Here is a 286555-nt window from a genome sequence, read left to right as displayed (position 1 = left end):
ACCCAAGTGCTGCATGACAGGGTGAGCCCCTGTTCTTGCCCCAGCTTCTGCCCACCTAGTAATTTGAAAGCATGCAAATGTGAATAGATTAAGGGGTACCACTTCAGGGGGAAAGTAACGGCATTCCGTGCGCCTTGGCCTATCATCATGATCACACTGACTCCCTTTCTTTGAGTAAGAAAGAGAGATCAGCATCACCCCTTAGAATTCAGCACAGTTGGGCAGAAGAAACGTTTATCTTTACTCTGCAACTGCAGGGCCAGTCCAGGAAAATATGTTTTCAGACTGCCTGTCAGCCAGTTTGGGGGTCCAAGTGATGTCCTGGCTCACCCCCAGTAGTGGGATTTAGCCAGTTTTCACCAGCTCAAGTGAACCAGTTTGTCATGCCCCTGTTGGAATCTGATTCCGAGGGGGAGGTCGAGCAGCTGACAGGGAGTGGGAGTGTGGCTCTGGTGGCTGTGGAGGAAACTGGGGAAGGGCACAGTCCAGCTGGGCATTCAGAGGAAGACCCAGGCTCACCCCCCCTCTTCATCCTAGGGCACGCAGGCAGGAACGGAGAAGGGAGCAATGTGAGTTGCATGCCTTACGGGGGAGGAAAGGGCCTGATTCCCTATGTTAGTTGCAGCTGGGAAAACAGGATTTAAAAGGTGGGGTTGCGCACAGCACCTTGCTGGAAGCAAAGCGTGAATTATCTTTGTTTGTCAAGTCCTATCTGGGTTCTGGTGTCCTCCCAACTGTGTGTGTTTCATTATCTTTTGAAGTCTGCAATTCCTTATCCTGTCCTGTCTCGTTAATTACTGCAGTGTGGTTTGTGTTGGTTTTTATTTATAATCTATATGTACTTTGGGTTCGGACTGAATTTCTTCCCTTTAAAAACTGTTCTTGGGAGAGTTTTTTCTCCAGCCAACAATAACTGGACATTGGGGGCCAAGTTGGAGGTATTAAAGGGACTGTAGCTACTTTTGTGACTTTGTTGCTTTTGTGCCACGCCCCAGGTCATCACACAGTTATTAAATTATCCACCCACCCTGCTATTAAAGTGGATCCTGGGCACTGCACTAAGCTGCAATGGAGAAATGTGAAGCAGAGTGGCCGGCATGAGGGAAGGAGAAGGCTGCTTCCCCCCTTTCTTCTCTCTGCTCCTCCTCCTTCTCTCGTGCCGGCCACTCCATTTTCCATTTCTCCATTGCAGGATCCATTTTCTAACAGATTCTAAAAGATTAACAAAGTTGGAAAGAATTTTGTAGGTCATCTTGTCCAACGGATAGTTACAATTTTTGTTGACCACGTTTTGGACTTGATTCTCTGCAGCCAAAGGCTGTTCCTGGGAGAGTTTTTCTACAGCCAGAATTACCTTCCAGGGCGTTGGGGGCAAATTTGGAGCTAATAAAGAGACTCCTACTGATTATCTGGCTTTGTTGCCTTTGTGCCATGCCCCTTTGGTCATCCCACAGCCTGGACTGGCGGGTTGTGCCACCTGGCTCTTTCCTCCTCCAGTGATCCATCTCTGAGTGGATTCAGACTGCAGAAAACACATTTTATATATTTAAAATGCTCAGCAAGTGTGGAAAATGCTACCTACTGCCTATATTCAGAGGCAATGCTACCTGGCTGTAAAGGTCATGCAAACAGAAAAATAACCACAACATGAAATTGCAAAAAAAATAACCCGATTTAAGAATGTGCATTCTGATATGAAAGCCACACTAGTTGAGGCCATATTTGAAATACTGCATCCAGTTCTGGCCACCATGATGCCAAACAGATGCTCTTCTTTGCACTCTGCAGAAAGAGTGCAGAGAACAGCAACAAAGATAATAAGGGGACTGGAAGATGATAAGGGGACTACAAGGAATGGCTGAGGGAATTATGAATGACTAGCCCAACAAAGTGAAGGCTGAGAGAAGATATGATAGCATCTTCCAATACTTGAAGAGCTGTGACAGAGAAAAGGAGCTTGTTCTATATCTATAGCAAAGGTGGTATTCAGCCAGTTCTGACCAGTTGTGGAGAACTGGTAGCGGAAATTTTGAGTATGGTCCAATCAGGGTGCCCTCTGGTTGCCTGGTGACATCACCCCTCCTCCCTCTGACAAGGTTTGAGAATGTCCTTGCTTCCCAAGAGAAAATATTTTGTTTTGACCACAAAAGCCCAGCTATCTCTATGCCCCCCTCCCTATCCCTCAGCTCCAGCGTAGCAACTCTGAAGCTTCAAAATGGCTTCTGTCAGGTCAGCTTCAGGGTTGACACATATGTGATTCACTTAATAAACACAGTGGAACAGACTTAAATCAGGCACACGTTTCACTTTAAACCATATCACTTAGCGACAAAGGTGGTCAGGAAGTGAGGAGTACATGCATGCAATGGGTCTGGAAGGATGCCACCAGCAGGTCCCAGAAGAGAATCGTGGCAGTCACCCTTTGGAACATTATGCCCCCTCCATTTTAGATTGGCCCCAACCAGTGGTGGAATTCAAAAAAAAAATACTACCAGTTCTGTGGGTGGTGCTTGGTGGGCATGGCGTGGCATGGGTGGGTGGGTGGGTGGGTGGGCGTGGCAGGGGAAGGAGACTGCAAAATCCCCATTCCTCCCCACCCCACTAACCTGCTTTCCAGCTCCGTTCTCCTGCGCAGGGCAACCGAAGGAGACCCAGCCGATCAGCTGGGACTCAATGGGAGGGCGGAGAAGAGATGGGGGCAGGGACAGTCAGAAGTGGGATTGGCCGGTTCTCCGAACTACTCAACATTTCTGCTACCGGTTCTCCAGAGCTGGTCAGAACCGGCTGAATCCCCGCTCTGGCCCCAACCCTCCTGTAACGCATTGAAAGGTGGCTTCTCTCTCCAGGTCTGGGGGTCAGGAGGTGGGGCTGAGCCCAGGCACTGATTTACGTTATTGGGTGGGGGGTCCTTTTACTCCCGCTGCTGTTTTCATGTCGGCTCTTTTGTTTTGTTTTGTAGATGGGATTTTTTATTTTTATTTTTTTAACATTGGTAGCTGCTCAGAGTCATGAATTTGAGATGAGTAGCCATATAAATTAAAATGATTAATAAACAAACATTTATAATGCTCGTTCCCAATGATAAAGCGACCTTCCCATCCATCAAGACAATGAAAAAAACTTCTCAAACAGGCTGAAAGTAAGTTTGAAAACCAAAACCAGTTCCTGCAGCACTGCAGCAAAGCACTAGCCAGACTTATGCGTGTCGGTAGCCCACGCAGGTAGCCAAGTGGGCCAGCAAAACATGGACACTAACCTCACAATTGATACAAAAGCTATGAGCCATGAAAAGATCCACGCTTGACCTCACATGGTAAGATAGAAAGACCTGCACGTGGACTAGATCAGGGGTTGCCAACCTTTTGGACCTCAGGGACCACCAAACTCATAATTATAAAATCCCGCAGACCAGAGACCCTGGGAAATCCCCAAAAACATCTGCAGGAAAATTCCCACCCCATTTTCCTACCAATCAATGATTCTTTATTTGGGATCACAGGATACCGTCTCCAGCTCCATTCTTGGGGGGGGGGAGAGAGAGTCTTTTGGCTTCATGCAAGGAAAGCAGCAAGTCTTTCTTTCTCTCTCCCAAACTCCGCCAGAAATGAGTCTTTGTGAGACTTGTCGCACTGGCACAGCTTCTTGGAGCAGGAGGCCTTGCAGGGTCCCAAAGACTCATTTCTGGCAGAGTTTCTGGCGGAGCATGCAGCCAAAAGCAGAAGAAGAAAGAAGTGGAAGAAGCAGCCCAGTGGCCAGGCGAGGCATGTGGGGCGAGTGGGGTAAGTTCCCCCTCCGCCCTTGCCTCCTCCCTTCACTACCTCATGTTGTTCACAATGCAAGGGACGCAAGCCTTGTCTTCCTGCGGGCCATGTGGGCGGTGCAGCCTTGTGTTCCCGCACAGACTGGATTAATTGCTTTGGGGGGACATTTCTCTCTGTGGAGCAGCAACATTTTCTCACAGACCACCAGTGGTCCCGGCCCATTGGTTGGCCACTGGATTAGAAAACTAACGAAAATATACAATGCCATATTGGCACATATCTGGTGAAAACCAGCTCTGAAGAGTCCCTGGGTTTTCACCTAATTAAAAGTGAAAGTTTCCGCCTAACCCCAAACAATCAGTCACATGGCCCAATGAAGGCAGCATCTGCTGCTCTGGTGACATACTTCTCCTTCCTCTGGCCATGGATGAGAACGTCCTTGGTTCCCAAGAGAAAGTATTTTGTTTTGAGTAAACCTCAGCTATTTCTAATTTACCCCCTCGCTCCAGTGTGGCAACACTGAAGCCCCAAGATGGCTTCGGCTAGGCCAGCTTCAGGGTTGACAGGGAAACTGAAATGGGCTGGTCACATAGCAAGAAGAACTGAGGGCAGGTCAATCAATCAGAATAGAGCTGGAAGGGACCTGGGGGGTCTTCTGGTCTTGCCCCCTGCTCAAACAGGAGACCATATAGGTGGACCAGGGCAGTCATAGAACGGATCCCACTTGAAAGCATCCATGAAAGAGACCTAAAACAAGATGGAGTGATAAGTAAGAGTGACGGCAAGTATGGCATGCCCAACTAGCCAAAAAAGCTCAGGACCGTATGGGTTGGAAGCCTGCAGAAGAGGCCTACATCTTGCAGATGATAGACAATGTTTGAATGAAATGTCTTTGAATATTAGCAGCCCGGGTTGGTAGCTATGTTGTTGGTTTGAGCTCAAGCTTGGCAATTTGGTTGCAAATGTTTCATCCCCATTCAGGGAGGCATCTCCAGTGAGCTTTGGATTGTGCTTGTTTGGGGGAGCCCTGGCCTTTCTGAGTCCTGGTCTGATTTTGGGTTGTGTGTTTGGCTGGCTGTGGTTGTGGAGTCATAGCCCTTGGTTTTAAATGGCTAGAATAATAATGATGATGATGGTCATGCCTCAGCATATAACTTTTATATACTGTTGTTGCTCTCCAGCCCCATCTAGTGGCTGGAGGGACAAATACCAAGTATGTTGTTTGAACCTGACCACCCTTTACCCACCAGCCTGCACTCTCAAACCAAGTGCATGCTGGGACTCCATTTCCTTTCGCATTTGGAGAAGGCAGAAGCACAAGAAGAATCAATCTTAATCTGTGGTGGCATATAATCATTCAAGGACAAACCCACATTCCACAAACAAAGCATCGCTGGTGAGATTTAAATTGTTTGTATTTATTCATTTTTATGTTCATCAGTAACTCAATACTGTCTATCTTGTATCTGGTTTTCGTTGCATGTATCCCTATTTTCCCCAATTTCCTCATGTCCAATTTAAGCCCCCACAGTATTTGTTTTCAGAGGGTAAGTCATCCGTGTACCAAGTTTGGTTGAAATTGCTTGAGGCGTCCAGAGTTATGCTGGAACAGAGGAGGGGGAAACTGTTCTGATTCTGCGGACCAGCTGGCACAACCAAGGATCTTCTTCCTGGGATTTGCTCCCAGGACCAGGCTTGGCTTCTACCTAATGCGAGGTGAGGCCAATGTAGAAGGTCCAAGAATGAAAGCATGGTTAATAAGCAATTATTACTAATCAGCCCGCTAATACCGACATCTGACATAGTTAGCAGTTAGAGCTGGCAACGTTCTTAAAATAGTTAGCAGCCTAAAGGCTAACAACATAGGGGATGTTAATTTAATTAGCATAGTTAATAACAGCACAGCAACTAATTGAAGAAGCCCAGAGAAAGAGGCTCTCAGGCTCAGGAGGTAGCCTAGCCGTGATGAAGCCTGCAGTGAGGTTGGACTAAGAGCAGAAAGACAAATACAGAAACCCCAGTTCATTAGAGTGTCTTGTTACTGCCAAGGAAGGGACAGATTTAAAAGATCAAACCTCATAATCTAACACAGGCAGGGGTGGGATTCTAATGGTATGGACTGGTTCAATAGAACCGGCTGTTACAATTCTGCGCAGTTCGAGGAGGCAAATCGTGTCACTGGCTGGCCCCTCCCTCCCCACCTGCCCAGTCACTCCTTACCTGGCAAGCGCGCCATCCAAGTTGCCTGCGTTGTGCCTTTGTCTAATTTTTGGTAAGTTGCTATTTTTCTTTTTTCCCGACGATCAGCTGTTCTGACTATCAGCTGTGCCGGGTGATTTAGATTATCCAGAACGCAGGAAATTGTTGGTTTCTTGATTTCTAGCTAATCTAAATTGCCGTTGTAGTGCTTTGCCTTCGCCCAGGAGGCTTCCTGAGGCCCAGTCAGGGGTGGTATTCGGGGGAAGAAGTGGCCTGAGAGCAGAGCCGAACCTTCCTTGGGATGCTTTTCTTTTCCAGACTAGCCAGGCCCAGTTCCTGCAACCATTCCCCTGAATTTGCTTTCCTGCTTCGGTGTTTTTCCTACCTCCAACCCCACCCCAAATGCTTATTTTGCTATATTGCAATTCCTTCCACTATTTCTCCTCACACCTTTCCTCTTTGCTTCTCCTCTCAGTCAGCATTCCGCCTTACAATCTTGCAACTCCTGATCACACAATGAATCTCTGGGGTCTCTTGAAATGCACAAAAATGTCCCTAATGCACAATGTTTTCCTCTTTAACTCCTGCTGGGTTCCCATACGTTCTTTTTCCACTGGCTTGGCTGGGTTTTGAAATGTGCAGCCAATCACCGGTAGTTCCCTTGCTTTCTCACAAATTCCTCCACATTGGAAAGCTCGTCTTTGAACTTTTCCCCTGCAATAAAGGGAGTTAGATCAATGAGCTTCCTCTCTTGCAGCCAATAGATTAATTGCTAAAAACAAACACAAGGAATGATGCAGAACTTCTGCATTATTTATACCAATTGGTGATGTACCTTCAAGTAAATGTCAACCTTTAGCAATGACACAGAGAGATGGGAACATTTACAGATTACAGATTAACAGAGCTGGAAAGGACCTTAGAGGTCATTTAGTCCAACCCCCCTACCCAAGCAGGAGATCCTACACCATTTCTGACAAATGGCAGTCCAATCTCTTCTTGAAAGTCTCAAGTGATCTGTCAACTCATAAAATATTTCTATGGTCTTTTTAGAGTTGCCAACAGAAAGGGAGGGGGAGCAGTGTGGCAACTTGCATTCCATAAATGTTTTCAAAGATAGTTTCTAGGCGACCGAAGTTTCTGCCATGCAAAATTCTAACTGGAGAGCCTGATTGATGACTCTTGGCCATGGATGTGTCCCATTGGAGAATATGGGTTATGATACACTCAGGGGTAGAGGGAAACCAGGGTTAAGGTGATAATAAATGATGTGACTCAGAGTCAGCTACACCCAGGCAGTGCCGGACATGTTAACTCCCAATAAATCCTTTTGAAGTTTTGGAAGTTTGGCTCGAGACTCATGATTTAATTGGATGTAACTGCCAGGGCCCTGACTCTCATAATAAATCAATTACCGGGGTCCTGGGTCCCGGCTTCTCCAATCGCTCCCTGATATCTGGGGTGTGTGGAGAGAAACTCAGGCAGCCATGGCAGAGATTGGGCTATCAGGAGGAGAAACAGACTTGGCCTCCAGCCAGAAGCAAACAGAAGCTGATAGCATAATTAAAACCTTGAATTCCGAAGCTCCCACAACTTCCAAAGGCAAGCTTGTTCCATGGGTTGATTGCTCTCACTTTTGGTTTTTCTTGCCTAAGTGTAAGACTTGACTTTTCTCTACATTGAATTTCATTTTGTTAGATAGGGCCCAGGGTTCAAGTCTGTCAAGATCCATCTGGATCTTCAGCCTATCTTCTAGGGTGTTGGCTATTCCTGCCAGCTTAGTATCTTAGTGTTTTCACCCAGAGGTTCTGTGCTTTAGGGTCTTCCAAGGTGATGATGGTGATGCCCTCACTGCTGTAACTGAGTTGGAAGGGACCTTGGAGGTCATTTAGTCCAACCCCCAGGAGATCATGTACCATTTCAGACAAATCTTTTTAGGTTTCTTCTTAGCTCTGAGTTGGTTCTCTCCTGGATTAGTTTCCATCCATTGCTTCCTATCTTGCCTTCTAGTGTTTTAACAGATTAATAGAGTTGGAAGGGATCTTGTAGGTCATCTAGTCCAACCCCAACCCAAGCAGGACACCCTACACCATTTCTGACAGGTGGCAACCCTGATAAGCCAAGAGACCGGGGGCCTTGCAGGAAAGGGCCTTGCCTTCAAGCAGGCATTAATAAAATATCTCAAAAGCTCCTGCAATTTGCTTAACGGGCAGAGATATCGGAAATAAAAAAAAACAGTACAGGTAGTCCTTGACTAACCACGATAATTGGGACCAGATTTTGCTGAAGGAGACAGTTGTTAAGTGAATCACATCTAATTTTAGGACCCTTTTGGCCACAGGTATTAGGATAATCACTAGAGTTGACGCATGGATCACATGGCTGTAAAGGAAGGGTGCTCCATCCCTGGAGGTTTTTAAGTAGAAATGGGACAGCCTGTCTGAGCAGGGGGCTGGCCTAGAAGATCTCCAAGGCCCTCCCAATTCTGTTCTTATTTAGCAGATTTAACAGATTAAGAGAGTTGAAGGGACCTTGGAGGTCATCTAGTCCAACCCCCATCCAAGCAGGAGACACTACACCAGGGGTGTCCAACCTTTCACCTTCCCTGGGCCACATTAGAAGATGAAAATTTGGTTTGGGCCGCACATATAATAAATTATTATAAAATAATTATATTATAAAATTATATAATAAATTATAAATTATTTTTATTATTTATTATTTATTATTTATTAAAAATTATTTATTTTTATTAATTTTCCAGCCAAATTTTGTGGGGGGAGGGGGGAAGAAAGTCGCCCGCCTCGCGCCTACCTCTCCTCCTGCAAATGGCCCGGCTGGATGCGGCAGGACTGGAAGGCGGGGACCGGGAGGCTCGTGCAGCAGCAGCAGCAGCAGTGGCGGGGGGGCAGAAGCGGCGGCGGCGGGGCAGCGGCGGCGGCGGGGGGCAGAAGCGGCGGCGGTGGGGCAGAAGCAGCAGCAGCGGCAGCAGGGGCAGAAGCCGCGGCGGCGGCAGCGGCGGCAGCAGAAGCAGCAAAGGTGGCGCCTGCCTTTTCTGTTGCTGCTTGGCGTGGCGCTCGCCGCCCCGCCTCGCGCCTGCCTCTCCTCCTCCTCCTCGCTGGCTCTTGCCAGAAGGTTGGGGTGGGCAGTGGGCGCATTACGAGGCGACCTGGGCCGCATTTGGCCCACGGGCCGCGGTCGGACAAGCCTGCCCTACACTATTTCTGACAGATGGCCAGTCCAGTCTCTTCTTGAAAGCTTCCAGGGATGAAGCTCCCACAACTTGAAGGCAATTTCTGTTCCATCCATTAATTGTTCTCACTGTCTGAAAATGTCTCCTTATTCCCAGGTTGAATCTCTCCTTGTTCAGTTTCCATCCATTGTTCCTGGTCTGGCCTTTGGGTGCTTTGGAAAATAGCTTGACCCCTTTCCTCCTCTCTGTGGCAGCCCCTCACATACTGGAAGGACTGCTCCTATGCCCCCTGGTCCTTCTCTTCCCTAGACTAGCCAGGCCCAGTTCCTGCAACTGGTCATCATCTGTTTTAGCCTCCAGTCCCCTGGCCATGGGGATGCTACAATGGTCATAAAGTGCGAAAACATTCCTAAGTCACTTTTTTCAGTGCTGTTGTAACTTGGAACGGTCACAAAATGAATGGTTGTAAGTCAAGGACTACCTGTACAGTCTTGTCCCTCTCTTTTGTCAACTGGAACCAGTCTGTTCTGCCACATTCTGTCTCTTTGGTGGCTTCCTGATCTATTCTCAAATCTTTGCCACACCATCCAAAACTAGATTTATTACAACAGCTACAGCAGCTGAGCCTGAACGTGCTTTCCTTCCCTTTATCTGTGTGTGAATAAGGGAAGAGCCTGCCTGACACATTTACTCAAGTGGGTTTTCAAAATTAAGCCTCGCGTGTGTCATCACTGCCTTGGTAACGGGTCTTCCCACTGTCTCCCAAGGCCATTCACTATTTCCTCCACACCAGATATAGATTTTGCATAAGGACAATTCTGGGATACCCATTTTTCTAAGCACATTTCACAGCTTGACATGATTGGCACAATAACCACTTCATTGGTTTCTATGCGTCAGGGTGGCTATTTCTGCTGACTTCTGGCTGCAGTTTGGCAATTCAATTCTCATCGGCTCAAGGTCGACTCAGCCTTCCCTCCTTCCGAGGCGGGTAAAATGAGGATCCGGATTGTTGGGGGCAAGAGGCTGACTCCGTAAACTGCTTAGAGAGGGTTGGAAAGCACTGTGAAGCAGTATATAAGTCTAAGTGCTTTTGCTATTCCTTTTCTCCTTCCTTCCTTCTTCCCTTCCCTTCTCTTCTTCCCTCCCTGTGGTTAGAATGAAATATTGCAGGCTAATTCTGCTGACTGCCAGCAGTTTGATCCTTCTTCTATCCTTCCAAGGTGGTAAAATGAGGACCCATTGGGGGGCAAGAGGCTGACTCTGTAAACGGCTTAGAGAGGGCAGTAAAAGCACTGTGATGCGATATAAGTGCTATTGCTATTGCTATAACCAATGAAGTGCATACTGACTTCCCTTTCTCGATTATCTGGCACATATCAGACTAATATCTCAAGTCTCTCAATCTTTTCTAAATCCAAGGACATCTCCTTCCAGGTAAAGTTTTAATCTGCACAGGATGAACGTAAAAATTAGTTTGCTGGCATGTGAAATTAAAAATATTGTACAATAGTTTGTGTTAATCGTCTTTCTTTGATGCTTATATTGGACACTCTTAACATTTGCAGCAAAGGTTAGCACACCCAGTTGCAATCTGATGCCAATTTAAGCCCGTAAAACTCTCTTTTTTCCCTCTTAGAGTCCAATCTAAATTTCTAAGGGTTATTTTCCAAGTGGCACAAAGTGAGTGAAGTTGGTGTGATTAAAGTGGAAACCAGCACATTTTCTTTCTCTTTGACACCTGTATTTTTTCTCACCCCCCTTGGTCCTGGATGATAACTTTTAATCAATGTGGAGAAGATTAATTAATTGGAAATTGCAGAATTATATCTTTTCGCAGGACACGTCACTAATGATGGCTATTAAGCTGGCAGTGTCAGCCCTTAATGCATAGGAAGACAATTTGATTTGACAGCTCTCCCCTGTTATTGTAGTTTACCTTCATTATCTTTTATTTTGTAAGTCTTAATTTCTACTTTCCTTCAGTGGAATCCTGGGCACTGACCATAATAAGGGAATCATCAAATAAAGGATTTCAGAGAGGATCCTGTTGCACATAGATCAATGTTAAACAATGAACACGGAACAATGAACTTCCTCTCTTGTGACCAATTGGTTAGTTGTTAAACACAGAAGTAAAAATGATGTAGCCAATCTTCTGCCTCTTGTCAGATTTTTCTCCCGAGTGCAGCTTAACATAAATCAGGGGTCTTTATACTTGACAGCTTGAAGACTTGTGGACTTCAACTCCCAGAATCCCTCCTCCAGTCATGTTAGCTCAGGAATTCTGGGAGTTGAAGTCCACAAGTCTTAAACTTGCCAAGTTTGAAGACCTTTGGTCCAGGAGGTCAATGATGGTTTTAACCTGCAAGAATGTTACTTATCTATGGAGATTCTGGGTCCTCCAGGTCATGGTTGTCCCAAAGGTGCTTTTTTCAAGAGGCATAACAGGACTTTCTGCTTTTTCTTTAAAAGTATTTCATTTCTCATTCAAGAAGTTTCTTCAGTCTACCAGTTTCAGTTCTTCAACCTGAGTTTTTCAACTTCGAGGTATGTAGGAATGAGCTTGGGGGACAGGGGAAAGAGATGTTGTTTAGGGAATCAGTCAATCAATCAGAATAGAACTGTAAAGGATCTTGGAGGTCATCTAGTCCAGCCCCCTGCTCAAGCAGGAGACTCTATACCACAGACAGGTGGCTGTTCAGTCTCTTCTTAATAACCTCCAGTAGTGAAGCACCTACAACTTCTGGAGGCCAGCTGTTCCACTGGTTAATTGTCCTCACTGCTAGGAAGTTTCTCCTTAATTCCAGGTTGTTTCTCTCCTTGATTAGTTTCCTCCAGACCAGGGGTGGGATTCAACTGATGTAACTACCAGTTCGGTGATTACATTTTGTGTGTGTAAAACATCATAAGCTGCGCTGCCCGGACAGCTGAAAAGCGCTGCGCGCAGGTGCACAGCATTTGAAAAGGCGCTTTTTCTTGCTTTTTCAACCTCAGCTGTGCCGCACAAAGCAGCTGAGTTTGAAAAAGCAGGAAATAAAGGACAGGTAAGCATCCAGGCAGGCGGGTGGGCCAAACAGCAGCAGACACAGAACCAGATCGGTGTCTGCTGCTCTTCAGAGCTACCGGTTCTATAGAGCTGGGCAGAACCAGTAGCATCCCACCCCTGCTCCAGACCCATCTCCAGATGAGAGTTCAGAGGAGGGTGCATTTCAGTTGGCAGAGGAAAGCATGGAGCCAAATATTGGTGAGGATCGGGGTTCGGAGAGTGCAGGCCTGATGGAACAGCCTCAGCTGGGTCTTCTGACCAGCGACAGGCTGAGACTGAGTGAGGGAAGCTGCAGCGAGTTGGCCAAGAGACTCCAGGTGAGGACCAGAAGCAACTGCCCCCCACTAGCAATAAGGAGGAGGTGGAGTCCACACTTCCTCCTGATCAAGAACACGTAGAGCAGAGAGGAGACAGGCACAATGCTGGTCAGCTAGGCTGCATGTGAGGAGGCAACCTCACCTCTCATGAAGAGCTGCACTGGTGTTGGCTACTTAATGCCATCCTGAGGACTTGGGTGTTGCTGGAGCAATGGTCCCAGTTCCATGCCTTGTGTGCTTGGGTCTCCTGACCTATCTGAATCATGGGCTGCTTTCAGTTACCCAGTGGCTCTTGCCCTACTGAGCTCGGAATCTGGACCTGTGCCATGGGGGTGCCTTCCAAGGACCTGGGGGGGTTGAATAAACACCTGTAGACTCTTGCTCTATGTGTGTGGGGGAGAGGCAGCATAGTAGCTCACCAAAGTGAGACCTTTCCTGCTCATACATGGAGTTGGTCTAGATGACCTCCAAGGTCCCTTCCAACTGTGTTATGTTCTACCTCTCATAATTCAAAGCAAAGATTATGGTAATGTTATTAAGAGTTACAATTACAGCTATAAAAAATTAATGCAAACTAAACCTTTCCTTTTACTTCTAAACTCTTGAACTCTGATTCTTTCAAATAATGTCCTAGAATCCTATTTCTTTTCATTTTTTTTCTTTGTCCCTTCTCACAAAATTCTTCAAAGCTTTAATAGGCCTTTTTTTTAACTGATACTGTACAGGAAAATTATCCAGGTCTCTCTTAGTTTGTTATTTGAACATTTCTTTTAATTATTAAGACATCAGCTAGTTTCTTTTTTCTTTTTGTCCAGAGTAATATCTTTTCCCACGTCATTCAGATAACCTGCCATTTTTAAATCCACTTTCAAATCAGCTTCAATCTTGTCAGGTAAAATTTAATTTTTCTTCAATAACATATTTAAATATGGACTATCTATAGAGGCAAACACTCTTAAAATCAACTTCTGGGTCCCATGTTGAAATATATCCTTCAATATGTCCAATGTTAAAATATTTTGCTTTGTTCTGTGTTTCTAAGTTGAATTTGAATGTTCTTTTTTGTGATCCTTGAATCATTTCCTAGTTCCCTCTAGTGCCCAATTTTTAATTTTTATGTTTTTCTTTGAAGAATTTAAGACAAAAGCATCTTCCCACAGGAAGAATTCTGTATGGTTAATTTCAAAATCTTATTTTAACTTATCCGGATTCTGGGCCCATGTAAGTCTTGTATTTAAAACTTATTTCATGAAGGATTTATGGAAACGAAGCCAATACTGTCAATCTAAAAAGTCCTAATAGCTGAAAAGCAATTAACAAGCAATTTCAAAAAGTTATTTTAAAAATACGGTATACAAATGTAGTGTTCTTTCATAGGCATCAATTGTGATTTGAGCAGAATGGCTATTCCCTTGGCTCTCAGAACTCCAAATCCACAGGGCACCACTATCTTGCAGTATCTTTGCAAGCAGCAGCAATCTGGAATACTTTTGGGTGAACTCAGTCTTGATTCTATCCTTCTGTTAATGCAGCCTAGAACTGTGTTGGCTTTTTTGGCAGCTGTAGCACACTGCTAGTTCATATTTAAGTAATTGTCCACTAGAGATCTTGGAGTCCTAGTGGACAATCACTTAAATATGAGGCAACAGTGTGCGACAGCTGCCAAAAAAGCCAACACAGTTCTAGCCTGCATTAAGAGAGAGATAGAATCAAAATCATGTGAAGGTTTAATACCACTTTACAAGGCCTTGCTAAGACCATGCTTGGAATACAGCATCCAGTTTTGGTCACCACAGTGTAAAAAAGATGTTGAGAGTCTAGAAAGAGTGCAGAGAAGAGCAACCAAGATGATTAGCAGACTGGAGGCAAAAACATACGATGAACGGTTGCAGGAACTGGGCATAGCTAGTTTAATGACAAAAAGGACTAGGGGTGACATGAGAGCAATTCTTCCAGTATTTGAGGGGCTGCCCCGAAGAAGAGGGAGTCAAGCTATTCTCCAAAGCACCTGAAGGCAGGACAAGAAGCAATGGATGAAAACTGATCAAGGAGAGAAGCAACTTAGAACTAAGGAGAAATTTCCTGACCGTTAGATCAATTCACCAGTGGAACAACTTGCCTCCAGAAGTTGTGAATTCTCCAACACTGGGAGTTTTTAAAAAGATGTTGGATAACCAATTTGTCTGAAGTGGTCTAGGGTTTCCTGCCTAAGCAGGGGGTTGGACTAGAAGACCTCCAAGGTCCCTTCCAATTCTGTTATTCTTGTTCTATTCAAGTCTTCTCCTTGTCTGGAGAGGAATTATCGGAGAGCCAGTCTCTTCATTCTGCCAGAGACATCGGCTCCACATTTTCCATGGAGCTGTCTTCAACCCACCATTTCTTCCCTGGAAGTCCCAAAGCAGAGCTTATCCACTGAGTTTCAAAATAACTTTCTCACTGTCTGCATCTTTCATGCCCGGTTGCTGTTCTAAGATGCCATGAACTGCAAGAAGCCTGCCTTTTATTGCTGAAGTCTTTCTGGATCTTTCTACCCTTGCCAAGTAGATCAACCTCCTGGTCCACGTCTCCTGGTCCCGTCCCCACCAAGAATCAGCTGCAGGTACCCCTCCCTCTGCAACATAGCCACAAAATAGGTCCTGGGTTTTATCTTGACCTTCTCACAGGACCTTCTCACAGGGCTCAAAACGTGGTTAGCTGTGCATGCGGGAGATGGGCAGTTAAGAAATTCGATAGATGATAGATTAGATTAGATAGATTGATAGATAGATAATGATAGATAATCTAGATGGATGGATGGATGGATGGATGGATGATAGATAGAGTCAAGTCTTCAATCACATGATTATGGCTGCCATCTTGACTTTTTTGACACCCAGCTCCATTGATATCGCTGCCCTCTTGAGGAAGATGCTTCTATTTGATTGGCTTCCTTGACCTTTTCTGCCACCTGACAGGCCCACATGGACCAGGCTGCCTTTTTGAGGGGGCCCAGCCATAGCTTGCGTGCCCAGAGAATTGACAGGCCCTGCTGCATTCTTCTCAGAGCAAGAGGCCGTAAATCAGCCTCATAGCAGGCCCTGCGGTGCCATGGCCCCCTTGTCATTTTGCAGCCAGCCTCCTGCTTTATGGCAGAAATGTCCTTGAGGCCGGAAGGAGACGGAGGAAGCCTCGGCCCTCCCATTCATCAGGCTGCTCAGCCATCTGAGAAAAAAGGGAGGTTTGGCAAAGTGGAGGAAGAGAGAGCTGCAGAGAAAGAGTATCTAAAGTTATCCAGCTCTCCCCAAACCACCCGGAGGTACACAAATGGGAGGAGTGGTACAGAAATTTGATTGAAATGAAATACTGTAAAATAAAATAAGCAATAGAATAAAATAAACAACATCACAAAATAAATAATATTAAATTACATATAACAAATAAATTAAAATAAATAATAAAATAAAATAAGGTAAATAATAAAATAAGTAATAAAATAAGGTGACCAACTGTCCTCCTTTAGGGAGGACAGTCCTCTTTTGTAAGTTCTGTCGTCTCTTGAAAAGTTTCCTCCTACCTGTCCTCCTTTTTGATATTTGAAGACTCATCTGTAAATCTCCGTATTTGATTGATGCCGATCCGATCCGTTGTGTGCGATGTGACGTATTTGTATTTCACATGATGATTCGTCAAGGCTCGTTACAGTGTGGCGAGACGCGATTATGAGACGCATGCACTCCGCACAGGAGAATTGTTTTGAGAGAGTGCGCCGCGCGCAAGTGGCTTTGGTTTTTTTCTTCAATTTATTTGTGTCCTCCTTTTCATTGTAAAAAAGTTGATCACCTTAAATAAAATAAAATAAGCAATAAAATAAAATAATAAAATAAAATAAGCAGTAAATTAAAATAAATAATAAAATAAAGAAAATAAATAAATAATAATAAAATAAGCAATAAAATAAAATAATAAAATAAAATAAAGTCAATAAATAATAAATAAATAATAAAATAAAATAAATAATAAAATAAAATAAATAATAAAATGCTAGGGCTCTCTGGGTTATAGCAACCGTCCTCCCTTCGAGCTTCATGGGTGGAGATAGACTTTAAACCTTTCAGATAGCCCCAGGTTGAAGGAGGCTCGATTAATTCATGGGTGGGTTCCCCCCCCCCAATTTAGGATAAATCATGATTCCCAAATCAACTGCTGAAAATCTCCTCAAAGCAGATTCCATGGAGAAACCGCTTTCTGCCTCCAATATTATTTTCATCCTTAGGACCCACATCGAAACCAGGCAGTGTGGCCGCCATCCTGACCTGCAAACAGGCCAATTCTCAGCAAACAACCTGCCTTCTTTGCCTCATTCGAACAGACATCTGTGCCTACACAAACACACACACACACGATTTAACAGATTAACAGATTTATCTACTTTCAACCACAAAGTTGGGAGTCATCATCGTCTTCTTTTAAGAATTCCATAATTCTTGGTGGGGTGAAGTCAGGGTAACTGAATGGAGTGGAGTGTTTACTGGCCGGATGCCCTTCCTGTTGCCAATGCGGAGTTTTGTTCAGCAGATCTATTCTCATTGTGCCCAGAGAGAGAAATCTCTGCCTCTCCCTAGAATTGAACTCACAGTCTCCTGATTGTGAGGTGGGAGCTCCACCTCTTGGCCACCGCACCACTCCCTGTGCCCTCCCTTTAAATGAGGTGCCCAAACTGAACACAATACTCAGAATGAAGAAGGGGTCTTTTATAAAGCCAATCTATTGTATACTATATTCTGATAAGAATCCTGTGTGGCCCTTTTTCTGCCTGCCAACTTCCTTTAAAGCCTGGCGCCCAAAATTGGTCTGCCGCGCTGTTTTCTGCTCCATTTCTTATGCCACTAATGAATTCCTTCTCTTTCCCAGCCGAATGGCCCCCTGCCTCCCTCTCTGCTATAATCAGTCTGCGTCCCCACCGCTAGTGTTTTCAGGGCATCGTCCATCATTTTTATGTCAGCTTCCACAGTGCCAGTCACTCATAAAATGTACAGCTCCGTTCTTTTATTGGTGTACACTGAAGCCAGCCGTGGGGCATAAGTGCCCTCCTGCCACAATGAAGCCTTGCTCCGGCTGCCTCAGACATGGGAAGTGTACCGTTCACAATGGAAAAGAGCCTCGAGACTATCAACAGCAGCGTTTCAATGTCTATGCCCCACTTCATGAAATGCGAGGCTCTCTGCCAAAGGTTAAAATGCAGACCAATGAAATCTAAATGGTCAGAGCTGCTCCTATCGAAGCTGCCATTATGAAATCAGAGAATGCAACCAACCCAGTGCTGGTATTCTACCGGTTTGGTCCAGTTCGGGTGAACCAGTAGTAAAAAATGCTACCGTTCAGCCAAACCAGTAGTAAAAAAACAGCTACTGGGTTGGCCACACCAGTATTTTTCTTTTTTCCCCCCTCCCAACTATCAGCTGTTCCGACGATATCAGCTGTACCAGGATCCCTCTCGCTGCCTTACTGCTTCGCCCAGAAGGCTTCCCTGAGGCCCAGAAGGCAAAAAAAAAAAAAAATGGAGCGGGGAAGGGATGGTACTGCATAAAAAAGAAGCCACGCTCACCCAGTCACATGGCCATACCCACCTAGCCACTCCCACCTAGGCCACAGAACCAGTAGTAAAAATATTTGCACCTCATCCCTGAACCAACCACATGCATGTGAGCACAAGTGTGACACGGCCATCTTGCAAGATCAATCAGAACGGAGCTGGAAGGGATCTTGGAGGTCTAGTCCAGCCCCCTACTCAAGCAGGAGACTTTATACCATTTCAGACAGGTGGCTGTCCAGTCTCTTTTTATTTATTTATTTATTTATTTATTTATTTATTTATTTAGTCAAGCGATTATTAGATAACAGGTATAAGTATAAACATGGTCATGAATACATGAAATGGATACGAATAAGAAAAAAAGAAAGAAACCATAGGACAGGGATGGTAGGCACGATTGGTGCGCTTATGCACGCCCCATACAGACCTCTTAGGAAAGGGGTGAGGTCAATCTAAGTCTAAGGTTAAAGTTTTTGGGGTTTGGGGAAGAAACCACAGAGTCAGGTAGAGTATTCCAGACATTGACCACTCTGTTGCTGAAGTCGTATTTCCTGCAATCAAGTTTGGTGCGATTAACCTTGAGTTTGTATCTATTGTTTGCTCTTGTGTTGTTATGGTTGAAGCTGAAGTATTCATTGACAGGTAGGACATTGCAACGTATGATTTTACTATACTTAGATCGAACCGAAGGTGGCGAAGTTCTAGGTTTTCTAGGTCTAGAATTTCAAGTCTGGTGGCATAAGGTATTCTACAACAAGTAGAAGGGTGGAGAACTCTTCTCGTGAAATATTTCTGGACTTTCTCAACTGTGTTAATATCAGATATGTAATGTGGGTTCCAGACTGATGAGCTGTATTCGAGTATTGGTCTAGCAAATGTTTTGTATGCTCTAGTTAGTAGTGTGATATTACCAGAGAAAAAGCTACGCAGGATTAGGTTAACAACTCTTAATGCCTTTTTGGCTTTGTAGTTACAGTGGGCTCTAGCACTTAGATCATTAGAGATGAGTATTCCAAGGTCCTTAACAGAGTTTGGATCCTCAACAAGGTCTTGACTATTCAGCTTGTATTTTATTTTATGATTTTTTTTTTGCCAGTATGTAAGACAGAGCATTTATTTATTGAGATTTGAAGTTGCCATTTGTTTGACCATTCTGATACATAGTCGAGGTCTTTTTGAAGGGTAGCAGTATTGTCTGTGGTGTTGACTAGCTTTACATCATCAGCGAAGAGAACGCAGTTGCTCTTAATATGATCACAGAGGTCATTTATGTAGCGTATGAAGAGGGTTGGTCCTAGAACACTGCCTTGGGGGACACCACTGTTGACAGGTACAGAATTTGATAGGACGCTCCCAATTTTGACCATTTGTTGTCTGTTTGACAGGAATGCCTCTATCCAGTTATGCAGGTGTCCAGAGATACCGTAAGATTTTAGTTTTAGGAGTAGTTTGTCATGTACCACTGAATCAAAGGCTTTACAGAAGTCTATGTAGATTGCGCCTATTGCTTTGCCCTGATCGAGTTATGTAGTCCATTTGTTTTTGCAGTGTAAGAGTTGCAGATTCCATGATAGTTCTTTTCTGAAACAAAATTGTTTTTTAGAGAGTAGGTTGTTTGTCTCTAAGTGGAGGATAATGGGTTGGTTAATAATGGATTCCATGACTTTACAGGTGACGCAGCATAAAGAGATTGGTCTGTAATTTTCAACTAGGCTGGGTCTCCCTTTTTGAAGATGGGGATGACCGTGGCTAGTGACCATAGGTTTGGCAAGGAGCTGGTCCTGAAAGATTTTTCAAAGATTATGCTTAGAGGTTCGACTAGGGCAGTGGATAGCTTTTTAAAGAAGTGGGCACATATTCCATCCGGTCCAATAGATAGAGATGGTTTTAGATTGCATAGTGCTTTTTCAACCGTAAAATCGATATGTATTAGATCATTGTAGTTGTCTGTGGTTTGACTAGGAAATACTGGGCCTGATCCATTGCTGTTTACAAATACTGAGCCAAAGAATGTGTTAAAGAGGTTGACTTTAATGGTGTCATCATTGCAGTCTTTACCATTAGGTTCTCTCGGGGGTGGGATGGACCTTGAGTCTTTTAGTTTGTTGTTTACAAAATTGTAGAAAGTGCGGGTGGAATTGGTGTCTATAAGGTTTTCCTCTTGTTTAACGTGATAATTGATGCATTCAGTCTTTATCTGGTGGCATAAATTTTTGTATCAGCTTTTGAAGTTGGCAACGTGACCAGATTTGTTTTTCCGCCAAAGTGATTTCTTTTTGGATTGAAGCTTCCTTATTGTTATGGGTAATCTATTTTTTCTGGTTTTTGGAGTTGTTATTGGTACATATAGTTTGATTACTCTTTTGACTTCAAGTAAAACTATGTTGTAATAGTCTTCAACAGTATTGCATCCAGTGAATAGAAATTGCCAATCAAGAGATGAGAGATCGTTGTCTATAAGATCATAGTTGCCTTTTTTGAAGTTATAATTGGGAATTCCGTCATTGTGATGATTTTTGCGTGGACATATGTTGAGACAAAAGTCAATCATGCTGTGGTCACTGTTGGAAAAGGGTTCTTTAATTTGTATTCCATAAATTGAATTCAAACTATTGCAGAAGATGAGATCGAGGCAGTTGTTAAGTCTAGTATTGTTGGTTACTAGTTGTTCCAGTCCTAGTGTGGTAATGGCATTGTACAGGGTTGTATGAATGGGTTCAGATGTACATTCACTTAGTGTCCAATTTATAAGAGGTAAGTTGAGGTCACCAAGAAAAATGAGAGGGTGTGGGCAGGAGGCAGCCCATGTCAGTAGTGAAGTTAGCTTGTTTGCATGAATTATATCATAGTCAGGGGCTCGATAGCAAAGTAAGAAGCGGATTGAGGTGTTTAAGGACAGTTCACAGACGATGATCTCGGGAAGAGCAAGCTCTTGTATAATCTGAATCTTTTTTAGATTTAGAGACTTTTTATAGAATATAGCAACTCCACCACCTCTACGAATTTCGTGATCTGACCGAAAAACTTGATATTCTCTTGTGGTGGTAATGGAGTCTGGGAAAGATGCATTTATCTCACAGATAAATATAATGTCAAATGTGGCTGAGCTTAGAAGGCTGAGGAATTCATGCATTTTATTTGCGAGGCTTCTTGCATTGAGTAGTTTGCATTTAAGATAAAAAGTAGTGGGTCTGGAGGAAGTAAAGGGCGTGCATCCCTAACATTGGATGCTTGGGTGATGGATATTGTGACATGGGTTGTGGCTCTTGCTTTTGATACAGTCACTACGGTAATCAATGTATAGATTTGTATTACCTAATTTATATAATCTTTTGAGCGCAGAATGTAGCTCCTGGGATCGTACACATTGCTGTAAGGTTAGATCAGGGCAAGAACAAAGGTTCTTATGGTTGTTGTTGCTCTTTGTGAGTGAATTTATTGAGAAAATGAATTTGCGTTTGCTTGTTTCATTTTTGCAAACAACCCTGCAGAGGCGTGGGATCATCAAGCCGTCTTTGTTTTTAAGCTTACGACCAACACAGGAAATATCAAGTATTTCTTCAGGGGAGATGGTTGATGCTTGATTTTCTCTGATGATGTTTTGAACATTAGAGATATCATCATTGTCATTGACCCCTAAACCAAATAAGATGGCATTTGGTCGCTTCCGTTCACGCTCAACGGCTTCTTTGATGAGAATGGGGATATCACTATTTGTAGGATTTGTTGTTTTTTGTGGATTGGGTTTTGGTTGCGGTTGTTGAGTAGAGGTATGGTTTGTAGATGTTTGATATTCATTTTTTAGTGCTGTCTCTTTTTTTTCAAGATTTGCCAATCTAGTTTGTATAATGTCCAGGGATGCTACAATGGTGTCAAGGGATGTTATACATGTTTCAATTGTATCGACTCTTTCAAGTAGGGTAATGTATTTTTCTAGTTTGGGTCTGCATGGTGGACAGAAATATGGAAAAGTATTGGCGGATGTTTTTAGGAATAGAGCCATTTGCATGTGTAATCCTAAGTAATTATGGTGAGCGTAGTTGTTACAAAGAGAACATTTGATGTAATCTTCATTCTCCTTTAAAGATTCCTTACAAATAAGGCAAGAGCAAGAGTCTTGTGGTTCTTTAGTAGGGGTTTCTTTCTTTCTAGGTTGAGGTTTGACATTGCATTGTTTTCCTGGTATGGTTGAGATGGTTTATTGATTAGGTTGTTCAATCAAACAAGGTATTATGGTAATCAATAAAGAAATATCATGCCAAACAGTCTATTATACTAATCACACTAGTCAATTAAACTAATCAATAATCACCCTAATAATTAATTACACTAATCAATAAACACACTAATCCTAATTGTCCTAATCATTAATTTGCACTAAACATACTAATCATACTAATATTCAAAATAGTTAACCAATCAATAACCACTAGTCAATGATCATCTATAATAATATATTACTCACTAATGATAAATAATTGTAAAAATTAATTAATCATTTAGTAAGATCAGTTAATCAATTAAACAGAGTTATATTGGGAAAAATTAGGGCAGGAAGAGAATAATGGGAGGAAGAGGAGAAGATTTTGTTTGGATAGTCCTGGGGGGTATAGGAAGAGGGCATATATTAGGTTGGAAGTATAGATGAAAATCTTTTGGCAGAAGGTTACTCTTTACTCGTTTCTTCAGATCTTTAGTTAGTGATTTTGGGGAACCAGATCTGTCTTCACATATATTAGGCTGAAAGTTAATCTTCACTTGTTACTTTAGATCATCAGCTAGCGATCTTAGGGATTAGGTCTGTCTTCTCACAGATCCCCTTGTCTTTGGTCAGCGATCTTAGGAATTAGGCTACTGCATGAATTAGCATGGCTGCGCTCTGAGATCAGGACCTCCAATGTGGGAATTGACGATCACCTTAAAAACTCTTCTTAAAAACCTCCAGTGATGGAGCACCCACAACGTCTGAAGGCAACCTGTTCCATTGCTTAATTGTCCTCACTGTTAGAAAAATCCTCCTTAATTACAGGTTGCTTCTGTCTTTGATTAATTTCCATCCATTGTGTTGTGGCCCGTCATCTGCCAGCAGAACTAGCTGCAGAGTCAGATGAGGAGGAGGTCGAGGGAGGGCTGGAGCCAGCTTTGGAGCCTTTGGAAGGCTCTGATAGGGAACCAGCATCACAGGCAGAGGCAGACAGGGCCCGTCTGTCCTCCCCCAGGTGGAGAGGCAGCTGTCTTCGGCGGCTGAGCTGAGTGAGGGGGAGGAACAGATGGAGCCCATCCCAGATGTGCGTATGTGCAGAGAGGAGAGGAGAGCAAAGGAAAGCAATAAGCTAGCTCTCAGGTGATAGTCAGCCCCTCCCTGGCTGGGAAGTAAATAGTAGGAATTTGGGAGTGGCCGGTTGTTTGTAGTATACAGCAAGCAATTTGGATTTCTTGGCTAAACCCAGGTTTGCTGGGGCTACTAACGTTTAACTTTTTTTGTTTATCCGTGTGAATAAAAGACTTTGCTTGTGAAGGCTGGGTCGCAACACATTGTGTCTTGTCCTGCCCTCTGGTGCTTTGGTGAATAATCTTCTTTGTGGCAGCTCCTGAAATACTGGAAGAGTGCTATCATGTCCCCGCTAGTCCCTCTTTTCTCTAGACTGGCCAAACCCATTTCCTGCGACCGTTCTACATATGTTTTAGACTCCAGGTCTTTATATCAGGTATCAGCTTATATAAGGTTATATCATTGCATATTAAACCATTTTTGCCAAAGATGCACTCTGGAGCAGCTCCATCCCAGCAACATCCTCTCCCCAGCCAAAGCCTGAATTCTCCAGGGCTCTAATGGGTTGGGAGCGCCTCTCGTTACCCACCTCACCCCTTCTCAGCTGGGTTCTTGCTATTCCCACAGCTTAATGAGCCTCAGTGGCGCAGTGGTTAGAGTGCAGTACTGCAGGCTGCTTCTGCTGCCTGCCAGCTACCTGCAATTTGGCAGTTCAAATCCCACCAGGCTCAAGGTTGACTCAGCCTTCCGTCCTTTCTGAGTTAGGTAAAATGAGGACCCAGATTGTTGGGGGCAAATAGGCTGACTCTGTAAACCACTCAGAGAGGGCTGTAAATGTCTAAGGGCTATTGCTAGTGTTATTGCCTTCCTTCCTTCCTTCCTTCCTTCTTTCCTTCTTTCCTTCCTTCCTTCCACCCTCCCTCCCTCCCTCCCTCCCTTCCTTCTTTCCTTGCCATGGTGGCTCAGTGGTTAGAATGAAGTACTGCAGGCCAACTCTGCCCACTGAGTTCAATCCTGACGAGCTCAGGATTGACTCAGCCTTCCATCCTTCCAAGGTGGGTAAAATGAGGAGCCAGGTTGTTGGGGGCATATAAGTCTGTCCTAAGTCCTACTAAATAGACTGTATTTAATTTGGGGGGGGGGAATTCCCTCCGCTCAGATGTTCTGCATTCTCAAGGAAAAATACAGCCTGAGAAGATGGTGCTGGGGGGGGGGGGCAGTGGGGGGACTGGAGACAAAGAAATCAATATAGTGACTCCCTCCGACCTCTCCCCCGCCCAGGGAGCCCCCTGGATGCATTGTTGGGAGAAGGTACCGTGTTTCTCATATAATAAGGCCGGGTCTTATTTTTTTTTTGAGCCCTGAAAAAATGGCTAGGCTGTCTTTTTGGGGGTGACTTAATTCCCCCTTGCATCTTCGGCGGGCGGCGATGGCTTGGATGTTGACCTCGGCGTTGGTGGGGCACCCGTATCGGGGTCAACGCAGGCAGCACCATATCTGGGTGTGCAACAAAAGTACTTCCTAATGGCAAGCCCCCCCCACCATTCCCCCCATTTGCATGTTTTAATATAGGCCTTAATTTGGGGGGCGGGCTTAATTTCATTTCATGCCTATAAAACATGCTGGGACTTCCTATTGGGGAGGCCATATTGTTGGAGAAACAGGGTATATATTCATATCTGTTGGAAGGACAGAAAGAGACTTGTATAAAAACAAAATATATTTTTCTGGCAAAATACCTAACAAAAATATTTCTGGCTTTAAGTCTATATGTTGCTTTATCATTTTCTCTAACTATGTATATATTTTCATCCAATTTTTTTTTCTTTTTGCCTTTGTGCCAGTCCACCACATATGCTAATACGAAGCCAGTATCTGGTTGCATTTCTAACATTTGGGAGATGTTTTTAAACATCTTTAAACTAATCTAATCTAAATATAATAAAGGGACTGTATATTTAATACTACATGTTTTGATGGCAGCGAGAATTGTATTTGCACAACATTTTTGCACAACTCCTTCACATGAAAATATAATTTAAAAAATATTAGGCTGTGCAGAAAGGGATAGGTTAACATTCAAAATAAAGGATAAAAAAGATACAGAATATTTTTTTAACTTGGGATTTGTTTTACCAATGATTAGATAATAAAAATAGAAATTAGAAGTTGGAAGGATATTATTATATACCAGTAAAGAATATTATATATTATTATAATATTACAATATAATATTATTAGATATTATAGAATATCCTAATGTTCCTTTTTATTCATATCCATTGCATGTATTCATAAACATGTTTATACTTATACATGCAAAGCTGGCTGGGGATTTCTGGGAGTTGAAGTCCGCTAGGCTTAAAGTTGCCAAGGTTGGAGACCCCTCATCTAATACATGCTTGACAAAATAAATCAATAAAGCAATAAATTATTACTATTCGTGTGTGTGTGTGTGTGTGTGTGTGTAAAATCACCCAGACAATATACTACCTATTAAAAACCTAGGTATGTTAAAGAAAACTGTATCGATAGATAGACAGACAGAGTTGGAAGGGGCCTTGGAGGTCATATAGTGCAACCCCCTGCTTGAGCAGGAGGGTCTACTCCAAATATTAGCCTCTACCGAGGATTGAACTTACAGCCTCCTGATTATGAGGAAAGAGCTCCACCTCTAGGCCACTGCACTGATATGAGAGAGAGAGAGATTGAACAAAATATATGTCAACTCATAAAATATTTCTATGGTCTTTTTAGAGTTGCCAACAAAAAGGGGGGGGAACAGGTTTGAAAGAGCAGTGCGGCAGCTTGCAAACTAAAACTGCATTCTACAAATGTTTTCAAAGATACCATAGTAACTAGGTAACTGAAGTTTCTGCCATGCAAAATTCTAACTGGAGAGCATGATTGATGACTATGGACTATGGATGTGTCCCATTGGAGAATATGGATTACGATACACCCAGGGGGTGTGGGAAACCAGGGTCAAGGATGACAGCGAATGATGTGCTGTACCCAGGCAGTGCCGGACATGTTAACTCCCAATAAATCCTTTTGAAGTTTTGGAAGTTTGGCTCGAGACTCATGATTTAAATGGGGGTAAATGCCGGAGCCCTGACAATATATTTGGATATAAAATATCTCAAGAAAAGCACTTGTATTGGAGTTTTCTTGTCTGCCCCCCCCCCTTCAGTGCTGGGAGCTCCCTCCTTTTCAGCCTAAACTACCACCAAGGACTGTGGTGGAGAAAGGAAGGACTCCGGGCCACCTTCAGATCTAAATGGGCGCTTACTAAAAATGCTGAATGCTAAGTTACCCCCTGCATGATCAGAATTTCTTGGAAGGAAACCCAGCTGCCCAACGTTAATATGGCAACTCTCAAAAGAAAAATATACAGTGTTAAGGAAGAAAGAAAATGTGCTTCCCCAGAGGAAGTCAACCTTTTCTTCTTAGCTCTGTGAAACCTGCAAGGAGGCCGCCTTCTCCTCCCCTCTTTCCTGATTCCCCACAAGCCGAGCCTGGTGAGTGAAGGGGCAAACATTTGGGAAGAGTGCGGGCAGAGTTTTTCTAAATGCTGCTCTCCCAGGAGGGCCGCCGTTTTGGAAAAGACCCTGTAATGAAAGCAGACGCCAAAGCAGGTGGGAACGCGGCAAGCGGGGAAGGGAAAAGGAAAGGTCAGTCAACACTCCCATCTGGAAATCTAGGGGCATAAAATATTTAAAACATGACTAATTATGTTTGGGTTATGTAGATAATTAGACACTCAGAAAGAAAAGGAAATTGGAAAATTCAAAGGTGAACCTTGCAGGCTTGGATCTAGCACCAAGTCCAGACCAGATTTCTTCCTTAAATGAACTACAGGTAGTCCTTGACTTACAACCATTCACTTAGTGACCATTTGAAGTTACAACAGGACTGAAAAAAGGGGACTATTTTTCACACTTATGACTGTTGCAGCATCCCCATGGACACTTGATTTACATTTGGATGTGTGATGACCCAAAGGGGCGTGGCACAAAGGCAACACAGTCAGATGATCAATAACAGTCCTTTTATTAGCTCCAACTTTGCCCTCAATGTCCTGGTTACCTTCTGGCTGGAGAAAACCTCTCCCAGGAACAGCCTTTGGCTGCAGAGAATCAAGTCTAAAACATGGTCAACACAAACTGTAATTATAAGCCAAAATGAGGTAATTAGTTTGGCAGGGCAAGAGCAAGAATTCCAGGCATGCAGGCACAGCGAAACTCATACGGTTGGGAAGACGCCAGGAACACAGATAAGCAAAGACAACACAGGATAAAGTCATGTTTTCTCCCAGCAGATGCCGCACTCAGCATGCATCTCTTTAAAACTCTCATTCCCAGGTGTGGCTAATGAAGGGAATCAAGGCCCTTTCCTCCCCCATAAGCCACGCAACCCACATTGCTTCCTTTTCCGTTCCTCCCTGCATGCCCTAAGATGAAGAGGGGATGGGCCTGGGTCTTCGTCTGGATTCCCTCTCTCTTGTTCTACCTCTCCCCTGCTCCGTCCAGCCGGACTTTGCCCTTTCCCAGTTTCCTCCACAGCCAATGGAGCTACACTCCTGCTCCCTGTCAGCTGTTCGTTTTCCTCCTTCGATTCAGACTCTGACAGGGGCATGACTGCTTGCTTGACAATTGACTGACATATATGACAGTTGTAGTATCCCAGGACAATGGGATCCACTTTTGCGAACTTCTGACCAGCTAGATCAATAGGCTAGCCAGATTCACTTAACAACCGTGTTACTAATTTAACAGCTGCAGGGATCCACTGAACATTTGTGGCAAAAAAAGTCATAAAATGGGGCAAAACTCAACAAATGTCTCACTTAGCAATGCAAATGTTGTGGTTTTAATTGGGCACTACCTGTAATGAATCCAGAAAAAAAGTAGAGACTGACATGGCAAAAGTCAGAAGTAAATGAATGAAGATTTGTTGATGCATCTCTGTAGACCTTGAATCTCACCCCTAAGTCTAACCCCTGCGAAAAATTAGAGAAAAAGTCAGCTGTGAATTAAAGAAAAATTAGAGAACAGTCAGTTGTGCCAGGCCCGACATATGGAGACATTGTCCCCAAAATATTGGCTCATTATCCAAAATGATCCAGAGGGCGGTAATTTTCCATCCAAGCAAGCTATCCTCACAATAGCCCACCTGTTAGAGGACTATTGATCAGCTGACAAAAACAACACGGCACCACAAACGGTAAGACGAGTTGAGGCCATTGCAGAGAATTTCTGTAGCTCAGGGCTCAAGCAGGGAAGTCCTTGGTGCTCTCTGCACTTGCAGGCATAGGTAACGGGCTTAGCGAGTGTGGGGATTGCTCCCTATTTATGTACAGTAGCTTGTGAGAGCGTAGCTTTCTCCTTGGTGCTTCCTTGGTCAGGCTATTGTTTTCTGCTTGATAGTTTGTCTGGTGTTAATCCCTGTTTATCTGGGTATAGGCTGCTGGAGGGATCTGCTCATTTTGTTTCCTTTAAGGTTTTTTTTTTTTATATAATCTCTTTTTAATGGTTTAGCTACTGGTTGAAATCAAGTCTCTCTTTGTCCATCATGTAAAGTTGGCAGTAAGAGGAGCACCCATTCATCGTCCCCAGCAAGCTGGCAGCTTCCAGATGATTGCCATTTTTCGACGGAGCCATTGCAATCTCACACCGGATATCATCCAGTGATCTAGTGATCCACATCATGTTCCTAGTTGCTCCACATCAAGTCTGAAATGCAGGGACGGTTTTCCTGAAGTTGTTTAAAACCCTTGGAGAGGTGGGGGAAGACCCCGCTGGCTCCCCAATTCCCTTAAAAGCTGCTTATTGGATACATTCAGCTTGCAAAACCTGTTTTTCAGTGGTGGGATTCGATTTTTTTTTACTAACGGTTCTGTGGGCGTGGCTTGGTGGGCATGACAGGGGAAGGATTGGTGGTTCGCCGGCAGCAGGTGTGGACGGCTGAGGGCTCGGAGAGCGAGGACTCGGGTGAGGGGCCTGCGTGTGATGCAGGGTTGGGGCCAGGACCATCAGGGAGAGGAATGCCGCTTTCAGGGATTGTGGAGGCTGGCAGCAGAAGGCCCCAAGGAGCCTGTGCCAAGTGCCCCAAACCCCAAACCCTTTAACCTTAGACTGTCTACTATTTCCTAAGAGGTCTGTAGGGGGCGTGCATAAGCGCACCAAAGTGCCTACCGTCCCTGTCCTATTGTTCCTTTTATATTTTTTTGTTTTATTTTTCTTATATGTATCCATTTCATGTATTCATAACTATGCTTATACTTATACCTGTTATCTTATAAACTCTTGACAAGATAGATAGATAGATAAATAAATGAATGAATGAATGAATGAATGAATGAAAGAGCAGCTGCAACAGCATGGGCAACTCAGGAGTAAGGCTGCAAGGTAATGGCCCCTCCCATAAGGGATAAAAGCCAGCTGAGAAACCGGAGTTTTTTGCAGGAAGCAAAGAAGTTCTTGCACTTCAAGCCTTATGGAAGTTCGGACTATCTTGGTTTGTGTTTGAAGACTTTTCGTTTGAAATATTTCTTGGCAACTTAATCTAGTGTTTTAGGCAGCTTTAGGCAAGGCTCGTTCTTATCAGAGACAATTAGTTTGAAACAGCCTTTTAACCAGGAAGGAACCACATCATTAAAAGAATCATTAAAAGGTTTTGCTGTTACCTCCGTTTCATGTTTGCTTCCTTGGAACAAGGTTTGGGTGGTATTTGCCAGTTCTCTAAACTACTTCAAATTTCCGCTACCGGTTCTCCAGAACTGGTCAGAACCTGTGAACACCACCTCTGCTGTTTTTTTCCTTGAGTACCTGCATGTCCGCCTGCAGGTCCGTACGTTAATTTAATGTATATGCAGATCGGTAAATTAGACAGTCGCAGATCTCCACCCACCTGCTCCCACCCCCATCCCAAACAGCTTCTCTTGTTTCATTGCAACCTTTGGCAACGTATAATTCTCCTTGATAATCATGATGCTTCCTAGGTTTTAAATCACGACTATAACTGCCTTGTTAGACCCCTGAAACTTTGCATGAGGAATCTCTGCTGTAAATAATTGTGTCTGGGTATGAATACTAAGCAGGCTGGCTGAGAGTTCATGGAGAAGAGGTAATGGGAAAGCTGTTTGTTGCTCCTTGGCTGAAGTACGTGGGGCTTCACGGACCAATTGGATGCCTCAAAGTCCTTTCAGAGAGAAGGAGGGGAAGGGAGAGAGGGAGGGAAAAAACCTGGAAGGCCTGCATTTAAAGAAGAGCAGTCAACGTTGGTGCTGCTGCAGAGATGCAGTTTTGCAAATGCAGGGCATGCTTCAGCACACAGGCATTTGCAGGGGGGGTTGGAAAGGTGTCAGCCCCCTTTTCACATTTGTTGTCACTGTTTCTCTGAATGCCATATGCAAATCCAATCAAAAGTTACTTATTTAATCAATTAATAATTACTTATTTAATTAAACCAGTGCTGCAGCTTGGCTCCAGAGGTTGTGGGGGCTTCATCGCTGGAGGGTTTTAGGAAAAGACTGGACAGCCACTTGTCTGGAATGCTATAGGACCGTGTTGGTGAACCTATGCCACGTGTGCCAGAAGCCAAATGGCACGCAGAGCCATTTCCCCTGGCACGCGAGAGGTCGCCCGGAAGAGCACAAACACCACCGCCCAACAGCTGATGGATGGGTATCTGGCACGCATGCGCAGGGGGCGGAGGAGGGATGTGTGGGAGACATGCGTGAATGCGCAGGGACATGTTGCGCATGAGGGGATTGCATGCACATGCACAGATGTGCTGCACGCAAGGGGGAAATCGCGTGCACATGCACAGATGCACGACGTACAAGGGACAATCATGTGCACATGCGCAAAGACATGCAGCGCACGAGGGGGGAATTGCATGCACATGCGCAGGGGGGGCAGCACGCATTGCCTTATGGGCGCCGACATATGAGCGCACGCAAGCGAGCACACAATTATCGGCACGGGAGCCAAAAAAGGTTAGCCACCACTGGTATAGGGCCTCCTGTTTGAGCAGGGGGCTGGACTAGAAGACCTCCAAGGTTCCTTCCAGCTCTATTCTGAAGTGATAGTCGTTTGAAGTTCCATCCACGTAGCACAACATACAACTTATGAGCCCAAGCTGGCAGTGAAGATACTCGTGGGAGAAGACCTGGGTTGGCAGGGGGGGAGGGGCTCCTTTGTGGCTGCCCCCAGCCTCCCTTCAGGCACAATGTCCAGGCCCCCCTAAGGCCACACATCCAGTTTAGGAAGAGAGGAAGCCCAGGAGCTGCTGAGGACGTGGGCTTTGCGCATTTCAGATGCAGGGCTCAGGGGGCAGAGTGTGAAATCTGAGGTGTGGTGGCGGCACATATTCGAGTAGCTTGCAAGTCCTGGAGCTCTTGCTCCTTCCAGGTTTTTGACTGTCTAACCCATTAAATTCTTTGGAATGAATCTGGGCCCTCATTTCGCCCACCTCGGAAGGACGGAAGGCTGAGTCAACCTTGAGCCTAGTGAGATTCGATCTGCCAAATTGCAGGCAGGCGGCAGTCAGCAGAAGTAGCCCTGCAGTACTGCACTCTGACCACTGCACCACCACAGCTCATATAAGAGGCCTTTCACTAACAGTACCTGCTATGGCTGGGTCTGCCCTTCTCTTGCAAACTGCTCGACAAATTCTCTTTTGTTGGAGAAACTGTTCAAAACATTTTATGGAGCATTTTTACTCAGCTATTCTGGACCTTGAATTTCAAAGGCAGTGGAGGTTGATCCCCCTGACCTGGTAAAGCATCTCCTCCACCTGATTTCTGCTGCTGCTGCTGCAGAAACAGGCTAGAACAGTATTTCAGCTAACCAAGCACACCTTGGGGCTTGGCAGATGAGGCCACGGGGGTCCCTTTGCTGCAGGGGTGGGCTTCAAAAATTTTAGCAAAGGGTTCTCTGCCTGGTTGCTGGGTGGGCGTGGCCATGATGGCCATGGCCTAGTCGGCCTCCTGCTCCATGGTGGGGGGGCATTTTTGCCCTCCCTGGGCTCCAGAGGCTTTTCTCGAACCTCCAGGAGGATGAAAATGGCCTCCCTGGGCTCCGGAGGCTCTCTGGAAGCCAGAAACAGGCCCATTTCCGGCCTTTCCAAACTTCCGGGAGGCCCATTTTTCACCCTCCCCGAGCCTCTGTGCGCACCCTGCACTTACCTGCATCCAGAACAGGCCACGTGGGGATTCCTGGGAGGGGAGGAGCAGGGAGGGCAGGGCCAGCTAGGGTTGGGATTTGGGGGTTCTGCACAGAATCTTAGCTACGGGGCTCTCCTGAACCCCTGTGAACCCCACCAGCCCAGCCCTGTACAAATGTTGTAGGTGTGATTCCACCCTCCATCCCAAAATGTTCAATCTTTCATAGAGCAATCAGCCTTTTGCTTCGTTATAAACTGACCTCCAAATGAATCGATCTCTTGCACCATATTCCAAAATTTGGGCCACTGAGCCTGAAGCAGCTCCTCTGGGCTCAGGAAACGAAGCCCACATGAGCAGTGACCATTTGCCACCGTCCTTAAGTGTCTTGAGCATCGCCATCCCTTCTCAATAGCCTTTCAAGCAGCTCTCCATTAGGTCCAGAAGGGTAGGACAGCATCCACTGGGCAGCAGTGCCTATTCAGCGTTGCTGCTTGCAATTGTTAGCAAGAGAAGGAATGTTTTTGGCACCCCTTTCCAAAGCTGCTTGTCTTTCCTGGACTGCAAACGCTGAACTCAGAGGAAATGTTTAGCTCCTTGATTTATTGCTTTTCACAAAAGCAGCTATAGCCCTTCTTCCAGGTTTTTGAGGCATGCTGTTTTTTATTATGTCTTATTTATTTGATAAAAAACCTGCCAGGCAGGATATTTGTGGGAGGTAGCCATAAGCATGCAAGTGAATCCTTGCCCTGCTCAGAAATGAAATCCAAGAATAAGCCATGGTTTGTTACCAGAGGAAGGAACTAAAGTTCTCTCATTTTTACATCTTGACAGGAGCTGTCACGGTGTGTTCACAACAAAACAATTAGACCCAGGTGATTGTTTTCATTTGGATAATTATCTTTAAAGGTTTCATTTGCAAACAAGTAATGAAAGCTCCTCTCAGCAATGGAGAGGTTAGGATAGGATGGGGGGAAAGGGAGGGGGAGGAGAGGAGAGGAGAAAAGACAAGACAAGACTGGAGCAGGGAGAGGGAAGGGAAGGGGAAGGGAAGGGAAGGGAAGAGAAGAGAAGAGGAGAGGAGAGGAGAGGATGGGAGGGGAGGAGAGGAGAGGAGAGAAGAGGAGAATCCGTTGCCTAAGGCAGGAGACCTTGTATCATCCTGGACAAATGGTGGTTTGGATGGAAGCTCTGTTTAGTGCTTGAATGGGAAGTAAAGAGGAAAGGCAAGAGCTGTAGATTAGACCAGGAAGTGGGGGAAACATCCCAGAATAAGGCAAATGTCACCCAGAAAAATGACACAGATGGGTCCATGAAGTCACCAAGACTTGAGCTCCACTCAGGAAAGTGGAGCAGGATTCAGCCATTGGGTTTCATGAAATTCTTGGATTCTCTGGTAACAAGGAAGGAAAATCGGCTCCACTTGACTGACTTTTATAACTACCATCCAGCTAATCCTCACTTTACAGACCAATTATTTTATGACCCTTCAATTACACCTTGGAATAGGTGTTTTATGGCCCATAAAGCACTTTTGGCCATCATAAAATGTCCCCCAACACACACATACACATACACACACACACACACATAGAGTAATGTGACCGGATTTTAGGCACTTGGCAACTGGCTCACCTTGTCAAGCAGCTGTCATGACAATCTGTAATGTTTATTTTTTTTTTCATTTTCTGGCAAAAAAAAAAAAAAAAGGCCTAAAGAATGGGTTTGTTTAAACATTTGCTTAATGACCACGGTGGTGGCTGCCACAAAAAATGTAAAAAAATATGCTCCAGTCACATGGGGTGATTAACAGAGTTGGAAGGGAGCTTGTAGGTCATCTAGTCCAACCCCCCACCCAAGCAGGAGACCCTACACCATTTCTGACAGATGACAGTCCAGTCTCTTCTTGAAAGCTTCCAGTGATGGAAGCTTTCACAACTTCCGAAGGCGACTTCTGTTCCATGGGTGGATTGTCAGAAAATTCCTCCTTATGTCCAGGTTGAATCTCTCCTTGTTCGGTTTTCATCCATTGTTCCTTGTCTGGCCTTCAGGGGCTTTGGAGAATAGCCTCCCTCCTCTCTGTGGCCACCCCTCAAATATTGAAGCACTGCTATCATGTGTCCTTCTCTTCACTAGACTAGCCACGTACGTCCACTTCCTGCAACTGTTCACTGTATGTTTTAGCTTCCAGACCTTTGATCATCTTAGATTAACAGAGTTGGAAAGGACCTTGTAGGTCATCTAGTCCAATCTCCCAGCCAAGCAGGAGACCCTAACATCATTTCTGACGAATGGCAGTCCAATCTCTTCTTGAAAGCTTCCAGGGATGAAGATCCCACAACTTCTGAAGGCAACTTCTGTTCTGTTTTGATCCCCATGAGGCCCGGGCTTGTCTGAATTCCCATGTGCCATTCATCCTGTGGGGCAGCCTAGCATGAGAGCTCAGTTCTCAGCAATGACCTCGAATAAACCCAAGTCAACAGAAAACGCAGAGCAAGCAGGAGAAGAGAAAGAAAGGAGTTGTGAGAATGCAGGCAGCACCACTTAAGTTGCCCACAGTTTGAAAAACACTGGCCAGAGGCAACCGGAAGAGTTAGGACTGGGGTCTGCCAGCCTCAGTTAGATGTAAATTTGGCAATATCAGAATATGTGTGCTTTGCAGTCAAATCCTCCAGGGCTTAACAAGGAAAGGGTTAGGGCAGAGGTCTCCAAACTTGGCAATTTTAAGACTTGTGGACTTCAACTCCCAGAATTCTTGCTGGCTGGAGAACTCTGGGAGTTGAAGTCCACAAGTCTTAAAGTTACCAAGGTTGGAGACCTCTGTGCTAAAGTATAGCCTGGCTATTAGGCCTCTACCTAAACTGAGCAGAATTGCTTTCCAAGCCCAATTCCCACAGAGCCTCTTTAGCAAGATTTATGGAGAAGAAAGCGAGATGCAGTTACCAGAATTCCAGCCACAGGAGGCGTTCTCGGCCATGGCCAGTATTATTTTATTTTGCTGATGACCAAATGGCAGGTCTTTTTTGCTGGTAATGGGACTGTTTCTCTGCTCTTACTGTATCTACGGAGAGTCGCCCTGCAATCTGTTTTCTGCCTCTTGTTCCTTGCTGGGAAAGGGAGGGAGTCCGCTGCACTGGATTTTTAATGGGTTGTTGTGAGGAGCATTCTGAATGTCCAGCAATTAGACTCACTTGGAGCAGGACCCAGGCTGGAGGGAGGGGGTCCTGTCAATATGACAGAAGCTCAGTCTTGTCTGGCATCTTATTTTTCAAAGCACCAGAAGGCAAGACGAGAAACAAGGGACGAAACAAGAGACGGAAACTAATCAAGGAGAGAAGCAGCCTGGAATTAAGGAGGAACTTCCTAACAGTGAGGACAATTAACCCGGGGAGCAGAAGTTGCCTTCAGAAGTTGTGGGAGCTCCATCACTGGAGGTCTTTAAGAAGAGACTGGACAGCCACCTACTGTTCTGACCAAGGCTTCCAAGACTGTAATTAAGCACACGCTCAGTTAAAACAATTCCTGTTTTATTTCAGTGCTGGGAATTAAGTTCATTCCCAGCTGGTAATGAGTCCCAAACAGTCCCTCGAAATAAGCACCCACCTTTCTTGCCTCTGAAGTGCTGGCAACAACTAGAGTGCCAAATGAACTATAAAAAACCAACCAAAGTACAAAGTCCACACAGAGCTTCAAGGTTTAATCCGAACAGAGTGAATTGATGTTGCTTCCTGCAAAGGTTTCTCTACCTTTGTACCTCCTTTCCAATCACCTCCCAGCCTTACTCCCAAGTTGCCCCTTTTGTCTCATCTGCTCTTGCCTTCTGGCACTCTGCGCACTGGGAACAGGCTCCCCTGGGTCCTCTGCCTCGCTGCTGCCAGATTCTGGAGGCTCCAAAGGCAGCACCCCACTCCCAGATGGTCCTGGCCCCATCTCTGCATCGGATGCAGGACCCTCATCCGAGTCCTCTCCAGACTCCCGGACTGGTCCCCGTTCTTCCCACTGTCCGATTCTGCTGCCGTCTACATTGACTGCCAGCAAACCATAATACATGTCGGAAGTGGTATAGGGTCTCTTGCTTAAGCAGAAGGTTGGACTAGAAAACCTCCAAGGTCACTTCCAGCTCTATTCTGATTGATTGATTAATCTGGAATGAGTTTCATCAGTGGTGGGATTCCACACATTTTACTACCGGTTCTGTGGGCGTGGCTTAGTGGGCGTGGCTGGGGAAGGATGTACTGCAAAATCCCCCTTCCCTCCCCACCCCACTAACCTGCTTTCCAGCCTTGTTCTCCTATGCAGGACAACCAAAGGAGACCCAGCCGATCAGTTGGACTCGGGATGCAGAGAAGAGATTGGGGTTGGCGGGGCCAGTCAGAGGTGGGATTGGCTGATTCTCCAAACAACTCAAAATTTCCGCTACCGGTTCTCCAGAACCGGTCAGAACCTGCTGAATACCACCTCTGGCCCGAATCCTATTAATGAACCTGGTGGGGTTCAGGAAATGGAACTTCTCTGTCATGGGACCATCTGGAAACTATTCCCTCTGATCTGGATTCAGCTCTATCTCCAGATGACAGAGCTCATCTTTTAAGAAATGGTCGGTATTTTTTTCTGGCCTTCCTCTTTTGATTAAACAATTCTGCTTTCTTTGCATCTCCATTCCTGCGTTTTGTAAGCCGCCCGGAGTAGTAACAGATGGGGGTCATCTCACCAACAAATAAAGGAAGGGGGCTTTTTAGCTGGACGTCAACATCCTAGTCCACTGGATCTTTATCAGTCTGGTAACCAATAGCCTGCTTGGTAAATAATGGAAAGTGAATATAAATGGGAAATTAGGGGTTTCTTTCGAGAGAGCTGGAAGTTACTCACTTCTGAGAAACCTGTGCCCAACCGTTCTAAAATGGGACCAGGTTGGCCTGGTTTTTTTAGCCTCTTTCTCTCAAATTTTAACACAACTCAGGTTGCAACCCATGAGCCTGGCATGATGTTGTGACAGTCATAAAGCAAGTTGCCACATGAGCGACCACGATCTCCAGCTCCATTCTATTTTACTCTATTCTCTATTCTCTATTCTATTCTGTTCTCTTCTGTTTTTAATTCTCTTCTGTTCTGTTTTGCTCTGTTCTCTTGTTCTGTTCTATTCTCTATCCCTGTTCTATTCTGTTCTGTTCTACTCCTGTTCTGTTCTGTTGTCCTGTTCTATTCTGTTCTGTTCTATTTATCCCTATTCTGTTCTGTGCTGCTCTGCCCTGCTCTATTCTGTTGTCGTCCTGTCCTGTTCTATTCTCTATCCCTATTCTATTCTGTTCTTTTCTACTCCAGTTCTGTTGTTGTTCTGTTTTATCCCTATTCTATTCTGTTCTTTGTTCTGTTCTGTTGTTCTATTCTATTCTATTATCAGATTTTTAACAACCTTTTTTTGCTGCAGTTGGTAATCAAATGCCACAATCATTGGGGGGGGGGGGCGCTGTTTGCTACGAGTTGGGTTTTTTCTGGCATTGGAGGTAATACCCTGGCAAAACCCTAGTAAACCCCATTCACAAGACTGCAGGAGGCTGCAAATGGCTGCAAGTGGGCCAGTTGTGAGTGCCTAAACTGCTCTCACATGACCCGGGGGGGGGGGATGTCTGAACTTCAAAACTGGGTCAAGTAGCAAGTGACTGGATTAACTGCAAAGTAACCCGTCTCATATCATGGTACTTATTGCCAGACAACCATCCATCCACTCCTCCCCCTTCCTTCCTTCTTTCCTTCTCTCCCTCCTTCCTTCTTTTTTTCCTTCCTTTTTTCCTCCCACTCTTTTCTCCTTCCTCCCTGCCTTCTTTCCTCCCACTTTTTCCTTCCTTCCTTCTTTCCCCTAATCTTCTTTCCTTCCCTCCCTCCCTTCCATCCATCCATGAGTCACTGGTTGCACTTGCATTGTATTTGCATAGCACCATAGGCTGCTGGGAGGTGTAGCTCACAGTGAGTTCAAAAGCCTCCAGAAGTTGTGCCTGCTCCAACACCGGGGTGGGGGGATGGGGGTGTTAAGAAGAGGTTTCCTGTTTGAGCAGGGGGTTGGACTAGAAGACCTCCAAGATCCTTTCCACCTCTGATATTCTGTTATCCATCTTAAAGCCCGGACCTTCCATCCATTTTTTTGGTCCTCCCACTCTCCTTTCCTTCTTTCCTTCCTTCCTTCCTTCCTTCCTTCCTTCCTTCCTTCCTTCCTTCCTAACAGAAAGGCACCAGACAGAAACCCACCCAGCAGCATACAGATTAAAACCAAGCATTGATGTGAGAACAATACTTTGTCACAGGCTGCAAAGAGCCAAAGATAAGCCTTTATTTTTATTTTTTTATTTTTCATTTTCTCCTTTGCAATGTTCTCACTCGGGGTTGAAGTGTCCTTGGCTTGGGCTTTCTGAAGGAACCCCCGGTGGCCTTGGAAAGTGCAGCTTGCAATTGCCTGGTGGCTGGTGAAAAAAAAGGGGGACGCAGAGGTGGCTGCACGATGGCATCCAGGGAGGGATTCCACCCTCTGGTTTGCAAACTCCCCAAGAGGAAAAAATGGCTCAACTCGACCAAGGGAAGGAGCCGCAAGAGGATATTTACCTTCTGAAAGCAGCTGCAATGGGCAAGAACAGTTGTGCCTCAGTGATCTCTTGGCAGCTTGATGTGTGGACTTCAACTCCCAGAATTCCCCAAGTCAGCATATGCTAGGTAGAGAATTCTGGGAGTTAAAGTCCACATCCTGGCTGGGGAACCCTGGGAGTTGAAGTCCAAACATCACCAAGCTGCCAAGGTGGAGATACCTTGTGTTAGGACTACAGCAACCGATGCCCAGCATCAGAGGGTCTCTGTGGGTGGGGGTGGGGGGAGCTGCTACCCAAAAACTCCAGAAAGAGGCTACATCCCAAGTCTGGCCCTTTCTTTTGGCAACGGGGCTGGGCTTCAATGGTGCAATTGCCATCGCCCTCTTGACTCTTCCATCCTCCCCACCGTGGCTGCCCCTCCCCCACCCAGCCTCCCCTTCCCAGCACCGCCTCCTGCCAGTCTACCTGCCCCAATTGTTGGATAGCACTTAAAGTTCAAAGCAGAGGTGGGGGCTGAGCCAACATCAAAGTCCTTCTTAAAAATAACCCGGCTCAGATCCGGCAGCCTGGAGCTTCATTAGGAAGGGGCAGAGCGAGGCAGGGGGAAGTGATGGAGAACGTCTGGGAGAGGGACGCCGGCCCCTCCGGCCTCTGCTTTGCCCTGAAAGCAGGAAGTGCAGCTTAAGCGGAGTCATGAATCTCCTCCCTGCCTTTGCCTTAATTCCCTACATCCCTCCTCTGCCCCAGCAGCAGGGTAAGGGTCTCCCTCTGCAGCCTGTCTTGAAAACAATCACAGGTGAGAGAAAATGGTGTGCAGATTTCCTATCTGCACCTCTGTGATGATGCTCAGGGAAGCATTAATCAGGATGTAATGAGGAATTAAAAATGCAATCCTGCGGGTTGCCAGGGAAAGTTTTTGCATTCTGGGAGGGATGCTTTACTATGCCAAAATAGCTTTCCAGTTTGGGGAGCGGGAACAGACTCTAGCAAAGAGCTGTTGGGGTTTGAACACGGGGTAAAAGAGGGAAAGAGCCTGGGTGGGGGCTCTCCAGTTCTCTTTCTCTAAAGGAGAACTCATGGAAAGTAAGGGAGGAGGAAGGGAGGGAGGGAGGGAGGGAGGGAGGGAGGGAGGAGGGAGGGAGGGGAGGAAGGAAGAAGGAAGGAAGGAAGGAAGGAAGGAAGGAGGAAGGAAGGGAAAGGAAGAGCTAGGAAGGAAGAAAGGAAAGAAGGAAGGAAGAAAGGAAGGAAAGAAGGAAGGAAGGAAGGGCTGGGAAGGAAGAGCTAGGAAGGAAGGAAGAGCTAAGAAGGAAGAAAGGAAGGAAGGAAGGGCTAAGAAGAAAGGAAGAGCTAGGAAGGAAGGAAGGAAGGAAGGAAGGAAGGAAGGAAGGGGAAGGAAGAAAGGGCTAGGAAGGAAGAGCTAAGAAGGAAGGAAGGAAGGAAGGGAAGGAAGGAAGGGCTGGGAAGGAAGAGCTAGAAGGAAGAAAGGAAAGAAGGAAGGAAGAAAGGAAGGAAGGAAGGGAAGGAAGGAAGGGCTAGGAAGGAAGAGCTAGGAAGGAAGGAAGAGCTAAGAAGGAAGGAAGGAAGGAAGGAAGGAAGGAAGGAAGGAAGGAAGGGGAAGGAAGGAAGGGCTAAGAAGGAAGAGCTAGGAAGGAAGGAAGGAAGCTAAGAAGGAAGGAAGGAAGGGAAGGAAGGAAGAGAAGAAAGAAGGCTAGAAGGAAGGAAGGAAGGAAGGAAGGAAGGAAGGAAGGAAGGAAGGAAGGAAGGAAGGAAGGAAGGAAGGAAGGAAAGAAGGAAAGGGAAGGAAGGAAGGGCTGGAAGGAAGAGCTAGGAAGGAAGGAAGAGCTAGAAGGAAGGAAGGAAGGAAGGAAGGAAGGAAGGAAGGAAGGAAGGAAGGAAGGAAGGAAGGAAGGGGAAGGAAGGAAGGGCTAGGAAGGAAGAGGTAGGAAGGAAGGGCTAAGAAGGGAAGGAAGAGCTAGGAAGGAAGGAAGGAAGGAAGGAAGGAAGGAAGGAAGGAAGGAAGGAAGGAAGGAAGGAAGGAAGGAAGGAAGGAAGGAAGGAAGGAAGGAAAGAAGGAAGGGCTAAAATGGAAAGGTTGGTTAATTCTTTGGTGGAGAGAGAAAGCATTCAAAAAGACTGCAATGGGCTTGAGAAGGGGGTCAAAGGAAAGAGGTGGAAAGTAACAGGAAGATACAAAATTGAGAGGAGGGATAGCTAATACCCCCAAAGAGAGGCGCAAGGTTTTAAAACGCTTACTAGACTTGAAGCCTGGGCCCTATCGAGCAAAAGGACGTCCATTTCCATCTCTTCCCAGCTCTAGCCACCTTAGCAGATAGAAAGGCAAGGTAAAAATAAATCAAAGAATTTGTGAATAAGGAGAGCTGAACTAAAAATAGGGCTAATATTCTTTCTAATAGAGTCTGCAAGCGATGAAGGGCATACAACCTACTTTTCCGGAGAGATAATGGCTGCCAATAAATGGTTTCCCACAAACAGTAACAATGCAATAGACTATATTATAGAGGGACTAAATTTATTACTATTAAGGGAGAAGGCTTAAGGGAGGAGGCAAATCATTTTCTTTCCAAGACTTAATTAATTCTGCTCATTTCAGGCAAGGAGAGGGAAGGGAAGGAGGAAAGACAGAGATACATAAATATGCCACCCTGTTTTACTGATCAGCGCAGTTCGGGAGGCTTAATTGCCTTTTGAATGAATATAATAATTACTCCTCTTACAATGCCTTATACAAATGAGATTGTTGTCGTTTCCTTAAACATACTGACTGTATCTGCAAACTCTTTAGGCAAAATTAATTGCTGGGTAACTTTGACCTGCAGCAAAGTGGGGGTCACAGATTTCAAGGTGTAGCTGGAACCCCCAAGAGCAAAGCCCCACTATTGGCTCACCTGTTCACAGATGCACATCAAGGGAAGGAGGCAGTCCAGGCCATGTGTTTTCAGGCACCCTCTGGAAAGGCAGGAGATCTGCAGGAGACCGGCCCCTGGCTGACTGGGGAATTCTGGGAATTGAAGTCCGCCAGGCTTAAAGTTGCCAAGGTTGGAGACCCCTGCTATGGGAGATCCATAAACACTGCGCTTCATCTTAGCCAAAATGCTGGTCTGTGGCAATAATGATCTGGTTTGAATTAAACATTGCAATGAAGAATGGAATGGAATGGAATGGAATGGAATGGAATGGAATGGAATGGAATGGAATAGAATAGAATAGAATAGAATAGAATAGCATAGAATGCAATAGAATAGAATAGCATATAGAATAGAATAGCATAGAATAGAATAGAATAGAATAGAATAGAATAGATAGATGATAGAATAGCATAGCATAGAAGAATAGAATAGAATAGAATAGAATAGAATAGAATAGAATAGAATAGAAATAGAATAGGAATCTGGAAAGGAGCTTGGAGGCAGGGGTGGGATGCTACCTGGTCTATAAAACCGGTTGTTACACTTCTATGCTGTTCAGAGAACTAGCAAATCCCACCACTGGCTGGCTCTTTCTCCTTCCTCCCTTCCTTTTCTTTTTCCTCCCTTCCTTTTCTTTCTCCCTTCCTTCCTTCCTTCCTTCCCTTTCTCCTTCCTTCCTTTCTTCTCTTTGTCTTTCTCCTTCCTTCCTTCCCTTTTTCCTTCCTTTCTTCCTTTTCTATCTCCCTCTCTTCCTTCTTTCCTTCCTTCCTTCCCTTTCTTCTTCCTTCCTTCCTTCCTTCCTTCTCTTTCTCCCTTTCTCCTTCCTTCCTTCCCTCCTTCCTTCTTTCTTTCCTTTCTTCTCTGCACTCTTTTCAGAGTCTCAACATCTTTTTACATCGGGGTGACCAAAACTAGATGCGATGGTCTCAACTGCAGTGAAGTTGTGGGTGTCTAATACAACTTCCGCCCTCCTGAGGCCCACAGGACCTGGACTACAAAGATCTGAAAGGCAACTGGATGGCGAGCAAAGAGCTGCAAGGAACTCTTACAGCAGCCGTGCAGATTTTTGCAGCCCAGATCACATAGAGGGGCAATAGCTTTTTACTAGAAGGACTTGGCAAAACCTGCCAGGACTTGAATGCCAAGTGCGATCAGCCCTAGTTAGTGCATGGATGGGGTACCACCAGGAGATCCTAGGGCTAGATGGAAAGTCAGGGAAAAAAGCAAGAAGGCATCAACAACTTGAAACAGCCCCCCCAAAACTTGGCAACTTTAAGACTTGTGGGCTTCTTGGTTAAATAAGGAAATAGAGAAATGAAAGACATTATAATATAAATATAACATAATAGTAAAGATAATACAATGAAATCATATATTACAACTGATTACTATCGAAAGAATTAAAATTTGCTCGAAAAGGATGAAGTAAATTTGTAATTAAAGTCTAATGAAGATTTAATAATAAGATAACATGATATGGATAGGTTTTTTACAATATGAATTTTAATCTAAACTTAAGAGGAAAAGACTGTTGATATTATGCACAAGAGATATGTAACAACCGACACACTGTACAATTGAAAGAAAGTTTCATTTGTTGTTTTTGTTTGTGTTTGTTTATGTTTGTTGTCAAAAATAAAAAAGTTTTTATTCGCAAAAAAAAAACTTGTGGACTTCAACTCCCAGAATTCTGGTTGGGGAATTCTGGGAGTTGAAGTCCACAAGTCTTAAATAAGTTGCCAAGTTTGGCGACCTCTGGCTTAAAAAGTGCATGCACATGTCCATCCAGGCTGAAAGAGAAGCTTGCCTACGTACGTAGTGTGTGCTTCTGGACACTGCTCCTTCTTTCTGCTGTGCTACATTGCCCCCTTTGAAGCTGGCCAGACAGCCACACTGCAGCCCTTCACTTCTCAGGAAGCAAAGGGTGCTGGGATTTTTTTTTGGGGGGACGACAAGGGAATTCCTCCTTCCTCCTTGAGCTGAGCTGGACTTTTAACAGAAGTAGGGCCCACCACAGCAGGGCAACAGCTGGACTAGTGATGGGATTCAAAAATTTTTACTACTGGTTCTGTGGGCTACTGGCTTCTGTGTTTACTACTGGGTTTGGTGGCCGTGGCAGGGGAAGGATACTGCAAAATCCCCATTCCCTCCCCACCCCACTAACCTGCTTTCCAGCTCCGTTCTCCTGTGCAAGGCAACCAAAGGAGACCCAGCCGATCAGCTGGGACTCCAGAGGCAGAGAAGAGATGGGGTTGGCAGGGCCAGTCAGAGGTGGGATTTGCCGGTTCTCTGAATGACTCAAAATTTCCACTCCCATTTCTCCAGAACTGGGCAGAACCTGCTGAATACCACCTTTACCTCAGGTGCTTTGGAAAATAAGTTGACCCCCCCTCTTCTTTTGTGGCAGCCTCTCAAATACTGGAACACTGCTATCATGTCACCCCTAGTCCTTCTTTTCATGAAACTTAGACCTATCATGCAACATTTTTCCCCTTTTTTGAAGATGGGAACTTCATCTGGGGCTATAAATACAATGGCAAATGCAACCAAGGACTTAGTCGTCCAATGCTTCCCTTGTCCCACTGGACAGACTCTCAGTTCTCTTCAACTCATTGTGAACTACACCTCCCTGCAACCTCTGGGGCTATGCAAATGCAATGCAGATGCAACCAGGGTGTGATGACCTGGGGTGTGAGACAAAAATAACCAAGTCAAAAAAATAGAATAAAGTTCCTTTAATGCCCCCAACTTGACCCCAATGTCCAATTATCCTCGGCCTGGAAATCAAACTCTTAAAACAGTTTACGGAGGGAGTAAATGCAGTCCGCACCCAAAGTAAAGTTAATTTGAAATAAAAAAAAACCAACACAAATCACACTGAAGGAATTACTATGGCAGGCAAGGAGATTAATTGCAGATTTCTACGCAGCCACCACAGTTGGGAGGAAGCCAAAACACAGATAATGCACGCTTTGCTTCCAGCAGTTTGCCATGTGCAGTTTGTCCTTTTAACCAGTCTTCTCAGCTACAGCCCATGAAGGAGATCAGGGCCCCTTCCTCCCCCGTAGACCACGCCACTCACATTTCTCCCTTATCCATTCCTCCCTGTGCGCCCTAGGATGAAGAGGGGATGGGCCTGGATCTTCCTCTGAATGCCAATCCGGCCTGTGCCCTTCCCCAGTTTCCTCCATGACCACCGGAGCCACACTCCCATTCCCTGTCGGCTGTTCCATCTTTCCCTCGGAGTCAGATTCCAACAGGGACATGACAGGGACTTGCATTCGGAACCAGCTGAAGATTCCAAGGGTTTTCAAGAGTGATCCTACGGACAGCACTTTTTGCAGTAGTCCATACAAGATATGACAGGGATGAGGGATGGTGAGCAATCTCCCCATTGCCAAGACGGGGCCCTCAGCCAGAGCTGCCATCTGTTTTTCCAGCCTTATAATCTGGGGGATGCCCAGATTATAAGGCATTCTGCCCAGAAAGCATAAGCCGTCTTTTCCTCCAGTGACCCTAACTCAGCTTGCCATAAAGTGGGGTTCAATGGCAACAGAAGGGCCTGCCTTTTTCTTTTTTTTTTTAAAGGACACAGCTTTGGCTCCTGCTGAAAACACAGCTGCCTTGTGCTGCCCAGAATTCCCTCCTTCTGCATTGGCTCCCAGAGAGTTTGGCTCCAATTCCCACTTCTCCGGCTTCTCTTGACCCAGGTTGGCTGCTGGTTATGAGCAGCGGGTTGGGAAGTGCCCTAAATTGGTCCAGTTCACACATACTAAACCAGGATTGATTTAAAGGGCATGTTCTGATAAAATTGCAGCTTCCTACGAGATGTTGATGGCTGCGTTTGCCAGATCGTGCAAAGCCAGAGATGAGCTGAGCTGAGATTCTCATTTACCGGATGTGTGAACTAGAGCAGCTTTTTAATGATAGGAATTTAACAGGGATGAGTTCTTGAAATGGGGTTGAGGACCAGCAACCCTGATAAGCCAAGAGACCGGGGGCCTTGCAGGAAAGGGCCTTGCCTTCAAGCAGGCATTAATAAAATATCTCAAAAGCTCCTGCAATTTGCTTAACGGGCAGAGATATCGGAAATAAAAAAAAAACAGTACAGGTAGTCCTTGACTAACCACGATAATTGGGACCAGATTTTGCTGAAGGAGACAGTTGTTAAGTGAATCACATCTAATTTTAGGACCCTTTTGGCCACAGGTATTAAGATAATCACTAGAGTTGACGCATGGATCACATGGCTGTAAAGGAAGGGTACTCCAACCCTGGAGGTTTTTTAAGTAGAAATGGGACAGCCTGTCTGAGCAGGGGGCTGGACTAGAAGATCTCCAAGGCCCTCCCAATTCTGTTCTTATTTAGCAGATTTAACAGATTAAGAGAGTTGAAGGGACCTTGGAGGTCATCTAGTCCAACCACCCCACCCAAGCAGGAGACCCTACACTATTTCTGACAGGTGGCCAGTCTCTTCTTGAAAGCTTCCAGGGATGAAGCTCCCACAACTTCTGAAGGCAACTTCTGTTCCATCCATTAATTGTTCTCACTGTCTGAAAATGTCTCCTTATTCCCAGGTTGAATCTCTCCTTGTTCAGTTTCCATCCATTGTTCCTTCAGGTGCCTTGAAAAATAGCTTGACCCCTTTCCTCTTTGTGGCAGCCCCTCACATATTCGAAGACTGCTCTCCTGTCTCCCCTGGTCCTTCTCTTCCCTAGACTAGCTAGGCCCAGTTCCTGCAATCGTTCATCATGTGTTTTAGCCTCCAATCCCCTCATTATCCTGGTTGCTCTTCTCTGCACTTTTTCTAGAGTCTCAACATCTTTTTTATAGTGTGGAGACCAAAACTGGATGCAGTACTCCAGGTGTGGTCTTACTAAGGCTTTATAGAGTAGTGTTAGTGCCTCCTTTGATCTTGATTGTATCCCTCTGTTAACGCAATTCAGGATTGCGTTGGCTTTTTTGGCTGCCACTGCACTGTTAGTTCATCTTTAATTGGTTGTTCTGAATCCCTAGGTTCAAAAACCCACAGCCTCCTGATTTTGAGGCGACAGCTCCGCCTCTAGGCCACCGCACCACTCCTTTCAGTGCTGTTGCAAAACTTCAAATAGCCACTAAGCTATTTCAAATAGCCACTTGTAACTTGAGGATTACCTGTACAGGTAGTCCTCAGTTTACAACAGTTCATTTAGCAACCATTTTTCAGATGTATGACCAAGTAGCATCCCCACAGTCACGTGGTCAAAATTCACTGTTTCATACTTATGACTGTTGCAGCATCCTGGGATCACACGATCCCCTTTTGATGAGCAAAGTCAATGGGGAAAAGCAGATTCCCTTAACAACTGTGTTACTAACTTAACAACTGCAGGGATCCACTTAAGAACTGCAGCCAGAAATGTCACAAAGGGGGAGCCAAACTCACTTAACAAATTTGTCACTTAGCAACATAAATGTCGGGCTCAATTGTCGTCGTAAGTCAAGGACTACCTGTACACAAAACCTTTGGTTGATGAATGGGTTGCACAAACGACGTCAGCCTCCATGCCAAGCTCATTTCCCCGCCACTTTCATGAGCAACCCCCAAAAAGAATACCCACCTTTTTGACATGTTTCCCACCCGAACCTTTACCCCACCCCATATGCCCTGCCCCCTCCTGAAAAGCCCCATTTCTGAGCCTACATTGTTTCTGACGGATGGCATCCCCGTCTCTCCTTGAAAGCTTCCAGTGATGATGAAGCTCCCACAACTTCCGAAGGCAACTTCTGTTCCTTTGGTTGATTGTTCTCACTGCCAGAAAATTCCTCCTAATTTCCAGGCTGAATCTCTCCTTATTCAGTTTCCATCCATTATTCCATGTCTGGCCTTTGGGGGGCTTTGGAAAATAGCTTGACCCCCTCCTCCTCTCTGTGGGGCAGCCCCTCAACTATTGGAAGATGCTCTCCTGTCTCCCCTGGTCCTTCTCTTCCCTAGATTAGCCATGCCCAGTTCCTGCAACCGTTCATCGTATGTTTTAGCCTCCAGTCCCCTCATCATCCTGGTTGCTCTTCTCTGCACTCTTTCTAGAGATTCAAAATCTTTTTTATAGTGTGTTTGCCTTTTCAGGATAGTTTTGCTTTCCAGCCTGGAATCTCCCATATTCCCCCTTTTTATGCAGTTCTTTTTACCTTCTGAGTCAAGGCCAGGCCAACTGGTTTTCCCACAAGCTGGAGGGGGGGGGTAGGCATAGAGTACACCCACCTGTCTAAAACATAACCTTTCAAATAAGGGTTTATTTACCAGAAACTCATTAAATCCCTTGGCTGCCACTTGTTCTCTTTTAACAGACCCGATATTGCCCCCTGCTGGTGAAATCCTAAACTGGGCTGCCATATTAACATTCCAGAGCGATGCCAGGGAGCTACAGATCCCATTTGAACAGTGGCCGCCTCACCGAGTCGTATAAAGTTATTACATCGCTGTCAGTTTTATTTTCCATGTCTTTCCTAATGGCCTCCCCACCCGTGAACTAAGGGAGCACGAATCTGCTCGCTCGCTGGGTGCATCTAAAGTAGATCAGCGAAGCTCAGCGTCACAAAAAAAAAGCCAAGAGCAGGCTGTGAATTGTCTGTCGCACAGGTCAACACACACCTACCTGTGCGGAAAGTGTACGCTATTAGCCCTCGGTGCTTGTCGTGCAGGAGAGAGTCCACCGGTTGTGGGAGCTTTGTCACTGGAAGCTTTCAAGAAGAGACTGGGCTGCCATCCCTCAGAAATGGGGTAAGGTCTCCTGCTTGGGCAAGGGGTTGGACTAGATCAGTGGTCGCCCCCATTGGGTGGCACGAGTGGTCCGTGAGAAAATTTTGGTGGTCTGGAGAGAAATGTCACCCCCAAAGCATTTAAACATGGCCCGCGGGAACACAAGGCTTGCGTCGCTTGCAATGTAAACCACAGAAGGTAGTGAGGGGAGGGGGGAAAGGGCAGAGGGGGGGAACTTGCCCCACTCGCCCCACGTGCCTGGCCTGTCCACCAAGCTGCTTCTTTCTACTTCTTTCTTCTTCTGCTTTTGGCTGAATGCAAGGAAAATAGCAAAAGTTCTTTTTCTCCCCCAAACTCCACCAGAAATGAGTCTTTGGGACCCTGCGAGGCCTCCTGTTCCAAGAGGCTGCGCCAATGTGACAAGTCTCACAAAGACTCATTTCAGGCGGAGTTTGGGAAAGAGAAAGAAAGGCTTCTGCTGCTTTCTTTGCATGAAGCCAAAAGTCTCTCCCTCCCTCTCTCTCCCCCTGAGAACGGAGCTGGAGACAGTATCCTGCGATCCCAAATAAAGAATGATCAATCGGTAGGAAAACGGGATGGAGAATCTTCCTGCAGACTTTTTGGGGGATTTCCCCAGGATCTCTGGTCTGCGGGATTTAAAATTATGAATTTGGTGGTCCCTGAGGTCCAAAAGGTTGGCGACCCCTTGACTAGATGACCTCCAAGGTCCCTTCCAACTCTGCTAATCTGAATCTGTATCCTTCTCCGGCCTGGCTTGTGAAGGCTGATGTAGCCTTTTGCTTTTGGCTCAGTTCCTTGATGCAAACCTGTTTTCCCACATCAGTGCCCTTTTCAAAAAGTGTTCGTATTTACAACTCTTTCGCAGGATTTTTGCACTGAGAATCTGTGTGGGTTGCCAACCGAGGGGGCTCCTTTCCTGCCATTTGCACCTGCAGCCCCAAAGTTTTCAAAGTATCTCTTTGGGAAGCCATCACTGCCTCCTAGAAGAATGAAATATTTTGAAGAATATTAAAAAAGGGGGGCAGATTATATTTCCCAAAGAGAGAAATGGAGAAACATGTTTTTTACAGGTAGAAAGCAACCCCCACTTTCTTTAATAGCCCACAGCAGATCTCAGCGCTTAAGAGATAAAGAGCTTATTGAAAGAAGGCTAGTATCTAGATAGCTCTATTCATAAGCAAATACCCTCAACCAAGAATCAAAACAAAACAAAGCCATTAAGCCACAATAGGAATTTACCCAGCATCTTTTCAGAATACAAGCCCCTTTACTGCATCATTCCAGAGCAGTCCAAACTTCAACCAAACTTAGCTCAGACAAGCACCTAGGATTTGCTTTGCATTTCCTCTTTTGCCTATAGAGCCAGCTATGACCCCTACATAACCCCTACATGACCCCATAGGAATCTGACAACAGCCAATAGAACAGCATATTCTTGCACAGGAACAGGAAGCTCAAGGGCAAAGCCCAAGAGGAGGTATAAATACCCTCCACTCTCAACTCCATGTGGTCAGCTGCCCAGAACCATGCAGGGGTGGGATTCTATTGGTTTGGACCGGTTCGGCTGAACCCCTTGCTCCGAAAATCAGCTGGCAGTGAACCGGTTCACTGCGACTATCATGTGGGCCGCCCGCCCGCCTGCCCCTGCACTTTACCTACCTGTATCATCTCAGCTGATTAGCGTGGCACAGTGGATTGCCTGCTTCTCAGCTGTGATACTCAAGTATTGTGCACACATGCACCTCGCATGTCAGGTGTAGGCGCACGCAAAGCGCACAATCACGGAACCGGTTGTTAAACCTGGAGAATCCCAACCCTGGAATCATATCCTTGGTGGTTCTGTTTCACCATTAAACCCTCTTTCCAATCAGCCTCCATGTTTCCAGTGTCTTTCTCCCAGCTTGGAACTGAACCAGATGGATATTTCTCCCAACACCTCAAAGAGTCCCTTGCAGCCACAGCTCCTTGGGCCTTTCCCACACTGGAAGAGTTAGTTGCACATTTTAAAATGGGGAGGCACAGTGGGTCAAAAAAGGCAGGATGGTGGAATATTTGCCAAGCCTCTGAATTTTGCTTGACCCTGGGGATGCTGCAATGGTCATAAGGGTGAAAAATTGTCATAAATCACTTTTTTCAGTGCCATTCTAACTTTGAACGGTCACTAGAGGAACTGTTGTAAGTCAAAGACTACCTGTATCTGGGAAGGTGTTGTAAACCAAACCGAAGTCAAAGCCAGGCCTATAATCACTACTGGAATCTTTCTGGTGTGTCCTTCCTCCTGGCTTCAGTGGTGTGGTGTTTTTTTCCAAACATGCAGATTTACCAGGTCCACAACAGGATTGTGAAGCCCAGTTGTGAGGAATCAGGCCCAGTTCAGGACACCTTCTCCAGTTTGCCAGGGGTGATCACTGCTTGAGCCAAGGGGCTACAATCAGGGGCTGCGATTCAGCTGGTTCAGGCCGGTTCAAGCGAACCGGATGTTAAATTTACATTTGGTTCACCAAACCAGTAACTGAACCAACCAGCTGGCCCTGCCCACCCCACCCCTCCCCTGCCAGGAGTCTCCACGTGCCCCATTTTGGATGCAGGTAAGTGCAGGGTCTGTGTGGAGGGGCTGGGAGGGGAAAAATGGCCCCCTCAGGAGTTCTGGAAGTCCAGAAATGGGCCTGTTTCTGGCTTCCGGAGGGCCTCCGGAGTCTGGGGAAGGCGAAAAACGGCTCTCCCAGAAGTTCCAGTAGGCCACGGCCACCCAGCAACCGGGTTGTTGGAATTTTTGAATCCCACCCCTGGCTACAAGCCATCACAGTGGGGGCACTTTTGACAGTTTTGTGCAAGAAGGAAGAATGAGGAAAAAGCTTTATCCGCTCTGGGGAAGGAATTAAAGTCCGGGTGAGACTGCTTCAATCCTGCTTTAAGTCAGGAGGCAAAAGTAGCTCCTTCCAGTTTCTGCAACTTTGACACCTGAAAATATTTCTTTGGTGACTTGACATTTCTTAACGGTGAAATGCCAAAGAGTCACAAGGAGAATGGGAACTATTTCACCCCATTCTTCATTTCATGTTAGGAAGTTTCTTCTTAATTCCAGGTTGCTTCTCTCTTTGATTAGTTTCCATCTGTTGTTTCTTGTCTTGCCTTCTGATGTTTTGGAGAATAATTTGACCCCGTCCTCTTTGTGGCAGCCCCTCAAATACTGGAACACTGCTATCATGTCACCCCTAATTCTTCCTTACTTTAGACTGGCCATACATAAATCCTGCAGCCTTTCTTCATATGTTTTAGTCTCCAGGCCTTTGATCATCTTAGTTGCTCCTCTCTGAACTTTTTCCAAAGTCTCAACATCTCTTTTTGTAGCGTGGTGACCAAAATTGGTTGCAGTATTCCAGGTGTGGCCTTACTAGGGTTTTATAAAGCGATACTAATACTTCACGTGATCTTGTCTCTAGGCCTCTGTTTATACAACCCAGGATTGTATTAGCTTGATATGGTTCTGTATGCAGCACTGCAAATTGCAGGGATTTGGATGAAGAGGCAAAAAATTACAGGTAGATTTATAGTTGCATTATCTCCACCACATTCTAGTGACTTCTTGCAGCCCAAATTAGAAAATCTGTTTTCTCTAATCCTGAAGTTTAAATTATGCTCATTCTGCCTAACACAGAATTCCTCTGTATTGCTTGGGATTGATTTCATTTTCACAGTATATTTTTATGCACACATACATATCTGTTTCTGTGAGAGAGCGAAGGCATCTTAAAATATGGGAAAGGGCACACCTGCCCTATTTTACCCTTAATGTAATCAGTGGATTCATTGAAGTTTGGGTTAATGTATGTGCCTAGAAGCTAATTATCTGATCTGAACAGACACAACCTCTTGAAGTTTGTGAATCAAATTCATTATTTCTGCGGTTTCTGTGCTGAGCTGCTTCCTGATTACTTTCTATTTTCAGAAACAACTGAATATTTTTAGAGTTCCCTTTCTGAATACTGTTTGCTGTTTTGAAGGCCTCCCTAATCAAATCATCCATTTGGAATGCCTCCCTAATGAAATCATATATTCTGCCCTTTGATGAGCATTTTAAAACACAAAAATGGTAACTACAATCCCAAGCTAATTTAGGAGAATAAAAAGTTGGGATCCAATGGCTGCAGGATTTGGGTTTGGCTTGTCTAGAGAAAAGAAGGACTAGGGGAGACAAGATAGCAGTCTTCCAGTATTTTGTTTATTTGATTTATTTATTTGATTTGTCAAACACTTACAAGATAATAGGTATAAGTATAAACATGAGTAAGAATGCAGAAAATAGGTACGATTAAATGGGGACAATAGGACAGGGACGGGAGGCACGCTGGTGTGTTTATGCACAGCCCTTACAGACCTCTTAGGAATGGGGTGAGGTCAATAGTGGATAGTTTAAGGGTAAAGGAGTGGGGGGGGGAGTTAGAGGATGTAACAACAGAGTCAGGTAGTGCATTCCAGGCATTGACCACTCTATGGCTGAAGTTATACTTTCTGCAATCAAGTTTGGAGTGATGTACTTTAAGTTTGTATCTGTTGTGTGCTCTTGTGTTGTTGCGGTTGAAGCTGAAGTTGTCATTGACGGTAGGACGTTGTAGCAGATAATTTTGTGTACTACTCAGCGTAGTTCAAGGTTGTCCAAGCCCAAAATTTCAAATATTTTGAAGGGCTGCCACAGAGAGGATCAGGTCAACTTATTCTCTTACATCCCAGGCTCAGGGGGAGGAGGAGGAGGAGTCCCAAGGAGACCAAGAGGCTGTCCTGATTTACAGCTGGGAGGATAGACGTTGCAAACAGTTGCCAGCTGGAACGTGGCTTTTCAAGATTCCAGCCTCTCGAACCTTTACCGGTCGATCCCTGACCCCCAGCTTTGGCCACACACACACACACACCAAGCAGATTTGTCAGTTATGGAAGTCCTTCTTCCACTGTTTTGGCCTTGGTCCATCCTTCAGTTGCTAGTGGGATTTCAATGGGTTTAGGAAAAGGTGAATTTGATAAAAGCCTTTTGCCTCCAAGAATCAATTTAGGCAATTACATCATTTCTCTCTCTTCTCCAGTGCAAAAAAAAACAACCAGTCCCAGCAGAGAAGTCATCCCTCTTCTTGATCTGCATTCAAAAGGAGACAGGAAAGCAGTTGGAAAGAAGGGGTGGTGGTTGCCCATTGAGGGCCTGGTGGGGTTGGCACCTCTTCTCTGCTCAGGCTGCCCTCTCCGTTTCTGCCAGAAGGACAGTTCTAGTCCCCAGGCACTCGGCATTCCTTCTCCCCATGGACATTATCAGGTGGCCTGCAATCCCAATACTTACTTCTGTGAGTCTTCCTGTTGAGAATAACTATTGTTCTGAGATTTAACAGATCAGCAGAGTTGGAAGGGATCTTGTAGGTCATCTAGTCCAACCCCCCACCCCACCCATGCAGGAGACCCTACACCCTTTCCGACAAATGGCAGTCCAGTCTCTTCTTGAAAGCTTCCAGTGATGGAAGCTTTCACAACTTCCGAAGGCAACTTCTGTTCCATTAGTTCCATTGTTCTCCCTGTCAGAAAATTTCTTCTTTATTTCCAGGTTGAATCTCTCCTGGATCAGTTTCCATCCATGATTCCTTGTCTGGCCTTTGGGTGCCTTGGAAAATAGTGTGACCCCTTCCCCTCTGTGGCAGCCCCTCAAATATTGGAAGACTGCTCTCATGTTTCCCCTGGTCCTTCTCTTCACTAGACTAGCCATGCCCAGTTCCTGCAACCATTCATCGTGTGTTTTAGCCTCCAGGCCTTTGATCATCTTAGATAGATTCAGATTAACAGAGCTAGAAGGGACCTTGTAGGTCATCTAGTCCAACCCCCCCCCCCCACCCAAGCAGGAGACCCTACACCGTTTCTGACTGTTTTAGCCTCCAGTCCCCTAATCATCCTGGTTGCTCTTCTCTGCACTCTTTCTATGGTCTCAATTACTTTTTTTATTGTGTGGTGACCAAAACTGGATGCAGTACTCTAGGTGTGGCCTTACTAAGGCTTTATAGAGTGGTATTAGAACCTCATGTGATCTTGATTGAATCCCTCTGTTAATGCAACTTACCAGGATGCCAGAAGAGGCCCATAGCCATCTCTTCCCCAAACCTTTGAGTACAAAGAAGGACACAGCCATTCAGGGTGGCCCGCAAATTATGCTCAAAAAAGTCAAGAGGGCAGCCACGATGATGCAACTTCAACCTGTTTGTAATGAGTGTTGCAGCGAGGTTGGGATCTGTTTCCTCTCCAAGGGATGGAGGGAAGCTCTGCCAGGACCCAAACAATCCAGAAATCACCTTGTGGTTGGGTAGCATGAAATTTCAAATAACCTCTATTATTGATTCTTAAGTGGTGTGATTTGCAGCGTTGCCTCACAAGTTGACCTTCCCTTTCTGCCAGGACTTGCCTGATCTGCTCGCAAGCTTGCCAAGTACCACTTGGAGAAGAGATCACCAAAAAATTTCCCCCCTTTCCTTCTAGTTCTTTTTCCACTCTGGCAAGTGAGGAGAAGGAGAGATTATTTGTCGTAGCTCCAAAGAAAGCCAAACCTGGGGCAATCAGATCTACTGGAGGCGTGGCTGGATTCCAGGCTTCTGACCCTACCCACCCAATCCCCCACCTCTTCCAGCTACCCCATCAGCTCAGCCTAGGTTGGCTTACCTTGCCTAGAATGTTAAAACCTTACTTTTTGCTATACTGAAACTCATACTTGAGTTGTTCACGATGAATCCAACCGCCCAAGTTGAAGAAAATGTGAATTAGATCGTTCCCCTCTGCCATTAGGTGTTTTCTTTTCCCTTGCAGGCCCTCTAAAGCAGGGGTGTCAAACTCCAGTGCTTAGATCTGGCCCACGGGGGCCACCCTGGAAAAAGCAAAGGACCGGCCCTCACCTTTTGGTTTTGGTTTTGGTTTGTTTTGATAGCCCTCTGCCAGTGAAAGCAGAGCTCCGTTTTCGGTGGCAGAAGACTGCAGCAGGCCGTCGTGGCCAAAGACAGGATCCAAGGGGATGCGCAAGGTGCCCCCAGCCCAAAACAGGGTCAAGACAGCCCTAAGGGGACATTGGAGGTCTTCTAGTCTGACCCCCCCCCATGCTCGAGCAAGAGACCGTATACCAGACAAATGGCTGCCCTTGAAGGCCTCTAATGATGGAGAACAGATCCTGCCCACCTGGTTAGATAGGCCTGACTGTCTGTCAGGTGTGCAAGGAGCATACAGAGTCAGCCTCTTGCTTCCAACAATCTGGGTCCTCATTTTACCCACCTTGGAAGGATGAAAGGCTGAGTCAGAGTTAGCCTGCAATACTGCATTGTAATCACTGTGCACCATGGAAGGAAGGAAGGAAGGAAGGAAGGGGGGGAGGGGGAGGGAGGGAGGAAGGAAGGAAAGAAGGAAGGAAAAATGATAGCCCTTAGACTTATATTCCTCTTCACAGTGCTTTCCAGCCCTCTCTAAGCAGTTTACAGAGTCAGCCTCTGGCCCCCCAACAATCTGGGTCCTCATTTTACCCACCTCGGAAGGAGGGAAGGCTGAGTCGACGACCTTCATCGCTGAGAATCGAACTGCTGGCAGTGAGCCCAATTAGCCTGCAATCCCGCATTCCAACCGCCAGAAGGAAGCTCTTTCCAAAAGTCCAGAGGGGAGGGGGAGGGGGCGCGGATGGGGGGAGGGGGCGCCGCAGCCATTTCCCCCCTGTATCTTTCGCAAACTTTCCCACTGGGGCTGCCCGTAGGGAGCTTCCACGGGGGGTGGTGGAAGGGAGAGATGTCTGATTGAGTCATTCCCTAGCGGGGATTCCTCTTTTTCCGCGGCAAGCGGCCAACGGGGCGCGGTTCTTGGCCAACCCAGGCCGGTCCGGAGGGCACCAAATTGGGCAAAGCCGCCCTGCGAGGCATCGCCGCCCGAGTGGCGGCTCCAGGCGGGATTGCGCAATCCTGGATTGCCCGGGGCGGGGCGGGGCGGGGGCAGCAGAGGGGCGGGGCTTGGGGTGGGTGTGCCTGGAAGAAGCGGAGAACAATTGTCAAGCTCCGCGGTGGGCGTGGCCCGGGCCGGCCCGAGCCACCAATCAAACGCTCCCACCGGCTAGTGGGCGCTGCTAGCGGGACGCGGCGCCTTATATAAAGCGCGCCCGGCCGCCGCTTCGTCCTTCCATCGTTCGCGGGCATGGCCGGGCGTGGCTGCTGCGGCTTCTTCTCTCGCGGGTCTCTGCGCGCTGCCCGGTCATTCGTCGCCTCGAGCCGTTCGCGGTCCGCTCCGGCCGCAGCTCCGGCTCCGGCGCTCCCGGACCAGGATGCCGTCCCGCCGGACGAGGTCCCCGCGCACGGGACGCATCTCCGCCAGCGCCCGGCGCCGCCGACCCAGCCTCGGGCGGTGAATTTCTCCGACGCCCGGGAGGCTTTCCGGAGCAAGACCAGCGGCGAGCTCTTTCGCGGCCTGCTCGTGCTCCGCCTCTGCGCCCTGGAGCCGCTGGTGCAGCGCGCCGAGCAGGTGAGGCGAGGATCCCGGCCGGTTCTCCTTTCCCGGAAGAGCAGCTGATCGGGCGAGGGGAAAGGGAAGCGAGATCGGAGCCCCTTTCGGAGCCTCCCTCTTCAGAGGCAGTCTATCTCAGCCTAGAAAGAAAAGTCTGCCTTTTGCTTAAAATTAGGCTGATGTTACTGATGAATCTCCCAAAGGATGAAAAAAAAAGATGATCTGGAAGAGATCGGGATGCCCTTTGTCAGAAATGGGGTAGGGTCTCCTGCTTGGGTTGGCCTAGAAGACCTACAAGGTCCCTTCCAACTAATCTGTTAATCGGTACCCTAGGCTGTTAAGTACTCCGTGTTCGTATAACGGAGGAGCTTTAACGACGGGTAGTTGTCCCCTCCTTGGGAGATTTTGAAGATCGGGTGCAAGGCTCCCCTTTTTCTTGTACGGGACATCTGCGGGGGTGTTGGGGAGATGTTGGGCTGTCAAAGCGGGGTTGGCCGCCGAGGTTTCTCCCGGTTTGAAAGTTCCCCAGAATTACAGCAGTCCGTGAACCATGCTCTTTGCAAGCAACCCAAAGGAGGGTGAGAAGTTTGGAAGAAGCAACTTTAGGGTGGAGTTTCAAAAGGCCAAGCTTGAAATCTACCTTTATTAGCACAGTGACAGCTCTAGAAATTATTCTTCCTAAGAAACTGTGGGGGATTGTTTTACAAAAGAATTGATGTTCTTTGGGGGTTCCAACCGTTCCAAATCTGTTAATCTGTCATCCCAGATGAATTCAATCTGGTGACTCCCAGGTCCTTTCTGGCTGCTTAGGGCCTCCTGAGAAATGACATGCCCCTGGGTCAGAGATGGATGACAAGTTCTTCCTTGCAGGAGGCACATTTCCACCACTTCAAGTGTTCATCCCTTGATCCAGCAATCCCGGATATAATTTGTCCAGGCGCCAGTCTTCCCTTTATGGGAAAAGGCAGGGCTCTTCAAACTTTTTCAAAAAAAAAATTTTTTTTTATTCAATACAATATTTAAAAAACATTGAACGTGGTGGACTTCTTTGATATACATTTTTGTCATCCATCTTATGTTATATACTCTAAATATTTTGAACATTTGTATATATTAAGTCTTTATACATTTTAATTCCTTTCAGTTGCATTTCAGTTAAGGCATATAATCTGTCATACCCTTCCTACCAATCCTTTGTTCCTTTTCTATTTTGCGAACTCCCTTTCATTTCCCTCCAATAGAATTTGTTCCATATTATATAATATTCTGATTCATCCTTGTCCTTCAGTTCCAGTGTCAATCTATCCATTTCAGCGCATACCAAGACCTTGTCTATCGCCTCATCTTCACTAGGAATTTCTCTAGCCTTCCATTTCTGGGCAAATATTATCCTTGCTGTTCTAATTACATGGATGATGATGATTCTCCTTATTTATCTTCTGGCCCTAATAGGATTTTATCTAATACCGAATCCTGCATATTAATTCCCGACTCTTTCTCTTTTTCATACCGTGATTAGGGCTCTTCAAACTTGGCAGCTTGAAGACTTGTGGGCTTCAACTCCCAGAATTCCTCCTCCAGTCACGTCAGCTCAGGAATTCTGGGAATTGAAGTCCACAAGTCTCAAACTTGCCAAGTTTGAAGAGCCTTGGGAAAAGGGGTACTTGGATCTGAGTGGACTTGAGGCTCCTCTTGGGGGAGTTTGAAGTGAGAAAGCAGCCCTGTGACTGCCCCTTCCTTTCCATAGCTGATGCACCTCGGCCAGAAGCTGCTGGGCCAGAAGCTCTTCGAGAAGCTGATGAAACTGACCTTCTATGGGCAGTTTGTGGCTGGAGAAGACCAGGAAGCCATCAAGCCTCTCATCCGGCGCAACCGTGCCTATGGCGTGGGCTCCGTGCTGGACTACAGTGTGGAGGAAGACCTGACCAGTGAGGAGGCCAAGAAGAAGGAACTAGAGTAAGAAACTCTTTTGGTGTGGCAACCGGCAGCAGGGAAGGGGAGGGCTGGTCTGTGTGCCAAGTGGTGCCCGTCTCTCTCTCATTTGGGGAAGTTGAGGTCATTGCCCATTACATATGAAAGGGGGTATGGCAGAGGAGGTGTTGGCTTAGAGAGAAGGGCTGGTTTGGGGGAGGATTGGGAAAATAGGGATGATGGAAGGAGTTGTTTCCATGCTCTATGCCAGTGGTGGCTAACCTTTTTGGGCTCCTGTGAGAAAAATTATGCGCACGCACTAGTGTGCCGGCACCCAGAATGCAATGTGCGCCCCCATGCCCCCTGCGCATGCACCAACCCCCTGCCACCTCCTTACCTGCACTTCGCTGCACAGCTAATTTTTCAGCTGGTTTGAGGCCTTTTTCGGCCTCCCAGGGGCTTGGAAAAAGCCTCTGCAAGGCTTTTCAGGACGAATTATAGGCCCATTTTGTCACTTCCAGTATTACAGGAAGTGATGAAACGGGCCTATAATTCATCCTGAAAAGCCTTGCAGAGGCTTTTTCCAAGCCTCTGGGAGGCCGAAAAAGGCCTCAAACCAACCGAAAAAATCAGCTGTGAGGCACACGCATGCACGATGAGGTAAGTTTGCCTGTAGCTCGCATGCCAGCACAAATGGCTCTGCATGCCACTTGTGGCACATGTACCATAGGTTTGCCATCACAGCTCTATACAAAGCTGGAGTGTCCTCTCCAGAGCACGAGGCCTGCGTAATTTAATATGGAGGATAAACTGTTACCCAAGCAGCAGGTCTCCCCCCTCCACATCACTGAAATAGTCTGATGGAACGGCAGAGCATCGCAGGAGTTACCAGAACGTGATTATACACGGTCACAAACTGCTTCCGGAACTCCAGCTCCGGATTTTGCCTTGAACTCCTGAAGCCTTTTCCACGAATAGATATAGCTACAAGGCAGTGGAGTTTGAAATCAAGGTTTTCCTTCTCCTAGAAGATGCTTCTACCATTTATCTGCCGTTGGGGCATAGAGCCCTCTTCCACCTTCAAAACTGTTGGCCATCTTCTCCTGTAACCCTGGAAAGGGGCGCTTACGAGGGGCTGCCAGCTGGATCAAGGTCTTTTTAAGGAGGTGTATTCCTCCTCCGGCACTCCTCCTCACTCCAGAACTGTAAGGAGTGCCCCAGCAATTAATCTGCAGGGACTATTCCAATGATGTGTAACAGTCAAGTTTTCCGGGGCCTTATCTCTCCTGCAAAGAGAGCCTTGGGTTTCTGTGATGAGTCAGAGGGACCATGAGCTGCTGGGGCCTTGAGGCATCCCTCCAGGATCTTTTCCTTCTTCCCACAAGGCCACAAGGTGGTTGGAGCGGGGCGGGTGAAGGGAGGAGGTGAAGGCCGAACCTGCAGTTCGTTATACCGTGGAACCGGTTAGACCAGGGGTATCATTGAGGGCCGCATCAGTGTTGTGTTTGACCTCGGGGAGGGGGGCGGGGTGGGCATAGCCAGCTTGACGTCACTTGTGACGCCTATGGCAGCCCGAGTGCTTTGCCAGCAAAAACAGGCTCCCAAGCTCCATTTCTGGCTGGGGTGGCCGCCTGTAACCCACTGCCAGTGAAAACGGAGCTCGGGAGGGCCGCAGATGCAGTGGTGGGATTCAATTTTTTTTACTATCAGTTCTGTGGGCGTGGCTTGGTGGGCGTGGCTTTGTGGGTGTGGCAGGGAAAGCTTACTGCAAAATCTCCATTCCCTCCCCACTCCACTAGCCTGCTTTCCAGCTCCTTTCTCCTGTGCAGGGCAACCAAAGGAGAGCCAGCCGATCAGCTGGGACTCAATGGGAGGCGGAGAATAAAGGGGGCGGGGGGCAGTCAGAGGTGGGATTGGCCGGTTCTCCGAGCAACTCAAAACTTCCGCTACCAGTTCTCCAGAACCGGTCAGAATTGGCTGAATCCCACTTCTGCGCAGGTGACCCTCCTGAGGTTTATTCTCTCCGGCAGAGGCACCGCAGGATGCTCCCTTGCAGTTCCCAGGGTAGCCCTGCGAGCCAGATCTAAGCAAAGCACAGGCTGGATCCGGCTGGTGGGCCTTGAGTTTGACACCCCTGGGTTAGACCATTGTGTCTACAAGACGGATCTTCATTGGGGCCTCTATCCCAACTAAGGTGGAGGAAGAGCTTCCGCGCATGCCCTGGGGGTGGTGCCCGTTTTCCTCTCTCTCTGCCTTTTTCTCAGATTCTCCGAGATTTCTTCTGCGTCCTTTGCAAACTGGTCCCAGGCTGTTCTACAAATGATGCTTGTGTTTTTTAAGACAAATGCATCTGTTGTCCTGGCACCAGCAAGTGCTACCTTTGCCCAGAGCAATGCTGGTGAGATTTAAAAGAGGAGCACAGGCCAGTCTGTAGCACTGCAAGTATGAGGAAAGCAGGGCAGGGGGTCCCAAAGGCGATGTGGAAGGGAAGGAGTTCCTGCAGATTTTATTCCACTAGCTCAGGGATTCCCAACCTGGGGGTGTGAGACAATATTCCAGGGGGTGCGAAAACTTGGGTTTAGAAGTTTCAAAAGTATATGCATGATTATATGCATATAATTATTTACTTTTGTAAAGGGTGCAAGAATATATCAGAGGCGTTTTAGGTGTGCAGGGTATAGAAAAGGTTGGGAACCCCTGCACTAGCTGATGCTGACTGTAGGGGGCAGCACTCATCTCCCATATCAGTGGTCATCAACAGGTGGGCTGGGGACCACTGGTGGTCCGTGAGAAAATTTTGGTGGTCTGCAGAGAAATGTAACCCCCAAAGCATTTAATCCAGGCTGCACAGGAACACAAGGCTGCGCCGCCCACACGGCCCGCGGGAACACAAGGCTTGCATCACTTGCATTGCGAACCACACAAGGTAGTGAGGGGAAGTGGGGAAAGGGCAGAGTGGGGGAACTCGCCCCAACTCGCCCCACGCGCCTGGCCTGGCCACTGGGCTGCTTCTTTCTTCTTCTGCTTTTGGCTGCATGCAAGGAAAGCAGCAAAAGTTTATTTCTCCCCCCCAAACTCCACCAGAAATGAGTCTATGGGACCGTGCAAGGCCTCCTGCTCCAAGACAAAGACTAATTTCTGGTGGAGTTTGGGTGGGGGGTGGGGGGTGGGAGAGAAAGAAAGGCTTCTGCTGCTTTCGTTGCATGAAGCCAAAAGTCTCTCTCTCTCTCTCCCCACCCTCCCTGAGAACTCAGCTGGAGATGGTATCCTGTGCTCCCAAATAAAGAATGATCGATCAGTAGGAAAACGGGGTGGGGAATTTTCCTGCAGATGTTTTTTTGGGATTTTCCCAGGGACTTTGGTCCATGGAATTTAAAATTATGAGTTTCGTGGTCCTTGAGGTCCAAAAGGTTGGCAACCCCTGTCCCATATTGAGCCCATGAGCCAGCGCTGTCAAGACATCTCCACGATCATGTGGCCAGCATGATTTCATAGAGTGCTGTTACCTTCCCGCTGAAGTGGTACCTATTTATCTACTCACATTTGTGTGCTTTCGAACTGTTAGGTGGGCAGGAGCTGGGCAAAGACGTGTGACGCTTGGTCTTAAATCTGGGCTGTCAATTTGCCACCTGACAAGCCAGGCATCTTAACCACTGAGATATTGCATTGCCCTATCTGCGATTTGAGGGGAGGGGGTTGATGTTTTTCTGACCAATAGCTTCTTAGAATGAAATTATGTTAGAGGGAGCTGGGCTTGGTTGGTAAAGTTTGACTGCAGGATAATTCTCCAAAACAGAAACAGGAGGAAAGACCAGCAACAGAAAGATCAAGTTTGAAAACAGGTCAAAGTTAGAGCAGAGAGAAAAGCCGCAGGACATTCCTGTCATTGGGAGGGACAGTTGGGCCACAGCTCTTGAAGGGGTTGGAAAGAAGTGCAGAAACCAAGCTTCTGAAGAGAGAAGGACTTGGGTGACGTGATAGCTTCTTTCAGTGTTCTGTCTCGGACAAAGAGGAGGTCAACCTGTTTTCCAAAACACCTGAGGGCAGGACAAGAGATAAAGGATGGAAACTTATCAAGGAGAGATCCAACCTAGTGCTCCATTACATTTAAGAATAGTGGAACAGCAGGGAGTTGGACTATAGAAGCGTTCCTTCCAATGATATGATATTGTGTAATTCTGAGCTGTGTAACTTCCTGTAACCTGCCTCATGCTGGGAAGAGAATTACATAAAGGGATCAGGGCTTCATGTTTCCAGCCACGTGGCACTTCTCCAGGAATGCTGCCAATGTGGGCAGGGTGAGAGGAAACACCCCTCCCCGGGTCACAGAAGGTCCTTGGGGGACTCTGGGTCGCTCCTACCTCCCAGCCCAAGAGCTGATTGGGTAGTGGGAGATTTGGATCCTGTTTTCTCCATGGACCTCACTCTCCCCAGTCCATGCTACTTCTCGGCCCCACTCGGTGGGCCTGACCAGGAAATCCACCCAACAGGAAAGGTTAGGGAAGACGAAGAAGACTTGACTGGAGAAGGGCTGTAATGATGGAATTGGCAGCATTCCAGCAAAGCTCCATTCCGATCAGTAACTCCGAGACAAGCATAACCTCAAAAGTACCTTTATTAGAATAGCACCTGGCACATCTGTAGAATCTCGAAACTAAAAGTTTCCCGGACTTCCCACAACGTCTCCACCTACAAACCATCCCCTTTTCCCCCATCATCACATCACCTGGACCAATCACGCTCCGTCCCAGTGTAAGATCCTTTTTTTCCATGCTGCACCACACTTAAGAACCTTGAACTAAGAAAAGAATTTTATTTTGTCTACTTAGAACTACTCAATTGAAATCACCCCCTCCCGCTTTCTCAGGCTATGTGGCAGCGTGGAATAGGGCTTCCCAAGCCGACAGGAATCTTGCCAGTCTTGATTCGGTCTCCTCCTCACTTTTCTTGTACTCCAGTGAATTAGTGTGTCAGCGTTCCAGAAAACCTCCACTCCAGGGGTGGGATTCTACCAGTTCACACCTATTTGGTTGTTAACATTCTAAGCAGTTTGGAGAACCAGTTGTTAGAAGAAATTACTGGCCTAATCCTGTAAGGAAGACAGGAAGGAAACATTCTGGGGTTGCTTACAGAAACTGGCTCTCTGTTAACCCTTATTACATTCTTGGCAGGACTAGACTTCCTGTCTCAGGAACATCTCTGGAGTTATTTTTCCCTCCTTTGCTGGTACTTTGCTTGTGTGGAGTGACCATTCAAAGTTACAATGGCACTGAAAAAAGTGACTTATGACCATTTTTCACACTTACGACTGCTGCAGCATCCCCACATTCATGAGAGGCAAGGCGAGAAGATGCATGCCTCAATGTGAGTGATATTGAGTTGGCCACATCCACCCAGTCACATGACCACCAAGACACGTCCACCACCTAAGCCACACCCACAGAACCGATTGTTAAAAAAATTGAATCCCACCCCTGCTCCACTCCAACAAATAACAACTTCGAGACAGACTTCTTCTCAAAAGTTGTTTTATTTGGATAGTTAAACTGGCACATCTGGGGAATCCCGAGTCTGAAAGTTTCAGGCTTCCTGGCAATAAGTAAAACCTACAAATCCACCCCTGCACCCATCATCACCTCACATGCCCCAAATCACCATTCGTCCCAACTTGAGACATCCTCTCACCCAGATGCAGAAATAAATGACCTTGACTTAGAAAAAGAATGTTATGTCTAACTACATACACTGCAAGAAATTCCTCCCTCCCATTTTTCCAGGCTCAAAATGTGGTAGTGTGGAAGCATCTGGTCTCAATATGGCTTCCAAAGCTGACATAGTGTCTACCTGAGCCACCCCTAAATTTAAAAAAAATAAAAGCTGTACCCCCTTTTGCCTAGGAACCAATTCCTGCATGTCTCGGTCAAGGTTGTCTTCCTTACTCTCTCTCCTACCTTGCAGGATGGTTGTGAGCCAATAGGGGTGGGAGGAGTAGAAAGCACAGGTGCATATTCCATTTTTACGACCGGCTCACTTTGTGCCTTGCTGAGTCCTGAAGGACATGAAAGGTTGCACAGTCGGTTATATACTGAAAGCCGCCAACAGAAGAGACCAGTTTGGAGAGTGTGATTGACCTCTGCCCCCCACCCTAGAAATAGCAGGCACAAGAGGCAAGCGCTCACCCACTCAACACCCAAGTAATCCAAAGCCAAGCTATCGTATTTGGTAGCCCAGTTAGCAGAATAGAGTTGGAAGGAACCTTGGAAGTCTTCTAATCCAACCCCCTGTTCACACCCTACACCAGAGATCTCTAAACTTGGCAACTTTAAGACTTGTGGACTTCAACTCCCAGAATTCCCCAGGGTCTGGCCTCTCTAGAGAACAGACTATAGTTGCTGGAGCTCAGTGGGTTGGTTGAACCAATGCTTTAAGCCAGGGGTCCCCAATCTTGGCAACTTTAAGTCTTGTGGACTTCAACTCCCAGAATTCCTCATAGCTGGCTGAGGAATTCTGGAAGTTGAAGTCCACAAGTCTTAAAAGTTCCCAAGGTTGGGGAGCCCCTGCCCTACACCATTTCAGACAATGGCTGTCTAGTCTTTTCTTTAAAACCTCCAGTGATGAAGCAACCACAACTTCTGGTGGCCAGCTGTTCCACTGGTTCATTGTCCTCACTGTTAAAAAGTTCCTCCTTAATCCCAGGTTGCATCTCTCCTTGATTAGCTTCCATCCATTGTTTCTTGTCCTGCCTTTGGGGGCTTTGGAGAATAAGTTGACTCCCCTCTTTGTGGCAGCCCCTCAAATAGTGGAAGAATTGCTGTCATGTTCCTTCTAGTCCTTCTTTCCTCTAGACTGGCCATACCCAGTTCCTGCCATCGTTCTTCCTACTTTTTAGCCTCCAGTCCCCTAATCATCTCTGTTGCTCTTCTCTGCATATTTTTCCAAAGCTCAACATCTTTTTTTTCTAATGTGGTGATCAAATGTGCAGTATTCCAGGTGTGGCCTTACTAAGGATTTATAAAGCGATGCTAATAGAGACTGGACTGCCATCTGTCAGAAATGGTGTTCTGGGGGTTGGGCAAGATGACCTCCAAGGTCCCTTCCAGCTCTGTTAATCTGTTAATACTTTGTATGATCTTAAAAAGCACCTTGGGTTGACAAATGCAGCTGCTCGGAGGAGCTTACCAAGGTCACCCCTGGATTTTGCTCGGGGCCTCGGGAACGGCTTGTTCTGGGCGCTTGTGCTTCCTGTTTGCATTCTCCCCCTGGAGACGGGCTGGTTTGCAGTGTAATCTGGAAGCAGGAACTGATTAAGGAGGGAGGGAGCCCCCCCCCTTGGGAATTTGCTTGCGCCCTGCCCAGGAGGAAAGCCTGAGAGTCCTCGCCGCCTTTGCGTCACAAGATGAATGTTTTGTTCTTCTTGGGACACGGGGTGTTCCTTGTGCCTTGACAAGCAGCCTTCCCGCTCTGCGATTGGCCGAGGGGTGGCATGCCCCCTCGCCCCGATTGGCTGCGGGGGAGGCAGATCCCTTACGCAAACGAGGCAGCTGCCAGAAGCATGTGCAAAGCGGGGATCCTCCTTCATCCAGCTCCTCTTTCTGCCTGGCCTGGTGAGATCAGTTAATCCGGCTCTTGGCAAGCCTGGTGCTCTATGCCACCTGAACTCCAGGGAGGCATTTCGGCGTTCCTTTTGCAAGATCCCCAAAAGATCTCCTTTCAGCGCGGGAGGAATTACCCTTGGCCGTGAGGGTTACCATCGGGTGATCTTCCTACCAATAAAGGAGAGTATTTGTAGCTGAAATGAGGTGGCCTTGGTGCTCTCCGAGCTGGGCTGTTTTCTTGCAGACATTTCATGCGCTGCTGATGTTACCTAGTTAGGGTAGAAGAACTTGGGGTAACGTGATAGCAATGTTTCAGTGTTTGAGGGGCTGCTATAGAGAGGAGGAAAAGGTCAAGCTATTTTCCAAAGGTAAGACAAGAAACAATGGATGGGAACTAATCCAAGAGAGAAGCAACCTAGAACTAAGGAGAAACTTCCTAACATTAAGAACAATTAACCAGTGGAACAGAAGTTGCCTCCAGAAATTGTGGGTGCTGCATCACTGGAGGTTTCTAAGAAGAGACAGGAGATACACTTGTCTGAAATGGTATAAGGTCTCCTGCTTGAACAGGGGCTGGACTAGATCACCTCCAAGGTCCCTTCCAACTCTTATTCTGCTATCCTTTCTTCCTCCCTCCCTCCCTCCTTGTCTTTCCTTCTTTCCTTCCTTCTCCATCACTGGAAGTTTTTAAGAAGCAACTGGACAGCCGCTTGTCTGAAATGGTATAAAGTCTCCTGCTTGAACGGGGTTGGACTAGAGGACCTCCAAGGTCCCTTCCAGCTCCATTCTGATTGATTAGTCAAACATCTGCAAAAAAAACCAACCAAGCTGAGAGAGCACCAACGACCCTTCAACCTTGTCTGAGCTGGAAATGCACTGAATTAAGGGGCCCTTCTGGAGCAGGAATTTTTTTCCCCCCGGTGGGATACAAAGGGACGCTTTACAAAGATTTTTCTCTTCTACCCTGCTAACTTTGGGGTAGTTTTGTCTTTGAAATAAGTTTGCCTAAAGCCTCTATTGTTTGTTTAGCTCACTAAACCTCCTGGGAAGTTTGCATTTTTAGGTATTAAGTTCTTGATTAACTGAATCGGAGCTTTCCCTGACACTTTTCCAGGCAGTTTTTCCTGCCCCAGAGTAAATAGAGGCACGCCCTGACACTGACAGCTCCTGTCAAGGGCCATCAGGCACTTAGTCACTTCTGGGCTGGCCCATCAGCCAGCATTTGCTGCCAAGTTGCTGGGAAACCCACAACCTTTAGTTACCTTGAAAAGTAGGTAGAGCTGTGGGGAAAAATGTGCAAAGCACAGCTATATGGCGTCTTTTATTAGAACCGAAAATGAAGGGCACACTTTGGGATTCTTGGAATTCGTTCAATAAGGTGTCACTGAAAAAAACAACAACAACAGGACATTGAGAAAAAGAGAAGCTCATGCTCAAAATAGCTATTCAAACCATGAAGCCTGTAGTTCCCAGTCAGTCCAGGCTCCCAAATGTGGGGCTAGTTCCGTGCTGAGCTGTCCTGACCTGGCCCAACCTTCAAGAGCGCAGGAACCGTTGCCTCCACAGCTCAGGAATCAAATCAGAACACCGCTGGAAGGGACCCTGGAGGTTACCTAGTCCAGGGGCCGCCAACCTTTTGGACCTCAGGGACCACCAAACTCATCATTTTAAGTCCTGTGGACCACTAATATGAACTTTGATTGACGGTGGCTTGCTGATGTTGGTAAGTGAGAGAGAGAGAGAGAGACTTTTGGCTTCATGCAAGAGAAGCAGCAGAAGTCTTTCTTTCTCTCCCCCAAACTCCGCCAGAAATGAGTCTTTGCCGACACAGCCTCTTGGAGCAGGAGGCCTCGCAGGGTCCCAAACACTCCTTTCTGGCGGAGTTTGGGGGACAGGAAGAAAGACTTCTGCTGCTTTCCTTGTGTGCAGCCAAAAGCAGAAGAAGAAAGAAGCGGAAAGAAGCAGCCCGGTGGGCAGGCGAGGTGCGTGGGGCAAGTTCCCCCTCCCCCTCAGGTTGTTCGCAATGCAAGCGACATGCTCCCATGGGCCATGTGGGTGGTGCAGCCTTGTGTTCCCGCGCAGCCTGGATTAATTGCTTTGGGAGTACATTTCTCTGTGGACCACCAAAATTTTCTCACGGACCACCAGTGGTCCCCATCCCACTGGTTGGCAACCACTGTTCTAGTCCAACCCCCTACTCAAGCAGGAGACCCTCTACAGTTGGAGACAAGTGGATATCCAGTCTTTCCTTTAAAATCTTCAGGGTTGGAGCATCCCCAACTTCTGGAGGCCACTTCGGTTCCACTGGTTGATTGTCCTTATACTGTGAGGAAGTTTCTTCCGAATGCCAGGTTGCTTCTCTCCTGGGTTAGTTTCCATCCCTTGTTTCTCGTCCTCCCCTCTGATGCTTTGGAGAATAATTTCACCCCCTCTTCTCTGGGGCAGCCCCTCAAATACTGGAATGCTGCTATTTAATCAACATCTGGTAAGACCTTTATTCTGAAACTAACCGGCCAGCCAAGATCCTTTCTGGAACCTCACTGAAAACATTGTGGAATAGACTTGGGGATGGGGGGGGGGGGGGAATTGCAACACAGATGCTCCGTCATGCAGCAGCTGCCCTTGGAAGTGGAATTGGAGGAGGGACAGCCAACTCCCTCGCTTACACACACACACACCCCTTAATCTGCCTTAGGCAAAGCATTGCAAAGTCCAACAGCAGTTCCTCTGAGTCACAAGACTTCTGGTTAGTTAGAGGGAATGAACCGCCCAAGTTTCTTACAACTCCTCTGGTTTCAAATTCCCCAAAAGCTCCCTGGAGCTTTTTTGCTTTGGCCTAATAGGCTTCACTTGAGGAGAGTCTCCATCTGTGGCTGTGGCTTTGGCTCTCCTTGCCCCCTTCTTCCGTCCGCCATCCCTCTTCTTGTACATTCCACTCTGTTTTCTGCTTTCCAATGTGAAGACTACAGTCCAACTAAATCTCGGATTCCTTCCAGAAGACCTCTGGGGCCTTAAGGCAAAGGTTCCCCTCACAGATATGTGCTAGTCATTTCCAGCTCTAGGGGGCGGTGCTCATCTCTGTTACAAAGCCGAAGAGCCAGTGCTGTCCAAAGACGTCTCCATGGTCATGTGGCCGGCATGAGTAAACACCTTCAAAGGCACACGGAACGCTGTGACCTTCCAAGCAAAGTGTCAGCGTTCCAGAAAACCTCCACTCCAAATAATAACTCCGAGACAGACATCCTCTCCAAGGTTCTTTTTATTAGAGTAGTAAACTGGCACATCTGGGAAATCCTGAATCTGAAAGTTCCAGGTTTCCTTGCAATAAGTAAAAAATTACAAATCCACCCCCTGCACCCATCATGGCATCACATGCCCCAATCACCATCCGTCCCAACTTGAGACGTCCTCTCACCCAGGTGCAGAAATGACATGACCTTGACTTAGAAGAAGAATGCTATTATGTCTAACCACATACATTCCAAGAAATTCTCCCCCCTCCCATTTTCCCAGGCTTAAGAAAATGGCAGCGTGGAAGCGTCCAAAGCTGACACAAAGTAGTCCCATTTTTTACTTTATTTTTACAGCTATGCTAGCTGGAGAATTCTGGGAGTTGAAGTCCACAAGTCTTAAAGTTGCCAAGTTTGGAGACTTCTGCCATAACCCTTTCCTTGTTAAGCTCTGGAGAATTTGACCGCAAATCCCACATATTCTGATTTTGCCAAATTTACATGTAACTTAGGCTAGCAGACTCCAGTCCTAACTTGTCATGCCTCTGTCAGAGTCTGATTCCGAGGTGGAAGTCGAACAGCTGACAGGGAGAGTGGGAGTGTGGCTCCGTTGGCTGTGGAGGAGGCTGGGGAAAGGCAAAGTCCATCTGGGCAGAGCAAGGGAGAGATAGAACAAGGCAAAGGAACTTCAGAGGAACTTCATCCTAGGGCGCGCAGGGAGGAATGGAGAAGGGAGCAACGTGGGTTGCATGGCTTAAGGGAGAGGAAAGGGCCCTGATTCCCTTCATTAGCCACAGCTGGGAAGACAGTTGATAAGAAAGGCAGGCTGTGTGTGGCAGGCTGCTGGGAGCAAAAGTGACTTTATCCTGTGTTGTCATGGCTTATCTGTGTTCCTGACATCTTCCCAACTGTGTGAGTTTTGCCATGCCTTCAAGCCTGAAATTCTTGTTCCTGCCCTGCCAAACTAATTACTTCAGTTTGGCTTATTTGGACTTTAAGTTACAGTTTGTGTTGATCATGTTTTAGACTGAATTTTCTGCAGTCAAAGGCTGTTCCTGGGAGAGTTTTTTTCCAGCCCGAAGGTAACCTGGACAATGGGGGCAAAGTTGGAGCTAATAAAGGGACTCTTGTTGATCATCTGACTGTGTTGCCTTTGTGCCACGTCCCTTTGGATCATCACATAACTCTTCCGGTTGCCTCTGGCCAGCTGTGGTCCCCTTGTCTGGGCTGCGTTTAGTGTTTGCAGAGTGAGTGGCTTGGAATGCATTATCCCGGAGACACATGGCAGAAAGTAAAAAAGTTTTCTTTCTTTCTTCCTTCCTTCCTTCCCAGCTCCTGCATCTCTGCATTTGAGAAGGAGACAGGCAGTAAGTAAAGTTGCTGCAGAATGCCCTGCCCTCTTTTAACGTCCCACCACTTGTTCGGGGGTCTCCAGTCTGTCCTGTTGGGGGTGCAGGTGGGGAGCTAGCAAGATTTGGGCCTTGTTGCTTTTTTGCCCCTGCAGCCAAGAGGCAACATTTACTCTCTGGTTGCTTTTGATCAAGGGTCCCAAAGGTGCTTTTTTTTCCCAAGAGGCAACTGGACTTTCTGGGGGTTTTTTCTCTCACTTCTCACCCAAGAAGCTTCTTCAGCTCTGACTGGATGGTGAGGAATGGAAGGGTTTATACTCCTTGCAGACAGCTGGTCATTTGCATCCTTTTAGAGGGTCACTGAGGCCACTTGGAGGTTTATCTGTATAGTCAGGGTCACCTGACAGCTCTCTCAACAGATGGGGAGGGATATGACATCTATCTCCAGTCTACAACACAATCCTTTCAGCTGTTTCAAGAAGGCTCCACACCCATTTTCACTACTCAGGTGACCCTGAGGACACAGACAAGCCTCCAAGTGGCCTCAATGACTCTCTAAAAAGGATGCAAATGACCAGCTGTCTGCAAGGAATTTAAATCCTTCCATTCCCCACCATCCAGTCAGAGCTGAAGAAGCTTCTTGGATGAGAAGCGAAACTTCTTCAAAGAAAAACCAAAAAGTCCAGTTATGCCTCTTGAAAAAAAAAAGCGCCTTTGGGGGTCAACATGACCTGGATGATGGAGAATCTACATAGACATTTTGACCAAGGGCTGCTGACCAGGGAGCCCCCAGGGAGCCCCAGAAGAAGCTGTGGGGCCAGAGGCCAATGAAACACATTCATGGGCTGGGTGTCATCCATCACACTCTCCAGTGAAGGATTTTCGCAGGGAGAAGATCCAGTAGCCTAGGCTACAACCTCCACAAGATAAGCATGGAATGTGCTTCTGGCCTTCATCTGCCACACAGCTCCCTCGGGCCTTTCTCCCCCCCACCCTCCTTCTTATGGCAACTCGGAAACAGGCCTAGGAATGATTTACGAGTTGACCAGCTACACTATTTGTTCCTTCAGCTTCCCAAATGTGCTCAGAGAAAAACTGACCCGAAGGGCTAACTGGTTGGCCCTGGTTCCTTGCGAGAGACTCTGAAGGCCCCAAATGGATGCCTCTGGTCCAGGCATGGTCACCCTTTGGCCTGGCTGAGTTTGCTCCATCTCAGGAGTGTAAGCAGATTTAGCCCATGTAGGAGACACCCCGCAAAAAAGCAACCAATTTAAACCATTATAACTGTCAACTCATAAAATATTTCTATGGTCTTTTTAGAGTTGCCAACAGAAAGGGAGGGGGGAGCAGTGCAGCAGTTTGGAAACCAAAAGTGCATTCCATAAATGTTCTCAAAGATAGTAACTAAGTGATTGAAGATTCTGCCGTGCAAAATTCTAACTAGAGCATGATTGATGACTCCTGGCTATGGATGTGTCCATATTGGAGAATATGAATTATGATACACCCAGGGGGTGGAGGGAAAACAGGGTCAAGGGTGACAATGAATGATGTGTCTCAGAGTCGGCTACACCCAGGCAGTGCCGGACATGTTCACTCTCAATAAATCCTTTTTAAGTTTTGGAAATTTGGCTCAAGACTCGAGCTTTAAATGGGGGTAACTGCTGGAATCCTGACAATAACTAGCAAGGATGGTCATCCAGGTTTCTCGGTTGAGCATTTCATAAAATTGCTTGGAGGGGAGGGGGCTCGGCATGGCTTTGGGGTCCAAAGGGGCTGGAGCTTCTGGGGCTAAGGGGGTTTCCCTCCCTGCTGTCTGTCCTTCCCAGAGCAGAGAGAGAAGCGCTACAGCGTCCATCACAAGTTTGGGGATCGGCGGGATGGTGTCACTGGCGCCCGGACCTACTTCTACGCCGATGAAGCCAAATGCGACCGGCACATGGAGACGTTCCTGAAATGCATCGAGGCCTCAGGTGAGAAGCCTTCGGCGGGGGGCAGGTCAGCCTCCCCCACAAATCAAAGGTGCTTCTTCTCACGCGAAGGGCAAAAGGATGCAGGAAACACACACACACACACGTAGAACCAGCCTTCCAAGCTGGGATGAGCAGACGTGTGGCCCTGAATCAGGGGTCTTCAACCTTGACAGCTTTTAAGACCTGTGGGCTTCAACTCCCAGAATTCTGTTCAGAGTTTTGCAGCATCAATTCAGCACCAGAAAAATAAACACAGATGGCTGATGCTTCATTTAACATCTTTATAAACATAATAAGTAGATTTTACAATACCAGTTGTAGATTTCTCCAACATGGAGCAAACTCAGACAGAAACATGTTGCAGGTAACTTCAGCAGCACAGAGAACAGGGAGAGAACTTCCAGTTTCACTTTAGTTCTGCAGGCAAGCAATAGGAGAGAAGCAGTTTCATTTTCAACAGACAGACTCGGAGCTTAACATAGCTTCAGAGCTGCAGAGTTTAATATGGAGCCATGCCTTGGCTACTTCTAGTTTCAGTTTCCAAACAGTCCTCATTGGCTGACTTAGTTGCTATGCCTATTCATTTGCTGACCTTGTTACCAAGCTCTATTCCAGTTCATGAATATACTCTTGTCCAGTCATGTTAGCTCAGGAATTCTGGGAGTTGAAGTCCACAAGTCTTAAACTTGCCAAGTTGGAAGACCCTTGACCTAGATGATGACCAAGGACAGGGGTTTCCCAACTGGGGGTGCAAGACGATATTCCAGAGGGTGCAAAAGTTTTCAATAGTTTGGGTTTAGAAGTTTCAAAATGATAGTGCATGTGCATAATTATATTCATACAATTATTTTTGTAAGGGGTGAAAGAATATATTGGAAGCATTCTAGGGGTGCAGCGTATAGAAAAGGTTGGGACCCCACCAAACCAATGGGAGGAGAGATGAGGGGAGCTGGAATCCAAGCAGACCTGGGAACCGTCTCCTCCACTTTGGCTGCCCCCAAACTTGTTGCTGGTTTTCTTGGCAACTTCCCTGCTCAGTTCTGCTAGTGCAGGGGTCCCCAACCACCGGTCCGCGGACCAGTACCGTTCCGCGGAACAACTGCTACCAGGCCGCTGGCTTGCTGGGCACCGCCATCTTTTTTTGATGAAAAAGTGCTTCCGGTGAGCTTTTCCGGGTAGAAAGCTCACCGAAGCACGCTTTTCATCAAAAAAGATGGCGGCGCCCAGCTGATGCCGGACCGGCCGCGCGCACAGCTGATGCCGGTACCGGGCCGCGGCGTAAAAAAGGTTGGGGATCACTGTGCTAGTGGAAGCCAATGTGCTCAGAGGAGATCTAGATCAGGGATCTCCAACCTTGGCAACTTGAAGACTTGTGGACTTCAACTCCCAGCTTTGCTGGCTGAGGAACTCTGGGAGTTGAAGTCCACAAGTCTTTAAGTTGCCAAGGTTGGAGACCCCAGTCTAGATTGAGGGAGTTCCTACTCTGGGGTCATCTGTCCCAAAGCTTCCAGAAAGCCGGGAGTGGCTCCTAACCTCCCCAGTCTCCAGGACAGGGTGGCTAAAGTGCTCCTGGGGAGAAGTTGCTCAGAGGCCCCTTCGGCTGATGGTCTTTCTGCACCCCGAAGGCCCTGAGCCCTAACTTTGTTGTTGTTTTTAGGAGGAAGCTCGGAAGACGGTTTCTCTGCCATCAAACTCACAGCCCTGGGGAGGCCGCAGTTCCTGGTATGTGATCGCCTAGTCCGGATAGGTAGTGTTTGGTTTCTTGGCTTCCTGTTGTCCCATCACCATTTAGCTTGTCTCAGGCCCTCAAGGTTAAGAAAAAGCTGCAGATTGCCAGGCGTTGCTCAAGTCCAGTGCCTCCCACTCCTGGCAAAGCTGGCAGTGGGGTCCCCTCAATAAAACGAGGTCAACATCAGCCATCCCAGTTGGCACATTCTAAAAAAAGAGTAAAACTTTATCAAAAGCTCCATCTAGGTACAGCAGAAGCCAAGTCAATTCTGAGCAGAGGTGGGATTCTACTGGTTCGGCACAGTTCTCCCGAACTGGTAGCTCAGCTGAGAGGGAACCTGTTAGCTCCGATGATCTTCTGTTCTTGTGTTTTGCCCACCCACCTGCCCGGGCTCTAGGCTGTCCTTTATTTCCTGCTTTTTCAAGCTCAGCTGCTTCGCGCAGCACAGTTGTGTTACACACAGGGCTTACAGGAGAAGATGGTTTTCAAATGGTGCGCACACATGCAAAGTGCACACTCACCAAACTGGTTGAGTCCCACCACTGGTTCCGAGGCTTTCCCATGAAAACTGGAATAGGTTAAAAAAAACCAACCTTTTCTTACCTGGGCCACCCACGAATTATTCTCCACCAATTACATGCCATGCTTTTGTTTTGGGAAAACTTTCTGCGCTGTTTGAACAGTTCTCGGAGTTTGCCCTTGATGGGTATCATTTCTCAGGTGACAGAAGGCATTCCTTACCCCTCCCACTTCCCTTAGGAATTCTTCAAAATAAACCTCTCCCGTTTCTGTTTGGCAAACGGTGAGCCAAAATCAGGTGCAGGCAACGAGGAAGCCATTTTGGCAGCCAGCTTTGAGGGCCCAGAAAATGTGCCCTTCTCGGTCATGGCACCTAACAGCTGGAATGAGTCCCTGGGGTCATCCCAAAAGCCCCAAAGCTGATTTCCCAGGCCTGGCATATGTTGCTTGGAGCCTCCTGGTTAGATTATGTGTGTCCTTGTGTTACACACTGTGCAGCCTGATGTACTTTGTGGCTTTGCCATTTTGTTTAGTTCCTCATTCTCTTCATTTTGTTATATTTGAGTTATTTTTATATTATGAGCCATCCAAATTCAATCAGCACTAAAGCTTTAATAAACTTCATAAATACTTTATAGCTTAGCAACATCTGGAGAACTATGCACAACACAGTCCATTGCAGGGATTGGATGCAATTTAAAATGTTGTAATTATCTAAAGCAGCAGGAACATTAAATCTTTGCGGTGAAAATAATCAGAAGTCTTGCAACACGTTGGACAGTGACTGAGGTGTAGTTCCAGAAGCATTTGTTGGTCACAGTCTACCATGTCCGGTTTATACCTGGCAGGAAGCCGACTCTGATACCCTAAGACACATAAGCTTGTTCAAGTGGTGAAATTTCATGCATCCAGCTGTTTGTTTTTTTTTTACAAGAGTCACGTAGCCCCACCACAGGCGGCGCGAACGGCGGAACCGCGGGCGGCAGGGGGGGGGGGCTGACGGGCGCCGGGGCTGCGACCACCAGAGGGGGGAGGGAAAAACCCCCGACGGCCGGGCGGCACGGGCGGGGAAGCCCCTCGCCGGCCTTGACCCCTCTAAAAAAACCAAAAAAAAAAAAACCCCAAAAAAGAAAAAAACCCCCCAAAAACCGCAAAAGCCCCCACACCCCCCCCCCCCCCCCCCCCCCCCCCGTCTGCAAAAAACCCGGGGGGGCGCCCCCCCCCCCCCCCCCCCCCCCCCCCCCCCCCCCTCATGGGAGCGTTCCAACCCGACGCCCCCACCCCCAACCCACCCCCCCGCCTTGAAAAGTTTGATAACCCCCAGACCACGCGAAAGTATAAGAAATAGTGCTGGTTTTAAAAGCTGAATGCAAATCAGCTGCTGGTAATGAACCCTTCCAAGTGTATGTCCTTACCCACTTCGGTTTTCTAGTTTCATTTTGAACAGAAGTCTTGTTGCATATGCAAGGAAGGGATAGCACATGCTCACAAATTGGCTTCAACATGTTTAACCCACCTGTCTCTGCTTGGGGCCAGTCTCCCCTTTGGGAGCTGCCAGAAGGTTCTAGTGCTCCCTGTTGTGCCTGAATCCTAAATCCCCTGGGGAAGCCTTGGAAGACCCTCCTCAGGAAAGCATCTCTGGCCAAGCCCCTCACATCTTTTTTTTTTATTTAAGTTTTTATTGGTTTTTAAAAACAAACATAAACAAACAAAACATAAAAACATCAAGCCATCTTCCATATGTATACATACAGTGTGCCGGTTGGTTTGCAAATTGTTTTGTGCTTCCATTTCGCAGTATTCAATTACAATTACATTACATATAATCTCATATTGTCAATCAACAATTAAATACCTTAGTATCATTATTAATCAATCATTTGACTATACTTTTATTCATTCATGTTTTACAAGATAACCATAATTTACTTAGTTTGTTTTATAACAGTTCATATTATCATCCCAAATCTATCCTAAAATCATTTTGTAGATATAATAAGAAAGAAGTACATCTTTATATATTTATTATTTTCTAAAAGTCTACATATTTCATTACTGTATTTTATTGTCTAACCATTGATAAAATAGATCCCAAATTTTATAAAATTGTTTATCCTCTTGTTCTCTAATTTCAAATGTCAATCTACTCATTTCAGCACATTCCAATATTTTCTTAATGATTTCCACCTGTGATGGTGTTTTTTCATTTTTCCAGTTTTTGGCAAATACAATCCTAGCCGCTATTAATACATTTACAATCAGGTATTTCAAGTCTTTACTATAAGTTTCAGGTAAAATTCCCAATAAAAATATCTCTGGTTTCAAGTCTATATATTTTTTTGGCATTTTTTCCAACCACATGTGGATTTTTGTCTAGTATTTTTTAGCATCCGCACAAGTCCACCACATATGGTAATATGAGCCAGGTGTCTGATGACATTTCCAAAATTTTTCGGATTTATTCTTGAACATTCTTGCTATTCTTGTTGGGGGGAAATGCCACCTGTAAAACATCTTATACAAATTTTCTTTATATGCTGTTGACATTGTCATTTTATAATTTTGAGACCACCATTTTTGCCATTTCTCTCAATCCCATATCCAAAATTCTTCCCCCAAGCAATCATAGTTTCTTTAACTTGTTCTTCTTCTAATGTAATTTCTAATAAATATCCATACAATTTTTTAATCACCTTTTCATCAGTACCTGTCAAAATCTTATCTAAATCAGTCAATTTATCATAGAAACCTTCCATTTTAGAATCTTTATCATACCTTGAATGTATTTGCGCATATGAAAACCAATTCATCTTTATACCTTGTTCCTCTAGTTTTTGTATAGATTTGAGTTCACCCTTTTCATTTAATATTTCACCATATCTAACTGTTTGTTCCTTTTTGTATATTATAGGATAAGAAAATGCTTCAATAGTCGATAGCCAGACTGAAATTTTCAAATAACATTGTCTTTTAATCTTTTCCCAGTTTAACCACAGAGACTCCCGTATATAATGTCTTCTAAAATACCCCTGTGTTTTAGTTCCTTTATGCCATAAAAAAGCATGCTACCCCAACAATAAATCATGTCCTTCTAATGTCAACAATCTAGTATTTCTTAGTGTTATCCATTCCTTAACCCACATCAGATTTGTAGCTTGATAATACAACTCCCAATTAGGCAAACCAAATCCTCCTCTAATTCTAGCATCTTGCAAAAGTTTTAACTTTATTCTCGCTTTCTTACCTTGCCATATATATTTCAACACAATTTTATTTAAATCTTCAAAGTAATCTTTTCCAAGCCTAATTGGAATTGTTTGAAACAAATATAAAATTCTGGGTAATATATTCATCTTGATTGTTGAAATTCTCCCTATTAGTGACAGTTGTAAATTTTCCCATTTCGCCAGATCTAGCACTATCTGCTGTTTAAGTTTAATATAATTATTCTCTTTTAGTGTACTACATCTTGCTGTCAAATATATCCCTAAGTACTTGATCTTATTCGTGACCTGAATTTTCAATAGGTCTGCCAGTTCTTCCTTTTGTCTTAATAGCATATTCTTTGTCAAGATCTTTGTCTTATCTTTATTTATTTTCAAACCAGCCACCTTTCCATATGTCTCTATCTTTTCTATCAATTTTGATGCTGTTTCTAAAGGGTCTTCTAAGATGAAAACCAGATCATCTGCAAATGCTTGCAGCTTAAATTCTTCCTTTTTGATTTTCATTCCTTTTATATTCTTTTCATCTCTAATATTTCTGTTTAGCACTTCCAAAATTAACACAAACAACAAAGGTGATAGTGGGCACCCTCTGTCAGTTCTGCCTCTATCATTACCTTTGCTGTTTGCTTATAGTATATAGCTTCTATTGCTTGAATAAATTTTCTAGCAAAGCCCATCTGTTCCAGCAATAATAACATGAATTGCCAATTCACATTATCAAATGCCTTCTGTGCATCTAGAAATATCAGAGCCATTTGTTTTTCAGGATGTGCCTCGTAGTATTCCAAGGTGTCCAAGATTACTCTCTTATTGTCTTTAATTTGTCTCTTTGGCAGAAATCCATTTTAATCAGGATGAATAAAATTATTTAGATATTTTTTAAGTCTTTCTGCCAATGTTGAAGCAAAGATTTTATAATCTGCATTTAGTAGAGAAATAGGTCTATAATTCTTAATTTGTAATGGATCGGCCTCCTCTTTTGGAATAAGTGTAATATAGGCTTCTGACCATGATTTAGGTATCTTCTTCTTTAACATAACTTCATTCTTGTAATGTTTTGTAAAATTCTGCCGGAAGTCCATCTGGGCCTGGTGCCTTTCCATTATTTTGCTTCTTGAGTGCTTCAGTTAACTCCATCATCGTTATATTGCTTTCTAACATTATTTCAATCTCTTTAGGTATCTGGCGTAGGTTAGCATTCTGTAAGTACTGTTTAACTCTTTCCTCATCAATATTCTCTTGCATATATAATTTCCCATAGAAGTCTTGAATGTTTTCCTTCTCTTTACTACCATAGCAAACCTGGCCTTGGTCATCTGTTAATTGCAATATTTTCCTTGATTCTTTCTCCTTTCTCAATTTGTATCCTAACCATCTACCTGGTTTGTTTGCGTCTTCAAAGTAGTTCTGTTTAGCACCTCTAATTTTCTGTGCTAATTCTTCTTTTTCTATTTGACCCATTTTATGTTTAACTATATCCATTTTTAGCTTGATGTCCTTTTTCTGTGGCATTTTCTGTAGCTCTTTTTCAAGTCTTTTATACTCATCCTCTAAGGCAGGGGTCAGGGAACTTTTTTACCTTTTACCCCCCAAAAAATTTATAAACGCCGACGTTACCCCCTTGATTTGAAAGGAAGGAAATCATACACTATTTGTATGTAAACCAGTGGTCCCCAACCTTTTTGTGCCAGGGACCAGTTTCACTCAGAAACACTTTTTCAAGGACGGGGGGAGAGAGAAAGAGTCCGAGTTTGGTGGTTTGCTTGCAGACGTTTCATTATCTGACTAGGTAACATCTGATGTTGTTACCTAGTCGGGTAATAAAACGCTGCCAGCAAACCATCAAGTCAGGAACGCCAATGCCTCCTCATTGCAACCCTGAGCGACAGATAGTCCCTGCAGGACGGCTGAGAAGCCTCGCCTCTCGGCCCTGCCTTCATCAGCCCCATCCCTCAGGTGTCTCCCTCCTCTCCTCAGCCTCATCCTCAGGTGTCTGCCTCGTTCCTCTCTCAGTCGCTCTCTCACTCCTCACCAGCCCAGGAAGAAACTGCTTCAAAGAAGCCGGCAGGGTGGCTTTTCCTGTCGGCGCAGCTTCCCAAAGCGCCCGTCACCCCACCCGCCGCCCACAGTTCAATCCTCCGTTCTGCCTGCCTGCCTTCGTTTCTGGTGGTTTTGGAGCGCAGCTCCGGCGCCGTCACCCCCGGCTTCTTTGAAGCAGTTTCTTCCTAGGCTGGTGGAGGAGCGAGAGAGCGACTGAGAGAGGAATGAGGCGGAGGAAACCGGCTGCTGAGCCAGAGAGCAGGACAGGCTTCCGTTGCTTCCTCCTCCCCTTCTCTCATTTGTGTCCTTGATTCCCGATCCCAGCAGCATTCACGAGGTGAACAGAATGTCGGAATAAGCCTGGGGATGAGACGCGCGCCAGCGCGACCGTCCTATTACCCCCAGGATTTTCAGTTTTACCCCATTTGGGGTAATTTACCCTGTTCCCACCACTGCTCTAAGGCCTTAGAGGCTAATCTTTTCATAGTATTTCTTTTCCTTGTATAGTCTATTATCAAGCCTCTAACATATGCCTTCATTGTATCCCATACATTCTGAATTGATGTATCTTCTTTTTTGTTTTCTCTAAAGAAAAAAGCCAATTCTTTCTCCATCCACTGTGTGAAGTCTTTTTCCTTTAAAATAGTATTATTTAACGTCCACCTAGATCTTCTTTTTTGTCCTTTCCATTTAATTGTCATTGGATTGTGATCTGCCCAAGTACTTGTTTCAATATTTATTTCTTGAATATTAGTTAACAATTCTGTTGACATCCATATTATATCTATTCTGGACCATGATAAGTGTCTATTTGAATAGAAGGTATATTGTTTAGTTTTAACATTTCTTTCTCTCCATGTATCTTTTAAGTTTATTTCATCTACCATTTTAAAAAAAGATTTAGGGAGAGTCTTTCTGTTTTGCTTTATTGTTTTCTGTGCTGTATAGTCCAATTTATTGTCTACAATTCCATTAAAATCTCCCATCATAACTATATTAGCATAGTCCAGTTCAATTATTTTCATATGTAATTTTTTGTAGAATCCTTCTTGTTTGTCATTCGGAGCATAAATTGCAATCAGGAGTGTTTTCATATTATTGTCCATTATTTCCACCATTAATATTCTTCCATCATCATCGGTATAAATCAATTTTGCTGGGATGGTCTCTTTAATATATAAAACCACTCCTCTTTTCTTACATTGTGTCAAGGAAGTAAATATTTTCCCTAGTTTTGTCTGTATCAACAATTGTTCATATTGTTTTTTAATATGTACTTCTTGTAGACAAATTATATCAAATTTTAATTTCACTAATTTATGAAAGGTTTTCGTTCTTTTAATGGCTGAGTTAAGTCCATTTATATTAATTGTAATCAGTTTTTTCTCTTCCATGCTTATATTTTGTAGTTAGGTTTAGCAGCTCTCGTAGATCTTGGTTCACGTTGTTCTTTGGCTTCCACCTTTCCACCACTGCACCTTCTTCTTTTTCAATCGCCATTTGGCAGTCCTCTTGGAATTCAATTAGTGAGATTTATTTTTCTGCCTCTTCCTCTTTCCCTCCAAGAAATTATGTATAAAATGATTCCACTTTCTCAATTGAGTCAATTCTATGTCTCTGTTCTTGTCATGTGAACATTAAACCTTCTGGAATCAGCCATCTATAATCACCTCTTTTTTAAGTAGCATTTTAGTCAGGAATTGGTATTCCCTTCTCATCTCTCTCACTCTTCTGGGTATTTGTTTCAAGACCACAATCTCCTTGTCTTTATATTTCAATGTTTTCTCTCTTGCCACTTGCAATATTTGCGTTTTAATGGCTTTCTTTGTAAATCTAATGTGAACTTCTCTTGGTAAGCTATTTCTCATTGCATATCTTGTGAAAACTCGATAAACCTCATCTATTCCATCCATCATCTTCTCTTGAGTTATTTCCAAAGCTTCAGCCAGTATTTCTATCATTATCTCAGCTAAGTTTTGTCCTTTTTCTTCCTCTACGTTTTGGAATCTAAGGTAGAATTCTGATCTATCCATCTCCCATCTCAACATACACCTTTTATCTTGTTCAACCACCATTAATCTATTATCAATATCTCCAAATCTTCTTGTCTCTTTGTTTATCTTCAATCTTTTGGAATCTCTCATCATACTTCAACATCATTTGTTGGATGTTCTCCACTTTTTCATTGGTTTTCCCTGTTCTTTGTTCAATGTTCTCTATTCCCTTTTCAATATTCTCTGATCTTGCTTGAATATTTTGAATTCCTTGCATAATCATCTTCAGAGTCATTTTTTCTTGTTCTTTTTCTTGCTTTAACATTGTCTGTATTGAACGTTGTCCTCCAGATGGTGGAGAGGAGGAAGTAGAAGTTGAAGAACCAGGAGCTGTTAGTTTCCTACTCATTTTAAGCAATTCAAAATCTTCAGGTTCTTCAACACCTTAATCCAATTGAGAGGTCTCAAATAGAAAAGAGTACATAAAAATAAACCAGAAAGGTAGATGAAAAAACAAAAATACCAGGAAAGGAGAAAAAAAGGCTATTCCCTTTAAAAAAAAGGAAACATCAATACTAAAGCTTTCCCTTTAAGATAAAAAGCAAGGGTAGAGACTTCCAAAGAAAAAAAAAAAGAAAAACAAAGACAAGCTCCAACAAAGCCAAAAACCCAAATAGTTATTACAGAAAAAAAAAAGATAAAATGAAATAAAATAAAGCTAGTGAGGAGGGATAGCACAGCTTAGAAAAAGTAAAAAGAACGCACTGCACTTTGTTTAATTATCCAAGGCTCTTATTATAGCTCTCTTCTCCAAAAACGTATCACCTTTTTTCCCCCTCGGTTTCAACACCAGACTGCAGCTGTTGATAGAAACCCAGAAGAGCACCTGCAATAATACTCTCCCATGCTCTTCCCTCTATCTTATCAAACAGGCAGTTTCCTTGAAAAAAAAGTCTCAATTCTTTCTCAGCTTTGTCTGGTCAAAGGAAAAGTAGAGTATTTCCAAGCCTCTAGTTGGCAGTGTTACAAAGTTTCTTTAGCTTTCACTTTCCCCCTCCTTTTCCGGCAAAGTATAATAAGAATTAGTTAAAAAAAGGAAGAAAATATTTTTTAAAAAAAAGACTAAAAGGGAGTCTCTGGCTTAATATATTATAAAATCAAAAAGGGGAAAGAAAAGAGTAGATTAAAAAAAAAAAGGAAAAAAACTGTCCAGTTTCGAAATATAGGATCATCAGCAATAAGAAAAGAAAAAAAAATTACTCTGACATTCCTGTTTAAAATCGCTGCTTATTCACTTCTGTCAAAAAACTTTTACAGATTCTTTCTTTCCCTTAGGGTGTCCTTTCAAATCTTTAAATAAAGAAAAGTTCTCACCAAACCAGCACACTCTCTCTTTCCGTTCTCTTTCGTTTCGGAGCTGTCCCAACTTCAGCAGCTTTAATGGCTTTAATGGCCACTGGCAAAAAGAGCTTCTCCTGGATCTACCAGGGACTTTGCGGTATCCCTGGGATCAACAGGATGAGCTCTTCACTTTCACCGTCTCTTCAGGACAGTTTAGATCCGATAGGACCGTCCAGGAGCAAAGATATCGGCAGCGATCTCAGACCTCCAAGATCGCATGCCGTATCGTCGTGACGCCAGCTCCGCCCCCCCCAAGCCCCTCACGTCTTGAAATAGATGGCCAACCAGCAGGCACTTCCTTCCTGTGAAGAGGCCGGGCTTCCTTGGGGTTTAATTGTTTTAAAGAGTCCCTTTTCCACTGTTGTTGTTTTTTAATGGTTACTTAACTCTAGAATCCGATTTGCATTTAAAAGTTGGTAGGGGTGGGAGGGGAAATATCTGCTACCTCTAATTTTGATGCAATGGCCTGCATGACTTGGGTTTTTAGCAGATGGGATTAAACCGCTGTGGATCATAATGGAGTCTCTGAATTTAGAAGGAACATTTTTTAAAAAATTCTTTAGAGTGTCGCAGGGGCCTACAGCAGGGCTGGGATTCTACCAGTTTGGACCAGTTCTATAGAACTGGTTGTTATGATTCTGCACAGTTTGGAGAACCGGCAAATCATGCCTCTGGCTGACCCCACCCCTCTCCACCTGCCCCTCCCTTCCTTGCCCAGTCAGTCCTTAGCGTGCCTGTCTGACATCGCTGACTGCCTTCTCCCCCACCCAGTCACTGCCTAAGGTATTTCTTGTTTTTTTCCCCTCCGACAATCAGCTGTTCCTATGATCAGCTGTGCTGGGATTCCCCTCACCGTCTTACTGCTTCACCCACGAGGCTTCCCTGAGGCCCCCCACGCTCCATTTTTTCCCTTCCTGAGCCCCAGGGAAGCCTTCTGGGAGCAAAAACGTCACCCCCCCCCCAGGAGGCTTCCCTGAGGCCCAGAAAAAATGGGGGGGGGCTGCAAAAAAACAGCCACGCCCACCAGTCACATGGCCATGCCCACCTAGCCACACCCACAGAACTGGTTGTTAAAAAATTAGAATCCCACCCCTGGCCTAGAGGTGGAGCTCTCGCCTCACAATGAGGAGGCTGTGAGTTCGATCCGAGGTAGAGGTAGAGGCAGATATTTCTCTCTCTGGGCACAATGAGAATAGATCTGCCAAACAAAACTCCACATTAGCAACAGGAAGGGCATCCAGCCAGTAAACACTGTGCTCTATTCAGTTTCCCAGACTCCAGCCCACAAGGGATTATGGGATCGTTAAATGGTGATGATTTCTAAAAATTTCTTTGCTACTCCAGAACTATAGTTTGCAAAGGCTACTGCCTTTCCTTTGTTGATAGCTAAACGCTTATCCAAGAGGCCTGATCCACCAAGGCCCATCCAAGGTTCCTGGTCAATGCAGGGGAGCAAGGGGACGCTCCCAGGACTGACCAGGCCTCTCAGGGATGCTGTATGGATGTTTTAACTCAATGCAAGGATGCTCACTCAGTCTCTGCTTGCCTCCAGCTGCAGTTCTCAGAGGTTCTGGTGAAATGGAGAAGCTTCTTCCACCAACTGGCTGCTGAACAGGGCAAGGTGGGCTTGGCAGCTCTGGAAACCAAGCTGGAGGTAGAGAAGCTGCAGGTGAGTTGCTGATGGTGATTGGGGGGGTTAGCAAAACTGAGTTGGCTAAAGGAGACCCGATTTCTGCATTGAGAGAAAACATCTGTTGGAAAACAGACACTGGAAGCACAAGTAGGGTTGCCTCCTTTTGATTTGGCTTTAGGAGGGCTTTTCCTGCCCTAAGCCAGGGGACCACAGACCACTGCTGCACAGTGGCCTATTCCGAACTGGGCCACATGAGTAGCAGGCCAGCGTATCTGCAAACCTGCGCGCAGCTCAATTTGCACAAATTGCTGCTTGCACATGCATGCATGTGTGGGGCCGCCTGTTCTGACCCAAGCCTTGTTCAAATCAAACAAACACAAAATATGTATAAAAGCAAACCTTTTTAATGCAGCGCTGTGAATTCTGTTCATTCACAGCCAAGAGTCATTCAAAACTTATTATAGAGCAAGTCCTTTCAAGATTGCAAAAGGCTGCCAAGAACAAAAGTCTGATTGCAGATAAATATCCAAAGCCAGAAGTTTCAAAAAACAAACCAGAGTAAGCAGGGCTTCAAGGAGGATTCTGAGCAGAAAGAACTTCTTTGCTTCCTGCAAAGAAGCCAACCGCGAAGGCTGGCTTTTATCCCTTATGGGAGGGGCCATCACTTTCCAGCCTTACTTCCGAGTCGCCCTTGCTGCTTCAGCTGCTGTTTCCTTCGAGCGGCCCTGCACGTGCGAGCACTGAGCACAGGCACCCCGGTATCCTCTGCATCACTGCTGCCAGGCGCCACAAGCTCTCAAAGGCAGCACCCCACTCTCCGATAGTCCTGGCCCCCTCCCTGCATCACTGGCCCGCCTTGCCTCTGTCAGGGAAAACAGGGCCCAGGGGGTGCACGCAGCCCCCCCAAGCTCCATTTTCGCTGACAAAGGGCTGCAGGAGGCCGTTGCGGCCATAAAAGGGGCCAGGGGGCTGTGTGTGGCCCCGACCTCCATTTTTGCTGGCAGAGGGCTGCAGGAGGCCATTGCAGCCAAAAACAGGGCCTGGAGGGGCCACATGTACCCCTCCATGGTTCCGTTTTCACTGGCAGAGGGCTAGCAAAACAAACTAAAAACAAAACAAAAGGAGAAATGTTTCCCCTTTTGCATTTGAGCAGGAGAGGAGGAAAGGAGAAAGGGAAAGAGGAAAGGCAAAGAAGAAGAAGGGAAGATGGGAAGAGAGTGAGGAAGGAAAAAGAAGGAAAGAGTGGAAGGAATAAGAAAGGAGAATGAAGAGGAAAGGAAAAAGAAAAGGAAGGGAAGGGAAGGGAAGGGGAGGGGAGGGAGGAAAGGAAGGAAAGATGGGAAGGAAGGAAGGTGGAAGTGAGGGAGGAAAGATGAAGGAAGGAAGGAAAGAAGGGAAAGAAGGATGAAAGGAAGGAAAGAAGGGAAAGAAAGATGGGAAGGAAGAAACGTGGAAGGGAGGGGAGGGAGGAAAGATGAAGGAAGCAAGGAGGAAAGATGGGAAGGAAGAAAGGTGGAAGGGAGGGAGGGAGGAAAGATGAAGGAAGGAAAGAAGGGAAGAAAAGAAGGGAGAAGAAGGAAGCAAGGAAGGAAAGATGGAAAGGAAGGAAGGTGGAAGGAAAGGAGGGAGGGAAAGAAGGAAGGAAGTGTTTCCCTTTTGCATTTGAGCAGAAGAGGAGGAAGGGAGAAAGGGAAAGAGGAAAGGCAAAGAAGAAGAAAGGAAGATGGGAAGAGAGCAAGGAAGGAAAAATAAAGAAAGGGGAAGGAAGAAGAAAAGAGAATGAAGAGGGAAGGAAAAAGAAAAGGAAGGGAAGGGGAGGGAGGAAAGGAAGGAAAGATGGGAAGGAAGGAAGGTGGAAGTGAGGGAGGAAAGATGTAGGAAGGAAGGAAGGAAGGGAAAGAAGGATGAAAGGAAGGAGGGAAAGAAAGATGGGAAGGAAGAAACGTGGAAGGGAGGGAGGGGAGGGAGGAAAGATGAAGGAAGCAAGGAAGGGAAGATGGGAAGGAAGAAAGGTGGAAGGGAGGGAGGGAGGAAAGATGAAGGAAGGAAAGATGGAAAGGAAAGGAGGGAGGGAAAGAAGGAAGGAAGTGTTTCCCCTTTCGCATTTGAGCATCCAAGAAGGGACAGGAAAGGAGAAAGAGAAAAGAGTAAAGACAAAGGAAAAGAAGATGGGAAGAGATCAAGGAAGGAAAAATAAGGAAAGGGGAAGGAAGAAGAAAGGAGTAGGAGGAAGGAAGGAAGGGAAGGAAGGAAGGAAGGAAGGAAGGAAGGAAGGAAGGAAGGAAGGAAGGAAGGAAGGAAGGAAGGAAGCTTATAATGTGGGGAAGGATCTGAGGAAAGTCCTGCCTTAGCTCTTGGCCACCGCAGGAGTCCCCAACACAGTGACATCGAACTGGCCATGACCACACCCCTGTCCCTCTGAGGTCAAACACAACCCTGATGCGGCCCTCAATGAAATCGAGTTTGACACCCCTTTTCTACAGGGTTCACCAGAGGTCAGAAAGCTGCATTCCCAGGCACAAAATCTGCCCACTAAAACATTGGACCAATTCTGATAAAGTCCGAACGGCTCATTCCAAACATTGAGATGCTTCTGCTGATGAGATCTGGACAAGGGGTGTCAATATTGGGAAACCTTCCTCTCCAAATGCTGGGCTGTTTCCGAACCGGATTCGTGCTTGGCCCAAGACCCACTGATAAGGATAAGACCTGACTGGGCAGTGCAGGACTGAAGGGGCTCTTTTTTGGTTCCGGCAGGAGGCCCTGGCCAACCTTGGGATTGCCACCAAAGCTGAGAGCCAGCAGTGGTTCGCGGGCGAGAAATTGGGCCTGACGGGGTAAGTGCTGTCTCAGCTGGCTGGTTCTGGGTTTCCCTGGGGATATGAGTTGTATTCTTGGGGAGAGGTGGAAGGCAGGATGTTTACGCGCTCAGGTCCTCCTCGGCTTCTTCAAAGATACGGTTGTGTTTGAAAACTATTATGGAGATTCTCAGTTGTGCCAAAGGTGCTTTTTCAAGAGGCAACTGGACCAGGGGTGGGATTCAGATGTTTTTCACTACCAGTTCTGTGGGCGTGGCTTGGTGGGCGTGGCAGGGGAAGGATATACTGCAAAATCCCCTTCCCTCCCCACCCCACTAACCTGCTTTCCAGCTCCGTTCTCGTGGGCAGGGCAACCAAAGGAGACCCAGCTGATCAGCTGAGGCTCAACAGGAGGCAGAGAAGAGATGGGGTTGGTGGGGCCAGTCAGAGGTGGGATTGGCCGGTTCTCCGAACTACTCAAAATTTCCGCTACCGGTTCTCTAGAACCGGTCAGAACCAGCTGAATCCCACCTCTGCTGCTGTGGGTTATTCCAGGTCCCTTTCTCACTATGCCTGCATTCTCCTGTGGGCACTGAAGGCTGAGAGGTGCAGAGAAGAGCAACAAAGATAATTAAGAGGACTGGAGGCTAAAATATATGAAGAATGGTTGCAGGAATTGGATATGTCTAGTCCAGTGAAAAGAAGGACCAAGGGTGACATGGTAGTGTTCCAATATTTGAGGAGCTGCCACAAAGAAGAGGGGGTCAACCTATTTTCCAAGGAAGGAAGACAAAAATCAATGGATGGAAACTAATCAAGTACAGAAGCAACCTAGAATTAAGGAGAAATTTCCTAACAGTAAGAACAATTAACCAGTGAAAGGACTTGCCTTCAGAAGGCATGGGTGCTCTCCATCACGGGAGGTTTTCAACAAGAGATTGGACAGCCGTTTGTCCTGGATGAAATGAGGCCTCCTGCCCTGGGGGTGGACTAGAAGACTTCCAAGGGTCCCTTCCAGCCCTGTGAATCTATGATTCTATTGCTTGTTAATGCAGTTTCCAGGATATTTTTACTTTCTCTTCTTATTCCATGAGACGAATACTCTTCAGATACTTTCCTGTAGAAATGGAAGTTTGGGCAATACATTAGACAGGTTAACCTGGGTGGCTTTTGTGAAAGAATACTCAGTGGTGTTGCAGGAAGGCAACAGATGGGAGGCAGGAAGCTTAATCTTATGAAATACATATCTAATCTTAACATGTGGTCACGGCAGCGAGAATTGTATGTGCACAAAATTGGAAAAATGAAAATATACCTATAGAGGAAAATGTCATAAAGAAAATACGAGAATGTGCTGAAATGGATAGATTAACATTGAAAATTAAGGATAAGGGAGAAGCAGAATACTTTTTAACTTGGGAAGTATTTTATCAATGATTAGAAAATAGAAGCAGAAGTTAGAAACTTAGAATGGAGGAGGGTATCTAAACAAAGATGAAATAAATGTGTAACTAAATAAAGAAATATTGAATACATCATGATTAACAGAATTGGAGGATAATGGTTATAAATGTGATGTTCCTATGTTTATAATGTTTGATACCAATTATGGATAAAGCCAAATAGAGTGTTTAATTAAAGAATGAGAAATGTTTAATAAGGATAAGTGAAGATCATGTCGAATAGATTTTGAGAATAATAGTTATAGGTATTGTGTGTATAAGGTTTGCTATTTGTATTTAAAAGAGCAAGTACACTGCCATTGTAGATATGGACATTTTATATATAACAGACAAAATTGCATAATAAAAAATAGTGATAATAATTTAAAAAAAATATTATGGGGGCTGCAAAACTCAGCATTTATTCCTAAAATCTCTTGACCGACCTAGCCAACCCCAGTTCCTCCAGATAAAAATTGGGCGGTGGGGGGAGGAAGGTGCTGTTCTCCACCTCCTCCAACTCACCAAAGCTTGACTTCAATATCTTTTCACAGAACGGTGGACTTGCTGGACTGGAATAGTTTGATCGATGCCCGGATGGAGATTTCCAAACTCCTGCTTGTTCCAAACCTGAAGGTAGTAAACTCCCAGACCTGCAAGGAAGTTCTTGGCTGTGATGGAGAGGTGGGGAATGTAGTAGTTTTGGGGGACTTCTGGATGGACAGTTGGACCATAATGTTCTGACCGAGGCTTCCTGAGACCGTAATTAAGCACACGCTTAGTCAAAATAACTCTGGTTTTATTTCAACGCTGGGAATTATGTTCATTCCCAGCCCGTAATGAGTCCCAAATAGTCCCTCGAGATAAGCACCCACTTTTCTCTCCTTTGAACTGCTGCCAATGACTAAAGTGCCAAATGAACTGTAAAAAGCCAACCAAAGTACAAAGTCCATACAGAGCTTCAAGGTTTAATCCGAACAGAGCGAACAACGTTACTTCCTGCAAAGGTTTCTCTACTTTTGCACCTCCTTTATACCTTAAGGGAGGGGCAATCACCTCCAAGCCTTACCCTCGAGTCGCCCCTTTTGTCTTAGCTGCTCTTGCCTTCTAGCAGCTGGAAACAGGCTCCCCTTGTTCCTCTGCCTTGTTGCTGCCAGACTCCAAAGGCTCCAGAGTCAGCACATAACTCCCAGATGGTCCTGGCCCCATCCCTGCATTGGACGCAGGACCCTCATCCAAGTCCTCCCTGACTCCCTGACTGGTCCCCATTCTTCCCCACTGTCCGATTCTGCTGCCGTCTGCGCAGGCTGCCAGTGAACCACAACAGTTCTAACTAGCCATCTCCAAACCAATAAACTCCAAGGCAAACCATTCTTCAAAGTTCTGTTTTATTAGACTTGTCATATTGGCACATCTGGGAAAACCCGAATCTGAGATTTCCAAGTTTTCCCTTTCCAAAAGAGAAATGAAAGATCCATTCCCTGCACCCACCAGTCCATCACATGGTCCAACCCAATCTTCGTCCCAAGTGGAGACATCCCTCTAGTCACTCCCTTCCAGGTGCAGGGCAACTTGTCCTTGACTCTCTGAGAAAGGAATGTTGTGGTTAATCTCCTACTTCACTATGAAATCCCCTCTCCCAAATTCCCAGGCACTGAATGTGGCAGCCTCAAATCTTCCAAGAAAAAAAATGGCTTCCAAGGCTGACACACACACTTCTTGGTTTAGGGCAGTAGCAACTTTAAGGGGTGTGGACTTCAACTCCCAGAATTCTCCAGCCAGCATAGCCTTAAAGTTGCCCTGGTTGAGAAACACTAGTTTTAGGGAGCTGCAGTTTTAAAATTCTCCCAAATACAGAAAGGCTGCACGCCCCCCCCCACCCCCAATCACTTTCAGTTCAAGGATTCAGAGTGGGAGAATGATGTGCTGTTTCTCTAAATATGCTAGTCCTCAGTGAGCTGTCTAGGCCAGCCCCCACCCCCGCCCCTCGGTAAATGTCAGGACTGCAAAGTCTGTAGAGGAACATCCATTCATTTCACAAGATCTGTGAGGCACGTTCTCAGCATTTAAGGAGCGGTGGTTTATTTATTTTTTAAATTTCATTTAAAAAATGAAATATTAAGAGCAATTGCGTTCTTTTCGCTGATGATGTAAAGCTGTTCAATACCACAGACAATACTGCTACCCTTCAAAAGATCTCGACTATGTATCAGAGTGGTCAAACAAATGGCAACTTCAAATCTCAACAAATAAATGCTCTGTCTTACATATTGGCAAAAAAATCAGAAAATAAAATACAAGCTGAATAGTCAAGATCTTGTTGATGACTCAAGCTCTGTAAAGGACCTTGGAATACTCACCTCTAATGATCTAAGTGCTAGAGCCCACTGCAACTACATAGCCAAAAAGGCATTAAGAGTTGTTAACCTAATCCTACGTAGCTTTTTCTCTGGTAATATCACACTACTAACCAGAGCATACAAAACATTTGCTAGACCAATACTCGAATACAGCTCATCAGTCTGGAACCCTCATTACGTATCTGATATTAGCACAATTGAGAAAGTCCAGAAATATTTCACAAGGAGAGTTCTCCACTCTTCTACTCGTTGTAGAATACCTTATGCCACCAGACTTGAAATTCTAGAACTAGAAAACCTTGAATTACGCCGTCTTCGGTCTGACTTAAGCATGGTATATAAAATCATACATTGCAATGTCCTACCTGTCAATGAATACTTCAGCTTCAACCATAACAACACAAGAGCACACAATAGATACAAACTCAAAGTAAACCGCACCAAACTTGATTGCAGGAAATACGACTTCAGCAACAGAGTGGTCAACGTCTGGAATACTCTACCCGACTCTGTAGTCTCTTCCCCAAACCCCAAAAACTTTAACCTTAGACTGTCTACTATTGACCTCACCCCTTCCTAAGAGGTCTGTAGGGGCGTGCATAAAGCGCACCAACGTGCCTACCGTCCCTGTCCTATTGTTTCTCTTATTCTTTTATTTTTCTTATATGTACCCATTTCATGTATTCACAACTATGTATACGCTTATACTTATTATCTTGTAAACAATTGGCAAATAAAATAAATAAAATAAAATAAATAAAATAAATAAATAAATTGATACGCCACCCACCTGGTATCAAGCAACTCTTGGCCTCTCCCCTGCAGCTGAATAAGGAGCAGGGTGGGGCCTTCCCTTCCTCTATTCTGAACCGGCTGCAGAAAGGCCATCCTTTGGCCAGACTGCCAGCTTTTCAATAAGTGAGGAATGGCTCCTTGAACTTCTGCTGGGAGAAGATAATGGGCAGAAAAATGATAAAGGGCCAGGATGCACTTTGGCTGGCAGTTGGGAGCCTCTGTGGCTCCCTCCTCGCCTTCCTGCCCCCAGAGCCACCCTTACAATGACAGGCCTATTTTATTAGGAGACAAGCCACATTTGCTGCCCTTTCAGTGGCTTGCACATCAGATGCAATGTGAGGGCCATTGGGGTAGGACAGGGAGCGCAGAGTTTCCTGGGGAGTCGGCCTACCATCAATCTCCGGGCTGCAAGGTCATGGCAGGCTCTTTAAGGCTGAGCTTGGCTTTCCTTACACCTGTGCATAAATTAGACCTGAAGACTAGATTTGAGCAAATTCAGGTGGAGCCATTAAAGTAGTTCCAGGCGTCTGATGTTTGCACAGAGGGCGTGCTGTCCCACTCACTCAGGTGCACACGCAATGGTGGTGTCAGCATTCCAGAAAACCTCCACTCCAACAAATAACTCCGAGGCAGACATTGTCTCCAAATTTCCCTTTTATTTGAGTAGTAAACTGGCACATCTGGGGAATCCCGAATCTGAAAGTTCCAGGCTTCCTTGCAATAAGTAAAAAATGACAAATCCACCCCCTGCACCCATCATTGCATCACATGCCCCAATCTCCATCCGTCCCAACTTGAGATGTCCTCTCACCCAGGTGCAGAAATGACATGACCTTGACTTAGAAGAAGAATGCTATTATGTCTAACCACATACGCTCCATGAAATTCCCCCTCCCATTTTCCCAGGCTCAAGAATGTTGAAGTGTGGAAGCGTCTGGTGCTAATATGGCTTCCAAAGCTGACAGGTGGTTTAGTAAATTTATTAAGGTATTAAGGTTGGCTCAGCCTTCCATCCTTCCAAGGTGGGTATAATGAGGACCCAGATTTTTGGGACCAAAGAGGCTGTAAACTGCTTAGAGAGGGCTGGAAAGCCCTGTGAAGCAATACAGTCTAAGGGCTATCGCTATTATTAATATTCCCCAGTAAATCCCTTCACCAAAACCCCAGAACTGTCCCAACGAAGAATGCCCTCAAGCTTCATTTTAATGTCTGGAAATACTTTCTAATCTCCTCTCTCAATCTCGTCTCAGACCGGCCAGCTGGAGCCGCTTCTCTCTCGCTTCACCCAGGAAGAGGAGAGGCAAATGAAGCGTATGTTGCAGCGCATGGACGTCCTGGCCAAGGTGAGACACCCCTCCCACTTTCTGCTTTGGGGATCGAGGGAGGCCGCAGCAGCAGCAGAAGACAAGCTGCCTAGAGCATCTCTTCTATATATATATATATATGTATGTATGTATGTATGTGTGTGTGTGTGTGTGTGTGTATATATATATATATATATATATATTCTAGAAAAAAACATTTATTTGACATACATTTAAAACAGACAAATCAACATATATATACACACACACAAATACATTTTACAGCGTATATTGAGCAATGGTTAAATTTTTTTTCTTTATCATTGACGTGATCTGCCTTGTTACAATAACTCCTTCATTCTTTTAATGTTTTAATTTCTCTATATAGTTTATAATTAAATGCACGTCTTCTGTCATTTCCATAACATCCAAATATCAAATATTACCTTTTCTTTAACCAATCATACCAAATGTTCCATATTTCATAATAGTCACTATCTTGTTTATTTTTAACAATTTGGTTAGGCTATCCATCTCAGCACATTCATGTATTTTTTTAAATACCATATCCTCTGAAGGAATGAAAGACAGTTTCCAGTTTTGTGCGTAGGTTATTCTGGCCGCAGTTATAATGCGCAAAATTAAATATTGATATTTTTTCTCCGTTTAAATCTATCATACTTAGCAGAAAGGTTTCGGGTTCAAGTTTTAAATTTTGTTTTGTTGTATTTAAAATCCAATTTCTAATATTCCTCCAAAACTTCTGAGCACATGGGCAAGTCCACCACATGTGAAAATATGTTCCTTGTGCGTAGTTACATTTCCAACAGTTGGGTGGTAGGTTGGGGAACATCTTAGCCAGTCTCGCAGAAGGTAGGTGCCAGCGTTGAACCATTTTGTATAAGTTTTCTTTATACGAGACTGACATAGTTAATTTGTAATTTGTTTGCCAGATGTGTTCCCACTTACCTAATTCAATACTATGACCCACGTTTTTAGCCCAAATTATCACTGATTATGTGACTATTTTTTCTTTTAATTTGTAATCCAAAAGATATTTATATGTTTTACTAATTGTTTTCTTTTCCTCTCCTAGCCATATTTTATCTAATTCTTGTGGGGTCATATTAAAGCCAAATTGTTCTCTATCTTTTTTATAACGGGTTTGTATTTGTGCAAAGGGCCATCATGCTATCTCCTTTCCTTGAATTTGTATTTGGTTCCTATCTTTAAGCTCTCCAGTATCATATAGTAAATCTTTATACGTGACAATATTTTCATAATCCAATAGATTTGGATATGTGACTGCTTCCAATGTAGATAGCCACAGTGGAACCTTTGGGTAGTGGTTTTTTTTAATCTTTCCCAGATATTGAAGAACACATTTCTGACATGGTGCCTTTGGAAATATGAATGTTGTTTAGATTTTCCATCCCACATGAAGGCGTGCCAGCCAAGTTGGAGATCAAAACCTTCTAACACTAATAACCTTCTATTTTCTAATTTAACCCAATCCTTAAGCCAGTTTACTATAGCAGCATCATAACATAATTCAAAATCTGGAAGGCTAAATCCTCCTTTTTTCTTGGCATCCTGTAATAATTTATATTTCACTCTGGGTTTTTTCCTCTGCCATATAAATTTAGATATACATTTGTTTAATTCTACAAAAAAATTCTTTTCCAACTTGACTGGCACTGTCTGAAACAGGTACAACAGTTTTGGCAAAATATTCATTTTTACTATCGAAATACGTCCCAATAGCGATAACTGCAATTTTGCCCAATTATCTAAATCTTTAACTATTTGCATTATTAACTTATCATAGTTATCTTTTTTAATTGATGAACATCTAGCAGTCAACCAGATCCCTAAGTATTTTACTTTATTTACCACCTGCATACCTAATTTATCTGCTAGTTCTTCCTTCTGCTCCTTTGTACAGTTTTTTGTTAACACTTTTGTTTTTTCCCATGAGCTGTTCAGAGCATCCAGTAGTGGAAGATGCTTCAGTCTCTGCATGTCTTGGCTGGGCTGAATTTGTGGAACGCTCCTCCTCCTCCACGGGACTCCTCCCCAACGTTCCCCAGTTTTGGCTCAGCCTTGTTGTGGATAGGCAGTGCTTTTTGTTCTTCCTTGGCCGAAACAGGAGTATTACTCAGCAGGTTTGGATATAGTCCAGTTCGTTTTTGGTTTTCTTTTCAGGCTTTTAGCCTCCAAATCACTTTATGATCTCCCGACGTTAGCTCTCTCCATCTGGTCATCGGAGATCATTTGCATTTTCGGGCAGCGCTGTTTCGCGCCCGAAGCGGCGGGCGGCTTCGGCATTGTTCCGAGCCCCCCATCTGCTTGTTGTACTCCCTGCCATTGTGATTCCGCATTGCCTTTATATCGGCAATAGTGGCGTGGGCATTTTCGCTCTCATCCGAGTCATATCATTGAGTTTTCCCCTCAGAACGCCATCTTGGTGTGGAAAGCAGTAAGAATTCTTTCCACCCCTTCCCCCGCTGTTCCTTTTAGCCACAAGGAGAAGCCGTCGGAGGCATTTCCCCACATGGTGGGAGTTTGTTGCTGGGAAGCACACGCGCGCCAAAAATAATGGCCATTGTTTTTGCCTTTACCATTAAAAAAAACAAAAAACTGCGTGGCCGCGCTATTTGTAACTTGAGCTATGTGAGGTAGTTTTCCTTCCCGATCAGAGGTTTTTCCTTCTGATAACCTAAGGAATTATTACACCTCATTTTCTTATTAGATTCGAGGCCATCTGTGTATTATTGTTGGCTTAACCCTCACAGCCTTACCCAGCGGCACAACAGCGAGCACCCAGGCCCGTATCCGCCTGTGCAGGGAAGCTGTTGAAGGCCTCTCTTTATTATCTTGGCCTTTCAGGCGTTCTTAATTTGGCTGTTTGGATGTTCACTCTATCAAGCTGTTGTCTTTTAATTATATATATATACCAAAATACCGGCGAACACCATACATGAAGTACAAACTTAAGAAAACAATAATATATAATATATATATATATATATATATATATATATATATATATATATATATATATATATATATATATATATATATATTGGTGACTTTCATTCACTCAATAATAATAATAATAATAATATATTCAGTATTAATATCTTAATAAGGAAAAATATTATTACTGTGATATGACTCATATCATGTATACATATATCTTAATTGGAAAAAAAAACAAAAAGCAAAACAAAACAAGGGGATAAGATATTATCAGGGCAACCGGTCCCTTCTTGGATCAGGCCCCTGGGTGTGCCAACCGCCTCAACAGTATCGCTTTGAATAACGAGCATACTGCATCTCTTTCAATTCAAAATGGCAGGCGGTAGTAGCTCTCAGACCTCAACATCAAGAGTCAAAGCTACATCTCAGCACAAATCCAAGCAGACAAAAGGTCATTCTAAAAGCTTCAGGAAAGGATGCCAACAGGCGCCATAAAGCATTAGAAAAGCAAATAGATAGGTGTGCAAGGGAGCCACACAGGGCCCCACAGGACCTTCTGCCCCCCAGTCCGGTACCGTCTACCTCTTCCCATCCTCCTCCTCCCCTAGATCTCTCCCTCTCATCCAGATACAGCTTGGTTTCCCAGAGTCAACAGGCCCAGTTACCTGGAGCACAGACCACGCAAGGGGCTCCTGAAGCAAAATTCACTCCGACGGCTGCCGGTCTTTGACAGGACGACATTCTTCCAGAGGAAGTTCCAGAGAGAATGAAGGCGTGGATGGAGCTGGCAATCCGCCAGGGAATTGCAGCAGGTCTTCAACACGCAGCTCTGACCAGGGAACACCCGGTAACCACTGACTATGATTCTCAATCTCTAAGGTCGTTGACCAGATCGGAGCAACACTATACCCAGGTACAGTTTCAGGGGGACATGCCCCTCCAGGGGCTGCAGGAGGAGGAGGAGGAGGAGGAGGCAGAAAAGTGGATCACATTGATCAACTGGAACAGATTGGGTCAGGATCAATACATGACAGTGACCCGGCCCTGTCAGAAGCAGACCCCTCTAGAAAGTGGGATGTCTGAGGATGAGGGCCTTATTCCTGATCAACCGGTATTTTCAGGCTTATTCCACCCACAACTATTCAGATCACTTTTGTTTAAGGCAAAAAACATTGCACACCTGAACAAGTTGGCCCCTTCTACCACTCCAACTCCTTCAGAAGTGGGACCAGAAGATCTAATTTTCAACCAACCGGAAGTCGAAGCAGAGGTGATTCCAGTTCCTCACATGTTTTCAGACCTGGTACAGAAAGAGTGGGCGTCTGCAGCAGTGTACCCTGCCCCCACGGGATAGGACAGGAAATATTTTAATTTGGCCCCTGATTTCTCAAAATTGTTGAATACTCCCGAGGTAGATGAACCTATAGTGGGATTAGCGTCCTCGTCCCCCATTCCCAGTGAAGCGCTGGAGGCATTAAAGCTGGAGGAAAAATGAGCTGAGCTTGCCCTACGCAGGGCCCATCAGTCTGACGCGTGGGCCATCAGAGCGGCCACAGCCGCTTCCTTCTTTACCCGTGCTTCTCTCAGGTGGCTCCATCTCTTACGGGAGCATGTCCCTAATTCCAACATTAGAGCGCACCAAGATATTGCAAAACTTATAGCAGCCGCTGAATTCTCAGCTGACGCAACTTATCATGCGGTCAAGTTTTCAAGCCAGGGCCATTACCTCATGTCACAGCGCGACGCTTACTATGGTTAAAACATTGGCAAGTGGACATTAAGCACAAATGCAAGCTGGCTTCATCTCCTATTGTGGGAGACAGACTCTTTGGCCCTGCCCTCGACCCGCTGCTAATCGAAACCCGAAACAAAAAGAAAATTCTACCTTTCCTTTTTCAGAAGTCAGATACTAGAAACCCTCCGTCCTTTCGGAGGGGATCCTTTCGGCCCTTTTATCAGGGATTCTTCTCACCCAGATACCAGAGACCTCCATCTTTCAGACCAGGGCAGCAGCCAGAGAGGTCCGACTTCGGGGATAGGAACAGAAGGGGTGGCTAATCCAAGAGATCCTTTCGAGGAGCAAGAAATAGGTCTTTCCGGTGTCCAAGATAACTCCCCGGACCCGGCTCCCACTGGCGGACGCCTTAAATTATTCGCAGACCAATGGGACTCCTCAACGTCTGATTCCTGGGTCAGAGACACGATCAGATTTGGCCTTGCGTTGGAGTTTCAATTCACTCCCCCAGATTTTTTCATGTCATGCCCTGTTTCCAGAGATGCAGTTAAACGTAATCTTATGGAAACAGCTATCCAACACCTACTGGACATACGAGCCATCCAGCCAGTAGCCACCAACCAACGAGGTCGAGGTTTCTATTCACATCTTTTTGTTGTTCCCAAAAGTTCAGGGGGTGGAGAGCAATACTTGATCTGAAACGTCTGAACCGTTTCTTAGTATATCGCAAGTTTAAAATGCATACCCTGCAATCTATCTTACTTGGCATCAGAAAGGGTGACGTCCTCAGGTCCATAGATCTGACGGAGGCGTACCTACATATTGCTATTCGGCCTTCCCACTATAAATTTCTGAGATTCTGTTATAATAACCACCATTTCGAATATGTGGCCCCTCCTTTCGGACTAGCTTCTGCCCCCAGGACCTTCACGAAGGTTCTCGCAGCGCTAGCTGCTCATCTCCGTGATATCCCCGTACAACTCCAGTGTTATCTTGATGACATCTTGATTTTGTCATCTTCCGCTCATCAAGCAGTCAGAGATACTGAGAACACATTACAATCCCTACAACAACACGGGTTCTCAATAAATTGGAAAAAGATTCATTTAACACCATCGATTCGGTTAACCCATCTGGGGGCAGTCATAGATATGGTGGAAGGCAAAGTTTACCTGTCACCAGATAGACTAAATAGCATTCAGCAATTAGTTAAGGAGATCAGGGGTCTTAAGAGGGTGTCCCTAGCGGAACTATCAAAATTATTAGGCAAGATGATCTCATGTATATCTATCATCCCTTGGGCCCGGCTCCACACTTGATCCCTCCAGTGGTTCCTGCTTCCGTACCAGCGCTCCAGCCGAAGCAACTCCAAATACAAGGTCAAGGTACCATCAAAGGTCCTCATATCTCTCCTCTGGTGGACCAGACCAGTCATCAACAGAGGTTGCCTCTTCAAAGAGCCACACAGACTTACCATCACCACCGATGCCAGCCTGTTTGGATGGGGAGCGCACGTTCAATCGCTCACAACCCTAGGCCTCTGGTCCACCATAGAACAATCGTGCAGCATAAACTGGCTGGAGCTTCGAGAAGTACACCTGGCTCTCCGCAGCTTCCTTCCACAGGTACGCAATCAGCACATACTAATATTGACTGACAACGTAACAGCCAAAGCTCACATAAACAAACAGGGGGGCACACAGTCGAAATATCTCATGCGGGAAGCGGAGCGTTTGTTTCATTGGGCGAAGAGCAACCTACTTTCCATCAGAGCAGAGCACATTTCGGGCCTGTCGAATACACAGGCAGACTGGCTAAGCAAGGCCACGATCGATCAATCGGAGTGGCGCCTCCATCTGTCCCTGTTTCAAGAGGTGGTCAGGACATTTGGACAGCCGGTGGTGGACCTGTTTGCTTCCCCCCTCAATGCTCAGCTCCCAAGATTTTTTTCCAGGTACCCCTTGCAAGGAGCGGAGAACTTCAATTCGCTCCACTGTCATTGGCCCCCGGGACTTCTGTATGCATTCCCGCCACTTCCACTGCTTCCCAAGGTCATCCAGAAACTGCTAGACGAGAGGGCGGAACTACTTCTAGTAGCTCCTTACTGGCCCAGACGGCCGTGGTTTGCAGACCCCCGCAGTCTATCCGTATCAACACCATGGAGAATTCTGCCAGTCAGGGTCTCGCTAACCCAGGGACCCCTTCAACATCCGGACCCTCAATGGTTGCACCTGACCGTCTGGAGGTTGAGCGGAGTCGTCTAAAGAGCGAAAAGTTTTCCAACAGAGTTATCGCCACCATCCAAGCCGCCAGATTCCCCTCAACAACTCGCATTTACAATGCCACATGGTCCAGTTTCTGCAAATGGTGTACCAAGTCTTGAATTGATCCCCTCTCTCCATCTGTGGCTCAAATCCTAGAGTTCTTGCAAGAGGGACTTGACAAGGGATTATCACCTAATACGTTGAAAAGACAGGTGGTAGCCTTGGCATCAGTTCTCACTTGTGAAGGTCTATTATTTCTTTCCCATCATCCACGCATACGGAGTTTCCTTCGAGGAGCCACAAATTTACACCCTCCAGCGCTACACCGTTATCCCACCTGGGACCTTAAGTCCTCGTTGCATTCACTAAGGGCCCTTTTGAACCCTTGAAATCGTCAAGTCTCCAATTTCTGACGTATAAAGTAGTTTTCCTTATAGCAATCACTTCTGCTCGTCGTATTTTGGAACTTGCAGCTTTGTCTGTCAAAGACAAGATCTTTGTGTTTTCCATTCTGACCGGGTAGTCCTTTGTCCTGATCCTACGTTTATACCCAAAATTAACTCGGTTTTTCATAGGGCACAAGAGCTGATACTTCCTAATTTTTGTCCCAGACCATCCGAAGGGTTGGAACTACAATGGCATAGGCTTGATGTGAGGCGAGCATTGCAAATATATATCAACTGCACAGCAACTTTCAGGAAAACGGAAGCCTTATTTGTGTCGTTTCAGCCCAACACTCAGGGATGCAAGGTCTCATCTTCTACAACAGGCCGTTGGCTACGGGCGCGATAAGCGAAAGTATCAGACTCAATCACTGCAGGTGCCCAGGGCATAACAGCTCATTCAACAAGGAGCGCCGCAACATCAGCAGTGTGGGCCATACAGGCACCAATAACTGAAATTTGTCGAGCGCAACCTGGGCCTCTCCATCGCCATTCATTAGGCATTATAAAATAGATGTGTTTGCATCCACTGAGGCCTCCTTTGGCAGAAGAGTTCTGCAACGGGTCCACAGGGACCAGGAGGGGTTTCCAGGCCAGACAGAGTCCCTCCCGTAGGACAGGCCAAGCTTTGGTATGTCCCACTACTGGATGCTCAGAGCAGCTCATGGGAGAAGGGGCATTGGTACTTACCTGACACGCCCGTTCTCTTTGAGCTGTGAAGAGCATCCAGGCCCACCCTTTTTTCCATCTGGTGGGGTCCTGTTTCAGCCAACGAATTGTTAGGGCATTGAGGACGAGGGCGTTTATTTCTCTCGTCTTTGCCAAAACTGGGGAATGCTGGGGAGGAGTCCCGTGGAGGAGGAGGAGCGTTCCACAAATTAAGCCCAGCCTAGACATGCAGAGACTGAAGCACCTCCCACTACTGGATGCTCTTCACAGCTCAAAGAGAACGGGCGTGTCAGGTAAGTACCAACGCCCTTTTTCTTTGTTATTTTTTAACGCTGCCACCTTTCCATATTCTTCTATTTCTCTTAGTAGTATAGGGCTTGTTTCTAAGGGTTCTTCTAATATAAATGCCATATCATCGGTGAATGCCTGGAGTTTATATTCCTCTTTTTTAATTTTTAGTCCTCTAATCTCTTGATTTTGCCTAATTTGTACTAAGAGAGTCTCTTCTGCCAATATATACAGTAGAGGAGCTAGGGGGCAGCCTTGTCTTACTCCCTTATTTATCTTTATGGTATCTGTATTTTCCCCATTTATTAATATTTTTGCGGTTTGCATGTTATAAATTGTCTTAATAAATCCTATAAATTTTCACCAAATTTCATGCCTATCAGTTGTTTAATAAGGAAGTTCCAATTCAGGTTGTCAAAAGCCTTCTGGGCGTCTAAAAATATCAATGTCATTGTCTTGGTTGAGTATACTTCATAATATTCTAATATATCCATAATGGTTCTTGTATTTGTTTTTATTTGCCTATGGAGGAGGAAGCCATTCTGATCAGTGTGGATAATTCTACTTAATACTCTCTTTAATCTTTCCACCAATATTGTAGCCATTATTTTGTAATCTACATTTAAAAGTGATATTGGTCTATAGTTTTGAATTTTTTGTGGGTCTGATTGTTCTTTATAAATAAGGGTAATATATGCTTCCAACCATGATTTAGGCATGTTAGCATTCTCCAGGGCTTCATTGTACAAGTCCACCAATATCTCCTCTATTGTTTCTTGGAATTCCTTATAGAATTCCGAAGGAATTCCATCTGGGCCAGGGGTCTTACTTGCTTTTTGTGTTCCAAAAGCCTTCCTAATTTCTTCTATAGATATTTTATTATTCAAATTTTGTTTCTCTTCATCAGTAATTTCGGGCAAGTTCTTTTCATTCAAATATTGATCAATAGATTCTTCTGGTATTTCTTCCTGTTTATACAATTTCATAAAAAACTCCTTAGCAATTTCTTTCTTTTCTTGGGTCTGTGTGCATAATTTCCCTTCCTGGTCTTGGAGAGCTACGATCGTTCTCTTTTCTTGTTCTTTTTTAATTTTATGGGCTAACCACCTCCCCGGCTTATTTGCATTTTCAAAATAATTATGTTTTGCTAATTTAATTTTTCGGGCCAAATCTTCCTGTACATTTAAATTTATTTTATGTTTTACCAGATCAATTTCTTTCTTAATGTTTGAATTGTTTGGGTCCTTTTGTCTACTTATTTCCAAATCTTTCAGTTTCTCCCTCCATATGTTTTGTTGCTGTCTTTTTTCTTTATTCTTTTTAATACTGTAAGCAATAGTTAGACCTCTCACATAGGCTTTGGCCGTATCCCAAAGATTCTGTAGAGAGGTATGTTCTCTTTTGTTCATTTCAAAAAATACGTTCAATTCTTTCTTTATCATTTCAATATATTCTTTATCTCTTAATATGGTATTGTTAAATGTCCATCTTCCAATTTTTCTCTTTCCTTTCCATTTAATTTGAATGGGATTATGGTCAGCCCATAGATCTGGCAAAATCTCAATCCTTTCAATATTCTCCATTCACCCAGGGTCCATCCATAGCTGATCTATTCTGGACCAAGAGTGGTGGGGGTTCGAAAAAAAGGTATATTGTTTTTTATTTGGATTTAATTCTCTCCACACATCTTTCAAATTAAGTTCTCTTACCATATTATTAAAAGACGAAGGGAATAATTCTCCTTTTGGGGGGGGGGGGAGTTCTCTAATCTTTATCTTTGTCTGGGACTGCATTATAGTCTCCTACAATGCATTCATTAGCATACTCAAATTCTATTATCTTATGGTGAAGCCTATAAAAGCCTATAAAAGTCTTTTTGGTTTGTATTCGGGGCATATATTGTGACTAATAACATCTTTTTCTGGTTTACATTTATTTCTATAAAGAGCATTCTCACTTCTTGATCTTTGTATATTTGTTTATGTTGGAATCAATCCTTTCCATATACTACAATACCCCCCTTTTTTGTTGTTTGCAAGTTCCAAGTACATTTTACCCAAATTTATATTCTTTAAGAGGTCTGCTTGATTGTCTGGAATATGCACTTCTTGGATAAAAGTTATGTCAGCGTTTTGTTTTTCGAGTTTCTCAAATATCTGTTTTCTTTTTGATGATAGATTTAAACCATTGATATTGACTGAAAGTAAAGTGATTTCTCTATCAGTGTCACTGACTGTGTGAGGCATTTCTCGTTTCATTTCTTGTTCTTCTTTTTCTTAGTCTGTTGCCTTCCCCTTCTTCTCTAAGATTTTGGGGTTCAGAGTGTGAATCAGATTCTTTTTCTCCAGAGAGTTGTTCCTCTTGGCTTCTTGTATTTAGGTCGTCTCTACTTTCTTGTTCTTCCTCGGGTCCTAGGTGTCGTTCACAAAATTCCTGTGCTTTTCAATTGTATCAATTTTGTATTTTTTGTCCTGCCATGAAACTAAAAGCCCCTCTGGGGTGAGCCATCTAAATGGAATACCATTTCTAATAAGCTGAGTTGATAAAAACGGGTAGCCCCTTCTCCGCTCTCTGACTCTCCTGGGCATTTGTTTCAGTGTAACCACTTCATGATCTTTGTATACAAGTGGTTCATCTCTGGTCTTACTATAGAGCAGGTCTCGTGTTATCTTCCTCGCAAATCGAATATGAACCTCTCGGGGTAGTCTATGTCTCCTCGCATAGTGTGTATATACTCTGTAGACCTCGTCTACATCATTTTCAATTTCCAGTTTGGGTTTCTGTAAAGCTGCCGCTATCAGATTCATCATAATTGCACGTAAATCATCCTTTTTGTCTTCCACCACATTTTGGAACCTAAAATGAAATAATGCCTTCTGTAATTCCAAGTGTACCATCGAATCCCGAAGTTCGCAGTAGAGCACTTTCCAATTTTGTTCTGAATCCTCTAATTTCTTCTCCACCATCTCCGTTCTTGCCTCTACTAAATTTAATTTCTGTTCATTTTTTATCACTTTTTCCTGCATCTTTCCAATCTTACTATTCAAATTTTGTATTTCATTTTTCACTTGTCCTATTTTAGTTCTCATCCCTGTTTTCATATCTTCATGGTTCCTCGCTCTCAATTCGTGGGTTTTTGCCATCATTTCCTGCATCATAGTGAGTGTTGCCTGTACTGTCTGCAGGCTTTGAGCTGAACTAGTTTTTTTCTGCCAATAGCATTGCATCTATAGATCTCTGCCCCGTAGGTGAAGACATCGTTGTTGTAGTTTTCTTTCCTGATTTTACATTTGTAATTGATGTTGTTGCCATTTTAACTATCTGTAGCAGCTCTTTCCAATCAACTATCCCTAGTAGAGCACTATTTTCCTCTCCTTTTCAGTTCAATAGTAATATTAATACATATTATATTATTAATTACCAAAATTCTATTATGGAAAATCACAATCAGCTCTTATTTCTATTTTTTCTTATTGAACTTATTCAACGATTAAAATACTTAAGAGAATTCAATATTAATCAAATACAGATATATTTACTCACAAAATCAACAGTCTTATATGCTTAATTAATTAATTTAAAGCAGCCAATTCATTAAAGTAATTAAATTCTTATCCATATATAAATATCAATTAATCTATTTCTTTAGAGTTCTTAATTATATGCTTACTTCAGAATAAAAAAACCTCAATTTCTTACTATATGATTATTATTTGAAGGTCTGAGTTCTATATTTGTACAACACACTTTCAATTGTCCAGTTATTCAAAAATTATTAACCAGTATTCTTAACTCAATATTCTAACACATACATATCTATTAAGATTGTTTACCAATATTATTTAGTTACATCTATGATTGACCAGTTGAATGATGTCCATGGATGATGATGATGATCTTCTTCTTCTTCTTCTTCTTCTTCTTCTTCTTCTTCTTCTTCTTCTTCTTCTTCTTCTTCTTCTTCTTCTTCTTCTTCTTCTTCTTCTTCTTCTTCTTCTTCTTCTTCTTCTTCTCCTCCTCCTCCTCCTCCTCCTCCTCCTCCTCCTCCTCCTCCTCCTCCTCCTCCTCCTCCTCCTCCTCCTCCTCCTCCTCCTCCTCCTCCTCCTCCTTCTTTTGATAAATACTTTATTTACAGTTCTTAGTTCGAGTTCAAAATGCCCTCTAGAGCAGTGGCCCCCAACCTTTTTTGTGCCACGGCCCGGTACCGGCATCACAAAATGATCCGTGGCCCGGTACCAGCATCAGCACGCATGACAAGGCAAGGCGAGCTGAGCGACCGGCCAGCCAGCCGTCCCCCGCTTCTCTCCGCCACCTTCAACTCCTCCTTTGTACCTTTGTCGATGGGCTTCGCTTTGGGACGGTCGCTCGGCTCGCCTTGCCTTGGGTGCTGAAAGAATCCTTGCGCCTTAGTTTCGTTTGAAGCCCCCCCCCCCTTCGATGAAACTAAGGCGCGAGGATTCCTTCAGGACCCAAACGCCGCTTTCCAACCGGAAAAGCTCACCTGGAAGCACTTTCTCATCAAACAAGATGGTGGCGGCCAGCAAACCGGCGGCCCAGTAGGAAATGTTCAACGGACCGGTACCGGTCCGCGGCCCGGTGGTTAGGGACCCCTGCTCTAGAGCATCTCTTACGGGGGCGCAGAAGGGAGGCTTGGAACCAAGGACATGGTTCTCCCGGAGCAACTTCTGCGAGCAACCTGGAAGGGACGGGGTGCCCTCCTCTGCTTTTTCAGTCCCCCCCCCCCGCAAGCCTCTTGTCTCTGCTGGGTCAGGCTGGTTGCTGCTTTTGCTTTCAATGCAAGCAGCCCAGGGGTTTTGCTTCGGTCCCACGGAAGCAAGGGCTGCAAGGCCACTTGGAGGGTGGATCAAAGAACAAACTGTAGGAGAAACCCCAGAGCAAAGTGAGGAAACGGAATCTGCTTTTTCCCAAGAGTCCACATTGAAAGTATGTGGCAATCTTTATTGGTATTAAGTGCTTTGTCAAAGTCTTGGCTTTTAGGCAACACATTCAGTGGGCACATTTGTTAATCAGGCTACAGCTGGAAGGGACCTTGGAGGTCTTCTAGTCCAGCCTACTGCTCAAGCAGGAGACCCTATGCCATTTAAGACAAGTGGCTGTCCAGTATTTTCTTTAGAAAACCCAGTGCTGAAGCACCAACAACTTCTGAAGGCAACTTCTGTTCCACCTGTTAATTGTTCTCACTATCAGGGAGTTTCTCCTTCATTCCAGGCTGCTTCTCTCCTTGATTAGTTTCCATCCCTTGTTTCTTGTCCTGCCTTCCAGTGCTTTGGAGAATAAGTTGACCCCCAACTCTTCTTTGGGGCAGCCCCTCAAATACTAGAAGACTGCTATTATGTCACCTCTAGTTCTTCTTTTCTCTAGACTAGCCAGACCCAAATCCTGCAGCCATTCTTCATATATTTTAGTCTCCAGGCCTTTGTTCATCTTAGTGCTCTTCTCTGCACTTTTCCCAAAGTCTCAACATACTTTTTTGTAATGTGGTGACCAAAACTGGCTGCAGTATTCCAGGTGTGGTTTTAATAAGCATTTATAAAGCGGTACTAATACTTCACCTGATTTGGATTATATGCCTCTGTTTATACAACCAAGGATTGTATTAGCTTTGTTGGCTGCTGCCGCACACGGCTGGCTCATATTCAAGTGATTTAAGTGTTAATCAATCATCATCTTTTACTCGTCCTTTTTAGAAAGCTGTCGGCGTGGGCGTGAGGTTGATGGTGGATGCAGAACAGACCTACTTCCAGCCAGCCATCAGCCGCCTCACTCTGGAAATGCAACGCCGATTCAACCAGGAGAAACCGGCCATCTTCAACACATACCAGTGTTACCTGAAGGTGGGATTTCCTGGTGGTCTCCTACCTACCCAAGTATTGATCAGGTCCAACCTGGCTTGCTAACGAGCCCAAAGTGGTCATCGCTCCCCCCCGGACACATTGGCCAAAACAGCTGAACTGGACAGGTGGCACTAACGGGTGACAGGAATACTGGAGCAAAAAAGACTCGAGATATATTGATGATTGCATTTATTTCTAAGGAATTCTAACTGGTATTTCTTACTAAACAATCCTAAATTGGAATAGAATGAATAATAGAATAGAATAATAACTTTATTGTCACTTTGAATGCACACTAATTGGCATGCATTAAAGTGAACTTTCATTGCATACAGCTCTCAAAGGGTCTCCACCTCCAATATACACTACATAGTATAGCAGAATAAATTAATAAATACAGAGTCTAGTTCAGTTGTACTAGACAGATGTGTAGTTCTGCACATGGTGAGAAAAACCAATCTTGCAAGTTTACCAGATGGATAGCCTAGGGAACAAAGCTGTTACAGAATCTGGTAGTCCTGCTTGAAATAATCTAATCTAAATCAGGTTATGTTGAAATGTTCATTGGGATCTGCAAAATATAAGGATCACCCATCCTTTATTATCTTCTAAAAGGTATTTCCTGATTACTCCTTACCACCAACTATTGGGCTAAGTGGATGATGCTGGAATAGAGCAGCATAGAGAAGATCTTCATACAGTAATATCAAATGTAGTAATTTTTACAAAGGAACAGATATCAAGGTTTTTGGATTATAGCAATAGCATTAGCAGACTAGACTTATATACCGCTTCACAGTGCTTCCCAGCCCTCTCTAAGCGGTTTTACAGAGTCAGCCTCTTGCCTTCAACAATCTGGGTCCTCATTTTATCCACCTCGGAAGGATGGAAGGCTGAGTCGACCTTGAGCCTGGTGAGGATTGAACTCCTGGCAGTGGGCAGAATCTGTATTCTGTACTTCATTCTAACCACTGCGCAGGCAGGGAAGGGAAGGGAAGGGAAGGGAAGGGAAGGGAAGGGAAGGGAAGGGAAGGAAGGAAGGAAGGAAGGAAGGAAGGAAGGAAGGAAGGAAGGAAGGAAGGAAGGAAGGAAGGAAGGAAGGAAGGGCAATAGCACTTAAGACTTATATACTGCTTCACAGTGCTTTATAGCCCTCTCTAAGCAGTGTACAGAGTCAGCCTCTTGCCCCCAACTATCTGGGTCCTCATTTTACCCACCTCAGAAGGATGGAAGGGTGAGTCAACCTTGAGCCAGTCAGAATCGAACTGCTGGCAGTTGGCAGAGTTAGCCTGCAATAGTGCATTCTAACCACTGTGCATAATGGATGAATGGAAGGAAGGAAGGAAGGAAGGAAGGAAGGAAGGAAGGAAGGAAGGAAGGAAGGAAGGAAGGAAGGAAGGAAGGAATAATAGCAACCGCCCTTAGACTTATATACCACTTCATAGGGCTTTCCCTATGAAGAGAGAGTCAGCATCTTGTCCCCCACAATTTGGCTACTCGACCTCGGAAGGATGGAAGACTGAGTCAGCCTTGAACCATTATAAGTGCCAGAAGAATCCTGTTTTGCCTTGGAAACTTTCAAAGTACAAGGCACATTCCTGGCCCAGCAGATTCCCAGGCTCTTCCTTCTCCTCCTCCTCTTCCCACTTCTCTCCCTCCAAACAGGAGGCCTACGACAATGTGACCATCGATGTGGAGCTCTCGCGTCGGGAAGGCTGGCATTTTGGAGCCAAGCTAGTAAGAGGCGCCTACATGGAGCAGGAACGAAGTCGGGCAGCCGAAGTGGGCTATGAGGACCCCATCAACCCAACCTATGAAAAGACGAGCGAAATGTACCACAGGTGGGGGACCAGGTGGTGGGTCTGGGCTCTAAGAGGGAAAGGGACACCTGGGAGGTGATCTGACACCTTCATCCACCTTTCCTGCAGATGCCTGGACTTCATCTTGGAGGAGATCCGGCACAACCGGAAAGCCAATGTGATGGTTGCTTCTCACAATAAAGACACAGTCAAGTTCACCCTTGGCAGGTACTGGTCAGTGTGAGGCCCACCAACCCACCTTTTTTTAAAATAATTTTATTTACGATTTTTTTTCTTCAACATCCGTATGTTGTCAAGATTCTGGCAGTTCCCCCAATTAAATCATGAGTCTCAACAAACAGTCTGATAATCCAGAAGGTCCTTGACTGCGTGGAAATGGACATACCCAAAAACTAAAGGATGAGGCAGACTCAAAATATAGTACAACTTGGGAAGAATGGTGCAATTGGATTAAGGATAAAAACCAGGGAATAAAAAGATAAGGAAAGGAAAAAATAAAGGGGTTAGCTTAAGAGTATTTACCAGAAACAGGAAATGAATATTAGAAAAATGGTTTTTGAGAAAAGAACACACCGTCTAGTTGATTAGAAACACATTTGTTTCATGTGTATTGGTTTTGTTTATTACAATGGTTTCGTTTTTAACGAAATGTGTTGTATTATGCATTATATATACATTTTTTAATCTTTAATAAAGTTTATTTTTAAAATTTAAAAAATAAATAAATAAATCATGAGTCTCGAGCCAAACTTCCAAAACTTCAAAAGGATTTATTGGGAGTTAACATGTCTGGCACTGCCTGGGTGCAGCCGTCTCTGAGGCACATCATTCATTGTCACCCTTGACCCTGGTTTTCCCCCACCCCCTGGGTGTATCGTAATTCATATCCTCCAATGGGACACGTCCATAGCCCAGAGTCATCAGTCATGCTCTCCAGTTTGAATTTTGCCCCGCAGGAACTTCAGTCACCTAGTTACTATCTTTGAAAACATTTATGTAATGCACTTTCAGTTTGCAAGCTGCCGCACTGCTCCCCGCTCCCTTTCTGTTAGCAACTCTAAAAAGACCATAGAAATATTTTATGAGTTGACATAAGTGCTTAGTGAACAGTATATTCAGGGGTGGGCTGCTGGGGGTTCGCAAGGATTCAGGAGATCCTTTAGCTAAGTTTCTGTGTAGTTCAGAGAACCTCCAAATCCCACCCCTCCTAGGAGTCCCCATGTGGTCCATTTTGGATGCAGGTAAGTGCAGGGCACACACGGAGGCTTGGGGAAGGCGGAAAACGGGCCTCCTGGAAGTTTGGGAAGGCTGGAAATGAGCCCATTTCCAGCTTCCTGAGAGCCTCCGGTTTTCACCCTCCCGGAGGCTCAAGGAAAGCCTCCCGAGCCCAGGGAGGGCAAAATTGCCCCACCCTCCGCATGGTGCAGGAGACCGACTAGGCCATGCCCACCATTGCCACGGCCACCCAGCAACTGGGCAGAGAACCTTTTGCTAAAAATTTTGAAGCCCACCCAAGTGTATTATCTGGGTCAATATACTTTGCATACAATTATGATATTACCATTTAAGTATGCATAATCATAATTTTTCAACTTCTAGCATTTGCGTATGTATAGCAATTATAATATGCTCTATTATATTTCAGTATACATTAATAATATTTTCCCAATTTCTATTTTCTAAGTCTTTTTTCTAACACTTCATAAAATAACCACCATTTTAAAAAAAATATTCCATCATCTCTTGTCCTTTTTAGAATTTCAACTCATATTAACTTTGTGGGTATCTTGCAACTCCTTTTATCGTGTTTGTTTAATCTAAATATTTCCTCTGCCACAGCATCTGTCTCTTGCTGTTGGATCTCTAGAGCATCCATCCACAGTTCCTCCATCTAATGAAGCCTGAATTCAGGGGTGGGTTTCTACCAGTTCTGTCCACCTCCGTAGAACCGGTAGCTCTGAAGAGCAGCAGACATAGAACCGGTTCTATTTCTGCTGATGTTTTTGCCCACCCGCCCACCTGGGTTCTTACCTAATCTTTATTTCCTGATTTTTCAACTTCAGCTGCTGAACGAGGCACAGCTGCAGTTAAAAAAGCAGGAAAAGAGGGCTGTTTCAAAGGCTGCTTCTCTGAACAAAGCATGCTGATGACGATTTACAGGTGCGTGGCTCCAGCGTGCAGGGAAGCTTGTAAATCCCGAACCGGTAGTTAACCCTGTCGTATTCCACCCCACTTGAATTCTCTTCCTAGAATTCTCAAGCAAGGCCCATCTTGCCCTGTCATGCCCCTGTCGAAATCTGATTCCAAGGGGGAGGCCAAGCAGCTGACAGGGAGTGGGAGTGTGGCTCTGTTGGCTGTGGAAGAAACTGGGGAAGGGCAGAGAGAGAGGTAGAGCAAGGCAGAGAGAGTTCAGAGGAAGATCCAGGCCCACTCCTTCTTCATCCTAGGGCACACAGGGAGGAACGGAGAAGGGAGCAACGTGAGTTGCATGGCTTACAGGGGAGGAAAGGGCCCTGATTCCCTTCATTAGCTGCAGCTGGGAATACAGTGTTTAAAAAGAGAGTTTGTGCACAGCAACTTGTTGGAATCAAATCATGTATTATCTTGTTTGGTCAAGGCTTAAAGACTGTTCTTGGGAGAGGTTTTTTTTTTTCCAGCTGAAGGTACTGGACACTCGGGACAAAGTATTAAAGGGACTTTTCTTACTTATATGACTGTGTTGCCTTTGTGCCATGCCCCTTTGGGTCATCACATGCCCTGGACATTGTTTGAGATGGTGTCTGCACACCTGGAAGGAGGGTTGGGGAAGGCTATTCTAGAGCCAGGTGGAAGAGCACATCTGGAGCCCCTGTGGTTGTCTTCTGAAATCCTTTCTTCTTCTTCTTCTGCAGGATGGCAGACCTTGGCATCCACCCTTCAGAGAACAAGATCTACTTTGGGCAGCTCCTGGGCATGTGTGATCAAATCACCTTCCCTCTTGGTAAGGCAATGCTGCAATAAGAGTGATGTGACTCTTGACCAATGGCGAGGGAGGGGGCTGAGTTGAGAAAGTGCAATCAACTGGCTTCTGGTGTCAGGATTCCAGCATTTACCCCCATTTAAATCATGAGTCTCGAGCCAAACTTCCAAAACTTCAGAAGGATTTATTGGGAGTTAACATGTCCGGCACTGCCTGGGTGCAGCCAACTCTGTGACACATCATTCATTGTCACCCTTGACCCTGGTTCCCCCCCCCCCCATCCCCTGAGTGTATCCTAATTCATATTCTCCAATGGGACACATCCATAGCCAAGAGTAATCATACTCTCCAGTTAGAATTTTGTGCGGCAGAAACAAGTCACCTAGTTGCTCTTAAAGCTTTGGAATCCTTATTTATCCTTATTCATCGCTGCCACATAGCTTGAGAAAGTGGGAGGGGTGATTTTAATTGAGTAGCTCTTAGTAGACAAAATAGAATTCTTTTGTTAGTTCAAGGTCAAAGAGTGTGGCACAGGAAGAAATAGAACTTACTTTGGGATTGGTTCATGTGATGTGATGATGAGTAAAAGGGAAAGTTTGTAGGTTGAGACGTTGTGGGAAGTCTGGGAAACTTTTAGTTTCGAGATTCCACAGATGTGCCAGGTGCTATTCTAATGAAGGTACTTTTGAGATTATGCTTGTCTCGGAGTTACTGATCGGAATGGAGGTTCTCTGAAACACTGATATATGTATGGAATGCACTTTCGATTTCCAAGTTGCCACACTGCTCTTTCAAACCCCTTTCCCCCCCTCCCTTTCTGTTGGCAACTCTAAAAAGACCATAGAAATACTTTATGAGTTGACATCTGGATTCCCTCCTCCCTCCAGGTCAAGCCGGGTTCCCGGTGTATAAATACGTCCCCTACGGCCCCGTGAAGGAGGTCCTGCCTTACCTGTCCAGGAGAGCCCAGGAGAACCAAGGCCTCCTGGCACGAGCAGAGGAGGAGCAGCAGTTACTCTGGACTGAGCTGAAGAGGCGTCTGTTTGCAGGGGCCCTCTTCAGCGCACCGAGCCCCCCTTAAGTACTTCTCCCCAGCTGCCTTGACACTGGGACGGCTTGGACAGAGACCCCAGTCAGGCCAAGTCGCGGATGCTTCCTTGCTGGCTGACCGGATTCTCTCGTGCCAGGTGGCACAGCTTCTCGGGGTCTGGGGCCCTGGCAACAGGGGTCCCAAGTGTAGCAGCTACTCTAATATCATGCACCTTTGTGGCACCTGCCCATTGCCATCTCTCAGATTTGACACCAGGTACTCTGGGCTACCGAGTGATGGGGTTCAGAATCTCCAGATGCCCTTTGTCACCTGTTTGCTCTTCTGCTTGTCCTTCTCTGGGATGAAGATGGCTGTATCAATAAAATTCTTTCCAGAAACTGCATGAGTGACGACCGGTTGCAGAAGAGCCTTTTCCCAGGACAGCCTTTGAACTTCTGATTGGTCTCTGGATGAGATCACACCCCTTTCTCTGAGGTTTGCAGCTCTCGCAAAACTGCGATCTATTTAGCCACAGTTTATTAGGGAATCAAGCAGAGAGGGTTTGCAAGGGCTGTTCTGACCTAGGCTTCCCGAGATCATGAAGCTGACGCCTCGTCCCAATAAAACACCTTTTATTTAGGGTATAAAGGGAATTCCTCTCCAGCAAAGTCCCGGCAAACAGCTTTTCATGATATTTCACAATTACAGACTTTTATCAGGCTTGGGGAGTTGCCAGGCCGATATCTTCCTAACGCCACACTGTAGCAACAATCACTTGGCAAGAAGTCAGGAACAGATCTTCACCCTAACAAATTGAGCTAATTGTCTCCTGCAAACCCCACTCCCCTTTCGCTCCTCTTTATTCCCTATGGGAGGGGCCATTCAGCGTCCACCTGAGGCTTTACTCCCAAGTAGAACCTTGTTCCTTAACTGTTCCCTTCTCCTGGCAGCTCTGCGCATGCACACACTGGGAACAGGCTCCAGCTGTTCTTCTGCCTCACTGATCTCTGATTCCGAAGGCAGCAGTCAGACAGCCCTGGCCCCATCTCTGCCTCCGACACAGAGCCCTCGTCAGAGCCTTCCCTGCCAGACTCCAGGACTGGCCCATGTTCCTCCCCAACCTCCTCACTGTCCGAGTCTGCCATCAGCTCTGCTGGTGGGCCACAACAAGGACTTAGAAAGGAGTAAGAGAATTATCAGGAGCCAGCATGGATTTCTTAAAAACAAGTTGCACCAGACAAATCCTAGTTTGCTTTGACAACCTGGCTAGATTACTGGAGGAAGAGAATGCAGTGTGCCCTGACTTTAATAAGGCATTTGAAAAACAGGGACACGGCCTCCTTGAATAACTGGAAGAACGTAGGGATTGGCAGTGGGCTGAGCTGCTATAGCCAGCCCCTGGTCCTTACTTTAAGACTTGTAGACTTCAACTCCCAGAATTCTGGTTGCCAGAAGTTTGACACTTCAAATCCCACCAGGCTCAAGGTTGACTCAGCCTTCCGGGGTGGGTAAAATGAGGACCCAGATTGTTAGGGGCAATAGGCTGACTCTGTAAACCGCTTAGAGAGAGCTGTAAAGCACTGTGAAGCAGTATATGTCTTGTTCTATTGCTCTTCCTTTTCCCCCTTCCTTCCTTTCCTTTCCTTCCTTCCATGCATGGTGCACAGTGATTAGAAGGCAGTATTGCAGGCTGACTCTGCCAACTGCCAATAGTTCAGTCTTAACTGGCTCAAGGTTGACTCAGCCTTCCATCCTTCCCAGGTTGGTAAAATGAGGACCCAGATTGTTGGAGGCAAGAGGCTGACTCTGTAAACCGCTTAGAGAGGGCTATAAAAGCATTATGAAGCAGTATATAAGTCTAAGTGCTATTGCTATTACTATTGCTTCAGCCTGCAATCCAAAAGACGTCCACTAGATGGAAGTGTGCTACTCCATTAGGGACAGCCCAGCTACAGGAGAAACCAGCATTAATCTGCATGCAACAGAGCCAAGAACCTGAAGGCAGGAGGGGAGCGGAATCCCCGGCTTGCATTGCCCCAGGTTGTGGGCCCCCACTTTTGGTGCAGAAGAAGACCCCTTTATTTTATTGCAATGAAAGGCCAGTATATGCATAAAACTTCCTCTCTGAGCAAATCACAAAATGAACTCTGCCTATCAATCCAGCCGTTGTGCATGTTGCATATGGAAGGCAGAATTCAGCAACATGTTAAAAGTCGTGAATGTGTGAAATTAAAAATAAGAGACTATGAGAAGAACATCTGAAAGTAAAAAACTGCAAGTACAACTGGTCAGAATTTAGGTGAGGAAATTTGCCTAAATGTGGGGTTGTCAATTCTGACCATGCTGGCAAAAAACAATATAATTAAATGTGTGCAGGGGTTGATAAACCCTTCACTGCATGGCAACATTGGGGTACTAATCTGCCAAGAGATGTTGCAAGACTTCTGTGTCTTCCGGAGATGCCTGGGCCACACCTGCATTATGGGAATGGATAGGATAGAAATAGAATAGAATAGAATAGAATAAGAATAGAATAGAATAGAATAGAATTAGAATTAGAATTAGAATAGAATAGAATAGAATAGAATAGAATAGAATAGAATAGGAATGAATAGAATAGGAATGAATAGAATAGAAAATAGATAATAGAATAGAATACAACAGTGAATAGAATGGAATAGAATAGATTAGAATAGAAAACGGAATAATAGAAAAAGGAACACAATGGAATGGACCAGACCAGACCAGACCAGAGATGGAGACTAGAGCTGGGACTATGCCATCCCAGACAGAAAGCTGTCCATTATTTTTTTTATTGAAGACTTCCAACAATGGAACAACTCTACGGGAAAAGCTGTTCCACTGATTGATTGTTCTCAGTATCAGGAAATCCCTCCTTAGATCCACATTGGGTCTCTCTCTAATGATCTTCCACCTATTGCTTCTTGCCCTGCCCTCAAGTGCTTTGGATAAAAGGTTGATCCCCCTCTCTCTGTGCACGGCCCCTAAAGGAAGAAAAGGCAGCCATTATGTCAATTCATCCTTCTCTTTGTTAGGCTGGACTTATTTAGTTCCCTTAGCCATTCACCACACAGTTGAGCCTCCAGATCCTTTATAATCTTTGTTGCTCTTCTCTGCACTCTTTCTAGGGTCTCAATATCTTTTGTATCCTGGTGATACAAAATTGGACGCAGTGTCCTCACCAGTGCAGTCCAGTATTATGCTCTATGTGCGGCAACACCCATGAAAGCCAACCCAGTTCTAAGCCGCATAAACAGAGGGATCGAATCAAGATCACGTGTTAATACCACTTGATAAGGCCTTGGTGAGGTCACACTTGGAATACGGCATCCGGTTTTGGTTGCCACGATGTAAAAAAGAGGTTGAGACTCTAGAGCAGGGGTGTCCAACCTTGGCAACTTTAAGACTTGTGGACTTCAACTCCCAGAATTCCTCAGCCAGCAAAGCTGGCTGAGGAATTCTGGGAGTTGAAGTCCACAAGTCTTAAAGTTGCCAAGGTTGGACACCCCTGCTCTTGAAAGAGTGCAGAGAAGAGCAACCAAGAGGATTAGGGGTCTGGAGGCTAAAACATATAAAGAACGGTTGCAGGAACTGGGTAAGTCTCGTCTAGAGAAAAGAAGGACGAGGGCTGACATGACAGCAGTCTTCCAATATTGGGGGGGGGGCTCCTACAAAGATGAGAGGGTCGAACTATTTTCCAAAGCACCAAAGGGCAAAAAAGGCAATGGATGGAAACTAACCAAGGAGAGAAGCAATCTAGAACTAAGGAGAAATTTCCTAACAGGCAGAGCAATCAACCAACAGAACAGCTTGCCTTCAGGAGTTGTGGGTACACCATCACGGAGGTTTTCAAAAAGAGACTGGACAACCATTTATCTGAAATGCTAGAGAGTCTCCTGCTCAAAAGCAATAGCCCTTAGACTTATATACTGCTTTATAGTGCTTCACAGCCCTCTCTAAGCAGTTTACAGAGTCAGCCTCTTGCCCCCAACAATCTGGGTCCTCGTTTTACCCACCTGGGAAGGATGGAAGGCTGAGCCTGGTGAGATTTGAACTGCTAAATTGCAGGCAGCAAGCAGGCAGCAGAAGTAGCCTGCAGTGCTGCACTGTAACCACTGCCCCACTGCAGCTCAAACAGTGGGTTGGATTAGAAGACCTCCATGGTCCCTTCCAATTCTATTATTGTATGTTGTATGTTCTCATGATCTTGATGCTATCTCTCTGTTGGTGCAGCTAGGACTGTGTTGGCTTTTTTGGTTTTCCTTCCTTCCTTCCTTCCTTCCTTCCTTCCTTCCTTCCTTCCTTCCTTCCTTCCTTCCTTCCTTCCTTCCTTCCTTCCTTCCTTCCTTCCTTCCTTCCTTCCTTCCTTCCCTTCCTTCCTGCCTGCCTGCCTGCCTGCCTGCCTGCCCCCAATTCCAAGGACAGCTTAGAACAAATGAGAGAGTAACAGCCCAAGAGACTACACTAGCCTGCATGGGGAAAGAGTCTTTTGAGGGGCACATTTTCTTCTGACAGGCAGCCTGGGATCAAAGAGAGAGAGGTAAACAACTGGCATTCCTCGGCTGGATTCACATATTATTCTAAGATCCCCTTTCCTGACACCACCATTTGTTCAAGGCACAGTTGGCGACTCCACCCTGCATCACCCAGCAAGCCAGGCAGCACCTTTATACGTGGGAATCCGTCTGTTCCGAGGGGCCGGAAAAGTGACCGTCACTTATTATATCCCACTGGTCGCAGGCACCATTCTAGCAAGTCATAAATGAACACAGGCCATAGGTCAGTTGGGCAGAGGGAAAGGCACTCTGTGGGAAGGAGGTAGCTGGTCCTTCTGGGACTGCACTGATGCAGAAGAGCCCAAGAAAGGATTGGGGAAAGAATGGGGGTTGGACAGTGGTGGGATTCAGCCGGTTCACACCAGTTCGAGAGAACCGGTTGTTAACTTTCTGAGCAGTTTGGTGAACTGGTTGTTGGAAGAACTATTAGGGCAGAGAACTAGTTGTTAAATTATTTGAATCCTACCACTGGTTTTGGACCACAAGCCCCTCCTGCTCTTACACCAGAGAAATACCAGAAAGGGTTGGACAGAAGCGGCTTCTCATCACAGCAGGTCAAAAATTGTGATGTCCTTTACATCAAGCTGGGGACTTCATGGAAGGTCCATGAAGCTTTCTTGGCAAGGACAGAAAATGAAATGGAATATTAGTAGCTTGAGTTGGTAGTTGTGTTGTTGGTTTGAGCTTGGCGATTTGGTTGCAAACTTTTCCTCCCCATTTGAGTGAAGATTGTCTCCTTGAATAGGGACGAAACATTTGCAGCCAAATCACCAAGCTCGAAGCTCAAACCAACAACCATAAGGACAGAAGGGTTTGGCCCTGGCTTGTATCTGTTCTAGGATCCCGTTTGGTCTTTCAGCCAAGACGCTCCTCAGAGGTTCAGCTGTCATTGCCTGTGACAAAAGCAACGATTTCCAAGTTAGTCCAAAGCCTTGGAATTTCCAGGAAGTGTCTCTTCCAAGTGTTAGCCAGGCCCAACCCTGCTTAGCTTCCCAGACACAAGAGCGGAGGGCCACCATCCTAGGTCAAGCTTTGGAGGCAAAATCAGGGCCACCAGAAGCCAAACAGTTTAAGGCAGGGGTCTTCAACCTTGGCAACTTGGAGGACTTCAACTCCCAGGATTCCCCAGCCAACCTTGGCAACTTTAACCCTGGAGGACTTCTGGGAGTTGAAGTTCGCCAGGCTTAAAGTTGCTAAGGTTGGAGATCCCCGGTTTAAGGGACTCTCCGATTCTCCTTTAGTTCTGCTGAATTCTCGGGGCTTCCCTTTCTGCGAACTTCCCTCTTCCTAACCCAGGTTTAGTTTGAAGCCTTCAAACTACCGGTCATTCCCCCGAGATCCGGCCACTGCGGACGCCTCGTTCAAGGGAAATCTCACCATCTGCACCGGCCAGTCCCGGGCATCCAGTCCCAGCCACGCCCGCAGAAAGCCCCCGTAAAGGGGCTCCGTTCACACAAACCCCGCTTGGGCTTTCCAGGGCAAGCCGCCTACCTGGGCAGGGCGAAGAAAGCGGCGGAGAGGGGCATCCCGGCGCCCGCTTCCAAGGGGAGCCGAGCTGCGGGGGCGAGAGGGACGGGGCTTCCCTCCCTCCCTGCCCGCCCGAGCGGGCTTCTTGCGCGGTTCCAGCCCGGGGAACCGACGCGCGTCCGCCATTCATCCGGAGCGCCTGGCGCGCGGGGCAGCGGGGAAGCGAGGCGGCGTTGGGCGGCCGCCCCGCCCGCTGCTGCTCCCGCCGCCGCCGCAGCGCCCGGGGGCGAGGGGCGAGGGGGGCGGCGGCGACGCTCTCGCGCGCCCGCTTCCGCCCAGGATGCTGGAGCAGTCAGGAGGAGGAGGAGGAGGAGCCGCCGCCGTCGGGGAGGCGAGCTGCCCCAGGAGGGCCGGAGGAGGAGAGCGCAGCAGCTCCTCACGCATGGAGACGCCGCCGCCGCCGCTGAGGGCCCGGCTCGCCGGCGGGGGAGCGGCTGCGGGGACGGCCGGGCTCTGCTACCCTTCGCCCCGCCGCCGCCACCGCCGCTGCTGCTGCTGCTGCTGCTGCTGCTCTCCTCGGGCGGCGGGGCTACGCAGGAGCTGAGTCCGCGCGGGAGGAACGTCTGTCCGGCGCCGGGGTAAGAGGCAGAAGTGGGATGGGCGGCTGCGCTGGCTGGTCCTGGATGGCGGGCTGAGGGGGACACTGAGTGGGGGGACGGAGACGCTTCATCCCAGCCAGACCTGAGGCGAAACTCTCCCGCCTGCTGGGCCCCCCAACCGGAGCCCCGGGAACGCCGCCCCCGCTTCCCTCCGAGGCCGAGAAGCAGCCCGGGCTTTTCCAGCTGTGGGAGGCGGCATTCCCCGCCTAACTTCCCCTCACACACACACACGCCCGTCCGGGGCTGCGGAACCGGGTGGTCGGGGCGGGGGGGGAATGTCCAGCCACCCCGACGGGGGCCACGCGGACGGGCAGGGAGGCCAGGCGGAGCCGGCGGAGGGTCCCCTCACGCGGGGTTCATCCCTCCCCCGCCGCTGACAGCTACGGCGCTCCCTCCCCTCCGCCCGTGGCCCGAGCGCATTTTGACACCACGACGCCGACGCCCCCCCGGGCAAGTTGGGCTCCAGGCGCCTGTTCTCCGGAGGGACCCGGTTGGTCCCCCGGGGATGAGGGGCCCTCCTGAGTTAGAGACCCGGTTGAGCAAGGCAGGAGCCCTGGCTGGGGGGCGCCTCTTGGAGGGGGCTAATTGCATCCCCTCTTAGAAGCCTGTGTTTAAATCCCGAGGGAAGGGTGCCAACTGCAACCCAGCCTCCCCTTCCACCACCACCCTCTCTCTCCTTCTTGTCCCCCCTCTCTTTCTCCCTCCCTCTCTCTCTCTCCTTCCCCCCTCTCCCTCTTTCTCTCCAGCAAAAAACACTTTCTGCAGCGCTAACCCACCCATGCATCCCAGCTCAGAAAGCGGATTTCTGTCCCTTCCTCCTCTTTGCAACCCCCCTCGCCCCCATTGTTCCCTGACAGCCATGTTGAGCCGTGAGTGCAAGATTTCCAGAATGAAAAAAATCCACAGATAAAAGGCAGGCGCCGAGGTTTTTGGGGAGACCCTATAAGTTTCCCCCTTTTTTTCCATGAGGTTCAAAGAACAACTAACACAGCCCCCCAAACCCATCCCCTTCCAAGTGTAACCTAAAACCCAGTGGAAAGAGACGCTACATCTGTTTTTGATTTAAAGTCTTGCAAACAAGCTCTCTTCGGTGGAGGCCTTTGCAGATTCTGCGGTGGAATTTCTGGCTGAGCTTCGTTCCCCCCCAAAGTTCTGTGGCCCACATTTTTCCTACGGAGACAATGTCTGTTTTGCAATGGAAGAAAGCCCGTGGAAAGGGAGAGGGTGCAATTTAGCTTTTTGTGGGCATTAGAGAATGTCCTTGCCCTGCAGATTATGTGTTCTTGTTGCAAATCAAATCTCCAAGAGTTTGACTGCAGACGTAGAGAAATGGGGGATCACACAAATGGGGGGATGAGGAGTTTGCTTGCTTGCAACAGCAAAAGAAGCTAGCAGTGTCTGCAGCTGGACCCTTGATTGCTTGGAGCACATTTCTTAACTAATGGCATTTTATTTTAATTTCTTAAATATTAGCAAACTAGCTCCTCCTTCAGAGGAGCACGTTCTGTTCCATTTCAACCATCTCCATAGGAAGAGAGCTGGCAACCTCCACAACTTTGGAGATGCAGCTCCTGTGTGTGTTTTCATTGATGTGTCAACTAGCCTTGACAAAGGAAAACGCAAACCTCTGTGTGGCTGTCCTGGCTTGGATGTTGCCCAGGGGGCTTGTTTGTGGGCTGGGTTTGCACATTAGACTAACTGGAGAATTTACAGGTCAGCCTTTGTGAGAATCCAGGCTTATAAGCATGTATCTGAGCCTTTCATGAGCCACACAAATCCATGTGATTCAGGATTGAAGAATCAGGGCGCCCTTGCCAAAAAAAGCCCATTAAAAAGTAGTGGGGTACTAAATTTGTAAAGCAGTATTAATTACCATTTTATAAATTATTAGTAAGACCACATCTGGAATACTGCATTCAGTTTTGGTCACTATGTTGAGACTTGGAAAAAGTGCAAAGAGGAGCAACTAAGATGATTAAGGGCCTGGAGAAAATAGAATAAGAATAAGAATAGAATAGGAGCAGAATAGCAGAATAGGAGCAGAATGGAAGAGAAGAGAAGAGAAGAGAAGAGAAGAGAAGAGAAGAGAAGAGAAGAGAAGAGAAGAGAATAAAAATAGAATAGAATAGAAGCAGAATAGAATAGAATAGAATAGAATGGAAGGGAAGGGAATAGAAGGAAGGGAAGGGAAGGGAAGGAATAGAAGAGAAGAGAAGAGAATAATGAATAGAAGAGAAGAGAAGAGAAGAGAAGAGAAGAATAGAAGAGAAGAGAAAATAAAAAATAGAATAGAATAGGAATAGAATAGAATAGAATGCAGAATAGAATGGAATGGAATGGAATGGAATAGAATAGAATAGAATAGAATAGAATAGAATAGAATAGAATAGAATAGAATAGAATAGAATAGAATTCTTTATTGGCCCAGTGTGATTGGACACACAAGGAATTTGTCTTTGGTGCAAATGCTCTCAGTGTACATAAAAGAAAAGATACATTCATCAAGAGTCAAGAATCATCAGGTACAACACTTAATCATAGCCATCGGGTACAATAAAGTATGCAGTATGAAGAACGGTTTCAGGAACTGGGCATGGCTAGTCTAGAGAAAAGAAGGACTAGGAGGCTCATGATAGCAGTATTCCAGTATTTGAGGGGCTGCCTCAAAGAAGAGGGGGCCAAATTATTGTCCAAAGCATCAGCGGGGAGGACAAGAAACGAGGGATGGAAACTAATCCAGGAGAGAAACAACCCGGAACTAAGGAGAAACTTCCTAACAGTGAGACAATCAACCAGTGGAACAGAAGTTGTGGGGGCTTCATCACTGGAGGTTTCTAAGAAGGGACCGGGCAGCCCCTTGTCTGGAATGGACTCGGGGCTCCTGCTACTAAGGAGAGTCAAATTAGTTTGGACCAAACTCCTGACTGGCCCATGGTTACACCTGGTTGATCAGAGCCCTCAAGGCTAATAAGGCACCAGGTGCAGTTAATGTCCTGCCAGAAATAATCAAAAAGAATGCCAGTTGGTGGGCTCCACTTTTAGCATCTCTGCTTACATTTATAGATAAAACGGGCCGAATGCCAAGAGATTGGGGATTAGCAATTATCATACCAATCTATAAAAAAGGCAATAGAAATGACCCAGGTAATTATAGACCTATTAGCCTTCTGAGTGTTATTAGTAAATTGTATGCCAAACACCTAAACTATAAACTTCAGGATTGGCTAATTTCCAGGGGGGTAATTAAAGATGAGCAATCTGGTTTTAGAGAAGGAAGATCTACGGTGGGTCATATCTTCGTACTTCACCATCTGGTTCAAAAATACATGAATACAAAAAAAATCTTCTCTTTTCGTGTCCTTCCTTGATTTTAAGCAGGCCTTCGATTCAATATCCAGGAACACTCTCTGGGAGAAACGCCTCCGATAAACCATCGATAAACGCCTCCTTTTCCTCATACAAAAATTGTATGATAAGTCCACCTTGAAAGTGAGGTGTAATCCTCAAGGGCCTTTAACCGGCCCAGTAAGGGTACAAAAAGGGGTACGGCAGGGTTGCATCCTATCCCCCTCCCTTTTTAACTTGTACATTAACCCTCTGATCAACCTCTTACAGAACCCTGATTTACATCCTCCAAACGTAGCACAACGTAAAATCCCAATTCTCCTGTATGCCAACGATGCTGCCATAATCTCACAAACTCCAATAGGACTGAAGAGAGCAATTATGGCAACACTTGAATTTTGTAAACAGAATAAGCTGGTCCTTCACTTTGATAAATCAAAAGTTTTAGTTTTTGCTAAAAGACCTGGACAATACTCCTAGAAAATAGAAGGGTATAGTTTAGAACAGGTCAGGACATTCAGATATCTTGGGGTAGTTTTCCACTCACAAGGGACATGGAAGGCACATCTGGATCACACAGTGCAAGCAGCTTATAGGTCCTCAAATGCAATTAAACACTTTTTTTACACCGGTGGAGGGCAATTAGTACCTGCGGCCTTGAAACTTTTTGAGGCTAAAACATTGGCACAAATTCTATATGGGGCACACACCAAAAAGACTTGCTAGAACCTATACAAACCAAATTCCTGCGAGCCATCTTAGCTGCACCCAAAGGAACTCCAAGTGCCCAGGTAAGAATTGAGACAGGCATGCCTCAAATTCAGGTAAGAGCCTGGAAGATGATGATCATTCATTGGCTAAAAATGCATTTCTTCCCAGAGGGACTAACCCCTCTAATATTGACTGATAACTTCCCCTCCCCCTGGAAACAAGCAATAGACCACAAGCTGGGCTCTTATGGGCTCTCACCAGTATTCTTAATGTCCCCAGGCTTTGACCAAGCAAAGCAAGTAGTAATCCATAGATTGAAGGGCATGGAGTTCCAAGAAGAACTAAATAGGTTGGCTTGCCACAGCAGGGAGAGAATTAAACAGGGAGTGTGGGAATCAGCAAGATATCTAAATGATCTGATCTTCCCAAAACAAAGAATAGCATTCTTCAGAGCCAGATTTACTATTTTCCCATCAGCACTCGTTCAGGGCAGGTATAAGAAAACACCAAAAGCAGAACGGGTATGTATATGTGGTAAAGGAGAAGTTGGAGATATCTCACGTATTTTATTGTACTATACAGAGTATATAGGTCATTGTGTATTCTCCCCTTACTAGAGAGATTGCCAGGGAGGGCAGACAATTTTTATGTAGACTTTCTCCTCCAGTATTCAAACCCAGCTATTATGCGTGCAGTGGCAAAATTCTGTGTTGCTGCAATGCCTACTAGAAAAGAAATTGGTTATAGAATTATAGCTGTCAATTTGTGACAATTTTTGGAGATAGAACAAACTTTGGAAAATGATATTTACACACATACTTATTGACTCTCCACTCATATAAACCAGGGAATGCCCCTAACTGTTTGAGAACATGTATTTTCTTAACAGATGTTTTTATCCACTATTAGTGTATTATAATGTGTCAGTATTTTTATGTATATTGTAAATAGTGATGTCTTTTGCTGGTCTAAGACCGTAATAAAGTTATATTCATTCATTCATTCATTCATTCATTCATTCATTCATTCATTCATTCATTGGGTCTCTTGCTTGAGCAGGGGGTTGGACTAGAAGACCTCCAAGGTCCCTTCCAACCCTATTCCAATTGTGGCATCAGGAGGGCAGTCCCAGATATCATATTGCCTTTATCTACCCACCCACTCACCCACCCCTGTGTGATACTGTGCAATAGCTTAAGTGTTTGGACATTGTATCAGCACAACAGGTGTGCCTTGTTAGTTATAGAAGGCAACTCTGGGAGCCTTTGCATTTGGTTTCCGGGAAGGGAGCCCTGAAGACCTTCCCAGCCTGGAAGGGCCTCCTTACTCTGTCCAGGCGGTGAAATGTGCATAGGGCCAAGAGGCGTTCCAGAATCAAAGCCTTGGGACCCAGCCTCGCAGCAGTTGAGCTGCCTCTAAGAGCAGTTTGAAAGACTTTGTTTGGATATGCAACCTGTCAGGCTCATTAACTGCTGTCCTTTCCAGCATCTCAGGTCTTCTGTTTGGTGGCAAGGTGAGCAGGCAGCCAAACCTCCCCCCCCCCCCCAGCCTTTTAGGTGCTGCTTACACTACACTCCCAGCCCTTCTACTTCCCCTAGATCAGAGCCTTCTTTGGAGCTGCTCCTGAAAGGACAAAAGCGTTACCACTAGCACTTAGACTTATATACCATTCCATGGGGCTTTGGAGCATTCTCTGAGACAGCCTCTTGCCCCCAAAATCTGGGTCCTCGTTTTATCAACCTCAGAAGGAGGGAAGGCTGAGTCTGCCTTGAACCGGTCAGGATCGAACTCCTGGCAGTGGGCAGAACTAGCCTGCATTACTGCATTCTAACCACTGCGTACCATGGATGGATGGATGGATGGATGGATGGATGGAAGGGAAAGGAAGGAAGGAAGGAAGGAAGGAAGGAAGGAAGGAAGGAAGGAAGGAAGGAAGGAAGGAAGGAAGGAGGAAAGGGAGGGAGGGAGGGGAAAAGGAAGAGGAAAAGGAAGAGCAATAGCAACAGCGCTTAGACTTGTATACCGCTTCACAGGGCTTTACAGCCCTCTCTAACCAGTTTACAGAGTCCGCATCTTGCCCCCAACCATCTGAGTCCTCATTTTACAGACCTAGGAAGGAATGAAGACTGATTCAACCTTCAGCCAGTCAGGATCGAACTCCTGACAGTGGGCAGAGTTTGCCTGCAATTCTGCATTCTAACCACTGCGCCATCTGGGTTTCCCCTGTTTGTTAATATGGGTGCTTGCTAAGATTGTAGCCATCAGCTGGTTGGTGATTGATTTGTATTAAGAATTTTACTGCTTTATCTTGTTTTCTGTTATCTGAGGTTTTGTTGTCCAATACATGAAACAGGTGAAGCTATCATAGTAATAGTATGATGCACATCATATTTGCAAAATACTGGGATCTCCTTGTGGAACTCAGCTCCAAGAGGAGCTAGAAATTATTTAAAGAAACTAGCCCTCGGGGTTAAAAGTAGAGATGTGGTTAATTCTTGTAGGACACAATTTGAATTCAGGCAAGCAGGTCCAAGATTCTGTGCTAAGCAACTACTTGTGGCTTTCCAATTCTGCTGTCCTAAAGGTATTTTGTGTTTGTTTGTTTGGGTGCAGAAGAAAAGGGAGACTGCTGTTTTGTTTTGTTTTGTTTTTTGTCAGCACCTTCAAGTTTGTTTTTCAAACATTCTCCACATACCACCTTTTAGGCACTTTGCAAACTTCAGCTGCTTCGGGGACAGAAAATAAGGAAGCAAGTAACATCTCGTGGAGAGTCAAACTCATTGCCAGGATGATGCTTCCTCATATCCCCAAGGGTGGGGCTGTGTTAGTTCCTTTTCTTGCCTTTTCCCCCCCTCCCACGCTTTCAAAGAATCAGACTGACTGTGTTTCTCAATCTTGTCAGTTTTCAGATAGTCACTTCCCAGAATTCCCCAGCCAGCATTCTTGATAAGTTTCCCTCCAGGAGAGATCCAACCTAGAACTAAGGAGAAATTTCCTGGTGGTGAAAACAATCAGTCAGTGGAACAACAGGGCTTCCAAATGTTGTGGGAGCTCCGTCACTGGAGGTTTTCAAGAAGAGACCGGACCATCATTTGTCTGAAATGGTATAAGGTTTCTGCTTGAGCAGGGGGCTGGACTAGAAGACCTCCAAGGTCCCTACTCTGATTGAATTGAGCTTCCGTGCAGCTGTCCCAAAGGTGCTTTTTCAGGAGGCAACTGGACTTCCCTGTTTTTTGAAGACATCTCACCCAAGAAGCTTCTTCACCTCTGACAGGATAGCGGGGAATTGGAAGGATTTATATACCTTGCAGCCAGAGCTGAAGAAGCTTCTTGGATGAGTAGTGAAACGTCTTCAAAAGAAAAACCAAGAAAGTCCAGTTGCCTCCTGAAAAATCACCTTTGGGACAACCATCACCTGGAGGACTGAGGATCTCTACAGACTTTTAACTGGACAGGTAGGCACCAGGTTAGAAACCAGGAGATGGGGAGTCCTAGTCCCACCTTAGCCATGAAAGCCAGTTGGGTGACTATGGACCAATCACCAGGAGGCCGTGAGTTCTAGTCCCACCTTAGCTATGAAAGCTGGTTGGATGACTTTGGGCCATACACTGCCTCTCAGGCCACTCCCACATCACAAGGTTGTGTGAAAATAGGAGGAAGGGGTATTAGGCATGATCACCACTTTGAGTTATTTATAAAAGCCATAACACAGGATAAAAATAAATAAAATGAAAATAAATAAAAGTGTAGTTAAAAAACCAAGTTACCTTGCCTTGACCCATTGCTTGTTCTTAAAGGTCTTGCCTAAATCTTGCTCACTATCAGATGCCTTGCAGATAAAACTTCTGTGTGATGCAAGGCAAGGCCCTTATTATTGTTGTTGTTTTATTGTTATTATTCATTAAACATGAAACTCAGTCAACTAAACATTTAAAAATGTATCACAAATACCGTTGACTGGCGCTAATGGTTGATACAGGTTGCTGCCAGCATCCTAGGTATCAACCAAGTACTTTCTTAAGATGTACGGTGTTCCGAGTAGCCCAGTTTTTTGCAGTTCCGCTGGTGTCATTGCAGGAAGCTGTAACTTCTTGATGTGTTTTATAAAATTCTTGGACATGGTACCAAGTGCCCCGATGACAATGGGTATCACTGTCACATGTTTCATCCATAACCGCGTAGTTTTGATGGCCAGGTCGTGATATTTCGTGATTTTTTTCCAGTTCTTTTTCTTCAACTCTGGCGTCTCCTGGTAGCATGATATCAATAAATTGTACGCTTCGGTTTTTGACAACTGTGATATGTGGCGTGTTGTGTTCCAAATGACGACCCATCTGTATTCGAATTATTATTAGTAGTAGTAGTAGTATTAATATTAGTATTGATGATTATTGATTATATGACCATCAAATTGGGGTTGATTCTTAGCCACAACATAAATTTCCACTATACAACATGTAATAACCTCAATTACTAAATGTAGGGAGAATCAGGACAAGTTCTCTCAATTTATTTTGTTTGTTTATTTGTCTTGTAAAGATCTTTTATGTGATGTGTTGTGTGTAGGTTTTTTGTTTTTTTTAATCTGAGTTTGGGTAACTCCCTGCAGGAAAAAAGGCATAACAACTTGGCCATAATGATTTCGATCTCTGTCAAAGGAGAGCCCCTCTCAGATAAATGCAAGAGAAATTTTCGGACACCTAAAGTAAGATTAAAAAAACAGAGACTGTTTGGCAGGGGAAGTTGCAATGCTGATTAGTATATGTTTGAATAAAAAAAATACTCAAAACTATGGGCAGCCTCACCAGGTTTCAGTCACACTAACTTTAGCAGGATACCAGCAAAGTGTGATCCCATCTTAAAAGCTCTTAAAGAAGACAATTCTTTGAATCCAAGATAGAAAATGTATTGGTGAAAATACAATGTTTGGGAGGGCTCCTTAACATACTGCTATTTTCCAGGCCAGAGGTCTCCAAACTTGGCAACTTTAAGACTTGTGGACCTCAACAAGTCTTAAAGTTGCCAAGTTTGGGAACCCCTGTTCCAGGTCGTTGATTTTACATCAGCAAAGAAATTACTCAAAAGTAATCTTCTCTCCGAATCTTTAAAGGGCCCCTGCTCCCCCACAGAGGCCAATAGTGCAGAGACTGGCATAATATTTCTATTTTCTCCCGCATAGGAGCGGAAGTGCCACCTTTCCCTTCCTCTCTCCCAGGAAAACCATCATGGGTGTCCGAAGGTCAGAAAGGGGACAGAAGCTGGAGTTAGAGAGGCAGGTTCAGAAGCAGCTGTGCTGGCAGCCTCAGACACCTGCAGGCAGACAGCGGGTTGGAGAGGCCAGAGACAGGCCAACCCAGGAAATCAAAGATGGCACATGTTCGAATTTTGTCCATAAAGGTCTTGTCCAGAAGCAGCCAGTTTTGGTCACCACATTACAAAAAAAGATGTGGAGACTTTAGAAAAAGTGCAGAGAAGATGATTAGGGGACCGGAGGCTAAAACATACGATGAACGGTTGCAGGAGTTGGGTACGGCTAGTCTAGAGAAGAGAAGGACAAAGGTGACCTGATAGCGGTCTTCCAATAGTTGAGGGGCTGCTACACAGTAGAGGGGTGTCAACTTATCTTCCAAAGCGCCAGAAGGCAAGACGAGAAACAACGGATGGAAACTAATCCAGGAGAGAAGCAACCTGGAATTGAGGAGAACCTTCCTAACAGTGGGAACAATTAACCAACGGCACAGAAGTTGCCTTCAGAAAGTTGTAGGTGCTCCATCACTGGAGGTTTCTAAGAAGAGATTGGAGAGCCACCTGTCAGAAATGGTACAGGGTCTTCTGCTTGAGCAAAGGGTTGGACTAGAAGATCTCCAAGATCCCTTCCAGCTCTATTCTGATTCAGAAGAAACTCCGCATCTGGCCCAGGTTCCTCCTCTCCTCCTGGCGGAGACAATGGGGTTCCCATAAACAGTGGAGAAGCACAAAGGGGCCGTGGGAATTGATTGGTTGGAATGGTGAATCTCGAGGGGGGAGGGCCTTCCTTTGCCATTTGCTCCCCTTTTGGATGATGAGCAGGTCTGCCTCCCACAGTTCCTGGTACCCAGCACCTTAAGCACCATTGCCAGAATCTCCATTGTGGCGTTGGGGGCATCAGCGTGCCCACAGACCCCTCCCGTGGATGATTCCAGGGCCCCCCTGATTTTGTGCTGTTCCTGGCTGTGCCAGCATGCAGGCATTTTTGAAGGGGTGAGACCTACCCCTCCCTTGGCTTACTTTCCCCATTTCAGATTTGCCCCAGAATGTCTGGAACGCATCGACAACTGTGTGAGAAAATGCTTTGGGTGCCTGATTGTATCCACTGATCATTGCATTTCACTTAATTTTCTTCCATTGATCTTCTGTGCAACGTTCTTGTATTTTTAGTTTATTTTGGTTTTCATTGTTCTTTGTTGCTGTTTGTTGCAAAGAGCAAGTGAAATGAATGAAATTGCTAAGTGAAAACCCAGTTAAAAGGAAATCAAAGGAATAGGATGAGGAATCTTGAAGCTGGGTTTACGTCAATTTGCCGCAGCCATCTCCATCTCCCAATTTTGCCAGGGCCAACTTGCCATGCGGAACTTGGCGGGACAATTTGCCACAGGACAAGAGTTACACTAATATCAAAGAAATGGTGGAATAGAATCATTAAAGAAAGGATGCAAAAGGAGGAACAAAATGCAATGCGAATGACAAAAATTAAAATAAATTGTAATTTATTTTAAATAATTAAATTGAATTGGTACATTGTCCCAAAGCGAGTTGGCCATGGCAGGTTGGCTGCAGCAAGTTGTCCCATTCGCACTGATGGGATTCAAATTTTTTTTTTACTACCGGTCCTGTGGGCATGGCTTGGTGGGCGTGGCTTGGTGGGCGTGGCAGGGGAAGGATACTGCAAAATCTCCATTCCCTCCCCACTCTACTAACCTGCTTCCCAGCTCCGTTCTCCTGTGCAGGGCAACCAAAGGAGACCCAGCCGATCAGCTGGGACTCGATGGGAGGCAGAGAAGAGATGAGATTGGCGGGGCCAGTCAGAGGTGGCATTTTCCAGTTCTCCGAACTACTCAAAATTTCTGCTACTGGTTCTCCTGAACTGATCAGAACTGGCTGAATCCCACCTCTGGCTTGAAGCTATTCAGGGGGATACTCCTAGGATTGTTCTCAAGCTCCTTGAGCCCCCCCAGGTATCCATAAAGTGTCCATGAAGAATGGCATGCTAAGCCACGATAGGAGGGACACCTGGCCCTCCTCCCCCTCACTGCCCAGAGATCAAGCCAGGCTCTGCTGCCACCCGGGCGCCCCTGGCCATCCAAGGCTCAGGCTCAGCTGTGCTAAGAAATCAATCCATAGTCTTTGGGACAACAGGTTCAAAGATGGTTTCACTCCCCTCCTGCAGTAGGTTCACCCCCTTGTTCTTTGCAGTAGGTCAGCCTTCGCCAATGGGGTCCCCTCTGGGGACGGGGGATTGCAGCTTCTATCATCCCCAGCCGGTGTGGTCTGCCCCTGCTGAACGGGGAGAAGGGAAAACGGTGTCCTGGCTCTCAGATTGGAGGAGCCTCTTTGAATGGCCGCTAACGGTCCGCTTCTATTTTTACTGTTTCTTTTATCAGCCTGAATATTTAACAGACATCCTTTGATGAGCCCTTCCTGGGGAAGTGCAGAAGCAGAATGGTGGAGCTCGATTAAGAACAGAGCTATTCGGAATCAAAAAAAAATATATACAAGATTCAAACCTCCAGCCTCCATTTTTTAAATTAAAACACTACATGGAATACAGCGTTTTCATTGCTCAGCTGAAACCAAGTCCATGCTCCCTTGCATGAAATTCCATGTCTCGCAATGGGGCATTTATGCTTATTGGTACATATTTCTTTTTATCTCGAGGCAGTCAAAGTAGCAGGTAGATGGAGAGAAAAGGAAGCCAGATCTCCAGATGTGAGGGAGGCTGCGCTGAAAAGAATCACCTCTCCAAAGTCATTTAGTGCATCAACAGAGGGACAGAATCAGTGGTGGGACTCATTTTTTTTTACTACCGGTTCTGTGGGCGTGGCTTGGTGGGCGTGGCAGGGGAAGGATAGTGCAAAATCCCCCTTCCCTCTTCCCCCACTAACCTGCTTTCCAGCTCTGTTCTCCTGTGCAGGGCAACCAAAGGAGACCCAGCCGATCAGCTGGGACTCAAGGGGAGGCAGAGAAGAGATGGGGTTGGCGGGGCCAGTCAGAGGTGGGATTGGCCGGTTCTCTGAACTACTCTAAATTTCCACTACCGGTTCTCCAGAACTGATCAGAACTGGCTGAATACCCCCTGTGGATAGAATCAAGATCACATGAAGTGTTAATACCACTTTATAAGGCCTTGGTGAGGTCACACTTGGAATACTGTATCCAGTTTTGGTTGCCACGATGTAAAAAAGATGTTGAGATTCTGGAAAGAGTGCAGAGAAGAGCAAGAAAGATGATTAGGGGACTGGAGGCTAAAACATACAAAGAATGGTTGCTAGAAGAATTGGATATCTCTAGTTTGATGAAAAGAAGGACTAGGGGAGACATGATAGCTGTCTTCCAGTATCTCAGGGGCTGCCCCAAGGAAGAAGAGGGGGTCAAGCTATTTTCCAAAACACCTGAGGGCAGGACAAGAAGCAATGGATGAAAACTAACCAAGGAGAGAAGGAACCTGGAATTAAGGAGAAATTTCCTGACAGTTAGATCAATTAACCAGTGGAACAACTTGCCTCCAGGAGTTGTGAATGCTCCAACACTGGGAGTTTTTAAGAAGAGATTGGACAACCATCTGTCTGAAGTGGTGTAGGGTGTCCTGCCAAAGCAGGGGGTTGGACTAGAAGACCTCCAAGGTCCCTTCCAACTCTGTTATTCTATTCTATTCTATTCTATTCTATTCTATTCTATTCTATTCTATTCTATTCTATTCTATTCTATTCTATTCTATTCTATTCTATTCTATTCTAATCTGACACCAGGATATCACTCTAGATTTGCAGGTCATCCTCTAAACCAGCCTGGACTCTAACAGAAGGAAACAACCTCCTAAATGCTGGTTTTCCAAGTCCTGATTATTCAGATACAGTCCACAACTCATGACCCCCCTTGCATCTGAATTTTGATTGCTACGAAAGGCAATTGGGTGCAAGTCAAACCCAATTTGGCAAACTTTTTTTGCCACAGTTGTTAAGCAATTCACTGCAGTTGTTCATTTTAGTTGTTAACGGATTCCTGCCCCCCCCCCTCCATGGAATTTGCTTCTCCGAAGCTGGCTGGGATAGTTGCATGGGGCGACCACAGGACCCTGGGATGCTGCAGCCCATCCAGTAAATACATGCCAGTTTCCAAGCATACAAATTTTGATTATATAACATTGGGGAGAGGAAGGGAGGAGGGGAGGGGAGGGGAGAGGAGAGGATAAAGTTGGAAGGGACCTTGGAGATCTTCAAGTCCAGCCCCCAGTTCAAGCAGGAGACCCTATCCCATTTCAGACAAGTGACAGTCCAGTCTCTTCTTAAAAACCTCCAGTGATGGAGCACCCACAATTTCTGAAGGCAACTTCTGTCCCATGGGTTGATTGCTCTCACTGTCAGAAAATTCCTCCTTATTTCCAGGTTAAATCTCTCCTGGTTCAGTTTCCATCCATTATTCCTTGTCTGGCCTTCGGGTGCCTTGGAAAATAATTTGACCCCTTCCTCTCTGTGGCAGCCCCTCAAATATGGGAACATTACTATCCTGTCTCCCCTGCTCCTTCTCTTCCCTAGACTAGCCAGGCCCGGTTCCTGCAACTGTTCATCGTATGCTTCAGCCTCCAATCCCCTCATCACCTTTGTTGCTCTTCTCTGAACTTTTTCCAGAGTCTTAACATCTTTTTTATAGTGTGGGGACCAAAACTAGATGCAGTACTCTAGGCATGGTCTTACTAAGGCTTTATAGAGTAATGTTAGATCCTCCATGGCTGAGTCCCTTAGATCAGCAAGAGATGACTTAAAAGAAAGAGTCTTTTATTTTTTTTGTATGAATTCCATAGATAAATAGAAGCTCCAAAATCTTCCCCAACAGCTGCAGATTAAGTTCATTCTTTCAGTCACATCCTGAAACTCCGGACAGATGGATTTCTCTGCTTGCTGTTGGGAAACTGTGGGTACTGTAGTATTATTAATAATCTCTGCCTGTCCTCCTGTCTGTGCAAAGCCAATTGAGGGTGAAGAGTTTGGGACTGTCAGCTGTTTTTAAAAGCAACTGCTTTCTCAATTCAAAGTTCAACATTTATTTTCAAGACCCCGCAGAAAGAATTTGCCTGCATTTTTCCCCAATCAATTTTTTTACTATTTGGTCTGAAAGCAAAAACAATTTGCTTTTAGAATCTCCTTCCAAGGGAAATTCATTTTGGCAGAGTGCAGTTTTCCTGCATCCATTTAAGTAGCAAAAGGTGGGTGTGAGTTTCCTTTCTTTCCTCCTGCATTGTCTCTCTATGCTCTGCAGCCTCCCTGGTCTCTCTCATTCCCATTCATCCCAGAAGAACATGAATCCATTGGAATGCCTGATTCAGAATGAGAAGTGCTAGACAGCCAGGGAGCTGCAAAATGAGGGGGAGAGGGAATAGAGTATGAGTATAGAGTAGAATATGAGTAGAATAGTGTAGAGTAGAGTAGAGTAGAGTAGAGTAGAGTAGAGTAGAGTAGAGTAGAGTAGAGCAGAGAATGAGAATAGAGTACAGTATGATAATAGAGTATGAGTATAGAATAGAATAGCAATAGAATAGAATGGAATAGGAATAGAATAGAATAGCAATGGAATGGAATGGAATGGAATGGAATGGAATGGGAATAGAATAGAATAGAATAGAATAGAATAGAATAGAATAGAATAGAATAAGAAGAGGATAGGAATAGGAATAAACATCTAAATAGAATAGAGCACAATAGAACAGAACAGAATAGAATAGAATAGAATAGAACAGAACAGAACAGAACAGAACAGAACAGAATAGAATAGAATAGAATAGAATAGAATAGAATAGGACCTTGGAGGTATTCTCATCCAGCCCCCTGCTCATGCAGCAGAATCTATACCATTTCCAAACAAGTGGCTGTCCAGTCTCTTCTTAAAAACTTCCAGTGATAAAGCACCTACAACTTTTGAAGGCAACTTCTCTTCCACTGGTTAATTGTCCTCACTCTAGGAAGTGTCTCCTTAGTTCCAGGTTGCTTCTCTCCTTAATTAATTTCCACCCATTTATTCTTTTCCTGTCTTCAGGTGCTTTGGAAAATAAGTTGACTCCCCTCTTCTTTGTGGCAGCCCCTCAAATACTGGAAGAATTGCTGTCATTTCACCCCTAGTCCTTCTTTTCTTTAGACTGGCCAAACCTAGTTCCTGCATATGTTTTAGTCTCCAGGCCTTTAATTATCTTAGTTGCTGTTCTCTGCACTTTTTCCAAAGTCTCAACATCTTTTTTTTAAGGTGGTGACCAAAACTGGATGTGGTATTCCAGATGGGGCCTTACTAAGGCTTTATAAAGCAATACTAATACTTCACGTGATTTTGATTCTGTGCCTCTGTTTATGCAACCTAAGATTGTTTTAGCCTTTTTGGCGGCTGCTGCAATCAATCAAGATGCTCCCAGAAGCCCCTCCTCTGCTCCCTGCATTGATAAAGTTAGCTCAGAAATGACTCTGAGTGCATTTAGAAATTTCCAGCAACCTGGGAATAAAATGATTGTACATCTATATACCTGTGTTTCCCAAGTGCTCTTCCATTCAGATATGAGTCAGTTGCTTAGCTTTAGAATCAGGAGATACCAAATATCATTTCCAGTGTTTGGAGATTATGAGGATAGCACTTTGCTTTCTCTGTCTACGTTGATAAACAACTCATGACCACAACTGGGGCCAGAATTTCCACTGCTAAGGAAAGTGATTGGTGAGTCATGTTCTGTTTTGTGTATATAGAATGCAATAAGCTGGAAGGGACCTTGGAGGTCTTATAGTCCAGCCCCTTGCTCAAGCAGGAGAACCTATAAAATCTCAGACAAGTGACTGTCCAGTCTCTTCTTAAAAGCCTCCAGTGATGGAGCACCCATAATTTCTGGTGGCAAACTGGTTAATTGTTCCCACTGTTAAGGAAGTTTCTCCTTAATTCTAAGTTGCTTCTCTCTTTGATTAGTTTCCAACCATTATTTCTTGTCCTGCCCTCCGCTGTTTTGGAGAATAATTTGACCCCTTCTTTGTGACAGCCCCTCAAATACTGTAATACGATCATATCATCCCTAGTCCTTCTTTTCTCTAGACTAGCCAAACGCAAATCCTGCAGTTTATTTTCATATGTTTTAGTCTCCAGGCCTTTGATCATCTTAGTTGCTCTTCTCTGCCCTTTTCCCAAAGTCTCAACCTTTGTTGTTAAACGAATCACTGCAGCTAAGTGAGTCACCCAATCATTAAGCAAACCCAGCTTCCTCCATTGAATTTGTGTGTCAGAAGCTGGCTGGGAAGGTCACAGATGTTGGTCATTTGAGCCAGGGATGCTGCAGCCATCATAAATAATATGCCGGTTGCTAAGGGCCCAAATTCTGATCACATGATTGTGGGGATGCTACAACAGTCACAAGTCATAAGATCTATCATAAGTCACTCTTTTCAGTGCTGTTGTAACTTCAAGCAGTTGCCCATGAATGGTTGTTAAGTTGAAAATGATCTATCTTATCTTGCTTCTTGAAGATGTGAGTGTTCCATTGCTGGAGATTCTCAAGAAAAGATTGGACAACCTTTTGTCTGGGATAGTATAAGAACTCTTGCCTTGGTAAGAAAATTGATAAGAAAAGTATGTATTTAACATTACATGTTTTAATAGCAGTGAGGATTATATTTGCACAATACTGGAAAAATGAAGATATACCGCGAGACAAAGAGATAGTCAAAAAGATATTAGATTGTGCAGAAATGAACAATAACATTGAAAATTAAACTGAAAGAAGATGCAGATTATTATCAAACATGGAATCTTATTTTACCGGTGGCTGGAAAAAAGAGGTGGAGATTAAGAATGAATAGAAATAGAAATAGAAATAGAAATAGAAATAAATAGAAGAAATAGAAATAGAAATAGAAAACTTTATTGGCGAAGTGTGATTGGACACACAAGGAATTTGTCTTGGTGTAAATACTCTCAGTATACATAAAGAAAAGGTACATTAGTTAAGAATCAAGAATCATAACGCATTAACACTTAATGATAGTCATAGGGCAGGGGTGGGCAAACTTTTTGGCTCAGGGCCGCATTGACTTTTAAAATTTGACAGACGGGCGGGTCAGCACAAGATTTTTGGGGAATCGCCCCCCACCCTTCCCTCCCCTCTTCTCCTCCTTCCCCTCCTCGGAGGCCCCCTGAGTCAGGAGTTGCTACCGCCGGCGCGCTCCGCACAGCTCCAGTCCCGCGTTGCCTCGGGAAGGGAAAGGCAAAAAGGAAGAGCCGTGGCGGTGCTTTGCAACGGGAGCAGCGGCACTGGAGGCTCAGGCTCAGCGGCTCCTGGTTTTGCCTTTTCCTTCCCAAGGCAACGGGACTGGAGCCGCACGGAGCTGCGCCGGCGGTAGCAACTCCTGACAGCCCCAGCCGGACACCTGAGCGGAGCCGGGCGAAACTGCCTGTTGCTGCTGCCGGAGCACCGCCGGAGTCGCCTCCTCCAAGCAGCCTGCCCGCCCGCCGGGCTTTCCCTCTGCCGCGTGGCTCGGGGCCAGGCACGGCGCCCGTGAGTTAAAGGAAGCCGAAAGTTGCTGGGAAGTTTCTTGGGTGCTGGGAGCAGGCTTTTAAAATGCCGCCCGAGCAAAGTTTAAGCAGCCCGCCCGCCAGGTGAACTCTTCCTGCTCCTCGGCGGGAGACGCTCCAGCCTGCAAACTTTGCCTTTGCAAAGTTTAAGCCTGGAAGCCCGAAACCCAAGCAACTTCCCAGCAACTTTGGCTTCCTTTTAACTCGCAGGCGCTTGTGCCTGGCGGAGGGAAGCCCGGAGCCTCCTCAAGCAGTCCGCCCGCCCGCCCGCCGGGCTTCCCTCCGCTGCGCGGCTTGGGGCCAGGCGCGAGCACCCGCGAGTTAAAGGAAGCCGAGTTGCTGGGAAGCTGCTCGGGTTTCCGGGGCTTCAGGGCTTTGCAAAGGCAAAGTTTGCAGGCGGGAGTGTCTTCCGCCGAGGAGCGGGAAGGGTTCTGCCCGGCGGGTGGGGCAGGCTGCTTGGAGCAGGCTGCCGTGCGGCTCGGGCGAGGCACAAGCGCCCAGCGAGTTAAAAGTTGCTGGGAAGTTGCTCGGGTGTTAAAATGAAGCGGAAAGTTGCTGGGAAGTTGCTTGGGTGCTGGGAGCAGGCTTTTAAAGTGCCGCCCGAGCAGGACCGCCGAGCCGGGAAATGGGGCACCAAGGCAGTGCAAGGCTCCACCAGCAGCGGCCTAGCTTTAGGTGGCTCCAAGCAGCCCGCCCGCCCGCCGGGTGGAACCCTTCCTCTCCTCGGCGGGAAGACGCTCCAGCCTGCAAGCTTTGCCTTTGCAAAGTTTAAGCCTGGAAGCCCGGAAAAAAAGGGGGATCGGCAGGGACTCACCTTCGGAGAGGTCGCACTCGAAGGTGATTTAGAACTCCCAGCCGAGGCCTTTGCAAATTTCTTTTCTTTCCTACCCCTAGATCGTTCCGCACTGTTTTGCAGCTTTGGGGGCCACGCGGCACAGAGCAATACGCCATGCCCAGCGATTTTTTTCAGGGCGGGCCGCATTGGACAGACCAACGGGCGGATGTGGCCAGCGGGCCGTAGTTTGCCCACCCCTGTCATAGGGTATAAACAACAATCAAATCATACTAGGAAACAGTCAATATAAATCGTAAGGATACAAGCAACAAAGTTACAATCCTACAATCACAAGTGGGAGGGGATGGGTGATAAGGAGTGATGAGAAGATTAACAGTAATAGTAGTGTACACTTTGTAAATTGTTGAACCGTGTTGAGGGAATTATTTGTTTAGCAGAGTGATGGCTTTCGGGGGAAAACTGTCCTTGTGTCTAGTTGTTCTGATGTGTATGGCTCTATAGCGTCGTTTTGAGGGAAGGAGTTGAAACAGTTTATATCCGGGATGTGAGGGGTCTGTAAATATTTTCACAGCCCTCTTTTTGACTCGTGCAACATACAGGTCCTCAACTGAAGGCTGGTGGGTAGTAATTGTTTTTTCTGCAGTCCTAATTATCCTCTGAAGTCTCTGTCTGTCCTGTTGGGTTGCAGAGCCAAACCAGACAGAGGTGCAGATGACAGACTCAATCCTTCCTCTGTAGAACTGGATCAGCAGCTCTTTGGGCAGGTTGAGCTTTCTGAGTTGGCGCAGAAAGAACATTCTTTGTTGTGCTTTTTTGATGATGTTTTTGATGTTAGGTGTCCATTTTAGGTCATGTGATATAGTAGAACCTAGAAATTTGAAGGTCTGTACTATTGATACTGTGTTGTCTAGTATTGTAAGAGGTGGTAGTATGGGAGGGTTTCTTCTAAAGTCTTCCACCATTTCTACAGTTTTGAGTGTGTTCAGTTCCAGATTGTTCCGGTTACACCACGATGCAAGTTGTATAACCTCCTGTCTGTATGCAGATTCATCGTTGTCTCAAATGAGACCAATCACTTTTGTGTCATCAGCAATCTTCAGTATTTTAACAGATGGATCGTTTGAGATGCTGTCATTGATATATAGGGAGAAGAGAAGATAGCACACAGCCTTGGGGGGAGGGGCTGTGCTGATTGTACAGGTATCGGAGGTGATTCTGCTGCTTCTTGTCTGTCAGGAAGCTTATGATCCACTTACAAGTGTGTTCAGGTACCGCTAGTTGGTTTAATTTACTTAGAAGAGTGTCTGGAATGATGGTATTGAATGCTGAACTGAAGTCTACAAAGAGGACCCTTGCGTAGGTATTTGGAGATTCAAGGTGTTGTAGGATGTAATGTTATGATTATGCAATAGTTACCCAGACAACCGGATGTTCATTAAGCACTAAGAAATGTATTTAATAGAGAGCCAAATTTTTTTTTATTTTTTTTTTAAAGAACTTTTGCCTTGGGCAGGAGTTAGACTAGAAGATCTCCAAAGTCACTTCTCATCCTAGGATTCTATGACTTCATAGAATAGAATGGAAAGGAATGGAATATGAATAGGAGTAGAGTAGAATAAGAATGGAGTGGGTTGGGATGGGGTGGGATGGGACGGGACGGGACAGGACGGAACAGAACAGAATTCTTTATTTCAAGAAGAATTTGTCTTGGTGGAAATGCTCTCAGTGTACATAAAAGAAAAGATACATTTGTCAAGAATAATCAGGTACAACACTTAATAATAGTCATAGGGTACAATAAGCAATCAAATCATACTAGGAAACAGTCAATATAAATTGTAAGGATACAAGCAACAAAGTTACAGTCCTACAATCACAAGTGGGAGGGGATGGGTGATAAGGAGTGATGAGAAGATTAACAGTAATAGTAGTGTACACTTTGTAAATAGTTGGACAGTGTTGAGGAATTATTTGTTTAGCAGAGTGAGGGCATTCGGGAAAAACTGCCCTTGTGTCTAGTTGTTCTGGTGTGCAGGGCTCTATAGCGTTGTTTTGAGGGTAGGAGTTGAAACAGTTTATGTCCGGGATGTGAGGGGTCTGTAGATATTTTCAAAGCCCTCTTTTTGACTCGTGCATTTACAGGTCCTCGATTGAAGGCAGGTTGGTAGCCATTGTTTTTATGCAGTCCTAATTATCCTCTGAAGTCTCTGTCCTGTTGGGTTGCAGAGCCAAACCAGACAGTTATAGAGGTGCAGATGACAGACTCAATCATTCCTCTGTAGAAGTGGATCAGCAGCTCCTTGGGCAGTTTGAGCTTTCTGAGTTGGCACAGAATGTGCATTATCAAATTAGGGATGGGCAGCCATTGATGGCTGCAACTGATCATTCATGATTGAGATGGATATTTCTTCCAAAACATGGAGGCTGATTGGAAAGATAGTTTAATGATGAAGCAGAACCACATGGGTGGTTCCAGGCAGCTGACCACATGGAGTTGAGAGTGAGGGTTATTTATACCTTCTCTGGGCTTTGCATGAGCTTCCTGTTCCTGTGCAAGGACATGTGTTCTATTGGCTGTTGTCAGACTCCCATGGGGCCATGTACAAATCCTAGGAGTTTGTCTGAGCTAAGCTTGGTTGAAGTTTGGCTGATGCAGTGAAGGGGTTTGTTGGGCTATTCCTATTGTGGCTGAGGGCTAATCCTACCCTTTTCAGACCTTGTTGCAGGGAATATTTGCCTATGAATAGAGTTATCTAGACCTCAACAAGCTCTTTATCTCTTAAGTCCTGACATCTGTTGAGGGCTATTAAGGAAGGTGGGGGCTGCTTTCCAATAGCATGTTTCTCCATTTCTCACCTGTTAAGTTTGGAGGATAATGGAGACCAGACATCTGACCAGTGACTTCAACTTTAGATAACAGTAGATAGAACAGAACAGAGCAAGGATATGGGCAGCAATAACCCTTTTATAGGGTTGGCTGCTACCCTATTAACCAATAATATGTGCAACAAGTTCAACTAAAACCCAATAAGAAGTGTCCTAATATTGTCCAATCAGGGGCTTGTTAAGAAAAGATACATTTGTCAAGAATAATCAGGTACAACACTTAATAATAGTCATAGGGTACAATAAGCAATCAAATCATGGGAAAGACTAGGAAACAGTCAATATAAATTGTAAGGATACAAGCAACAAAGTTACAGTCCTACAATCACAAGTGGGAGGGGATGGGTGATAAGGAGTGATGAGAAGATTAACAGTAATAGTAGTGTACACTTTGTAAATAGTTGGACAGTGTTGAGGGAATTATTTGTTTAGCAGAGTGAGGGCATTCGGGGAAAAACTGCCCTTGTGTCTAGTTGTTCTGGTGTGCAGGGCTCTATAGCGTTGTTTTGAGGGTAGGAGTTGAAACAGTTTATGTCCGGGATGTGAGGGGTCTGTAGATATTTTCAAAGCCCTCTTTTTGACTCGTGCAGTATACAGGTCCTCGATTGAAGGCAGGTTGGTAGCCATTGTTTTTTATGCAGTCCTAATTATCCTCTGAAGTCTCTGTCCTGTTGGGTTGCAGAGCCAAACCAGACAGTTATAGAGGTGCAGATGACAGACTCAATCATTCCTCTGTAGAAGTGGATCAGCAGCTCCTTGGGCAGTTTGAGCTTTCTGAGTTGGCACAGAATGTGCATTATCAAATTAGGGATGGGCAGCCATTGATGGCTGCAACTGATCATTCATGATTGAGATGGATATTTCTTCCAAAACATGGAGGCTGATTGGAAAGATAGTTTAATGATGAAGCAGAACCACATGGGTGGTTCCAGGCAGCTGACCACATGGAGTTGAGAGTGAGGGTTATTTATACCTTCTCTGGGCTTTGCATGAGCTTCCTGTTCCTGTGCAAGGACATGTGTTCTATTGGCTGTTGTCAGACTCCCATGGGGCCATGTACAAATCCTAGGAGTTTGTCTGAGCTAAGCTTGGTTGAAGTTTGGCTGATGCAGTGAAGGGGTTTGTTGGGCTATTCCTATTGTGGCTGAGGGCTAATCCTACCCTTTTCAGACCTTGTTGCAGGGAATATTTGCCTATGAATAGAGTTATCTAGACCTCAACAAGCTCTTTATCTCTTAAGTCCTGACATCTGTTGAGGGCTATTAAGGAAGGTGGGGGCTGCTTTCCAATAGCATGTTTCTCCATTTCTCACCTGTTAAGTTTGGAGGATAATGGAGACCAGACATCTGACCAGTGACTTCAACAGTAGATAACAGTAGATAGAACAGAACAGAGCAAGGATATGGGCAGCAATAACCCTTTTATAGGGTTGGCTGCTACCCTATTAACCAATAATATGTGCAACAAGTTCAACTAAAACCCAATAAGAAGTGTCCTAATATTGTCCAATCAGGGGCTTGTTATGGACCAATCCTTGTTCTTTGTTTAAGGACCAATCAGGTGTGCAGGCTTTCAAAACCTGCTTTGCATTTGGGCTAAGTTACTTTTTATTGATTCACAACACCCCTCCCCCTTGGGTTCCGTTTGAGGGGAGCTGTAACAAAATCTTCAAGATAGACAGGCCGTTTGGTCTGTCTGGATGATTTCCGTGGCTCCACCGGGTTTGGCCTAAAGTCTGGTTCCAGTGGAGCGTTTGGATGATCTTTATTAAGTTCCGTTTCGCTGCACGGTGATTCCGTGCTGCTTTCGTTGTGGTTGTCTCCGCCAATCAGTGTTTCTTCGGGGTTTCGCAGTTCGGTTTCCCCCGTGTTCAAGTCCCATGGGAAAGTCAACTCCCTCCCCGCTTCAATTCCCGGTACTTCGCTGGGCCGTAGGGTTTCCGTTGGCCTGCTATCTGTCATATCGAAGTCAATTTCCTCGATATTTCCTCCCCCTCAGTTGGTGAACCCGGGAGCCATGGGCGCTGGGTGGTAATCTCGAACGGAGTTGGTCTATGTGGCGCTTCCACACCCTCCCATCGCCTGTTAGCAGGCGGTAAGATCTAGGCCCTGTGAGGTGGGTAACGGTTGCGGGTATCCATAAAGGGTCGCCGGAGAAGTTTTTGGCAAAGATTAAATCGCCTACCTTAAATTCCCGGCATTTGCTGCTGGAGCCGAAAGGCTTTTCGGGTGCGTATGCGGGTGGAGCCGGTCAAGGTGTGATCGTAGTTTCCGCCCCATGAGAAGTTCGGCGGGCGTTTTGTTGGTAACGCTGTGGGCGTGATGTGCTGCAACAATAAAATTCGATTGATTTTTTTCATCAATGTCACCGAATTCCATTTTGTGGAGGGTCTTTTTTACAAACTGTACCATGCGCCCTGCACGTCCGTTCGCTGCAGGGTGCGCGGGCGAGGTTAGCGCATGGCGGATGCCCCGGTTAGCAAGATATTGTTCAAATGGTAATGCCGTGAACTGTGGGCCGTTATCTGAGACCAGAACGTCCGGAAAACCATGAGTGGCAAATAGCCTGTTTAATTTGTTGATAACTGAGTCCGTTGTAGTTGTGTTCATCCGATGGATCTCGAGCCAATTTGAATAGGCGTCGACTGTAATAAGGAAAGTGTGCCCTTTTGTAGGCCCCGCAAAGTCAATATGAATACGGGACCATGGTCCCCTCGGAGTTTCCCATTCGGTTGGGCTTGCTTTAGGTGGGGCGTTGCTGACGTCCTGACAACGCTGACAAGTAGCAACCCAGGCCTCGATTCTTTTGTCGATTCCCGGCCACCAGGCGTAGCTCCGCGCGAGTGCTTTCATTCGCACGATGCCCGGATGTCCGTCATGCAATACCGCTAACACAGTTCGTTGCAGTTTGTCCGGGATTACGACTCTATCGCCCCACAAGATGCAGCCCTTTTGGGAAAACAGTTCAGTTTGGCGGGTTTTGAAAGGCGCCCATTCAGGTGATAATTGTTCTGTTGGCCAACCACGTTCCACCCAGCGTAGGATGTGTTGCAGGACCGGATCTCGCTTTGTTTCGAGGGCAATGTCTCTCGCTGTCAATGGCGGCGCGTGTAGAGCCTCAATTTGTAGCGTTGTGATGGTTGGGGCTGGATCTTCAACCGATTCTGGGAGTGGTGTTCTGCTCAATGCATCAGCGTGGAGAATTGATTTCCCGGGCGGTGTTGCAAAGTGTAGTTGTACGCCGCCAAGAATTCAGACCAGCGGGTCATTCTGGGGGACAATATATACGGGGTTGGTTTATTACCCGCAATAATCCCCAGTAGTGGTTTATGATCAGTAATTATTGTAAACGCACGCCCATACACATATTCATGAAATCGTTTAACTGCAGCCACAATAGCTAAAGCTTCTTTATCAAGCTGACTATAATTTCTTTCAGCTTTAGCTAAAGTTCGTGAAAAAAATGCGACGGGAGCTTCTGCTCCGTTCGGTAATACGTGGGCCAGGATTGCTCCAACCCCAAAAGGTGAGGCGTCACAGGTAATAGTTAACGGCAGAGTCTCGTTGTACTGCATAAGTACAGAATCAGAAGTCAGCAATTTCTTTACTTGTTGGAAAGCGTATTGTTCACGTTGTCCCCAAACCCACGTTGCTTTTTTGTCTAAGAGTCTATGTAATGGTTCAGCTACCGTTGCTTTATTGGGTAAAAAGACGTTATAAAAATTGATAAGTCCAAGGAACGCCTGTAGATCTGCCTTGTTCCTTGGAGTGGGGGCCTTATTAATTGCTTTTAATTTGTTCTCAGTGGGATGGATTCCTTGACTGTCCAGGAGATATCCCAAGAACTCCACCCTTTCGGTACATAACTGGCATTTATTTTTTTTGACTTTGAGGCCGGCGTCTTGGAACCTTTGTAAAACCATTCGGTTTTTTCTAGAATGTCTCTGTTAGGGGCGGTGATGAGTACATCGTCGAAATACGGTACGACCCATCTTATTCCTTGTAACAGCCTTTCCATTAAGCTCTGAAAAATTCCTGGAGCGACGCTCACCCCGAACTGGAGCCGGTTGCATTTAAATGCGCCCCTATGCGTGACGATAGTTTGCGCCTCCGCGGTGGCCGGATCTACAGGCAATTGTTGATACGCCTGCGCTAGATCTAATTTAGCGAAAACTTTCCCGCCGCCCAGGGAATGGAGCAGGTGTTGCACTATCGGCACTGGATATGCACTTTGCTGAAGTGCGTGGTTTAGGGTGGCCCGGTAGTCTCCGCAAATTCTCAGTGACCCATCAGGCTTGATAGGCGTCACTATTGGGGTTTCCCACCGGGCGTGGTCGGTGGGTTCCAGCACGCCCTGTGCTATTAGCTTATCGAGTTGTTCATCAATTTTAGGTTTCAGGGCGAACGGCACCCGACGCGGCTTAAGGCGGATGGGTGCTACCTCAGGGTTCAAGTTAAATGAGATCGGGTCCCCTTGTACTTGCCTAGTCCGTTCGCAAAACGCCTTGGAATTCTTGCACGAGGGCTTCCTCCCAATCGTTGCTCTCGGCACGGTGGACTCGGCCACAGTGATCCCGAGCGGTCCGAACCATTGCAGGCCTAAAAGACTAGGCCGGTCACGGTCAACGACAGTCAGTGGCAGTGCGACGGTGCGGTCCTTGAAAGAGACCTGAATCGGCGGGACCCGACGACGGGAATTCGGTTACCCTGGTAATCTTTGAGGATAACCCTTTGAGGGTTGAGGTCTTGGCGGCGAATCGTTGGAATGAGCTGTTGGAGCGTCTTCCAGGACACCATCGAGAGGGATGATCCTGAGTCCACCTCCATCACACAAGGTTTGTTTTCGATAGCGACCTTCACCTTGATTTTCCCGGCATCTAGGGATGTAGCGTGGCCTATTGTAATTGTCTGGTGGGTCTCTTCCCGACTGGTTTCTTCCTGCCTGGTGGAAGTGGTGGACGGTTTGTTTCTGTAGGAGTGGCCTCCCCATTGGTGATTCAGTTTGTCTCGGGGTGTGCCGACGAATCCTGAAAACTGGCATTCGGCCTGTCGGGGTTTGGAGTTGGAGTTTTGTTTGCTTCTGCAAACCTTTGCGATGTGACCTCTTTTCCCACAAACGCGGCAGAGTGCGTCGAGGAATTTACAGCTGGATCGTGGGTGATTCGCTCCACATCCTGCACAAGGTCGAAGTGAGCGTTGTGTGAACTGGTCTCATTCAGTTCGGAGTCGGTTGACCTCTTCCTCATCACTTTCTGACGGGGATTCTAGGTCTTCATGGTGAGTCAATACCAGGTGTCTCTCTGAGCGAGGCGAGGTATCATTGGCGAGTTGACGTAGCGGTGCGCTGGTACGGCGCATTCGTGCTGCCGACTTCTTAGTTGCTTCCGCTGCCGAGGCTTCTTTAATGGCATCGGTGAGGCTGATGTCCCCCTTAGCCATGATTTTGCTCTGGATTGAGCAGTCTTCTAGGCCCAGAACTAGGCGGTCTCGGAGGGCTTCTTCTAAGTTAGAGAATCCGCAGAGGCCTCCAAGGTTTCGGAGGTCTGCGATGTAGTTTGCAAGACTTTCGCCTTTCCGCTGGACCCTCTGGTAATATTCGTGCCTTCTGACTAAGGTTGGCACGGTGGGCGCGTAATGGGCCTGTAGCAAAGGCTCGAGGACGTCCCAGTCCATCTCTTTTACTTCGGCTGGCTTGGCAAGTGATTTTGCCATTTTAAACACGGTAGGCCCGCAGTGGGTTAGAAATACAGCTCTTTTTTTGCTGGCTGTTGCATCTTTCAAGTTATTGGTCTCCAGAAACATCTGGAATCTATCCATGTACGACTCCCATTCTTCGGTTTCTGGGTCGAATGGAGCGGGTGATACGGCACCGCTGGCCATGTTGCCGTTGATAGTGCGTGTTCGACCACGTGCTCTGTTGGTTGCTCTGTAGATCAGTCAGCTCTTCGGTCTCCGCATCCCACCCTCGTCGCCAGTGTTAAGTTTGGAGGATAATGGAGACCAGACATCTGACCAGTGACTTCAACTCTTTAATAACAGTAGATAGAACAGAACAGAGCAAGGATATGGGCAGCAGTAACCCTTTTATAGGGTTGGCTGCTACCCTATTAACCAATAATATGTGCAACAAGTTCAACTAAAACCCAATAAGAAGTGTCCTAATATTGTCCAATCAGGGGCTTGTTATGGACCAATCCTTGTTCTTTGTTTAAGGACCAATCAGGTGTGCAGGCTTTCAAAACCTGCTTTGCATTTGGGCTAAGTTACTTTTTATTGATTCACAACATCACCCAAGGAAATATAATGTTCTGCCTTTTTATATTTCTCAAAATATTTCATTCTTCCGGGAGAGGGGTGGGTGCTAACTTTCTACATTTGAATGCAGTCATCAGGAAACTGGTGGAAAGGATTTGTGGTTGGAAGTTTTCTCCTGGTTTTAGTCATGTTGCTGTTGGTTTTATTTCATAACTGTGCTTTGCTTACTTTGGTATAAGCCAGGGGTCCCCAAACTTGGCAACTTTAAGACTTGTGGACTTCAACTCCCGTAATTCTGGGAGTTGAAGTCCACTCTGGTATAAGTGGTCATTCTCGTGTGTTTGTCATCTTCAGAGGGCTGAGACCCAAAGCAGAGATGAAGTTGCTCTCGGGGTTGCTAGGAAGATCACAACACAATGTTGTGGGATCTGTGTGTGGGACTCTATAGCAATTGTCTGCTTATCTGTGATCTGATCATGTGAGTGAGAAAGTTCAGTATTCCCAGCCTCCTATTGCTCCAAATCTTCTTTAGGATGTAAATCTACTATTTGGTGACTTTTGCGGCTAAGCTAAAAAAAATAATCTCTACTATTCATAGCAATAGCATTTAGACTTATATACCACTTTACAGTGTTTTACAGCCCTCTCTAAGTGGTTTACAGAGTAGGCTTATTGCCCCCAATCTCGGAAGGATGGAAAGCTGAGTCAACCATAAGCCAGTGAGGATCGAACTGCTTGCAGTGGGCAGAATTAGCCTGCAATACTGCATCCTAACTATTGTGCAAAGGAAGGAAGGAAGGAAGGAAGGAAGGAAGGAAGGAAGGAAGGAAGGAAGGAAGGAAGGAAGGAAGGAAGGAAGGAAGGAGAATAGCAACAGCAATAGGCCTTACGCTTATATACCGCATCACAGTGTTTTACAGTCCTCTCTAAGCAGTTTACAGAGTCAACACCCAACAATCTGGCTCCTCATTCTACCCACCTCGGAAGGATGGGAGGCTGAATCAACCTTGAGCCTGGTAGGACTTGAACTGCCAAATGGCAGGCAGCCGACAGTCAGCAGTACTGCACTCTAACCACTGCCCCACCGTGGCTTATTCATAGATCTGTTGCCATTCTTGTGGAGGGGGAAGTATGGGCAAGGAGTGGGCTGTATTGGCCAGGCATACTAGTGCTGTGGAACTGGGTGCAGAGAAGGAGGCCGTGAAGGAGGCGAGGAAGAGGTTTACCTCTTGCAGCGTGGCCTTTCTGAGTCCCCAGGAGGCTTTGCACGTGTCCTTTAGCTTGACCTGGGATGTGAAGATCCTTGGTAATTTTCTAACTGAGTTATGTCTCTTCTGCAGGTCCTCTGGATTTGTTTGCTGCCCAGGATGGAGACAGCAAGAGGAGGAGTGCCCGATAGGTAAGATCTCACCTGTTTCTTTTCCCAAGGCCAGTCAGAAGCTCTGCACGAGCCTCCATGGAGTTTGGGGCAAGAGAGAGCAACCCTTCCTCTTCTATTTCCCCAGTGGGCCTTGGTGGGTATATAGGGGGCTGGTGGGCAAATGTTGAACCTGGGGGGTTGACTGTGAGGAAGGTCCCCTGGGGGTCTCTGCTGTGGGAGCGCTGATATTTCTGCTTCACTAACGGTTTCATCTACCTGGGAATGGAGCTGCAGAATGGGGCAACTTGCTGCAGCCAACCTGCCATGGCCAATTTGCCACAGGACAATTTAGCAATTCAATTTACTTATTTAAAATAAACAAAAGAATACATTCATTTTTCTCATTCCCGTCTCATTCTGCCCCTCCTTTTGCACCCTTTCTTTCATGATCCTATTCCACCATTTCTTTGATGTTGGTGTAACTCTTGTTCCACAGGGAGGGGTCCTACAGTGAGTTGGCCATGGCGAGTTGGCTGTGACGCGATGGCCGTAGTGAGTTGGCTGCAGCGCATTGTCTTAGACCCCCAGGGCTGACGTCTCTGCCCCAAGGAGTGAGCACAGCACACTGTGGGTTTACTTGGCACAGTCAATCTCATTGCACTGAATTAACCCAATGTATACAAAAATGGTCAAATATATTGAACAATGGGCTAACCATTTTGGATCAGCTTGTCCAGTATGCTTTAACTGGTTACTGAGTCAACCTAGCTTTCAGATTCTCATGGTATATTGAAGCATAAACTTACCTTATTGGTTGGCTTTGCATTAAAAAAGTGGCCAGGCTTAAGAAACACTGGCTTATAGGTATCAGATTAGACCTGCCCCCCCCAAAAAAAGAGCTTAATTTTTGCAGGCTTTTCTTGCTGCAGAATTTGAGTTGACAGCTAAGCCCCAGAGTCTGTCTGTGGCTTCCCTGCCAAGCTCCCTGATCCTGGAACTCCAACGCTATCCGAGCTCGTGGCTGCCTCTCTGTGTGCGCCATTGTCTGCGGCCGGCCCGGCTGGAACTTGGCCTCCAGGAGTTCCGGTTCCAGTCTTTGGCAGGCAGAGGAGGGGCCGAAAAGCCAAGGCAAGCAGGGCGTTCTCGGGACTTGGAGTCCCAAGGCACCGATGGGAAAAACTTGGAGAAGTTATTTTTAGACGCCTGGTCAATGTGCTGCTGTCCCAGCTGGTGAGGGGGAGGCTCTTCCTTTCCTGCCCAGCCATATTTTGCAATGCGCTTGGTTTCCAGAGCTCGGTGGAGGGGAAGGGAGGTGGAAATGGCCAAGAGCAAAGCCACAGAAGAACGCAGTGTGCAAATTCACTGGAGTGTGTGTGTGTGTGTGTGTGTGTGTGTGTGTGTGTGTGTGTGTGTGTAGGGAGGGAGGGAGGGAATATCCAGCTTGGAAGCAGCTGGAGGTTTCTGCCTCTGTTCTAGGGAGCCAAGCCAGAGGTGAATGTTTGGGAGGCTGGAGGTGGCGCCATTCATGCACCCCTCTCCTTAGGATCCAAGATTATCCAGCTTTTGTGTGTGTGTGTGTGTGTTTAATGGAAATATGTTTTATGCCAGTTCAACCATCTAATCTGGGGGTGTCCAACTCCTGGCCCGAAGTGCTTAAATCTGGCCTCTGGAGCCAGCTTTGAAATAGCAAAAGACCTCTGGGCCCCTGGAAGCCAAAACAGGGCACTGGGGCCCCACGCGCAGCACATTTTCAGCCTGGACAGCCTCCTGCAGCACCTTGCCAGCCAAAAGAGGGCTGGGGGTGCATGGAGGAGAACTACAATGGTGACCCGGCCCTCAAAGAAATCCCATTTGACACCCCCTTTTTTAAAAAGATGGGCAGGAGACTGCATTTCTAACCTGCAACAGTTGCTTCCTCCTCCTCCTCCTCCTCCTCCTGCTCGCTTTGGAGGAACATGCAGTCCACTCCCATCCTTAGCACCAGTGGTGGGATTCAAATTTTTTTTACTACCAATTCTGTGGGCGTGGCTTGGTGGGCGTGGCAGGGGAAGGATATACTGCAAAATCTCCCTCCCTACCCCACTAACCTGCTTTCCAGCTCTGTTCTCCTGGGCAGGGCAACCAAAGGAGACGCAGCCAATCAGCTTGGACTCAGTGGGAGGCAGAGAAGAAATGGGGTTAGCGGGGCCAGTCAGAGGTGGGATTGGCCGGTTCTCTGAACTACTCAAAATTTCTGCTACCGGTTCTCCAGAACTGGTCAGAACCGGCTGAATCCCACCTCTGCTTGGCACAGAGGGTCTGGTCCACAGGGAGCAGGGGTGGACTTCAAAAATTTTAGCAAAGGGTTCTCTGCCCGATTGCTGGGAGGGCGTGGCCATGGTGGGTGTGGCCTAGTTGGCCTCCCCCTCCTAGTTGGCAGGGGGAGCATTTTTGCCCTCCCTGGACTCCAGGGGCTTTCCTCAGGCCTCCGGTAGGGCAAAAACAGCCTCCCCCGGGCTCCGGAGGCTCTGTGGAAGCCAGAAACGGGCCCATTTCTGGCCTTCCCGAACTTCCGGGAGGCCCGTTTTCCTTCCTCTCCAAGCCTCCGTGCACGCCCTGCACTTACCTGCATCCAAAATGGGCTGTGTGGGGACTCCTGGGAGGGGTGGGCAGGGCGAGCCAGGAGTGGGATTTGGGGGTTCGCCGAACTGCATAGAATCTTAGCTCTCCCGAACCCCTGTGAACCCCCAGTAGCCCCCCCTGACAGGGAGACCTTGCCAGCCTCACTGAATTTAACGTCTGGGGCCTCAGAGACAGGAAGAAGCGTTGAAGGCTGTAACCAAACCAGAGTCTCTGCAAATGTTGCTAAGGGTGAAGTGGCTATGAACTCTCTCCCAGGCCCCCTGGAGATTGCAGGTTGGGTGAGGATTTTCAGGAGGTTCCTTGTCGGGTCTTGGGTTCGGCAAACCAGGCAGGGCCCCATGGTCACAGAAGGGGAGGGCATGTTAAGCACTGAGAGGCTGGAGGGAGGCATCGGCCAGCCCCACAGAGCCAAAGCCAGTCTTTGGCAAAGGGGGCTGGAGAGGCAGCAAAATTGGGGATGCCATTGGAGGGACAAAGGCCAGCAGAGATGATAATGTGACTACATTTTGAGTACAGCAGAATAGCAGCCCCTGGCTGACTGTGTGGCTGACCTGGAAGACAGGTTGGGCCAGGATTGGCTGGGAAGAAGCTAGCAGAGTCTCGCATAAGCACCGGACCAGGGTAGCAAACTCACAGGTGGTGACGTGTCTGCAAAAACCCTGAAGTCGGAGTTGATGCACCATTTTTATATTTGTATATTTATAATCCATTTTGTCTTCCAAAGAAGATCACTTAAATATGAGCCAACAGTGTGTGACAGCAGCCAAAAGAGCTAATACAATCCTTGGTTGTATAAACAGAGGCATAGAATCAAAATCACATGAAGTATTCATGCTGCTTTGTAAAATCTTAGTAAGACCACACCTGGAATACGGCATCCAGTTTTGGTCACCACATTGTAAAAAAGATGTTGAGAATTTTGGAAAAAGTGCAGAGAAGAACAACAAAGTTTGATGAAAGGCCTGGAGACAAAAACATATGGAGAATGGCTGCCGGATTTGGGTAGGGCCAGTCTAGAGAAAAGAAGGGCAAGGGTGACCTGATAGAAGTCTTCTAATATTTGCGGGGCTACCACAAAGAAGGGGAGGGCTCAACCTATTTTCCAAAGGCCAGAAAGCAACACAAGAAGCAGCGGATGGAAATTATTAAAGGAGAGAAGCAACCTGGAATTAAAGAGGAACTTCCTAACAGTATAAGGACAATCAACCAGTGGAACAGCTTGCCACCAGAAGTTGTGAATGCTTCATCACTGGAGGATTTTAAGAAGAGACTGGGCAGCCACTTGCCTGAAATGATATAGGTTCTCCTGCTTGTGTAGGGGGCTGGACTAGAAGACCTCCAAGGTCCCTTCCAACTCTATTCAGATTGATTGATTTCATTGGAGTGGTGAGGGACTAATGTCCATTTGTCCAAGGGCTGTGCTGAGCTCTGGCAGGACTGAGCAAACTCCATGGCTTTGCGTGGTGCCGGTCGATTTCGGGGTCAGGGCATGCGAAGTGTCCCTTGAAGCTGCCCTCCGAAGCCTCCGGGTGGGATTGTGCCATTCCCCCTCCTCTTGCCTGTCTTTGGAAAAACTGGATAATAACCAACTAACCTTCCTCAAACTCCTTCACGGATGCACTAACCCAGAGGACTCTGAACTTGGCCCCTTTAAGACTGGTGGACTTCAACTCCCAGCAGAGCCGGCTGGAGGATTTTGGGAGTTGAAGTCCACAAGTCTTAAAGGGGCCAAGTTTGGGGTCCTCTGCACTAACCACTTCCTTAACTCCTCCTCTGCATGCGTCCTCGTTGCCCTGGACTGATGGAGGCTGCCCACCAGGTGCCAGGGAGCTGTAACTCTCCACTCATCAGCAGGGTAAGTATGCCACCTTCCCTCTGGTGGACCTTGTGCCATCCCTGCTGGGTTGCCTTCCCTCATTTCTCCCACCAGCCCCTTTCTCTCTCTGCTCCAACTAACTCAGCCTCTAATCCTGCCTCAATGCCTCTCTCCAAAGCTGGTTCCCGACCCTTTGGGAGGCGTTGGGCAAATTTCCCTTTGCTGCCCCCCTTGCAGGAGGAGCTCTTTTGGGGGGGAGCCCAGGTTTTGAACTGACATTTTCCCCGTGGATGCAATGGCCCGAATTGGCAACCTGAGGCTTATGGGGGCTCCTGGGAGACGTAGGTCACCTTCCCTGCCCCGCCCTTTGCAACCTGCAAGATAAAAGCTTTAAAATAAGATCTGGAAAAGTGGGGAGGTGGAATTGATCGTTTGCTGCACAACTTCAGCTTGCAGTCCATGCTGGAGGCTGTCTAAACCAGGGGTGTCAAACTCAAGGCCCGCGGGGGCTCCTGCCAGCAAGCGTGGGGCTTGGGAGGGCTCCCCTGGGCCCCATTTTCCCTGGTGGAGGGCTAGCAAAACAACCTAAAAACAAAACCAAAGGAGAAATCTTTCCCCTTTTGCATTTGAGCATGCAAGAAGGGTACAGGAAAGGGGAAAGAGGAAAGACAAAGAAAAAGAAGGGAAGATGGGAAGAGAGCAAGGAGGGAAAAAGAAGGAAAGAGAGAAAGGAAATGGCAGTGAATAGAACTAGCCTGCAATACTATCTTTTAACCACTGCGCACCATGGAAGGAAGGAAGGAAGGAAGGAAGGAAGGAAGGAAGGAAGGAAGGAAGGAAGGAAGGAACTGGGAAGTGGTATATAGACTTATATACCACTTCCCAGTGCTTTCCAGCCCCCTCTAAGCAGTTCTCAGAGTCAGTCTCTTGCCCCCAACAATCTGGGTCCTCATTTTACCGACCTTGGAAGGAGGGAAGGCTGAGTCAACCTTGAGCTGGTCGGAATTGAATTAATGGCAGTGGGTAGAACTAGCCTGCAATATTACCTTCTAACACTGCGCACCATAGAAGGAAGGAAGGAAGGAAGGAAGGAAGGAAGGAAGGGAGGGAGGGAGGGAGGGAGGGAGGGAGGGGATTATAATGAGAGTGAGGGAGGGTCTGAGGGAAGGCCCACCTTAGTACTTGGCCACCACAGGTGCCCCCCGCTGACATGAGTGATATCGAGCTGGCAACGCCCCACCCACCCACCGACCCCGGTATAAATCATGGTGAACTAGCCAGGATGTGGATGTTTCTTTGTGTCCTCCTGGTTGATTTCTCTCCAAGCCAAAAACCCCACAGCAAAATCTCCAGGTGTGGGGAGGGGAGGGGATGGGATGGGGGAAGCCCCTGGAGCCCCCTTACCTTCTTCTCTTCTCTCTCCCTGCAGCCGTCTGCGAGGGCAACTTCACCTGTACCAACAACGAGGTGTGTGTGAGGCCCAACGAGTGTCGCTGTCGCCATGGCTATTTTGGGGCCAACTGCGAAACCAGTAAGTGTGGGAGCATCCTCCAGACTGGGGAGGGCGGGGAGGGGGAGCAGGGGGGGGGAGAGGAAATATGGGCCACCATCTGGGGCCAGAACCCCCCCTGTCCCATCCAGACCAAGAGTTCCCACTCATGCAGCATCCAGATTTGAGAATTCCCAGCTGTCCGGCAGAGAAGATAAATGAGGAAGGGAGGCGATGATATTCGATTTAATATCTCATCTTTTTAACCTTGTTTTTGGGTGTTGCTTGTGGGCTTCTCAGAGGCCAGAGGCTAGGAAGACCTCGGTTCAAATCCACCCCCATCCCAGGACCCTCACTTGGGGTCTCCAGGTCTGTCACCAACGTCCCACCTTGCTGTGCCACTTCCTTCCGTTCTCAGAGGAAAGGCTATGAGAAAGGGAAGGGTTTTATTAACCAACAAAACAGGATAGTTTCAGTGCAAACTTGGCAACTTTAAGATTTGTGGACTTCAACTTCCACAATTCCCCAGCCAGTCATGGTGACTGAAGAATTCTGGGAGTTAAAGTCCACAAGTCTTCTGTGATGACCCGGGGCACAAAGGCAACACAACCAGAGAATAAGAATCAGTTCCTTTCTTAGCTCCAACTTTGCCTCCAATGACCCGGTTATCTTCCCGTCTGGAGAAAAAACTCTCCCACGAACTTGCAACAGTCTTTGGCTGCAGTTATTCCAGTCCAAATGTTGTAAACTGAAAACTTTAAACTATAAATCCAACAGGGTAAAATAAGGTAATAAATCTGGCAGAGCAAGATGCAGAGTTCCAGAAATAAAGTAACATGGCAGTAAATGAAACCAGTTAGGAGGATGCCAGGAACTCGGATAATAGCAGCCGACACAAGATAAACTCAACGTTTGTTCCCAACAACCATCCCTCCTATCTGCCTCTCCTTTAAACTCCCTCCCCAGGTGTGTCTTGTGAAGGGAATCAGGGCCCTCTCCTCCCCCGCAAGCCATGCAACCCAGGTTGCTCTCTTCTCCATTCTTCCCTGTGCCCTAGGATGAAGAAGAGGTGTGCCTTGGTCTTCCTCTGAACCTGCTCTCCCTTGTTCTACCTTTTTCCTGATCTGCCCAGCCTGACTTTGCCCTTCCCCAGTTTCCTCCACAGCCAACAGAACCACTCTCCTGCTCCCTGATGGCTGTTCATCTCCCTCCTCGGATTCAGACCCCGATGGGGGCATGACATCTTCAACCTACCGAGTTTGGAGGCACCTGCTTTAAGTGCAAAGAAGATTTTCTAATAAATGCAATTTGTTGACTCTGAGTGCAAGTGGCAACTCCAATCCAATTTACTTTCCCAATTTAAATTTATTAAATAGAAATGTAATACATAAATAAATCAATTTACTAGTAGCATTTCGAGGCTGACTCAGCCCCAGAGGACCTTTCCCTCTGTGATTTAAATCTCATCTTTCAATTTAATCAAAGACCCGTGGGACTGAATGATAATGAAAATATCAAATCCCAAACTGAAATTTAAAAAAGATCTAAAATGAATGTGGTACAGAAATTAATTAAGCATTAAGCCACGGTGGCTCAGTGGTTAGAAGGCAGTACTGCAGGCTACTTCTGCTGACTGCCAGCTCCCTACAATTGGGCAGATCGAATCTCACCAGGCTCAAGGTGGACTCAGCCTTCCATCCTTCCGAGGTCAGTAAAATAAGGACCCAGATTGTTGGGGGCAAAAGGCTGACTCTGTAAACCGCTTAGAGAGGGTTGTGAAGCCCTGTGAATAATAGCAATATGGGAAGCAAGACCCTCCATAGTGCTCACCTGCTCCTCTCGTCCCCTGCAGAGTGTCCCCGCCTCTTTTGGGGCCCGGATTGCAAAGAGCTGTGCAATTGCTATCCCAACGGGCAGTGTGAGGACGTGACGGGCCAATGCACGTGTAATGCCAACCGCTGGGGCCCCCGGTGCGAGAACGTCTGCCTGTGCAAACACGGCAAGTGTGACCAGAAGACGGGCAAGTGCTCCTGTGAGCCGAACTGGTGGGGCCCCCTGTGTGCCAACGCCTGCTACTGCAGCCTCAACTCACAGTGCGACCAGAAGACCGGCCACTGCCTCTGCCAGCCAGGCTGGTGGGGCCGCACCTGCAACAACCAGTGTGCCTGCAGCACCTCACCCTGCGAGCAGTTCACGGGGCGTTGCCAGTGCCGCAGCCGCACCTTTGGCCCCCGCTGCGACCGCTACTGCCAGTGTCATATGGGGAAGTGCAACCAGGTAGACGGGACCTGCACCTGCGAGCCAGGCTACCGGGGCAAGTTCTGCCGCGAGGCCTGTCCGGCCGGCTTCTATGGACAAGGCTGCAGGCGACGGTAAGCAGGAGCCCCTTTTGGGGGTCTCCCCCCCCCGGGATTTGGAGAGGCTCACCTCGTGCCCGGCCCCCTTTGCGCCTTTCCTCAGAACAGTTCAGGGCAGCGTTTCTCAATCATGGGCACGTGTGTGTTTTTTAAACAAATTTTATTAATTTTCAAAGACAATACACAAACAAACAAAACATAAAACATAAAAACATAAAACATCTTTTCTGAAAGCTGCTTGATCCCAGGTTACATCTCTTCATACAGACACAAGTTTAAATTCATGTTCATTTTATATACCATTCCATATCTTATTACCATTTTACGTTTTCTATGTAGCTTCTCCCCTCTTTTGAACTTTCTTAGTTTTATTTTATTTATCTCATCTCAGTTCTGATCATTATACTTATTATTCTTTGTCTGTTCTGTTTCCAGCTATCTATTTATCTTTTCTCTTTAAACAAAATTTCTCCTGTACACTAATTGGAGTATGACGCCTTTATCTCTTTCCCCTAAATTTATAACACTTAGTATAGTACATAGCTTCCATTGGGATTCTGTTTAGTACATTCTAAAGTTACACATTATATTTTAAAGAAAGAAAAAAATTGTAAATATGTAATATAATTAAAACAACAATCCATACCAATTCAAATCTATCATTAATATTAATATTCATTTGAATCTTAAACATTTTACACATTACTTTTCTATTGAATATCATACTTTTATGGGAACACTTATAAGCTTTCCATAGTTATTTCCCCCCCCCCACTTCACACCACTTGTATTTTAAATCATTGTATCATTAAAATATTCCCATTTCTTCCTACTTCAATTCTCTCATTTATTTCATTGCCTTCCTTTTATTCACAAAAATTTCACTAAATTACACTGAATATTTTACCCCATTTTTTGATCACATGTTGTTTCCAATTTTCTAACATTATTTCTAAGTACAAATATAACAATACAATCTTATGTACCTTTGCAGAATCCCTTTTTGAATTAAATTTTTACCCATTATCTCTAAATGAATCTTGTTTCTTTACATCTTGCTCCACACCATTGAAGCTTTTCATCCCTTCCTTCCTCCCTTGCTTCTTCTTCTCCCTGCCCTTTTTACCCCCTTGTCTCTCCACCTCCCTTTTCCTCTACTGTATTCCCCCTTTCTGTTGTTTTCTAACATTATATCCACTTTTCACCTTATTTTTCTCCTTTTTGGTTGTTTTTTTAAGTCTTAAAGTCTCCTTTTTCTTTTCCTCCTTCTCCCTTTCTTCCCCAAATAAAGTTAACTTGTTCATCAAAGATGGCTTCTTCTTTGTCCAAATCATCTTGTTGCGCAGTCAGTTTCTCATAGGTGCAAATCGCCATTTCTAGGAATTGAAAAAGAGAGCCAAGAGAATCCTTCCCTTCTTGTTCCTCTTCTTTGTATTTTTTTAATTCAATTTTCAATTCATCCACAAGTGATGCCATTGTAGAGAGAAATATTTTTTTTCAAAACAACCACCCAAGTGTTTTTAGTCCTTCAAAGATAATTTCCAAAAGTCCCAAAGTCACCAAACAGTCCAAATAAGCTGTTTCTTTTAGCACTTTCTTCTTTCTTCACTTTCTCTTTCTGGGGTTACTGTTTAGTTGCAAAATTCCAGTTAAAATGTATCTTTTAGAAGTCTTGTTAGTATTTAATGATTCTTTAAAATTCTAGGCAATCTCCTCCTTGCTTCCAAATCCTGCTCCAGTTCTTTTCCTCTCCCTTCCCACTTACAACAAAAGAGAATTTTTTTTTCTGTTTGCTGTCAACGTTAGGAAGGAGAGTGAAAAAAATAGAACTTTCCCTTTTAACTTCCATTTGCCGCTTGTAAATCTCTGGGAATGATGTATCTTTTGCACGTTTTAAGTTCCAGGGTACCTTCCTTGTTGCTTTGTCCCGGTCAGCAAAAAAACTTTCACTTCTTCTTAACTCCTCCTGCACTTTCTTTTTCCGTCTGAGCGCTTCTTTGTGACGGCCATTTCTGACCGCCGCTCTACCGCCTTCGGAAAAGGGAGTTTAGCCATCTAGGGAAGAGAAGTGCAATATCTCTCGACCCTGCCAGATCCCCCCTATCTTCACCACCTTCTACAGAGGTGGCTAGCCCTGAAGCCAGATGGCTCAGGGCACTCCAGCGGCGAGCGCAGGCAGAAACCAGGCACAATCGCAGATTCCTGCCTGCCCCGAAGCGCTGCAAACCGGAATCATGGGCACGTTTAAGAGGGGCAGACTTCCACTCCCATAATTCCCTAGTTGACCATGCTTGCAAAAGTTGAGGAATGGCATCCTGGACTGACCAGCAGACCCTCACATGATCTTCCCAGAAAGTTTGTGCAAGAACCAGTCTCTTTATCAAAGTTCAGCCCTGCTTCTTCTTCTTCTTGTGCCCTATCCGTCATCAGACGTTGACCATCATGTTGGCGGTCCTATTTTTATCAACAGCTGCATGAAAAAGTGCCGTTGAGTTTTATCCAGCCCCTTGGATTTTGAAGCCATGATGTTCTTCTTCTGCCTGGACCTTGTTTGCCTTCAATTTTCCCTTGGAGGATTAAGTGAAGGATGCCGTATTTTTCTGGGTGTCGTATCACATGTCCGATATAGTCTAACTTTCACTTTTTAATGGTTTTCATGATTTTCCTTGGCTTTCCCAGAGCTAGGGTAGGGCTTCGCTAGCAGCAGTGGCTCTTCTGTCCCAAGGATCGGCCCACAGATTTCCACTGCTCTCCTCTCCTATACCTTCTGTGCATCTGCACATCAGGCACTGTACCTAGCTGTTCCTCCTCTTCCTCACCAGCCACCTCCAGACCTGGTGACTGTTGACTCTCCATCTGAGGACTGGCGGATGGCACAGGCTCCACTTCTGTCTCTTTCTCTGCCAGCTCCATTCCCTCTTCCCCCTCGGAGCTCCCAGGTTGCCTTGATGCGGACCCTGACTCCCATGCCTCCGCCTCCTCCTCTGATTCGATTGTTGGAGGATGGCGGCTGACAAGCCAAAACAGGTTGCTGCCTAATCCTGTGGCCTTCATACGCTCTCTGCTCTACCTTCGCAGGTGCGGTCAGTGCAAGGAGCTGCAGCCGTGTACAATTGTGGATGGCCGTTGCCTGGCCTGTGAAGCTGGTTGGAATGGCACCAAATGTGACCAGATCTGCTCTTCGGGCTTTTACGGGGAGGGCTGTGAGCAGATCTGCCCCCCCTGTAAGGATGGCCACACCTGCAACCATATCAACGGGAAGTGTTCTCACTGCAACCCGGGCTGGATTGGAGACAGGTAAGTAGCTGATGCCCCTGAGTACCAAATATTGTCCTTAATAGTATCTTGTCTCTGGTCTGTTGTTGCCTCTTCCCTTTGCAGCCCTTGGGGTTGCACACACGTGACATATGTGCGTTTCAACACATGTGCATTTTGGGTTCTAGATTATCACCTCAAGGCGCTCAGCCTTTATTTGATACCAGATTAATCCATTGCTTCTTCTTCAGAACCTGGTACTCTTAGCCCAAATTGCCAGATCCATTATTCAAGGGCCTCCATCTTCTTAGAATTAGAATAGAGATGGAAGGTACCTTGGAGATCTTCTAGTCCAGCCCCCTGCTGAAGCATGAATGACAGGAAGCGAGCTTCCTGTGATCTTCTCGGCTGTCCTCACCACTCTCTGTAGGGACTTTCTTCTTTTTTTCCCCAAATTTTATTGGTTTTTAAAAACAAACATAAACAAACAAAACATAAAAACATCAAGCCATCTTCCATATGTATACATACAGTGTGCCGGTTGGTTTACAAATTGTTTTGTGCTTCCATTTCGCAGTATTCAATTACAATTACATTACATATAATCTCATATTGTCAATCAACAATTAAATACCTTAGTATCATTATTAATCAATCATTTGACTATACTTTTATTCATTCATGTTTTACAAGATAACCATAATTTACTTAGATCTTATAACAGTTCATATTACCTTTCCAAATCTATCCTAAAATCTTTTTGTAGATATAATAAGAAAGAAGTACATCTTTGTATATTTATTATTTTTTAAAAGTCTACATAATTCATTACTGTATTTTATTGTCTAACCATTGATAGAAAAGCTCCCAAATTTTATAAAATTGTTTATCCTCTTGTTCTCTAATTTCAAACGTCAATCTACTCATTTCAGCACATTCCAATATTTTCTTAATGATTTCCTCCTGTGATGGTATTTTCTCATTTTTCCAGTTTTTAGCAAATACAATCCTAGCCGCTGTTAATACATTTACAATCAGGTATTTCAAGTCTTTACTATATGTTTCAGGTAAAATTCCCAATAAAAATATCTCTGGTTTCAAGTCTATGTGTTTTTTTGTCATTTTTCCAACCACATGTGGATTTTAGTCCAGTATTTTTTAGCATCCGCACAAGTCCACCACATATGGTAATATGAACCAGGTGTCTGATGACATTTCAAACATTTTTCGGATTTATTCTTGAACATTCTTGCTATTCTTGTCGGGGGGAAATGCCACCTGTAAAACATCTTATACAAATTTTCTTTATATGCTGTTGACATTGTCATTTTATAATTTTGAGACCACAATTTTTGCCATTTCTCTCAATCAATCCCATATCCAAAATTCTTCCCCCAAGCAATCATAGTTTCTTTAACTTGTTCTTCTTCTAATGTAATTTCTAATAAATATTCATACAATTTTTTAATCACCTTTTCATCAGTACCTGTCAAAATCTTATCTAAGTCAGTCAGTTTATCATAGAAACCCTCTGTTTTAGAATCTTTATCATACCTTGAATGTATTTGCGCATATGAAAACCAATTCATCTTTATACCTTGTTCCTCTAGTTTTTGCATAGATTTAAGTTCACCCTTTTCATTCAATATTTCACCATATCTAACCGTTTGTTCCTTTTTGTATATTATAGGATACGAAAATGCTTCAATAGTCGATAACCAGACTGGAATTTTCAAATAACATTGTCTTTTAATCTTCTCCCAGTTTAACCACAGAGACTCCCGTATATAATGTCTTCTAAAATACCCCTGTGTTTTAGTTCCTTTGTACCATAAAAAGCATGCCACCCCAACAACAAATCATGTCCTTCTAATGTCAACAATCTAGTATTTCTTAGTGTTATCCATTCCGTAACCCACATCAGATTTGTAGCTTGGTAGTACAACTCCCAATTAGGCAAACCAAATCCTCCTCTAATTCTAGCATCGTGCAAAAGTTTTAACTTTATTTTCGCTTTCTTACCTTGCCATATATATTTCAACACAATTTTATTTAAATCTTCAAAGTAATCTTTTCCAAGCCTAATTGGAATTGTTTGAAACAAATATAAAATTCTGGGTAATATATTCATCTTGATTGTTGATATTCTCCCTATTAGTGACAGTTGTAAGTTTTCCCATTTCGCCAAATCTAGCGCTATCTGCTGTTTAAGTTTAATATAATTATTCTCTTTTAATGTACTACATCTTGCTGTCAAATATATCCCCAAGTACTTGATCTTATTCGTGACCTGAATTTTCAATAGGTCTGCCAGTTCTTCCTTTTGTCTTAATAGCATATTCTTTGTCAAAATCTTTGTCTTATCTTTGTTTATTTTCAAACCAGCCACCTTTCCATATGTCTCTATCTTTTCTATCAATTTTGATGCTGTTTCTAAAGGCTCTTCTAAGATGAAAACCAGATCATCCGCAAATGCTTGCAGCTTTAATTCTTCCTTTTTGATTTTCATTCCTTTTATATTCTTTTCATCTCTAATATTTCTGTTTAGCACTTCCAAAATTAACACAAACAACAAAGGTGATAGTGGGCACCCTTGTCTTGTTCCTTTTCTTATATTAATAGAGTCTGTCAGTTCTCCCTCTATCATTACCTTTGCCGTCTGCTTATGATATATAGCTTCTATTGATTTAATAAATTTTCTAGCGAAGCCCATCTGTTCCAGCAGTAATAACATGAATCGCTAATTCACATTATCAAATGCCTTCTGTGCATCTAGAAATATCAGAGCCATTTGTTTTTCAGGATGTGCCTCGTGGTATTCCAAGGTGTCCAAGATTACTCTCATATTGTCTTTAATTTGTCTTTAATGAAATCCATTTTGATCAGAATGGATAAAATTATTTAAATATTTTTTAAGTCTTTCTGCCAATGTTGAAGCAAAGATTTTATAATCTGCATTTAGTAGGGAAATGGGTTTATAGTTCTTAATTTGTAATGGGTCGGCCTCCTCTTTTGAAATAAGTGTAATATAGGCTTCTGACCATGATTTAGGTATCTTCTTCTTTAACATAACTTCATTCATAACTTCTAGCAATGGAAGATTCAACAATTCTTGTAATGTTTTATAAAATTCTGCCGGAAGTCCATCTGGGCCTGGTGCCTTTCCATTATTTTGCTTCTTGAGTGCTTCAGTTAACTCCATCATCGTTATATTGCTTTCTAACATTATTTCAATCTCTTTAGGTATCTGAGGTAAATTAGCATTCTGTAAGTACTGTTTGACTCTTTCCTCATCAATATTCTCTTGCATATATAATTTCCCATAGAAGTCTCGAATGATTTCCTTCTTCTCTTTGCTACCATGGCAAACTTGGCCTTGGTCATCTATTAATTGCAATATTTTCCTTGATTCTTTCTCCTTTCTCAATTTGTATGCTAACCATCTACCTGGTTTGTTTGCGTCTTCAAAGTAGTTCTGTTTAGCACCTCTAATTTTCTGTGCTAATTCTTCTTTTTTTATTTGACCCATTTTGTGTTTAATTATATCCATTTTTAGCTTGATGTCCTTTTTCTGTGGCATTTTCTGTAGCTCTTTTCAAGTCTTTTATGCTCATCCTCTAGGGCCTTAGAGGCTAATCTTTTCATAGTATTCCTTTTCCTTATATAGTCTATTATCAAGCCTCTAACATATGCCTTCATTGCATCCCATACATTCTGGATTGATGTATCTTCTTTTTTGTTTTCTCCAAAGAAAAAGGCCAATTCTTTCTCCATCCGCTGTGTGAAGTCTTTTTCCTTTAAAATAGTATTATTTAACGTCCATCTAGATCTTCTTTTTTGTCCTTTCCATTTAATTGTCATTGGATTGTGATCTGCCCAAGTACTTGTTTCAATATTTATTTCTTGAATGTTAGATATTAATTCTGTTGACATCCATATCATATCTATTCTGGACCATGATAAGTGTCTATTTGAATAGAAGGTGTATTGTTTAGTTTTAGCATTTCTTTCTCTCCATGTATCTTTTAAGTTTATTTCATCTACCATTTAAAAAAAATATTTAGGGAGAGTCTTTCTGTTTTGGTTTATTGTTTTCTGTGCTGTATAGTCCAATTTATTGTCTACAATTCCATCATAACTATATTAGCATAATCCAATTCAATTATTTTCATATGTAATTTTTTGTAGAATTCTTCTTGTTTGTCATTCGGAGCATAAATTGCAATCAGGAGTGTTTTCATATTATTGTCCACTATTTCCACCATTAGTATTCTTCCATCATCATCGGTATAAATCAATTTTGCTGGGGTGGTCTCTTTAATATATAAAACCACTCCTCTTTTCCTACATTGAGTCAAGGAAGTAAATATTTTCCCTAATTTTGGCTCTACCAACAATTGTTCATATTGTTTTTTAATATGTACTTCTTGTAGACAAATTATATCAAATTTTAATTTCTCTAATTTATGAAAGGTTTTCCTTCTTTTAACGGCTGAGTTAAGTCCATTTATATTAATTGTAATCAATTTTTTCTCTTCCATGGTTATATTTTATAGTTAGGTTTAGCAGCTCTCGTAGATCTTGGTTCATGTTGTTCTTTGGCTTCCACCTTTCCACCACTGCACCTTCTTCTTTTTCAATCGCCATTTGGCAGTCCTCTTGGAATTCAGTTAGTGAGATCTCTTTTTCTGCCTCTTCCTCTTTCCTTCCAAAAAATTCTGTATAAAATAATTCCGCTTTCTCAATTGAGTCAATTCTATGTCTCTATTCTTGCCATGTGAACATTAAACCTTCTGGAATCAGCCATCTATAATTCACCTCTTTTTTAAGTAGCATTTTAGTCAAGAATCAATATTCTCTTCTCATCTCTCTCACTCTTCTGGGTATTTGTTTCAAGACCACAATCTCCTTGTCTTTGTATTTCAATGTTTTCTCTTTTGCCACTTGCAATATTTGCGTTTTAATGGCTTTCTTTGTAAATCTAATGTGAACTTCACTTGGTAAGCTATTTCTCATCGCATATCTTGTGAAAACTCGATAAACCTCATCTATTCCATCCATCATCTTCTCTTGAGTTATTTCCAAAGCTTCAGCCAGTATTTCTATCATTATCTCAGCTAGGTTTTGTCCTTTTTCTTCCTCTACGTTTTGGAATCTAAGATAGAATTCTGATCTATCCATCTCCCATCTCAACATACCACTTTTATCTTGTTCAACCACCGTTAATCTATTATCAATATCTCTAATCTTCTTGTCTCTTTGTTTATCTTCTTCTTCAATCTTTTGGAATGTCTCATCATACTTCAACATCATTTGTTGGATGTTCTCCACTTTTTCATCGGTTTTCCCTGTTCTTTGTTCAATGTTCTCTGTTCTTTGTTCAATATTCTCTGTTCTTTGTTCGATGTTCTCTGTTCTTTGTTCAATGTTCTCTATTCTCTTTTCAATATTCTCTGATCTTGCTTGAATATTTTGAATTCCTTGCATAATCATCTGCAGAGTCACTTTTTCTTGTTCTTTTTCTTGCTTTAACATTGTCTGTATTGAACAATACAGATGGTGGAGAGGAAGACGTAGAAGTTGAAGAACCTGGAGCTGTAAATTTCCTACTAATTTTAAACAATTCAATATCTTCAGGTTCTTCTAAACCTTAATCCAATTGTGAAGTAACCAATTATAGTTCAAAATAAAAATAGTAGAAAAAAGAAGCCCAATAATAATAATAATAATAAAAAGGGAGGACAAAATTTCTTCAGGTTCTTGTATACCTTAATCCAATCAATAGTTAGATAAAGAAAAAGACTTAAGAAAAAAAAAGGAAAAGGAAAAAAAGGAAAAGGAAAAATTCTTCAGGTTCTTCAACACCTTAATCCAATTGAAAGGTCTCAAATAGAAAAAAGTGCATAAGAATAAACCAGAAAGGTAGATGAAAAAACAAAAATACCAGGAAAGAAAAAAAGGCTTTTAAGGCTTTCCCTTTAAAATAAAAAGCAAATGTAGAGATTGGACTTCCAAAAAAAAGAAAGAAAGAAAGAAAAACAAAGACAAGCTCCAACGAAGCCAAAAACCCAAATAGTTATTACAAAAAAAAAAGATTAAAAAATACAATAAAGCTGGTGAGAAGTGATAGCACAACTTAGGAAAAGTAAAAAGGGCACACTGCACTTTGTTTAATTATCCAAGGCTCTTATTATAACTCTCTTCTCCTAAAACTTATCACCTTTTCCCCCCCTCGGTTTCAACACCAGACTCCAGCTGTTGATAGAAACCCAGAAGAGCACCTGCAATAATACTCTCCCATGCTGTTCCCTCTATCTTATCAAATAGCAATGTCCTTGAAAAAGAGTCTCAGTTCTTTCTTTCTCAGCTTTGTCTGGTCACAGGGAAATAGAATATTTTCAAGCCTCTAGTTGGCAGTGTTACAAAGTTTCTTTGCTCTCACTTTCCCCCTCCTTTTCCGAGCAGGATATAATAAGAATTAATAAAAAAAGAAAAAGATATTTTTTAAAAAATGAAATAACTAAAGGGAGCCTCTAGCCTATAATATTACAAAATCAAAAAGGAGAAGAAAAAAATAGATATAAATGAAAAAACCAGTCCAGTTTCAAAATACAAGATCATATATAGAAGATCCAGCAATGAGAAAAACAGAACAAAACATTACTTTGGCATTCCTGTTTAAAATCGCTGCTTAATCACTTGTCAAAACTTTTACAGATTCTTTCTTTTCCTTAGGGTGTCCTTTCAGATCTTAGAATAAAAAAAAAGTTCTCACCAAACTGGCACACTCTCTCTTTCTGCTCTCTTCCGTTTCGGAGCTGTCCCAACTTCAGCAGCTTTAATGGCTGCCTCTTTGCCGCTGGCAAGAAGAGCTTCTCCTGGATCTGCCAGGGACGTTGCGGTATCCCTGGGATCGACAGGATGCGCTCTTCACTTTCACCATCTCTTCGGGACGGTTTAGATCCGATAGGACCATCCAGGAGCAAAGATATCGGCAGCGATCTCAGACCTCCGAGATCGCATGCCGTATCGTCACGACGCCAGCTCTACTGTAGGGACTTTCTATCGGAGGCACTGCAGCCATCAAACCAAACAGAGAGGCAGTTTGTTAAAACGCTCTCAATCGTGCCTCTGTAAAAAGTGGGCAGAAGAGAAGGAGAAAGAGGTGCCCTCCTCATCCGATGCAGAAAATGCAGGCACCAGTTTGCACGCATCCCCAAGGACGACGTGTGGAGAGACCTGTTCAGATTGTTAATTATCTGCACCCCCAGATACGTAATATTGTTGCATCTTTTGATACTGAGTGGGGAATGACTATGTAGACTCTTTCTAAAATCTAAAATGCCCTGGGCTCCTGCAGCCAGCACCACAAAGCCAACCCCTGGATGGAGCCCAGTCTCCACTACCCTGTGTTTGTCTTCTTGTCCTTTTCCCAGGTGCGAGACCAAATGCCGCAACGGGACTTACGGCGAGAACTGTGCCTTCGTCTGCAGCAGCTGTTTTAACGGGGAGTGCCACTTTGAGACCGGGAGGTGCCTCTGCCAAGCCGGGTTCCACGGCATGTTGTAAGTGGCTGTCACATGGGAAGACCTCACCCCCACCCCACCCCATCCCTACCCCCCACCCTACCCTGTCTGCCTCTGGGCTTAGCCAAGGAAGCTGAAATACATCTGCGGTCTTGCTTGCTGAAGCAAAGCCAAATGGATTCCAGCAATCACTCTAATTAAATCATGATTCTCGAGCCAAACTTCAAAAAACTTCAAAGGATTCATTAGAGGCGACATGCTGGCACTGCCCTGTATGACGCCAACTCTGGCATACATCATTTACAGTTCCCTGTGACCCTGTTTCTCTCTCTCCTCCCGGGTGTGTCATAAAGCAAATTCTCCAACTGAGCACTTTCACAGGCTGAGTGTCATCAATCACGTTCTCCAATTAAATATATTAGCGGGCAAAAGCTGTGGTAGTTTAGTTAGAATCTTTTAAAGATAAAGAGTTGGAATGTACTTTCGATTTCAAACTGCTGCACTGTTCTTCCAGATTTCCTTCCTCCCCCCCCCCCTCTTTTTTATGGCAACTACTGAAACAGGCATAGGAATGTTTTATGAGTTGACATTTATGCTTTTCTTAAGACTAAAAAATTACATTTCTGACTTGTCGCAGGTTCCTCTTCCTTTTACAACAAGGTGATCTGTGTTCTTTAAGGAAATCAACCAACGCAGGAGTGCCCCGTTTCCTGTTGGGTCCTCCTTGCTAAAGGGACACTTAGATCTGGGTTTGCAACAGTGTTTCTCAACCTTGGCTTGAAGCTTCAACTCCCAGAATTCCCCAGCCAGTCAGGCTGGGAAATAAATCTAAGACAAGTAGTCCTCCACTTACAACTACAATTGAGCCCAAAATGCATGTTGCTAAGTGAGACATTTGTTAAGGGAGTTTTGCCCCATTTTATGACGTTCCTTGCCACGTTTGTTAGATGAATCACTGCAGTTGTGAAATTTAGTTGCATGATCGTTAAGTGAATCTGTCTTCCCCACTGAGTTTGCTTGTCAGAAGGATGCGAGAGGGAATCACTTGACCCCCGGGATCCCACAACTGTCATAAATATGAATCAGTTGCCAAGCATCCAAATTTTTGATCACATGATCATGGGGGATGCTGCAATGGTCATAAGTGTGAAAATGGGTTGTAAGTCACTTTTTTCAGTGCCATTGCAACTTTGATCACTAAGTGAACTGTTTGTAAGTCGAGGATTACCTGTATAGACCCAGTGGAAGCAGGCTGACTGGGGAATTGTGGGAGCTGAAGTCCACCCAATTTTAAGCTGTGGAGGTTGAGAAACACTGGTTGAGAGATTAGCCAGTCCGATTAAATAAGCAGAAGATAGCATTTTACACACTTTATAAAAGTCTTATTCATGCATATTCCTATATGATAATGTTGGCACTGGAGAGAAAATGGAGGCTGGCAGCTGACTGGAAAGATGGTTTAATGATGAACAGAACCACCAAGCACGTGTGGTTCTGGGCAGCTGACCACATGGAGTTGAGAGTAGGGGGGGTGTTTATACCTTCTCTGGGCTTTGCACTTCAGTTTCCTGTTCCTGAGCAAGGACATGTATTATATTGGTTGTTGTAGGGGTCATGTAGGGGTCATAGCTGGCTCTATCAGTTGCCTGAGCTAAGTTTGGTTGAAGTTTGGAGGGTGATGCAATGTCCTTAGGAGATTGTGCAATGAGATGAGCTCTTAGTGGGTTGATCCTATTATGTCCTGAAGGGTCATGTCTTAAGCCCTTCATCCTGGAGCTGAAGGTATTTTGTTTTGTAGATAGGCTGGCCCAGTCTTTCTTAATGGGCACAAAATATCTTTTAAGATTTTTGAATTTCTCTTTTAGGGGAAATATAATATTCTGCCTTTTTAATATTTCCTAAAATATTTCATTCTTCTAGGAGAGAAGTGGGTGCTAACTTTCTACAATAATGAGGTGATTTCTCAATCTCAGCAGTTTTTATTTGTGTGGATTTCTGCTCCCAGAATTTCTCAGCCAGCTTGCTTCCATTGATTCTAGATCAAAATAGCTGCTTCTTTTAATTCAGAGTCAGCAATGGTCAATTCCTATGCAGGCCCCCCAGAACCTCTTTGAGACAATATCCTGCTTGGGTTTGGAGATGATGAAATACTTTGAAGGAGCAAAATGTGTGTCCCAGCCCTGCAAAGGGCTAGTGCACCCTTGTCATTTCTTTAAAAGAAAAAATATTTCTTCCATTTCTTTCTAGTTAAGGACAAAGAGTAGGTAGGATCTTAAGTTTTTCCTCTTCCCCAAAGAGAAATTTATGATCCTACCCACTCTCAAAACAGAGTAGCCTTTAAAAAATACCAAAACAGCATCTTCTTTTTTTCAAATATGTTTTTATTATTTTATACAATACATTTCCTTTCTATGTTGAGCAGTGTGCTCTCTAGGTGTCCAAGATGTTAATATACAAACATCATTATTAATATATATGTGTGTGTGTGTGTGTGTGTAATATATAAACAAATATGACAACATCAATCATATTATATTATCTTTCATTATAATGTTGATTATATAACTGTCAGAAATATTTATTCATCTGGTTTTCTTTTGCCTATAAAGCATGTTTCACCTAATCCCACTCCTCTAACCTCAATATCTATCATGTAACCATTTATAGAATAGTTCTCATGTTATGAAGTAATCCGAATCTTCTTTTCCTTTAATTTTTAACCTATCCATCTCTGCACATTCCAGAATTCTTTTGATTATAAGATGGTCTGCGGGGATTTCTGGGTTTTTCCAGCTGTGCATATGCAATCCTAGAAAACATCATCTTCTGGCTGGCAGAAAGTTGTCCCCTTATGGCTGAAGCACAAAATCTTCGTTTCCTGACATCCACAATTCTTTAGTTTAGCAGAAAAGGGACATCCTGGCTACTTCGTCGTGTTTAGCCATGGCATGCTTCTTCAAGACAAAGCTTATATTTATTATCCTGGGAGGTGCGGGGGGGGGGGGTGTTCCAACAAATTCTTTCTGTGTTTTTGGCAAAGAAAGCTGACTTCTCCTTCTGGGTGAAGAAGGGGATCTTTCTACCCACTGTTTCTTTTCTATTATATATGTAAAACAGAATTCTTGCAAGCTTAGGCTTCTCTTTGTGTTTTATTCCGCAACATCTGCTTTCCCAACCTGGGGCACTCATCAGTGTGTTGGGATTAAAATTCACATCATTCTCAGATGGACTGCAGGATGCTAATCAGCTCCAGATTAGTTTGTGCTAAACTTCTAAAGCATTGCTTCTCAACTTTGTGGCGAGTTTTAAGTTAGGTGGGCTTCAACTCCCAGACTTCCCCACCCAGTTAGCAGATTAACAGAGGTAGAAGGGACCTTGGAGGTCATCTAGTCCAAACCCCACCACCACCACCATTTCTGACAGATGGCAGTTCAGTCTCTTCTTGAAAGCTTCCAGTGGTGAAGCTCCCACAACTTCCGAAGGCAACTTCTGTGCTATGGCTTGATTGTTCTCACTGCCAGAAAATTCCTCCTTATTTCCAGGTTGAATCTCTCCTTGTTCAGTTTCCATCCATTATTCCTTGTCTGGCCTTCAGGTGCTTTAGAAAATAGCTTGACCTCTCTGTGGCAGCCCCGTAAATATTGGAAGACTGCTATCCTGTCTCCCCTGGTCTTTCTTTTCCCTAGACTAACCAAGCCCAGTTCCTGCAACTGTTCATCATATGTGTTAGTCTCCAGTCCCCTAATCATCCTGGTTGCTCTTCTCTGCATTTTTTCGAGAGCCTCAACATCTTTTTTATAGTGTGGTGACCAAAATGGGATGCAGTACTCTAGGTGTGGTCTTATTAAGGCTTTATAGAGTGGTATTAGTAACTCCCTTGATCTTGATTGTATCTCTCTGTTAATGCAATTTAGGATTGCATTGGCTTTTTTGGCTGCTACTGCACACTGCTGGCTCCTATTTAGCTGGTTGTCCACTAAGACTCCAAGATCCTTCTCACAGTTCCTGCTATTAAGCCTGGTTTCACCCAGTTTAGATATGTCCTTTTGGTTTTTCTTGCCTAAGTGTCAGACTTTATTGGGTTGTTAATAACTGGCCCCAGGATCTATGAAGAAGACAGAAGCAGCTTCTGGATTTAGTTCAGAAACAGGTTCCAGCATCCACGAAACCTCATTGCAGTTCTTGAAGCCATCTTGGGCCACAATTGCTGAAAAGTCTCGGTTCCTGTGATTGCAAGAATGGTGGAATGGGTATCCCTGTTCCCTATAAAACTAACATCAAAACAGTCCTTGATATTGTTGCCAGATTGGAGGATATGAGAGTTGTCCTTTAATTGGCCCTTAGACATCATTAATCATCTGTAATCAACCCCCAAAGCTGGAACATTTTCCAACTATGTCTTGTCCTTTCTCCCTCCCTCCTTCCTTCCTGCTTTTTCTTTCATCCCTTCTTCCTTTTTTTTTTGCAGTTTCCTTCCTTCCTCTTGCACAGCTTCTGCTGAGTTCCAGGCATCCCTGTGAAACACATTTGGCGCATTTGTAAAACAGGTTGTGGGGGGAGAAAGAGAGACACATCTGGATTTTCTTCCTTGGGAACTCAGGTGTTGTGGCATGCGGTCCCCATACATTGCTCCGGTCAAACTATGAAAGGACTTTTGATGCAGATGGGGGGGAAGCCCTGGGACATGCTAAAAATAGGTTTGGTGGGGAATTTATCCTTGTGGCTTCTGGTAGATGAGTGTGCTCTTCCCAGTCTGTTGGGAGGGATTGCATGGATTTGTTTGTGCCCTCAGAAAAGCTTTAGTCCACCCGAACTTTTTTAATCAAAGAAAAGCCATCACATATAAAGACATCATAAATGAGGAAGGAGAATTAAAATCAAGGCAGGAACTAAAAGATCAACGAAGTAGAATTGGAATGGTGGGCTTACCTGCAAGTCCAATCAAGATATAGACAAGATACGAAAGAATGGAGGATCAGTAGACAGCCTATGATATTGGAGAAAATATTACTTGGATCAGAGGACAAACTGATAAGGAAAATCTACAGATGTTTATTGGATTATAAGCTGGAGCAGGTAAAAGAAACAATGTTGGCATGGGCAAAAATTTTGGGGCATGGTATCAATTTGGACAATTGGCAAACTTTATTGGAAAGAAACAAAAAAAAATTGCCCACATCGTATAAGGAAAACCTATATAAAATGTTTTATAGGTGGCATCTTCCTCCAGCAAAATTGTCTAAAATGTATCAAAATATATCACCTAACTGCTGGAAATGCTAGGGTTCATATACCACATATAGTGGAAATGTAGAAAAACCCAGGAATTTTGGCAGAGAATTCAGAGGTGGCGTGAGGAGATGGTAGGACATAAAGTGGAATATAAACCAGAATTTTTTCTTCTTGGAATATAAACCAGAATTTTCTTCTTCTTGGAATTATAACAGAAAAATACAACAAAGAAGAAGTCTATTTAATAATACATGTGATTACGGCAGCAAAACAAACCTTTGCTCAAAAGTGGAATGATAAAGAAATTCCCGATGAAAATGATGTAATAAAAAAGATATGGACATGTGCTGAGGTGGATAAATTAACTTTAGAGCTGAAATATAAAGACAAGATAGAATACTATAAAGTATGGGATAAATTCTATCAATGGTGGGGGAAAAGGAAGGATCTAGAATCAAAAGAGATAGGGTTGGCAGAATGTATGACTAGAATTGGAAACTATTGCATAAATGTTATATTTGTTTATTTATTTATTTATTTATTTAGTCAGGCGATTGTAAGATAACAGATATAAGTATAAACATAGTTATGAATACATGAAATGGATACATATAAGAAAAATTAAAAAAGAAACAATAGGATAGGGACAGTAGGGACGTTGGTGCGCTTATGCACGCCCCTTACAGACCTCTTAGGAAAGGGGTGAGGTCAATAGCAGACAGTCTAAGTTTAAAGTTTTTGGGGTTTGGGGAAGAAACCACAGAGTCAGGTAGGGTATTCCAGACATTGACCACTCTGTTGCTGAAGTCTTATTTCCTGCAATCAAGTTTGGCGCGATTAACCTTGAGTTTATATCTATTGTGTGCTCTTGTATTGTTATGGTTGAAGCTCAAGTATTCATTGATAGGTAGGACATTGCAATGTATAATTTTATATACTATGCTTAGATCGGACTGAAGGTGGCAAAGTTCTAGGTTTTCTAGGTCTAGAATTTTGAGTCTGGTGGCATAAGGTATTCTGCAACGAGTAGAGGAGTGGAGAACTCTTCTTGTGAAATATTTCTGGACTTTCTCAACTGTGTTAATATCAGATACGTAATGCAGGTTCCAGACTGATGAGCTGTATTCAAGTATTGGTCTAGCAAATGTTTTGTATGCTCTAGTTAGCAGTGTGATATTACCAGAGAAAAATCTACGTAGGATTAGGTTAACAACTCTTAATGCCTTTTTGGCTATGTAGTTACAGTGGGCTCTAGCACTTAGATCATTAGAGATGAGAACTCCAAGGTCCTTGACAGAGTTTGGATCATCAACAAGGTCTTGACTATTCAGCTTGTATTTTATTTTCTGATTTTTTTTTGCCAATATGTAAGACAGAGCATTTATTTGTTGAGTTTTGAAGTTGCCATTTGTTTGACCATTCTGATACATAGTCGAGGTCTTTTTGAAGGGTAGCAGTATTGTCGGTGGTGTTGAATAGCTTTACATCATAGGCAAAGAGAACGCAGTTGCTCTTAATATGGTCACAGAGGTCATTTATGTAGAGTATGAAGAGAGTTGGTCCTAGAACACTGCCTTGGGGGACACCACTGTTGACAGGTACAGAATTTGATAAGACGCTTCCAATTTTGATCATTTGTTGTCTGTTTGACAGGAATGTTTCTATCCAGTTATGCAACTTTCCAGAGATACCATAAGATTTTAGTTTTAGAAGTACTTTGTTGTGTACCACTGAATCAAAGGCTTTACAGAAGTCTATGTAGATTGCTTTGCCCTGATCGAGTTGTGTAGTCCATATGTTTTTGCAGTGTGCAGATGTATAAATGTAGATATGTATATAAAATATGTATTCTATGCCATAATATGTATGACAATCAGGATTGTCGGGACGATCACACCATGTCCAATGTTTTTAATGATTTACTTAATAAAATTTTGAAGAAAAAGGAAAAGAAAAGCTGAAAGTTGGCTTAGGCAGCGTTTCTCAATTGTAACAACTTTAAGATAGGTGGACTTCAACTCCCAGAATTCCCCAGCCAGCAATGTTTCAAGCTGCCAAGACCGAGAAATGCTGGTTTAGGGGGGGCTACAGAATGTTTCAGCCCTCCCAAGATGATTCTCATAGCCCTTCACAGGTTGGCAGTGTGAGCCAGCTTGGTGCCAGGGTGCCTGCAGGTCGGCAGGACATGGCATCCAAATATGCTCTTTGGAAAAGAAAAAAAAGAGCATAAAGTGGCTGAAACCTCACAGAGGTTGCTGAGCCTCCCAGAGCTCGTCATTCTTGCCTGAAACCATCAACTGTGCAAAAAGTACGAAGATGCAAAATTCTGCAGAACTGCAAACTCTCAAACGAGTCTCCAAATTGAAAACAGTACGGCAGGCAGGAAACACGTTCCTTTGTAAGCCGGCCAGCTTGCAGCTGCTGTGAAGAGCCAGGAAGCTTCTGGGCCAAACCAGCACATGGCCCTGAGGAGGGCAGGATCTGAGCCAAGGAAAAAAACAACCTCCCGAGGTCCAAGAGGCATCAGCATTCCTGGGAGGATGGGATGGCCAAGCCTCCGCCCGTTGCTGCTTATGGAGAGTGAGCCCCCTCCAGCCAGTTTGACTCCTTTCTTCAGGGTTAGCTCACTCATCGGGTGGGAGTTAGGGATGGATTTCCAAAAGGGATTGCAGACTACAGGAGCCATTTGCACCACTCAGGTGACCCTGAGGACACAGATAAACCTCCAAGTGGCCTCAACAACCCTCTAAAAGGACGCAAATGACCAGGTGTCTGTAAGGAGTATAAATCCTTCCATTCCCCACCATCCAGTCAGAGCTGAAGAAGCTTCTTGGGTGAGAAGCAAAACGTCTTCAAATAAAAAAACTCAAGAAAGTCCAGTTGCCTCCTGAAAAAGCATCTTTGGGACAACCATGACTTGGGTGACTGAGAATATCTACAGACTTTTAGCCATACAGTTTGGGATGAACCCCCTTGGAATGGTGTGGGAGTAGGAATGGATTTCCAGAGGGGGAAATAATTGAAGACTACAGGAACCATTTGCAGTACTCAGGTGACCCTGAGGACACAGATAAGCCTCCAAGTGGCCACAATGACCCTCTAAAAGGACGCAAATGACCAGCTGTCTGTAAGGAGTATAAATCCTTCCCTTCCCCACCATCCAGTCAGAGCCGAGGAAGCTTCTTGGATGAGGAGTGAAACGTCTTCAAAGGAAAACCAGAAACTCTTGAAAAAAGCACCTTTGGGACGGCTGGTGAAAATCCTCAGCCAGGCTCTCAGGCGTTAATGATGGACTGCCACCATAAAACCGCTTAAACCCATCCCTGGGCTAGTGAGTGGCAGGAACAGGTGGACTTACGACCACAGTTTCTATTTCTAAGCAAGAGGGTTGTGAGCCACTCTCTGTTTTATGACCTTTTTTGGCCACTGTTGTTAAGCGAACCACATATTTGTTAAGTAAATCCGGTTTCCCCCTCCCCCCTCTTGATTTTTCTTGTCGGAAACTGGCTGGGAAGGTTGCAAATGATGATGGGACACGGTGACCATGGTAAATAGATGCCAGTTGCCAGGTGCCCACATTTGGAAAGGCTGTGACAGTCATAAGCACGAGGACCAGCCATAGGCCGCTTTTTTCCAGTGCTGCCGCAACTTCAAACAATCATTAAAGGAATGGCTGTAAGGCAAGGGCCATCTGTATCTCAGTTTAGAAGCCAGGCTAAGCCACAGCGCTCACTCATAAGAAGTTCCCACACTTGGACTACTAGCTTGGCGAGGAGTGGCTAGCTGTCAGGCCTGCCCCGTCTAGGTCGCTAGGAAAGAAAGACCCTCGACTCCATTGGGTTGAAGCGATAGGTTCTTTTACTGAGGATAGCTGGTGGCAGCAAACAGAAAGGTTAGATCTGTTGTGCTTTGCTGGCAGCATGTGCGGATGGCTGAGGTCTCGGACAGCGAGGACTCGGACGAGGGGCCTGCGTGTGAGGCAGGGATGGGGCCAGGACCATCAGGGAGTCCTGCCTTTGGAGATTGTGGGGGCTGGCAGCAGTGATAAAGAAGCCCCTGAGGAGCCTGTGCTCAGCGTGTGTGCGTGCAGGGCTGCTCAAAGGAAAAAGCACCTGCAGCAGCACGGGCAACTCAGGAGTAAGGCTTCAAGGTAATGGCCCTTCCCTTGAGAGATAAAAGCCAGCTGAGAATCCGGAGTTCTTTGCAGGAAGCAAAGAAGATTTTGCACTCAAGCCTTGTGGACGGTCGGAATATTTTGGTTGGTGTTTGGAGACTCTTTGTGTTTGAAATATTTCTTAGTAACTTTATCTCGTGTTCTTGGCAGCCTTGCACAACCTTGGCAAGGCTCGTTCTTATCAGAGACAATTAGTTGGAAACAGCCTTTTAACCGTGAAGGAACGGAATTTGTAAAGAATCATTAAAAGGTTTTGCTGTTACCTCTGTTTCATGTTTGTTTCCTTGGAACAAGGTTTGGGTCAGAACAAGATCTGAGGTTCCTGCGCAAAGCGTTACAATTTTTTCCTCTTCTGCCCGGCCCTCCCACCCCTCGACCAGTCTGTCACCACCCAATCGTTGTAGCCCAAAGGCATTTGGGGATTAGCTCGGTAGGTGCCACTTGGTGCAGTTCATTCTTTTCCCAGGCTCCACAGCCTTGAATCTTGGAACAGGCTACTTCTCACACCGTTCATTCTCTCTCTTTCTCCCTCTCTCTCCCCTTCCCACCCTCCCTCTCTCTCTCCACACACACACACACACACACACACACACACACACTCACACCCCTTGCCCATCTCTACCCTCTATGTGCCAAATAGCCTCCCTTCCTGTCCCCCCCTCCCCTAACAATTCATGACAGGATGCCAGCAAAGCACTAAACTGAAAGAGTTCATAAATTGGGCACATTGGCCCAAGGGGAGAAGGGAACCGTAAGCAAAGGTGGCCCAAGGGGCAGCTCTTATAGGTCAGAGGAGCACGTCCTTCCTGTGCTCAAAGTGCCACGTTTTTTCTCTTTTTAAAAAAAACTGCCCATTTTGGAGGAAAAAATTATATTGCAAGTCCATTTTTCACTTTAAAGAACCCAAATGTGGAAAATCATCCCACTTTAACAGCCAACAACGGCTGTTATGTCGGGGAATTACTTATTTTGACTTGGGCATCAAGGTAAAAGGTAAAAGGTGACCCCTCGCCCATACATGCCAGTCATTCCCGGCTCTAGAGGGGCAGTACTCATTGGTTCGCTCCCAGCTGGTCTTCGGAGCCAGGGATTCGCCCAAACCAGCAGAATCCCACCCCTGCTTACAAGTTGCATTTACAATTACTGCATCATCTCAGAGGTTACACGGTCCAAATTTGGCTGTTCAGCAACCGGCAAGTAGTTACGACAGTTGCAGAGTCCAGGGGTCAAAGGATCATCATATGTGACCTTTCCAGGCTGCTTAATTAACTTTAAATATTAACTTTCCAGCTAAGTTAATGGGGGGAGCCGGATTTGCTAAACGGCTGTGCGATTTGCTTAAAAATTGCAGTGATTCGCTTAATGACCTTTGCAAAATCGGCTGCAAGTCACTCAGCCACTGCCTTGAAGTCCTTTCCAATTGTGGTCGTAAGTCAGTGATGCTTTTCTCTTGTAGAAAGCTGTTTAGGCAAAGGTTCCCCTCGCACATAATACGTGCTCGTCGTTTCCGGCTCTAGGGGGCGGTGCTCATCTCCGTTACAAAGCCGAAAAACCAGCGCTGTCCAAAGACGTCTCTGTGGTCATGTGGCCAGCATGAGTAAACGCTGCCGAAGGCGCACGGAACGCTATTTCCTTCCCACCAAAGGGGTCCCTATTTTTCTACTTGCACTTTTTAAATATTTTTTTTTATTTTTCCATTATTACAACATAAAACATCACAGTTTCAGCAGCATTTTTGACATGTATACAGGTTCTTATCTTATATATCTTAACACATTGTATTTACATTTATCTAATATTAATTAATGACTTTTTCTATAATTGTTATTCTTATATAGTCTACATCAGGCTTGTCCAACCCGCGGCCCACGGGCCGCATGCGGCCCAGGTCGCCTCGTAATGCGGCCCAACGCCCACCCCAACCTTCATGAAAGATCCAGCGAGGAGGAGGAGGAGAGGCAGGCGCGAGGCAGGGCGAGGCGAGCAACAGAAAAGGCGGGCAGCCGCAGCCCAAAAGTCCCGCCCCACCACCTCCTGCTGTTGCCGCCACCGCCGCTGCTGCATTTGCAGGAGGCGAGGTAGGCGCGAGGCGGGGTGAGGCGAGCAACAGAAAAGGCGGGCAGCCGCAGTCCAAAAGTCCTGCTGTTGCCGCTGCCGCCGCCACCGCTGTTGCTTCTGCCCCCGTCGCCGCTGCCGCCGCCACTGCTTCTGCCCCCGCCACCGCTGCCGCTGCTGCTGCATTTGCAGGAGGAGAGGTAGGCGTGAGGCGGGCGAGCTTTCTTCCCCCCCTCCTCCCCACCCCGCAAAATTTGGCTGGAAAATTAATAAAAATAAATAATTTGCAGGAGGAGAGGTAGGTGCGAGGCGGGCGAGCTTTCTTCCCCCCCCCCCCACCCCGCAAAATTTGGCCGGAAAATTATGAAATAAAAAATAAATAATTTTTAATAAATAATAAATAATTAATAATAAATAATAATTTTATTTTATTTTATTATTTTATTATTTAATTTAATTTAATTTAATTTAATTTAATTTAATTTAATTTAATTTAATTTAATTATTTAATTTAATTTAATTATTTAATTTAATTAATTATTTAATTTAATTATGTGCGGCCCAAACCAAATTTTCATCTTCTAATGTGGCCCAGGGAAGGTGAAAGGTTGGACACCCCTGGTCTACATCTTTACAGTTTAGTTTCTTGAGGTCTCTTACAGATTAATTTCTTATTTCTGTATGTCACCCAATCATGCCATTTATTCCAAATTAAGAAACATTTGGATTCTTTTTTCTCTTTCAGTTTCAGTGTGAAGGTGTGAAATTCCCCCCATTTTCCCAGGCTCAAGAAGGTGGCAGTGTGGAAGCGTCTGGTGCTAATATGGCTTCCAAAGCTGACACAAAGTGGTCCCTACTTGCATTTTTTTTAGGTGCTTTTGAACTGCAAGGTTGGCAGAAGCTGGACAAGGAACAGGAGCTTGCTCCGTTACGCGGCGCTAGGGATTTGAATCGCCGAACTGCCGGCCTTTCTGATCGACAAGCGCAGCATCTTAGCCCCTGAGCCACCACGTCCCTTTTTGGCTTGGGCACAGCAGGATTTAAAGGACATTTAAAAGAGACTGGGGTATTTTTAAGCCTTGCAGGTCACCCATGTGGCTCCTTCTGCTTCTCCAAACCCTTCAGGGTTGCCCAAAGGTTTCCCTCTGCCCCCCGGGGGTGGGGGGGCTCTGGGGAAGTTAGATAACCACAGGCAGGCATGGCTGCATCCTGCATTTTGCTGACCCCTTGGGACTGTTTGCTGGACACACAATTTGGAGGGAGACTGTAACAGCCATTAAAAAAAGAGCTCAGGGCCAGGAATGTCCGAGAGAAAGCCCCTAAAAGTCAAGATGGAAGCCACGACTATGACTGAAGCCCCCTCCCCTTTTTAACATATATTAGAAATGATGCTGTTGCAGCTGCCAGATGGATTTTTTTGCTTTTTTGGCAGTCACATCCCAAGGATGCCTCTGCTCAGGGCTTGGCATGGAGCCAGCCAGTTTTGTGGTTGGCGGCTGCCTCATTTTTTCCAGCTTCTGAGGACCCCAATGGGGAAGCCATGGTGGTACAAGCGAAGGCATTGAACTGGCGGGGGCCCAAATGTTGATTCTCCTTTGGTTTTTTTGGGGGGACTGGGGAGTTACCATAAGCCTTCTGGGGTCTCACACGTCTATTCTGGGGCTTATTTAAAATAAAATGTGAAAACTAGTACCAGCAAATTTTAGCAACGCAATCTTTATTTATTCAAAATATAGATATAACTGCCCATCATAAAACAACTCTGGGCAGTTTGCTATCCACAAAACAGCATAAAGGCAATGATTTTATAAAAACCCACATCAATAAAAATAAAGATTCAGTCCTGAGATTTAGGGGTCTCCAAACTTGGCAACTTTAACTCCCAGAATTCAACTCCCAGAATTTTCTATTCTATTCTATTCTATTCTATTCTATTCTATTCTATTCTATTCTATCCCTACTCTTATTCTAATTCTATTCTACTCTACTCTACCCTATTCCACTCTACTCTACTGTCTTCTATTCTATACTGCATTCTATTTTTCTATTCCATTCCATTCGTTTCATTCTATTCCCTATTCTATCCTTTTTTTAGAAAAATACTTTATTAAACAAATTTATACAAATTACAATAAAACCAAAGTCCACTTATCACAATGTGAGCAAGACAGCGTTCACTCAATTTGACATCTCTCAAATTATGTAAAATAATCATTCACACTTATTACATTAATGTATAACATGAAGTTTCATCTAGTTATATATTACAAATGTATACCTGATTGCATGTGATATTGCTAATTTCCGTCATACCTTCTTATTTGACTTTCTTTTGTTCATTTGATGTCTACCTTCCAACCAACTGTATCATAAATTCCAAATCTCGTAGTACTCTGACTCCTCTTTCTTTTTGAGTTCCATTGACAAACTGTCCATTTCTGCGCATGCCCAAGTTTTCTTTATAATCATAAAGTTGGGGGGAGTATTTTCGCATTTCCAATTTTGGGCAAAGGCAAACCCTGCTGCTGTTAATATGTGAAGTATAATATACAATGATTTTTTACTAATCTTTTGTTTTAAAATTCCTAATAAAAATATCTCTGGTTTCAGTTCAATTTTAACTTTTGTAATTGCTTCTATGTTCTATTCTATTCCCCATTCCATTCCTATTCCTATTTTTATATTCTATTTTATTCTGTTCTGTTCTGTTCTGTTCTATTCTATTCCATTCCTATTCCTATTCCTATTTCTATTCTATTCTATTCTATTCTATTCTATTCTATTCTATTCTATTCTATTCTATTCTATTCCCTATTTTGTTCCATTCTATTCAATTCTATTCTAATTCTATTCTATTCCTTATTCTGTTCTATTCTATTCTATTCCTTATTTTGTTCTATTCTATTCTAATCTAATCTAATCTAATCTAATCTAATTCTATTCCTTATTTTGTTCTATTCTATTCTATTCTATTCTATTCTATTCTATTCTATTCTATTCCATTCCATTCTATTCCTATTCCTATTCTATTCTATTCTATTCTATTCTATTCTATTCTTTATTCTTTATTCTTTATTTTTTATTCTTTATTCCTGTTCTATTCTATTCTATTCTATTCTATTCTATTCTATTCTATTCTATTCTATTCTATTCCATTCCATTCCATTCTAATTCTATTCTATTCCTTATTCCTATTCCTATTCTATTCTATTCTATTCCTTATTCCTTATTCTTTATTCCTTATTCTGTTCTGTTCTGTTCTATTCTATTCCTTATTTTGTTCTATTCTGTTCTATTCTATTCCATTCCATTCCATTCCTATTGCTATTGCTATTGCTATTGCTATTCCTATTCCTATTCCTATTCCTATTCCATTCCATTTCTATTATATTCTATTCTATTCCATTCCATTCCATTCTCTATTCTATTCTATTCTATTCTATTCTATTCTATTCTATTCCATTTTCTATTCTATTCTATTCTATTCTATTCCATTGTCTTTCCTATTCTATTCTATTCTATGCTATGCTATGCTATGCTATGCTATGCTATTCTATGCTATTCCTTATTCCTATTCCATTCCATTCCATTTCTATTATATTCTATTCTATTCCATTTTCTATTCTATTCTATTCCATTTTCTATTCTATTCTATTCTATTCTATTCTATTCTATTCTATTCCATTGTCTATTCTATTCTATTCCATTCCATTGTCTTTTCTATTCTATTCTATTCTATTCTATTCCATTCCATTCCATTGTCTTTTCTATTCTATTCTATTCTATGCTATGCTATGCTATGCTATGCTATGCTATGCTATGCTATGCTATGCTATGCTATGCTATTCTTTATTCCTATTCCATTCCATTCCATTCTCTATTCTATTCTATTCTATTCTATTCTATTCTCTTCCATTTTCTATTCTATTCTATGCTATGCTATGCTATGCTATGCTATGCTATGCTATGCTATTCCTATTCTATTCTATTCTATTCTATTCTATTCTATTCTATTCTATTCTATTCCATTCCATTCTATTCCTATTCCTATTCCTATTCCATTCCATTCCATTCTCTTTTCTATTCTATTCTATTCTATTCTATTCTATTCTATTCTATTCTATTCTATTCTATTCTATTCCATTCCATTCCATTCCATTCCATTCCTATTCCATTCTATTCTATTCTATTCTATTCTATTCTATTCTATTCTATTCTATTCTATTCTATGCTATGCTATGCTATGCTATGCTATCCTATGCTATTCTATTCTATTCTATTCTATTCTATTCTATGCTATGCTATGCTATGCTATGCTATTCTATTCTATTCTATTCTATTCTATTCTATTCTATGCTATTCTATGCTATTCTATGCTATTCCTATTCCTATTCCTATTCCTATCCTATCCTATCCTATCCTATTCTATTGTTCCTCTCTGAGTAATTTAAATGGAAGATTGTGGTGAGCTCCAGGTCTGTTTTTGGAGGAGGGGCAACTAACCTCTTTTGCCAACTCTTCCTTCGCCAGCTGCAACCTGACCTGCCCAACTGGCCACTACGGTGCAAACTGTGCTGAGCTGTGCAACTGCCACAAGGACTCCTGCAACCCCTTCACCGGCATGTGCCACATGGGTAAGTCCCTGGCCAGCCTCCCCGCAAACCTTCCTGCCCCATCTGGGTAGGGGAGGTGCCAGGCAAGGTTCAAAAAGCGGATGCAACAGCCTCCTCACATTCTCGCAGCTGCCATCTTGCTTTTTTTTCAGCACACTCTGCAAAACACACACACACACACATACACACACATATACACAAACACACATCCCACTTTGCAAGGCCAGCTGGCTTGTGGCTTCCTCTGCCTACTGACTCTTGCCAACCTCTTTCCTCCCCAGAGGCTAACCAGCGGATGGGAGTCATTGGCGCCGGAGTCCTCCTGATCTTCCTGCTTTGCCTCCTCTCGTTGTTGTCCTGCTGTTGCATTTGCCGCAAGAAGGATCAGGCCCGGGAGTGAGTACCCATGTTGGGGAGGGGGCACCTCAGGGGGGGCAGGGTGTGAGCAGAAGGAGGGAAGCTGCAGAAACCCAGAAAAGAGCCCTGGCTTGAAACGGGTGCCAGGATGGGGGAGGAAGGATGGGCCAGGGGGCACTTCCATCTGGCATAGCTTCCCTTAAAGGTAAAGGTTCCCCTGGCACATCCACGCTAGTCGTTCCTGGCTCTAGTGGGTGGTGCTCAGTGGTGGGATTCGGCCAGTTCACACCACTTTGGAGAACCAGCTGTTACGTTTCTGAGCAGTTTGGTGAATTGGTTGCTGGAAGAAATCAATAGGGCGGAGAAGTGGTTGTTAAATTATTTGAATCCCACCGCTGGCGGTGCTCATCTCCGTTACAAAGCCGAAGAGCCAGCGCTGTCTGACGACGTCTCCATGGTCATGTGGCCGACATGAGTAAACACCTTCAAAGGCACACGGAACGCTGTGACCTTCCAAGCAAAGTGTCAGCGTTCCAGAAAACCTCCACTCCAACAAATAACTCCGAGACAGACATCCTCCCCAAGGTTCTTTTTATTAGAGTAATAAACTGGCACATCTGGGAAATCCCAAATCTGAAAGTTCTGGGTTTCCCTGCAATAAGTAAAAATTACAAATCCACCCCTGCACCCATCATTGCATCACATGCCCCAATCACCATCCGTCCCAACTTGAGACGTCCTCTCACCCAGGTGCAGAAATGACATGACCTTGACTTAGAAGAAGAATGCTATTATGTCTAACCACATACATTCCAAGAAATTCTCCCGCCTCCCATTTTCCCAGGCTCAAGATTGTGGCAGCGTGAAAGCATCTGGTGCTAATATGGCTTCCAAAGCGGTCCCTATTTTTCTACTTGCATTTTTTACAGACATGATATTATTCCGATTAAAATCGAATTCGATTTTTTGGCGGGCGGGCGGGCGGCGCGAGCTGAGCCCGGGCGGGTGGCGCGAGCGGGCGGCGGGCGGCGCGAGCTGAGCCCAGGCGGGTGCGCGCGGGCGGCGGGCGGCGGGCGGCGCGAGCGGAGCCCGGGCGGGCGGACAGCGGGCAGTGGGCGGCGCGAGCTGAGCCCAGGCGGGCGGGCGGGCGGCGGGCGGCGCGAGTGGCGGGCGGTGGGGGGTCTCTTTGGCCGGCCCCAATTTTTTTTTCCAGAGGGGAATATTATGCCTGTTTTTAATGTGTTTTCAAACTGCTCGGTTGGCAGAAGCTGGGACCAGTAACAGGAGCTCACTCCATTAACGCAGCGCTAGGGATTCGAACCACTGAACTGCTGGCCTTTCTGATCGACAAGCTCAGCTTGTTTTAGCCCTGAGCCACCACATCCCTTAGTTTAGTTAATTGTTAGTTTATGAAAATGTTTAGTTTAGGAAAGCTTAGCTGCCCAAGTTCCTGAGAATAATTATGGATAGTCCTTGACTTATGACCACAATGGAGCCCAAAGCTTCTGCTGTTAAGCAAAAACAGTTCAGTTACTCTTTTTTTGCCCTAGTTTAGAACCATTCTTGCCACCATTGTTAAGTGAACCACTGCAGTGGTTAAATTAGTCACACAGTTGTTAAGCCCCTCTGGCTTTTCCATTGACCTTGTTGTGAGAAGTCTCAAAAGGGGATCCGAGGATCCCAGAACCGTCATAAATGTGAGTCGGTTGCCAAAGTGCCTGAATTTTGATGGCGTGAACCTGGGGGTGCAGCAGTGGTCAAAAGGGTGAAAAATGGTCATAACTCACTTTTTCAGGGATGTCCAAACTTCAAATGGCCACTAAGCGAACTGTTGTAAGTCAAGGACTACCTGTAATCAATGAAAGAGCTTCACTCCCAGAGTTGTGGGGGCTCCATCACTGGATGTTTTCAAGCAAAGTTTGGACAACCATTTGTCCAGAAGGTTTGGACTTCAATGCCCAGAATTCCCCTTGCTGCCCAGGAGAATTATGGGTATTGAAGTCCAAACGTCTTAAAGGGGACAAGGTTGGAAAATCCTGCTTTATTCCATCCATAGCCGTAGGTGTCACTTTCCCTTGCCCCAAATTACAGCCCCTCCCCCCGAAATCACCTTCACAGGTAAGATAAGTGATGTGCAGGGAAGTCTTAGACGGAAGGAGCAAATTATAAAGATGTAATGCAGTATGACGCCCCAACATCATATTGAGACCTGCGGTGGCACACTGGTTAGAAGGCAGTATTGCAAGCTAATTCTGCAGACTGCTAGCAGTTCGATCCTGACCGGCTCAAGGTTGACTCAGCGTTCCGTCCTTCCGAGGTTGGTATAATGAGGACCCAGATTGTTGGGGGTAAGAGGCTGACTCTGTAAACTGCATAGAGAGGGCTGGAAAGCACTGTGAAGCAATTGCTATCCTTCCTTCCCTTCCTTCCTTCCTTCCTTCCTTCCTTCCTTCCTTCCTTCCTTCCTTCCTTCCTCCCTCCCATCTTTTCTTCTTCCTTCCTTCCTCCCTCCCTCCCATCTCTTTCTCCCTTCCTTACTTCCTCTCTCCCTCCCATCTCTTTCTCCTTCCTTCCTCCCTCCCTCTCTCCCTGCCATCTCTCCCTGCCATCTTTCTCCTTCCTTCCTTCCCTCCTTTCTCCCTGCCATCTCTTTCTCCTTTCTTCCTTCTCTCCTCTCTCCCTCCCATCTCTTTCTCCTTCCTTCCTTCCTTCCTTCCTTCCTTCCTTCCTTTCCTTCCTTCCTTCCTTCCTTCCTTCCCTCTCTCCCTCCCATCTCTTTCTCCTTCCTTCCTTCCTTCCTTCCTTCCTTCCTTCCTTCCTTTCTTCCTTCCCTCTCTCCCTCCCATCTCTTTCTCCTTCCTTCCTTCCTTCCTTCCTTCCTTCCTTCCTTCCTTCCTTCCTTCCTTCCTTCCTTCCTTCCTTCCTTCCTTCCTTCCTTCCCCTCTCTCCCTCCCATCTCTTTCTCCTTCCTTCCCCCATCTCTCCCTGCCATCTCTTTCTCTTTCTCTTCCTTCCTTCCTTCCTACCTTCCTTCCTACCTTCCTTCCTTCCTTCCTTCCTTCCCTCTTTCCTTCCTTCCTTCCTTCCTGTGCAGGGGTTAGAATGGAGTATTGCAAGCTAATTCTGCTGACTGCCAGCAGTTCAATCCTGACCGGCTCAAGGTTGACTCAGCCTTCCATCCTTCCGAGGTCGGTCAAATGAGGAGACCCCGATTGTTGGGGGTAAGAGGCTGACTCTGTAAACCGCATAGAGAGGGCTGGAAAACACCATGAAGCAGTATATAAGTCTAAGTGTTATTGCTATCCATGCAGCAACTTTTGATCGTGGTCTCACCTGGTGATCCAACTTCCTTCACAGCATTCGCCAGGACTTGGCTCGTAAAAAATCTTCAAGGCGCCTCTGTGGACAGTTCAGCCAAATCAGCTTGAAGCTTCCCCGGATCCCCCTTCGACGTCAGAAGTTGCCAAAAGTTGTAGGTAAGGATCCACTCCACTACATGGTCTTGGTCATGGTTAATGGACCTGAAACTGGGAGTGGGGGGCTGATGCCATGATATTTGTGACCCCTCCCTCTGGAGGTCCCTGGCAGGGAGAAAAATTCCAAACTGAGCCATTGCACGGCCTTACAGCAGCATCCCTCATCTTTGTCAACTTTTAAGACAGGTGGACTTCAACTCCCAGAACTCCCCTGGGGAATGCCGGCGGTGGAATTCTGGGAGCTGAAGTCCACTCATCTTAAAGTTGCCAAGGTATCAGGATTCCGACAGTTACCCCCATTTAAATCATGAGTCTCGAGCCAAACTTGAAAAGGATTTATTGAGAGTTAACATGTCCAGCATTGCCTGGGTGCAGCGGACTATGAGACACATCATTCATTGTCACCTTTGACCCTGGTTTTCCCCCACCCCCTGGGTGTATCATAATTCATATTCTCCAATGGGACACATCCATAGCCAAGATTCATCAATCATGTTCTTCAGTTAGAATTTTGTCCAGCAGAAACTTCGATCACTTAGTTACTATCTTTGAAAACATTTATGGAATGCACTTTCGGGTTGCAAGCTGTCGCACTGCTCCTCCTCCCTTTCTGTTGGCAACTCTAAACAGACCATAGAATTATTTTATGAGTTGACACAAGTTTGAGAAACACTGCCTTGTGGAGAGGTAAATTCTGCCCCCCCCCCCCCAAAAAAAGTGTGAGATCCCAGCAGAGAAGGAAAATGCACGGAGTGAGGCTTGTTTTGGTAGCTCGCCTCGATCCTTCTGATGGGAGCTTCTTGTAGCAGTCTGGCAGCCTGGGTCGTTCATCTTCACAACATACAGGAACAAGAAATGCTTTGTTCCGTGATGGGGAGTTGAGCTGCTCATTTAATGGGGCAGGGACAGCCCCTGGGCACTAAGTACCCCAGCCACCTGGCTAGATTCTCAGGTGACGGAAGTCTCCTGCACGGGAGAGACTCAAGGAGAAAAGGAGATGGCGCTCTCGGCTGTAAGGAGAGTTTTAGAATTTATAACAGAACAACAGAGTTGGAGGGGACCTTGGAGGTCTTCTAGTCCAACCCCCTGCTCAGGCAGGAAACCCTATGCCATTTCAGACAAATGGCTGTCCAATCTCTTCTTTAAAACCTCCAGTGTTGGAGCACCCATAACTTCTGGAGACACGTTGTCCCAATGATTAATAGTTCTGATTAATTATGGGGACAAATTCTAGAGAAGCTGAAGAAGCTTCTTGGATGAGAAGCGAAACATCTTCCAAAGGAAAAAGCAAGAAAGTCCAGTTGCCTCTTGAAAAGCACCTTTGGGGCAACCATATCCTGGATGACTGAGAACCTCTACAGACTTTTAGCCATACAATTCTGGGATGAACCCCCTTCAGATGGTGTGGGAGGAGGAATGGATTTCCAGAGAGAGAGAAAATCGCAGACCACAGGATCACTCAGGTGATCCTGAGGACACACATAAACCTCCAAGTGGCCTCATTGACCCTCTAAAAGGATGCAAATGACCAGCTGTCTGCAAGGAGTATAAATCCTTCCATTCTCCACCATCCAGACAGAGCTGAAGAAGCTTCTGGGATGAAAAGTGAAATGTCTTCAAAAGAAAAAACAAGAAAGTCCACCTTTGGGACATTCTGGAAAAATCACATAAAATCACAAATAATAGGGCTGGAAAGGATTTTGTGCTGTTGTTCAGTTGCTACGTCATGTCCAGTTCCCAGAAGCCCATGGATACAGGATGGCAGGTCCCTCTGTCCCCCACTATCTCCCTGAGTACACCCAACTGTGTCAATGACACCGTCAGAAAGGATCTCAAAGGTCATCTAGTCCAATCCTCTGCTCAGGCAAGATACATGAACAAGGAGAGATTTAACCTGGAAATAAGGATAAACTTTCTGACAGTGAAAACAATCAACCCATGGAACAGAAGTTGCCCTCGGAAGTTATAGGAGCATCATCACTTGAGACTTTCCAGAAGAGACTGGACTGCCATCTGTCAGAAATGGTGTAGGGTCTCCTGCTTGGGCAGGGGGTTGGACTAGATGACCTACAAAGTCCCTTCCAACTCTGATTATCTGTAAAAGAACCTTTACATTTTGACGTCCTTCTGGAGAAATGGCTGTCCAAACTCTTCTTCAATCCTCCTCCAGCCCAACCCTTCTGGAGGGAAGCCATGCCACGGATCGATTGTTCTTACCGCCAGGACATTTCTCCTTAGCAAGGGTTGGAGGAAATGTCGCCTGGGTGGATGCTCCTTTCCAGCCAAAAGAAAACAGGGAGCAAATTATTGGCACCCAGGTTGTCTCCTTGGCTGCAGAGGGGCTCCTGATCTCCTGGTTCTGCAGAGCAAAATAATCTCCTTTTAAGCTAACGTTTGAAAATCAACAAGCAGCAGCCGCCAGTCAAACTCTTTATGATCGAGGGACATCATTTTAACCAGGCCCGTCTGTCTGAAATGGCCTTCTTGATTTTGGCGGCCCCTTTTTCAGTTTTGATTCCCCCCAAAAAAAGCACCAATGCCTGATTTTTGACTTTGAATTGTGCCTCCAAACTATTTAAGCTTTAATCTGGTGCTTCCAGTGAACAACTGGCTTTATTTCAGCTACTAAAATGTTTGTTATTCTTGGGCTCCAAGGTCTTTTTCCAGCACATTCACAGGCAATGGTGGGACTGTTCAGCTGTGGCTTTCTCTGTATCTGTAATTGAACAAAGACTTTCACAGCTTATGTCACACAACAGGGAAAGCTGTGGCCTTGACAGCATGAGCTTTTAGGATAGGATAGGATAGGATAGGATAGGATAGGATAGGATAGAGCAAAATAAGGAACAAAATAAAATAGAGCAAAATAACTAATAGAATATAATACAGCAAAATAAGGAATAGAATAGAGTAGAGTAGAGTAGAGTAGAGTAGAGTAGAGTAGAGTAGAATAGAATAGAATAGAATAGAATAGAATAGAATAGAATAGAATAGAATAGAATAGAACAAAATGGGAAATAGAATAAAGTAGAGTAGAGCAGAGCAGAGTAGAATCGAATCGAATCGAATCGAATAGAACAGAATAGAACAAAATAAGGAATAGAATAGAATAGAACAGAACAGAATAGAATAGAATTAGGGATAGGGATAGGGATAGGGATAGGGATAGGGATAAGAATAGAATAGAATAGAATAGAATAGAATAGAATAGAATAGAATAGAATAGAATAGAATAGAATAGAATAGAATAGAATAGAATAGAATAGAATTAGGGATAGGGATAGGGATAGGGATAGGGATAGAATAGAATAGAATAGAATAGAATAGAATAGAATAGAATAGAATAGAATAGAATAGAATAGAATAGAATAGAATAGAATAGAATATTAGAGTTGGAAGGGACCTTGTAGGTTATCTAGTCCAACCCTCAGCCCCAGCAGGAGATCCTACACCATTTCTGACCGATGGCAGTCCAGTCTCTTCTTGAAAGCCTCCAATGATGAAGCTCCCACAACTTCCGAAGGCAACTTCTGTTTCATCGGTTGATTGTTCTCATGGTCAGAAAATTCCTCTTAAGCTTTTCTCCTATCTGGAAAAAAGCTAATCCAAGGGATAAAATCCCCAGAGCTATTTATTGGAAAGAAGATAAGAGCGTTATCAGAGGAAATGCAGCAGACACTGTTGGTGTCAAGTGAGAAGTCTATGCAGGTAGTCCTCAACTTACGACCAGATTTGAGACCAACATTTATGTTGCTAAGTGAGACATTTGCTAAGTGAGTTTTGCCCCATTTTATGACCTTTCTTCACGTTGTTAAGTTAATCTGTCTGGAAGCTTCTCCTTAATTCCAGGTTGTTTCTCTCCTTGATCAGTTTCTATCCTTTGACACCCACCCTCTTCTTTGTGGCAGCCATTAATATAATTAACTTATTATTAATATACTTTTAACAATTAATATACTTAATCGCTTTAGTCCATATGTATCATGACAATATACATTGCAGTACAAAATCTATATCTCCTTGTCTCTTCTTATGGTCTTCTGAAATTTAGCATTTAGTTGGGAAACAGATTCTTTGTGTTTTCACTTTTATTTTCACAAAATTGGCATTTTATCTCTCTTTGCTTCCAAGCTATTTTTATGTTTCATCTTTAAGGGCTAGCGTGTCTTTCAGTCTGAGTTGTCCAGGAAGTCTCTGTTGAATCCAACCCATTAAGTCTAGTTTATTTGTTTTCACTGCTATGGAATATTGTGAAGAGATTGGCCTGATAATTTTGTTTTCTTTAGTTTTAAGTTGCAGTTCTACAAGAAATTTGGGATCTGAACAATAGCCAATGCCAGTTCTTCTTGTTTTGTCTCTTTTCTTTTGCTGACTCTTCCATCTTCCCCTGCAAAACAGAATGTCAGTTCGATGTTTATGTTTTCCATCCAATGACATCTGTCTGTCTTTTAGGTTGCTGGCAATGGATGCAGTATTCTAGGTGTGGTCTTACTAAGGCTTTATAGAGTGCTATTAGTACCTCCCTTGATCTCGATTGTATTTCTCTGTTAATGCAATTTAGGATTGCATTGCTCATCGTATGTTTTAGTCTCCAGTCCCCTCATCATCCTGGTTGCTCTTCTCTGCACTCTTTCTAGAGTCTCAACATCTTTTTTATGGTGTGGTAACCAAAACTGGATGCAGCATTCTAGGTGTGGTCTTACTAAGGCTTTATAGAATGCTATTAGTATCTCCCTTGATCTCGATTGTATCCCTCTGTTAATGCAATTTAGGATTGCACTGGGTTTTTTTGCTGCCGCTGCACACTGCTGGTTCATATTTGGCTGGTTGTCCACTAAGACTGCAAGATCCCTCTCCCAGTTACTGCTATTAAGCTGGTTTCACCCAGTCTATATGTGTACTTTTGGTTTTTATTGCCTAAGTGTAGGACTTTACTTTTCTCTACACTGAATTTCATTTTGTCAGATAGGGCCCAGTGTTCAAGTCTATCTAGGGCAGGGGTCTTCAACCTTGGCAACTTTAAGACTTGTGGACTAGCAACTCCCAGAATTCCTCAGCCAGTCCACAAGTCTTAAAGCTGCCAAGGTTGGAGACCCCTGATGTAGGGTGTTAGCTATCCCTGCCAGCTTAGTACCATCTGCAAATTTGGTAAGTTCCAAATATGCAAGTCCTTTCATCGCTGCACTTCTAAGGGACGATAGGCGAGATGCCTAATACCTGAGAAGAAGGTATAAAAAATATCCTACCAAGTTCAGGGGCTATCTTATGGGCATACGACCTCCTTCCAATGTGTGATGACCCAGGGCTTGGCACAAAGGCAACTCAGCCAGAGAATAAGTATGGGTCCCTTTATTAGCTCCAACTTTGCCCCCAACGTCCCAGTTACCATCCGGTCTGGAGAAAAAACTCTCCTACGAATCTGCAGATATTCCAATCCAAACGTTGTAAACAGAAAACTTTAAATTATAAATCTAACAAGGCAAAATAAGGTAATAAATCCAGCAAGGCAAGATGTGGAGTTCCAGAAGTGAAGTAACACAGCAGTAAATCAAACCAGTTGGGAGGATGCCAGGAACTCCGATAACACCAGCCAACACAAGATAAACTCAACATTTGTTCTCAACAACTGTCATTCCCATCTGCCTCTCCTTTAAACTCCCTTCCCAGGTGTAGCTAATGAAGGGAATCAGGGCCCTTTCCTCCCCCGTAAGCCACACAACCCACATTGCTCTCTTCTTCGTTCTTCCCTATGTGCCCTAGGACAAAGAGGGGGTGGGCCTGGGTCTTCCTCTGAACTCCCACTCCCTTGTTCTACCTCTTCCCTGCTCTGCCCAGCCGGACTTTGCCCTTCCCCAATTTCCTCCATAGCCAAGATTCCGATGGGGGCATGATGACACTATGCATCTTAATACCCAAAGTTGGGTTTTGTAAAAAAACAAAGAACCTCAGAGGGTGAGAACGGATTCCAGATCATTGTACCTTTGGCATTCAGCAACCTGGGTCATTATTATTATTTTCATTCACCTTTTCCAAGTCTCATTGGAAAATACGGTTGGGAAAGGGCCTGAAAGCTGCAGCGCCAAAGTTCCTGGAATGTTTTCCTCCTGAAATGATCATCAGAGCTGTGTTTACAGTAGCATGCTGGGGCCGGCTTCCCTCCCCTCGATAGGATAGAGGCCCTTTCTCTGAACGAGACTCTCGGACTGAATGGGTCTGTGTGTTTGCACTTCCTGGCGTTGACTGCTGGTTGGAGATTTTGTATAAACAATAGCAGCGAGAGTTTTCCCCTTGGCCTCCGTCGTGCGCAGTTGGGCTCTTTGCTGCTGCTCCAGAAAAGGAGGCAGATTGCAGAAGTCTTTACAGATTAACAGAGTTGGAAGGGACCTTGCAGGTCATCTAGTCCAATCCTCCCCATCCAAGCAGGAGACCCTACACCATTTCTGACAGATTGCATTCCAGTCTCTTCTTGAAAGCTTCTAGTGATGAAGCTCCCACAACTTCTGAAGGCAACGTTTGTTCCATTGATGGATTGTTACTGTCAGAAAATTCCTCCTTATTTCCAGGTTGAATCTCTCCTAGTTCAGTTTCCATCCATTGTTCCTTGTCCAGCCTTCGGGTGCCTTGGAAAGTAACTTGACCCCTTCCTCCTCTGTGTGGCAGCCCCTCAAATATTGGAAGATGCTCTCCTGTCTCCCCTGGTCCTTCTCTTCCCTAGACTAGCCAGGCCCAGTTCCTGCAACTGTTCATCATATGTTTTAGCCTCCAGCCCCCTAATCACTCTGGTTGCTCTTCTCTGCACTCTTTCTAGAGTCTCAACATCTTTTTTACATCTCTTCTTTGTGGCAAGCCCTGAGATATTGAAAGAGTGCTATCATGTCACCCCATCCTTCTTTTCCTTAAACTAGACATGTCTTCTATCCATCCATGGTTTGCTCAGATGTCTGTCTGTCTTTCTTTCTTTCTTTCTTTCTTTCTTTCTTTCTTTCTTTCTTTCTTTCTCTTCCTTCCTTTCTTCCTTTTCTTTCCTCCTTCTTTCTTTCTTTCTTTCTTTCTTTCTTTCTTTCTTTCTTTCTTTCTTTCTTTCTTTCTTTCTTTCTTTCTTTCTTTCTTTCTTTCTTTCTTCTGCCTTGAAAACAGCTTTCCCCCTTTCTTCTCTGTGGCTTCTCCTCAAATACTGGAAGATGCTCTCCTGTCCCACTGGTCCTTCTCTCCCTCTAGCCAGGCCCAGTTCTTGCAAATACTTCAAGTTTTAGCCTCCAGTCCCCTAATCACTCTGGTCTTCCTAATCACTCTAATCTTCTCTGCACTCTTTCTAGAGTCTCAACATCTGAGATATTGAAAGAGTGCTATCATGTCACCCCATCCTTCTTTTCCTTAAACTAGACATGTCTTCTATCCATCCATGGTTTGCTCAGATGTCTGTCTTTCTTCTTTCTTTCTTTCTTCTTTCTTTCTTTCTTTCTTTCTTTCTTTCTTTCTTTCTTTCTTTCTTTCTTTCTTTCTTTCTTTCTTTCTTTCTTTCTTTCTTTCTCTTCCTTCCTTTCTTCCTTTTCTTCTTTCTTCTTTCTTTCTTTCTTTCTTTCTTTCTTCTTTCTTTCTTCTTTCTTCTTTCTTTCTTCTGCCTTGGAAAACAGCTTGACCCCCTCCTCCTCTCTGTGGCAGCTCCTCAAATACTGGAAGATGCTCTCCTGTCTCCCCTGGTCCTTGTCTTCCCTAGACTAGCCAAGCCCAGTTCCTGCAACTGTTCATCATATCTTTTAGCCTCCAGTCCCCTAATCTGAGGCAGGCTGCTTAGAAATGGAGCATCCCAGCTAGCCCCACTTTCCACCCCCAGCCCAAGATTTAGAGGAGCCTGGCCACATGGAGCCAGCCAGTTTTGGACCCTGCTTCCTGACAGCTGCTACCCAGATGCTCCATCCAGGAAATGAAGAGGAGCACCATCAACTTCCTTTGTGGCTGCATCTCAAGGCTATGCAAAATATTAAAACAAGCCAGCTGGGTTCCTACAACATGCTAAGCTGAAATGGGGCCTGCCTCTTGCAGTCTGCAAACCATGGGAGATGGGTTTTAATGTTGTGGGAAAGCCTGCTATTGGGATTTATTCAATAAACCATGGTTGAACCATGGTGTGAAGCCACTCAAACCTTACAAGAACCATCTAGCTGTTGAGACTCACTAGCTGTGTTCCCAAGGCTTGCGGAGCCATAGGTCCTGGAAAGTGCTCAGGGAAGAGCAACAATGATATTAAAGGGTCTGGAGGCTAAATCATAGGGCAAAGGGTTGAGGGGGATGTAGGTAGGTATGTTCGCCCCGTGATGGCAAACCTATGGCACAGGTGCCACAGGTGGCACGTAAAGCCATTTGTGTGGGCACGGGAGCCCCAGCCAAACTTACCTGCACTGTGCATGTGCGCACCTCCCAGCTGTTTCGGCCTGTTTGAGGCCGTTTTTGCCCTCCCGGAGGCTCAAAGGAAGCCTCGGGAGACCGAAAAACGGGCCTTCTGGAAATATCGGAAGTGTCAAAACGGGCCCATTTTTCGGCCTCCCAAGGCTGCAGAGGCTTCCCTCAAGCCCCCAGGAGGGCGAAAATGTCCTCAAACGGGCCGAAAATCAGCTGGGAGGCTTGCGCATGCACAGTGCAGGTAAGGGGGTTGGGGTGTTGCGCATGCATGCCCAGGGGCGTGGGGTGCATTGCGTTGGTGCCGGCACGCTCACGCTTTCAGCACACCAGAACAAAAAGGTTCGCCATCACTGGTCTAGCTGACGGAAGAGAAGGATCAGAAAATCCTTCTGTCTTCCAGTACAGTACTTGAGGGATTATCTCCGAGAAGAGGGGATTGACTTATACCGGAGGGCGGGACAAGAAGTAATGGGTGGAAGCTTGATAAAGAGAGGTGCAACCAATTTGTCAGATCAATATAATAGAAGGAATGTATGTTTGAATTTGCATGTAGTGACTGTAGTTGTCATGCCCCTGTCGGAATCTGATTCGGAGGGGGAGGCCGAACAGCTGACAGGGAGTGGGAGTGTGGCTCCATTGGCTGTGGAAGAAACTGGGGAAGGGCCAAGTCTGGCTGGGCAGAACAGGGAAGAGGTAGAATAAGGGAGAGGGAATTCAGAGGAAGACCCAGGCCCACCTTCTCTTCATCCTAGGGCACGCAGGGAGGAACGGAGAAGGGAGCAAAGTGGGTTGCCTGGCTTATGGGGGAGGAAAGGGCCCTGATTCCCTTCATTAGCTGCAGCTGGGAACACAGTGTTTAAAATGAGAGTTTGTGCACAGCAATTGTTGGAAAAAATCATGTATTATCTTGTTTTGTCAAAGCTTATCTGGGTTCCTGGTATCTTCCCAACTGTGTGAGTTTTGCTGTGCTTTCAAGTCTGCAATTCCTTCTCCTGCCCTGTCAAGTTAATTACTGCAGCTTGGTTTGTTTGGATTTTTAGTTACAGTCTGTATGTACCTTGTTTTGGACTGAATTTTCTCCAGTTAAAGGCTGTTCCTGGGAGAGTTTTTCTCCAGCCGAAGGTAACCTGGACATTGGGGGAAAACTTGGAGATAATAAAGGGGCTCTTCTTGCTTATTTGACTGTGTTGCCTTTGTGCCACATCCCGGGTCTTCCTTTGTTTCCTTCCTTCTTCTTTCCTTCCTTCCCTCTCTCCCTCTTTTCCTTCCTTCCTTCCTTCCTTTCTTCCTTCCTCACTCATTCCTTCCCTCCTTTCCTTCCTTCCCCCCTTCCTCCCTGATCCCTTCCTTCCTTTGCACCCCTCCTTCCCTCCCTCTTTCCTTCCTTTCCTTCCTTCCTTCCTTCTTTCCTTCCTTCTTTCTTCCTTCCTTCCTTTTTCCTTCCTTCCTTCCTTCTCTTTCCTTCCTTTCCTTTTTCCTTCCTTCCTTCCTTCCTTCCTTCCTTCCTTCTTTCCTTCCTTTCCACTTTTCCTTCCTTCCTTCCTTCCTTTTTCCTTCCTTCCTTCCTTCCTTCCTTCCTTCCTTCCTTCTTTCCTTCCTTTCCCCCCCTCTCTTCCTTCCTTCCTTCCTTCCTTCCTTCCTTCCTTCCTTCCTTCCTTCCTTCCTTCCTTCCTTCCTTCTTCTTCCTTCCCCCTTTTTCCTTCCTTCCTTCCTTCCTTTCTTCCTTCCTCCCCTCCAGCCATATCCATTCTTAGTGTCATTCCGAAAAGGATCCAGCCAGGATTCTAGTGGGCCAAGAGCTCTGTCTGCCCCCTTGCCCTCCATTACTGTCTTTGCCTCCTGGCTCCGGCCTGGAGCAAAATACTCTGTAAAATAAAAACAAGATGCAGAATCATGCTAATAGTTCAGAGACATGGGCTCCAAACAACAGAAGGGAAGAGAGACAAATCCAATGTTGTTGGGGGGGGGTGTTCTTCTTCTTTCAAGGAAAAGTTTTCAGGTTCACTGGAAAAGTCCTGGGCTTTGTGTGAAAAGATCTCAAGATCCGAGCCAATTCTTGCAAGGCTGGGAACTTGATATAGTTGCACTATCTATAAACAAGTGCAATTTTAGATAGCATCACTAGGAGAGGGGGGGGGAACCCCACAATTCCATTTTATCTGAATTATCCAACTCCGCTTTGAGTCCTGTGTCCAGATCTGGAATCGGATTTAAGAAAGATTCCAGGGAAATGGAAGAGGTGGGGCAGGACAGGCGGCAGGTCTGGGGTTGTGTGAAGGGGGCTTGGGGGAACTGGAAGAGGCAGCCTGGCAAAGACGAGACTTGGGAGCCTTTCCAAGGCTTCTCCTGTCTTGGCCAAGAGTGCAAGACACAAACTTTTCTTACCCTCCAGTACTGGCCTCAATTGTGCTTATAAGTCGAGGACTGTCGGAATTCTCAAGCTTCTGCTCTGATCTGGGCTTCCCGAGATCATGAAACCCCTTTTATTTAGGTTATAAAGGGAATTCCTCTCCAGCAAAGTCCCGGCAAACAGCCTTTCATGAGATTTCACAATTACAGACTTTTATCAGGCTTGGAGAGTTGCCAGGCCAATATCTTCCTAACGCCACACTGTAGCAGCAATTACTTGGCAAGAATGCAGGAACAGATCTTCACCCTAACAAATTGAACTAATTGTCTCCTTACAAACCCCACTCCCCTTTCGCTCCTCTTTATTCCCTATGGGAGGGGCCATTCAGCGTCCACCTGAGGCTTTACTCCCAAGTAGAACCTTTTTCCTTAACTGTTCCCTTCTCCTGGCAGCTCTGCGCATGCACACACTGGGAACAGGCTCCAGCTGTTCTTCTGCCTCATTGATCTCTGACTCCGCTGATAATTGTCAGATGACCCTGGCCCCATCTCTGCCTCCAATGAAGAGCCCTCATCAGGGCCTTCCTCAGGCTCCAGGACTGGCCCATGTTCCTCCCCAACCTCCTCACTGTCCGAGTCTGCTGCCAGCTCCCCTGGCCATTGATGGACCACAACAGCTTCCTGAACATTTGCTGAGATGTTGCGAGGCTGGTTTTGGCAGCTCACTATTTTACATGATGATATCTCACATACACACACACGCACACACACACACACACACACACACGATTTCCAACCAGCCCCTGGTAGACTGCTGCAGGATTCACATATGTCATCTGTTGACACCTCCCCGATGATGATTAATGAGCAACAAGCAGGAGAGAACATCAGGGATAACCCTGGGCTGCAGCCCCTGATTGAACAGAGTTCAGCTATGAAGCACCAAAGGCAATTATACCGGTTCCTGCAGCCTTTGCCTTTTCCTGCCTTCCCACTCAGGGGGGGGGGGCCAGAGCTGCAAAGCCCCCGCTGAGGCTGCCCCCTCTAAGAATCACACGAGGCCGGGGATTGCGGCAGAACAAACCCTCGGGCAGGGAAGGGGAGAGGCCCACAGGAAAGCCTCCTTCAGCCTCTCTCAGCATGATTTATTTAGCGGTGACTCACCCAGAACCAAAGGTCTGAAGGCATCAGAAATACAGCTTCCCCTCCGAGGTTTGCTGCGCACAGAGGCCCTTCTGTTGGGCTTGCCTGGCACATCGCTGCCAGAGCGGCTCAAAGCCTGGGCAAAAGATCTGACTTCAAACCCCTTTAAAGCAGTTGTATCTTTTCCCGGGCTTCGTTGGCCACTTGAAATGTTCCCAGCAGAAGTTACCGTGTTTCTCCAAAAATAAGTCCTTGCTTTATTATTCTTTTGCCACCAAAAAAAGGCACCAGGTCTTATTTTCAGGGGATGTCATCCACTGACTAACCTCACTTGCGCACATCACCCCCCGGCTTCCTTTTTGCTGCCAGAGGCCTTCAGGAACTTCCTCTGCGGCCCGCAAGGCTTTCCTGAAGGCCTCTGCAGCCGATAACAGCTCCAGATCGATCCAGAGCTTTCTTAACAGCTCCAGAGGCCTTCAGAAAAGCCTTGCCGGCTGCAGAAGAAATGGGCTGGCAAGGCAGGTGTCAGAGTGTGCGAGGCCTGGCTACACCTGTCCAAAGGTAAGTAGTAGGGCAGCTCCACCTCCCCATCCCCACCTCTGTAGTGGGCGGGATCTTAATTAGGGCTTATATTGGGCACACATATAAAAATCAAGCTAGGACTTACTTTCATATTTCATAGGTCATATTTTTGTGGAAACAGGATACCCAAAGATATTTCCAAAAGACACTTTGCCCCTGAGAGTCTGATCTTTGCATAATGCTCCATAGGGAATGTAGCCTTTTGTCCAGTCTCTTCTTCACAACCTCCAGAGTTGGACGACCCACAACTTCTGGAGGTGAACCATTCCACTGGTGAATTGTTCTCAGTGTCAGGAAATTTCTCCTCAGTTCTAGGTTGGATCTTTCCTTGCCAACAAAGACAACTATTTGTCTAGTGACTGTGACAAAATATGGAATATCTGGTATGATTGGTTGAAGAAAAGGTAACATCTGATAATTGGACAAGTTATTGAAAATGAGGAGATGTGCAACTAATTACAGAGCTTATAGAGAATTAAAAACATTAAAAGGATGAAGTTATTGTAACAAGGTAGAATACATCAATGATCGAAAAATACAAATGTAACCATTGCTCAATATGTGCTGTAGAATGTATATATGTATGTATGTATCTGTGTGTGTATATGTGTGTGTGTGTGTGTGTGTGTGTTTGTGTTTATTTGTTTGTTTTTAATTGCATAAATGTTAAATAATTTTTTTTATTTAAATTAAATTAAATTAAATTAAATTAATTAAATTAAATTACTAAGACAACCATATGTCTATGGAGATTCTCAGTCCTCCAGGTCATTGTTGTCCCAAAGGTGCTTTTTTGTTCAGGAGGCAACTGGATTTTCCGGATTTTCTTTGAAGACATTTTGCTTCTCATCGAAGAAACTTCTGTAGCTCTGACTGGATGATGAAGAATGGAAGGATTGATATTCCTTGCAGACAGCTGGTCATTTGCATGCTTTTGGAGGGTTGTTGAGGCCACTTGGAGGTTTATCAGTGTCCTCAGGATCACCTGAGTGGTGCAAATGGTTCCTGTAGTCTGCAATTTTTCCTCTGGAAATCCATTCCTCCTCCCACATCATTCGAAGGGGGTTCATCCCAAATTGTATGGCTAAAAGTCTGTAGAGATTCCCTATAATCCAGGTTGTCCCAAAGGTGCTTTTTCAGGAGGCAGCTGGACTTTCTTGTTTTTTATTTGAGGATGTTTCACTTCTCATCCAAGAAGCTTCTTCAACTCTGACTGAAGGGTGAGGAATAGAAGGATTTATACTCCTTACAGACAGCTGGTCATTTGCATCCTTTCCATCATTAAAGTCACCTGGAGGTTTATCTGTGTCCTCACCGGGTGACCTGAGTGGTGCAAAGCCTTCTTGGAACTGTTGAAAGGACTGTATTGGAGATTGGAGATAGATGATGTCCTATCTCTCCCGCTGTCAGGATTCTGGCACTTAACCCCAATTAAATCATGAGTCTCGAGCCAAACTTCCAAAACTTAAAAATGATTTATTGGGAGTTAGCATGTCTGGCCCTGCCTGGGTGCAGCCAACTCTGAGACACATAATTCACTGTCATCCTTGACCCTGGTTTCCCACACCCCCTGGGTGTATCGTAATTCATATTCTCCAATGGGACACATCCATAGCCCAGAGTCATCAATCATGCTCTCCAGTTAGAATTTTGCACGGCAGAAACTTCAGTCACCTAGTTACTATCTTTGAAAACATTTATGGAATGCACTTGTAATTTCCAAGCTGTCACACTGCTCTTTCAAACCCCTTTCCCCCCTCCTTTTTTTGTTGGCAACTCTAAAAAGACCATACAAATATTTTGAGTTGACTTCCCTCTGTTGAGAGAAGGCTGTTCAGTTTTGATGCCTCTTTGACCCTTCCTTCAAACCAGCAGTCCTCTCTGTCCAATGTCTTCAAAGAAAACCAGAAGGTCCAGTTGCCTCTTGAAAAAGCAGCTTTGAGATAAGACAACTATCATGTCATCCCAGCTCTATACCAATTGGTTGATTGGTTGATTGATTAATTGGACCTCCCTTCTCCTCCCTCTTTGCGCCTTGCAGTGGCTCATCATGACTTGGAGAACACCCTGAACTGCAGCTTCATTGAACCTCCTTCTGTGGTCGATCAGCCATCACCCTCTTGGTCATCCAGGGGCTCCTTCTCTTCCTTCGACACCACGGATGAAGGACCCGTCTACTGCGTGCCCCACGAAGGTCAGTGATACTCCTGGCACAGGCCAGACTCCGATCACGCAAGCCGTTCCTTCAGAGAGCTCAGATCTGGCCACCGAAAGGGAGAGTCAGTGGCTACCAAGAGCCGAGATTAGTCCAAAAAGGGTATCGTTTCCTTGGCTAGTTATTAGGAAAAGTTGGGATAACAAAAAAGTCTGTTAGGGTGTACACACACACATACACACACATACACACACACGTTGCTGGGAACAAAATGCCAAGGTTGGGCCACTGCTGTCTAATAATGCCCCAAATGCAGTCAAAATACTCCTCTCCTCTTCTTCTTCTTTCTTCTTCTTCTTCTTCTTCTTTCTTCTTCTTCTTCTTCTTCTTCTTCTTCTTCTTCTTCTTCTTCTTCTTCTTCTTCTTCTTCTTCTTCTTCTTCTTCTTCTTCTTCTTCTTCTTCTTCTTCTTCACAGCTGCATGAAAAAGGGCTGCTGAGTTTTGTCCAAACCAGCCCCTTAGATTTTGACGCCCTGGTGTTCTTCTTCTGCCTGGAACTCATTTGCCATCCATTTTTCCCTGGAGGATTAAGTGAAGGACGCCATATTTTTCTGGGTGTTGCATCACATGTCCGAAATAGTCTTAACTTTAGCTTTTTAATGGTCTTGATGATTCCCCTTGGCTTTCCCAGGCAGCTTATCACCTCCTCGTTTCTGATTTTGTCAACCCAACTTATACGTAACAGCCTCCTGTAAATCCACATTTCAAATACTTCTCATCTCTTCGAGTGGCTTTCTGTCAGAGACCAACTCTCCCTTCCATAGAGCAGGATAGAAAAGATGGAGCATCTGACAAGCCTGATTTTCAATCTTAGGCTTAGATCGTGACTGCAGAAGAGCTATTTCATTTGGAAGAATGCTGTTTGAGCTTTCTTGTCTTTATTTCAGTGGGTAAATTAAACAGGTTGTTTGCTCATCTTGGTTTTTGAGGTGTTGAGCTTCAAGCCATATTTTTCAATACCTTTAAAAATATCAAACTCAGAATAACTCAGGGATACAATCAAGATCAGGGGAGGTACTAATACCACTCTATAAAGCCTTAGTAAGGCCACACCTGGAATCCTGCATCCAATTTTGGTCACCACACAATAAAAAAGATGTTGAGATTCTAGAAAGAGTGCAGAGAAGAACAATCAGGTGATTAGGGGATTGGAGGTTAAAACATACGATGAGCAGTTTCAGGAACTGGTCATGGATAGTCTAGGGAAGAGAAGGACCAGGGGAGACGTGATAGCAATCTTCTAATATTTGAGGGGCTGCCACTGAGAGGAGGAAGGGGTCAAGCTATTTTCCAAAGCACCCGAAGGCCAGACAAGGAATAATGGATGGAAACTGAACAAGGAGAGATTCAACCTGGGAATAAGGAGGAATTTTCTGACCATGAGAGCAATCAACCCAAGTAACAGAAGTTGTGGGAGCTTCATCACTGGAGGCTTTCAAGAAGAGACTGGACTGCTCTCTGTCAGAAACGGTGTAGGGTCTCCTGCTTGGGTGGGGGGTTGGACTGGATGACCTACAAGGTCCCTTCCAATGCTGTTAATCTGTAAATCTGTAAACCAAAGGGAAAAAAGAAGGAAGGCCCAGGTGCAAAGCAACTCCCATGACTTGGCTCCTCCTGAAGGCCTCTAGTCTCATCCACCAGGCATTGGAGAAGACCGCTGTCAATTTCGGCAAGGATCCTGCCAATCAGATCGGCTGCGCATTGCTCATATTGGGAGAGGGAAATATCTGTGGTTTCCCTGCAAGGGAAACTGGGTTTGAGTATGCTAACATTCCCAGCTCACAAGAGAATTAGCCCTTTAGAGTAGGGCTCTCCAATCTTGGCAACTTCGAGGCTTGTGGACTTCAACTCCCAGAATTCCCCAGTCAGCAAGGCTGGCTGAGAAATTCTGGGGGTTGAAGTCCACAAGCCTCGAAGTTGCCAAGTTTGGGAAGCCCAGCTTTGGAGAACAGGTGGGGTGGGCTAAGCATCCTGAATTCAAGATTTTGATGTGGCAAAACGTCCCTCGAACCTCAGAATTGCCAAGGGCTGGACTGAGACTTCCGCCAAAACCTATTTCTTGAATAATGTATCACTCTTGAGAAATTGGGGATAAAAGGAACAACAAAGCATCAGCCTGTCATTTTTGTCCAGCTGGTCCTTGACTTACGACCCCAAGTTTCTGTTGCTAAAGCGACATTTGTGAAGTGAGTTTTGCCCCATTTTACAACTTTTCTTGCCACTGTTGGTAAGTGAATCACTGCCATTGTCAAATTAGTCACACCGTTGTTATGTGAATCCGGATTCCCCATGGACTTTGCCGGTCCAAAGGTCATAAAAGGGGATCACATGTGATCCCAGGACACCGCCAAAGTCATGAGTCTGAGTGTTGATGCCATGACCGGGGGGGGGGGGGGGGGTTTCTGCAACGTAAGTGTGAACTTTCTCATATCCCTGATGATGATGTGGGTGTCATCGTTGCCTCTCACTTTGGTGGCTAAAGCCTCTCCAGGAGGTTTTTCCTTTGCAAAACTGAGGACTAGGATACTGATAAGCATGCTGGAATTCTCTGGAATTAAAAGGGGTGAACCTGTGGTGACAGCAAAGCGGGCCGGAGTCCCCATTCTTGTTCTGACTTCACGAAATCCCGAAGCAGATTCCTCGGCCCGACAAAACCCCTTTTTAATAGGCTAATATGAATTCCTGTCATTCACATCCGGCAAAGTCCCAGCAAACAGTTTTTCAAGGGTGACTTTACAACCACAGACCTTATCAGGCTTGGAGAGCTGCCAGGCCGATAGCTTCCAAGCGCAATGCTGTACCAGGAAATACTTGGCAAGGAGTCTCAAACAAAACTTCACCCTAATTAAACGAACTGATTGTCTCCTGGAAACCCCACTCCCCTTTCGCTCCTCTTTATTCCCTGTGGGAGGGACCATTCACCATCCACCAAAGCCCTTACTCCCAAATCGGCCCTTGTTCCTTAACTGTTCCCTTCTTCTGGCAGCTCTGCACATGCGCACATTGGGAACAGGCTCCAGCTGTTCTTCTGATCTCTGACTCCGAAGTCAGCTGATAACTGTCAGACGGCCCTGGCCCCATCTCTGCCTCCGACACAGAGGAGCCTTCCCCAGACTCCAGGACTGGCCCATGTTCCTCCCCAACCTCCTCACTATCCGAGTCTGCCGCCAGCTCTGCTGGCCACTGGCGGGCCACAACAATTCTGCCTTTGGATGGCCGGCCCTCAGTCAGAGCTTCTCATAGGATCTGAGCTCCTAATTTCTCCTCTCCTGTCCTGTTATTTTGGCAACCACTATGGAACCGAGGAATTTGACTCAATCCCAGCTCCACCGCAACCCTTTTGTAGCAAATAACAGGCTTTTCACAAAGGGGCCTGTAATGCTTAAAGAATTCTTGGGCCACACATGCCTGACTTTGAGAGAAACACCATAATTAACAGACAGAAGATGTTCCTACCAGTGGAAATTAACTCCTGCAGTCATGGAGGCTCGCTTCGCACAAGACGAAACCCCTAGGACTGCTTTGGCACATGTCGGAGGGCTACGTGTGACCAGGAAAAGAGTCCCCGCTCTGTGGGAAGAAATTTTCCCTCTCCAACTCTGCTTCCCTCACTCTCTAGTTCAGGGGGTCTCCAACTTGGCAACTTTAAGACTTGTGGACGTCAACTCCCAGAGTTCTTCAGCCAGCAACTCTGAGAGTTGACGTCCACAACTCTTAAAGTTGGAGACCCTTGCTCTAGTTGACCCCAGCTCAGGGATGAGATTCTACCAGTTCAGCCTGGTTCGAGTGAACCGGTAGTTCCGAGGATCAGCTGGGAGTGAACCAGTTCAGTTTGCTCTGACAATCAGCTGTTGGGCTCACCTACCGCACGTCAGCTGTTTAACACACAGGGATTGCTGGAGAAGGTCAGTAGCAAACGCTCTGCGCACATGCAAACCGCGTGCTGACCGATCCGGTTGTTACACCGGTTGAATCTCACCCCTGCCCCAGCTCGCTGTCGCAACTCCTTGCCTCACGGGTGTCTTCCCTTCCCTGGTTTCCAGCCAGCTTACAAAAGACACACAAACACAAATACACGCACCCTTCAAACTCACTTTCGGATCCTGGCATGACAGCCAGCCGCTCCCTTGGCTTTAAGAGCTGCCGGGTTCCTCTCGAAATGGACTGTCCCCAACAATACACCATTTCCTATGCTAACCCTGGTTAGTTTGTAGTTGCCTTGTTGGTCTTCTGGCTTACAGTGTCATGTGACTGGAGCGTTCGGTTAGCTTTTTTAAAAAACAAAGGCCTATTGTGTCCTTCCAAGTAACGAGTTAATGTAATAACAGAGTTTATTGGGCAAATATGCATGATATCCGTGAGCGAAGAAACTCCAAACCTCCCCAAATGCTTTTGGTACAAAAAGCCACACATATTTCTCAATAACAACAAAAACTCCCTTCCAAAAAATCATAATCGAGCGGCCTCCAATTTGGCACGGGAGTTGGGAGAAGGATTATGCCTTCAGCTGTAACAGCCAGGAGTGCTCTTTAGGGAAATGTGTAGCTGACTCAGACTCAATATTGGGGGGGGGGGTTTGCTAATCTTTATTTTTTAAAGAAACCCACTAAAAGTCTGTTCAGCATCATGAACTCAGTTGAGACTGTTTAATTTTGTCTCAAATTTTGCATACCAATTCCAACTTTTTAAAAAAAAAACAAAGTCCTAAAACCTTTCACCATCACACTATACAAATAAAAGGAGTTTCTTTCTGCTTCCTTGACGCAGGACCTATTGGCTTGAAGAGCATCCCTGAGTGGTAGGAAAGGATGAGGTTGTGTGTGAGTCTTTGTGATATCCATGTTCTGACTGAGGCTTCCCAAGACCATGAAGCCGACTCCTCGTCCCGATAAAACCCCTTTTATTTAGATTAAAGGGAATTCCTCTCCAGCAAAGTCCCAGCAAACAGTCTTGCAAGAGATTTCACAACTACAGACCTTGATCAGGCTTGGAGAGTTGCCAGGCTGATATCTCCCAAATGCCATGCTGTAACAGCAATTACTTGGCAAGAAGTCAGAAACAGATGTTCACCCTGATGAATTGAACTAGTTGTCTCCTGCAAAACCTCAGTCCTCTTTCGCTCCTCTTTATTCCCTTTGGGAGGGTCCATTCACTGTCCACCTGAGCCTTTACTCCCAAGTTGACCCTTGTTCCTTAGCTGTTCCCTTCTCCTGGCAGCTCTGTGCATGCGCACATTGGAAACAGGCTCCAGCTGTTCTTCTGCCCCACTGATCTCTAACTTCGAAGGCAGCTGATAACTGACAGACGGCCCTGGCCCCATCGCTGCCTCTGAGGCAGAGCCCTTGTCAGAGCCTTCCCCAGCCTCCAGGACTGGCCCATGTTCCTCCACAACAATCCAGGGTGAAACCAAGTGGTCTGCAGCTTTTTGCACCCTAACCCTAAATTTGGAGACAGTGCAGCTGCATCTGGGGAAAGTCAGAAAAATCAGAGTGTAGTCCTCCCAGCACATATAGGATGGGGGGGGGGACAGGCCTTTGGCTGCCCAGGTGGGCCCATATTCTTGCTTCTACCTGCATCCTGCTGAGATACCCAGCTTCCAAGGACTTCACCTTGCTAAAAGGAAGGAAGCAGCCCTGCTCATACATTTTTAAATTCTGCCTGGGCCACAGCTTCACCCTAAGCTACACGCCAATCATTTGAACATTGGTCATTAAGTAACATATCTTTCCTTGTTGTAAAATGAAATAAAATCCCATCCTGAGCACAGACTGTATTCTGTACACTCAAGGCTTAAAGCATGTTGGACACAAATCCCTCCTTTTGTGCAGGTTGCTCTGTCACACTTGCTTGGCGTGAACAATTCTCCCAGGGCTAGAAGGAGGAAGCCCAGTGGCGAGCAATCTCCAAGGATTGCTGGAGAATTTCCAGATTTCGTTTCTCAAGAGGTTGTCCTCGAAGGGAGCTGAAATTCTTAGGAAAGCTAGCAATGTATTTTCTAAGGCTTTTCTCTGCTGCTGCAGCATTCTGACAATAGGTCTTTTGCGATGCCTCCTGAAAAGATTAACAGATTAACAGAGTTGGAAGGGACCTTGTAGGTCATCTAGTCCAACCCCCCCGCCCAAGCAGACCTTACAATATTTCTGACAGATGGCAGCCCAGTCTCTTCTGGAAAGCCTCCAGTGATGAAACTCCACAACTTCTGAAGGCAACTTCTGTTCCATGGGATGATTGTTCTGTCAGAAAATATCTCCTTATTTCCAGGTTGAATCTCTTCTTGATCGATTTCTATCCATTATTCCTTTTCTGGCCTTTGGTGTTTTGGAAAACAGCTTGACCCCTTCCTCCTCTCTGTGGCAGCCCCTCAAATATTGGAAGATGCTCTCCTGTCTCCGCTGGTCCTTCTCTTCCCTAGACGAGCCAGGCCCAGTTCCTGCATCCGTTCATCGCATGTTTTAGCCTCCAGTCCCCTCATCATCCTGGTTGCTCTTCCCTGCACATATTCTAGAGCAGGGATCCCCAACCTTTTACACTGCGCCCGGTATCCCCAACCTTTTTATGGCGCGGCCCGGTACCGACATCAGCTGGGCGCCATCTTGTTTTGATGAAAAGTGCTTCCGGTGAGCTCACCGGAAGCACTTTTTCATCAAAACAAGATGGCGGCACCCAGCGCTCGTGAGCTTTTCCGGTGAGCTTTTAGAAATGGCTTTCTACCGGAAAAGCTCACCGGAAGCACTTTTTCATCAAAACAAGATGGCGGCACCCAGCAAGCCAGCGGCCCGGTAGGACTTGTTCCACGGACCGGTACACGGTCCGCGGACCGTGGTTGGGGACCCCTGTTCTAGAGTCTCAACCTCTTTTTCATAGTGTGGTGACCAAAAGGACTCAGCTGTCTCCATTGATAAGCTGGGCATGACTCAGCTATGGAGGGTTAGGGTTAGAGAGTCTCAACGTCTTTTTTAGTTCTTTGTTAAAAAACAGACAAAGGCTTGGAGGGGAGCAATTTTGAGGATGGGTGGATGAAGGCTTACCCTGCCCTCAAAGTGGGGTGTGTATGTGAGTGTGTGTGTGAGAGAGAGAGAGAGATTTCGTTGCCTATAGAAATGTGGATGTTCTAGAAAAGAGAGTTCCCCCCCTGCTTCTTTGCAGCTGACTTGATCTCAGCCCCCTGCTCCCCTGACGGCTCTCCCTCCCTTCCCTCCGCAGAGAGCGATCCCAAGGAGCGCGTCTCGGCCCCGAGCAGCACCCTGGAGAAGGCCGCGCAGCCGCTGCGCAAGGGCCCGGCGGTGGCGGCCGCGGCGGCGGCGGCGGAGGAGGCGGGCGAGTACACCGTCCTGAAGGAGAGCCCCCGGGCCCGGCGGACGGCGGCGAGGCGCCCCTGCTCAAGTCCTCGGACAGCGAGCGCTCTTCCTGCGGCTCCGGCTCGGTCAGCGGCGCGCTCTACGCCCGCATCGCGCGCCTCTCCAAGCAGTCCCGGGAGGAGGAGGACGCCCCGGCGGCCAAGCCCCCGTCCCCGGAGCGGGCCAAGCCGCCCCCGCCGGACCCCTCCACCAAGCCCAAAGTCTCCTGGATCCACCACAAGTACAACGCGGCCCAGAGCAACTCCCTGCCGGCCGCGGCCGAGCTGCAAGCGGAGCGCCGGCCCGGCCCCTCCAAGCGCAAGAGGAGCCCCGGCGAGGCCGCGAGGGCCAAGGACAGGGCCCCCAAGCCCCCCCAGGAGCCCGGCAGCCCGGAGGGCCCACCCGGCCCCGCTCAGGTCAGGCAGCGCAGCCGGACCGGGCCGGAGCCCGCGGAGAACCTCAACGGCGCCCTGCACTCCGCGCTCAAGAGGATGGGGGCCCCGGCGGCGGAGAGGCGGCCGGCCGAGGCGCCCCGGAGCCCCGCGCAGCCCAAAGCGCCGCCCGGCTTCTCCTCCGAAGCCGCCACGCTGCTGGCCGCGCAGCTGAAGGAAAAGACCCAGAGCCTCCAGCGGGGCGAGGCGGGGGCGCGGCCCAACGGCATGAGCCCCCTCCCGGCCCAGCGGGAGAAGCCGGCGCCCCCGCAGAAGGCCAAGCAGGCGGGCGCCGCCCCCGCCGGGCAGAAGGCCGGCAAGCCCCTGCTGCCCACCTCCGCCCCGCTGCAGAAACTGCTGGGGCCCGACGCCGCCGCCCGCCGAGCCCAAGAGCGGGGAGAAGCAGACCGCAGCTGGCGGCAGCCCCGAGCCGACCCCGCGCCCAAGAAAACGCCCATCAAGAAGCCGCCGCGCAAGAAGGGCCGGGAGGGGGCCGCCGAGCCGCCCAAGGGAGCCGCCGCCCCGCCGCAGACTGTGCAATAGGGGAGGGGGAAGCCGGACCTGTCCCGGGGCCAGCGGAGACCCCGCCCCACAGAGATCCAGGGCCTCTCTTTGGATGGCCGCCCCTGGGATGGGTCGCGAGGCTTTGGGGGACCCAGCGCTGGCGCTGGGCTCTGGCGGGGGGCTTTCTTTAAACCGCCGTTGTAACTGCATAGATCCGCTTCTCTCCCTCGACCTCCGGGGAGACCCTCGCGGGCCTGGGGAAGGGTGCCTTGGGGTGGGTTCCGGGCAGGGAGGGGGCTGAGGCTGGGCTGTTGGGGGTCAGCAGGACTGGGCCTTTTCTTGGAGGAGGGGTAGCTGCCTTGACTCTGGGGGCCCACAATTCCTGGGAAGCGAGGGCAGACTCTGCAGGAAGAGGGAAGGGGCTGCTGCCAGCTGACCTGCAGGCTGTGATCAGAACAGACCTGGTTTGGGCCCTTCCCAGCAGCCAGGCCGTGGGCTCAGTTCCCCAGGCACCTCCACTGCCTCCGACCAGCCTCCTGGAATATCCCATGCAGCAGCCTCCATCTTCTTCCTCCTCCTCCTCCTCCTCCTCCTCTTGGGAGCCAGGTGGGGGCAGCAGGGAAGAGGCTTTAAAGGCCAGCATGGCTCCACCTGGTGTTTCCTTCCTCAAATAAAAGGATGGTATTTCTAGCTCTGTCTTTGGACTCCTTTTCCCGGTGAACCATTTGTCCCTCCCATGTCCAGCTTTCCCTCCTTAAGGCAGAGGGGCTCAGGGTGAATTCAGCTGCTGACTCCGTCAGGGACAAACTGCCCAGAAGGAAGTCAGTCTCCCCTTCTTGGATTTCTCAGGTGGGTTTCCTGGGGGTCTCCCATGCAAGAATTAACTAGGGGCCACCCTGTTCCAGCCCACAAGGTAGCAATAGCACTTAGACTGATAATACCGCTTCCCAATGCTTTCCAGCCATCTGTAAGCAGTTTACAGAGTCAGCCTCTTGCCCCCAACCATCTGGGTCCTCATTTTACCCACCTCGGAAGGATAGAAGGTGAGTCCACCTTGAGCCACTTAGAATCGAACTGCTGGCAGTGGGCAGAGGGAGGGAGGGAGGGAGGGAGGAAGGAAGGAAGGGCAATAGCAATAGCAATACTTATACACCGCTTCACATTGTTTTAACAGCCCTCTCTAAGTGGTTTACAGAGTCAGCCTCTTGCCCCCCAACAATGTGGGTTTTTACCCACCTCGGAAGGATGGAAGGTGGACTCAACCTTGAGCCTGGTGAGATTCAAACTGCCAAATTACAGGCAGGCAGCAGAAGTAGCGTGCAGTACTGCACTCTAACCACTGTGCCACAGTGGCTCTTAGATGGGGGACTTGGCACCCTAGGAGAACCTTCTGGCTTGGGGTCAGCACTAGGTATCTTCCCTCCAGTTCTCCAGATCAGCCTTCTGCTGCCCTCCAGAGCCATCCCCAGAATTGCCACCCCAAAAAAGACATGCTTATCAGGACAAGGCATCTGGAAGACTCCCCGCTGGGGAAAGCAGACAATGGCTTGTGGCTGGCTGGGTTGCTGGCCCATCAATTTCCTGTAATTCTCCAAAGGAACATTGTGCCAGGGGATTATGGGAAATTTCAAAGAGCAACTGAAGTTCTTCCCACCCCAAAAATGTTTCCAGCTTGGATAAAGCCTTAGTAAGGCCACACCTGGAATGTTGCATCCAGTTTTGGTCACCATATTACAAAAAGAGAATGCTGAGATTTTGGGAAAAGTGCAGAGAAGAGCAACTAAGATGATCAAAGGCCTGGAGACTAAAACATGAAGAACAATTGCAGGATTTGGGTTTGGCTAGTCTAGAGAAAAGAAGGACAAGGGGGGACATGGTAGCAGTCTTCCAGTATTTTGAGGGGCTGCCACAAAGAAGAAGAAGGGGGTCAAATTATTCTCAAAGCACCTGAAGGCAAGATAAGGAGCAACGGATGGAAACTAGCTAAGGAGAGAAGCAACCTAGAATTAAGGAGGAATTTCCTGACAGTGAGGACAATTAACCAGTGGAACAAATTCCCTCCAGAAGTTGTGAATTCTCCAACACTGGAAGTTTTTAAGACTGGATCACCATTTGTCTGAAATGGGAGAGGGCTGTGATGGTGAACCTATGCCATGAGTGCCAGAGGTGGCATGCAGAGCCCTCTCAGTGGGCACGCTCACCATTGCCAGCTGCTCTTCTGGTTTCTGGTGCACACATGTGCTCCAGCCAGCTGGTCTTCATGGGTGCCGGAGCGTTGGAAAATGGCCCTCAAAACAGCCTGAAAACGGCCTGAAAACCAGCCTGAAACCAGCCCCAGAAACAGCCCCAGAAACAGCCCCAAAACAGGCAGGCATGTGGTCTTCAGTTTTCCGGTGCTCCGGCACACACATGCACGTGTGTTCTAGTTTGGGCACTGGGTGGCGAAAAGGTTCACCATCGCTGGTAGAGGGTTTCCTGCCGAAGCAGGGAGATTGACTAGAAGACCTCCAAGGTCCCTTCCAGCTCTATTCTGATTGATTGATGGATTGATTGATTAAATTACAAATGTTCACTGCTGCAGCTGGTGAACTTGTAGCTTCCAGCGGAGTCGGAACTCTTGAACCAAACTCATTTTAATTTCTTTTATATTGAAGCGCACTCGATGCTTAGTGGGACATGTTGGGCTTCCAGCAACCGGCTTCCTAGCTGGCAATGAGCACTGCAGCCCCTGGGCCAATGGGCAGCTGGATGAACCTTCTTCCTCCACCTGTTGTTTAAGGAAAGGGCTGGAATCTGTGCTGCGTTCAGTAACCCCATGGAGCTTCTGTAAGTTGAACAATACTGGGATGGGAAGTCCATGTAGCACTTAGCACTTAGACGTATGCTTTTCCAGCCCTCTCTAAGCGGTTTACAGAGTCAGCCTCTTGCCCCCAACAATCTGGGTCCTCATTTTATTGACCTTGGAAGGATGGAAGGCTGAGTCAACCTTGAGCCAGTCAGGATTGAACTGCTGGCAATGGGCAGAGTTAGCCTGCAATACTGCCTTCTAACCATTAGGGGGGAAGGAAGGAAAGGAGGAAGGAAGGAAGGGAGGGAGGGAGGGAGGGAGGGAGGGAAGGAAAAGGAAGAGCAAAGCAATAGCAATAGCACTTAGACTTATATGCCGCTTTCCAGCCCTCTCTAAGTGATTTACAGAGTCAGCCTCTTGCCCCCAACAATCTGGGTCCTCACCCACTTCGGAAGGAGGGAAGGCTGAGTCAACCTTGAGCCTGGTGGGATTTGAACTGCCAAATTTCAGGCAGCCGGCAGTCAGCAGAAGTAGTCTGCAGTACTGCACTCTAACCATTGCACCACCGAGGCTCATATGCTGCATAAAACCAAGCCACAACACAAGGAACAATATCTACCTATGGAAATTGTCAGTCATCCAGGTCATGGTTATACAAAGGATGCTTTTCAAAAGGCACCTGGACTCTCTTTGTTTTTTTTCGCTTCTCATTCAAGGAGCTTTTTCGGTTCTGAAGAAGTCAGGACTGAAGATGCTTCTTGGATGAGAAGCAAAATGTCTTGAAGGGAAAAAAAAACAAAGTCCATTTGCCTTTAGAAAAGCACCTTTTGGACAAGGAACACAATAATTTAAAAACCAGTCCAATGAGAAACAATCACAGCCAATAAAGATACAGGTTGTGCTGTAGTGTTTAATCACCAAAAGTCATCCAGAAAAGCTACCCCTTAACCTCCTCATTTTTATTAGCACCAGTGCATTTCTAACCTGCCACAGCCAATGTTCTCTGGGTGGTTTAAATGTCATTAAAACATTTACATTTTGTTTTGGAAAAGGAAAGAGCAGGTGTTTGGTTGCAACTGTGACATGCTATGACTTGGGAAGAAGACCGTCTCTCCAAGGATTGCCAATGCAAGGCAGAACCATTGCTTGACCTCAAACTGGAGGAAATGAGGAGAAATGCCTGGGAGAAGGAGGCGGCTTTCTTCAGCTGGTTAAGTTGCTGGGAGAAGAGCAATACCACTTTCAATAGCCCTTAGACTTATACACCGCTTCACAGTCTTTTATAGCCCTCTCTAAGAGGTTTACAGAGTCAGCCTCTTGCCCCTCACAATCTGGGCCCTCATTTCACCATCTCAGAAAGAGGGAAGGCTGAGTCAAGATCGAACTGTTGGCAGTGGGCAGAGTTTGCCTGCAATACTGTATTCTAAGCACTGTGCATCATGGAAGGAAGGGAGGGAGAGAGGAAGGAAGGAAGGAAGGAAGGAAGGAAGGAAGGAAGGAAGGAAGGAAGGAAGGAAGGAAGGAAGGAAGGAAGGAAGGAAGGAAGGAAGGAAGGAAGGAAGGAAAAAGGAAGAGGAATAACAACAGCAATAGCACCTAAACCAACAATCTTCAAACTTGGCAGGCAGCCGGTAGTCAGCAGAAGTAGCCTGCAGTACTGCACTCTAACCACTGTGCCACCGCAGCTTATAGAGAGGATGCCAAAGGGCCACTTAGGGCCATTCCGTCACCCCTCTCGGCCATGATGTGCTCACTGGGGTTACTGAATAGACCAGCCATGGACAAATCCAGGCACAGCCTCCTGTTTCCCAATCTTGGCAACTTTTAAGACATGTGGACTTCAACTGCCATGATTGCCCATCCAGCATCCAAATGCCACATCTTAAAAAGATGCCAAGGTTGGGAAACCCTGATGGAGCAGATTTGTCTACAAGGCAGCGCCTTCTGATCTTGGACTGAAATAAAAGTCTGATTGACACAATCTGGGCATTACTGCCTATCCATAGGACGGGGCCCCAAAGACAGCTTAAGGGCTCTGCTCCGTCGGGAGTCCATCAGCTGCTCGAGGTGTCAAACTCAATTTCATCAGGGCTGTGGTTGACCTCAGGGGGGGTGGGACCTCGACTGGGTGGGCATGGCCAGCTTGACACCACTCCCCAAGCTGCTGGCATGTGTGATGACCCAAAGGGGTGTGGCACAGAAGCAACAAAGTCACAGAAGTAGATAAAGTCCCTTTAATTCCTCCAACTTGTCCCCCAATGTCCAGTTATCATCGGCTGGAGAAAAAACCCTCCTAAGAACAATTTTTAAAGGGAAGAAATTCCATCCAAACCCAAAGTACATCTAAATTATAAATAAAAACCAACACAAACCACGCTGCAGCAATTAACGAGACAGGGCAGGACAAGGAATTGCAGACTTCATAACAAAATGAAACACACACCTTTGGGGGGATGCTGGAACCCAGATAAGATGTGACAAACAAAGATAATTCACGCTTTGCTTCCAGAAAGGTGCTGTGCGCAAACGCTCTTTTTAAATCCTGTTTTCCCAGCTGCAGCTAATGAAGGAAATCAGGGCCTTTTCCTCCCCCGTCACGCACGTAACTCACGTTTCAGGTGGCCCTGGGTCTTCCTCTGAATGCCCAGCCGGACTGTGCCCTTCCCCAGTTTCCTCCACCATCTCCGGAGCCACACTCCCACTCCCTGTCAGCTGCTCGACCTCCCCCTCAGAATCAGATTCCAACAGGGGCATGACAGCATATTTCCTCTTTGCACTGAGTAGACTGAGCCAAAGTGACGCAGGGTGACCCCCTTACATTTCCCAGGGTGGCCCCGTGCAGTGGTGGGATTCAAATATTTTTACTACTGGTTCTGTGGGTGTGGCTTGGTGGGTGTGCCAGGGGAAGGATACTGCAAAGTCTCCCTCCCCACCCCACAAACCTGCTTTCCAGCTCCGTTCTCCTGTGCAGGGCAAACAAAGGAGACCCAGCCAATCAGCTGGGACTCGATGGGAGGCAGAGAAGAGATGGGGTTGGTGGGGCCAGTCAGAGGTGGGATTGGCTGGTTCTCCGAACTAGTCAAAATTTCCGCTACCGGTTCTCCAGAACTGGTCAGAACCTGCTGAATACCACCTCTGGCTCCATGGGCCTGATCCAACCACATTGTGGGCAGGATGCTGCCCGTGGCCCTTGTGTTTGACACCCCTGTCCTAGAGCATGTCGAACGATGCTGAATTTCCATGTTCCAGGTCAGCAGATTTGGGCAGGTTCTTCTCCAGACCTGGCCCCCTGCTCTTCTTTTTGACTTCCGCAGCCACTTTTCCTTTACCCAATGAATTGGTGCAGGGCAGCCAGTCAAAACTAGAGCAGCGATTTCTCCGTCTCAGCAACTTTTAAGATGCTGGCTGAGGGATCTTAGAAATTGCTGAGGTTGAGAAAGAAAGAACCAGAAGCGAAGCCCTGAAGCTGACTGGACCAGAGGTCCCCAGCCCCCAGTCCATGGACTGGCACTGTTTTGACCCAAACTTTGTTCCAAGGAAACAAACACCAAACGGAGGTAACCGCAAAAACTTTTAATGATTCTTTACAAATTCCGTTCCTTCACGGTTAAAAGGCTGTTTTCCAACTAATTGTCTCTGATAAGAACGAGCCTTGCCAAGGTTGTGCAAGGCTGCCAAGAACACGAGATAAAGTTACTAAGAAATATTTCAAACACAAAGAGTCTCCAAACACCAACCAAGATACTCCGAACGTCCACCAGGCTTGAGTGCAAAAACTTCTTTGCTTCCTGCAAAGAACTCCGGATTCTCAGCTGGCTTTTATCTCTCAAGGGAAGGGCCATTACCTTGAAGCCTTACTCCCGAGTTGCCCGTGCTGCTGCAGGTGCTCTTTCCTTCAAGCAGCCCTGCACGCACACACGCTAAGCACAGACTCCTCAGGGGCTTCTTTATCACTGCTGCCAGCCTCCACAATCTCCAAAGGCAGGACTCCACTCCCTGATTGTCATGGCCCCATCCCTGCCTCACACACAGGCCCCTCATCTGAGTCCTCGCTCTCTGAGACCTCAGCCATCCACACCTGCTGCCAGCGAACCACAATAGGCATGGGGCTGTAGCAGGCCAGAAACTGGGCTACACAAATAAGCGAAGCCCCATCCGTGGGATGCCAGGTAGCATGCAAAACCACACACCCCCTCTGGTCCACAGAAAAACCTCCCTCCACGGAACTGGTCATGGATGCCCCCAAAGTTGGGGGCCACTGGACTACTTTATACCTGTGATGGAAAGGACCCCTCTGACCTCCTTCTGCATTCTCCCTGGCCAGGAACTCCCTTCCCATTGGCTGCTGCAGCTGGAAGCCTGCTCCTACTTGCCTCTTTTCTCAACCTATATCAGAGGTCCCTGTTAAGAATTATCAAATATGGCTATAGAGTAGAGTAGCAGACTCTACTCATTGGCCCAACCACTGGCGGGAGAAATAAAGTCCCATCAGTGGCTGAAGCTTTAGACAGCACTAGCTACAAAAGCTGGCGCCTGCCACAGCTGAGCAACTTTTTACTTAAACAGCAATAAGAGTTTTACCTGCTCCTGCCGCATCCTGCCTCTTATTCCCGCGGACCCATCTAACATTGGCGATGAAGGTGAGATCCTGAGCTGCGGAGAGAACAAAGGACATCTTGTGGGATTCGGATGACATTTTACTGGCCATCACAATGATTGTGACCCCGCCAACCAACATGACACAACGCTTGACCAGCCTGGCACACCACCCGATGTCGATCCCCTACAACGCGGCAAAGGAGAAATGGTCCTCATACATGGGCTGATTTGACCTGCACCTGGAAGTCAACAGACTCCAAGCAGCCCCCAATGCACAGAAAAAAGCCTTATTCCTGACCTACTGTGACTCTGAAATTTATAAAATGGCAGGTGCCCTCGTATCGGACGACCTGCGGAGTGTATCCTGGGACGAACTCCAATGGGCACCCAAGGGACATTACACCCCCTCTCCCTCCTACCTGGCAAGCTGGCATGAATTTTACACACGGAGCCAGAGAGAGGGGGAGACAATAAACACATTCGTAGCCAAACTGCGGAAGATAGCAAAACAACTGCAGGTTCCCAGACACAGAAGGGATGATCCGAGACCGAATCATCCTGGGAATGAGGGACCAAATGCTACAAAAGAGACTCTTGGCCCGGGAGGACGTCTCATCAAGAAAGCCATTGATGAGGCATGAGCCGTGTAGTCCTCTGACAACTTGGCAGCGCGGATCAGAGGGACAGGGAGGGTCCATGCAACCAAGGCCAATCGCCACCAAAGCCACTCTGCCTCCGAAGCAAGCGAGGACAATGAAGAAGTGCACAAGATGAAGTCCGGTTAACCAGACGGGAAACAAGGAAATAGATAGTGCGGGGGTTGTGGAGAAAATCACCACCACTCGGCATGCTGTTTTAAGGACACTATCTGCCGAAGATGTGAACGCAGAGGCCACATCGTGGAGGTATGCCGAGCCATCCAACCGACCAACAAGCAAGGCAGGTGGGTATCATCACCCACAAGGCAAAATGGCTGAGGGAAGACGGAAGACCCCTGGCAGGAAATTCAAAAGGAGAGATGATGCCAGGGAAGAAGAAACACACTTTACCTTCGTTGGCTACGCCAAGACCCAGGTGACACACGCTGATGCCTATGAGGCCAACAAAAAATGGCCACAGTATCCATCGAGGGCAAGCCCTGCCAGATGGAAGTAGACTTGGGGTCCTACATATCCATGATCTCGTGAGACACCTTCAAAAGACTCCAACCCAAACTGCGGTGCGACCAATTGGAACCACAGACTATTATATTAAAAGATTACCAGGGCTGCCGCAAATCTGTCCTGGGCAGGAAGATGGCCCACATAGAATACGGCCAATTTCAAGGAAACCTGCCACTCACCATAGTAGATCGGAATCTGCCAAGTCTACTAGGAAGAGAATGGTTCCAGCCGCTCCAGATCAACATCACCGGCGGTCACACAGCACAGACCACCACCCCGCCCCTGGCAGCAGACATCACAGAACTGGAACAGGAATTCAGTGATGTCTTCGATGACAAACTGGGCAAGTATACAGGGACCCCAATATCATTTAATTTAGACCCCAACATTGCCCTGGTCCGACTCAAGTCCCATTTGCCCTCTGGCCCAAGGTCGAAGAACAATTAAATAAATTAATTGCCCAAGGGGTCCTCGAGCCAGTTGGCCATGCCAAATGGGAGACCCCAATCGTCATCCCAGTTAAACCAGACTGGTCAGTCAGGATTTGTGCTGACTACAAGACAACATTGAATAAGGCCCTCCAATGAAGTGCCTATCCTGTGCCAGTAGTACAGCACCTCCTGCACTCTCTGAGCCAAGGGACTATATTTGCCAAATTAGATCTCGCCCAGGCCTATCAGCAACTGCCCATCGATGAGGAAACCGCTGAAGCGCAAACCATTGTCACCCACCAAGGTGCTTTTAAATACAAGCAGCTGCAGTTCAGAGTCAGCATTGCCCCAGGCCTGTTCCAGAGCATTATGGAAAGGCTACTGCACAACATTCCAGGGGTAATCCCATATTTCGACGATGTAATCATCTCGGCCGAAAGCAGGGAGCAATTGACTGAGGACAGTATTGGGCAGATTCCAGGAAGCCGGACTGAAATTAAAAAGGAATAAGTGCCACCTAGCCGTCCCCCAAGTGGAGTTTTGGGGTTTCCTGATAGACCATCCAGCATCAGACCCACAAACAGGAAATTGAAGGAGATACAGGAAGCTCCCACCCCACAAAACAAAATGAAACTGCAAGCCTTCCTGGGGTTACTCAACTTCTACAATGTTTTCTTACCACAGAAGGTGACCATTGCAGAACTGCTCCACAGACTGCTAGATAAAACAACCACCTGGGCCTGGGGGCAACACAAGGCCGACACTTTCAAAAAGATTAAAAACGTCCTGACATCCAGCAGCATTCTCATACAATACAGCGAGATGCTACCATTGACACTCACATGCGATGCCTCTCCCTATGGAATCAGAGCAGTCCTCAGCCACTGACTACCCAACAGGACAGAAGCCCCCATACCATATTACTCAAAGACACTGTCCAAAACGCAAAGAAACTATAGCCATATCAACAAGGAAGCACTTGCTGCAGTCACAGGAGTCAAGCACTTCCACGAATACCTTTATGGAAGACAATTCAATTTGATCACTGATCACAAACCTTTGCTGGGTATCCTCGCCGGAGATAGACCCACACCAAACATCCTATCACCCAGGATGTTAAGATGGACTGTGTTCCTGGTCTCATATAGCTACCACATAATCCACAGGCCAGGAAAAGACATCTCCCTCGCCGACGCCCTGAGCCGCTGTCCCCTTCCAGACCTAGCCGAAGACCTGGCGCTGTCCACCACAGTATTACTAGTGGAGGAACTACTGCCTGGACTGATGACGTCTACAGAGATCGTGACACTCACAGCCCGCAACAAAATTATGGCGTGGATTTCAAACTGGGTGTGGAGGGGATGGCCGGAAGCGGTAAAAGGGGATGAATTCAAACCGTATAAAAACAGACAGGCTGAGCTGTCAGTACTAAAGGGCTGCATACTGGGGGTGGAGAGAGTAGTTATTCCGCCCCCACTAAGGAATAGAATATTGACACTGCTACACGAGGGCCACCTGGGGATAGTCCGAAAGAAAGCCCTGGCCAGAAGCTATGTGTGGTGGCCAGGGCTGGACAAAGAAACCTGGGTCGCCACCTGCACCCCCTGTCAAAAAACCAGACCAGTCCACCCAGCAGTGAGCCCCAGAAAATGGGAGACACACCCACAGCCCCACGGGCCTGAGTACACATTGACTTCACTGGGCCCTGCAAGGGGCAAATTTTCCTCATAGTCGTCAATGCATACTCCAAGTAGTTGGAAGTAATACTAATGAAGTCCACCACATCAGAGGCCACCATAAGAGCCCTCTGACAACTATTCTCCACTCATGGGCTTCTGGACATCCTCATCTCTGGCAACGAGCTGCAGTTCACCTTGCAGCCATTCAAAGCATTCCTGGCTGGACTGGGGATCAGGCACGCACTGTCCGCACCTGCACATCCAGCGACAAACAGACAAGCAGAGAGAATGGTCCGAATGACCAAAGAAACGCTCAGGCGAATGGGCTGAGGGGACTGGCAAGAAAGGATCGATAAAATGCTCTTGGCCCAATACATCACACCCCACGTAACAACACACTGTAGCCCCGCAGAACTATTAATGGGCCAAAGGCTACAATCAACACTTGACAGAGTCCACCCCAACTACAGCACCGAGACACCCATAGATTCCACGGGAAAGTGCAGGCAATTCACCATAGGGGACCCGGTCTACGCCCACAAGTATACAGAGGGACCCACATGGGTACCAGCCAGGGTCACAGGGATTACAGGGCCCCGATCATACAGGGTAGAAACCGAAGAAGGGAGACTGTGGGAGAGACACATTGACCAGATCAGAGGCTGGGTCCCTAGCACAGACAACCAGCCAGACACCTGACACTCTCCAGCAGAACGGTCGCTGACTCAGGCCCTACATACAGAGCTCAACAAGAGAACTGACTGCCTAGCCTCAAACCCGGACAGAACACGGGAACACTTATCTTTTGAAGAGGAAATCCCTGGTGTACTTCTGAGGCCTCAAGCTCAACAGTCCCTGCTGCACCACAAGACGACTTCGAGATGGTTCTACAGGCAGGGACCGGAGCAGCGGCGGACCCATCCACTCAGGCCACTGCCCCAGGAACTAGTGAGGTGTACAGGTCCAGTCACACCCCTCAAAGCCCTGCCTACCTACGTGACAATGTAAGGTATGTGATGTTGATGGGAGGAACACTAACTAGGAGGGGAGGGGTGTTAAGTATTACCAAATATGGCCATAGAGTGGAGTCGGCTAGCAGACTCCACACATTGGCCCAGCCACTGGCGGGAGAAATAAAGTCCCATCAGTGGCTGAAGCTTTGGACAGCGCTAGCTACAAAAGCTGGCACCTGCCGCGGCTGAGTGGCTTTTTACTTAAACAGCAATAAAAAGAGTTTTACCTGCTCCTGCCGCGTCCTGCCTCTTATTCCCGCGAACCCATCTAATAGTCCCCTAACTTGGCAACTCTAAGACTTGTGGACTTGTGGGCTATGCTGGCTGGAGAATTCTGGGAGTTGAAGTCTACAGGTCTTAAAGTTGCCAAGTTTGGGGACCCCTGGCCTACATTCTTGGGGAGCTTTATACGTGTCCTGCTTCCCTGCAGTGAAAACCCTACTCTCCAAACATACCGAGCAGCTGCAACTCCTGCCAGCCAGAAGAGGACAATACATAAAACCCTAATGCTCGGCTGCCCTTTGTGGCTGAAAGGCTCACCCACGATTTCAAGGGAGGAAACAAACAAAAGGGGGGAGGGGAGATGCAGCAGGTGGAATATATATAGAATCACAGAGTTGGAAGGGACTGTTGTCCCCAAAACTGGGCTCTTGCTTGGTGTCGAAGCCGATAAGTCACTGGACACAAGGTGTGATACAATATACTTTTATTTTGGTACCAAGATATAAGGACCCTGGTTCGAAAGCTAACCAAGGGCCTCGATGAGAATCTTACAGCAATTTTTAGGGTCAAGGGGTGGTCGCATTCAGCCCTTTGCCCTTCCTCTAATAATGCATACATAGCAGGTCATATTGATTGGTTATTTGGATCTCAGCCCCCTACATAGCTAAATGTCATGTCATCATTTTTCACCCCAGGTCACAGGTATCTTGCCAAGTGTCCTAGTTTCATGTGCCAACGATGTGGTTTTTGGGGGTTTTCTTATAAGAAAGCTGTTCTTGTCCCTAATATCCTGGCTAGTGGTTTAAGGTGCTAACTTCTGCCTCACTAGGAATGTGCGGTTCCAACCCCTTTCCTATTGCAGAGCAGCTCCAGGTAGCTCCTCCACTCCCTGCGACCCCCTTTCCACAGGGAAAAGTAAAAGCAGTTTTAAATCTTTGTCTGAGGCAGCACACACACCCCTGTGACCCCCCCCCCCTTCTTCTGTAGAGAGGGAGAAGACAGGAAGGAGCAAGGCAGCTTAAGGCCAAGAAATGAAGACAAGAGAAAATGTTTTATCAGAATTCATATTCCTCCCCCTCATGTCCATTCCATCCATACCTGGGTCCTATCTCCACATAGGACCCTTCCTCCGATCCCCAGGGCCTCCTCTGTACATACATGCCATCATCTGATCCTTCAGGACCTTGGAGGTCTTCTAGTCCAACCCCCTGCAGTAACCAGTGTTGGGTCCCTTGGAGGCGCCTTTATCACAGCGGAAACCTTGCCAGGTTGGGGAATGCAGCCCAAAGCCCCCTCCTGGCATCCAGCTGTTGGAGATCGCCATTTCCTGGACAGGTGTGGAACTGCACCTATTGCCAAGCTGGAGAGGTGATCCGGAAGACTTGCACGTGGAAAACCAGCTTATTAAGAGGTTCCTGTGTATGGAGGCTCACTCCGGGGTGTATTAACCATGAAGCAGGCTAAGTATATGCTTAGGGCACCAGGTGTCCAAGTGTGATTGGACACCCAAGGAATTTGTCTTTGGTGCAAAATCTCTTAGTGTTTATAAAAAAGAAAAAGAAAAAAATACATTTGTCAAGGATCATAGGTATAACACTTAATCGTAGTCAAAGGGTAGAAATAAGCAATCAGTTCATACTAGGAAACATCATAATAAGTGATCAAATCAAATTATACTAGTAAACATTGTCAGTGCTAAGGGCAGGGGTCTCCAACCTTGGGAACTTTAAGCCTGGAGGACTTCAGCTCCCAGAATTCTGGGAGTTGAAGTCTGCCAGAAGGTTGGAGACCCCTGGCTTAGGGCACCAGTGAGCCTTAATCTGCCACTGGACATGCAACTCTTCTGAGTGCTTGTCAAACAGGAGGCTGGGGTCCAGGATGGGGAGGGGAGGGAGGGGAAGTGGGGGGGACGTGTTTGAGGGTTTTTTGCACTCTTGTAAGAAGCACCCATAACGGAATCCAAGCCAGCAAACAAACACAGGATGTGGCTGCACAATTGCACATTTAGGTTGCATTGACCGAAACGCAAGCTGGGCATCGCTGGAGGAGGAGACCCCGCCCGCCCTATCTGTCAGGAATGGTGTAGGGCAGGGGGTCTTCAAACTTGACAGCTTTAAGACTTGTGGACTTCAACTCCCAGAATTCCTCCTCCTCCAGTCATGTTAGCTCAGGAATTCTGGGAGTTGAAGTCCACAAGTCTTAAACTTGCCAAGTTTGAAGACCCCTGGTGTAGGGTCTCCTGCTTGGGCGCGGGGGTGGCTGGACTAGATGACCTCCAAGGTCCCTTCCAACTCTGTTAATCTGTATTCCTCTACTCAGGCGCCGGGGGGGCAACAATTAAGAAGGGAGAAAGCAGCAGCGGGGAGGGGAGAAAGGGGACCTTCTCGGCGCGGCCCCCGAGACGGAGGAAGCCCCCTCCCGCCTTGGCTCGGCGGAGGGGGCGGGGCAAGGGGCGGGGCGTCTGCAGGCTCGCGCGAGAAGCCGCCGCCGCGCTCTACTCCCCTCCCCCCCGCCCCGCCCTGCAGTCCATGGAGCGCTTCGCTGCTGCCTTCGTCTTCCCGGAGGGCGAGGCGGGCGGGGCCCAGCCGGCGGAGGAGGAGGGGGCTTGGGCGGCGACCGTCCGGCGAGGCAGCAGGCGCGGCACTACCAGATGCTCTCGGAGCTGCAGGCGCTGGTGAAGCAGCTGCCCAGGTGGGTGGAGACGGCGGGGGTGCGAGGAGGGGCGGCGGGGACGGGGCTTCGCGCAGAGCAGCGGGGTCCGGACCAGCCCCTCCCCGACCGACCGACCGACCGCCGGGTTTTCCCCGCCACGTCCGAGGGAGCGGGGGAGGGCAGAGGGGGCTACCTGGAAGCCCCAAGTGGCGGGGGGCTTCCAAGTGGCTTGGCTTTTGGGGCACAGCAAGGGCGGGGTTGTTCATGCCCGTTTGGCTCTGAAAGGCGGGGAGGCATATTTAAGGAAGGGGGCTTCTGGAAATTTACAGTGGTCTCCAACTTTGGTCACTTGAAGACTTGTGGACTCCAACTCCCAGAATTCCTCAGCTGGCTTTGCTGGCTGAGGAACTCTGGGAGTTGGAATCCACAAGTCCTAAAGTGGCAAGTTTGGAGACACACCCCCCCCACACACACACACACAAGGGTCAAACTTGGCCACTTTCAGACTTGTGGACTTCAACTCCCAGAATTCCTGAGCTAACATGAGAGGAGGAGGAATTCTGGGAGTTGAAGTCCACAAGTCTGAAAGCTGCCAAGTTTGAAGACTCCTGGTGTAGGGTCTCCTGCTGGGGTGCGGGAGTTGAACTAGATGACCTACAAGGTCCCTTCCAACCATTTATCTCAAGGGTCTTCAACCTTGGCAAGTTTAAGATTTGTGGACTCCAGAGTTCCTGAGCTAACAGGACTGGAGGAGGAATTCTGGGAGTTGAAGTCCATAAATCTTCAAGCTGTCAAGTTTGAAGACGCCCTGCACAAGACTTTTTCAACATGGAATCCCCAGTTGTCTTAGACCAGGGCTCTCCAAACTTGGCAATTTTACGGCTTGTGGACTTCATCTATGGTGGGCTGAGGAATTCTGGGAATTGAAGTCCACAAGTCTTAAAGCTGTCAATTTTGAAGGCCCCTGCCCTAATATGATCTTTTCCAGAAAAAAAGTTTTTTAAAAAAACTCTTTGCCCTCCTCCTTGTCTCCCCTTCCCCATCTTCCTTTCCTCCTCCCCATCCCCTTTTTAACCTTTTGTTTCTCCCCTTCCCCCTCCTCTTCAGCCTGTCCCCCACCCTCTCACCTTCAGCCCCCCACCCTAAATCCAAGCCACCCTCAACTCACCCCTCTGCGAGGGGGTTATAAAAGGAGGGAAACTTCCCCAGAGTCCCACGAAAGGCAGCTTATCTCCAGGAAGGCATCTTCCCTCTGATAACAGCTGACAGTAACTGACCCTTTAGCCTGCAGGGATGACCCACCTGCCTTCTCCTTCTATCAAAGGGCACCTGCTCCTCCACCTTGGTGACCTACATCAGCCCCCTGCTTAAGCAGGAGACCCTGTGCCATTTCAGACAAGTGGCCGTCTAATTTCTTCTTAAAAACCTCCAGTGGTGGAGATGCCACGATTTCTAGTGGCAAGCCATTCCCCTGGTTAATTGTCCTCCCTGTTAGGAAGGTTCTCCTTCATTCCAGGTTGCTTCTCTCCTTGAATAGTTTCCATCCCTTGTTTCTTCTCCTGCCCTCAGGGGCTTTGCAGAATAATTTGAGCCCCTCTTCTTTGTGGCAGCCCCTCAAATGCCGGAAGACTGCTATCATCTCGCCCCTAATTCTTCTTTTCTTTAGACGAGCCAAACCCGAGTCCTGCAGCCGTTCTTCATATGGTTTAGTCTCCAGGCCTTTATTTGTCCCATTGTCCAATAAGACTGAGTCTAACAGAGTCTCACTGATTGACAAACCTTAATCCAGTCCGTTGTCTGGAAAGACCAATTTTAAACCAATATTATTCAGCCCATCCCGTTTAGACCCTTTATAATATATACTCTGCATTGTTTTCTGACCAAGAAAGGGGAAAACTCCTTATGTAGTCAGTGAAGTTCCTTCTGTTTTCCCCATCAAAAGAGCCAGGAGCCATAAACCCTTGAGGAATGGCAGTGGAAACGGAATAGGGAGGGCAGGTAAAGCTGCATGCGCTGAAGAGGCAGACTTACCTGGAGGATCGGTCCGCTTTTGTGCATCACTGACAAGAGAGTCCCGTGTTTGAGCAGGGCGCTGGACTAGAAGACCTCTGAGGTCCCTTCCCACTCAATTATTCCTTTATTCCATTCCGTTAAAAAGGTTTGGAAAGGCTTGGAAATAAGAGTTGGAAGGAGCAGGCTTGGGCTCGACACAAAATAGCAGTGTGTGTGTGTGGGGGGGGGTGTTTCAGTGCAGAAGCCCCCCATTCCCCAAGCTGCACTCTTTATTTGCAGGGGTGCCATGTATTTTGTGCGTGCATACAGCCGCGGGTTCTGTTGACCTCGGTTTAATGCTTGTGAAAACCCAGCTGACAAGTAGCTTTCCACATTTTTGAGCCAACAAGCAGAAATGGGGATTTGTGGGGATTTGATCCAGTTGCGTCTAAACTCCTGTAGTCCTTAAAGACAAACACTTTCCTTGTGCTTGGGAGAAAGAGGCTAATTTACTGGCCTCTTTCCATGGTTGAGTTTCCATGGTTGAGTTTGGGGTTGGTATTCAAATTTCTTAACAACCGGATCTGTGGGCGTGGCCTAATTTGTGGGTGTGGCTTGGTGGGAATGCGACTGGCTGGGCATGGCTTAGTGGCTGGGCGTGGCTTGGTGGTCATGTGACAGCGTGGCTTGTATGTAAATATTATAAATATTTATGTAAATATTGATTTTTTTTATTTAAAAAGAGTAACTTTTACCAGAAATCCGGCAAAGCAGGCAGGCAGATTGAGTTGCTCACAGAATCATAGATTCACTCAGAGATCTACCTTTCTGCAATCGGCTACCTGAGTCTGCACTGAATAATAGAAGCTTCTGTCCTAAGGAAGGTTCAGCTCTGCTTTTAGATTAGCTAGAAAGCAAGAAATCCAACGATTTCCTGCTTTCTAGCTAATCTAAATCTCCCGATGGTCGGGGCGGAAAAAAGGAAGAATAGCAACTGAGCAGGCAGGTTGGATGGCGCGCATGCCAGGTAAGGAGTGAGGGGTCTGGGAGGGGAGGGGAGGGGCCAGCCAGTGGCACGATTTTCCGGTTCTCTGAACTGCGCAGAATCGTAACAACCGGTTTATAGAACGGGTCCGACCAAGTAGAATCCCTGTGCTGTCCAGACAGTTTAGAGTTAATGGGATTTGGATAGTTAGGTAGCAATTGTGAGCTGTCCCCTTAAGGGAATGCATCATGGTAAATGTAGTTAAGGTATCCTGGGAAATGTAGTCCATATCACGTGACCACATCTGTAATCCTGATTGGTCACTAAATTAACCCTCGATGGGTAGGAGTTTTCCTCACTCTTGGCTGAACTCATAGACTCGTGGTAACTGTTCTACTTCTATTGCCACGAGATGAGAGAAAAAGGATAGAAGATAATCATCTTTTTACCTACAAAATAGATATACAAAGGATTGGTCATTAAAGAAGAACTTCATCACAAATGTGAGTTACGAGGATACCTGATGAACCAATAAATGTACGTTGTTATGGACGTCTTGTTGAGTTTATCTATCTGCATCTGTACAGCTTTCAAATCCACTACTGTACAGAATACAGAACAATCTCACCCCGATTGAGTTTCCATGGTTGAGTTTCCATGGTTTGAGTTTTTGTGGTTGAGTTTTTGTGATTGAGTTGCAATTGCCCTCCCGCTCAGCGCACTCCCTGATGACAAAGGTATTTCCTCCCCGCAGTTCTTCTCAGCAGAGGCTGTCCTACACCATCCTCAGCGACCTGGCCTTGGCCCTTCTTGACGGGACCGTCTTTGAGATCATACAGGGCCTGCTGGACATCCAGCACCTGACGGAGCGAAACCTCTACAACCAGCGGCTCAAACTGCAGACGGAGCATCGAGGCAAGTGAGCCACATGAGTCATGCCCACCGAGCCTTTGCACTCACTAGTGAAGGGGCAGGAGTCCTGGGCCAAACGGTGCTTTTCACCTTCTTCCCTTTATGTGAGCAGAAGGAGATGGCTGGAGGCTCAATTCACCCTCTTAGAAGGAATGGAGGGGTGGTGAGAGCTGGAAGGTTTCTTCCTCCTGGTCTAGTGGCATCACAATATCACAATATCACCTTTCCTGCACCTCCCAGCAGCGGATAAGGGAAAGTGTGCAGTGTGCAGCAGCAGCCAAAAATGCTAATACAATCCTGGGTTGTATAAACAGAGGCAGAGAATCAAGATCACATGAAGTATTAGTACCACTTTATAAAACCCTAGTAAGGCCACACCTGGAATACCACAACCCACATTATTGGGGTCACCACATTACAAAAAAAGATGTTGAGACTTTGGAAAAAGTTCAGAGAAGAGCAATTAAGATGATCAAAGGCCTAGAAACTATACATATGAAAAATGGTTGCAGGATATGGGTTTAGTTAGTCTAATGAAAAGAAGAATTAGAGGTGACATGATAGCAGTGTTCCAGTATTTGAGGGGCTGCCCCAGAGAAGGGGCGGGGTGTCAAATTATGCTCCAAAACAGCAGAGGGCAGGACAAGAAACAATGGTTGGAAACTAATCAAGGAGAGAAGCAACCTGGAATTAAGGAAAAACTTCCTAACAGTGCAACAGAAGTTGCCTTCAGAAGTTGTGGGTGCTCCATCACTCGAGGTTTTAAGAAAAGACTAGACAGCCACATGGTATATCCTATAAGGTCTCCTGCTTGGGCAGGGGTTGGACTAGAAGACCTCCAAGGTCCCTTTCACCTGTATTCTACTTTTAGCTGGAACCACTTTGCATAATTATAGAAAGTTGTCTGGCCAAATATGTGCAAGACAAATCCATCATATTAACACCTGAAAATGATGTTCTTCCAGACTGTGTAAGGCACTTTCATTGCTATGCCCAGTCATAAAACACCCAGCTTCCTTTTAACTTAAATTTAGCATGCTCTGTAAACTGGTGCGTTCTTAAAAATAAACTGGTTTAAAATCACATTTATTTATAAAAGCAGTAGCCCTTATATACCACTTCACAGTGCTTTCCAGCCCACTCTAAGCGGTTTAGTGCTTCAGCCTGTTGCCCCCAACAATCCGGGTCCTCATTTTACCCACCTCGGAAGGAGGGAATGCTGAGTCAATGTCGAGACAGTCAGAATCAAACTGCTGGCAGTGGGCAGAGGAAGGCAGGCAGGCAGGCAGGCAATAACAATAGCCCTTAGACCAGGGCTCCCCAACCTTGGCCACTTTAAGAGTTGTGGACCTCAACTCCCAGAATCTCCAGCCAGCATAGTTGGTTGGAGAATTCTGGGAGTTGAAGTCCACAAGTCTTAAAGTTGCCAAGTTTGAAGACCTCTGTCTTAGACGTTTACAGGCCTCTCTAAGCAGTTTGCAGAGTCAGCCTCTTGCCCCCAACAATCTGGGTTCTCATTTTACTGACCTCAGAAGGATGGAAGGCTGAGTCAACCTTTAATTGGTGAGAATCAAACTGCTGACAGAATTAACCTGCAATACTGCATTCTAACCACTGGGCAGGCAGGCAGGAAGGAAGGAAGGAGTAAAAGAATAGCAATAGCCATAGCACAGACTTATATACCACTTTATAGTGCTTTCCAGCCCTCTCTAAGTGGTTTACAGAGTCAGCATATTGTTTGCAACAATCTGGGTCCTCATTTTACCCAATCAGAAAGCTGAAAGGCCGAGTCAACCTTGAGCCTGGTGGGATTTGAACTGCCAAATTGCAGGCAGCCGGCAGGCAGCAGAAGTAGCCTGCAGTACTGCCTTCTAACCACTGGGCCATCACAGCTCTACTAAACAAAGTTGTAAGTGGACTGCACTCTATGAGCACAGCAGAGTAGCCAACAGAGGCCAAGAAGGTTGGGCGGGTGACGGGCTGCATCTTGGGGGGGGGGGGCTCATTTTGTTTTCCTCCTTCCTTTTTTCACCAGCCCTGAAGCAGGAGACCTTCCGCAAACACAAGGAGGACCAGCAGAGCTGCCAGCCCCACAACCTGCCCCTTCTGAAGGCCGCTCAGCAGCGAGAGATGGAGGTGAAGGCAGCAAGAGCGATGGGTGGGGTGGGGGGTGGAGTGCTTCCTTCCCCCTTTAGTGCATATGGCTTGAAGCATAGTTCAAAATGCCAAACGCTGTTTGATGGTGGTTCCTTCTTTGGCCTCTTGGGTTCCTCCTTTGCTCAGGCTGTGGAGCAGCGGATTCATACTGAGCTACGGATGATGGATGAGAAAATAGTCTTGGAGCTGGATCAGAAAGTGGTGGACCAGCAGAGCACATTGGAGAAAGCTGGCATCTGTGGCTTCTACATCACCACCAACCCCCAGGTCTGTTCAGGCCGGAATCCGGCTTTGCCCAAAGCTAAGTGGCAGCAAGAAGGCAGACTGGGATGTCGGGGCTGAAGAACGCCTGCCCTGGGGTGAAGCTGCCCACCCTAGAGCAGGGGTCTCCAACCTTGGCCACTTTAAGACTTGTGGACTTCAACAGTTGAAGTCCACAAGTCTTAAAGTTGGTGTGATGACCCAAAGGGGCGTGGCACAAAGGCAACACAATCAGATGATCAATAATAGTCCTTTTATTAGCTCCAACTTTGCCCCCAATGTCCAGGTTACCTTCTGGCTGGAGAAAAACTCTCCCAGAAACAGCCTTTGGCTGCAGGGAATCAAGTCCAAAACATGGTCAACAAAAACTGTTAACTTAAAGTCCAAACAAGCCAAACTGAAGTAATTAGTTTGGCAGGGCAGGAGCAAGAATTTCAGATTTGAAAGCACGGCAAAACTCACACAGTTGGGAGACGCCAGGAACACAGATAAACCACGGCAACGCAAGATAAAGTCACATTTGCTCCTAGCAGGCTGCCACACGCAACTGTGTTCTCAGTTGTGGTTAATGAAGGGAATCAGGGCCCTTTCCTCCTCCATAAGCCATGCAACCCACGTTGCTCCCTTCTCTGTTCCTCCCTGAGTGCCCTAGGATGAAGACGGGGTGGGCCTGGGTCTTCCTCTGAACTCCCTCTCCCTTGTTCTACCTCTTCCCTGCTCTGCCCAGCCGGACTTCGCCCTTCCCCAGTTTCCTCCACAGCCAATGGAGCCACACTCCCACTCCCTGTCAGCTGTTCGACTTCCTCCTCGGAATCAGACTCTGACAGGGGCAGGACACTTGCCAAGGTTGGAGACCCCTGCTCTAGAGAGTCTAGCAGGGAGAGATGCAAAGGCCCATCTTCCACCCCCCCTCCTGAGATCAGGGGGTGGGGGCAGCCCACCCTCTTGGAAATCACTGAACAACATCCCCACCCCAGGATCAGAGAGCCCTGCTAGGAAGAGAGGGAATGGGGGGGGGCTCTTCCACCGGACCTGCAGAATCTCTTGACACAGCAGCAACAGGTGGCCCTGGAGGAGAAATAGGTCTTTATTTTCATATACTGGGATTGTAAGCCATGTAAGCTATGCTGGCTGAGGAATTCTGGGAGTTGAAGTCCACAAGTCTTAAAGTTGCCAAGTTTGGAGACCTCTGTTGTAATCTATTGTTTGTGGGCAGGATGTGGAAGTGGCTCGGCTTTGCCCTGGCTTCTTGCAAGAAGTTTTGCTGACAGGTGGGTGGGTGGGAGAAGTTGGCTTGCTTTTATTCCTAAGTTAAAAAACAAAAACTCTTGGTTTCTCTCCCAGGAACTGACGCTCCAAATGAACATGCTGGAGCTCATTCGGAAGCTACAGCAAAGGGAAATGCAGCCCAGGCAGCCGTTCCCTTGAGAGGGGACACAGGAGCTTTTCCCACCATGCCTGGCATTGGCCCTCATGGGTCTTGTGGAAACATGGATGTCGATCGTTTGCCTCACAGAAGAGCAGGACAAAGCTGCAGGGTCTCCTGCTTGGGTGGGGGGTTGGACTAGATGACCTACAAGGTCCCTTCCAACTCTCTTAATCTGAATCTAAGGCCGAAGGAGTTCAGATCGAGTTTGTCTTTGGTCTTTCTTAGAACAAGGGTCCTGGGTGGTTGTTTCTTTTTATAATGTTTGAGGAATTTCCAAAATATCTACAGGTTGATATTTTGAAATTGTAATATAGGAGATACAGGCTGTAAAAAGGCAATAAACACAATTTATTTATTCAGTAGATTTCTATGGCTGCCCATCTCAAACACATGATTCACTGCATGATATTCATTGCACGATATAAAAAAATCCTGGCACTCATCTAGTTAATTGAGCTGACCCGGAACCAGAAGCCCTGGTGGTTCTGTTCACCAGTAAATGGGACTGTCCAATCAAGCCGCCTCCATATTGTTTCCAACATCTTTCTCCCAGCTTGGAACTGAACCAGATGGATTTTTCTCCCAACAGTTTTCTAAAGCCATGTTTTTCATACAAAAATGGTGTTTTAATTCGTACTATATGAAAATCCTAAATCTGTACCACTGCAAGCCCAGCTTAAAAATTACTGCTGGGCAGCATTTAAAGCCATGGCAAGTCCTTTCTTCCAAGTACCATAGGAACTCTAAAATTTAAAGCAACAATGAATTCATTTAAGGAAATTAAAGTGTAAAAGATTGAAAGTGGGATAATTAGATAATATTGCTAACAATGTTATTAAATTGGATAATCATGCATTTAGAATACACAAATGATTGCTGAATCATGTGGCATTGAATTTTAAGAAATACTAAATGTTTCTTATTATTTTAAATCTAAATTAGACCAATAGAAAATTATTTCTGGAAGTGACTATTCCTCAGCAGCTGTTTAAAAATAGTTAACAGTTATTCTTAAAACTGGCAACGTAACAAATTTGAACAGACTTCCATGTGGAAATGGAAATTCTTGCATGGTTAGTGGTGAACTAATGTTGGAGGAGGAAATTGAGTTTTAAAAATGTGAATATGCTGCTAAATTATATTCCAGAAATCTGGAATTCATCTATCTGAAAAGCCTTGAATATATGGTGCTTAGACTTAGGGAAAAAGGGATGATAGATGATGGCAGGTCGGCTAAAATAAAATTGTCCATTCTCCCCCTGAATTGGCTCTGTATGGTGGGAGAAACCCAGCTGGACAAAATAAGTTTTTATTATTATCTATTTATTCATTATTAGATTTGTGTGCTGCCAAATCATCTAGGTAGTTCCAGAGGGCCTTAGTTTAATTTGCTACTTCAAAATTGACTATAATTACTTCCATAACCAAGAGTCTATTTTTGATACTGTAAAATTTATAATTACTGTAGAATTTATAATTACTGTAGAATTTACAATTTTATTTTATTCTCTTTTTAAAAAAGAGCCCAAAAAACCCAATGCAATCCTAAATTGCATTAACAGGGATACAATCAAGATCAAGGGAGGTACAAACCAATAAAGTCTTACACTTAGGCAAGAAAAACGAAAGGTACACATACAGACTGGGTGAAACCTGGCTTAATAGTAGTAACTGAGAAGGATCTTGGAGTCTTAGTGGACAACCAGCTAAATATGAGCCAGCTGTGTGTAGCAGCAGCCAAAAAAGCTAACGCAATCCTAAATTGCATTAACAGGGATACAATCAAGGCAGGTACTAATACCACTAATACCACTCTATAAAGTAAGACCACACCTAGAATCCTGCATCCAATTTTGGCCACCACACTATAAAAAAAAAAAACCTTGAGAAAAGGTGCAGAGAAGAGCAACCAGGATGATGAGGGGACTGGAGGCTAAAACACGCGATGAACGGATGCAGGAACTGGGCCTGGCTAGTCTAGGGAAGAGAAGGACCAGGGGAGACAGGAGAGCATCTTCCAATATTTGAGGGGCTGCCCCAGAGAGGAGGAAGGGGGTCAAGCTATTCTCCAAAGCTCCCAAAGGCCAGACAAGGAAGAATGGATGGAAACTGAACAACCTGGAAATAAGGAGAAATTTTCTGATAGTGACAGCAGTCAACCGATGGAACAGAAGTTGCCTTCAGAAGTTGTAGGAGCTTCATCACTGGAAGCTTTCAAGAAGAGACTGAACTGCCATCTGTCAAAAATAGCGTAGGGTCTGCTTGGGCAGGAGGGTTGGACAAGATGATCTCCAAGGTCCCTTCCACCTCTGTTAATCTATACATGTGTACATTATTCTGGAACAAAGTAAAATAACTTGCTTAGCATTTTACTGTGTCTTTTGAGTCAATTGTTGACTCCTGGGAACTGCAATTTTCTTGGCAACATTTTCAGGAGGGACCTGTCCTTCCCCCTCCTTCCAAGGATCGAATGAGAGACCCAAGAGGTCATCCGGCTGGCTCTGTGCCTAAGGCGGGACTGGTTCTACTGGTTTCTGTCCTTATTCAGGGCACCAAACAAGTTCCCTTGGCGCATTAGCTGTGGTTAAAAGGCAGCGTGTTAAGTTTTGTATCCAATTTCTATTTGCTTATTTAAATAGTTATTCAGTTGTCTTACAAGGACAGAAAAACAGGCTAAGATGAAACAACCATTAAAATATACAGTTAATAAAATAATCCTATCCTGGGGAAAATAACATCATACAGGTACTCCTTGCATTAGAACAGTTCATTTAGTGACCAAGGGCACTGAAAAAAGTGACTTAGGACTATTTTTTCCACTTAGTGACTGTGCCATCGTCCCCATGGTGATGGGATCAAAATTTGAATGCCCAGCAACTAACTCGCAGTTCTGATGGTTGCAGTGTCCGAAGGTCACGTGATTCCCTTCGGTGACCTTCAGACAAGCGAAGTCAATGGGGGCGGGGACCAGATTCACTTAACAACCAGGTGACTAATTTCATGGCTTCTGTGATTCACTTAACAATGGTGGCAAGAAAAGTCATACAATGGGGCCAAACTCGCTTAACAAATGTCTGATTTAGCCACAGAAATGTTGGGGCTCCATTTTTGGTCATAAGTCAAGGACTACCTGGGGAATTCTGGGAGTCGAAGTCCGCCAGGCTTCAAGTTGCCAAGGTTAGCTGCGGAATCCTGGGAGTTTGGGCAGGGGGTTGAACTAGATGACCTACAAGTCCCTTCCAGCTGCTCGGATTATCTGTTACCTGAGTTGAAGTTGCCAAGGTTGCAGACCCCTGGCCTAAATCACCCTCCCCGAAAGGGCCTCGACCCGGTGCCCCGAGAGGAAAAACCGACTGAACCGCTTCCTCCATCGCCCAAACGGGGAAAAAAAGGCCCCCGTTCAGACGTTTAGCGGGGGTGGGGGGTCTCCCCGTGTCCTGGAAGCCCCGAGCCCTTTTTGCACCAGAGCCTCTCCGACACGCCGCTCGCTTGCACGGGACCCCGTTCCCCTTAACCATGATGGTTTGCCCCATTGGGCAGCCCGCAGGGACCGGAGCACCTGCCGCGGGGCTTCGGGCGGGGCCGGCGACGCCCTCCGCCCGGGAAGGCTGGCTGGGGGTGGGGGGCTCGGCGAGACTCCGCCTGTTGCGTGGCCGGCTCCTCTCCAGGCCCCCATTGGACAAGCCGCGGCTTAGCGGATCTCTAACCACCATCCACTTACCGGCAGGGAGGCAGAAGCCGCCTCCGGAGCGCCCCCCACACCCCGGGCATCTGCTGCGCCCGCGGCCTCCGCCTCCCCGCCCGGATCCTTGCAAAGCGGTGACGCAGCAGCAGCAGCAGCAACGGAGGGCGGGCGTGGAGCTGCCAGCGGCGCCGGACAGGTAAGGCGGCAGAGCCGGGTTGGGGGAGGACCGGGCCTGAAGCTCCTTTACCTGGCGGGGTGGCGGCTGCTGGGGACGCCCCGCTCTCCCCCTCCAGGCCCCCGGAGCTGTCCAGGCTTTGGCGGAGCGGAGCGCAGGTGGGTGCGAGAGGGATGGAGAGGCGCTGCCCCGGCAGCCAGCCAAACCCCCGTTGCCCGTTCGCTTCCCAAGGGCGGGGGGCGGGCAGAAGGGCCACCGCAGGAAACCAGCAGGCCCTTTTTCCTATACGAGCTGGGAGGGGGAGTCCTCGAATTCCGAGGGTCCCACCTGCTGCTCACCTGGGAATCTCCTTCCGAGCATCACTGGAGGCTATCCGGAAGAGATTGGGCTGCCCTTTGTCCGAAATGGTGTAGGGAGGGGTTGGACTAGATGGCCTACAAGGTCCCTTCCAACTCCGTTAATCTTTCCTGATCTAAATTGGGGGAGCTTCATCCCTGGAGGCTTTCCAGAAGAGACCGGACTGCCCTCTGTCAGAAATGCTGTAGGGTTTCCTGCTTGGGCAGGGGGTGGACTAGATGGCCTACAAAGTCCCTTCCAACTCCGTTAATCTAACAGAGAGATTGATCTTAGCCACATCCCTGCACAGCTGAGCCCCAGGAGCTGCCCTGTCTCTGAGTGGCTGATCCCAATAAAGGGGCTCTGCAATAGAGGTAGTCCTCAATTTACAACCGTCTGTGTAGTGACTGTTCAAAGTTATAACAGCCTTGAAAAATGTGCCTTAAGTGTGGCTTGAAGTCCACAAGCGAAGCTGGCTGAGGGATTCTGGGAGTTGAAGTCCACAAGTCTTATAGTGGCCAAGGTTGGAGACCCCTGTGCTAGAGAGCCCCTGCCTGAAGCAACACCCCTTTCAGGAGGCCCAAAATGGATCCTTCCAAAGGTGAGCCTTTCTCTCCTCCTTCTCCTCTCCCCTGATGGCTTCCTGGAACAGAGGTGGTCTCACCCGGGGTCTCCAACCTTGTCAACTTCAAGACTTGTGGACTTCAACTCCAGTTGGCTGAGGAATTCTGGGAGTTGAAGTCCACAAGTCTTGAAGTTGACAAGGTTGGAGACCCCTCGTCTAACTGGTTTCCAGAAAAACAACTTTCAGAACAGGAAAGGGGTCTTGGAGCCGTAGAATTGCCTGCAGGCAACCCAGCCCTGTTTGACTCTAGTGAAGTGGGTTGTGTGGATCCAGACACAGGAATCCCTCTGCTCCCTCCCTGCGTGCATGGATGGCATCTCTTCCTGCCTAAGGAGGAGACAAGTGTCTCTCTGTGGTCTGCATTTTTTGCGGGGGAACGGGGGTGAGCCTCTCACCGGCCAGGATGGTCTATGAGGGGCAATCCAAGGAGAAAGTCACCTGCTCAAGATTCCCGGGAGACTTCCAGAGCAGGGGGCTCAAACTCGATTTCATTGAAGGCTGCATCAGAGGGGTGTGTGTGTGTGTGTGTGTGTGTGTGTGTGTGTGGCCAGGGTGGGCATGGCCAGCTCAACCTCACTCGGGTCGGGCTTTGAAAGCTCCGCCAGTGAAATGGGGCTCCCGAGCTCCATTTTTCCCCTGCCATGTCCTCCTGCAACCCTCTGCCAGTGAAAACGGAGCTCCGGAGGCCCCAGGTTGGAGGCCCCTGCGCTAGCAACAGAAAGCCTGGCGGGAGAATATCCGTGTTCCAGCCTGTTTCCAGCGACAGGTGCTACCTATTGTCTCCTTGGCCCTTTCAGGACAGACGGAGCAGCAGCTATTTAGAGAATCTCAGAGTGTTCACAAACACCCTTTTCTTTGCCTGCTTCGTACCCAGAGGACGACTGGAGGAGAGGAGGGGGAGAAATTTTGCTTTTTTTCTACTTCTTGGCCTAGTGTTTTTTTTTTTTTTTTGTTTTGCCTCTAGCAGTGATTTCATCTCTTCTGGGACCAAATTTCTTTCTACCGTTTGGGCCAGGAGAACACGCTGCCTGTGGGTGGTTCTCCGAGATGGCCACCAGGCGGCTTCGTGCTGGAGACCTGGCCCGCTTTTGCCAAAAGCTCAACCGCGTGAAGACTCTGCAAGATGACCTCATGGAGACCTCCTTCAACCGCTGCTTGAGCACGGTCGATCTGACGCTGCTGGGCATTGGCGGGATGGTGGGCTCCGGCCTCTACGTGCTTACCGGCACCGTGGCCAAAGAGACTGCTGGGCCGGCCATCGTGGTTTCCTTCATCATTGCTGGCATTGCCTCTCTCCTGGCCGCCCTCTGCTATGCCGAGTTTGGTGCCCAGGTGCCCAAGACGGGCTCGGCGTACATGTTCACTTACGTCTCAGTGGGCGAGATCTGGGCCTTCCTCATAGGTTGGAATGTCATTCTGGAGTACATGATTGGTGGGGCCGCTGTTGCCAGGGCCTGGAGTGGCTATCTGGATTCCATTTTCGACCACAGGATCAAGAACTTCACAGAGACCCATGCTGGCACTTGGCACGTCCCTTTCTTGGCCCATTATCCGGACTTCTTGGCCTCTGGCATTGTGCTCATCGCCACGGCCTTCATTTCCTTCGGTGCCCGGTTCTCCTCTTGGCTCAACCACGTCTTCTCGGCCATCAGCATGGGAGTCATTCTCTTCATCCTGGTGATGGGATTCCTCCTGGCCAGGGCCCAGAACTGGAGCGCCAGTGAAGGAGGATTTGCCCCTTACGGCATCTCTGGCATCATGGCCGGCTCAGCCACCTGTTTCTACGCCTTTGTGGGCTTTGATGTTATTGCCACGTGCAGCGAGGAGGCCCGGAACCCGGAAAAGGCCATTCCGAGAGCCATCGCCATCTCACTCAGTCTTGCCACTGGAGCATATATCCTCGTGTCCATGGTGTTGACGCTGATGGTGCCCTGGCATTCACTGGACCCCGATTCAGCCTTGGCCGACGCCTTCTATAAGAGGGGTTATTCCTGGGCAGGGTTCATTGTGGCCACCGGTTCCATTTGTGGTAAGTCCCCTTAGGCCCGGGTCACAGATACCCTCTGGCTGGCAGCCTGGTTGCCATTTCTGCCCCTTCCAGAGGTGGGATTCAGCCGGTTCGGGCCAGTTCTGGAGAACCGTTAGTGGAAATTTTGAGTCATTCGGAGAACCGGCCAATCCCACCTCTGATTGGCCCCACCAACCCCATCTCTTCTCTGCCTCCCATCGAGTCCCAGCTGATCGGCTGGGTCTCCTTTGGTTGCCCTGCACAGGAGAACGGAGCTGGAAAGCAGGCTAGTGGGGTGGGGAGGGAATGGGATTTTGCAGTATCCTTCCCCTGCCATGCCCACCAAGCCATGCCCACAGAAACACTAGTAAAAAAAATTAAATCCCACCAGTGGCCCCTTCCCTTTCAGAGTAGAGTAGAGTAGAGTAGAGTAGAGTAGAGTAGAGTAGAGTAGAGTAGAGTAGAGTATAGAGTATAGAGTATAGAGTAGGGGTTGCCAACCTTTTGGACCTCAGGGACCACCAAACTCATAATTTTAGATCCCAGGAACCACTAACTGGTTCTGTGGGTGTGGCCTAATTTGTGGGTGTGGCTTGGTGGTCATGTGACTGGCTGGGCATGGCTTGTATGTAAATATTATAAATATTTATATAAATATTGAATTTTTTATAAAAAAGAGCAACTTTTACCCAAAATCAGGCAAAACAGGCAGGCAGATTGAGTTGCTCACAGAATCACAGATTCATTCAGAGATCTATCTATCTGCCATTGGCTAGCTCAGTCTGTCACATAAAATTTGCTTGCAAGCAAACTCATAAAATTTGCTAGCAAGCAAACTCACAAAATTAACTCACAACACACCATGTATGTAAATATTGAATTTTTTATTTAAAAAAGAGCAACTTTTATCCAAAATCAGGCAAAGCAGGCAGATTGAGTTGCTCACAGAATCATTCAGTGATCTATCTATCTGCCATCGGCTAGCTCAGTCTCTCAAATTTGCTTACTGTGAGTCTGCACTGAATAATAGCACCTTCAGTCCTAAGGGAGGTTCAGCTGTGCTTAAAAGCAGAGCTGAAGATCTAAAGACTAGCTAGAAAGCAAGAAATCCAACCATTTCCTGCTTCCTAGCTAATCTAAATCTCCCGGCACAGCAGAACAGATGATGGTCGGAAAAAGGAAAAATAGCAATTTGGCAGGCAAGTTTACTGGGTAAGGAGTGAGTGGGCAGGGAGGGTTCCTGTGGGCCATGTGGGCGGTGCAGCCTTGTGTTTCTGCGCAGCCTGGATCAATTGCTTTGAGGGGGTGCTCTGGGGGTGAGATTTCTCTGCGGCCCACCAAAATTTTCTCACGGCCCACCGGTTGGCGAATGCTGGAGTAGAGTAGAATAGAATTAGAGTAGAATTAGAGTAGAGTAGAGAGTAGAATAGAATTAGAGTAGAGTAGAATTAGAGTAGAAGAGGAGAGTAGAAGAGAAGAGAAGAGAAGAGAAGAAGAGAAGAGAAGAGAAGAGAAGAGAAGAGAAGAGAAGAGAAGAGAAGAGAAGAGAATTCTTTGTTGGTCAAGTGTGATTGGACACACAAGGAATTTGTCTTGGTGCAAATGCTCTCAGTATACATAAAAGAAAAGATACATTCATCAAAAGTCAAGAATCATCAGGTGCAACACTTAGTGATAGTCATGGGGTACAATAAGCAATCAAATCATACTAGGAAACAGTCAATGTAAATCATACGGATACAAGCCACAAAATTACACCAATACAGTTTTCTCTAGCCTTCCTCCTAATGTGACCTTACCAAAGTGGGCTCCTCTGGGTGGGTTGGCACAGGATTCAGGGGCTGGTAGGATAGACCAGGACATGGTCCCCTCCAAGCACCAGGACTGAGCATTGCCTGGGCAGTCAGCCCACACAAGAGGTTACACAAAGATGCACTATAACTACGCCTAATCCTAAAATAACTATGCCTAACCCTAAATGGATAGGTTGGGACCTGTGATTAACAGAAAAGCACCAGGTTAGAGGATGCTGCCTGCATGCGAGGCCACTTAAAAACTAGAGAAAACAGGAAAGGAAAGACTAGCAAGGATTTTGTGATGAAAACAGGAAAGGAGGTGTGGCACAAAAGCAATAAAGTCACAAAAGTAGGTAAAGTCCCTTTAATTCCTCCAACTTGGCCCCCAATGTCCAGTTATCATCAGCTAGAGAAAAAGTTCTCCCAAGAACAGTTTTTAAAGAGAAGAAATTCCATTTGAAACCAAAGTACATCTAAATTATAAATAAAAGCCAACACAAACCACGCTGCAGCAATTAACCAGACAGAGCAAGATAAGGAATTGCAGACTTCCAAAAGATAACAAAACACACACAGTTGGGAGGACACTGGAACCCAGATAAGACTTGACAAAGATAATTCACAGTTTGCTTCCAAAAAGGTGCTGTGTGCAAACGCCCTTTTTAAATCCTGTTTTCCCAGCTGCAGCTAATGAAGGGAATCAGGGCCCTTTTCTCCCCCGTAACCCACGTTGCTCCCTTCTCCGTTCCTCCCTGCGTGCCCTAGGATGAAGAGGGGATGGGCCTGGGTCTTCCTCTGAATGCCCAGCCGGACTGTGCCCTTCCCCAGTTTCCTCCACAGCCACCAGAGCCACACTCCCACTCCCTGTCAGCTGCTCGACCTCCCCCTCGGAATCAGATTCCAACAGGGGCATGACAGATTTTATGCTTGCATGAAAAGATCTTTCTGTCCCTCCCTGTCAAGTTAGCATTCAGAATTGCCCTGGTTGGAGATTGGGGTGTTCGGTTTTGAAAAAAAGGAAGTAGAATGGGTGTCAACTGTCCCACTCAGCCATCTGGCAAAGAAAGACTCCTGGCCATTTGTTGTTGTGTACTTTACTGAAGCTTAAGTGGTTATGCTGAATCTGAGATTTCCCTGTGCAAACAATACAAAGTGTTTCTCTTCCCGCCTCTGCCATCTTCCCGCCTCTGCTCAGTTATCTGCAAATGTCCAATCAGGTGCTTGTATATTGTTCAGGAAACAGGTTCTTGGTTCCCAGCTCTGCATATCAATAGCAATTGCCCTTAGACTTATATACCACTTTACGGGGCTTTATAGTCCTCTCTAACCAATTTACAGAGTCAGCCTCTTGCCCCAAACAATTCTGGATCCTCATTTTATCCACCATGGAAGGATGGAAGGCTGAGTCAAATTTGAGGAAGGAAGGAAGGAAGGAAGGAAGGAAGGAAGGAAGGAAGGAAGAAGGAAGGAAAAGGAAAGGAAAGGAAAGGAAAGAAGGAAAGGGAAAGGAAAGGAAAGGAAAGGAAAGGAAAGGAAAGGAAGGAAGGAAGGAAGGAAGGAAAGAAAGAAAGAAAGAAAGAAAGAAAGAAAGAAAGAAAGAAAGAAAGAAAGAAAGAAAGAAAGAAAGAAAAGAAAGAAAGAAAGAAAGAAAGAAAGAAAGAAAGAAAAAGAAAGAAAGAAAGAAAGAAAGAAAGAAAGAAAGGAAAGAAAGAAAGAAAGAAAGAAAGAAAGAAGGAAGAAATAGCAATAGCTGTAGACCAAGGGTCTTCCAACTTGGCAAGTTTAAGACTTGTGGACTTCAACTCCCAGAACTCCTAAGCTAACATGACTGGAGGAGGAATTCTGGGAGTTGAAGTCCACAAGTCTTAAAGCTGTCAAGTTTGAGGACCCCTGCCTTAGACTTATATACCGCTTCACAGTGCTTTTACAGCCCTCTCTAAGCAGTTTACAGAGTCAGCCTCTGGCCCCCCAACAATCTGGGTCCTCATTTTACCCACCTGGGAAGGAGGGAAGGCTGAGTCAGCCTTGAACCTGGTGAGATTTGAACTGCCAAATTGCAGGCAGTCGGCAGTCAGCAGAAGGAGCCTGCAGTACTGCACTCTAACCACTGCGCCACCCCAGCTCATGGTTGACCTTGGCTGGCTGCCTGGCTGGAGTTTCTCACAAGGCTCAGCTGGGCTTCCATCCTCCCCTTTCTTCTCCCTTACAGTCCAATCTCCCCCCATCCCTGGGGCCCAGGAAGGCAAAAAATGGGACACCCCCCCCCCACACACACACGTCCCTTTTTGCCTCCTGGGCCTCAGGGACAGCGAGGGGGATCCCGGCACAGCGGATCATAGGAACAGCTGATTGTCGGGACGAAAAAAAAGAAAGAAAGAAATGCCTTAAGGAGTGGCTGGGCAGAGGGGGGAGGGGCGGGGGGAGAGGGGCGGGGCCAGCCAGGGGCACGATGTGCCAGTTCTCTGAACTGCACCGAATCATAACAGCCGGTTCTATAGAACTGGTCCGAACCGGTAGAATCCCACCCCTGGGTCCACCCTTGGTGTTTATGTGGGGGTGTCTTCTTTTATGTTAGCTTTCCTAGCTTCCTCTTCTCCTGCCCACCTCCCAGTATCCAATGGTGTAGATTGGCTGCCCAGCCCCAAACAAGACAGCTGCAGCAAGACTCACTGACTCAGAGGCTGGTCTTCTGCAGAAAAGGGGCTGACCTGAAGGCACAATTTGCCACGGCCAACTCACTGCAGGACAAGAGTGACACTAATACCAAAGAAATGGTGGAATAGAGTCATTAAAGAAAGGACGCAAAAGGAGGGACAGAATGAAAAGGAAATGGCAAAAATTAAAATCATCATCATCTCCTTTTTACAATCCCATAATACCTTGTGAGGTGGAGTCTGGCCAACTGAATGGAGGTAGAAGAGTGTTTCCTGACCGGATGCTCTTCCTGTTACCAATGCAGAGTTTTGTTCAGCAGATCTATTCTCATTGTGCCCAGAGAGAGAAATATCTGCCTCTACTTAGGATCGAACCCACAGAACTCCTGATATTGAGCCAAGAGCTCCACCTCTAGGGCCACCACACCACTCCAATGGCAAAAATTAAAATAATTTATATTTATTTTAAATAATTAAATGGAATTGTTAAATTGTCCTGCAACGAGTTGTCTCACAGTGAGTTGGCCATGGCGAGTTGTCCCATTCTCTGCGGGCACCACCACCTCCTGCAGCACCCACCCCCCATCCTCTTGGAGGCCCCTTGTGACCACAGGCATGTCTCTCCTCCTCAGCCATGAACACCGTACTCCTCAGCAACCTCTTCTCCCTGCCTCGGATTGTCTACGCCATGGCCGAGGACGGTCTCTTTTTCCAGGTGTTTGCCCATGTTCACCCCCGCACAAAGGTGCCCGTGGTGGCAATCGTGGTGTTCGGCTTCCTCATGTCTGTCCTCTCGCTCATCTTCGACCTGGAGGCCCTGGTCCAGTTCCTCTCCATTGGCACGCTCCTGGCCTACACCTTTGTTGCAGCCAGCGTGATCATCCTGCGCTTCCAGCAAGCCAAGACGGGAGCTCAGGATGCCGCCGGGAGGAGCGAGGCCGCCCCAGCACCGGCTGAGCCCGGGGATGCCAGCGAACCCAAGGAATACGAGTCCTTCTCAGATAAGCTGCAGCTGGTGGGAAAAGAGAAAGCGGGGAGCTTGCGCGAACCAGGGCAGCTGAAGGCCGCCTTCGAACCCTACTTGGAGTTCCTCAGTGATTTCTACCCTGGCGAGGTGGTCGCCGTGGCCGTGGTCGTCCTCATGGTGTCATCCCTCTGCCTGGCCTCCATCCTGGTCTTTGGAAAGACACAGCTCCACCTGCCCACCTGGAGCTACGCCTTGCTCATCCTGCTCTCCAGCCTGGCTTTCACGGGCAGCCTCGTCCTCATTGCCGTCCATGAGCAGAAGCAGACCACCCAAACGTTCCAGGTGAGGGAGGCGGGCCCGGCAGTTGCCATGCCCTGATGCAGGGGGGGATGGGTGTGGACTGGGAGGGTGGGGGGCAAATGCATCACCTTCCTCAAGCCCAGCTGGGCCAGAGCAGGCTGCCCTTAAAGGGTTGACCAAGTTGAAACTCTGCAAGGAAATTGGATCTCAAGTTGGGCTGCGGCCTTCAATGCAGCCAGCAGAGATTGGGAGACTTTCCTCGCTAACGATGCCCCAGGGCAGCCCGCCCCACAAAAACCTGGCAACTTTAAGACTTGTGGACTTCCATTCGCAGAATTCCCCAGCCAGCATATTGGCATCCTTCAGTCTCCAGAGACTGTGGTATCGTGCTATGAAACCAGTAACTGCCACTTCCTGTGTTGTTTCCATGCTGTATGCAATGCTGGAGTTTCCGCTCCAGAGCACGAGGCCTGCGTAATTTAATATGGAGGACAAACTGTTACCTAAGCAGCAGATTCCCCCCCCCCCCACTCCACATCACTGAAATAGTCTGATGGAACGGCAGAGCATCGCAGGAGTTACCAGAACGTGATTGTACACAGTCACAAACTGCTTCCGGAACTCCAGCTCCGGATTTTGCCTCGAGGTTAAACTCCTGACGCCTTTTCCAAGAAAAGATATAAGGCAGTGGAGTTTGAAATCAAGGTTTTCCTTCTCCTAGAAGATGCTTCTACCATTTATCTGCCGTTGGGGCATAGACCCCTCTTCTGCCTTCAAAACTGTTAACCATCTTCTCCTATAACCCTGGAAAGGGGCGCTTACGAGGGGCTGCCAGCTGGGCCAGCTGGATCAAGGTCTTTTTAAGGAGGCATTACTCCTCTGGCAGTAATAAGAAGAAGAAAAAGGCAGAGCTGGCTGGAGAATTCTGGGAGTTGAAGTCCACAAGTCTTAAAGTTGCCAGGTTTGGAGACCTCTCCCCCAGGGCTTACGGGTTGGTTCTAACACTGCATTGAGCCATGATTGATTAAGTATTATTAACTCATTTGGTGACCACATAGATGGGTTTTCTCCATGAAAATGACTAACAGGGTTTAATTTAGGAGAGCACGTTGTGCAAACACTGTATCCCCAGTGCTGCTTCAGTTTCCCCCAAAGTAGGTCCTTCAGCGCATCCTTTGGAGCTACTCATGGCTGCTTTCTGCAAATAAGTTTATCTCTTTCGGGAGACAAAATCTCATGGTTTGCCAGAACCGCGATGGGCCAAATCCTGTGTCAAGAGCCCTTCGGGCATCAAAGCCCTTTTGCACATCTGTCGAGAGCTGAGCAGCAGCTCCAAGGATGCTCATGTCTCCCAGGCAGCCCTAAGTAGCCTTCTGGTCCTCTGCCAGCAACGTGCTGTGGCTTCCAAAAGAGCCAATGCAGTCCTGGACTGATCAATAGAGAGCGAGCCTCAGAATGATGTGACATTGACATTTTATGCTGCACTGCTAAGACTACGCTTGGGATACTGCATCCAATTCTGATCAGCACAACACAAAACAGATACTGGGGCCCTACAAAGTGTAGAGAAGTTGTTGTGGCCCATCGGCCGCCGGCCCCTCCAGCACCCAAATCAGAGGAGGAGGAGGAGGCGTGGGAGTCAGGGTCAGCATCAAGGCAACCCAAGAGCTCCGAGGGGGAAGAGAGAATGGAACTGGCAGAGAGAGCGGGGGGGGGGGGCGTCCGTCAGCCCTCAGGTGGAGAGTCAACAGCCCCCAGGTCTGGAGGTGGCTGATGAGGAAGAGGAGGAACAGCCGGGTCCAGTGCCTGACGCTCGGCTACAGAGAAGGCAGAGGAGAGGAGAGCAGTGGAAATCTATGGGCTGGTCCTTGGGACAGAAGAGCCACCGCTGCTCGCTCTGGGGATAAAAGGCAGGGGGCGGAGATGAATAGATGTGGCAGACAACTATTCATCTCCCTGCCGGGCGGACTTATTAGCCTGCATTGAGAGAGAGAGAGAGAGAGAGAGAGACTTTTTGCCGGGGCTGCTGGCGCTCCTAAGAAAGAAATCTTTGACTTAACTTCAGAGGGTTTGTCGTGTCTGGGGAGCCAGGTCAGAACAGAAGAGCAACAAATAAGGGATCTGAAAGATAAACCATATGATGCATGGCTGAGGGTACTAAGTATCACGAATGAAGGAGAATATATGTCCCAGGATAATGTTGCAGGATCCAATCTATGTCAGTTGCCAGGACCAGCAGTTTTGTTATCCAAGCTTTTTGACTCATGCCGGAGTCCATTTTGGGGGAATCCTGTGCACACAGAGAAGTTTCCTGTGGGTGGGGCTCCAGCACAAGTCCAAAAGCTCAGAAGACAAAACTTCTGGTCCTGGAGACCGACCCCGATTGGATCCAGTACTAGGTATGTCTAGCCCAAGGCTCTTCAACCTTGGCAAGGTTAAGACTTGTGGTCTCCAACTCCCAGAATTTCTGAGCTAACATGACTGGAGGAGGAGGAATTCTGGGAGTTGAAGTCCACAAGTCTTAAAGCTGCCAAGTTTGAAGACCCCTGGTCTAGCCTAACAAAGAGAAGAACGAGGTATGATACAATAGCTGTCACAGAGAAGAGGGGGAGTCAACTTATTTTCCAAAACACCTGAGAACAGGATAAGAAGCTCACTAAAGAAAGTACCAACCTAGAATTAAGGAGAAATTTCCTGACAGTGAGAACAATGAATCAATGGGACGTCTTATCTCCAGAAGTTCTGGGTGCTCCACAACTGGAGGTTTCTAAGAAAAGATTGGACAACCATTTGTCTGGGAAGGAATAAGAACTCCTGCCTTGGGTGGGTGGGGGTGTTGACTAGAAGACCTCCAGGTCCCTTCTGTTGTGGTCTGCCCGTTGCCAGCAGAGCTGGCGAAAGACTCGGACAATAAGGAGGTTGGGGAGGAACATGGGCCAGTCCTGGAGTTCTGGGGGAAGGCTCTGATGGATGCTCTGCATCGGAAGCAGAGATAGAGCCAGGGCCATCGGACATTTCCCAGCTGCCTTTGGAGTCAGAGATAAATGGGGAAGAAGAATAGCTGGGGCCTGTTCCAGATGCCTGTATGTGCAGAGCTGTCAGGAGAGGAGAATAACTGAGGAACTCTGGAAGAAAGGCACATGTGGATGCTGAATTGCCCCTCCCTGGCAAATAAATAGAAGCAAAAGGGGAGTGTGATGACCCAGGGCATGGCACAAAAGTAACAGTCACAAAAGTAGGTAAAGTCCCTTTAATTCCTCCAACTTGTCCCCCAATGTCCAGTTATCATCGGCTGCAAGAACAGTCTTTAAAGGGAAGAAATTCAGTCCGAACCCAAAGTATATATAGATTATAAATAAAAACCAACACAAACCACAGCTGCAGCAATTAACGAGACAGGGCAGGATAAGGAATTGCAGGCTTCAAAAGATAATGAAACACACACAGTTGGGAGGACACCAAAACCCAGACAAGACTTGAGAAACATCCTTTTAAAATCCTGTTCTCCCAGCTGCAACTAATGAAGGGAATCAGGGCCTTTTTCTCCCCCGTAACCCACATTGCTCCCTTCTCCATTCCTCCCTGCGTGCCCTAGGATGAAGAGGGGGTGGGCCTGGGTTTTTGTCTGAATGCCCAGCAGGACTGTGCCCTTCCCCAGTTTCCTCCACAGCCACCACTCCCACTCCCTGTCAGCTGCTCGTCCTCCCCCTTGGAATCAGATTCCAACAGGGGCATGACACGGAGTGGTGGTTGCAGGAGACAATAGTTCGTATTTCTTTCAGATTTGCTTTTCATAGTTCGTGCCTCCGAGATTCCTTGCCAGGAATTAATTTACAGCTTTGCGACTGGAAGCTCTGGGTCTGGCAATTATCTAAGGACTGATAAGGTCTGTTCTTGCAATTCACCCTTGGGAGGATTATTGCTGGGATTTTTCTGTGTGTGAATGCCATGAATTCACAACAACTAAATAAAGAGTGGGGGGTTTTGGGGGACAAGAGTCGGTTTCTCGGTTCTGCTAAGGCTGGGTCAGAAGCACTTTGGGGCCTAGGATTCTATGGTCCCTGCCCTTTTTCCTTTCTAGCTTCCTCTGGTGCCGCTGACCCCCGCCCTGAGTATTTTCATCAACCTCTTCCTCATGCTGAAGCTCAGCTACATGACCTGGTTGCGTTTCTCTATCTGGCTGGTGGCAGGTAAGTTTTAAGAGGGCTGCAAAATGGCACACCTGGAACGGGGGCTGGAAGAAACAGAGGAATGGGGAGCAAACCTGGGCTACAGACTGGAACGGGGGTTGCATCTAAGTCCACAAGCAAAGCTGGCTGAGGGATTCTGGGAGTTGAAGTCCACAAGCAAAGCTGGCTGAGGGATTCTGGGAGTTGAAGTCCACAAGTCTTAAAGTGGCCAAATCTGGGGACCCCTGATGGCCGGGCCAGTCAAAGACATTGGCAAGGAGGTCAGAACGATTAAGGGGACAGTCATAATACAGACTGTATAATACAGGTCATCCTCGACTTAATCACCACAATTGGCCCCAAAATTTATCTTGTTAAGTTTGTTGAGTTTTGCCTCATTTTACAACCTTCCTTGCCACGATGGTTAAGTGAATCGTGGAAGCTGTTAATAACACGGTTGTTGAATGAATCTGGCTCTCCCATTGACTTTGCTTATCAGATGGTTGCAAAAGGGGACCCTGCAACTGTATAAGCCTGAGTTAGTGGCCAAGTGTGATGACCCAGGGCGGGATACAAAATAAACACAGTCACAAAAATAGGTGAATCCCCTTTTATTCCTTCACTTTGCTTCAAAGCTCCAAATATCCTTGATTGGAGATAAAAAAACTCCCCCACAAGCAGTTATGAAAAGGAGGAAATGCCATTTGAATTAAAAATGCCTATAAATTATAAAGAGTAAAAAGACAAACCACACTGAAGCAATTAAGGGAACCAGACAAGATAAGGGCTTGAAGACTTTTAAGAGCCTCTGTGGTGCAGTGGTTAGAGTGCAGTACTGCAAGCTACTTCTGCAGCCAGTTGCCTACAGTTTGGCAGTTCAAATCCCATCAGGCTCAAGGTCGACTCAGCCTTCCATCCTTCTGAGGTGGGTAAAATGAGGACCCAGATTGTTGGGGGCAAGAGTCTGACTCTGGAAACCGCTTAGAGAGGCCTGGAAAGCACTGTGAGAAGCACTGTATAAATCTAAGGGCTATTGCTATTGCTCTTCCTTTTCCCCTTCCTTCCTTCCTTCCTTCCTTCCTTCCTTCCTTCCTTCCTTCCTTCCTTCCTTCTTTCTGGCGCAGTGGTTAGAAGGCAATAATGCAGACTAATTCTGCCCACTGCCAGGAGTTTGATTCTCCCCAGGCTCAAGGTTGACTCAGCCTTCCATCCTTCCAAGGTTGGTAAAATGAGGACCCAGATTGTTGGGGGAAAGAGGTTGGCTCTGTAAACTGCTTAGAGAGGGCTGGAAAACATTATGAAGTGGCATATAAGTCTAAGAGCTATTGCTAGTTTAGGCAGCAATTAGCTGCAGGGAAGGTTGTAGTAGTGCAACTATTGAGGGATCTTCAGACTCAGGCCCCTTTCAATAGCCCCCTTCCTCTGGATCATTTGGGGCAGCAGCATCCTGGCTGCCCCAGGAGGGCCTCTTGTTGTATAGCCAACCTCTGAAAGCTTGGAGCATTTTCAGCACTGCTAGTCCTCCACTTACGACCATAAGGGAGCCCAGAATTTTATGATGCTAAGTGAGAAATTTGTTAGGCACGTTCTGCCCCATTTTACGACTCGTTAAGCAAATTGCTGAAGTTGTTAAATTAGTAACACGGCTGTTAGGTGAATCTGCTTTTCCCAATGACTTTGCTTGTCCAAAGTCTGCAAAATATGATCATGTGGACACGCCAACCATAAAGATGAACAAGGCTGCCAAGCCTCCGAATGTAAATCACAATGCTACGACCGTCATAAGTGTGAAAAAATGGTCATTTTTCAGTGCCATTGTAAATTCAAACGGTCACTTAAAAGAACTGTTGTAAGGCAAGGACTACCTGCAGTCAAGGTCCACCACAGGAGATCACTCTGGGCCACCTGGTTTGCTAAGAAAGAACCCCAGCAAAATTATGGGCCAGGCAGAAAAGATGCTCCTGCCAAGGGGAGATTGGAGGGGGCTCTGGCAGCTTCCGTAGAGCCCCTTAAAGCTGGTCTCTGTCAGGCCGCCCAGACCTGAGGGAGGCAGCCAGAGGGGGGATTCAGCCGGTGCTGACCAGTCCTGGAGACCCAGTAGCGGAAATTTTGAGTAATTCAGAGAACCGGCCAATCCCACCTCTGACTGGCCCCGCCAACCCCATCTCTTCTCTGCCTCCCATTGAGTCCCAGCTGTTTGGCTGGGTCTCCTTTGGTTGCCTTGCACAGGAGAACGGAGCTGGAAAGCAGGTTAGTGGGGTGGGGAGGGAAGGGGGATTTTGCAGTATATCCTTCCCCTGCCACGCCCACCAAGCCACGCCCACAGGACCGGTAGTAAAAACAATGTTACATCCCGGATGAGCCCCTCAGAGCAGGATCCCGGATGCAGCCCCTCGGAGCTCCTTTCTGGGTTCGTCATGGGGGCTGATCCAGCTCTTCCTTGTTGTCCTTCCAGGCCTGCTGGTCTACTTCAGCTACGGCATCTGGCACAGCAAAGAGAACCTGCGGGACTCTCCGACACAGGACATCCGAGCCCACTACGTGGTCTTCCCTAGCAGCAGCCTGGAGGAGACGGTGCAGACCGTGCAGCCCAGGACGGTGCCGGCCCAGGGCCTGACGGATGCCCAGGAGAGTGGCGAAGAAGCCCAGAGATGACCTGGGAACGTCTAGCAGAGGTCACGCTTCCCTCGCCCACCCTGCCCTACCCCACCCGTTGCTCTCCAGTCTGGGCAGAGAAGAGCGCAGGCAGGAAAGTCTGGGGAGAAACCAAGCTTTTACTGCCAAGGGGGGCTGCCCCCCCCCCCCCAATTGCTCCTCTCTTACCTGGCCCCCACCTCTCTGACCTGAAGACTGGACTCATCCGGTTGCCGGGCGGCCTTGAGAAACGGCTCCTTTCGCTTGTGCCCCCCGCGTTGCAGCCCAGCTAAACCCTCCTCCAGCAAAGGGGTCCTGTGTGGCCCCTTTGTGCCGTCCACTTGCTCCCCCCCTTCCTCTCTGACCTGCCCTCCAAGAGGCGGTGCCTGGCCTGCCATTTCGGGGTCTTGATAAATCAGTGGAGGAGGGCAGGGTGCATCATGTATGCCAGGACGCTGCCCTCTTTGATGGGTTCCTGCCAGTGGTGGGATTCCAATGGTTTTACCACCGGTTTGGTGGGCGTGCTTTGCCCAGCTTTGCCCACACCAGCTGAAACCTGCAGCCCCGGGATTTTTTCCCCTCCACTCAGCTGATCCGTCGGCTTTTTTTTTTTTTTACTACCAGTTCAGCTGAACCGGTCCGAACCGGTAGCATACCACCACTGGCTCCTGCAGGGTGGGGCAGGGGCAGGGTTGTCAGAACGTTGGACTAACTCTTCAGATGAGCAGATTTTCCAGTTCCGGTCTCAAACAGGGTCCTTGACCACTAGCAAAGGTGACCCCCCAGCACACCTGAGAGCCTGAGCATCTCTCTCTTGCACAGACACACCCATCCAGGTGACAGGGTGCTTAGAGCTGGAACGGGCAGGTGTTAAAAGCGTGGGTCAGTGGATTTCTTCCTGCACAAGCGTGGCTTTGGGATGCTGGCCAGATGCAAGGGGGGCAGCCGTGGGGGGGTAGCACCACCGATGGAGTGGAAGGGAGCAGGGAGCTGGTAGAGGCCACCAATCGCAGTGAGGCATTGGCCACAGCAGGAGCAAACCAAGGCTGGTCAAAGGAAGTCAACATGGCAGCCTCGACAAGGCACTAGGAGCTCCTTCAACTCTATGGTGGTGGCCACCTTGATTTCTTTTTTTTTAATTCTTCTCTTCTCTCCCTGGACAGCCCTAGAGCAGGGGTCTCCAACCTTGGGAACTTTCAAGACCTGTGGACTTAACTTCTATGATTCCTCAGGCAGCTTTGCTGGCTGAGGAATTCAATCGATCAATCAATCGGAATAGAGCTGGAAGGTACCTCAGAGGTCTTCTAGTCCAACCCGCTGCTCAGGCAGGAGAACTTAGACCATATCAGTGGGACAAATCAATTACATTTGCAGCTTTCAAAGCTGGAGGGGAGCCTTGGACCCCTTTCCATTTTTCTTGGATACGGCGGCCATTACTGGAAGTTGAAATCCAAAAGCAAAGCTGGCTGAGGAATTCTGGGAGTTGAAGTCCACAAGTCTTAAAGTGGCCAAGATTGGAGACCCCTGGCCTAGAGCAAAGCAGCCTCACTGTGGAGAGAAACGGTGGAGGGAGAAGTATGGACAAGAAAGCCAAAGGTTGGACTTCCCCAGAAACAGAAAGCAAAGGTTGCAATGGGTGTGTCTCCCCTTGTTTCCTCAGGGTGGAGAAGCTAGGAAAGGAGAACAGCTGAGTTCACACAACACCCTTTACCCAAGGATCTTGCTTTGCCAAATACCCCGAATGACCCAATGGTAGGTTAGCGCCACATACTAAACCACACACAACCAACACACAGACCCAGAGACGGCCATGCTAAATTTCTCCCAGCTGCCACCTGTGGGGTAGATACAGCTTGTAATTGCCCTGACTGGGCGTGCTGTGTGAACACATGGCCTCTCAGGGTTGTGTTGTGAGAACACCAAGGTCCTTCCTGGTTCTTGGGACTAGCCTGGGCTGCAGTGTTTGCCTCCCTCCTGCAGGGTTGCAAGGGGGCTGCCCTCCAGCACAGACCCTCACACAAGAGGGGGGGCAACAGCATGTGCCCCCTGGAGGGTGCGCAGAGCACATAGGAGGGGTGGGCTCTCCTGTGAGAAGGGGCTGCCTCTAGGTCCAGGAAGGACAGGCTGCAGTAGGATGGAAGCAACCTTTGGGGAAAGAGGAAATGCCTGCTAGGATGGAGAAGAGAGAGAGAAGTCAAATGTTCATTTGGGGACAATAACGTAGAGGAAGATCCTGCTTCCCTTTTTGCAGCTTTCCTCGCTGGGAGGGGCTATGCGGGGTTTGTCCTGCCTGGCGGCCCCATCCCTTTTCCCGCTGTGCACTTCCTCCGCTTCCTGCTTAACTGTGTGCCGGGGGTGTGTGTGTGTGTGTATGTTTATATGTTTATGTGTGGCTGCCCTGGCCACTTCCTCCTTCTTTTCCTTTTTGTGTGGTGACTTTTTGTGCGGTGGCAGTTGGCCAAGAAGCCAACCAGCCAATGATAAAGACTCGTTTCTGCAGGGCGGTGACTGATTCAAGTGAGGTTGTGCTGCAGATTATTTCAGCCATGCGTGTAGTGTGCAGGCAGCCTTTCCCCCTTCGAAATCCTAAATCCACACCCGTTCTTGTGAGTGACAAAAAGGGGGAGGGGTGTTAAAGACAGGAGGAGTCCAGCTTCCTTACAGCAAAGGCATGGCTTTCGGGAGCGCACCCTTTGCCCATCACTCCAAAGACAGAGGCAGGACCTTGCGCCCACCCACCCTGCTCCCCTCAAGCCCCCTTGCTCAGAGGGGCCTCAAGGCTGAGCTTGGCCACGAGGTGATTCTCCGTTCCTTCCCACTTGCGTTATCCCACAAGAGTCATCGCAAGAAGTTTAATAAGGTTACAGTGTTAGTAGAAAACTTTTTAAAGAATTCCGCTCGTGCATAAAATTAAAAGGCATGAATGGAATAGGGTTAAAAAAATAAAAAAGACCGCATCTTTCTACAAAATAGTGGCTTCTAATAAAATCTTTCCATAAGCTTTTCTTGCATAGCTACCACACCCACCCGGTGGCATTCAAAGAACTGTAGCACACTGAGCATCAAAGACATTTCTCCCATGTGTTCCTCCCGCCTTCAAACCCCAGGAATTAAAAAAAAAAAAAAAACTGTAGGAGTCTAGCTGGTTAAATGACCTGATCAGTTAATTAATGGCAATGTAGTGCACAGCTCTGGTTACTTCATTCTCAAGAGGAAAAAAAAAAAACCCAAAGAACTTACTAAATCTTTTAAACTGGTGTGTGAACTTCCATCCTTGCAATGCCAGATTGAGGTCACTTTCTGATTCCAATTGTCCTAGTTAGGAACTAACACGATGCACTTAAGGCTAGTTTCAAACCAAGGCCTAGTAGCTATATTAACTTCTGCATCAAAATAAAGATACTTGTAGGTATCTTGAAAGTCTGTGATCTACAAAAGCTTATGGAGTAATAGAGCTTTAAAGAATTACTAGATTTCTGCTTTCTGAGGCATATGTCTCTTTTCATGGCACAGGAAGTACAGTAATCTTTCCTCTTTTCTGCTGAAATGTATGAAGACTCCTATGCTAATTCACCCAGTGAGTTTTATCTATTTACTAGACCACCCATGCCCTGTTGGGTCATTGTTTTAGAAATTTTTTCTTGCCAGATTCCTCAGTATCTTTAAGAATGGCAGAGCTTCTAAAGTACTTGAAAAGTTCTTTAAAAATTCAGGGTAATATTCCGAGACGTATCGGCCTTGGAAGTAGCCCGTGTTGAATTTTATAGCACAGACAAACATTGACCACAGGAAATGTTTTCTGACTTTTTTATTACTTCTTAAAATGTTGATTTTTCTGTCACAAAATATTGTACAAAATTTGCCAAATTTCAATTCTACAAGAGCTATTATGCCCCATATTTTGGACATACATATTCAGTAAGTTAGCCCATCTGAGTCATACTGGTTGAAAAAGTTATGGCCTACGATAGTACCTTTTCACCCAGCTAAAGGTTACAGGCACGAGAGTTTTAGGGGGTGTATAGATTTAGATTTATTTATTTAATTTATATGGACGCCCATCTCGCACAAAGTGACTCTGGGCAGAATACTTCAAACTTAAATACAAGATTTCTCTGGCAAAATTGAAGTTTACAAAAATAAAAAAATAAAAAAGAGAGCTGGAGTGAGATACATTATTTACTACAAATGGCCCCATAGCAAGCAAACAGCATGTAAGTAATCCACTGCTTGACCCACACTTTTTTTTTTTTGGGGGTGTTACCCTTCTTCTCTCCCCAACCCTTTGCTGCCTTCCTTCCTTCACTTTTCTCTTGGCCCCACCCTTCAACATGGCTTGGAGCTGACCGCATGCACCCAGAAAGCTGTGGCCCTGGACTGTGGCCAATCCGCCCCTGAATTTCACTACAGCCTGTGTGAAGATACCTTAAGGGGAGGGGTGGTTCTGGGTGGCCTCCCCCAAGCAGAAGCTCTCCAGCAGGGGAGAGGGTCACCTTCACGCCTCTGGCCAACACGACTGGGCTGCCTGCGGGGTGGGGGGTGGTGGTGGTGGTGTAGGGGAAGGACAACTTCCTCTGGGACAACCTCCAGCCAGGAAGTCTGCTGTACAATCCTGGCAACTGGAAATGTTTTCAGGGGAAGCTGTGCAGGTTGTGCAAGAGGAAAGGTTTATAATTGAGGATGGCACACAAAATAATTTGGCTAAAAGTACCGGGACAGATTTTTGGATAGAAGAGCAGTTCCCAAACTCTGCAGAATGAGAGGGAATAAATGCATCCAAAGGTCCTTCCCAGATTTTTATCAGCTTCCTGTTAGCCTCCATGGAAGTCCGCTCGGACAATCACGGGAGGGTTTGCCTCAAAGGGGAAATTGCTACCCCTGGTGCCGATGGATCCCCTCGTGTTGCAGGGTGCCAAAATCCTTGGAAGGAAACCCCTGCAGCAACCGTTCAGCACATGAAAAAGTGGCATTACACAGAACATGCTGGTTCTTGCACAAAGAGAAGCCCGGTGTGGGGGAGGGGAATCACAAGGATCACCAGACAAGTTTCACCGCAGTTCTCCCATCTGGGACGTCCACAAGAAAAGGCTGATCTTCCAGAGCTACCAGGAACCTCTTTAGGAAACCTGCAAGTGTGAGAACACGCACAAGTCCAGACAAGGAACAATGGATGGAAACTGAACAAGGAGAGAGATTCAACCTGGAACTAAGGAGACCTTTTCTGACAGGGAGAACAATCAACCGATGGAACAGAAGCCGCCTTCGGAAGTTGTGGGAGCTTCATCCCTGGAGGCTTTCAAGAAGAGACTTGTCAGAAATGGTGTAGGGTCTCCTGCTTGGATGGGGGGGGTTGGACTAAATGACCTACAAGTTCCCTTCCAACTCTGTTAATCTGTAAGTCCACCAAGGAGTCAATGCCACTGTTTTCTGGCACCATCGGATTTCTCCATTTCCTGGTGCAAAATTATGGCCTTTGGAAAGCAACTAGAGCTGCATCCAAGCCTCAGGTGCTAAGAAAGGGGCTTGCTTTGGGAAGACAAGTGTGTTGCCGAGCACCAGAATCAGGCTTACTATCTAAACCAGGGTCTCCAACCGTGGCCACTTTAAGACTTGTGGACTTGGCTGGCTGAGAAACTCTAGGAATTGAAGTCCATAAGTCTTAAAGCTGCCACGGTTGGAGACCCTGGTCTGGACACCACAGCAATGGGCATGCGGAGCTGGAATCCCCCAACTGGCCAGGGGTGTCAAACTTGATTCCTTTGAGGGCCCCATCAGGGTCATGTTTGACCTGGGTGTGTGTGTGTGTGTGTGAGCAGGATGGGTGTGGCCAGCTTGGCATCTCTCATGTCGGGGGTGCATGGGGTGGCCTGAGTGCCCTGCCAGCAAAAACGGGGCTCCGGAGGCTGCAAGGGCCTCTCCTGCAACCCTCTGCCAGCGGAGACGGAGGCCTGGCTGTTTCCAGGGCGGGCCCATGGGCCTTGAGTTTTGACACCCCGATCTAGTGCAAGAAATCACCTTTTTTCCCCTGGCTGGGCACCCCCAGTGCTGCTGTGCAGAGGCAGTGCGCCATGGGCCGCAGAATCTCCTTCCCAAGGGTGTCTGGAACCACCCAACAATCCTTGGATCGAAGTCAAAGCCAGAAATGGAAGCCGCCTTAAATATGTCGTAGGGCTTTTGTATTATTTTCCCTGCAAAGGCATATTCCCCTGGACGGTGGGCAACCCAGAGGCTGCAGGCACGGACAGTCAGGGAATCACCAGGAGCCGATGGATTCCAGGGGCTGCAAAACCCGTCAAGGCTGCTCAGCAGGGACTTCCTCCTTTGGGCCTTGTGCTGCCAGCTCTGCCCCTTTTAGCTCTGTGTGCAGCACTGAGATGCGTGTGGTTTGACAACATGGCACATTTGCCATCACACTGATCCCCCCGCCTTTAGCAGCGCCCCCCCCCCAATGCACTGCCAGGCCTCCCTGCGCTGAGACAGTGGTAGGAAGGCACAGTGCATCATCAGGACAGGGGGGTCTCCAACCTTGGCAACTTGAAAGGCTCATGGACTTCAGCTTCTAGAATTCCTCAGCCGGCATGGAATTTTAGGAGTTGACATCCACAAGTCTTTGAAGTGGCCAAGGATGGGGAGGCCTCCTGCATTTAGGGCATCTAGCCATGGGAAGACAATTAATACAACTGAGTGAGTCCAGAAGTATTTCACGAGTCCACTCCTCTGCTCACAACAGAGTACCCCATATCACCAGGCTTGAAATTTTGGGTTTGGACAAACCTTGAACTACGCCGCCTACAGTTGGACTTAAGCGTAGCACACAAAATTATCTGCTACAATGTCCTACCCCGTCAATGACTACTTCAGCTTCAACCGCAACAATACAAGAGCACGCAACAGATATAAACTCAATGTAAACCGCTCCAAATTTTATTGCAGAAAGCACGACTTCAGCAACACAGTGGTCAATGCCTGGAATGCACTACCTGACTCTGTTGCTACATCATCTAAACCCCACTCCTTTACCCTCAAACTATCCACTATTGACCTCACTCCATTCCTAAGAGGTCTGTAAGGGCTGTGCATAAGTGCACAATCGTGTCTACCGTCCCTGTCCTATTGTCCCCATTTATTCATACCTATTTCCTGTATGCTTACTCATGTTTATACTTATACCTATCAGCTTGTAAGTGATTGACAAATCAAATCAAATCAAATAAATAAAATAAAAAATAAAATATGGAAGGAAAGAAGAAAGGGGGAAGGAAAGGAAGGAAGGAGAGAAAAGAATGGAGGGAGGAGAGAAAGGAAGGGGAGAGAATACCCATTCCTAAGAGATCTGTAAGGGGACATGCATAAGTGCACAATCGTGCCTACCGTCCCTGTCCTATTGTCCCCATTTATTCGTATCTATTTCCTGTATTCTTACTCATGTTTATACTTATACCTATCATCTTGTAAGCGATTGACAAATCAAATAAATAAAAGACAAGCATGTTACTGCAGGTTTGAAAAGAAACTACAGCCACCTATCTCCACAACCCACATCTCAAACACACCAACAACAGCCAAGCCTCCTACAACTGGCCCCAATCCATTGGGCTCACAACCTCTGGTGATCACAGAAAAAGAAGTGCAAGATCTATTACCCAGGCAGAAGCCAGGAAAAGCACCAGGGCCAGACAAGATAACTCCTTCTTGCTTAAAAGTCTGTGCTGACCAATTGGCCCCCAACTTCACCCGAATCTTCAATAGATCACTAGAGATGCGCTATGTTCCTTCCTGCTTCAAACATTCTACCATCATCCCAGTGCCAAAGAAGCCCTCCATCAAGGAACTGAATGACTATAGACCAGTTGCTCTAACATCTGTAGTTATGAAGACCTTTGAAAGGCTTGTGCTGTCCCACCTGAAAACCATCATGGATCCGCTGTTAGATCCCATGCAGTTTGCATACCGAGCAAATAGATCGACAGATGATGCTGTTAACATGGCTCTGCATTACATCCTACAACACCTTGAATCTCCAAATACCTACGCAAGGGTCCTCTTTGGAGACTTCAGTTCAGCATTCAATACCATCATTCCAGACACTCTTCTAAGTAAATTAAACCAACTAGCGGTACCTGAACACACTTGTAAGTGGATCATAAGCTTCCTAACAAACAAGAAGCAGCAGGTGAAGCTAGGCGGAATCACCTCCGATACCTGTACAATCATCACACGCCCCCGCCCCCCCAAGGCTGTGTGCTATCTCCACTTCTCCCTATATATCAATGACAGCATCTCAAACGATCCATCTGTTAAAATACTGAAGATTGCTGATGACACAAAAGTGATTGGTCTCATTCGAGACAACGATGAATCCGCATACAGACAGGAGGTTATACAACTTGCCTCGTGGTGAAACCGGAACAATCTGGAACTGAACACACTCAAAACTGTAGAAATGGTGGAAGACTTTAGAAGAAACCCTCCTATACTACCACCTCTTACAATACTAGACAACACAGTATCAATAGTACAGACCTTCAAATTTCTAGGTTCTACTATATCACATGACCTAAAATGGACACCTAACATCAAAAACATCATCAAAAAAGCACAACAAAGAATGTTCTTTCTGCGCCAACTCAGAAAGCTCAAACTGCCCAAGGAGCTGCTGATCCAGTTCTACAGAGGAATGATGGAGTCAGTCATCTGCACCTCTGTCTGGTTTGGCTCTGCAACCCAACAGGACAGACAGAGACTTCAGAAGATAATTAGGACTACAGAAAAAACAATTACAACCCACCTGCCTTCAATTGAGGACCTGTATACTGTACAAGTCAAAAAGAGGTCTGTGAAAATATTTACAGACCCCTCACATTCCAGACATAAACTGTTTCAACTCCTTCCCTCAAAGCGACACTATAGAACCCTGCACACCAGAACAACTAGACACAAGGACAGTTTTTCCCCAAATGCCATCACTCTGCTAAACAAATAATTCCCTCAACACTGTTCAACAATTTACAAAGTCTGCACTACTATTACTGTTAATCTTCTCATCACTCCTTATCACCCATCCCCTCCCACTTGTGATTGTAGGACTGTAACTTTGTTGCTTGTATCCTTACGATTTATATTGACTGTTTCCTAGTATAATTTGATTGCTTATTGTACCCTATGACTATCATTAAGTGTCATACCTTATGATTCTCGACTCTTGACGAATGGTTCTTTTCCTTTATGTATACTGAGCGTATTTACACCAAGACAAATTCTTTGTGTGTCCAATCACACTTGGCCAATAAAGTATTCTATCTATTCTCTATCTAAGCGAAGTTACTTGCTGCACCTTTGAAAGTTTTCTTCCGAACGAGCGAGTGGTTCCATCGTGGTGGATCAAAAGGCTTGGGAAAAGTTCTTGGACAGCCTCACACGCCTGGACGAAGTCCCGCTTCACCACAATTGCCTGAAAGGAGGAATTCCAGGCAGTGAGCAGGTCAGAGCCAAAGCTGCCGCAGTCTCAGGCCGGATTAAAGCAAACCAGTCTCTCGTCTTGGTTTCCCTTGCAGCCCAACAAACAGCCACAAAGCAAAGCTGCTTCTGCCCAGGGGAGAGGAGGGAGGGAGGCAGCCAGGTGAGGCAGGTTCACCTGAAGACAGGGACCACACCAGCTGCATCCCCTTCTACCTGAGAAGGAGAGAAAATGACCCTTCTTGGATCAAGGCCCAGTTGGTGCTGTGCTGTGTGGAGCTGGGAACCGCATCTTCAGGGCTTGCGGAAATGGTCTTGTCTACCCCACCCACCCAGCCAGCCCTGCTGTGTTCCAGTCTGGAAAGCAGCACCTGTAGAGTCTTTACCTTCCTTAATGCATTAGCCTAACCTTAGCCTAACTTTGCAACCTTCTCTAGGCTTGGAAGCAAAGCAGGGGCAGGTCTGGTTGCTCCTCGGATGGAAGACCAGAAGGAAATTGGGAAGGCGAAAAGGCATCCTGGAAGAAAGAAATGCAAACCACTTCCGAGCCAGGGCCGCCTTTCCTTTCCCTCAATCTGTGCAGTTGCAATAATTTCACAAGTTCCTTATTCCCTTTATCTTCCTGCCTACAAGCCGGCTCACCCGATCACAGCACAACCCAGAATTACACCCACCCAGAATTTCTTATCTGGATTTCCCTTGTTGAAGTTGAAGCACACCGTTTGTTGAAGTTGTGTGCCACTCACATCTTCACTGCCCGCAAATCCCCAGCCTTTGGGAGCTCCCAGCGAAGGGTGTTCCGCTTCCCCATCCGTTTGGACAACCCTGCGGTGTCATTTCAGACAGGCCGTTTTCCCTCTTTGACCAAAACCTACTGAGAAATCCAGAAGTTCCATAGCAGCTCCAGGATTTACTCTGATGGCTTTGAGGATCCCGAGGCAGCCTTCATTCTGGATGGGGTTCCTGGACATCTGCAGAGCACAGGAGAGAACAGAGCCCTTCTGCATCCCCGGCCTGGCAGGGCTATTTGGGTCTCGGGGTCACCTTCCCAAAAGCTCCTCACCTTGAGTTTCCTCAGGTTCTTGTTCCCTTTCAGGCCCAAAGCCAGCGCCAGAGCTCCTTCCAAAGCAATGCGATTATTACTGAGAATAAAAGAGACGGTAACCTAAAACTCCCCCCTTTCTCTCTTCCTGCCCGCCCACCCGTGCTGACCCACACTCGTTTGTTGCTGGAGGTATGTAAAATCAATCAATCACAGGATCTACCAGCTATGACAAGAGACCAAATCTTTCCTGTCAGTCAATACATTTCAACATTTCAGAGCTGGGTTCAGGTCTAAAGAGCCCAATTAGAGAAGCAGGAAAAGGACTTGCTGCAGCAAACATTCTCTTCCGAGGAAAACCCTTCTGAGTGGCTGCCCACATTTTCATTTGGCCCAAATGGTTCCCATAATCACATGAACGATTAGATTAGTCAGTATGTAATAGCTCCAACTAAATTCCCAGCACTTCCAACTGTAGATTTCTAGGTTCTGTGTTCCATTTCCAGTAGCTGAACTACTAGTAGTTGAACAAGGAAAAAACTTTGCTTTTTCCTGAGGCCTCGAGAGTTTTTGCCACACAGAAGGCTCCTTCATCTCTGAGAGAATCACCAAGAACCCTGAAATTGAGAGAGTCTGGGCAGACAGTCGTCCAGCAGAGCGGGCAGGGCACCCCAGGCCCCAAGCAGCCTATGCACAATTTGACGGGATTCTGCAACCCCCACACCTTCCTTCTGGTCCTCTTCTCTGGGGGGAAAGAGAATAAGACTGCTGGATTTATTTTATTTTTTATTTTATTTTGCATGGCAGCCCACTGGTTATCTGAAATCAGGATGGGCTGGTCAAACTCCCAAAGAATTGGAAGAGGCCATTTAGTTCACAAGAATTCACAAGAATCTTTGTCTAGCTTCTGAGATTATCCTCAGATGCTGCACTTTGCTTTTTTTTTAAAACAAAGGGGGTTATTTAATATTTCATTTCACCAAAACAGACCAGGAAAATGGCTTCTTAAGAAACAGCATTTTGTTTATCATTCTTCTGTAGGGTGGAATACTGAGTCTCATGGTAACCCTCCATTTCCTTAATTGGCTGGGTTGGTACCTCAAGCTAAGTCACAGACTGCAATTCCTAGGGTCACCCATCACCCAAGCAAGAAGGAGGCCCTGTTCGGTTTGCCTAACAGCGCTGGGTGACTTGGGCCCAGGCCCTCCCAAGCTCCCCCCCCCTCTTGACTGGCAAGAGGCCACAGGTTCAGCTCAGCCTGCTGGGATGTGGCACCTGTGCCGAGCGTCAAAGGGAAGCAATCGATCTACTGGCTCCATTCTCAACACCAGCATGTTGCCCATCAAAACGCTTTTTTCCCCGAGTGCCCCAAACGCTACACCAGAGGAAGACTTGTTGTGGGTGTCAGTGATGGAGTGCCCACAACGTCAGAAGTGGTGGGTGCTCCATCACTGGAGGCCTTTAAGAGGAAGCTGGACAGCCACTTGTCTGGAATGGTGTAGGGCAGGGGTCCCCAAATTTGGCAACTGTAAGACTTGTGGACTTCAGCTCCCAGAATTCCTTAAAATAACCATGCTGGCCAGGGGAAGAGAGGAGTTGAAGTCCACAAATGCTACAGTTGCCAAGTTTGGAGACCCCTGGTGTAGGGTCTCCTCCTTGAGTAGGAGGTTGAACTAGAAGACCTCTAAGGCTCCTTCCAACTTGTTAAGTCTGTTCTGTTCTGGTTGGGCAGCCTGGGCAGAGGGGAAGAGGGGAGAGAAGAGGCTGCTAGTTTCTCCTCTCTCCCCTAAGCAGATGAGCAGTCCCCAATTCAAATCCAGCCTTTGCCGGAAACTCACTTGATGGCCTCAGACTCAGTTGCCTTGATGGCCATAGGGGGCTCCTAGAAACTACTCCCTTTCCTGGCTTGGGCCTAGGAGGACTAAGAAACAGCTCTCAGCACACTCAGGAAGTGCAGGCGCCTCCTTACCCGATGTGGAGTTCTTCCAGCACATTGTTGCTTTTCAGGGCTGCCCCCAGAGCAGCTGCACCGCTGTTGCCAAAGCCGTTATATGACAGATCAAGGACTCGAAGGAATATATTTGCCTGTGGAACAAGACAGAGTTAGCAGAGCTTGGAGAAAGTCCAAGGTGGTGTGTCCACAGGAGACCAGAGCAGCTGCACCACCCCCACAACAAGGACTGTAGGATTCTGTCTGTCCATCAGCACCAACACGCTCCAAGATCCTCACTGTTAAGAAGTTTCTCCTTAATTCCAAGTTGCTTCTCTCCTTGATTAATTTCCAACCATTGTGGTGCCTTTTGGTGCTTTGGAGAATAATTTGACCCCCCTCCTCTTTGTGGCAAATCCTCAAATACTGAAATACTGCTATCATGTCACCCCAATTCTCCTTTTCTCTAGACTAGCCAAACCCAAATCTTGCAGCCGTTCTTCATATGTTTTAGTCTCCAGGCCTTTGATCATCTTAGTTGCTCTTCTCTGAACTTTTTGCAAAGTCTCAACATCTCTTTTTGTAGTATGGTGACCAAAATTTGTTGCAGTATTCCAGGTGTGGCCTTACTAGGGTTTTATAAAATGGCACTAATACTTCACGTGATCTTGATTCTCTGCCTCTGTTTATACAATCCAGGATTGTATTAATTTTTCTGGCTGCTGCTACACACTGCACACTTTCCCTTATCCGCTGCTGGGAGATGCAGGAAAGGTGGCCTGTGATATTGTGATGCCACTAAAACAGGAGTGGACAACTATGGCAAGTTTAATACCTGTGGACTTCAATTTCCAGGAATTCTGTTGAAGTCCACAGGTTGTAAATGTTTTGTTTGTTTGTATCTAGAGCCACCCATCTCGGCAAACATCACTGGGCAGCTCACAATTTAGAAACATATTATAATTAAAATCTTAAAAACATTTTAAAATGATAAACACAGTAAGAACCATGAAAACAATAAAAAAACATTAGCTGCCATAGTTGCCTACACTTGCACTACACATTAGAACAGAGCTAAATTATTTCAAACTTGTTTGCACTTTGGAGCAGGAGTGTCAAACTTGATTTCACTGAGGATTTTGTTTGACTTTGGGGGACCAGGGTGGGTGTGGCCAGCTCGATGTCACTTGTGCCTGTGGCGGCCCAAGTGCTCTGTCAGAGAAAATAGGCTCCCGAGCTCCGTTTTCGGCTGTGACGGCTTCCTGCAACCCTCTGCCAGTGAAAGTGGAGCTCGGGAGAGTCACCCATAGCCCTCCTGGCTCTGTTTTTGCTGGCAGAGGCACTGCGGGCCTGTCCTTTGCTGTTTCCAGGGCGGTCCCAATGGGCCAGATCCAGCCCCTCGGCCTTGAGTTTGACACCCCTGCTTTAAGAGGTTGGAGGGGTGAAATGACACCTTACGCTTTCCAACTTCATCCCTATGGAAAACTCTCAAACCAAGTCCCTTTTCCTACCCCCAAGCCTTTGGCGACAGCTACTGCTCCTTGGCCCCGAAAGTTGTTCCAGCTGAGGTTGAGTTTCTTCAGCCCCACATTTTCCGCCATGGCCACGCCAAGAGCCTCTCCTGGTTCAGTGTAGATGGAGACACAAGGAACGGGAAAGAGGCCTGAAACATCAAACTGAGGGAGGCTTTGCAAAAGAATGACGCCCTCTTGGGTCCCAGCCCACATTTACAGTAGCAGCCTCTCCCCATACAGGAGTTGTGCTGGCGCAGTGGTGAGAATGAGTACTGCAGGCTTATTCTGCCGACTGCCAGCAGTTTGATCCTGACCAGCCCAAGATTGACTCACCCTTCCACCCTTCCAAGATGGATAAAATGAGAACCCAGATAGTTGAGGGCAATAGGCTGACTCTATAAACCGCTTAGAGAGGGCTTTAAAGCACTGTGAAGCGGTATGTAAGTCTAAGGGCTATTGCTATCCAACCTAATGTAGTTTCTGTTGCTGAATTTTCGCGAAGCAAATTCCTCTCCCCATAGCAGAGATTTCAGCTCACAGAGGAAGAAGGGAAGGATAGTAGGATCTGCAAGCAGTAGGAAGAGGAGGTTCCCACAGAGCCAGGAACTCTGAGGAGCACCTGCTTGTGGGAATAACCAGAGTGTTCCAGAAGCAGCTTTCTGGTGATTAACGTCATGACATGGAGAGGTTCTCCCCTGAGCTGTTCAGAGCATCCAGTAGTAGTGGGAGCTGCTTCAGTCTCTGCATGTCCAGGCTGGGCTTAATTTGTGGAACGCTCCTCCTCCTCCACAGTACTCCTCCCCAGCGTTCCCCAGTTTTGGCTCAGCCTCGTGAGAGATAGGCAGTGCTTGTGATTCTTCCTTGGCCGAAACAGGAAAGATTCTTTCCTTGCTAGCAGGTTTGAAAGTTAATCAGCTTGTCTTTAGAATCCTTTAGCCTTCTAATCACATTGCGATCTCTCGACGTTGGCTCACATTACAGAGATCGCTCGCATTACAGGGAAGCGCCAATTTGCGCCCCAAAGCAGCGGGAGGCTTCGGGGCTGCTCCGCGCCCCCTCCCCACAACCGATCTTTCTACCCCTGCCATTCCGACAGATTGCCGCAGAGTTTCTTTTACCCGAACAGCGGTGTGAGCTCTTTGCTCCCAACAGAGTCGTATCGCTTTCCTTCCCCCTCTGAACGCCACTTGGGGTGGAGGATTCAAATGCTTAGTGCCTTCCACCCTTCCCCGCCGTTTAGCCTTATAGGAAAAGCCATCGGAGGCTATTCCTTCACACGGCGGGAGTTTGCTGCTGGGGAGCGCGCCAAAAGATTAAAGGCCGGAGGCCATCTTTTCTTACAAGACCTCGTGGCCGCGCGCCTGTATTCCATTTTGTGCTGTGTGAGGTAACTCTGTTCCGAGCAGAGGTTCCCTTCAGGAACACTGGGGACCATTATACCCTCGTCTTGGTTTTTTTTCTACATTCGAGGCTATTCTTACAGTTAAATTGTTGGCTTAACCCTCACAGCCCAATCAATCCAGCGGCACAACAGCGAGCACCTAGGCCTGTGTCCACCTGTGCAGGGAAGCTGTTGAAGGCCTCTATCTTATCAATCTCAATTTGGCTGTTTGGTTTCTCAGCACGTAACATCGTGCCACTTAATTAATATTGATATACATACTGCCATATATATATAATAAGAATTTTCTCTTCGGTATAATATTTTAATATCAATAAAATATTATTACTGAGATACGACTCATTATAGATAGGTATTATTAAAAAAAAAAGAGGAAAGGGGGCAATAAAAACATCATCAGGGCAACCGGTCTGTCCTCAGATCTGGCCCCTGGGCGTGCCAACCGCCTTCACAGTATTGCATTGTATAACAAGCATACTGTAATTCCAACTTCAATCGAAATGGCAGACGGTAGCAGCTCTCAGACCTCATCCTTGAAGGTCAAAGCCAAATCTCAGCACAAACCTAAGCAGGCTAAAGGGAATTCTAAAACTTCAGAAAGGGATGCCATCAGGCGCCATAAAGCTTTACAAAAACAGATAGATAAGTGCACACGGGAGGCGCACAAGGTCTCACAGGACTTCCCCTCCTCCAGTCCAGGTCCGTCTACCTCTTCCCACCCTCCTCCCCCCCTAGATCTCTCCCTCTCATCCAGGCGCAGCTTGGCTCCCCAAGGCCAACAGGCCCAAGTATCTGGGACACCGACCACACGAAGGGCTCCCAAAGCTACATTCACTCCGACGGCTGCCGGTCTTCGTCAGGACGACATTCTTCCAGAGGAAGTTCCAGAGAGGAAGAAGGCCTGGATGGAGCTGGCAATCCGCCAGGGAATCGCAGCAGGTCTTCAACACGCAGTTATGACCAGGGATAATGGTGAATCCTGTGATCGCCGATTATGATTCCCAATCTCTGAGGTCGTTGACCAGGTCGGAGCAGCACTATACCCAGGTACATTTACAAGGGGAGGTCCCCCTCCAAGGGCCGACTGAGGAGGAGGAGGAGGAGGAGGAAGAAGTGGATCAAATTGATCAAATGGAAGAGATTGAATCAGGATCAATACATGACAGCGAGCCCCTGTCAGAAGCAGACCCCTTAGAAAGGGGAAGGTCTGAGGATGAGGGCCTTGTTCCTGACCAACCTGTTTTTACAGGCTTATTCCGCCCATAACGTTTCAGATCTCTTGTTTAAGGCAAAAAATATTGCACGCCTAAACAAGTTGACCCCTTCTACCAGTCCAACTCCTTCGGAAGAGGGACCAGAAGATCTAATTTTCAACCAACCAGTAGCCGAAGCAGAGGTGATCCCAGTTCCTCCCATGTTTTCGGACCTGGTACAGAAGCAGTGGGCCTCTGCAGCGGTGTACCCAGCCCCCACTGGATATGACAGGAAATATTTCAATTTGGCCCCTGATTTCTCAAAATTATTGAATACTCCCGAGGTAGATGAACCTATAGTGGGATTAGCGTCCTCCTCCATTCCCAGTGATGTGCTGGAGGCATTAAAGCCGGAGGAAAAACGGGCCGAGGTAGCCCTACGCAGAGCCCATCAGTCTGACGCGTGGGCCATCAGAGCAGCCATGGCCGCCTCCTTCTTCACCCGTTCTTCTCTCAGATGGCTCCGCCTCTTACGGGAGCATGTCCCTAATTCCAACCTTAGAGCGCACCAAGATATTGCAAAACTTATAGCAGCTGCTGAATTCTCAGCTGACGCAACTTATCATGCGGTCAAGTTTTCATCTAGGGCCATTACTTCACATGTCACAGCGCGACGCTTACTATGGTTAAAACATTGGCAAGCGGATTTTAAGCACAAGTGCAAGCTTCATCCCCAATTGTGGAGACAGACTGTTTCACCCTTCCCTTGATCCGCTACTAATTGAAACCCGAAACAAAAAGAAAATTCTACCTTCCCTTTTTCGAAAGTCAGATTCTAGAAACCCTCAGTCTTTTAGGAGGGGATCCTTTCGGCCCTTTTACCAGGGATCCTTTTCACCCAGATACCAGAGACCCCCATCATTCAGACCAGGGCAGCAGCCAGACAGGTCCGACTTCGGGGATAGGAGCAGAAGGGGTGGTCAATCCAAGAGATCCTTTCGGGGAGCAGGAAACAGGTCCTTTCGGCATCCAAGATAACTCCCTGGACCTGACCCCCATTGGCGGACGCCTTAAATTATTCGCGGACCAATGGGACTCCTCAACCTCTGATTCCTGGGTCTGAGACACGATTAGATTTGGCCTTGCGCTGGAGTTTCAATCCACTCCCCCAGATTTTTTCATGTCATGCCCTCTCTCCAGAGACCCGGTTAAACGTAATCTCATGGAAACAGCTATCCAGCACCTACTGGACATACGAGCCATCCAGCCAGTAGCCACCAACCAACGAGGTCGAGGTTTCTATTCACATCTTTTTGTTGTTCCCAAAAGTTCGGGGGGGTGGAGAGCAATACTGGATCTGAAACGTCTCAACCGTTTCTTAGTATATTGCAAGTTTAAAATGCACATCCTGCAATCTATCTTACTTGGCATCAGAAAGGGTGACGTCCTCACGTCCATAGATCTGACGGAGGCGTACCTACATATTGCTATTCGGCCTTCCCACTATAAATTTCTGAGATTCTGTTATAATAACCACCATTTCGAATATGTGGCCCTTCCTTTCGGACTAGCTTCTGCCCCCAGGACCTTCATGAAGGTTCTCACAGCGCTAGCTGCTCATCTCCGTGATATCCCCGTACGACTCCAGTGTTATCTTGATGACATCTTGATTTTGTCATCTTCCACTCATCAAGCAGTCAAAGATACTCAGAACACATTACAATCCCTACAACAACACGGGTTCTCAATAAATTGGAAAAAGAGTCATTTAACACCATCAGCTCGGTTAACCCATCTGGGGGCAGTCATAGATACGGTGGAGGGCAAAGTTTACCTGTCACCAGATAGACTAAATAGCATTCAGCAATTAGTCAAGGAGATCAGGGGTCTTAAGAGGGTGTCCCTAGCGGAACTATCAAAATTGTTAGGCAAGATGTATCTCTATCATCCCTTGGGCCCGGCTCCACACTAGATCCCTCCAGTGGTTCCTGCTCCCGTACCAGTGCACCGGCCGAAGCAACTCCAAATACAAGGTCAAGGTACCATCAAAGGTCCTCATATCTCTCCTCTGGTGGACCAGACCAGCCTTACCATCACCACCGATGCCAGTCTGTTTGGATGGGGAGCGCACGTTCAATCGCTCACAACCCAAGGCCGCTGGTCCACCATAGAACAGTCGTGCAGCATAAACTGGCTGGAGCTTCGAGCAGTACACCTGGCTCTCCTCAGCTTCCTTCCACAGGTACACAATCAGCACATACTAATATTGACCGACAACGTAACAGCCAAAGCTCACATAAACAAACAGGGGGGCACACAGTCGAAATATCTCATGCGGGAAGCGGAGCGTTTGCTTCATTGGGCGGAGAGCAACTTACTTTCCATCAGAGCAGAGCACATTTCGGGTCTGTTGAATACACAGGCAGACTGGCTGAGCGGGGCCACAATCGATCAATCAGAGTGGCGCCTCCATCCGACCCTGTTTCAAGAGGTGGTCAGGACATCTGGACAGCCGGTGGTGGACCTGTTCGCTTCCCCCCTCAACGCTCAGCTCCCGAGATTTTTTTCCAAGTACCCCTCGCAAGGAGCGGAGAACTTCAATTTGCTCCACTGTTGTTGGCCCCCGGGACTTCTGTAAGCATTCCCGCCACTTCCACTGGTTCCCAAGGTCATCCAGAAACTGCTAGACAAGAGGGCGGAGCTACTTCTAGTAGCTCCTTACTGGCGCAGACGGCTGTGGTTTGCAGACCTCTGCAGTCTATCTGTATCAACACCACGAAGAATTCAGCCAGTCAGGGTCTCGCTAACCCAGGGACCCCTTCAACATCCGAACCCTCAATGGTTGCACCTGACCGTCTGGAGGTTGAGCGGAGTCGTCTAAAGAGCGAAAAGTTTTCCAACAGAGTTATCGCCACTATCCAAGCCGCCAGACGCCCCTCAACAACTCGCATTTACAATGCCACATCTCTCCATCTGTGGCTCAAATCCTAGAGTTCTTGCAAGAGGGACTTGACAAGGGATTATCACCTAATACGTTGAAAAGACAGGTGGCGGCCTTGGCATCAGTTCTCACTTGTGAAGGTCTACTATCTCTTTCCCATCATCCACGCATACGGAGTTTCCTTCGAGGAGCCACAAATTTACACCCTCCAGCGGTACACCATTATCCCACCTGGGACCTTAACAAGGTCCTCGTCGCACTCACTAAGGGCCCTTTCGAACCCTTGAAATCGTCAAGTCTCTAATTTCTGACGTATAAAGTAATTTTCCTTGTAGCGATCACTTCTGCTCGTCATATTTCGGAGATTGCAGCTTTGTCTATCAGACAAGATCTTTGTGTTTTCCATTCTGACCGGGTGATCCTTCGTCCTGATCCTCCTATGTTTATACCCAAAATTAACTCAGTTTTTCATAGGGCACAAGAGCTGATACTTCCTAATTTTTGTCCCAGACCATCCCAAGGGTTGGAACTACAATGGCATAGGCTTGATGTGAGGTGAGCATTGTGAATATATATTAACCGCACAGCGACTTTCAGAAAAACGGAAGCTTTATTTGTGTCGTTTCAGCCCAACACTCAGGGATGCAAGGTCTCATCTTCTACAACAGGCCGTTGGCTACAGGCTGCGATAGCGAAAATGTATCAGACTCAATCCCTGCAGGTGCCCAGGGGCATAACAGCTCATTCAACAAGGAGCGCCGCAACATCAGCAGTGTGGGCCACACAGGCACCAATAACTGAAATTTGTCGAGCCTCTCCATCGCCATTCATTAGGCATTATAAAATAGATGTGTTTGCATCCACTGAGGCCTCCTTTGGCAGAAGAGTTCTGCAACGGGTCCACAGGGACCAGGAGGGGTTTCCAGGCCAGACAGAGTCCCTCCCGTAGGACAGGCCAAGCTTTGGTATGTCCCACTACTGGATGCTCAGAGCAGCTCATGGGAGAAGGGGCATTGGTACTTACCTGACACGCCCCTTCTCTTTGAGCTGTGAAGAGCATCCAGCCCCACCCTTTTTTCCATCTGGTGGGGTCCTGTTTCAGCCAACGAATTGTTAGGGCATTGAGGACGAGGGCGTTTATTTCTCTCGTCTTCGCCAAAACTGGGGAACGCTGGGGAGGAGTACCGTGGAGGAGGAGGAGTGTTCCACAAATTAAGCCCAGCCTGGACATGCAGAGACTGAAGCACCTCCCACTACTACTGGATGCTCTTCACAGCTCAAGGAGAACGGACGTGTCAGGTAAGTACCAACGCCCTTTTTATTCTCCTCCCTCAGGTCAGCCTGGCTGTTCCCGCCACAGAGTTTAGAGCAGAGTTTTTTAAACTGTGTGACGTAGAAGCCCAGTTCTCCTCAGGCACTTTAAGATTTTCACAAATTGGACTGAAAATCTAAGAGAAAGTTTTTGGTGGGTTTTGCAACCAATTTGGAAGAGACATAGCCTTTTTAGTTGTGGATCTTTACTTTGCCCCAGCAGGTTGCAGCTTCTGGCTGACCTCGCTGTCCCATAAAGCTAAGGGAAACTCTGGCCAGCACTAGGAAGACAAACTTCCAGATTTTCTCTGGAAATCTCAGACTGATAAGTTGACCACATGTCCTACAAGAAAACATTAGCAGCACCCTTTGTATTTTTTTTCCCAAGAGAACAATGTCTGTAGGTAACCAAAGCCAACTCAAAAATCCAACTTGGCTGTTTATCCTTTTCCTGGACTACTCCCCCCTCAGAAAAGTTTATCAGGAGCTAATTGTAATGCTTTTTCAGCAATACATGTATATTTTTATCTTCCCAGTTCTGGCTTTGTCTCTCTCTCTCTCTCTCTCTCTCTCTTATTCATATTGTTTTGACTTGTTAATTTATATTGCTAGTCCACGTATGACATGCCATATGCTAAATAAATTATTTTGATAACCTTTTTATACTGCTTTTAATTACTCCTACACAATTTTTTTTTACATATCAGTAATTCTATTTCAAGAAGCAATTTTTGGGGTGTAAACCAATGGATAAAACTCTTAAAGGGCAAACAGAAACTTAAGTGAGCCCAATTTTCTAATCCCTACCTTGATTTTCTTTTTCGCTTTCTCAACTTTGGTAGCTCTTCCCTATTTTCTGCATACTCTCTCTCTCTTCCTTTTGTCCCCGCCTGTTCTCCATCAAATCATAAAGTCCTCTTCAAAACATAAGGAGAAGAAAGAGATGGGGCTGGTGGGAAGTCAAAACCTCTCCTGGGATGAGGCAAAGAAGGAGATTCCAAGCCACAGCAGGTAACAAGGGAAGAAAGGGGAAGGGAGGGAGGGAGGGAAGGAGTCACGGCCCAGCAATTCTTTCCCCCCAACAACAGTAAACCCTAATGTAGTGGTCGCCATCCAGAGGGCTGGGGACCACTGGTGGTCCCTGAGAAAATTTCGGTGGTCTGCAGATAAATGTCACCCCCAAAGCAATTAATCCAGGCTGCGTGGGAACACAAGGCTGCGCCGCCCACATGGCCCGCGGGAACACAAGGCTTACGTTGCTTGCCTTTTGAACAACACAAGGTAGTGAGGGGAGGAGGAGGAAGGGCAGACCCACTCGCCCCACACGCCTCGCTTGGCCACCAGGCTGTTTCTTTCCGCTTCTGCTTTTGGCTGCACACAAGGAAAGCAGCAGAAGTCTTTCTTCCTGTCCCCCAAACTCCGCCAGAAAGGAGTGTTTGGGACCCTGCGAGGCCTCCTGCTCCAAGAGGTTGCGCCAGCAAAGACTCATTTCTGGCGGAGTTTGTGGGAGAGAAAGAAAGACTTCTGCTGCTTCTGCTGCTTTTCTTGCATGAAGCCAAGTCTCTCTCTCTCTTTCTCTCTCTCTCTCCCTCCCCCACACCCAAGAATGGAGCTGAAGACGGTATCCTGCGCTCCCAAATAAGGAACAATTGGTCGGTAGGAAAACAGGGTGGGAGATTTTCCTGCAGACGTTTTTGGGGATTTTCCCAGGGTCTCTGGTCCGCGGGATTTAAAATTATGAGTTTGGTGATCCCCGAGGTCCAAAAGGTTGGCGACTCCTGCCCTAATGGTTAGTTCTTAGCTTATGAAAACCACAACTGGCCCTTAATTTAACCATTCATGTTCCCTTAAAGGTATGTGGTGTGCTAGAAACCAAAGGGCCGTGAAGTGAACACACAAATTGCATGTGTACCTGTGTGTCTTTCTCACATGTGCTACAGCGCTTCCTACATATAATATTTCAAATATAATATTTCTATGACATTTACCTGCTGGCTGTCCAAGCATGTTATGACTCAGATCAAGGTGCTCCACTTTCTGATTGGTCACTAAAGCATCTGCCAGGTATTTGGCTGCCCTGTCATTTAGTTCATTTCCTGAAAGTTTCACGGTCACAAGAACTGGATTTTCCCGAAGCACTGTAGACAGAGCTTCTGCCCCTTTCATCCCGACTCTGTTCTCTGATAAATCAAGTTCTGAAAGAGAGGAAGGTTGATCTCTAGCTGGCTCATCATGCAAAATCCCCCAGAGCCATTAACCCAACATGTCTTTGTTCCTCAATCCTTCCTTTGACCAGGAATGAAAACGGGTCGAAAAGGCCACCACTGGCTTTGTGGAGAATCCCTTGCAGAAAGACACTCCTCATCTCAACCCGTCAAACATGGAGTCCTTATTTGGGGGCAGCACATAAATGTTGTAAAGCAAATAAACAAATTTACAGGCCACCATTTCATTAGGAATCCTTACACTTGGGTTGCCCGGTGTAAAAGTCAAGAGGACTACATCCTTAAGAACTGTTTCAACACAGCTTCAACCTTTACATTCTATGAAAAGAGCAAGTCTTTGCTTTTTAAGACTGGAAAATTTAGAGGGGATTTGACAACCAACCCAGAATATCTCAAGGCTATGGATTACATGGACCTCCTGAAGCAAGTAAGAGGGGCACCTGAAATGTAGCAGTTTTCCTTTAACATCTCCGCCATCGCAATTGCTCCGTTTCCATCCAGCCCGTTGTCACTCAGGTTCAGCTTCACAATGGATGTGTTGCTGGTCAGGGAAAGAGCGAGCGCTTTGGCTGCCTAAAAGAAAAGGCAAAGCAGGGAAGAGCTGGGGTGTGTGTGTGTGCAGAAGGCTGGGATCTAGCCCAGTCCTCTGGTCAAGGTTTGAGGGCCTGGGGCAGACAAACTGCAGCCTGGGAGGGAGCTGGCATGGCCTTTCCTTAATTTCACAAGAGGCTCAGCCAAAACTGAAAAGCCATTAGCAAGGGACCTGTTTAGACCAACCTTTTGGACCCCAGGGACCACCAAACTCATCATTTTAAATCCCACAGACCAGAGACCCTGGGAAAATCCCCCCAAAAGTCTGCTTCATGCAAGGAATGCAGCAGAAGCAGCAGAAGTCTTTCTTTCTTTCCCCCAAACTCCGCCAGAAATGAGTCTTTGTCGGCACAGCCTCTTGGAGCAGGAGGCTTCGCAGGGTCCCAAAGACTCATTTCTGGCAGTTTGGGGGAGAGAAAGGAAGACTTTTGCTGCTTTCCTTGCATGCAGCCAAAAGCAGAAGCAGAAAGAAGCAGCCCAGTGGCCAGGCGAGGTGCATAGGGTTAGTGGGGCAAGTTCTCCCTCTCCGCCCTTTCTCCCTCCCCTCACCACCTCATGTTGTTCGCAATGCAAGCGACGCAAGCCTTGTGTTCCAGCAGGCCACATGGGTGGCGCAGCCTTGTGTTCCTGCGCAGCCTGGATTAATTGCTTTGGGGGTGACATTTCTCTGTGGACCACCAAAATTTTCTCAGGGACCACCAGTGGTCCCCAGCCCACTGATTGGCAACCACTGCTCTAACCAAGCAACACCTGTGATAAGGAAGAGAGAAGGAAATGGAAGGGTCAGAAGAGGTGCCCCATCCAGGTTTGCCTTCAGTCTCACCGCTCAGGGACATGCACTGCAGCTCCTGGTGGATTATTTCAGCAGGAATGCAGCCATGAAAACGAGGCCACGTCTCCTGATCTGGGACTGCCACACGGGCGCATCTGGCTTCTTGTTTCCCATAGAGATCAAGCACAGGGTTTTTTGGGGGAGGGGAGGGGGGCTGCACCATATGCCAGCAGCACCTGCTGCCTTTGAATCCCTAAGTCCCGTTCAGCTGGGGTGGCTAAGGCCCTGCAGGCTGCTTTGCCACGAAACTGGCCCAATAACTTTAGGCCTTATTTAAAGGACGGAACCCTCATCTCTGGAGACACAGAACATAGAAGAGTGAGGGCGAACCTTTTTGTTGTGGCTGTTCTGAAAGTGCACACGTGTGCGCAATAGCATGCATGCACATGTGCTGGCATCCACAATGCAATGAGCCCTGCCCCCCCCCGTGCATGCGCACGCAACACCACCGCCCCCTTACCTGCACTGCCCATGTGCCTCCCAGCTGATTTTCGGCCCATTGAGGCCGCTTGGCCCCCCAGAGGCTCGAGGGAAGCCTCAGGAGACTCGGGAGGCTGAAAATGGGGCCGTTTCGACACTTCCGGCATTTCTGGAAGGCCCCTTTTTTAGCCTCCTGAGGCTGCAGAGGCTCCCCTCGAGCCTCTGGGGGGGGGGGGGCGAAAGCGGCCTCAAACAAGCCCAAAATCAGCTGGGAGGCACATGGGCAGCGTAGGTAAGTTTGGCTGGGTCTTGCGTGCCCACACAAATGGCTCTGCATGCCACCTGTGGCACCTGTGCCATAGGTTCACCATAATAGAACATAGAATAACAGAGTTGGGAGGGACCTTGGAGGTCATCTAGTCCAACCCGCTGCTTGAGCAGGAGAGTCTATTCCAAATATTAGCCTCTACCTAGGATCGAACTCAGAGCCTTCTGATTGTGAGGTGAGAGCTCAGTGGGGATCAGCTCTGGCTTCTGAGGGAAGACTGTCCCCTGAGCCTCTCTGCCATCTTATTAGTGCCAGGCAAGGATCCCCTTACCACTTTGTCATTTCAACTGGCCTATTTTGTTTCTCTGTTTTATGTTGTTCAAACTGGCTGCTTATGCTTTGCTACTAACAATTGTATTGTCTTTGGATGTTTTTCTCCATAAGGCACCTTGATCATTTTTCGTTTTGAAGGTAAGAGTTAATGGAATACGTCAGGCACCTACATATTTCTGCAACAGTGTAGTGCAGAGGTCTCCAAACTTGGCAACTAAGACTTGTGGACTTATGCTGGCTGGAGAATTCTGGGAGTTGAAGTCCACAAGTCTTAAAGTTGCCAAGTTTGGGGACCCCTGCTCTAGTGTTGGTACTGTAATGCTCCTTGACTATTTCCACAAACAACTCTGTAAGGAAATATAATATTCCCTACCCCAATTTGAACCCTAACTGCTGGAAATGTAAACAGGCACAAGGGACCTATTTCCATGTATGGTGGCTTTGCCCGAAAATTAAAAAATATTGGATCAAAATACAAAAATGGTTAAATGAAATCACACACTGCCAAATAGAATCGAAGCCTGAACTGTCTCTTCTGGGGATTATTAAGGGAAAGTAAAAAGATTAAATATTTGATTATACATATTTACTACAGCAGCAAGAATTGTAGTCACACCATCTTGGAAAATGGCCACTATACCGACTGTTTAATAATCTGTAAAATTTTTGAGTGTGCAGAAATGGATAAACTTATTATAGAATTAAATAATAAGGAAGACTCGGAATATTATTCAATCTGGGATAACTGGTATCAATGGATAAAAAATAGGAATACGAAATATATAGATTAGATTAGAATAAGACATAAATTATGTATATGTATATGATTAATTAGAAATATCTGAAAATGTATGAATATAGCTACCGTGTTTCTCATATAATAAGGCCGGGTCTTATTTTTTTTTAAGCCCCGAAAAAATGGCTAGGTCGTCTTTTCGGGGGTGACTTAATTCCCCTCCCCCTTGCATCTTCGGGCGGGCGGGCGGCGACAGCTTGGATGTTGACCTCGGCATTGGTGGGGCACTTCGTATCGGGGTCAATGCAGGCAGCACCATATCCAGGTGTGCAACAAGAGTACTTCCTAATGGCAAGCGCCCCCCCAATTCCCCCCCATTTCGCATGTTTTAATATAGGCCTTAATTTGGGGGGAGGGGCTTAATTTCATTTCATGCCTATAAAACATGCTGGGACTTCCTATTGGGGGAGGCCGTATTGTTGGAGAAACAGGGTAAGATTTTTGTAACATCAAAGAACAATGGGAATTATACAAATGTATTTTTGTGATAGATATATTTGTATTTAACATTTTAAACGTTAATAAAGGTTTTTTAAAATTAAAAAAGAAAAGAAATATAATATAATATTCCCAAGCAGAGGGGGAAAAAGGTGAGGGGGAAGACAGAATATTCAAAGGCAGTGAGGAGATTCATACTTGCAGAGTGCAAAGCAAATCCTGAACTGTTTAGGCCGAAAGGACACCTGGCAGAATTACCTTAGGGCTAAGGCCACGATGCTTCACAGTCAGCTCAGTATCTTTCATATGCCGTAAAAAATAAGAGATAGGGACCACGCCGTACGCTTGACAGATTGCAAGGTATCTGGCTTTCCCCGCAGGATCATAGCATATTGTAGATTCTAGGCCAAGACAAAGGAAAAAATGAAAGTAATGGTCATCTTTGGTTTTCTGTAAAACAACCAGACCCAGGAAGCATCTGTAGTTACTGGCAGTGCAAGAGCAAGATGACTTTTAAAAACTCTAGCACCAGCCCAAGGGCATGCCTGCACCAGATACTCGTTCCGGGGTCTTGTATGCAGAAAGTACTGAGGGGATAATGACATATGAATTATGGTACACCCAGGGCGTGGGGGGAAAACCAGGGTCAAGGGTGACAATGAATTATGTGTCTCAGAATCGCCTATAACATGTCCGGCACTGTCTGAGTGTAGCTGACTCTGAGGCACATAATTCACTGTCATCCTTGACCCTGGTTTCCCCCACCCCCTGGGTGTATCGTAATTCATATTCTCCAATGGGACACATCCATAGCCAAGAGTCATCAATATTGTTTTCCAGTTAGATATTTGTGCAGCAGAAACTTCAGTCACCTAGTTACTATCTTTGAAAAACTATGTATGAAATGCACTTTCGATTTCCAAGCTGCTGCATTGCTCTTTCAAATCCCTTTCCCCCCTCCCTTTCTGTTGGCAACTCCAAAAAGACCATAGAAATATTTTATGAGTTGACACAAAGCAATTCACAAAAAGAGTTTGGTGAGTTTGTTTTGAAACTCTCAAGAGCTGCACCAAAGTCACAATGCCTTGGAAATGACAACTGACCAGAAATAGATTTGTGGAAGCCAAGCTGACAATGGCCAATGCCAAGCTTTCATTTCAAAGGCGGAATATTCATTGCTCAGACTGCAGGTTGGCCACTCAAAGCATGCAGGTCCTAACATTTTGGTGTTAGGCATCAGATGTTCAGAATTAAAAATTGCAAGAACGAAAGGTTACAAATGTTAATTAAAGAGTGGCCAAAATCTCATGAGATTGTCTTAAGATTTATATGAGCCCATGGTGGCGCAGAGTTCAGTACTGCAGGCTGCCTCTGCTGACTGCTGACTACAATTTGGCAGTTCGAGTCTCACTGGCTCAAGGTTGACTCAGCCTTCCATCCTTCTGAAGTCAGTAAAATGAGGAGACCCAAATAGTTGGGGGCAAGAGGCTGACTCTATAAACCGCTTAGAGAAGGCATAAAGCACAGTAAAGTGGTATATAAGTCTAAGTGCTATTATTCCTATATCAGGTTGATGGAGAGGGAATACCTAATACTTGCTTAGTTGCCAACTTATCCGTGAGAGCTCTTTATTTGTTTATCTGTTGGACAGAGGTATATCCTGCCTTTATATCAATAGCTAAAAGTGGCTTCCATAGTGCTCACTCTATTTTTTTCCCATAACAATATTGTAATGTAAGTTGGTCTGAGACTGACTGGCCCAAAGTCACCCAGGGAGCTTCCACAGTTAAAGATGAACTAAAGACTCTTGGGTCTCCCTGGGCCTAGTTCAATGTTTCCCAACCTTGGCAATTGTAAGCAGATTGGCAACTTGTCTAATCCGTACTTTCTATCTCAAGGTCTGTGTCCCACTCTTCCATTTGATCGTCTTCTGCTTCTTCTTCATCCTCTTCTTCTTCTTCAGAACAGTTTAATGTTTTCTCCAACAAGCAGGCGCTGTTTTCCTGGCAATTGGATTCTGATATATCAGGGGACCTTGAAAAAGTCTGATATAATACTGTGTCAAGAAACAGAAATATACAAACATACCTCTATCCAAAAAAAGGTAAAGATATAGAGGCCCAGCTAACAAAACGCTTGAAAAACAAGATATTTGTTTCAAACTAGGAACAGCAACCAGTCAGGAAAATCAGCAGCCTTAGAAACCTGAATAAAACATATGGTTTCTGTCAAGCAGGCTGGGAAAAATATAGGATGTAGAATAAATAATAGATTCTCAATATTCTAATAGATATACCAAATACATTTGAAATATTCAAGGGCTCCCCTCCTCTATTGCTAACATGATTAAGAAGCAGCTCATTTTGTAATTATGTCACTTTAACTAACTTTATCTCAGGAAGTGGTAAACAATCCAGTAATTAAAATTTGTAGCATAACTTTCTCAAGTAACTTTCTCAAGCACGCTTTCACCTCCCAACAAAAACAAAACACCAAAAGGGATACTAAGCTAAGAAATTTGCACCAGCATCAAGCAGGAAATCTAGGCCTGGCCTGGCACAAGCAGAGAGGCAAAATTTTGTTCTCTCTGAGTCATGTTTACTTAGATATGTATAAAAGTGGGCCCTCCTATAAAGCTGGAAGAACCCCAAATGATCTATTCAACGTGGTTTTATACTTTATGTGGTTTATATGGTTACATAAGCAAGAAAACAGCCATTTGCATGAAAATAGATAAAAAGCAGAAATTGCTGCAATATCGTGGCTTCCCCAGTATATTTTAGAAGCATATTTAGAAAAAAAGCATATTTAGCAAACCCAATTTCCTATATTTGTGGTTTCCTATCATGCATCTCCTGAGCTACGGACAGTTACATATTATTATTACAACTCATTTATTCTTCTTAATTCAACAGATTCAATGCTGGACTCTTAATCACCATAATCCTGATCAACACCAGACTTTTTAATTTCATTTGACTACCAATGTAATTCTATGCACATCCCCCTGCTTTACAGAGCCAGGAACAAGCCAGGTTCCAATCGCTGAGAGCTTATTCTTAATCTTATTTTGAGGTTGATCAAGTTCAGACAGCACTAAGGCCCCCTCCTCTTAACCCTGAGCTACAAATATTCTCCTCTATCGGTAAGCTTGTTCTTGTTTTGTCGAGAGAAGCCGTCATTAAAACTGGAAGCTAAACCACCTTTATTGAAAATCGTTTCTTTTGCTATGTATGGATAAATTAGACTGGACAGAGAGACAGGTGTCTTTGTGGAAACCCCTGCTCTCCTTCCACCTTGAGGGGACCAGGTCACCCCCCTTGACTGAGGTGCTGTCATCATCAAAATATGTGAAAATATCTATAGACCCCTCACATCCTGGACATAAACAGTTTCAACTCCTCTTAGCCTCAAAACGACGCTATAGAGCCCTGCACACCAGAACAACTAGACACAAGGAGTTTTTTCCTGAATGCCATCACTCTGCTAAACAACTAATTCCCTCAACTCTGTCCAACTATTTACAAAGTCTGCACAACTATTCTATTCCATTCTGTATTCTATTGTACCTTGACGAATCTTATCTTTTCTTTTATGTACACTGAAAGCATTTGCACCAAAGACAAATTCCTTGTGTGTCCAATCACACTTGGCCAATAAAGAATTCTATTCTATTCTATCAAATATGAATGACAATAGAGGTAGTCCTCAACTTACAGCAGTTCCTTTAGTGAGCAAAGTTACATCATTGAAAAAAGTGACTTATGATCCCCTTTTCATACTTATGACCGTTGCAGCATCCCCATGGGTCAAGAGTCAGATAGATGCTTGGCAATTGATTCATATTTATGACCATAGCAGTGTCCCGAGGTCATGTGATCCCCTTTTGCGACCTTCTGACAGGCAAAGTCAATGGGGAAGCCTGATTCACTTAACAAACCGTGTTATTCAATTCATAACTGCAGTGAGTCACTGAATAAATTGGTACAAAAAATCGTAAAACCAAGGCAAAACTCACTCAAACAAATTTCTCACTTAAGGTAAATTTTGGGCTCAATTGTGGTCATAAGTCGAGGACTACCTATATATAAATAAAAATAAAACCCCAAAGCAGCATTCTCTCTTTTGGACTGTAGCCACCATCATTCCCAGCCACCCCTGTTCAGACGGACAGAGTTGGAAGGGACTTTGTAGGTCATCTAGTCCAACCCCGCGACAAAGCTCCCCACGGTCTTCCAGATGTATTGGACTACAATTGCCCTCATCCCCAGCCGGCACTGCTCCTCACAGCCTTTCAGCAATACTGGACTACAACCGCCCTCATCACAGCTGGCGTGCTGCCGAGGTCTACCATCCCGGCCGGGTCCTTCCCCTTTTTTTTGGGTTTTTAATCAGTTTGACTCGGCTGTCCCGTCTATTATTCGCCGCTGGACTACAATTCCCATCACCCACAGCCTCGGGAGTAAAGGAAGTTGAGGTCCGACTGCGGGGGGGGGAGGCGGTTTTTTCCTCCTTGCCTCTGAGTTCCGCAAGCTGAAGGCGCTCGGAGCGAGGGACGCGGGGGACGCGTTCCCTGAGAGCCGCTCCCCCGCCGCGTCGGCCTCCTGCTCGGGCACAGGCGAGAGCGGCAGCTTGGGCATCGGTGCGGCTGGGCTTCGGCCTCCTCTGCTGCCATGGCAACGGCGTCGCCCGCCAAGGGGACAGAGGAAGGAGGCCGGCGAGCGGAAGGGGCGGGCGCATCCGGAAATCGCGCGTGACCATTGGAGGAGGGAGGAGAGCCGTCACCGATCGATCTCCCGCTCGCGTTGCCTTGGCAATCCATGTGCCGGGCCTACTGGTGCCTCGCGTAGGCCGGCCTTCCCTCACAGGCCTCGAGCTGCTTGTATCCCGCTGGCGGCCAAGGCTCGCCGCAAACTGGGCAAGCAGCGGCCTCGCGGAGCCCCGTCAGCCCGGATAGAAGGGAAAGCCTGTTCTTTGCGGCCTCCAGGGCAGACGTTGCTGGCCCCATTGCGGGCTGAAGCTTCGCCAAGGCCTCGATGCCCCCACCGCTTCCAGGCTCAAGCGGACGACGGCGTCGTGCAAGGCCAACTGACGCGGCCACAAGAATCCTGCGAGGGGCCGCCTGGGGGAGTCCGGAGCCTCGGAGACCGTGGCCCTTCCGAGGGCGGAAAGCCGCCGGGTGACCATGCCGGGCGCCCCCTCCGGCCAGAGGGGCGAGAATGGCACGAGGGGGGCTTCCACGCTGAGCCCCGCCATGCCTGTTGGTCGCCTCCGTGAGGTTGCTCTCCAGCCCTGCAAAAGGAGCCGGCTTGATAAACAAACAGCTCCTTGCTTCAACCTGTGCTGCAAAAAACAACAACCCTACAATTGTGCAAGAGAAACCTTATTAGTTAAACTATTGTATCAATGGCTTCTTCATTCAACGTTGGAAAAAGTGCAAAGAAGAGCAAACTAAGATGATTAAGGGCCTGGAGACTGAAATATACGAAGAACGGTTGCAGGAATTGGGTTTGGCCAGTCTAGAGAAAAGAAGGACTAGGGGCGACATGATAGCAATCTTCCAGTATTTGAGGGGCTGCCATAAAGAAGAGGGGGGTCAACTTATTCTCCAAAGCACCACAAGGCAGGAGAAGCAGCAACGGATGGAAACTAATCAAGGAGAGAAGCAAACTGGAATTAAGGAGAAACTTTCTAACAGGACAATGAACCAGTGGAACAGTTTGCCTCCAGAAGTTGTGGGTGCTCCATCACTGGAGGTTTTTAAGAAAAAAATTGCAGCCATTTGTCTGTAATGATATAGAGCTTCTTGCCTGGGGTTGGACTAGA

General features: G+C 46.4%; 5 protein-coding genes across 11 annotated transcripts; 4 read left to right on the top strand and 1 right to left on the bottom strand.

Annotated features, from left to right (window-relative positions):
- The first annotated feature begins 56842 nt into the window (after positions 1 to 56842).
- PRODH (proline dehydrogenase 1) lies at positions 56843 to 115027 on the top strand. Its single transcript, XM_026684018.2, has 14 exons — positions 56843 to 57302; positions 59032 to 59240; positions 71353 to 71387; positions 73199 to 73342; positions 75000 to 75064; positions 85805 to 85921; positions 88643 to 88722; positions 90680 to 90761; positions 94531 to 94623; positions 108674 to 108820; positions 110486 to 110661; positions 110749 to 110847; positions 113532 to 113620; positions 114487 to 115027. The coding sequence occupies exons 1-14, from the start codon at positions 56979 to 56981 to the stop codon at positions 114678 to 114680; spliced, it is 1854 nt and encodes a 617-aa protein (XP_026539803.1). The 5' UTR covers positions 56843 to 56978; the 3' UTR covers positions 114681 to 115027.
- A 4385-nt stretch (positions 115028 to 119412) lies between these two features.
- Positions 119413 to 213096, top strand: LOC113422868 (scavenger receptor class F member 2-like). The gene is given in 14 exon segments (XM_087942821.1): positions 119413 to 119429; positions 120046 to 120124; positions 121013 to 121311; positions 150453 to 150511; positions 156340 to 156441; positions 158252 to 158771; positions 161835 to 162053; positions 169448 to 169576; positions 185529 to 185632; positions 185893 to 186007; positions 189326 to 189444; positions 203960 to 204112; positions 211337 to 211483; positions 211486 to 213096. Coding segments are annotated over 14 exon segments (3021 nt in total). The 3' UTR covers positions 212445 to 213096.
- Positions 213097 to 226811: 13715 nt separating this feature from the next.
- Positions 226812 to 235047, top strand: DGCR6 (DiGeorge syndrome critical region gene 6). Its single transcript, XM_026684017.2, is given in 6 exon segments — positions 226812 to 226865; positions 226868 to 226991; positions 230684 to 230844; positions 232877 to 232977; positions 233125 to 233265; positions 234604 to 235047. Coding segments are annotated over 6 exon segments (648 nt in total). The 5' UTR covers positions 226812 to 226828; the 3' UTR covers positions 234688 to 235047.
- A 3209-nt stretch (positions 235048 to 238256) lies between these two features.
- On the top strand, positions 238257 to 256905 carry SLC7A4 (solute carrier family 7 member 4). Of its 5 annotated transcripts, none has more exons than XM_026684015.2 (5): positions 238257 to 238569; positions 240474 to 241538; positions 246600 to 247276; positions 251316 to 251424; positions 253859 to 256905. In XM_026684015.2, the coding sequence occupies exons 2-5, from the start codon at positions 240557 to 240559 to the stop codon at positions 254056 to 254058; spliced, it is 1968 nt and encodes a 655-aa protein (XP_026539800.2). In that variant the 5' UTR covers positions 238257 to 238569; positions 240474 to 240556; the 3' UTR covers positions 254059 to 256905. The 5 variants fall into 5 exon arrangements, with proteins under 5 accessions (XP_026539800.2, XP_087799223.1, XP_087799225.1 ...); XM_087943097.1 differs by having other exon boundaries at positions 238286 to 238569; positions 240477 to 241538; XM_087943099.1 differs by having other exon boundaries at positions 238488 to 238569; positions 240307 to 241538.
- Positions 256906 to 256983: 78 nt separating this feature from the next.
- LOC113422864 (uncharacterized) lies at positions 256984 to 285444 on the bottom strand. 3 transcript variants are annotated; one of them, XM_087943100.1, is made up of 11 exons: positions 285247 to 285444; positions 282615 to 282774; positions 280988 to 281130; positions 277492 to 277624; positions 276815 to 277021; positions 267977 to 268086; positions 266505 to 266620; positions 264557 to 264635; positions 264369 to 264464; positions 263372 to 263488; positions 256984 to 259163 (listed from the first exon to the last, which is right to left on the bottom strand). In XM_087943100.1, exons 1-11 carry the CDS (start codon positions 285367 to 285369, stop codon positions 259155 to 259157), a joined length of 1293 nt encoding a protein of 430 aa, XP_087799226.1. In that variant the 5' UTR covers positions 285370 to 285444; the 3' UTR covers positions 256984 to 259154. The 3 variants fall into 3 exon arrangements, with proteins under 3 accessions (XP_087799226.1, XP_087799228.1, XP_087799227.1); XM_087943102.1 differs by lacking the exon at positions 263372 to 263488; XM_087943101.1 differs by lacking the exon at positions 264369 to 264464.
- Between the last annotated feature and the right edge of the window lie 1111 nt (positions 285445 to 286555).

This window comes from Notechis scutatus, chromosome 13 (genome assembly GCF_049901735.1).
Source record: "Notechis scutatus isolate UNSWTSFEM ecotype Mainland chromosome 13, rNotScu1.2, whole genome shotgun sequence".
Lineage (NCBI taxonomy): Eukaryota > Metazoa > Chordata > Lepidosauria > Squamata > Elapidae > Notechis > Notechis scutatus.
Note: the sequence above shows the minus strand (reverse complement) of the source record. Positions and strands in the feature narration are given on the sequence as shown.

Excerpts from the sequence above, each read along its gene's own strand:
- PRODH (XM_026684018.2), top strand. The coding sequence starts at position 56,979 with ATGGCCGGGCGTGGCTGCTGCGGCTTCTTCTCTCGCGGGTCTCTGCGC. Across the intron at positions 73,343-74,999 it reads GAAATGCATCGAGGCCTCAG|GAGGAAGCTCGGAAGACGGT; the intron begins GTGAGAAGCCTT and ends TGTTGTTTTTAG. Across the intron at positions 88,723-90,679 it reads GAGAAATTGGGCCTGACGGG|AACGGTGGACTTGCTGGACT; the intron begins GTAAGTGCTGTC and ends ATCTTTTCACAG.
- SLC7A4 (XM_026684015.2), top strand. The coding sequence starts at position 240,557 with ATGGCCACCAGGCGGCTTCGTGCTGGAGACCTGGCCCGCTTTTGCCAA. Across the intron at positions 241,539-246,599 it reads GGCCACCGGTTCCATTTGTG|CCATGAACACCGTACTCCTC; the intron begins GTAAGTCCCCTT and ends TCTCCTCCTCAG. Across the intron at positions 247,277-251,315 it reads AGACCACCCAAACGTTCCAG|CTTCCTCTGGTGCCGCTGAC; the intron begins GTGAGGGAGGCG and ends TTTCCTTTCTAG.
- LOC113422864 (XM_087943100.1), bottom strand. The coding sequence starts at position 285,369 with ATGCCCAAGCTGCCGCTCTCGCCTGTGCCCGAGCAGGAGGCCGACGCG. Across the intron at positions 264,636-266,504 it reads CTGGAAGAACTCCACATCGG|TAATAATCGCATTGCTTTGG; the intron begins GTAAGGAGGCGC and ends TTTTATTCTCAG. Across the intron at positions 263,489-264,368 it reads TGGAACTTCTGGATTTCTCA|GCAATTGTGGTGAAGCGGGA; the intron begins GTAGGTTTTGGT and ends TCCTCCTTTCAG.